Genomic DNA, 205,673 nt, shown 5'->3' on the forward strand with positions numbered 1-205,673 from the left:
TAAACTCAAGACTGTAAGCCTTTTACCTCAACATGATAACCTGAAACTCAGCTCCCATCTTCACACAGGAATCAACCAAAAGTGAATACAAACCAGGCACAAGAGACCCGGGTCACTCGGATGTTTCAATTTAACAGGGCAATCAGAATCATGGGGAGTCTTGAGGATGACAATGACAAGAAAATTCAGCAAGTATTCATATTTACTGTTCAGGATTTAATGAATGAAGACCAGTATACCTGAAAATAAAGAAGACAACTCTTCAAGACAAAAGCACTTTGGAAAAACCCATGAGCGCAGAGACACTGAAAAGAGTGTGTGAATCTCAGTGAAAGCTCATTGAAGCAGTCACTGCAGACTCAATGGTACACTTGTAATCTCACTGCTAGCTCACAAACTTTAAGCTTCATTGTTTTAGTCAGTCTTTTTTTTCTGTTGAAGGACTTCTACTGCTAATTTTCACATACTTTACCTGTCTGTAGTGGATAGATCAGATTCCAGTCATCATTCCAGTGTCACAGGGCCGTGACGTGCAGAAAACCAGTTTGCTCATTCCACACCAAAACTGTTTAAAAATGAACTTGCTACAGTTTCAGAAGTTCTTGGCTACGGCAGTGTGACAGCAAACTTCCGGTCGCTGTAGCCGTTCCATTCGCAGCTGTTGCTTAAAGTCCCTATTCTGTAACCATGGCAACCATCCACTTCATACCAACACTACAATGATTGTATATAAGCTGTCTATCTATTCCTATCAATTAATCAATCCTATCAGCTTTTTTCTGCTTTTCTTTTTCCAGTCTGAATTGCACTGTGATTCACTTTAATGAAGATTAACTATGAAGAATGTAAATAATTTCATAAATTCAAATGTAATAGGAAACGATTTGCCTCATTCCATAACAGGGTTTGGTAAATACCTCAAGAACAAAACTGAGAAACTCTGAGTCAGATACACTCAACAATCAAGTCATACCTTTAACACGAAACTGTAAAACAACAACTAAAAGATAAGACAATGTTTTATACGGTTCAGCATCCAGTTGTTACAAATAAATCATGTTTTAATGTCTTCAAAACAGTTTGGTGAAAAGAACTATGAATGCAATATCAACACTGGTTTTGAATTGACTGAACACTAACCTGACTCAAGCTAACAAATACAATTACTGCCTGCTGTTGAACTGCCTATTAGCTGATCTAACATCTTTTAGAGCGGTTTTAAAGAAGAATCTCCATAGTGGAGTTTTTAAGAATAGCTTCTGCTATTTCCAGTTATATGTGAAGCTGCTTTGAATAAAGTAATATAGAAACGTAACTTCTCAGTATCATTTGATCAGTATCACTGTCATGATCATTCGGCTGAAAAACAGCTTGTCAAAACATCTATGAAAATATGTAACAAATCTGGTTCTGTAGAACAGAAAGTTAAAACAGGAGGAGCCATTTAAACACTGAAACTAATGGTTAGATTACAAGTCAAGCCCATAAAACTACAAAATACTTTTGTTTAATGAAAGAGACACTTTACTCATATTAAATAAACAGACACGGTCTTCAGTGATTTTTAAAGGCCTAAATGAAGATATAATTTTAACCAGGAAGTCGTACCTTTCACATGAATGACCCTAATAAAGCACAGTGTAATAATCCTTATCAATTATGAAACTGAAAGAACACAGAACATGTTTTTTTGTTGCTCAAGACGTCTCCGCAGTAATCCAAATTAATGCTGTGGCAAGCAGCTGTAAAACATCTACAGAAACAAAGGAACATATCTAGTGATAGACATCTGGAGAAAAACAATGAGGGAAATACATTTAAGGAGTTAATGAATGGATAGCTACTCTTATTTATTAAAAAAATGAAAAAGGGAAAATGAAATAGTGTGAGTCACAATCTTTAAACAGTGTTTGTAAAGTGCCCTCTGGTGGCCAAAGATTAACATTTAAAGTCTTCACAGTACATCAACATCTGAATAATTTCAGATAATGAATGTAATCCAAAATGATAGCAGATATCAAAAAAAGTTCTACAGACATTTATTCATTCACTTATACACATAAGAACATGAATGTAAGAAAACAAACAAAGTGTACAGATTAAAAGTGACAAAACAGATCAAATAAGTTATTTTCATTTCATGAAGCAGGTGAAATATTTCTTGGCTTGATGGTGTAAATGAATATGTACGAGTCACAGAGAGAGGTTGGCGGTGGCGTCACCCTTGAGTTTGCCGCTGCTCAGACTGTGTATCATGGCGATCATTTGTGTGTGTTTGCTCAGCTCTTCCTCCATCTTCTCCAGCTTGGCCTCTAGCTGGGATTTCTGCAGCTCCAGAGAAGAAGCCTACCAAATGAGCAACAGAAAACACGCTGAATCATTATGAAGCCTACCCGACCACTGGAATAACAGGAATTAAACAGTAAAAATAAAAAAATTTGTTTCATCATGGCACATTGATTTGAGACTGATTGATAGGTTTGAGTGAATGCTGATGGCACCTTGATACTGGTGTCCTTCCTGGCTTGCTCTGTCTTATTAAGCTCTTTCCTGAGGATGGAAATATTCTCCTCCATCTCATGGATCTGCTCTTCTTGTCTCCTTACATTATTCTCAAGACCTGGTAACAAAAACAGAAAGAGGGTCTATAGTATACTTCACACCAAATGCATAAGTTTGTATGACTGAAACAGCAGAAAGAGCATAACACCCATGCCAGATTCATTCCACTGCTTTTTCTCACCTGTTATGTTTCTCTCTTTCTCCAGCACATCTGTCTTCAGGCACTTTATCTGCTGTTCTTTTTCTGCCATCTCTGCAAGAGTCCTGAGCAGGCAAACGTCAAAGGACTCATTCATAGGTCATTCAACATTTTTTTTATTTTATAATAATTATAATAATAATATATTGTTATTATTACTATTATTATTACTACTACTACTATTATTATGATCCATTCAAAGGTGACAAGTAGCACAGTTCAACTTATTATTATTATAATTTCATTTCTTTTAAATGCAGTTGATAATATTAATAATTTTGTGGCATGAAGCTTAACCTAACTCCAATAAATAGTAATATAATAATTGTAAATAAGGATGATAATATTAATAATTCATACAAAAATGATATAAATATATATAATCCCCATGAATAACAACTTAATCATAATAATAACAATAATTATTATTATTGATATGAAGAATGGCATAAAGCATAAAATATTATTATTAGATGTTAAAATTAGAGTAAAAAATGCCTGACATTCAATTCAAAAACTGACCTCTCCTGTTGGAGTTTTAATCCCTCATTGGACTTTCTCAGCCCCTCGGCCTGCTGGGTAAGTGAGATATGGGCGGCCTGCAGTTCCTTCAGCATCCCCTCACTTTTGTCATACCTAAAAAAAAAAAAAAGTGAGAAAAAAAAAAAGAGGTTGCTTATCTGTAATAAAACATCTGACCTATCCATTCGTGAGTGTGTGTGAGAGAGGAACACTGACCTACTGAGCAGCTGGTTGTAGGTGCCCTTCAGCTCCTGATGCTGGTCAGCCACTTCCTGCAGACGGCCGTTGTGCTCCAGGAGCTGCTGGCTGTCAGATTTCAGCCTCTCGACCTCCAACAGGTGATCATTCAACTCCGCCTGCAGACCCTCTTTCTTCCGCTCTGTGTCTTTAAGGAGAGATGCCAATTTACGTGCCTAGAAAGGAGAAAGATTGAGAGCAGCAATAAAAATATTAAACAGTTTTACAAATAAAAAATGTGCTCAGATGCACATTAACATTTAAGTCTACCATAGTGAAAATACCATGGACCAAAAACAGTTTTCAACATTGATTATACTAAGAAATGTTTCTTGAGCAGCAAATCAGCAGAACGATTTTTGAAGGATCTTGTGAAACAAAACAAAAAACTCACAGGAATAAATTACATTTTTAAGAATATTAAAACTCCTTCAAATGAAAATATAGTTTTTACAATATTACCATTTTACTGTATTTTTATTTTATCAGAAATGCAGGTTTGGTGAGCATAAGATAGATATAAGATATATATAGCAACTCAAAAAACATATGTGCATATAGAAAAAATAATAATAATAAATTGTGTGTAACCTCAGCTTCCGCCTGAGCTCTCTGACAGCGGTATTGAGCAATCAGTCGATCCGCCTGTGACAGCGCGAGTGCTTTGGCCTCCAAAAGGTCCTGCAGACGGCTCTCTTTACACTACACATACAAAAGCAAATATAAAAAAAGTCAGCACATGTTACATATACAAACAAGAAGTTCCTCCATAACTTGGTCACTCACCGCAAGTGCTGAAAGCTTCTGTTCGTACACATCAATGATCTCTGACATGTGTACATCTTTGACTTTCTCCTGTAACTGAGATGCTACAACATTAGAGATAAACAAGCATGCCATCCACTTGTGGCCACGTTTCTACTGTCAGTCCGGAACTACATGCAACTAAACCCATGACGGAATGTCTACAGACACTGAGGTCACAGAACTAATGAGTCAGGTTCAGACAAATACAATACCTCCACTCCGTTCTGAAGCTTCTCGATGAGGCTGTCGATACTTTGGCAAGCAGAACCTGAAGGTTCAGCATGCATCATGGGAAAACTCTTCCCAACAAAAGACACATCTTCGCTAGCAGGACTGCTCCGGATTGACAACTCGCTCTCCTTCTGACGGTATGCATTATTGGCAGCAATACTGTCCCCCAGACTTAAAACAAAAGTGACAGAGAAACATTTACTTTCATAATGCCAATATTTGTTTCTAAATAAATATAGGAACAAATATTTGGGCTTAGCAAGGGTGTATTAAATTGATAAAAAGTAAAAACATTTATAATGCTACAAAAGGTTTATATTTCAAATAAATGCTGTTCTTTTTTAACTTTCTATTTATAAACACACCAAAGCCTCTACAAAAACATTAAGCAGCACAACTGTTTTCAACATTAATAATACTAAGAATTTATTCTTGAGCAGCAAATCAGAATATAAGAATGATTTCTGAAGGACCATGTGACACTGTAGACTGGAGTAATGATGCTGAAAATCCAGCTTTGCCATCACAGAAATATATAACACATTTTAAAATACTGAAATAAAAATAAAAAACCCAGTTATACGTACATCAATAATATTTACTATATATATATAATATATAAAATATATTGTTTTACTGTGTTTTTGATCAAATAAATGCAGCTTTGGTGAAACATTATCAAAATTTTTCAAATAATCTGTTTATAGCATGAAACATTATTGGAATCTTTATTTTTTATTTAAAATGCTTACGCACAGGGGTGGACTGGGACAAAAAAAATCATCACTGGTCCATTTTTTGGTTCAGGCGGCCCACCACCACTTCAATACGCAAACACACACACACACACACCTATATATATATATATATATATATATATATATATAAAAAAAAGTCACACTTTTTTTCATAGTTTGGCTGGTCCTGCGACTTATAGTCAGGTGCGACTTATTTATCAAAATTAATTTGACATGAACCGAGAGAAATGAACCAATAGAAAACATTACCGACTACAGCCTAGGCCATTGCGTCGGCCCATTGGGAAAATGCGCGGTAGCGGTACACCCTATTACCAATCCAGCCCTGCTTATGCATAAAATATGAATACTTTGGATTTCCAGTTTAAGTATGAGCAACAATAATGCCTTAGCGAGCACCCTAAATTAAAATGAAAACAATATCAAATTGATATCTTATTTACCATAACTTCACTCATAAGCTGATTAAGCTGATAGTCACATTATTTTGAACTTCAACCGCCTGAACAGTCATACTGAAAGTTTTGAGACCTCAGAGTAAATGTTCACACAGTGGCTGTGTGTTCTGTTGACTCACATGACAGAGGGGAAGTCGGGGAGTGGGGCCGCTTCCAAAAGTATGCGTAGGGCGACCTGCACATGCTCTCTGCAGTTTGAGGTCATAGCTAATGATATAGGCGTCACTATGCGCTGGTCCTGCACGCAAGGGAAAAAAGAGGCTATGAATAACTGATACAGAGATACAGAAAGGGCAGCAAGGAAACGTAGCGTACATCTTGTACCTGTAAGATCCTGTAGAAGGACGCCTCCATGTCTGGCATCTGCTGTTTAAAGTGGCTCATCAGTTCCAGAGTCTTCAGTACCACTTTAGAGCACACCTGACTAGAGATGCACAAGGAGACTTTTTTTTTTTTTTTTGGAAGGACAATTTTTCAAGGATTGTGTGAAAGATGTGCCATCAAATTAATAAATTAGATTTTAAAATCGAAAAGTTATTTTAAATTGAAATTTCACAATATTACTGTTACATTTTGATTGAATGGTACTGTAAGTGTCACTTTCTCACAAACAATATTACTTCCAAAACGTTTCATTACCTGAGCTGGTAGTTGGAGGTAGTACAGGTGGACCCAGAGAGGTCCTGACTGTAGGACAGCAGAAGCTCCACCTGTGAGACACACACTTCAGGGCTGAGCCGCTGGGACACCAGCATCCTCAGAGCATCGTCGCCGCAAAGCAGTAAAAGAGTCAAGGATATCTATACTATTAAAGTAGAATCGGACAATCACAATCCATTCATAAGCCAGGCTAACTAATTATCTGATATTTGCTCATATCGATTGGCTACTAACACTAGCCCATCAAACAGACAGCTTGTCCATTGAGGTTGGTTGAAGTGTGATTATTTGTGCCTAATAAGGATATCTAGCAGAAAGTCTACGACGCGACCTGCACGTAGACAGTGTTTCTTTAGCAGCTGCTCTCCTTCAGTAGAGTCTGGAGACTGCAGCAAAACCAACACCTCCTGCAGAAGGAGCTCTACAAACGACTGAGCTGAGCTGCACAGAGACGAATCGATTGCCTCCTGGGTGAACACAAGCACAGACTTACAGATTATTAGGGCAGAATGTCACTAACATTACAAAGAACCAAATATTTGCCTATGGCATGGATTCCTAATTCATTACAGAAAAAAAATATTATAGAAATGTAAAATAATTTAATAGAAAAATTGTAACAATGGCAAAAACAAATCTACAATAAGGCACCAATTCTTAACAACTAATTAGTTAACATGAATAAAGAAAAAAAGAAAAAACTTTTTTCAATATATATAATACATTTTAATATTTAATATATTATTAAAATGAAAAGCTGTATCTGATAATATTATTTAATGGACCTGAGAAAACAATTAAATTTAAAGACATACAATTCTCATTTTGTTAATCTTTAAAAACACCCATAAAATTTAATTACAAATTATATTTAAAAAAAATAATAGTACTGTTAAATGTAATCTTTAAGAAATCCCAAAATGTATATCAAGTTTCATACTGTGTATTATAATGTTATGCCTTTAGAATTAAGTTTAGTGTTGTTACTGTTTAATTTCTATAAAATTGGCTACAAAATACATCCAGATTTGTAACGTTGTATTATGTATATATTATATATTATGTATTGGCTACAAAATAACACTTGTAATGTTGGTACATGTCTATTTTGTGCACAAAACATCTTAGGAATTTTTCCTGCCACTCTTACATTTAGGTTATTCAGTGGAGTGTTTATTAGGCGCTATTTTTTGTAAAATTGTTTTAGAACAAAATGCATTCTGAAAAGGATTATTTGAATTGACTGAATTGAAACACTGGCATACTTCAAAAAGCTCAGCCAGCAGGGACAGAGCCTGCATGTAGCACTGCTCTGGACCATCCAGAGGTGACGTAACCCAGTGGATGAGTGCTAAACTCGGTTCAGACCCTCGAGCTTGAACACCTTTTCTAGTAGCAGGCTGCAGTCGAGGGGCTGGAGGTCGGAGCACGGTCTCACAGATGAGCTTACGCAGGACAGGGACTGAGCACATAGAAACCAGCAGCTCCATAACCTGCACAGACAAGAGCTTATTAGTATCTGCACCAGCTTGGACAAGAAATTCAAGACCTTTTGTCTACAAACTAATGTTTAAAGGTTTGAAATCACACATATCTTGCCTAAAAAGAAATGTGTTACTTGAAAAACAAAAATTATATGAAAAAAATGACAGTTGACCTTTGATGCAGTATCAGGATGTTTGTTGTGTAAGAGCCCAAGAACCTCAGACAGACAAACTGAGAGGTGTTTATACCTAGCGTGAGAAAAAAAAAAAAGGGTGTTCAGACAACTAGAAAGTAAAGTTACATTTAAAACAGTGCCTTCAAACACCAATAAACACATACTTGGTCAGGTAATCAGCAATTTTGGGGTTTTTCAGGAGATCCACTAACAAGTCCACAGCATAATTCCTGGTTAATGTGCCATCTCCATTGACAGTAATGTTAAATATTAGCTGAAAGGTCTGATGAATGTTCTTTGCATTAAATAGCTGCAAAAGAAAAAAAAAAAACAACCTGAAGTGTAAAATAAGTACAAGACCACAAGTTTCCAGCCACAAGACGAAATGATGAAAAAGATATGCAGGCTAACCAACATCAACGCTACATCTCAAAATCACCTTCTGCCCAACTTCTTCATTTAGAGTCAAACTTGATAATATGGACAGCGCAAACACGACCACAGTCAAACAGTTGTGACACAGGAAATTTATCAAGGCTCTGTAGAAAGCCTTCACATTGCTCTGAAAAAAAAAGGGGTAGATAAAATATTCATCAGCAGGTTAGTTCACCAACAAAACTTCTAGGAGTTCATACTGAGAGATCATCCTGATGCCGGTTCTGACCTGAGATTTGATGTGTGACTGCACAGAGATGTCATGTCGACAGAGGTTGGCCATTAGTCCCAAGCAGGCCTTTACAATGTCATCATTACTTGACTGGCTAAAGACAATCATAAAAAGCGTTAAATTTCATGCATAGTTTTAAATGATAAGTAAATAAATAAAAACTATGTTCTTATTAGTATATTCGCATCAAATTCTGTTAAGTTTTGCTTGCAATAACCAGTGCTGTGCAATAGTTTAATGCATATTGGAGCTTAAAAAGGGTGCTGCTATAAAAAAAACGTTTCAGTTCAGTTTTGTGGTTTTCCACAACCTCTAGCATGTCAGCTTCCTTTTCACAGGCAAAACTTGTGACCACTTGTGAATGTCATGATTGTATTGACGACTCTGAATGATGATTCTTAATATCAAAGACATGAACAGTTTTAGTGTTTATTACACTGTGGCATGAAAAAAACAACAACTTCTGGACACTTTCCATGATGCAATTAAAACGTTTTTTGAGAGTGAAGGTTTTATGCTCACAGTGGCTGCATTTATTTGATCAAAAATACATTGAAAACCGTAATATTGTTCACAAATTTGTATAATTTAAAATGACTTTACTTATTATGTAATGTATGCCTGTGATGGCAAAGCTGAATTTTCAGCATCATTACTTCAGTCTTCAGTGTCACATGATCCTTCAGAAATCATTCTTATATGCTGACTTGGTGCTTTATAAACATTAAGCAGTTGTTACGCTTTTGTGTAAACCGTGATAAACTCATTTCAAAAGAACCACATTCATTTAAAACAGACAAATGATTTTATTCTTATTTTTGAACAATTTCATGCACCCTTGCTGAGTAAAAGTATCTATGTATTTTCTGAAACTTTTGATCAGTACTGTACAACAAACAAACATCTATGCACAAAGCAGAAAAGTGAATGTCGTGGGTCTTACACATGTTGCATTAGGAAGCTGATGAGTTCATGGATGTGAGAGGCACAATGCTGAGTCCTCACGCTGTAGGTCAGTCGCTGCAGCACATTAAGGCACTGTGGAGAGCATTAGAGATATTATTCATATGACCACATAAAGTAATTTTCATTTTTTTAATCCATCAATTTTGGATTACTTAACTCAATGTAGAGAAATAAAAACACCTTGAAAAACATCTGTGCAATCTGTGTAGTGACATTTAAAGTCTGTGTGGACCTGAAGTTTCCACTGGCGTAACATTAGTATAGGGATGTATTTCCAACTGAAACTAAATATTTAATAGAAGGCAGAATTTAATTTTAGCACACCTCCCTGCCATTGCTCATTCACAGTAAACTGACAATTGGAGGGGCGTGGTTAAGGAAAAAATCTGTCAAACTGATGTCATCAGAGAAGGAATGCCATTCCATAGAAGATGCAAAATGTTTTTTTCAGTGGATTAACTTGCACAAATAGTTGTCTGCGTCAAGACTAGTAACATGCACTAACAAAGTGAATAGAGTGCATTTTGATTTCATGCAGACTTAATAAAGTGATTCATATACTACCATTCAAAAGTTTGGGGTCAGAAAAAAGTTTTATATACATTTTATAAGAAATTTCTAATTTTATTCAGCAAAGACAAAAAGGGACAGTTATGGAATTTACACTGTTACAAAATATTTTTATTTTAAATAAAAACTGTTCTTACTTTCTATTCACATTTCTGCAAAGATAATAAGCAGCACTTTTGTTTTCAAAAACAATAAAAGATAAACTTCTTAATCACCAAATCAAAATATAAGAATGATTTCTGAAAGGTCATGTGATGTGAGAGTGAAGATTTGAATAATGATGCTGAAAATTCAGCTCTGCCATGACAGGAAAAAATAAATGTAAAAATATATTACAACAAAAACCAAGTTACTTTAAACATTGAATGGCATCAAACATATAAACATTGCTCAGTTATAAAAATATGCACTTAAAAAAAAACTGCATGTTTTTTGAAGTGCAGACTTCGTCTTAAAAAACTGCAGTCCTCTCACCTGCAGCACAAGAGGCTCTTCTGGTGTGCTTCTGTTGCAGTGGATTATGGATGCCAGCGTGCCAGTAAAGTTGTAGCTGCTGTGAAGAGCCTCTCTAGCCTCACCATCAGAAGCTGCTGGGTCATTAAGAAATGTACATGCATGGGTATAAATAACAGATGACATAATTATGAAATGACTGTGGAACTACAATAAAAGTTTTAGTACCGAACTGTGCCAGCAGGGATATAATGGATCCCGTCAGTGCGTGACTGGTGTTGGGATCTCCAGCTACTTCCATAAGTCCACTCAGACACTCGCTGGGCAGAACCTGACCGGAAAACAGCACTCCACCACATTTCAGCCCTGAAACATCCTGTGAAATTAAAAGTAACTATTGAAATGTTGGGTATTTTATATTAAGAAGGAAATAACGTCTATTACACATTTTTTGTCACTTTCGACCACAATGGGTTTGATGAATCAGTTTCTGTATTTTCCAGATATCTGTTATTACTGAAAAGATTCACAATGAGCAATTTACAGAAAAACAAACATGTATGTATATACATATATATATATGTTTTCATTCTTTTGATGATTGAATCTGAACTGATTCTGTGCTAATGTTATGAGCGGGTAAACCGAAGGCTTGAATCAAGGGCAATCTTCGCAAATGACGCCATTACGTTGAGCGCAAAAGAACCGGTGAACCGCTTTCTTCAACCGATTTATTGAATTGAACTGTCCGAAAGAACTACTGGTGATCTGAACACCGATGCAACCGGTTCTTGACTCGTGAACGAGTCATTATCTGGCTCGGCTCTGTGTTCATCTCTCTCTTCACATCAGTTCAGTCAGTGTACTGTTTGAGTACATTAATTACTCCGGGATATTGGTTTGTTTGAACTCAGAGGGAGTGTCAGCCACTAGGGGTGTCCATGGTTAACCGGTTAACCGATTAACCGTTAAAAATTGTGTAACCGAGTGAAACATTTTGCTCGGTTAAGTGACGTCAATGGCGTGCATTGAATTTAGTTGTAATACATTTTTGCACCACCAGAGACCGCCAGAGCGCTCCCAGACATTTGTAATGTCCACAAGAAGAAGTCATTTTTCTAATATGAAGCGGGCTAATACGAGTGACGGGGCAAAATGCAAGTATTGCAATACAGTGCTTAGATATACTTCAAGTACAACCTCGTTGTTGTAATCTCAACAGCCAACACCCGGGCATCATTAGGCCGGTCAGGACACACTGAATGCGTGGCGAAAGCATCTCAGCTGCGTGGCGTGTCTGTTTTTAATTCGGTTCCCATGTTAACAGGTTAGAGCTTGCCGACTGCCTGCGTGAGACGCGCGGCTCAGGCGCGGCTCGACGCGTGCATGCTAGAAATAGAACCAACGCCTTGTTGGAAGCGTTTCCAGGCAAAGTATAATAGGAAAATATGTTTATATGTAATTTAAATAAATAAATAAATAATTATCGATTTTCAAATATTGTACGTGTCAAACATAGTCATAGTCATAGCCTTAGCGAGGCGGCCGCGGAGTCTGCTTGTTACCTTTTGCCTTATACATTTTAGGCTTAATCTCAAATTCAGATTGTGTTAATGGGCGGCATTATTAGGCAGTTTTAATAGGACAATTTGACCGGAGAGATTAAATTTTGTAGGACATTCCTTTTTTTTTTCGGCCAATGTCCGGAAATTACTATGGTTATGGTTACTATGGCACACTATGGTTAACCGAGTATTAACCGCTAAGGGCCTCGGTTAACGGTTAATGAAAAACTTGAGAACGTGCAGCCCTATCAGCCACATTAAAAAAGTTATGGAACATTTGTGGATTAATGTTTATTGGAGATGCAAACCGTTTAAAATGATTCAGTTCGATTTGGTGAACTGGTTCAAAAAGATCCGGTTACATCAAATGATTCGTTCACGAACCGGATATCAGAAACTTCTTTGTTTTGAACTCTCTCTCACAACAGACACGGAAGAGAAGACAATGCTGAATAAAGTCATAGTTTTTGCTATTTTTGGACCAAAATGTATTTTCAATGCTTCAAAAAATTCCAACGGACCCTCTGATGTCACATGGACTACTTTGATGATGTTTTTCTTACCTTTCTGGACATGGACAGTATACCGTACACACAGCTTCAATGGAGGGACTGAGAGCTCTCGGACTAAATCTAAAATATCTTAAATTGTGTTCCGAAGATAAAAGGAGGTCTTACATGTTTGGAACAGCATAAGGGTGAGTTATTAATGACACAATTTTCATTTTTGGGCGAACTAACCCTTTAAACTGTGTTCCGAAGATAAATGGAGGTCTTACTGGTTTGGGACGACATGAGGGTGAGTTATTAATGACATAAATATGATTTTTGGGTGAACTATCCCTTTAAATGGTCTCACTCACTTCAATGTGTTTCTGCAGCTGGGATGAATTTAAAGCGCTTTTGTTATTTCTGTACTGTCGAATGGCCAACAGAAGAGACTTCAGGCAGGTCGATACATCCATCTTCACACCCAAAGACGGTCAACGACGGGCTGAAACTAAAAATATTAACTGATATGAGGGAACATATCTGAACAGTTTCGCGGCAGGTAACGTAAACATACGTTACTGTAGGCTATGCTAGTTGATAATAGACGCTGTTACTGAGATTAAATAACATATATATCGTATTCTCTCCCATACAGTGTTTTCATCGAGCATGGAAGTGACTTCTGTTCTAATAATGATATTTACTAGTATGTTATTCTACGTAGTATTTATTCAAAAGCTTACATTAAGTTCCCCACTGTCCGCTACAACAGCAACTTCCTCCCGCTAACACTTCGAATCGCCGGAAGAGTTCATTATACAAAAGGCGAGGGGGGAAATGGAAACATTTATGACTATATCAAGATATTTAGGTTTAAAGCATAGTGCAAAAATATTTTAAGATTCTCCACAACTCTTATTTATTGAATCAGTGGATTCTTTCTTTTGCTTGTTTTATGTTAATCTCTCTTTTTATGTTCTTAAGAAAAGTTTATACCCCCTTTCTGTGAAGAATGGTTGAGAGGCGGTATTCGACGACGTCCTGTATGTACGTCATAGTTGGGGTATGTGTACTGTTTTTTTCAATGAAAGAGATTTCGTTTGAACTTGTTCATCAATACCAGAGCCAACGGCTCTGATCAATACTATTCAGTGAAAACCTTTATTGTGTCAAAATTGTAATTAAGCATATGTGAACTTTACATTCTGTGATTCACAACCACAAACTGTCTTGCATCTTTTTGTATAGTGTGTTCATACAAGAAAACTCTGGCGAAACATCTGCCAGTTCATTGTAGACTTCATACACAATGACTTTGAGCTTTTCTTTAAGGATGTTTTGTTTGTAATTTTCACTTTTGCGAAGCGATATTGAAATGTTTACTTTCTACACCACTTGCTTGCAAAATATTTTATCCACAAATGGAAGTTTATGACAATAAATAGCCCAATTAGTTTATATATATATATATATATATATATATATATATATACACACACACACAAATCATTTTGGCTACCAATATTCAAGAAAATGCCACCAAACTCATTAGAAAGCACTTAATATTGAAAAATGTTATTAGATTTATAAACTGTAAATACAATATACAGATACACAGTCTCTCTAAAAAAAACAAAAAAAAAAACAAAAAAAAAAACAGATAAAATAAATATGTACAATAAAAAAAAGTCTTCTTGTCCTTAAATTATGAACAGGTCATCAAGCACAAAATATAAACCTAATATTTCTCTCCCATCCAGATTAGTACTACAATTCCAACCAACAAGACTTTATCGGCCAGTGACAACCCATTGACTTTAAAAGTCTGAGGCCACATTAAAAATATACAACCAAGTTTTAGAATTTCTAGAATGTTGTAAAATAAATAAACAATATTTAATATTTTGCAATATTTTTAGGACACTGAATCAAACATGTGATACTGACCATGTGAGCTCCTCTGTACATTAAATAATTTGTCATTAAAGCAATCCCAAATACCAATACATTCTGAAAACCATGTTAATTTTTCAAATTAACTTTCACTCAATTGATTATGATACTATAGTGTGTAACAGATTACACTAAAATCCTATTAAAGCCTATTTCTGCCACAGAAAAAAAAAAATACAAATTTGAAAAAAAGTTTTGATTTTTTCCTTGCATTTCTTTTTGTCACAATTCTCATTTCTTCAGAACTGCATGAAATAAACTCAGAATTCTGAGGTATAGATTTAGAATTTATATCTTGCAATTCTGACTTTTCCTTAGAATTATGAAACATCGGAATTGTGAGATGAAAAGTTTTAATAACCTCTTTATTCCAAAGCAGAAACAGGCTTTCATTAAATTCACACAATTACAGCATTAATGTATGCATTTTCCATGCATAAAAACATAACCATGCTAAAATGTGTTTCAAGTAATAAGAATCCACGTGCATTTCCCATATTTGAGATGAACATGGCCTGAAAGTTCTCAGAAACAGTAATAGCATATCTATATTGTTCATATTAGCTGATCCAGTTATCCAGTCAGACCGTCACATTGTAATTAAATCAGTCCGGCAGAACAACAACATAGTCCCCTGAGAAGTCAACATCTGAGAGAGACAAAAACAAGTGTTCACAGTTAATTTGTGTAAAATGTAATGTCCCATAATTGCTAATGTCTTGTATTGTAACAGTTGACACTCACTTTCATAGTCATTTTCCTCGTTAGGCACTAGTGGTTCTGCACATTGCATTGGCTGATCTTGCAGCGTTTTTCTTTTCAGGGAATGGCATAAGTGTGTTGCAAGTCCTTTATTCTTTTGCTTGTAATGATGAATAAGATCCTTCAACGTCTCGAAAAACTTCTCCTCTACACCTGAGCTAGCCTGAAACAAATTGTGGTGTGATATAAGAATTAATTTTTGATTCATTCATATTTATATATTTATTCATATCTGTTGGCAAACCAATGCAAATTAATTAGATTATCCTACCTGTAGAGTGAAAAGGCCAGTGTGGGTCTGGAGGATCCTGTAGGTATAGACCACTTTTTGTTTGCTGTAAAAATGCATAAATAAGTAAATAATTAATAAAGTGAACATACAGGTGTTCATAAACATTAAATCATACATTTAAAAACTTGAATTATAGCAGACTATGACCTTGGGGGTTTGATAGTCAGGTTTTCCCACACACTTTTTTGTGAAAAGTGGGGACATCCCATAGGTGTAATGGTTTTTTTACTGTAGAAACTGTATGGCCCTACACCAACCCTACACCTAACCCTAACCCTCACAGGAAACTTTGTGCATTTTTACTTTCTCAAAATAAAAATTCATTCTGTATGATTTATAAGCATTTTGAAAAATGAGGACATGGGTTATGTCCTCATAAGTCACCCTCTCCTTGTAATACCTGTGTCATACCCATGTCATTATACAGAGTTGTGTCCTGATATGTCACAAAAACATGCGCACACACACACACACACACACACATATATCCGATGTTGTTTCTCATTTTATTTTTTATTTTTATTTTTTCTGAGCCCATTGGCAGACATATGTTCTTGTTTTGAACCGGAATTAATCCATTTCTCATCTTATGCCATTTTGAAGAATTAAATGTATATTGATTTCAGAATCTTTGTACATTTGCACAGGAAAACAAGACAGAACTAATGATGAAGAACTAATGATGAAGTACTTTTAGGGTTTTACGCTAAAGTGTACATAGCTCTTAGTGTGAAATGACAGTGGAAGCTTAGTTGGCGAACGTTGCGAAGTTAACTTTCAATTGCAAAAACTTTACAGAGTTAACTTTAGATGTCTAACATTACCCACTGTTTCCCGCTTGTCCCGTCATTTTCCTCTAACTCGGTGAATTACACCTGATTTATTTAGAACAAACCAGACCTAGAGATCGTTGAAACAATAAAAAGACAAATCAAGAGGGTTAATGTGAGTTTTATTTTGTTTCTTTTGAATTGGAATATAGTGTGTTTTACCATGGTCCGCGAGATAAAATTATTGAATTTGCTAATGAGGTCTGGAAGGTGTTAAGGATCATATGATAAATAAAATGTCTCTGTAGGGATTCTTTCCATAATGTTCGATCTGAGCCTGTTACCAATAAATGATACTATTGTAATAGACGACTGTGCTCCAACTGCTAAAAAGATTTGCAGTCTGTGACTGTTTCCAGGATGATGTCAAAAATCAACAAAACAAGGCTTAAAAATACTTAATTTTCATTTCCAGCGTATATAGGTGATTTGAGCTTCAATAGATTTTAATTAATTTAGGCAGGAGACCCATTTCTGTAGTGTTGCGATTGCAAAGACACATAATGATTAATTAAAAATATGAATAAAGGTACAAATTTCCTTTATCAGAGTTAATAATGATCTATTAGTCAACAAAGACCCATGCATGTACGCAAAAAAAAAAAGGATGTTACAATTTTTAGAAACAGAAGCTTATCATGTTTTACTATATGTTAGATGTACTGTTGGTATGAATTAAATACAGTGATGTGTTAACTTATACATCCTCAACAAGCGACACATAATATAATAAAATGTATTTTGATTTCTTACAGCTATACAGTGTGGGCCACTTATTTCTGCAGCCTGGGAATGATTTTTCTGTAAGTATTGCTATTTTAATACAAAGCTTTAAAGGGTTACTTCACCCAAAAATGAATCATTAATTAAAATGTTTGTACTCCCTCTGGGTTTTTGTGCAATGACAATATTTTAGATATTTTATTAAGATTGAAATTTTGAAATAATATGCAGTGGGAAAGTATTTTTAAGAGGGAAAAATATCACTGATTGTATTTGACGAGTTGTACTCCTTATACTCATGTTTTATATATAATAGTTACTTCATATTCCGTACTGTGATTCATGTTGTTTTTATATATTTAGGTCACAGCAACCCAGGCAGACATTGAGGCACAGCAGGTGACACCCAGGCTCATTATGTTTGGTAAGTATGTGGTTTTTGACTACAATGTATTATTTATGTACACACACACACATACCAATACATATCATACACACAGGAACACACTAACATGCATACTCACACACTTTGTACAATTACTCACACAAACTCAGACACTCTCACAGATACACACAAACACACTAACACATATACCTACTCATGCACATTCTCACAGACACACACACACACACACACACACACACACACGCACAGCTGTATCAACAAGTATGTTTATTCAAAGACAACCTTTTATTCACTGTACATACATATTCTCTATGAATGTGTACCAACAGTAATGTATAAATCGCACCATTTAAGAATGGAGTTCAGTCATTCATGGACTTTGTTGTCAATGTTGTTTTTTTAATAAAACAATGTTGTTTTTGTGTTCTTCATTTTCAGGACATTCAATTGTGACAGCATCCAAGTGGATGCTATCCATTGAGGGAAATGTTCTGTTGGCACTGAACAGCAGTGATAAATTTACTGTATAAATGCCTTTGCAGTGAACTTTGCAAGCTACATCTTCAACATCGAGTACCAGGAGTCTGCTGCTTGTACATTAGAGCTTGTTCAGGGGCAAGTTAATTTCTATGTGCGTTTCGCTTTTATTAAAATTGTATTGTATTAAATTATGTTACTCAATCAACAGTAAGAAATAAAAAATGGAGTATGGGAGGAATCTAATTTGAGAACTAGGTTGAGTGCATTAGTCTTCTTTTTTTTTCAAGAATATTTATTAACTGGTATGATAATGCTAACATGTTCCTGGTTCCTGGTTACTGTTAGTGGGACGCTTGTTGTTCTTTTTAGTTGTTGTTGCTCACTTGTCATTCTTTTACTCAACCCAATCTTCAAGTTCTCTTTTCTTGAATGTTTTTGTTTCATTTACATTTGTGCACACTTAAAGGGATAGTTGACCCAAAAAATGTTAATTCTGTCATTGTTTACCCAACCTCAAGTTGTTCCAAACCTGAATGAATTTCATCCTTTTGTTGAAAACAAAAGGTGATATTTAAAAAAATATTAGTAACCAGACAGCTGACGGCACCCACTAGAAAAAATACACCCATAATATATTTTTTTCCTACTATGGAAGTCAACGTCTACCATCAACCGCCTGGTTACCAACATTCTTTAAAATATATTTTTTGTGTTCAACAGAAGGAAGAAAATCATACAGGTTTGGAACAACATGAGGGTGAGTTAATGATGACATAATGTAAATTTTTGGGTCAACTGTCCCTTTAAATACCTGTAAATTGCTGATGCACTGAACATGCAATGGTTTTAAATTAAATGGTTTTAATAGTTTAATTGACTGAATATATATATATATTTTTTTTTAACGAATATTGTGTTGTCTTTTGGTTTGCAGGAATTCTGAAGTAGAATTATAATTATAATATAATATAATATTAATAGTTATAATATTAACATTATTAGTAATCATTTTGAAAATTATAGTAATATTTTGCTGTAATGTATAAATATAGATATTACAGTACAATATTATTATTAAACATATTATTAATTAGAAGAAGCAGACTAAAATTAGAAAATCCCATAAAAATACACTAAAATACTGTTTTGTAGAATTACAGTACTGCCTTGTGTAATGTAAATTGAATTACAATATGATACATGTAAATTAAAGTACAGTTACTTGCTGGCAACCATGCTGTCAGTACTGTACTGTACTTTAAAAATACAAGAAAAACAGTGTGTGATCAGAAGGTCTGGATGTTGAGAACAGAGCTATTTTATTTTAAGCATTGTCAATACAATACATTTATATTTAGAGGCCATATTGTAATTTTTTTATCATTTAATTTATTCCTTAACTTATTTTTTTTTTTTTACTTGGTCTGAATGCCTTACTTTACCTGCATAAAACCTGCACAACGAAACACTTCTTTTTACAGATTTTTACATGGTTATGGTATACTTTGAGAGCTGCATCATCAAGATTATAAGTGACTTGCAGGAAATGTTGTGTTATGTTTGGTTAGTCTCGCTGATAAGACCTTCAGTTCCCTCTTCAATGCTTTTTTTAATAGGTGCTTTAAGAAGACTCAAATGAGACACACTCGTTTTAGTGTTGACATTCTTTGATTTTCAAAGCATAGCCTTTTAGACTGTTAAGATGCTGCCAACAAGAAATATCAACAAGTAAAGCTACTTTACTTTACCATCATTGATAACAACAGTAATATGTATAAATGATTTGCAATCTTCTTTATGTACTGCAACATTTATTTACCATTCAAAGACTTCTAGAGAACTTATGTTTCACTCATATCATATATTGTCTAAAAACATTCAGAACACACTGAAATTAGAAACTGTAACTCTTTGATCACTGATGTGCAACTGATATTCAATCGCACAGGAATCGTTTCTTAGAATGTAACACAGGTGTCTTCTTGAGAGACATCTGAAGTGCTTCACTGAACATGTGCAATTCAGAATATGAGGAAATGAACAAAATGCAATAAACAAAAATTTCTATATGACTCGATGTAACCTACTTTAAGCAATTAAAAGATGCCAGCAAAATGCAAGAACAGTATATATTATTTGTGAAAGGCCAGGGATTAATTTAATTATTCTGCATCTCCTGACTATACAGCAGGGTTATTCAAATCTTGCCCTTGGTGGCCAATGCGGTGCATAGTTTGGCTCCAACCCTAGTCAAACACACCTGAGCATGCTAATCAGCGTTTTTGGGATCATTAGAAATTCACAGGCAGACTTTGATCAGGGTCGGAGCCAAACTTTGCACCGCACTGGCAAAATTTGAATAACCCTGCTATACAGTATACTGCTCTGGGCACTGGGCACTTTATTTTATTTTTTATACAGAAAATGTTTAAATTGTATTGCAATTTATAATCTAAATTTGAGCAATATACTGTATATGTTTCACTGTATAGTCTATAATATTTTTTAATTTTGTCTGTAATATGTGCCAGAACTACCAGTTCTATTTACCACTGATACAAGCTGCACGTTTGCCCTTTTTATAAATGTGCATTTGCAATTGCTTCACCATTTAACTTGCCTAAAGCAGCTAATTATTATAGTTTAACAAATGTTCCACTTCAGAGTCAAGTTTGGAGGAAGAAATATATTTTGTGTTTCTGATCCTAAATTGATTCAGCATAATGAAAAACAACAAACAATAACTCAAAATTTAAAAAGGTAAAATTAAGCCACGACATAACATCAGGGCTACTGGCATGAAAGGTGCACATAGCGTAAGGATTACAAGTAGCTACTTGTTTACAAATTACACATTCACTGCTTCATTTTCCATAAACATTCTGATTATAAAACAATTATTCAAAAATGTACAACTCACTGATTTTTAAGATACAGAAACAAAATATATTCCAATAATTGACCTGCCCTTGGTTTTGAAAGTAACATGCCACTTTGAGTGTAATTAAGGATCATTAGTATAATATTCCTAATACAACTGAACCTTTTGATTTTATCCTTATTTTATACACAAAAATATTTGCATTATATTATCACTCACTGCTGCTTAAACTAAATGTCAGTTTATACGGTTTTATAAAACTCCTGGCTGTTTTCAACACTGTCCGATTTTAAAACATTTAAATACTAATCAATAGCAATGTCAGCCTTTATTCTAAAAGATATGTCTGAGTTTATAATTTATCGACATAGTTCCTAATAGCCAGAAGGACAAAATAGGTTTTATTACTTTTAATACATGTGTGATATGCAAAATATAGTTATTTTTCTCAACACAATCAGCTGTCAATGCTTTTTCTGATATTAAACCAATAAAGCAGAAAATCAGTTTAATCCATCCTTTAGTCTTAATTCATGCATTCGTGAATACTAACGACCTATCCATCTTGTATAGGTTGGTGGCAAGGAAATTTGATTAAACTGGAGATTACCATAAATAAAGCATTATTTCAAACTTATTTCTTAATAAAGTCACCAGTTTTTAAAAAATAAAATAAAAAAAGCAACTACCAATGTGAATAGGAAAGCAATACTCACTACACACAGAGGCAGAGAGCTCCCTGAATGGTCTCGCTTTCCCGAATGAGGTATGTTCCGTCCCGTCCTTTCTTGCCGAGCAGCTCCTCACATCTCTGTTTGCTTATCGGCCCATGATATGCTGGATGATCCATGTTTCACATCGCACGTGCGAGGATCGATGTGTCAGCGCAAGTCTGCTGTTTGCTCAAAGGATACGAAAACGTGACGTATTAAGCCCACAGTTAATTTAATGAAGGGAATCTTCCTTCATGCCCACGTTCAGAAATTCTGATAGACAGCGAGAAGTCTGAGCATTTCCGTCTGAGGCTAAAAAATAATGCACATGCAAACCCAAATGTCACAGGAAGTCGGTTTGGTGTGTGCGTTTGCTTACTAGGCTAATGGTCTTAGGAAGCAAGAAAATGTCAAAATCAACAAGTAGCCTAACCATAAGATCTCTACTGAAGCTCTGTGTAATAGCTACTCTTTTAATTGAACTAAAATGAAATCTATTTTCTATTTGATCTTTGCTTTAAAAAGCTCAAGTTGAAACATTCTGTTAATAAGCTTTCAGACATTTACGAACATTCAAATCAAGTTTTCAGTAGCGTAAACATTGACGAGTTACCTTTTTATTTTAAATAACATTTATTTACAAATTATGCTTTATTCCCTTTAACTGTTATAAAAGGCATTAGGTTTGCACCGGCTTTCAGCCTACTGTGATGCTACAGTAGCCTAATGAACGAATTTGTGTTTTAAACGAATGTTTTGAGTGAACTTGTTACTTTTGTGACGGCTTTGGTTATAAATATTTTTCAATTAATCTTTTTTTAACTGTACCTTAATAAATTCTAGTTCAAGTTGAAGGATGGCGAAAATTCAAGGGGAAAACATACATTTGCTGTAAAATGATGAAAAGTATATGATTATGAAATCTCTCAGTCGTATATGGCTCTGTTCCAAATGGAATTTCAAGGGTTAGTTCAGCCAAAAAGGAAAATTATCTAATTTATTACTCTCATGTCGTTCCAAGCATCTTCGGAACACAGTTTAAGATATTTTAGATTTAGTCAGAGAGCCTTCTGTCCCTCCATTGAAAGTGTTTGCACGGTATACTGTCCATGTCCAGAAAGGTAATAAAAACATCATCAAAGTAGTACATGTGACATCAGAGGGTCAGTTAGGATTTTTTGAAGCATCGGAAATACATTTTGGTCCAAAAATAGCAAAAACTACGACTTCATTCAGTATTGTCTTCTCTTCCGGTCTGTTGTGAGCGCATTCACTGCAGTTTAGTGATATCCGGTTCGCAAACGAATCACTCAATGTAACCCGTTCTTCTTGAACCAGTTCACCGAATCGAACTGAATCGAGTTCAAACAAACCTATATCCCGGAGTAATTAATTTACTCAAACAGTACACTGACTGAACTGCTGTGAAGAGAGAACTGAAGATGTACACCGAGGCTAGCCAGATAACGAATTAAAGATTGACTCAGTCTGCAGCAGTGCAGGAATCGCTTACGTACCGAGTCTATTTTTCTGTGCTGCATGCGCTGAACTAAAGTGACAGCCATTGTTCATGGAAAAAATAGCCTAACAAGAAAAGTAGACTAAAAGTTGCATTTAAATGATTTTGCCGCTAGTTCGAGCAACATATTATACAAACCTACAAGTCAAATCGACGAATAATACGTTGTATTTATTGAGTTTAAACTAATGCCTATGAATAATTGTTACTGTACTGTGATAAAAGAGTATTACAATGCTGAAATTTCTTTTTTTTTTTTTTTTACATGATTTGAAAACAAAATGTAATGGCGTTCCAAGGCTTATTCTTCACCATTTCCGTTAAGGGGTGGCACAAAGGATTTGACGCGTGAATCAAAAACGTTTCTTGAAAATGTTTACTTTTTCTTTGTCATGTTACATTACAAAATAAATAAAAAAATAAAGTCTACACTTTATCCAGTTTCAAAAACGAGAAGTGTTCACGGTCAAAAAGTTCCAACCCTTCCTTCCTTACTTATACTTCTTCAAAGTTTTTTATGCATATGTAATACGTATGTAACTAGTCAAAGTCATGTGATACAAATACAAATAATACAAAATACAATATTTTTGAAAACAAAAAACATTCTTAACATAAGGAAAAAATATTACAAAATTATTAATTTTGTTATGGCTCTAACACTCCGGCCCATAGTTGTCTATGCCTGAAGCATAACAATTAACCCTTTCTGTACTTGAATAGAGACATATCAGTAATTTCTGACCTTTTAATCAGTTATATCTGAAAACTCAGAATGTCCATGAAATTTAAATTCACAGTCTTTATGTAAAGCTCTTATTCTTTTTCAGCTTCTTGCAATAAGCAGAGTTTTGTTATCGGTCTGTCCAACTGACATGTTTTTGTCTGAACACAAGCACGTCGAACAATACCAGAAGCATCTGGTGTGGTCTTGAGGATTCTTCAAATAATCCAATCATTTTGGGGGCACAATTATCCACAATGAGAACAATGTCTCCCAGTACCAAGTTTCTTTTTTTTATTTCTGCCACTTCTGTCACTCCTGCATTAACGGCAGGTATTCCTTAGTCCATCTTGGCCAAAAAAGGAACCACGGTTCTATGGCCTTGTGCACATTGGCGCCAATCAGCAAGCCTACCTCGGCATTGGGATGAGGAAGGTTAACATGTCTCAGGTATGGCCATTTTTCTAGGTCCTGTTGAAGAGGGATATTTTCCTGTTTTACCGGAATCTCTTTCTGAGTGAAAACCTTAGGAAGTTCTATATAGTCTTTACATTGCAAACCACTTATTTCCAGGTCTGACAGAACATGACTATGTACAGGGTTTTCTTGTCCCATAGTATGAAGAAGAATCTCCGACTTTCTGCCTCTCAAGTTCAAATCTCTCATTAAAGACTCGGTGCAAAAAGTAGCCAAACTTTCTTGATCAATGAAGGCATATGTCTCCCATGTCAGGAGTTCAGACAGCAATCACGAGAGTAAAGCCACAGTCACTACTACACTTTTCGTTCCATTGACTTTCATTCATATGTTTGCAAATGCATCAGACCAGACACGCAAGCCCATATGAAAGGTTTTCACATTTTGCTGCATTCCAGTGTTCAAACTTGGTGAACTCTGGCCTGCGAATTCGCTTCCTATGTCACAGTGTGACCAACGGCAGATCCATATGCCACAGCATGACCTCCTATCTGAATGAAAAAATGTCAATTTAAAACTGCAGCACTGCAGGAAAGTTGCAACTTTTAGTTGCGCAATAGCAGAAGCACACATAACCAAAGTGCTCTTATTTGACTTTAACAGTACAGATGTTGTGGCTACCTCTCCAACACTGCCAATCTGATCCAATGTTTGAGCAGTAATTTGTCTTTCTGCCTCAGCAGTCTCACTGTTGTCAATGGTGTCATAATTCTGGTCACTTTGCTCAGTTTGTTTTATATGCAAATGTTTTCTAAAACCTTAAAAAGTACCAAACACAGAACTACATCCTGTCTCTTACACATTTAAGGCCAAGATTCTTTCCAGGAACCAAGCTATGAACTAATTTTAAATGCCTAAGAAGTATTTTTGAACCATATAACTCAGCCTGACAACCGAAACACTTCATGAGGGCAGAAAAACTTTAGGCATCTAACTAAGCAACCTTGCTCTAACCTCAGCAACACGTGGACTCTCTTTCACTTTGTACACAGTGGTCTGAAAGTGTACATGTTGTGTAGCATAATGTTTTAAGAGGTGCCAAAAACCAAGTGTGCATTATGCAGCTCGTCAAAGGCACCAAGAGAAGAGGCTGACTTGCACGGGGTGGCATGCTGATCAAGAATGATGAAGTACTGTTGAACTGAACTCTTCTGAGGTCTCACAGCCAGGAGGTAGGGCTGAGCAATAGCTGCAATTTCTCAAAGATGCTCCTCGATGTTCGTGCCACTCTGAGAAAACCAAGCAAATTGAAGAGAACTATCACTGATATGTTAAATATTAAAAAGAAAAACAAAGAAAATAGAAGAAGAAAAAAAAACGTCTTAAAGGCAACAATTCTGCTTGAGAGGCAGATACTCTTCCTGGTCTTTTCCGGCCTGGGACAGTAGGTGGAATCAGATGCAAATTATGCAAGTTCCTTAGATAATTTGTTCAATATTTCTAATTATCTTAAACATCTTACCAAATCTTACCAAAATTAGCACACTCTTCTGTGCAACCAGGAGGAAATTCGGCTGCTAGTAATAGTTCTCCAAATCACTGGATGCCGGGAAGCTTTTTGCACTTTTTTTCTTAAATGCAGTGGTCCACTTCTCCAGTAGCATGCCTGACACTACTTTTCCAAACATCAGAACAAAGTATTGCTCAATCTAAGAAGAGGCAGACAAGGATGACCCAAAATATTTTAGTCATGCTAAGTAGTTAATAAAGTCTTACTTGTATCACACTTGATGCTGTTCTTTGCCATGGTGGTGTGAAAAGTTGTTAAATTTAGCTACAAAATTGCTAATTTGGAAACACTGAGAGAGAGAGAGAGAGAGAGAGAGAGAGAGAGAGCGCACAAGAGAGCTTCCCTTGCATGATCTTGATTGCTGTTCACTTCATTAGTGCATGCATTTGGATTTGGAGCTAAATCGGAAATATAAAACAAACAAAAATTATAGGGGCATTCACTATAAACAAAATGTATTTTCGACATCAAGCATACACGATTAAAACAAAATGTAAACTATAAGTGTCTATCTCATTCTGCACCAATGCAAACGGGAGCGTATGTGCATGTTTAGCTTGCTTTAAAATGATTGTTATTTTTTGTATGCAAGGGTTCGCGTACAGTGCACATGATGCAAATTACATCCCAAAGTAGTACTTGTGTACTCGTATAATGTATAACTAGTGGTGCATTATTGTAGGAAAATTGTTTTGTGATTACAGTATTGAGCTGCTGCAACGGCGCCATTAAAAAGAACAGTGAAAGTAACAAAAGCTTTTACAGTTCATTTTAACAGGTATAGTTAAGTGTGGAAATAACTGAAGGAATTTTCTGTTTGCTATATGAAGCCAACTAACATGATTCTTCTTCTTCTTCCTATTATTATTATTATTATTATTATTGTCTTGAAGGTCGGGTGTGTTTGATTAAGGTTGGAGCTAAACTCCAAGGGTAGTGGCCCCCAGGACCGAAATTGCCCAGCCCTGCCATAGAGTGTCCCATTCATCATTTTAGCTCATGAACTTTTCCTTTGCAGCCAATATGGGCACTCGATACAACTTCTGCCAAGCAGCAGACTTCTACCCAACAGTCAAATTCTTGCATTGCTTCAGTCAACTCAGAGATGAATCGGCTGGGTGAATGATTCACTCTGCGGGGAACAGGTAAGCTCTGGATGTCACCACACAATCTGATGATAATAATAATAATGGCTTTAAATGTGAAAGTCTTAAAATGGAAAGGGTTGGTGGACAGATGGTTTTAGGTCAGTGGTTAATCTGCATAATATCTAAATAAACAACTCTGTTTAGTACCTCGGTGAGAATTTGAGGTGGGAAAGAGTAACTCATTATGAGAGGTTGACCTGAGCACAAGCAGAACCTAGCCTTCGTCATGGCGATTAGGTTGTCAGTCATACTGAAACTAATCTAAAAACAGCTGTCAAAATGTAGCGTTCTTCCTGTTACCAATACAAATGCTAGTTCTGTCTCACAGCATTAATATACAAACTCATACACATGCAAAGCTGTTTCTGGCTAGATTCCTTTGATATCAATTTGTTGTCAAAGAAATGTATGTTTCCGATCTATATTGGCATCAGCACTATAAATGAGATATGGAAATAATTAGATTTTGTGTGTGTGTACAGTCTTAGTAATTCTGTTCTGTTTTTATCATTTAATTGTTTTATTTTATACAGTTTTATTCTTTTTATTCAGTTATAGTTTTAGTTATTTTACCTTGGCAACTAGCTGAAATATATCTGCTTTTATCTTTTATTCCAGTTAACTTTTGTTTCAAGAAAGAGGAAATTCTTTTTTGGTTTTAGTTTTACTTTCACATTTCGTTTGTTAACTATAATAACCATGGCTGTATGAGTGCTGACGACTGTGTGTCTGTGCTGTGTATACCAGAATTCAGCTAGTCCTGCTGTGCTGACTCTAATCGCCATAGGATGAATGTCTCACTTCCACTCTGATAGAGAGAGAAGTGTACAAATGGAAACAACCCATTTGAGCACTCTATTTGTGGACACCTTCAGTTTAACAGATTCTCATGGTAGTCTTTGTGTACATAACTCAGTAAGTTGACATGCAAATCAACATGGTGTTCTGATTAATAACTGAAAAGCTGGTGAACCAAGAACAAATGTTTGAGTCATCTGAGTCAAACCTTTGAATCTTTGGTTGCATCCATGTTTGTAGTTCAAATACATTTCTGACATTTTGAACATATATATATTACTGTTTATGGCCTGTCAATAAATCACAAGAAATGGAAAATTCATGAGGCCTTTGAATGTTTTTAGTAGTCAAATCTGCTTTTTTTGGCTGTTGTGGGTAACTATGTGGTTACTAAGGTGAATGGTGAGTGGTTACTATACCGTATGTTTACTCGCTAGAACCCAGCAGCTACCAACCAAGTCTAGTTCTTGTTCCTAAACAAGTCTCATATTCCTATCTATGTGTCATTTTTTGGTCCATTGTTACCGTCTAAGAACAATAGCTTACCTCTCCTTAAAGCAACAGTTTATTTTAAAATTAAAACAAATTTACAATTTGGCTTTTTTTTTTTTTTTTTGGAAAGTGTAAAAGATGATAAAAAAAAACATACAATTTAACACAATAGGGACTAAACCTGTTTTGCTGCCGTAATTCTTGTGGGGAAGTCATGGCCTAGTGGTTAAAGGGGCATTGTGGGGAAGTTGTGGCCTAAAGAGTTGTGGTTAAAGAGTTTGACTCATGGGTCATGGGTTCGAGTCTCGGGCTGGCAATACCATGACTTAGGTGCCATTGAGCAAGGCACAAACCCCCAACTGCTCGCTAGGCGCCGCAGCATAAATGGCTGCCCACTGCTCCAGGTGTGTGTGTGTGTGTGTAATTTGAATGGGTTAAATGCAGAGCACGATTTCTACAGTATTTTCATTTTTGAGTGAGCCATGGCTTTTATTATTTGGATAATTCAAGTTTTGACTATTGCTCAAGATTTGTGTACTGAAGTTTAATTTTTCAATACGACTTGTTCTAAATGTGCTAAACAGCAAGTATTTTGAATAATACTATCATCATTAGCACCCATCATGATTTGAAATAGTAACAAAAGCAATAATATCATCTCAGTCATACTAAAATAACACTTGACACAATAAATTGGTAACAAAAACAGTTTGGTCTGGCAGCAAAACTTCCTGTTTGTTGCTGCCATGTGTCTTGAGTTTGAGCTCAGCAGGTTGCTATGATGGCTTTTGTTCTACACACTTAATTGATAGAGTTACTTGCACTTTCCAATCTATTAAGACTGTGTCTGTTCCCCAAATAGTGAGGTCGAAATATAAATTTAATGTAGGATCTAGAAAAACCCGAAATATTTTAAATAAATGAACTAAAACTATTTTTTAAGTTTGGGCTCATAATTCACACCCACTCTTTTGGAGACAAGCAAAATGGCACCGTGCCCCCTCATCATTTTAATCATACGCTAGATTTAATTATATCGCATGGAATCGATCTTACTGCTATAGATATCGTACCTCAAAGTGATGATGTTACTGACCATTTCCTTGTATCGTGCATTCTGCATAGTACTGATATTAACAATATGGCTCAACATTATTGTCCAGGAAGAACTATTGTTCCAGATACCAAAGACAGATTTGCAAATAACCTGCCTGATTTATCTCAACTGTTCTGTATACCCATAAATACACATGAACTAGATGAAATGACTGGCACCATGGGCACTATCTTCTCTAATATATTAGAAGCTGTTGCCCCCATCAAACTGAAAAAGGTAAACGTACTATGCCATGGTATAACAGTAGTACTCACTCTCTCAATAAAGAAACTTGCAGTCTTGAGTGCAAATGGATAAAAACTAACTTGGACGTTTTTATAATTGCGTGGAAAACAGTATGTCCAGCTATAGACAGGCCCAAAAAACTGCCAGGGCTGATTATATCCACAAACTCAGGATATAACGAAAACTATTTTATTTAGCACAGTGGCTAGATTAACAAATAATCAGACACCATTCGATCTAAATATTCCCTCAAAGTTAAATAGTAATGACTTTTTAAAATAGATAACATCAGAAATACAATAACAAATGTAGATTCTCCAGCGTCTAAAACTTCAGCTTCATCCATCGCACCCAAAGATAAACTGCAGTGCAACTAAAGGACAGGAAGAGCTAAATAAACCTATCACTGCATCTAAACCAACAACATGTTTATTAGATCCTGCACCCACTAAAGTACTGAAAGAGTTGTTACCTGTAGCATAACTGCTTCTCAATATTATTAACTGGTCGTTATCTTTAGGTCACGTCCCAAAACCATTCAAGCTGGCGGTTATTAAGCCTCTTATTAAGAAACCATAACTAGATTAATTACAGGCCCATTTCAAAACTTCCATTTATGTCTAAACTTTTTGAAAAAAATTGTGTCTGCTCAATTGTGCTCCTTCCTACAAAAAAAAACAAAAACAAAAAAAAACTAGTTTCAAGCCCCATCATAGCACAGATAACATAATGCAATTGTTAAAATTACAAATGACTTGCTTCTTGCGTCAGACCAAGGCTGCATCTCATTGCTAGTTTTACTTAATCTTAGTGCTGCGTTTGACACCAAGCTAATAAAAAGTGTGTTCAAAAAATGTAAAAGATTGGATGACAAATTTGTGTACTATTAATTCAGAAAAGAGATATTACTTATTGGATCATAAAAAAGTACAAAGAATCTCATAGATTACAATTAGCAACTAGATGGATGTAATGTTACTTCCTCTACAGTCTGGGTGTTATATTAGGCAGCAACTTGTCTTTTGGAAACCATGTTTCCCATGTTACAAAAACAGCACTCTTCCATTTTAGAAACATTGCCAAGCTACGAAACATCATGTTACCAGCTTCTGATGCAAAAAAGCTAGTTCATACATTCATGACCTTTACACCGGACTATTGTAATGCTCTGCTAGGTGGTTGTCCTGCATCTTCAATAAACAAGCTACAGGAAGTGCAAAATGCAGTCTCTGCACTGGCTGCCTATTAAGTTCCGTATCAGTTACAAAATATTATTACTCACCTATAAGGCCCTTAATGGTTTAGCTACTGCATACCTAGTCTTCTACCACGCTACAATCCCTCATGCTTCCTAAGGTCACAAGACACTAGACTTTTGGTAGTACCTATGATAGCAAAGCCCACTAAAGGAGGTAAAGCTTTTTAGCATTTCGCTCCCAAACTCTGGAATAGCCTTCCTGATAATGTTCGGGGTTCAGACACACTCTCTTTGTTTAAATCTAGATTTAAAACACATGTCTTAGGCAAAGCATTCAAATAATGCATCTCATAATTTTGAACTGCAGTTACGACTGCGTATCTTATTAAATATGCATTTTTGTTCTTTAATTCAATTCAATTCAAGTTTATTTGTATAGCGTTTTTTACAATACGAATCATTGAAAAGCAACTTTACAGAAAGTGGTGACTGTCAGTTTATGTGCATATGACAGGAATTTCCCGAAAAATTAATACAAGACGTAGTCAACCAGATGATGAACACTATTAACAGCAATTATTATGTGATTGCATAGTACTGTAAGTACAGTAGCAATATTTGTTAGTTCGGTATGTTGTTTCAGGGTTAAATTAAATAAGAGTTAGATAGTTGTGTCGTCATCGTTATTATGTCATATATGTGTTAGGGCTGTATATTATTAGATTATATCAGGTTATATTAGTTATAGTATATTGTTATTATTAATTAAAGTAGTTATATTATAGTATTGTTATATTAATTAGATAAGATTTTTTGGATTGCTTTGGTTTTTTGGATTTGGACTGGACTGCTTTTTGATTTGGATTGCCCTTTTGGATTTGTTTGCTTTTTGTGACCTCTTCCTTTTTCCTTGTAATGGAACCAGCAAGAAAGAGGAAATCCTCCCCTGTCTGGGAGTTTTTTTAAATGGTTGGTCACAATAAGGTATGTGTATTATTTTTGATTTACTGTCTTGATCTAATAATAATATTCACTATTAGGCTGTATTATATTTCATGTCTAATCGTTTATGTTTCTAGGTGAAATGCTTGCTGTGCCTAAAGGAGCTGACATACAACAATAACACCTCCTCCATGCTCAGGCATTATCGAGCACTGCACGAGCATGCACAGACTACTAATCTTTATCGAATCAATCTTTATCGAATCAAAATCAATATTTATCCAAAGTGAATCTCACAAGATCTGAGGATCCACTAGTATATTGGGCTCAACATAAACATCTGTATCCTCATTTATACCAGCTGGCACTGACATTTTTATGTGCCCCCGCATTCTCTGTTCCATGCGAAAGGATCTTTTCCAAGGCTGGAGAGGTTCTGTCCAAAAGGAAGAATCGTCTAAGCCCCAACACACTTGAAAAAATTCTGTTCCTCAATAAAAAGAATGTGTGATCCTTCCTTCACCCACCCCAAACTGCAGTGTTGCAGTTTGTTCCTCTAAATCCATAGTCCCATAAGCACAACACTGCAAAAAAAACTAGTAACAGTTTAATGCACAAAACACACCAGAAACAATTCTTAACCATTCCCACACCACACTTTTCTGTTGCAATTAGCATTATTACACTTCCTCCACCATAAGAACTACACTCAACACAGTCTCACTTTTGTTGTTCCTACTGTCACTGTCCAAACAATTTATGAATAATGAATGGACTGTGTTTGACAGTAAATTTAGACAGAGAGAGAAACATATTTTATTTGATACCCAGGCAATAGACAAATGTCTGCTCAGGTCATTGATTAGTATGTTTTTATTGGTCTGCTATTTCTTTGCACAGTAGCTAGGTGTCGCTAGTGAGCAATAATGAATGAAGCTTCGAGTAATGAACCTTTTGGTGAAGCAATGGGCTGCGAGGTCTCAGACTCTCAGTGGTTCAGGAAGCCTCATCACTAACTATAACGAAATAAATAAATGTATTAAAATCTAATTCAAAATACTAACAAAAACCATAACAGCATATTGGTGATTAAAACAACACTGATTTACACACATCATATATAGGTTGTGCATGTGTGTGTTTGGTTTGATTAGTTCCCAGGTATGTCTAGTTTTCCCTCCTCATGTATTCCGTGTCCCTGTTAATTTAATTATTCCATGCACCTGTGTTTCCACAATTATCCTGTCTTTATAAGCCTTCTACTTTTAGTTCAGTTTTGTCAGGTCTGCAAACCACATATGTGTGTCTTCCTCAGTGGTCCATGTTGGCTGTGCCGTGTGTTGGATTAATAAAGTCATATTTCAGTTATCTTCGGCTCTGTGTTCCTTCCGGGCAGCATATTGAGACGTTAAGTGCCCTTTGAAATTTTCTTCTAAAACATATGTGTAGGTTCCTTATTTTCATTTTAATGGCAGTAAATAAATATCACCGTTGCGGTTTAAAGTAAAATAACTGAACAAACATAAGGGCCTGAGAAAAATTCAGATTTTAGAAGTGAATTTCAGACTGCTTTTATAGGCCTTTGCATCTGAACACTTCATATGTGTGTGTATAAGTATATATGTGTGTGTGTGTGTGTGTATCAGTTATAATTATAAACTAAACAGTGTTGGGTATAGTTACTTTGGAAAGTAGTTAGTTAAGTTACAACGTTACCATCAATTAAAAGTAATTAGTTATGATACAGCGTTACCTATTCATAAAAGTAACGCGTTAGAGTACTCATGCGTTACCAAAAATTAAAAGCAGTTCGCAGCGGCTCACACATGACAGACACAGCCCCCGGCCCCTTTAAATGCACCTAGAAGTCGTGACTCCCGACAATGAATAACGTCAGTCATCCGACTAAATTAACACTGCAGGATAACAATAACAGGATAGACAGTCAGCAATCGGCTATTCCACATGGCGTTTTATTTATTTATTATCACAGAACATATTATTAATCAAAATTCGCACCTACCCAGCCCGGGTAGCCTAGGCTACTGTATATTATGAGCACCACAAGATAACTCCTGATGTTTCTTTAACTTTACATAATGCAGTTATCAAAGTACAAGTATGCTTACTTGTAAACACAACCTTAAACAGGCTTGCAGATTTAAATCCATTTAGAAATGATGAACAACCAGCCAGCCAATGATCTAACAGAAATTAACAGCTGCCTTTCAAACAAAAATGATAACAAACCGAATTAAATCCTTCACTGCCACACAGGCAAATGACAAATCGCTTAATAGGCTAACTAATTATTATTAAAGTGTCACTCAGTCACAAGCCTATTCGCTTTAACACAGTCCTCTTACATTTACTCTTCAAAGTAGTGATTAAAACGTAGCAGCAGATTTTCGAAACGTTTGTCCGACAGTCGATTTCTTTTTCGTTGACAAATTGAAAATAATGTGCGTACTTCCATAAAACAAACGCTGTCCTCGCTGCCATCTTGCCGGGAGTTCGAAAAAAAAAAAAACCCACACACACAGGGTCAGGCGCAGGGCACAGACGCATCACAGCCATAGTGCGAACTACGGGGGAGCTAGGGGGAGCTCGGCTCCCCTTAATAAGACATGGGCTCCCCTGAAAACGAGAAATCTGAAATTTTGGGGGGTCTCAAAAAATACTGACAATGTGAATATTTTTAAGTGCAATTTCAGTTTTGTAATGTGATTATGATGGCAAAATATTATTCATTCATGCATGACGGCGATTAAAACCTAATTAACTTCAATTAAGATTACAGAAGGTGTGGGGGAGCTGCGCTGTAAATTCCACATGTTAGTATGTCATAGGTTCGTAGAAACAAAATAAACGTTGGAGGCCATTTATCGTGCGCAAAAGTCCTTCCATTATGCAGTTATAGCATCATAGCTAGGGCAAAAAGAAAACAAGGTAGTTCAATTAATTTTGGTTTTATTAAGAAATTGTGTAGTGATGACGCACGACTGATTCACTTGCTGAAAGCACTGGTAAACCTCAAGCCAAGCCCACCGTGAAAACGCATGAAGCTGAAGAAAAGTAATCTCTGGGATCCTAAACCCTCTTGCTTTCTTGCTTCGAGTCCTCTCTCGCGTTAAACTGGAACAGCCAGCAGTGGAGAGACTGGAAGAGCCAATATACATGGCTGTGTGTTAAGGATGGAAGCTTGGGGTGCATCACTTTGTAACGCGTTGTGTCAAGAGGGGGACAAAATATGGGTAGCTCACAAAGTTATTAGGCCAGACAAAACTCACGGAGGCGATTGACATTTAACAACGACTCGCGTTTTATTTCTCCAATCGAACTCGGGCAATTGTCTGTCCCATGTTCCACCGTACACAGCGTAACCAAAACAAAACAAACAAGATTAAAACAAAATGATTTCCAAACAGAGATTACCCGCATACATGGGCGATTCGAGTCGCGCTTGTATACATACAGAGTGCATGCCGTTTTACAGGGAGCGCGCAGCTCTTAAAGGGGCCACATTTTTTCCCACTCGTTGCAACTTGTAAGGACGCAAAAAACCTTCTGTCTGAAAAGGTACCTGGCACGCACTTGTCTGAGGAGTGGATTAATGGTTAATGCTCAGAACCAGTCGCGAAAAATTATATATAAATACAGGGACAGCATTGCACACAAGATGGCCATTGAAGTGGCATTAACTAAGCAAAAGGCGATTCTGCCAAATAAAGTAATTGAGGTCTAAATTAATGGAGGAGACCACAACATCATTCAAGGCTGTCTTCCTGACCTATCAATTTGTGTCGATAAAGTATAATAGTGCATATTGTAGCTGTTATGTAGCTTTGTAAGTCATTATAAGTCCTTTTTTGAGGCACTCGTGTCGATAATGTATAATAGTGCATACACTTGTAGCTGTTGTAAGTCCTTATTTGAGGCATGCGCATGTGCACGAACTCTACCCCCCCCCCCAACCCCCCCCCCCCCCCCCCCCCAAAAAAAAAAGTGGGCTCCCCCAAAGGACATGGTATAGTTCGAACACTGATCACAGCCATTGACTTTACGATCACAGAGCTTCGGCTCCGCTGATACATCCGCAGGTGGCACAGTAGACCTAGGCATACTGTCTGACAAAAAGCAGGCTGCAGTCGGGATTTTCCTTTCCTTAAAATAACGGATTACTTTTTAAAAAAAATAACGAAGTTACTGATTACTTACGCACGAAACTAACGCGTTAAGTTACACATTTCAGGGAAAAAGTAATTAGAGTACTCTAACGCGTTACTTTGTAACGCGTTACCCACAACACTGAAACTAAAACTATAAAACATTTTGATAAATGAAATAAATTACAATGCAAAACCCATATAAAGAAAAACTAATAAAAATTACACAAACACACACACAAAAAACTTGTATAAGCAGAAAACCTAGTAACTTCCTTCCAGTCAACTTGCATTTAATATGTGTGAACAGCCAGAAATGACCTTATGTGACTTAGCCTCTTGGTGGAGGGTGTCAATGATTGTCTTCTGGAGAGTCAGCGGTCTTACTCATTATTGTAGTTTCCAAGAACAGGAAATACCCAGAATTTATACTGTACAGATGGTCATTTAATGAAACTCAAATGTAAATATTCAAATATTTTGAGACACTGGATTTTTGAGTTTCATGAGCTGTAAGCTCTAATCATTAAAAAAAATGTTTTACTTTACGTGTAATGAATCTAGAATATAAGTTTCACTTTTTGGAAATCAGTTTAAAAAAATGAACTTTCTCAAGATATTAAAAAAAAATTCTTACAGATCTTATGTTGGAGTCATTTTTAAATGATCCACTAGATGGCAGCCCCAACAACACTGAAGATTTGGTAAGTGGGGTCTGACGAACCTGATCTTGAGAACAAATGCAGGGATCCACTAAGAGCCCACCCTACCCTTTGGGCCTGGTTGAAGTTGCCCCTCTTAAAAATGACCAGGCCTGTTGAAATACACTACTGGCTTTTGCTGTATGCATACAGAACATTTGCATATGGTGTACATATGGTCACCAAACTATATATTCTATGCTCTTTCGAGTATAGCCTTTGAAGTTAGAATGTCTGAATTAAATATGATATAGTGGCACATACTTACCCACACAGAAGTATGGAGCCTTGTGCTGTGTATTAGCGGACATCCTAGTGAGACAACTGTCTCGGAGGAAGCTGTTTAATTCTGCCTGAGTGTGGACGTTGGATTGTTTATTATACCAGGATAAACACAGTCTGAGCTTCCCATTTCCTGGTTTTGTCCGGGCTGCTGTTGTAGATGACTGTGGAGCTTGGGAAGTTTATTTCTATTCAGAGCTGACTCGGCTGACCTGAAACAGAATTAACAAAGTAATTGCTAATACTTTAACAGCTCCCTGAAGTCGCGTTAGGGTGTGTTGCATTGATTGTACATCTATTTATGCAAATTTTAAAATCAGTAATATTGTGAAAAATAAATAAAATGATTGTTTTCTATTTTAATATAGTTTAAAATTTAATATATTTCTTCAGTAGTCAGTGCCACCATCAATCTGATACCTATGTTCACTGAAACTCAAATGTTGTTTTTATTCTTTTCAACAACAGTTGTTCAGCTACACTTCATGTATTGAAGGAAACTATTGTAATTATTTATGATTAATTATAATATTTTAAAACATATTTTGTTAAATGTTAAATGTTTATTCTACATCACAATATCAGAGAAAGAACAAATAGGGTCATTGGGTTTTTTCTTACATCTTTAAATATAAAGTTTCCCATATTTTATATAATATCTCAGCACATTAAAAAGGTTTAGCAAATAATTGTATGTATACCAGATTTGATCAACCATTTCTGGTCTTTATTTGTGTTTGGAAGATGTGGGCCTCGGTCATGGCAGGAACCTTATTTTGACAGCTGGTGCAGTACAACAATACACAGTTTTTCTATTTTCCATTGCCTCCATTTTCTTAGAAATGTTTCAAAATAATAAAATCTACAATGATGGATAATATTTTATAATTTAATTAGTATATATATATTTTCTCTGTTTTTTTTTTTTTTTTTTTTTTTTTTTTGACAAGTAAATAAATTCTTATTGGTACAAAAATTGTATTTAAAAATTAAAGTATACATTGTGGCCTTATAAATGTATTTTGGATTTTTCAGTGGTACTTTAATACTATTTTTTTTATTAGTTTCTGTTTTTATATTTATTTATATTTATTATTTATTTATAGTTTAATATTTATCTATAGCTTTATATATTTATATATTTATATATTTATATAATTATTATTATTATTATTATTTTGGTTTTTTTATGTAATACATATTTTATTTTTTCAGTTTTATTTATATTACAGAAAAGTATTGTAATAGTTTAGTTAACAGTAACAAGACTGCATGACACAAACATGAAAGGCTTTGAGAGATTTGCCTAATTACTTTAAATGAAGTACTTACATTGCTTTAAAAAAAAAAAAAAAAAAAAAACAGAATCAAGTGTAATCATCATTCTTACCAGTATTCACATAGATCAGTGGAGTGTCTGCACATCAAGGGCCCTTCAGAGCACAAGATCTTCCACACCTGCAATTCCCTGTGACCATGTCCACATTCCAGTGAGTGTTTTCTGTGGTCTCTGGGATGGGAAAGCCATCAGATAATGATCAGGAGCATGTGAACGAGTCCACACAGAGCATTTGAGTCCAATGAAGAAACAATTATGTGCTCAAAGCATGAAGGTATTTAGGAAGAGAGAAAGAAAATAGAAATAGATCTAATCGGCACAGCTGCTCTCTTTCTCTTTGGCTTTAAAATCACAGTTTTTGTTCACCGCCGTTATCGTAAAGGGAATGTTTCCCCTTCAGTTTTGATATTGAAATTGAATTTCCAATGAGAAATACAGCCACATTTTGAACCAGAAGACATTGGGTGCAAAAGTATATCGCAAAGGCTCTATGCATTTGCATTTTTTCTAATTTATTTTTTCATGTCATTATAAATAATAAGCAAAACAATGTGAGTGAAAAGTTATATTGAACGTCTCTGAAATCTGATGACAACGTTCTCCAGCATGATTTGAGATAATTTAATGAGCTTCAAGAGAAGCAGAAACATCTGACCGTCTGTACAAAGGAGTCACATGCATGATGTCATAGGATTAGTGACCTAGAAATAATGCAAAATATTAATCATTCTTATTGATTTTACATAATCATGTTATTGTGTTTTAAGGGTTCCAAAGTCCTAACCCCTGTGCTGTGCTTTCTTTGGTGTTCTGGTCAAAAAACCAGTTGCTTGTAAATATCTTATTATGCTATATTATCACCAAATCTTGGATGCAATCTTTAAATCAACTTTTTTTTTCCTTGTTTATTTGTTTGTTTCGAATTGTACAGGATTTATATTTCTTTTTGGAATGGGTTGATCACAAGCCTCATTGATCTGAGCTTATATGCACCACAGTTTAGGAGTGCAAAAGCATTATTTGTGGATAATTTTGGCTCAGGAGGTGCGTCAGCTCAGATCAATGAGGCCTATGATCAATCAGTCCTAAGAATTAATGGATTTTTAGTGGTCAGAAGTTTGGACTTTATATCAGTGATTTGACATGTAACACCAAGCCTTTAAAAAACATCTTGCCAAATTTGAGAAACCTGGTCAGCTGCATTTTAAAATTATGACATTCTTTGTTCTTTCCATGAAAGTGTGACCCAGTGGTCTTTTTAAGACCTTCTCAAACTAAATTCCTTTCTTTCACACTCTTGCCTCTGCTTTTGTTCACTCCCACTCTTTATTTCATTCCAGGTCCTGAAAGAATGTCAGGGGTTGTGTTTTTTGTTGTTGTTGTGTTTTTTCATGTCGGGAGCAATGCAGTAACTTATATAAAGGGACACTAACTGCAGTGTAATTACACGCCGCTGTGGCCTTGTGGGTACAGTGGACTTCTTCCAGTGTTTTTTGTAACTGGCTTAACGCTCGTAGCTTCTGTCTCTTTGTTTGAGGGTTCTGCTGGGTTCCCCTGGTCTCCAGGGTGAAGGGAGGCTGTATGGGGAACACAGGCCATCTGTGAACTGACCAAAGGTGATCCAGCTCTCCATTCCCTCTGTTTGTCCAGCTCATTTAGGAACTATAAAAAATAATGACACATTAATGATGTCATTTTAGGCAAACATACATGCACAGCACAGGTGATCCCAAGCTCTTTTTTTTTTAAATAGCATCATCAGTTACACTGCTGAATTATTTATTTGGTAAATGGCAGTTGTCTTGTTTTGGACATAAAGACAATTGGAGGAGCGTGCGCTGGAGCATTCTGTTTATCAAAAGATTTCAGCCACACGTGACCTCGAAACACAAACTGGATGTTGGGTGTGAACGGTGGTGGGTGTAAATTTATGACACACGTTGTAGACTGTGTATGTGAAATAAACAAATGTTTCATCATGTATATTTTGAGTTGACAGCTTAACTTTTAAATAATAAGTGAGAGGAGGAAATCCTCTATATATATATATATATATACGTTTTATGTAGGATTATGTTTTATGTAGACTGTGTGTTAATGTCAACATTTTGATAAAGTGAAGATGAAATCGTAAGTTTGTGTTAATATTGTTTAACATTTTATCAGTAATTTCTGCTTAATTTCAAACTGTTGCTTTTAAAAACTAAAGTCAAGTGAATGTTTTGTCCCATGTCACAACAACAAGTGAGCTGTCAGTGCAGGCTGAACTGCACGCGCCGCTAGCACCAGGGCGCATGCGCACTTCAGCGCAAGGTCTAGTTCCAGCTGTTGCGCATTCCACAGCACAGCGGAGTCGCCGCTGGCCAAGAGCGACAGGACAGCGCCTTGAAGTCACCCAAGAGCCACACGACTTGCTTAATTTCTTTGAAAAAAACTATTTGTGACAGAGTTCTTATTTTCAGCTTTATCAACAACGCTCGGCGGAGCTTTTGGAGTTTACAGACAAAGGAAAATATTGAATAGACTTGCTCTCCCTTTCTTTTCTGACATTTGAGAGCGCACAGGATATTTGAGCAAGAGCGCTATACGCAGCTTCAGTGGAAGTGTCTTTGGAGCTGCCATTCAAGATGACAGACATCGTTTCAGCAATGGTGAGACTTTTTCCTGTTTTACACAAAATAGTCCTTAAAATAAAACTTTAGCTATTTAATAGAAAGCTGTTGTTTTAGTAACTTGAAATATTGGAAGATCAATCTTTCAATCTATATGATTTATGGTAATATATTTCTTCACATATCCTATGGCACATGGGAAAGTGTGGGTTTTTAAATTTCACAAAATGATTAGTTTGCTTATTGACATCTGAAATTCCTCTTTTTCTGTCATAATGTAAAAACTTTCAGTCTTTTCTATGAAAGAAAAAATAAACAAATGATTCATGTAAATACAAAATTAACTGAAATCATTTTCTTTTTAAAAGTGTCCCTAATTGTAAGCTTATGTCTAATATTTTGTAAGTTAAATACTGATAAATATGATTGATAAGGTTTATTTTGGCTGCAGTATTTATTAAACTTAATCTATGATCGACTCTTGGCACAAGACTTGGCATGGGTCTAGAGGTGTTTTGTCTGTTGAATTCATCATGGGCACTGAATCATGACTCTGAACTGAGAGATAGGCATCATACAGTAAACATCAAACACCAGAGAATGAAATAGCCCATTTGTAAAACAATCTGAAAGCAAACAGGTAAGGAACTAGTGGTGTAAGGTACCTTCATTCAACAAAGAATAATCAAACTGAACCAAACAAACGATTTGAGGGATATATTGTGTTTTTTTGTTTTTGTTTTATTTGACTTAAATGACCCTTATGTGCACAAACAACAGCATTAGAACTATCAAACCAGATGTTCTTGTTGTAAAGTAACAGTCTATGACACTCAGAGCACAATTGTTAGTTACATGCATAAGAGCAGCAATTATTGCATGAGTCAGTGTGAGGGGATGCAAAGAAATAAACACGGGGACAGATAAAGAGAGGGATGCTTGATGCTATAAGTGGAAAACATGCTATAGTTGTAAAAACAGTGGACATGTCACTGACTGAATCACACAGCTCTCATTAGCCCCTTTCACACTGCCATTCCAGCAAATACACAGGTGAAGTGTTCCTGCAATTGTTCCCGTGTCGCTAGATTTTGCACTTTCACACTGCCAGTGATGACCCAGTATATGTGCGTGCTTTCACACACAACCCTTGAAGATCCCGTGACGACACGTGACATCAGCGCGTGACGTGTAATGTACGAGTCGAAAACGCTAGGCACGTTATACTTTCACTGAAGCAAGCAAATAATCTCTGCGTCAGTGCGGAAAGTGAGGAACTAACTGATCTCTGCTTCATTACAGTTTGCACATATGTTTTCGTCATGAACGTTGGTCTTCCTTCAAAACAGCCGGTAAAAGAGTCGTGCGATAATGCGCGTCATCACTTCAACACCGAATTAGATCTGGCTTTTGTTCACATAGCGATCGTCCCGGGTCAAACCCCGCAATGTTACTAGGTCTCCGACCCGGGTTCAATGCGGTAATCAATCCCGGGACGTGGTTGCATTCACACAGAAGGTGACCCGGCAATGTTCCGTAAATATTGCGGGTCCGACGTGCAGTGTGAAAGGGGCTATTGGAAGACGGGTTATTGATGGTTCAGATGTTACAAAGACAGTAATCACGTGTTCTGAGTGATGATTCTGGCAATCAGTATAACCATGGCAGCAAGAAAAGAACATCTGCATCAGATGATTTACTGTGGACCAAACATACTCTCTTGGTTCCATATGGGAGCTTTCACAGTGATGACATACAAGAACCATTGTGAGATCCCCAAAGAGTGTGCAGTTTTTAAGATAAATATTTGTGTTCTTTGTGTGAAGAACATTTAAAAAAAAATCTAAAGAACCTTTTGTGGAATGCAAAGATTCCATGAATGTTGAAGATTCTACATGGAACCATAGAGGCCAATAAAGAACATTTTCAACCATCTGGTGACATTTTTATGTTCTGAATTGGTTCTCAATGGTACAAAACTTTTGGTATGAATTTTGTGGCACTTGCTATATGTACACAACATTAACTTGTACAATGTAGAACATTCAACAAGTATTTAAATAGACTGACTGTTTAAATTTGCTTTATGTGTAAAATAATACATATTATGGCATTGAAATTTAAAGAGCTTTAGAGGAATACTGTTAGAATAATATTACGCAAGGTTTTGCAGCCTTATGTGGATTTCCTTACGTTCTTATTCCTGCAGCCAGACACAGCTGTGACAACATTCCACACTCTTTCAGTTGTTAACTTTGGAATTTGAGGCTAATGATTTAAAAGGTCTTAATGTGTTTTTTCAGACAATTTTGGAAATCTTGCATTAGACCAATTATTTATTCAGTTCCTCACGTCTTTAATTGAAAAGCAATTTATATCTGCAAGTCACATTCACCCTACCACTACAAAATGTTCCAAATTGCTGTCGCAATTATGGTCTTTATAGTTAACTGTTGTTATTTTTAAACATGACAGCATTAATATCACCCTCCTAATGCAACATAATGATTTTCAGAGGCCTGATAGTCAGTGAAGGACTAGAAGGGGAGGAAATGCAGAACAGAGAGGGGTTTGTCTGTACCTAAAAGATCTCGCATCATTGAGTGTGTCCAGGGGAAGCAAGGGGCTGCTTCAACCCTTCGTAAATGAGCTGCATGCCATGAAGGGAATCCCATATTAAGCTGAGGTCCAGGCACAATGAGATCATTGTCACATGTGACAGACTAAACTAAATAAGCATTGCTCCTTCGCCACCTTTGAGAGATCAGATGGGTTTTCTATGCTGATACTGTATAATGAGGCGAGAGCTTGACCTTTAATCAAAAGGTGAGGACCCCTAATAAAAGGCAAACACGTCTAAGTATCTCTTTAACATGGCACTATCATTTCAGAGCAAACACAAAGCTTGCATTCATGACATTACTTGTATCTAAGGATATATGAATATCCCAGATCGTGTTCAAATCTGAAAGCTTCATTTCGACATGGACATCACTGAAAATAATTACTGTATAACAATCAGTTAAGTGAATCAGATGTTGATTCAGTGATTCGTCTCCACGGCATGGTGGCAGCGGCGGTGGCAACAGCGAGAATAAAAGTTAAGCCATCTTTCTTTGCGTGAACATTTAGGCTGTGCATGTCATGCAAATCTTCCCACATCGTGATGTAGATGTGGGGGCGTGTTAAACCAAGCCGTTTAAGGTAGGCATGGTTGACTCTTAACTTTTATAAAGAATATATCTTTGTGTTGGATTTTGTAACTTTATAGATCTTCTTTATGCACCAAGAGTTTGTTAATACTCCAAAGAGAAAGGAAGAATTGAAAGCGCATCATATGACCACCCTATAAAGATTCTTCATGGGACCATAGTTGACAATAAAGTACACAGTAAATAGAAAGCTAATATTCCATTCTGAACACAGCTCATATGTAAGCCAGAAAAAGGAACCCAACCATCACAACCAAGATCAGCCTGCGTCAAACACATTTGGAAATGACCTGGAAAGCGACCGTGTTTCTGCCAGTGTTCTTGTTAAATCTGATGAGGGAAGGGAAAGAAAACAGGGGGAACTTGACAGACCGTTTCCCTTTTTAAATCTCCCACCCATCCACAGAAATCCTAACCTTGTGTGTGGCTGTCACCACCCGTCCTGCAGCTCTGGGTGAGACTTGAATGTGTCATCCTTCTTTGATCATTCATGTGCGTTACAGCTGAGTCGATGGAGTTGCCAGGAATGTCCTCCCACATCATATCTTGCGTAAAGCACAAAGTCTCAAAAAGCCCTTTGTGTCAAATTCTGGCCTTGCCTGCTTCTTCTGTTTCTTCATCATAGATCTAAAGTCCCAATGTTCTCGTAACACTCTTGTCTGAGTCTGTCTCCACAGTCTTATCTTACACCCAGTCTCAGTGGCTCATAAAATAAATATTGTTTTCAAATTAACACTCTCCCCCTCTTCCTTCCCACATTTGATTTCTTTCCTGCATGCAAATAACCGTCCGCAGCCTTTATGAACAGTCTGGCTTCTTTGTTTTCTGTAAATGTCTGAACATGCCTGAACATTGCAACTTCCACCTGAATCAAGAGGTTTGATGACTAAAGCCATAGTCAAAGGGTCATCTAACAAAGATCAGCCATTGTTTAAACAGCAAACCTGCCCTTATCGCCCCATGGTTGCCCACATCTATAATCCCAAGAGCTGATTGAATGGAGAGGTGCTAGAGAGGAATGTAGATGGTATTTTGATCCTTGGATGACATACCAAAGTAGCTCTCAGAAGCAAAACACTGGGACATTCCTGCAGGAACAGGCCTGTCTACCTGTCAGGAAAGAGGGCAAAGAAAGTTGAGGAAGGGGTTTGTGGTTCATGTGCAGTTGTTGTTGAGCTGTAAAGTAGGTCATGTTATTGTCAAGTGCCCTCTTGGGATGTGGCCAGACGTGAACTTAGGATCTTAAATATCTAAAAGGACGTAAAGTACTTAAATTTGAACTTATTTACATAAGTAAATTATCCTCCCGTTTCAATTGAATGCAGTGTTGTTTAATTTCTGTTCACCTTAAATCAAGAGAGTTTATAGTACAAACAACCTTATCCAAATACAATATAATTCAAAAGTTTAGGGTTAGTAAGATTTTTTTTTTTTTTTTGTTAAATAAATGATTACTTTTATTAAACAAGACTGCATTAAAATGATCGAAAGTGACAAAAATACATTATTTTAAATTGTAATAATATTATAATATTTATAAAATACCTATTCTTGATTAAAATAATTATGGCAAAAGATCTATGGTTCGTTCAAAAGCATAAAAAAACGTACCTCAAACTTTTCAGAAATAGTGAACTTAAGCAGGACTAAAAAGTTTTCCATTCCTTGTGTGTTTGTTTATTAAATAACTACAACACATATCTATATCTATAGAGTGTATAAACGTACAAGCGTAACTGTACTGCTAACATGTTACTAACATGACAAACAGTAGTATAGAAGCATGACCCTGGCGTGAGGATTGGAAATGAGGGTGTTTGAACAGCAATGACCTCATTCAGGAAGTCAGTTTTGTATCTGAGGAAACAGGAACAGCGTGAGGCGGTAATGGTCAGATGTTCCTCTCAGGCTGAGTGGGAATGGCACATGCAATTCCTGCTTTCAGGACTGGAGAACCCAAAAAGAGTATGAGGACACTCAAGAGGCACTTAACACAAAAAGGTCCTAAACTGAGTCAAACTGACTTCACTAAACATCATATTGAAACTAATTCTGCATTCCAACAGCATTTAGCATTTGTAATCACATGGTTTGATATTTTGGGTTTCTAATGCAATGAAATTATTAGAGTTTAACTCTTGAGTCTTAAGTGTCCAAATACTTTTTGCAACATCATTGTCTATGTATATGTATGTATTTTAGCAGTGTTAGAAGAAATGTACATAAGCCCTTCTCTATGATAACTGCAAATCTGGGATTGCAGGACCGAGGCAAAGGCCATTTCTCACCATATCTCCATTGGCATGGTATGCCAAACACTCCCAGTGACTCGTGGGAAATAATAGGCATGGAACATTCCTGCCTCTTTCTACCCCTCTGTTTTTTACTCCTTTGGGATCGTTTTCACACACATTCCAACCTATCTTACATGTGGCTGCTGGATTAGAGAGTGAGAGAATCTTTGCTCTGATGTTTATGGCCCTCAGGGGTTGTTTGTGGGTGTCTTTGCTGTACCTATCTTGTTACTGGAGTGCCATTAAACATAATAGCTTTTTTCTTATCTGGATACTGATAGATAACCAGAAATTGTTTGCTAATGTTGGCTTTAAATGATCTAAAACATCATGTTGGAGTAAATATTAAAGTATAATTTTCTAAACATCATACAGACATAGTGGAAGGACAATTGACAATTGGGGGTCCCCAACCTTCATGATTCTCTATAATCTTAAAGTATTAATTCAGGAACACAAAATAAGTAGTTCAATGTTCTTTCTGCTCTTTTACATACAATGAATGCTGAAGGCTGACAGGTTTCCGCTTCAAATAAATTGTTGTTAAAAAATCCTGAAACAATGTGCAGTTTCCACAAAAATATTTAGCAGAAAATCAGATTTAAACTGATAATATTAAGACATTTTTTACTTGATATGACATTTTTCATACTAGAATGATTCTGAAGGATCATGTGATACTGAATACTAGTAATGGCTGCTAAAAAATCATCAAAAATGCCATCAGAGAAATTGATTTATTATTATTTACATTTTAAAATATATTGAAATACAAAACAGTTATTTAAATGGAAGCAATATTTCACAATGTTCCTGTTTTGACTGTATTTTTGATCGAATACATTTCTAAAACATTACAAAAACTTTCCAGCTTTCCAAGCTTTCCAAGTTTGTATTTGTGCTCCTCTTAAGAAACAGTGAAAGTAAGTGAATAGAAATGTTAGAATTATTTTAATTGTAAACAAAATACCTTGGTTAAGTACACATCATATTTTCTGAGGAGTTAAGTCTGTAAAGCCCTTTGATGTTTATACAACAAGTATGTAAATGTTTAAACATTTCAGCTGTTTGTTCTTCTTTTGTGGTACAGGATACAGAGCCAAATTCCCCAGCGAGTATCCTCGAACCTGAGTCAGATCAGAGCCTTGGTTCTCCTAAGGTTAGTGAACCATTTGATCTTCTGTTCTTTGAGGTAAGAACTGTTAATGAGCTGTAATGCACTGTTTTAGAGTCCACCACTGGACCTGATTGACACAGGAAAAGGACTGAAGGTACAAACCGCGACCCCTCACCTGGTCAGCCTGGGCAGCGGAAGACTCAGTGTAGCCATAACTTTACTACCTTTAAAGGAGGGTATGTGCTTTTTCTCTCTCTATGTTTGAGTTTGTCTATCTCCCGATCTCCCTCCCTCAAACCCAAATAACCATGAACAATAGCTTGCAAAGAATAGATCTGAAAATAAGCGCCTCTATCTATGTGTGCCTTCATGAAACAGTGGATGCATGTGGCCTTTGTAAGTGCACTTAGGTTATCATAGAGGAAGAGGGTGGAAGAATGGGATGTAAAGCTGCAAACCGGTACATCTTATTTAATCTTTACATTAAAGAAACAATAAGAAGGGTCCACCTGTCTCTGTTCTGAAAACACCACATCTGTGCATATGGCCCTTACTCATTCCTCACCCCTCTTATCACGGCCACCATGGTAAACGCTGGAATGCAATCTGAGAATGGTGCAGGAAATGAAGTGTGCATCCTATCAGAATAGAGACAGGACAAGGAGTCATGCAGACTTCCTCCCAGTGGGACGGAGTAATAAAGTCACAAGTAATACAGTACCGCCATAGTACTGAACACACAAAGAATGTTTTAAACTTGCTATTTCGAGGCAGTGTAATTATGTTTTGATATAAAAGAGCAAATATTTGACCATATCTGTTAGTAATAGACTGTGAGGTGTTGTAGTAAGGCTGTAAGGGGGTGATTTGCGTCACTGGTTGAGTGTGTGAGCCAGCAGAGGTCAGAGAAGAGTGGAAATGTAAAACATAAACACACACACACACCATTCCTTTGAACAGTTACTCATCCATGCCAGCAACAAGTCTCCAAACTGTGACTAAATTTAGAAAAAAATAAGGATAAAAACAATAAAAAAAAAAAACAATTTATTATTATTATAAAACATTTCGTCACTCGCAACAATCCAGATGACTTCAGATTCATTTTTGTAAAATGTCAAGAGCGCAAACAAGGGGTTCCTGCATTCAACAAACACACAAGCATGAGTGGTAGAGTGAATTTTGTATTTTTTAAATGTATTGAAATAAAAAATATTCAAATAGTATTGGTTATTGTATAGTATATTGATGTGAACGTTTTTGTAAAACTGAGTAACATGAGTACAATTTCAAACTAAATATATACTAAATACACACCAAATAAACCCTTAGAATATTTTTCCTTAATAATATTTAGTCTGGAGCCCTAGCTATGGTTTACCTCAACATTGCAGACAACTCTAAAAGCCTACTTCAATTGTACATTTTCATCAAAATTCAATTTAAAAAGCCCCCTGGAGGTAAAAATGTAAAGCCTCAGAGGTTGGTGAGTATTTTTTGGCACTGAATAAACCTGTCGGCTGAACTAACAGCAGCACAATGTGCAGGATTTATGGATGAACTGATTAAATATAGATAACCACACTTCAGGAATATACATTTACAGTCTTACATTTCTTGCAGTCAACATTAATTTTAAATCAAACTCACAGCAGCACTAAAAGCAGTTAAAAATTGTATTGATTTTTATTACAGGAATAACGCGCATAGGCCGTGACGATGCCCCTGTACCTCAGGACATTGCTATTGAGGGTCCCGGCATTGAAGCAGAACACTGCAGGATTGAGAACAGAGGAGGGGTCATCACTCTTGACCCATGCGGACACCTGTGTTCACTTGATGGAGTCCCTGTTACTAGGCCCACACAACTCACGCAAGGTAATTACAGTGTGAGAGTGAAGTGATGTGTGGCCAAGTATGGTGACCCATACTCTGAATTTATGCTCTGCATTTAACCCATCCAAGTACACACACACACTCAAACCCATGACCTTCGGGTTACAAATCAGACTCTCTATCCATTAGGCCAAAACTGCTCCAGAAATACCAGTAATAGGTGCACCCAACGTGGGGCTCAAATCCACAACTCTGTGATTACGTCTTATGCTCTACCGACTAAGCTAGCTGGGCTGGTGGTGTATGATAGCGCTTCAGTGAAAATGCATTTAAAGCATGCATGTTTTTGTTTGTTTACTTTGGAAAACACAGTGTCTGAGTAAATGAAAAGGGGAAGAGGTTTAGGCCCTGGGAATGAAGTGTGTTCTGTATTGGAAATGCATAATGTGTCTTTCCAGCAGGGTCTTGGTTTTGGACGTCACACAGAGTTTAATTGGTGTGGTTTTGGATCTTTTCTTAATGCGACACTGTGACTCAGAGCTTCCAGAAGTGTTAGAGTGAGCTACCGAAGTCAGCTTTTCTTCCCCCAAGGTTGTATTTTCACATAATTCCATTCTTTAGCCTCACCGAGTTCCTCAACAAACGATCCATCATTCTCTATGCTTATTTTCTTTCACACCTCAGTGAGAGCGAGTCAGATAAACATTCACTAGACTTATACTGACACTTTTCAGTCATGAAGTGTAAATATTGATGGGTCTGGGAAATGTGTCCTCCTCTTCGGTCTTTGTTGCTGTTGGAGGGACTGTCAATAGGCATGACTGTGATGCAAATGAAGACAAATTTATTTCTGTTTTTGAATGGTATTAGAAAACTACAGAGAGACCAGCTTTGAAAGAACTAATTTTATACATCTGTATTGTAAAACGACAACACATGCTAGTTGTAAAAAAAAAAAAAAAAAGCTCTGTTAATGAGAAATAGAGGCATATTTGAGGCTAACCTCCCCTGACTTTAAATGCTTTGAGTCAATTAGATTAAAGTTGAGAGCACGAGAGCAGGACTGGTAATAATCAACAGAGCTCAGTTAAAGGTTTGTTTCACCTCCTCCACTCACTGCGATGCAACAAGGGACGTCACTTCAGCCCAGGCAATTGCAAAACTTCATTTGATTGGCAAATTTTCTGACTGGTGTCAGACTCAGTCCATTATTAGACAATTCCAGACTATGCGAGTCTGTTGATCTAATCCTGACTAAGGTGTCTGGTATGTAAACAGCAGAAATCCTGTTATTGAAAACAGACTCTGGATTTAAAAAGAATATGGGGGGAAAACTGTGTATACACAGACAGACAGACAGATAAACAGACAGACAGACAGATTTAAGAAAGTTTAAAAGCATGATTTTCAATGTTACTTTCAATGTTGTTGACTTTTGGGCCAGACTGAAATCAGATTAGGCTACTCATTGTCTACAGCATAATGATTGATGTGCGCTGGAAGTTTTGTGCTGTCATCGTTGGTGATGTGGAGAGGTCCGAAAACTGAAAAAGATTATGCTCAGTCTTGTGTAAGAGGAAAAATGGTTTTCCATTGATTTCAGTCAGAGTTGCACAAATTATTACTTAACAGGCAAATCCTGCAGAGGCTGTACAAATATCTTGGAAAAATACATATAAACTTGTTTGATTCTATAATCTACAGCTTGTGGGTTGTTTCTTCTCCTCAAGTTGTTCACTGGGGGTTCTCTCAGGTAACTTTATCTCTGAGAAGGTAGACAAAGAAAATGGAGGGGTGGGGTTAAATCTCCCCTTTCACTTACTTTTAAAGTGATAGCTATGAACGAACAGGGCAAAATTCGAGATTACCCGTGTTCATAGTAACACATCATTAAAACGTAAAGCTTTGACTTTCTTTCAACTACAGCGAGTTACATCTTCTGTGAAACAGCTGTACGTCCCGGCCGTTTGTATTTGAGTATGTAAAGAGCACCACCCCTTTAGGTTGGGTGTGGAGCGTTTGCGTTATTCTCATTTACCTCAGGACAGGAGAAGAGGACCGTGAAGCGTCGCGTGAGACGCGCGAGGTTTTATCAGTGAAACGCACGAGGGTCATAGCTTTCGGCTTCAAACATTAATTGGCTGCAGAGCTCCGATGGTCCTTTGAGGTACTCGCTCAATGGGACTTCCTAAAAGGTTTGTTTTCCTTTATTATTTATCGTTTCCTCAGCAAATTGATTAGATATGTGACTTAGTCTGTTACATTGCAAGTCAAAGACGCGAATGTTTCTATTACATTCATCGAAGCGTCATAACGTCTTCCATTATAACAGAAATTTTATTATTTTGTTGTATCAAGTCACAGTGTCACTTAAAATAAATAATTATTTTTAGCTGCTTGAACAAGCTGCCTAGTTTTTATATTTCTTTTTTCTTAATTTCATAATTTTAAAATTAAATGTCAATATTTAACATGGAAATGTATTGGCGTGCGTAACGTCATAAAGGCTATAAGGGAAAACACTTTTTGCGCTGTATACAATATTCCCACATCTGTCTGTTACAAATTGAAACTAGTTTAGAAATCCACAGCTTATCTCTGTATGTAAGTGATTATCAAGTACAAAGACTGCTTTTGCTTCAACTTATTACACTGTTAGTCAGGGTGGACTGTAATAACATGATAAAATACATATTTTAAAATATAATATTGTTTCGGCTGATTCAGATTTATTGTGGTTATCTTATTAAATTGGTAATCTATTTTTTATTTTATTTTAAATGATTAACATTTTAAACCTTTATTATTTTTCAATAATAAATAGGTTTTAATGCATGTATATATAATAATTTAACTTTCCACAAATTGTTTTAGAGTATCATATGGTTAACTTTAGTATGTGATTGTCGTTTTCTTAGTGTTTGCACGTCAGTACATGAACTGTGACCATCATGTTTCCTGAGCAAAAGGCCAGAAAATGGGTTTCTTCTTTACTATCAAATAACAGTTCCCTTATATCCATGCTATGGTCTTAACTGTTTCTTCCCTCTAATTTATAGTGCTAAACAGATATATTAAATGTTTTATTTGTACCAGAAGATTGTTTCCTTGTGGTGCTGGGTTAATCCAATAATTTGAACAGGGAACTGTTCATAAAGTAACATGCACATTTGATTGTGATCAAAGGACTCTCATTTTTAATCCAAGCCGAGTTTAGAAGAGAGTGTTTATAAGATGCAGCAGCTGTGTTTGTGGATTCATTTGTGGGGCAGAAGGGCAGGAAATAGTAGGGAAAAATACTTGCAGTAAACTACAAGTGTAAACTTTTTTTAATGAAAGTCTTGGAAACATTTTTATGAACCTACACAGATGTATTCTGCATGGAAGTACATGAAACATAATTGGAATACAGTCACCTTGGGTGCCAAGCTTAGATGTCTACATCTTTGTTCTTTTGAAAGTGTATTTATTTAGCTTTAGGAGCACAGCTGTGTAGACTAAACACTTACGAGCGTGCGCACACACACACACACACACACACACACGTGTGCCTGTTTATGTTTCTGTTTCGTGAGTGTTTCTGTGGACGTGTTATGCCTATAACTATGGAAGTGTGTTGACTGACTCAGGGTTTTATTTTCCTGCACATTGTGTCCATCTGGTGTTATGAAATCAGTGCATCCCAGCCACGATTCAAGCTGTATTTTTCTGTGATGCATTAAAGGGAGGTCCAGAGAAAGCTTTGGAGAAATGTTCTGCCAGTGTACCAAAGCCGGGAATGTGTGAGACAGATTTAGGAGACTGAGTGTCAAGGGTTTGGCATGTTAATGACACACATGACTGGACATTCAGTGAGCTCTTCATTGTTGTAGCATGTGGTTCAGTCAGTGACTAAAGTGCTGGAAAATAATATTCACTGTATGAAAATCTACTAAATGTAACAAGTCATTTCAGCTCATTTTTTGAAAATCTTGTCTTATTTCACTAAAAAAATAAAGTTGGTTAAATAATTTAGAAGAGTTTCTTTCATTAGGCTTCTATAAAGATGTGTTTGCATTGAAAACCAGTGATAATTTACAGACAGTTCCCATTCAAAATTCTTCTTTTGATGGAATTGTTTTTGCTCACACCAGCTCCTAGATCCTCACAGTGAAAAGACCACAGAGGCAAATATTTTGGGGTTTCACTGAGGAGGAAAAAGAGGTCCTACATATTTTCCATGAGCTGTTATTCCGCTTTCTATGACTTTTTTCCGGGCTTGCATCCATCTGCCGTTCTGTGGTCTCTGATTTCAGATTAGTGGAAAGAGCAGACCCGGACCCTCAGGATGTAGTACTCTGCAAAGAGACAATAAGGAAAAACTGATGCATAAATCAGTTTTTATGATGAAACAAGCTTTTCTTATTCAGAATTTGCAGCCCTGCTGACTTACAACCAGAGTAATTGAATACAGATTCATTTAAAGTGAAACATCTAGGGTTCAGTGTTGATTATTTCACATTTTCAACGAGTGATGTGAGCACTAATTTGTTTATTTTCCTCTCTGCAGGTTACACGCTCTGTCTGGGTAAATCCTATATCTTTCGCTTTAACCATCCAGAGGAGGCCAACCGTATGAAAAGCATGCTGCCTCAGAAGAGTCCTGTCTCTCCGCTGGTCTACAGCACAGGTAACCTTTCCTCCTTCACATCACTATAATATTCCCCTCATTCTCTTCATTTTTTTTTCTTTAACTATCCATCTTATGCACCCAATCTCCCCTTAAAAACTGAAACCACTAATCTTTTGTACACACAGATGGCCTATATCCTATATCACAACATGCCAGCTCATCCTCCTTGGATGATCTTCTCTGTCTGTGTGTATGTGTAATACATGGTTTCAGTTATCTGTCACAGCTCTTTTGCAGTCTGAAATAGGATCCTTTAAACCTTTGATGTAGCAGAATTCTTTTAAGAGTGCTTAATGTCTACTTTACAGACAAGGCACCTTTACACAGCCAAGTTAAGTCTGCTTGGAGCAACATCTGCTTCAATTGCTGTATAAAAAGCCACTTAAAAGTCATAGTAAAATCTGGCAGTTCTGACCTACCTCAGCCCATAGCATCAGATTAAAAAATATTTTTATTTTTAATACATTTTTATTTTTTACACATTATTTTTTTTTTGGAGCAAATAACTTTATGCTATGTAAATGTGTTTTCACACTTGTTATTTTATATTTGATCATTGAAAAATACAAAACAATTCAAAACAATTTCACCTGTTTAAAATGTAAAAAATGCATTAATGTTTTTGGATGCATTTATATATATATATATATATATATATATATATATATATATATATATATATATATATATATATATATATATATATATATATATATATATATATATATATTTAAATTATATAAAAAAAGAATATAGATCTATGCCTCCTCTGTGGAGCATTTTACTGTAAAAGTTTATTTTTAATCACATTTTTATGGTATGCAACTTTAGTGCCACAAAAAAAAGCAATGTGAAGATGACATTAATTAATAACTCGATTTTTTTTTTTTAATTAAGTGAATTACAATTGCTGGACTAACTACAACTCAAACTGTATATATCTATATGAATGACTTTTACCATTGAGTACATCCCCAAGGGTAGTTGTATCAGAGTATATCTAAGCAAACCCACACACTCAGGGAGCCAGTCTGTCTCGTGGAATGTGTGATCTGTACACAGATGTGGTTTGGATTCTCCCTGTTGATTGATTGAACATTGAGCAAGGTGTAGAGAGTGGCATAAATCATTGCCACCTCCTCTGTCTTTCCCTCACTCACACTGTGTTGCTAGACAGCAGGAATGAATCTTCACATAAACAAATGTGCACCCACTCACTCAGAGTACATTGTGCATAGCAAACCTGGGAAAAACAAACACTCTGGGCCTTACTGTGCTCTGTATACTGGTATTAGTTAAACTTTAACCCTTATGTTGCTGATTAGTTTGTTTATAGGTGTGATGGCTGTACCAGTGTGGTATACACACCAGCATGCATTGGTTTCTTTCAGTGGCTATAAAAAGTGAAGCTTGTCACAAAATGGTAAGCCAGAACCTCCCCATGTATGGTTAAAGTTTGTGTGAACTTGCATGCCTTTCATCCTACCCTGTCATCCTTGGGATATAGCTTTCAGTTTCTGCTCTATTTCCTTCGTTACCTTCATGTGCGAGATTCCTCCATGGTTTAAGTTCTGCTCCAGCCTAATGCACACACACATGCACTTTAAAGAGATAAAGGGGTTTTTCTTGGCATGTGCAGGTTTATGTGTTTTATGACCGTTCACTTCAGTCATCTGAAGTGGGATTTCTTTGATCTTCACTGTCTTGGCACGTGGCGGAGTGAAGCTTACGTCTCGTCCAGAAAGCAGTAGAGAAAAGTGTGTCTGTAAAGGAGGGAGATAGAAGAGCAGACATAGAAGCCAAATTAAACATAGACCTCTTTTGTCCAGACTTTTACTAGCCTGGATCATCTGCAGATAATTTGTTTAACTTTTAAAATAAGTTAATTAATGACATTTTTGTGTCTTTTTAATTCCTGGTTCACCTCATTGTGCAGTGTTTTGTTTAGAGTAGACTTTGGACAGTTTCTGGTTCTAGAACTTTCTGGACTCTGGTCAGTTTCTGTTTTTAGAAAATGTCTTAACTGACTAGATTTGTGTTAGTTTAAGCTGTAACGCCAGATTGAATACTTGGAAAGCTAGATAGACATGCCTAATTTATTGGCCCCTGAGAGAAAACTGATTATCCTTTGGTTACAGGTCAATGCAGGTCAAACGAGTGTCAGTTAAAACAGTCTGAGCTCCCCATACTCCAGCAAACAATTAAAATAATTCCAGGAGTTTACAAGGACCAAGCAGACAGTTAAATAACTCCTCGTAACCACTTTATCATGTTTGTAATAGTCTGACCTTTTTAAAAATGAAGCTGCTCCTAGTAAACTCTTGTTGAAGAACCTTTCTTGTGTTTATTTTTTAGATTATCTGAAGTTCAGCAGTGACTTCAGTCATTGTCTAGGTGGCTCAGGCTCTAGAGGTATGCGCTCCGTCTCTGAACTGCGGGATTTGATGGACACTTTACAAAAAAAGAAGCAGGCATTGGAGAATAGTTTGCGAGCCAATGGGGACTCAAGCCCCTCCTACTTTAGCATGACGCAGTCTCCTCCCACCACACCCAATCTGCTGTCACCCATCACCACATCCTCCCCAATATCCTATCAAGAACAAACCCGCCGATTGTACAGCTCCGAAAGGCCACCACTTGCTGCCAAAGTACCAGCGCATTCATCCAGCAGCATGACTCCATCTCCTCGTCGTCCCGACCCTCGAGAGCGTGACACATCACTTCCTTATTCTCGACCCATGGCCCGGAACCAATCTCAGGATAGTCTCCTCCTCAATACATCAGACAGTCGTCGTGTTGGGACTTCAGGTTCTGCCCTCTCAATGTGGAACGGTTCATCCACTGGCGTGACCGATTCCCTCCCGCCAGTCCCACTGGGCGGTAGTGGTGCAGCCAGCATGCCTTCTAGTCCTCGTCTGTCCCGTAGATTTCAGACCCCAGAGGCAGGCCGCAATGGAGGACTCGAACCCACTCCACGGCAAAGAAAGTACTCCGCTGGGTCACTTACAGGTATGAGCTCACACAGTCGCTCTCTACCACGCCTCTATCGACCTGCCGACGCTCAACTCACCCTCCTGCAAAACTATCGGTCTCCTGATGGCCAGCTTTCTCGCCCAACTGGCTCCAACCACCAGAATGGTCATTCTGAAGTAGTCTCTATCTCGCTGTCCAATAAACCTGGAACCAAACACACCATAACCCCGCCAGATGTCACCATGACATCGGGAGAAGCCACCAGCCCCCGCCAGGCCAAGAAAGTGAGTTTGACATCCACCAGGTGCTACTCAGAACTGGACAGGCAAGACATGCGTGGTCCCTCCCCAGCTCTGGAGATTGGTCTTGGGGAGAGAAGGCAGTCATTTGGAAAAGCAGGCCTGGGTCCGCCGAGTGGCTTCAGGGAGAGAAAGGGCAGCATCAGCTCTCTCAGTGGGAAGGAGGAGCTTCAAGACTACCATCAGAGACAGAGGGATGAAAGACTGCGGGAACAGGAAGTGGAGAGACTGGTGAGAGACTTTTATCACTTAAAGGGAGAAACATTTAAATTCTGTCATTAATTAATCAGCCTCATGTCATTCCTAAACCTTAAGATCTTTGTTCATCTTTAGAATACAAATTAAGGTAGCACTTTATTTTACAGTCCTGTTCCTCATGTACATACTATGTACTTATTATACTAATTACAATTACTATGTAATAACTAGGTACTAACCCTAAACCTACCCCTAAACCTAACCCTACCCCATGTAGTTACCTTGTATTACCAGAACTTTCTTAGATAAATACACTGCGAGTACATTATAAGTACATGTTAATACATGTACTGTAAAATAAAGTGCAACCCAATTTAAGTAATTTTTGATGAATTCCAAGAGCTTTCTGACCCTCCATAGACAGCAAGGGAACTACCATGTTCAAGGCCCAGAAAGGTAGTAAGGACATAATTAAAATAGTCCATGTGACATGAGGACTAATTTAAATTTTATGATATTACGAGAACTAAAATAACAACTTTATTCAACAATTTTCTTCCATTTATGGAAGTGTTCTCATCACGGGCATGTTAAGTGTTTTGGGGCCCTCAGCCAGTGGTCCTGGAGGGGCCCCACTCAGTGGATTTTATGATACGATATTTTATCGATACAGATGCAATACTGCTTATCAATATAGTTATCCATACTACTTTCTAATTTGGTGCAAAAATAAATTATGTAAAAAGATGTTGAAAATGTTAAGTTATTTTATTTCTGCAGTTTAAAAATTACATTTTTTTTTTTAAGTCACATAAAAATGCCCTTCAGAGAGAGAGAGAGAGAAAGAGATTTCATCAGCATACCGTAGCACAACATATTTAAATGTGCATACGAGCATAACAGAATGTAATAGAGAATGGCATCTCTAGCAATTTTTATTTAAGAAAAGAGAATTCTTGCGTCTCTATTGATTTATATTTAAGAAAATTCAAATATTGACTTTTATTTATTTAAGTGGTGGAGGGGGGAATTGTTTTTTTTTTTTTTTTTTTTATATGTGATTTTGTTTTTACAATGGGTCAGTTGTTGAGTTTTTTTATAAACTTTTGTGATAATGCATGCAAACTGTGACAATTCCTGTGTCAAACTGTGCAGAGTGCAGCTCGCTTTTAGTGCAGACGCAATGTAGTGATATGAAGCCATTTGCGCATTTGAGAGGGAAAGACAGGTCCAAAAAATGGTTCTCGACTCCCATCAGAAGAAATCATGTTCCGCGGGGGCGCAATTGCGTGGTGCCTAAACACTACTGGTTCACATGTATTGCAGCAGACTGACCCAGAAGAGAGGAAATAGTTGATTAAAGTTATTTTAGTTTACTTTGCACTAAAAAAATATTCTCATAGCTTCGTAATATTACATTTGAACCACTGATGTAACATGGACTATTTTAACAATATTCTTGCTACATTGCTGTGCCTTGAATGTGGTAGTTGTGTTAATATATGCAGGGGAAAAAAAGGGGAAAGCGCCCAGATTCCATCAAAAATATCTTAATTTGTGTTCTGAAAATGAAAAAAGGTCTTAAGGGTTTGGAACAACATGAGAGTGAGTAATTAATAAAAGAATTTTCCAGTTTGGGTCTTTGTTTTTGTTGTATTGCTTTAAAGTTAGCATGAAAATGTAAATAAGTAGTGACTGTCATACCTTTCATAATCTAATCAATTCCTAATGACTCCTAGTGATCCCACCCTACTTTTTCACATCAAATCTTCTAGTTAATGCACAAGAGTCACATTTCATCTCACATTTTCAAGTAAAATGGGTTTTAAATTATATTTTATGTTGACTTTAACACACAATATGCATATCATTATAGAAGAACTCAAACATCTGCATGTCCAATCATGTGTTTCATTTTTATTATAATTCTTTAGAAGCATATGTTTCTTTTTAAAGACTCACCCAATATAAAGAACAAATGACTCTGAAGATTGATTTCATCTAGAATATTTAACATTCCTCCTCCATGACCCTGTTTTCTTTTCTCATTGTGAAGGGGGTATCACATTAAAAGCTTGTGATATTTCACCTCTTCTTGCAATATGGGATCTTGTGGGAGCTCAGATATGGGGGACCCCACCTGCATTCTAATTAATCTTCCCGCCAAACTTGTGCTCTGGCATTCCTCTCGTTTATAACAAACACACCATCTGCAGGAAGGCCTGTGGTTCTCTGTAGTGGATGCAGTGGAAGACCCAAGCAGAGGCGTAGCTGCATAAACCTACTATTATTAGACAGCTCGACAGCCCAGAACCACATCCACTTTCACTGAACCTGGCCTCTCGAATACACTCTCTCTGGGAGGCCGCCCACAGCAGCAGATGATCCTGGCAAATTGCCCATGCAAACATGCCCCATTTTTGCTTCTCAGCTGCTCTCAATGGGTTCAAATGAAAGGCAACAGAGTTTTTGCAAACTGTGGTTAAGGGAGACCACCTGTGGCGCCGCCCTGCTGGGCAGAGTCCAAACCATCATCGTAGGTCACCCACTCATTAGTTAGCACCACAACTACAGGCTGGTGATCATTACAAGGCCAGCACTGAGTGAAACCAAGGTCACTACAGGTGGAGAATCGTATCCACTCATAGACTTTCACTGGGTTTCTTTAAAAAAACATACGCTCAAAGGAATGTTATATTACAGACTTTAACCATGGTTGTACATTTCCCAAAAAATACAGACTCATTTCATGATGGCACAGTTGCGTAGCATGTGCTGTTTTGTTTTTTTTCTGTTTCAGAGCCCACTAAGGTCTAAAATACTTGGAGAAAACTATCCAATAGCATTTCCAAATGGCAGCAGCATTGGAAAAATAGATGTTAAAAAAGTAAAATTCATGCATTTGAGATCTATTTATGTATTTACTGGTAATTTATAAGTCACTCACAAAGATATGAATTGCTTTGCCAATGATTTTGAATGGTTGTCAGTGAACAGAGATGCTTTTTTTCAGCTTTTTCCCCATGCAAGACCTGTTCTAGTTCCCTATTAAGTTTGCATTTGCTTGTTCTAGCTAGAACTTTTTCGTTACCTGTTAGAACTATGCTAAGATAATAGTCTAAGTTGCTAGTTTGCTAACCAAAGGTGAAAGCATAAGGATGTCAGACTTGTGTTCTATTAAGTGTTTTTATCTTTAAGGGAATACTCCATCTGTCAGCCGCGCCACAAGGATACGTTTTTTACGTGTATTTACCATAGACTGTATAAAAACATGGATGTAGTGTCTGTGACGTCACCTGTAGTTTTCTGAAGAGCGTTTTTGAAACTCAAAGTAGGCGGAGGCGGCCATCGCCATCTTGGCAGCGCGTCACTCCCAGATCATTGCAAAAAAAAAAAAAGGCTAAAGGCTGCTTCTGCCACGCCCACCTACCTCAACGGCAGTGTCAGCAACGGCAATCCACCTGTCACTCAAGTGGCCACGCCCTTAATTCTGCAGAACTTTAATATTTAAAGTTATATATATAAAAAAAAGAAATAGGGCAAAAAGGGTATAAAGGGCAAAATTTGCTATATAGACCAAAATAATTTTTTGTACCAGCCGAATTGTTGAATGAAGTCGTTATTTTTGTTTTATTCACTTACAAAAAATATTCTCGTTGCTTCATAACGTTACGGTTGGACCATTGATGGCAGATGAACTATACTGATGATGTCTTTCATACTTTTCTGTACCTTGACAGGGTCATTTAATTGGCAATCTATGGGACAGTCACGAGCCCAAGGTTTTCATCCAAAATATCTTAAATTGTGTTCCAAAGACAAATTAAGCTTTTATGGGTTTGGAACTACATGGGGGTAATTAATTTATGAAGAACAAAAATCATTTTGGGGTGGAGTATCCATTTAACTAAAGCTATTGAAAACATTTTTGTGAATTTAAATAAAATTAAATTATGTAATAAACTTTACAAGATTATTTGACATCACAGTAACATTGGATGAACCATATGTATTTGACTGGTTATGTAATGCGAAAAGTTATTTCAATAACATTGTGTTTATTTTATTAAGAATAAATACACCGCAAAGCAGTATCCTATCATTTGACAGAACTGTTATATCACTGATATAGAGTTTATGTAAACTGATTAGGATTATGGGAGAGGGTCCCATGAAGTTTTGCTGTTAGCGTGTCATGAATAAAAGCGGAAGGATTGAATCACGCTGCTCCTATTTGTATATCCTTTCCCATCCAGTGCCAGCAGTGTTTTTATTGGGTCTAATTTCACTCTCTCCCAAGTTTCTGAGAGCTCCCTCTCTCTCCCTCTCCCATTTGCAATCCCCCTTCCCACTGACACATCAACCTCCCATCAGAGGGTTTGTGTTTCTGACACCAGCTTGGTTCGTTCATGTCTCTCTGTAATTTGTAGGAACATAACTAAACCTATCATGTTTTTGATGAGGGCATGATCTCCTCCTGTGAGGTGGAGGTCACCATGTGTCCTCTGACCACTGGATCCGTTGATATGGTGAGTAGAGCACTCTGAAGAATAGGACCATGCAAATGCATAAAAATGCCGGACTTATTTTGCGGACCAGGTTTCGATTTACAAGGAAATATCATCTTTATGGATTTAATAGCTGTTAACATGCCGGTTTGTTCATTCGCAGCTATATGAACCAGTGAGATCATTTTTCCTGGCTCGGGAAATGCTCGCCTGAACTTGCTGTTTGCATTTCCATATCAGTCGATAAATAAAGGGGGTTTTTTCAGGCCAAGTGCACTCCTTCATGGTCGGGGTTGTTTTTAGATGTATATGCCTGGTTGTCTTCATCTGGTCTTTCTCTAAACACAGTTTGTGGATCTCAAGAGTGCTTTTGAAATCAGAGATGTTTGTATATTGGACCTTTTCGGAGAAATAGCAGCAGTGATGTTCTTCTTTAGGCTACATATGGGCTATTAGTGTGAAATATCTGCAGTGGGTTTTCTCCAAACAACAAACATGTTCAGAACTGCTGCAGGTAAATCTGTTTGCATTTCAAAGGTGAGACAGGGTTTCCAAATGTATAATTTCCTACAGCCGTCTGATTGTGAGTTTTGATGCTGCAAGTGTCCGAATATGCATTTTTTTCATACCGTCTCTGTCTGATCCATAGGAACGTCAGCGTCTGGAGACTATTCTTAATCTGTGTTCCGGGCTGGGCCGTGCAGAGCAGGACAAAACTGGCTTGGCCGTCGCAGACTTGCAGAAGATCAACAAGGAGCTGGAGAAATTACAGGTGTCAGATGATGAGTCTACGTTCTCAGACTCTGCAAGTCTGTCAGCCAGCATTTCTGCTGAAAATGACTATGGGCTTAAAGCCCAGGAGACCCAAGCCAGCGAGGAGAGACAGGTACGGCGGCGCAGGAATAGTGGACACAGAGAAGCCAGGGTGGAAACAGCTGTCCTTGGCTCTGCTCCCACCCCTTCTCCTCGGCTGACACGGATAAACAAGGTAATTGGTAAAGCTTCTTTTAAGCTACTTAAGCTACTCTTAGAAGTGTATGAATGAGAGGAACTGACTTCATGCATCTAAAAATCACCATGGAACCATTTGGTTAATAATCATTGCATTTGCATTGCGTCAAAACATTTAAATTTTACAAACATTTTTTTTACAAACTATTTGATTAAAAGTGTATATTATATTATATTATATTATATTATATTATATTATATTATATTATATTATATTATTATGCTGGAATGGTAATATACACTTTTAAACTATTCATTTGATCAAAAAAAAATTAATATATATTATTATATTATGATTTTAATAAGTTTAATAAATAGTTGTAGAATAAATAAGTGGATTATAATTTCAGGAATTTATAAAAATTGTATTTTTTTATTGAATAAATATTTAAAAAATAGTATATTTTGTTTCTTCCATGTTTTATATTATATTATATTATGTTATATTATACATTTCTGTAATAGTAATTTCTCCTTTTAAACTATTTATTTAATAAAAAATAAGTGATGTTATAATAATTTTCACTTTTAAATTGAATAAATATTTTAAGGAGTATAGTCCGTTGTCAGTATTTTTTATATTACAAATACATTAAATGGTAATATACTCCTTTTCAGCTGTTAAATTACAATCTAATTCGTCTTAATATATATCAATATTTTCATTTGCAAAATTTAATAAATAGTTTAAAGAGTATATTTCCATTTTCATATGTCACCATTTTAGTATAGTATAGTAAAGCTGATTGTCTGCGCTTGTCAGATGACCTTCAGCTATACTTTGATTACTTTCTATGGCTTCATGCATGAAGTGTTTCTTTGCCTGCAGTGTGTGTTTTAATCTCGTTAGGTAACTGAATCATATATAAAGCTAGTCTTTTTCCATACTGCTAATTCCTATGACCTTTTGGAGAGGTTATAAGAGTTTCCCACCCTTCCTTGGCATGCACACAACATCACGCACATTTTAATCCAACAAAGAATGTGAGGGTGTCTTCCCTTCAACTCCTGTATGGGCTAATCTAATTAGTCTACTGCGCAGGAGTAGCAGTCATGCTTTGGTTCTGTTATTAATCCATCCAAAGGTATACGCAGTAGAACACAAAATGTCCTTGGAAACCAGTTTATAGAAAGTATAAATCTGTATTGGACCGCTTTCTCTCATGTAGCCCACACAGAAACAGCTGAAGCAGCTCAGAGTTGTGCCCTCCTTAGTATAAACTGTGATGAGCAGATATAAACATCACTGTCCAAATATAGCAGGGTCATGTGCATTGTGTTTAGTTGATCTTTGCCTCACACAGTGGAAGAATGGCGTTCTTCTCACCCATATGTGCTGTCCTAATCATACATGCACGAATATGAGGAATCTTCCAGGTCAAAGGTCAACTTTTTGCTTCTAAAACTCAAAATAACCAGATCACCTTCCACGGATATTAAAAACCTAGATAAATAATTGGTTTAGGAAATGGAGTGTGTAAGGCCGCCCCTCTGTTCCCCGAAGTTTCCGTTGAACCCATTCATCATTGTTGATGTTCATTCAATGAATTCTGTTTCTTAGAGCTAAAGATCTGAGCAGCTGCCAGAAGGGGGCATGTCCATGCTATAGATGGCTTGCATTAAAGGGCTTTACACTACTAGCATTGCCATCTAGGCCAGTTCTAAATGTAGCATTAGGAATCAATTCAAAACCTAGCATTACTAATAATATAAACATGGGGACAAAATGCACATGATAGCTTCAAGGCCTAGTGAGCTGCCCTGCTTTTTGCAGTCTACATAGGCAGCTAACTTCTAAGTATACTAACCAATACAAAACCTAATAAGATACTTTTCGATGCAGAATTATTTATATTATATTCTGTTATATTATTTATGAATATTTTTAATAAATTTTTTATATTTTTAGTTTTTTTAAGCTTTTATGTGCTTGTCATTTTTGTATAATTTTTATTTATTTATTATTATTATTTTAGTAATGTTTAAGTGGTGTGTAATTAAATTTTATTTTATTTTTATTTTTTTTCTTTATTGTAACTGTAGTATTATTTGTATAGTATTTTGGTTAGGGCTGGCAAATGATTAATCGCAATTAATTGCATCCAAATAAAGATTTTTGTTTACATAAACCTATATACTCTTTGTACACATACAGTATATAGTCTGAAAGTATTTCCATGTATATATATATATATATATATATATATATATATATATATATATATATATATATATATATATATATATATATATATATATACACAATTATATATTCATATAATTGATATAATACATAAATATTTTAAATGTATAAACTTATATATATATATATATATATATATATATATATATATATATAAACATATTTTTCCTAAATATATATGTGCAAGTATGTGTAATATTTATATGTAATAATAAATATACAGTATACACACAATATATTATGTAAACAAAGACATTTATTAATCATTTGACAGCACTAATTATAGTATTTATTAATATTTCAAAACCACTTTTTATAATAAAAATTGTGTTTTTCAGTAATTTTGTGTGCTCCCGTCATTTTTATTATAAAAAATATATTTAATTTAATTTTTATTTTATTTTAAGTTATTTTAGTGCTATACATCTTTTATTTAAAAATCCTTTTTTGAATTTCCAAAAATCATATTTTCAATAATTTAGAATTGTCTTTTTTTTTTTTTTGCTGTTTTGTAAGGATAGGACAGTATTTAGGTAGGACGCAGGTAGGAGAGAGAAAGGGGAGTCAAAATTGGCGCTATATATCAGCACTCTACCCGTGAGGCTATTGGCGCTGACTCATCATTTTGATTTTAAACTGACCTAATGTCTTTTATGTCTTTTACTTTTTATTGCATTGTTCAGTATAGTTGGGTGGTTGCTTACATTACTGTGTCTTTAGCAGAATGCTGAGGACGAGGCACAGCTGAAGCTCGACGTGAGACGTTTAGAGGAGGAGAGGATCCAGGTCCTGAACAATATGGAAGAGTTAGAGCTGAAGATCAAAGACCTGGACAACCAGATGGAGGAGTCCATCAGAGAGGTACAGTAAACACATCTACAGGTCATGGAGGAAGTGGGAGAGACCGGGGTGGTGGGAGTAGTGAAGGGAGAGTGTTTATATGGGAGAGTTGTGCATGTGGCAAAGTAATCAGGAGCTGTGATGAGGACCACAGCTTGACATGGAGGTCTGAACTGCCAAGAATAAATCTGTTTTACTTTCTCTCACTTAAAGCCTCATATTCTCCGTTTTGTTTCCTTTAAACGATGCACTTCATTCCTGATTCAATTTCAGTATTTGAAGGCTTCTCTACTGTAATACACTTTCCCTTTCTGTCATCCTCATTTCTCCTTTTTTGTTCTTTTCTCTCCATAACAGTCAACTGAGGTTAAGAGTCCTAGGTAAATTTAGAAGGTTTTTTTCAGAACCTTTTGTGCAATGGAAAGGTTACATGGAATTAAAAGGTTCATTGCTGTAAACAATATTTTGAGTTTAGCTGACTTTTTTTCTATCTGGCCTACTTGATGGTGTCTTTATTCTTGCAAATTGCTTCTGTTCCATTGTTTTTCACCCTGTCAAGTTGGTTTTGAACATAAGAACGTATCCTATTTCTATGCCCTCTTAGACACTGGAAAGTTGTTCATAAAGTCCAAAGCACAAGAGAAAGCTATTGCTAAGTTGGCCTTAAAGCAGAAATTCCCATCTCCTGATTAATGTTACGTAGGTAGGTTAGTCTTGAGCCAGCAGTTCCTGCTAAGTCAGCTGTTCCATTAGAGCCTGTTCAGTAAACCCAGAATGTCAGTGTTGTGCTCTAGTTTTATGAGGTTGGGCTTTTATAGGTTTAGAACATGGGCCTCTTTTTATTTGTCTGAAATTAGGCACCACCTAGGTGGTCCAGATCATAATGTCATGACACCACTGTTTGCCATGAAATGACTGAAATTTTTGCAGTAGTTACTGTAAGTGACAGTGAACTTGAGATTGAGTAAAAAACGATGAACAAGTTTGTGTGTGTGTTTAGATGGAAGTGGAGCGCGCCTTGTTGGAAGGCGAGCAGGATTCAGAGATGGCTCAGCTACAGCAGGAGAAAGACGCTCTGGAGCAACTGAAAGAGAAGATGGCTGTCATTGAGAACAAAGCGCAGATGGAAAAATCTCAGGTATGTGCCATGATAAAGTCTGTATATCAGTGGTGGTACTTAACTATACCTAGTGACACTTCTAACTTAACTCAGATGTGCTTTCCTAAACGGTCTGTTCTTTTGATTTGTACAGTAGTCAGATTCATTTTTAAGGATTTAATTCATTCAGTTCATATAATTATCAAAGGTGTACTATTTTATTTATTCTACTGTTCAAAAGTTGGGGGCAGTGTTTCTTGAGCAGCAAATCAGCATATTAGAAGGATTTATAAGGATCACATGACACTGAAGACTGGAGTTATGATGTTGAAAATTTACTTTGTCATCACAGGAATAAATCAATTTAAAATGTTTAAATAGAAAACTGTTTAAATGGTAATACAATTTTACAATATTACTGTTTTACTGTATTTTTCACCAAATAAATGCAGCCATTGTGTGCATCAGTAACTTCTTTTAAGGGAAATTGTAAACAAAATACAACCACAAACTTCAATATACCAAAATGAATTAATTATTGAAGGTCCAATGTGTAGTCCTTGTATGGTATTTTGTAGCCAATTGCTGTTGTGCATCATTGGTTTGGAGTCTGTTGTAGAGTGTAGTATGTTTCATTATTCATTTCGCACATAGCTTCATAAAATTGTTGATCCACTGATTTCACATGGACCATTTTAACAATGTCCTTTTTACCTTTCTGGGCCTTGAACTTTGTAGTTGTGTTGCTGTCTATGGAGGGTCAGAAAGCTCTTGGATTTTGTCAAAAATATCTTCAGTTGTGTTACAAAGAACAACTGGGTTTGGGGTTTTTATGGGTTTGGAACGACATGAGGGTGAGAAATTAATGGCAGAAGTTTCATTTTTGTGTGAACTATCCCTTTTAAGGACATTGCCCCCATAAATAACTTTAGTGCAGTTGGCTACTTTTGCTTTTAGTGTTGCTAATGACTTTTTTAAAAGATAGCTTTATTTATTTATGCTAAGCTATTGTTTCAATGCATCTCTACCAGCACCTTTGTGTACAGAATATTAAGTCTATAATACATAATATTATTTTTGAAATCTGAATTATAGAGCATTCGTTTGATATGCATTTCATATGCATTTCTCACACACACACACGCTTCCTGGAAGCCTCTCATTCCAAAATACTGGTTGATAATCCCGGCTCTGCTCTAAATTCACCTCTGCTAAACTGAGTGACACCACACACTGTGTTGATGCAAGGGCTTTCTAAGCCAAGAGCTGGTGGGAATCCTGGCACCTGCGTCTCAAGTTCAGCCTGACTTCCGGCTCATTCATTCATTTAGCCTGGCAGCTGCGGAGACACTTGAGATACTTTAGCTAACGGTCCATTTCTGACACACTGACTCTTAAAGAGGATGGTTGATTTGTTCACATGTACATTTTCATTGCGATTTGGATGCTGCTCATGTAGGCAGCAGAACTAGAAAGCTTGCTAGGTTTTGGAACCTATCAATCAAGGGAATGTATTAATATATTATATTGCTATTAATGTGTTTCGATACTAAACAACCATAATCCACCTACAATTGCATAAAATTTCTTGATGTAAGAATTGCTTTATGATCATTAGTAGGATTTTAGTTATTGAACAATGGTGTGTGTCTGTTGCCGCCACTTGAGGCCATTCTTTGCAGTGTTGTTAAAATGCAAAGTGGCCACTTGTTAATTTCAGTTCAGTTTGAACTGAAAGCTGAGGTATTTTTCGGTTTCTTGAGTGTTGATAACGTCAGCTATCATTTTCCCGACATTTTCATGTTCTTCATTTAATTCAGCACCTTCACATCCATCATGCCTCACTTATGCTGTTACTGAGTGTAGTAACTAACCCTGCCCACCCCACCCTGCACTAACCCTTCTCTCCTCTCTCCCTGCTTCCTATGCACGTATGTGCAGGACAAAGATAAGCTAGATGCAGAGCGTGTAAAGTTAGAGCGACTGGCACATCTGCTTGCTGAGCAGAAGACTCAGTTGGACACCTGCCCCGAAGCCTTGAAAGAGCAACTTCAGCTGCAGCTCTGCAGGGTCAGTACTCACACACAGCCTTCATCCGCCTCTTCCTCATAACTGGGTCTTGTCCTCTTCATCCTTAGTGCTTGCATCTGTCTCACTTCCATGAAAGACATTTCGGCTGGCTTTCTTCTCTTATATCGCATGTGCTTCCTGTGTGTTTGTAATGTACTGCATAATGTTTTTGAATAATAAAAAAAAATTATATAATCAAAATATTGCTCCTGGCACCGATGGGTCATATTTGATTCCCCCAAATCAAAAGTCTATATTAGTATATATTAAAGGATTAGTTCACCCAAAAATTTAAATTAGCCCATAAATTACTCATTTTGAAGTCATCCTGTATATGACTTCCTTCTTTCATACGAATCTAGAAATTAAAAATTGTCTTTGATCTTTCAAGCTGTTGGATGCACCTCAGCGGGTGTTGCACTCCATCGTTACTTGAGAAGTTTAATAAAAAGTGCATCCATTAAACAAAAGTGTAGCGAATCAATGTGTTTTTGTAAGAAAAATATACATATTCAGAACTTAATAATTACTTTAATCTAGCTTGCGCTCACTCTTATAAAATGGAAGCAGTCCCGATGTGATTCTTCAAAATCAAGTCATTTTTTTTTATATTTTAAATCAAATTAAAATATTAATGATTAAATAAGACAAATTTGATTTACATTTCTAATTTTCATTTCATAAAAAAAAATTATTAATAGTAATTTTAAGTCTAAAAATTCACAGATCTTGGTGCAATGCAAATAATATTTTAGTTTTAGTAAATAAATCAAGTTAACTACAACTTGCTGTAATGTATTTGATATTTTATTTAGATATAAATGTGATATTGACAAAAATACTAAACTCTCAGAATTAAATTATTTAATAAAATGTAGTATTTTCCGAATTTATATATTTATTTTAATTATTATAATATATATATATATATATATATATATATATATATATATATATATATATATATATATATATATATATATATATATTAATTCTTATAATATAGAAGTGATCATTATTATTTTTTTCTTCAAATTATTTTTCCTCTTTTTTTTTTCTTTTTTTTTTTGCATTACAATGTTGAAAAAAAATTAGGAGGGATGGGTGCTTAATAGTCATGAAAATAATGTCACAATGCTAAAAAACTACAAATATAATTTCTTATTTCTTTACCCCATGTCTCATTCATAGGTTTCATGAGATTCACCCTGATAGGCTGGTACACAATCCCTGATACTGACAACATCAAACGATAATTTAGTTCAATTTAAAGCTGGCAGGCCTTAAATGAAAGTGTGGCATACAGAAGCTGCTTGACATGTGACGTGGGATTGCTGCAGAGTTTCTCTATGTCACAGAAGGTCATGTCATGTGAGTGTTGACGTGATTGAACTCTAATGGTCAGTGGTGACAGGTGAAAGTTGTGGTGTTGGTCCTCTGTTCACTGGCATGTGGCAGCGCACTCTTACAGCAGTTATTGGCCTGCTTACAGCAGAGTGAAACCTTAACCCCTGTCTCCATCCCTGGGGAGGCTGCTGGAGCAGAGGCTTGTTGAACTGTGGGAGTATTACGACTTCATTTCCTTTACACTTTGAAGATATAGATCTAGAGCATCATGTCCTTTTGTATCAGGATGCAGAGACGCTAGAGGTGGAGACCAAGCGGTTTGAAGACCTAGAGTTTCAACAGCTGGAACGAGAGAGTCATCAGGATGAGGAGAAAGAGACTCAGACCCAACATATTCTCAGGGAGATCGCAGAACACCAAAGGAGCACCGGCACACGGAAGGTGAGTTTCCTGTTGGTGCCTTTAATCTTCATCTTACTTATTAGAGCATTGTGCATTTAAATGATGTGATGGAACGAAAGAGAAAAGGCTTTTATAAGGCTTATATAAAGACCAAATTAACCAATACTAGTTGGCTTCAACAGTGTTTTTCTATTTGACTCGTCTCCAAAGTTAAGGCTCAAAGAAAATCTGTAAATATGATCATTCAAACACATTGATATGTGTGACACCTTTAGGAGAGGCTGCTGGCCCTGAAGAAACAGTACACCCAGATTTCCCAGCAGGCTCAGAGGGACAAAGACAACTTTGTGAAGGAAAAGAACAATCTTCAGATGATGCTACAGCGGGTATGTCTGTGTAATATTACTACACTGCCTTTTTTGCTCCCTTCTTTGAAAGCAGTTGTTGGTGATTCTGAATCATCATCATAACAGAATTTCTCGTTTTTTTTCCCAGGAAAAAGAAAATCTCGCCAACTTGGAGAAGAAATATTCTGAGCTCACTGGGGCATTGGGTTTCCCTGTCAGTCCCATCAGTATGAAGGAGGTACGTCTGACAGGATTGTGTGTTTTATGTCAATTTAAGGCAGATCTTCTCTTGACATCCTCTCTTGGACTGCACATGTGTTTTGGGTCTGAGTACTTCGACCATGTGTGGCTTCCCCAAAAGGTTACAAAAACACCATGAATTGATCTACAGTAAAAAAGGAAGCCTTCACGCTTTTCACCCAAGCTTTCAGTATGACCCTTGCAACCTGGAAATCTTCGGTTGCAGAGGGATGTTTGTGTTTCCTCACCGTGGAAACAGGGTCTTCTTCCCTGTATTCCAGGATTGTTTCCAGTTGGCCGATGTGTGTCCACCTCATAGTGAATTTTGCCATGCCCACAAAACCCTGTCTCCACTTCCTGCTGACCTCCTGATGTTTTCTTCTCTGTTTTCCTCTCTGACTATCAAAAATGCTGAGGTAACGCATTAGCAGTGTGCATGCAAGATAATCTTTGGTGCTTGTTTTCTGCTTTTCAAAATACCTCCTAACATGCCGCTTCTCTGGGTAGTTAAGTTTATAATGCTCTTAAAATAACCGTTTATTATTTACTCTTTTACTGCTTTATCTGGGCTTTAAATTTCTTGGATGTTTTTGTGGATCCTTTAAACATTAACTGAATTATTTATTTATTTATTTCATTTAAAAAAAAAAATTTTTATTTGACTAATTCATCTCTTTTTTATTTTTATTTTCTAAATATAATTTGTTTTTTATTTTATTTTTTATTTTAATGATCCATTTTTTTAAAAATCTTTTTAACATTTTATTTTATTTTAAAATGTGATTCATCTGTTTTTAATATGCTTGTAATTAATCATTTTAACCTACTTGAATGTTTTTCCTATTCACCCCTCTTCCCCCCCATTTCCCCAATGGTTTGTTCCAGGGCTATGTTACAGTCAATGAGATCAATGAACTGTACTCTCAGCTGGGGGTAGATCCCACCCCAGCCCCCCTCCCCACCCAAGCCCAGTCCTCTCCTGACACCCCTGCTACAGGGACTGACCCAAGCCCTGACCCAAGCCCTGAACCCAGTCCTGAACTCAGTCCTGCAGAGAGCACTGCCCCGCCAGGAGAGGGTGAGGTGTGTGATCAGGATGGTTTATGTGTGTTAGGCATTAAGCGTGTCCAGGATTTAGTTTGGCTTTAGTGTGCACACGCCAAGTTTTGGAAATTGAGTAAAGGTCATGTTACATGTTCACTGTGGGATTTCAAGGTATTTGTATTGTGTGGATTATTTATTACTTGATTCCCTTCCTCTGATTCTTTTTAAATTAAAGGGGTCATATCTTTCTATATATATATCATATATGCTATATTATAATAATAATAATTTGTATTATTATTATTCATCCAAATTTCTGGACAACATGTTTTTGCAACTTTTAATTAATCATTTTGCCTTTTTAGCATAAAACATAAATGCAAATAAAAAAAGATATATGATATGTCCCCTTTAAGCAAACTATAGCCACCTTCTTCTTGCATCCTTATTTTCTGATTTTCTCTTTTCCAAAGCACTCTCCCTCTTCCTGTCCACTGTCATCCTCCATCCCTTCTTCCTCTTTCACTGCATGTTCTCGTCCCAATTCTAAACCTCCCTCTGTGCACTGGCCTGAAGACATGGTCACCTTCCTCAACCCTTCTCCTCCTCCTCCTCCTCTACCTGCCAAAAAACAGCGCCATCACAGACAGGTAAACCTTGCGAGTATGTATGTATGAGTGCAATTATTAGAGACATCTCTTACCTTTAACCTTCTGTTCCTCAGCATTTCCGCACCCTAGAAGAAAGGAAGTGGTACGGTAAGGGAGGCGGAGCTCATTTGAGTGACACTCTTCCTCGGAAGAAGACCCAGCCCACCATAACCCCACAGTTCACCTGTGCCACCCTTGGTCGTAACATACCCTCTAAAGTAAGAATACATTATACATTTACATATTTAGAAGTCTCTACTCTGCATTTAATTGCATTTATATAGAGTTTGTTATAGTCTTAAATGTACAGTGGCCAAAAATATTCTGTTCATTTCCATGGACCAAAAAAATAAAATATGGTTATAATAAACTAGATATGTACTGGATATTTTTTTTTTTACTATGTATTCACTATTTTGTTTGCATTTATGGAATTTAACCAGGAACTTTGATTGCCACGATGATATTACTCATAATATATATATATATATTTTTTTTTATTAATAATAAAACAAATTAAATATTATTTAGCCCTTATGTTATTTGGCCCACTGTCCGGTTTTGTAATAACTTATGTAGGAACTTCCTGGCATATTTTACAATATTTTAATGAATGTATATCTGTAAATGTTGCCGTTTATTATTATTTTGAATTGTTTTGGTGAACTTAAGTAAAATTCATTATAAATAATTAGCCCATGTTCATTTATTTGAAGTTCAAATCTGAAAATATTTTAATCATTTACGCAAATATTTAACACACATTATCTTCTTGGTTAATATAATATAATATTATATTATAAAATATTATAATAAATAAAAAAATAAAAACATCCAGATATTTTTAACTATACAATACTGTATTTTTTTTTTTTTTAAATAATACATTTAATTAGCAAGGATGCCTTAAATTTATCAAGTGACAAAGACATTTATAATTGTACAAAATAGTACATTTATAATTTTCAAAAACCATCCTCCTGACCTCAAATGTTTGAATGAGACTGTATGTATGAAGTAAAAAGTCACTCAAACATCACCCCCTGTGTTTAGTCCCATCCACCTTTAGCTCAAAGCTCCAGCTGTGGGAGTGTGTTGAACCGAGCCCTTGCCATCACCCCTAAAGAGACACACATGGATACACACCGCCTGCACAAGGGTAGGGCACCTCAAACACACTCTGTTTAAAATATACAGTGTTATTATGCTGCATTGCATCATACGCATCAGAAATGATGATGCTTCATAAGTTAAACGTTACCTAATCTTGAATTACCTTCTCTATCCTGCAGGCAAATCTAAGAAAGGTACAGTAGTCTGCCTACACTAGTCTCGATTGCCTGTTATATAATTTCTATTAAAATAATGTCAAAGTCTTTTAGCATGTCCTCTCTGGCGAAGAATTTCCTCCTTTGGGAGACATTCATTGCCTCGGTCATTGACTGATATCAACCCAACTCTCATTGCTTTTAATGTGTCTGGTCTCACTGAAATGGAGAAACCTGTAGCGTTTCTTCAATTTTATGCACTGTTTGACTCACCAGGGCCTTTTATGGGTCTTATTTGATGAGGTTGACTCTTGTATGAAATAAAGCTGCCATTTTATACACATTACAAAGGCATGAGATGATATATTTCATACAATGGTGTGAAGTTATTGTAGTAATTCAGTCCTGCATGATGAGGTGTGTCTGTAGTCATTTGTTTTTGTTTTTTCTATTCATAGACTTTAATTATTATCTCACACTGCTGTTTATGGTCTAGAGAGTTGATGGTGGGTGTTTATGGGTATTCTGACAGGAATGGGGCATGGTTTCGAATATACGACGTTTAGGTGCGGTCAGGTGCAAAATCTTTCACCCACAAGTGCATAGATTTCTATTCAAACACCTGTAAAAATGTTCAGAATAGTGGTAAATGTGACCTCACCTTTCTTGATTTAAAAAATTTCATCACCCAGCATGCAAAAACACCTTGGTCACACCTGGTTTTAGGAGTTGTTTGTGTAGTAACTCTGTAAGCTTGCCACATTAAGGCTCTGGACCATCAAAACAAGCCAATCAAGACCAATTAAATTGAGTCTCCTTCTAAGGACTCAATGTCCTCCAATAGGAAGCGTTTGTTCCATCTGGGTGGAAACTTTCTGCATTTATTTATATGTTTTGTGAAGATAATGGAAGAATGTTGGGACAATGAAGGACAGGAAATTCTTCCGTTCTTTTTTTCAAAGAAATATCTGACCTGATGGGTTTATATGTGAACTTTTTCTTTTTAATTCCGCAGCTTTGATTGTTAAATCACTAAAGCTTTTTATTTATTTATTTATATTTTTTGAATATGTGAGCATTATGAGTTCACTGTTGTAGATGAAACGCTTGACCGTATTATCGGATGGTTTATCTGAAGGTCCCTTGAGTCGGATCATCAGAGAGGCGGGTCTCTGCTTTTTCTTGATGTGGTTGATGTTATCAAGGTTGTAGTGAAGTCAAGTCTCATATCCTCTGAGCTAAATCTAGTGGTACTAGTTGTTCAACAGTGTATCTTCAGGAGACAGCATCTAAATCGGTATTAAGCGCAAATATATGAATCTATCTCTTTGTTCTGGACTTGTAGCTGAAGAAGGGCATCATTAGGGGCTTGGGATCCAGTCTATGAATCAGAGTAAGGTATTTTCTTACATACACTGCCATTCAAAAGTTTGGGTCAGTAAGATTAAATTTTTTTGAAAAAAAATTATGCTCACCTAAGCTACATTTATTTGACCAAAAACTATTATTCAAATTTAACATTTAAACTGTTTTTATTTGAATAGATTTTAAAATGTAATTTATTTTTGTGATGGCAAAGCTGAATTTTCGGCGTCATTACTCCAGTCTTCAGTGTCACATGATTTTTTGGAAATCATTCTAATTCTAATTTGGTGCTCATGAAACATTTCTTATAATAATTATTGATAGCATTTTTGTGGAAAGTGTGTTACGACACCATTTATTTAAAATATAAACTTTTGTAATCTTATAAATGCCCTTACTGTTACAATTTAATGTATCCTTGTTGAATAAAAGTATTAATTTCTTTTTTTTTTTTTATCATACCCCAAACTTTTGAACAGTAGTGTGTGTGGTTAGGACATTATTGCACGGTGGCTGGTCTTTGTGAGCAAAGTAAAGGGCCCCAGGGTGCCCCGGGCAGTGTCTGGCCAGAGGAAACTGAGTTGGGCAACACAAATGGAGAATCTTCTCCTAGAAGTGATGCTGAACTCTCAGGTAAAGCGGAGATGGCCCTGAAAACAGGAAGGATAAGTCATGTGGTGTTATTTCATATTGTACATTATTGCTAAATTCATGTTTTCTTGGCATGTTTCTCAGGGCACAGTCAGCAGCACATTGGCGAGGAGCACAGAATGCGGTTAAGTGATCTCGGTGGCCGTGCATCCTCACAAACCAATGTCTATCTAGACTCTTTTGGTTACCAAGATAACGGCCGTGCCTTTGATACGCTCAGTGTGGACAGCTCAGACAGCATGGAAACCAGCATTTCTGCCTGTTCGCCCGACAATGTCTCCAGGTAGTGTTGTTGTTTTTTGTCTTCTGTCTGGATCTGACAAAACTTTGTTTGGTGGTATCTTGTTTTTTGTAAAAGTCTATTAATTATAGTCATTCAACATTACAGTATAATTGAAAGCCATTATTTTGAAATATATAACAACTTTTAATTTTAAGTGCTTTTAAAAGAATCTTGATATAAACTATATTATATACATAAACTATACATATCAATCCTTATTCAAGCTAAAAAAGTTAATCAGCGACTAGAACAGTCTAAGGATTTTTCTTTTTCTTTTGTTCTTTGATTTACATCAATGACCGACTTCAGCAGGTTTCACTTTAAAATCAATGATGTCTCGTTAAAACCTGATGCATATGACACGGATCTGACACATCCGATTTTCTCCCAACTCTTTACAGTCATTTAAGACCGAAAATCTGTCATTGATCAATCATTGACACCTTCCACAAATAGTGTAAGTCACAGAAGGTTGTTACTGAAAGGGGTGGCTGTTCACAGAGTGCTGTATCAAAGCATATTAAATGCGAAGTTGACTAGAAGGAAGAAATTGGGTAGAAAAAAGGTGTACAAGCAACAGGGATGACTGCAAGCTTGAGAATACTGTCAAGCGAAGCCGAATCAAAAACTTTGGAGATTTTCACAATTAGTGGACTGAAGATGGAGTCAGTGCATCAAGAGTCAACACACTCAAGACGTTTTCAGGAAAAGGGCTTCGAAGCCAATTCTGAAGCAGAAACAACGTCAGAAGCATCTTACCTGGGCTAAGGAGAAAAGAACTGGACTGTTGCTCAGTGGTCCAAAGTCCTCTTTTCAGATAAAAAAGTAAATTTAGCATTTCATTTGGAAATCAAGGTCTGGAGTCTGGAGGAAGACTGGAGAGGCACAGAATCCAAGCTACTTGAAGTCCAGTGTGAAGTTTCCAAAGTCATTGATGATTTGGGGTGCCGTGACGTCTGCTTGAGTTGGTCCATTGTGTTTTATCAAATCCAAAGTCAATGGAGCCATATACCAGGAGATTTTGATAAAGTAAACGCAGCCTTGTTGAGCCTAAGAGACTGCTCTAATTCTAAACTATATATATGGCTTTATATTATATAGATGTCTTTATATTATATAAAAGCAGTAGAAATAGGTTGTATGTCCCCACTTAGATTCAAGCTGGAGTTTGTTTCTTCAGATCTACAGATAGATCATATAAACCCATGACACATACCATGTCTTTGTAATTGAAAACATTTCCATAGCTCTTATTGTAGTTCACGCCAAGAGTTCTGTCTGGGGTACAATGAATGAAATATTGAGAACAAGGGCAACGTGTTAGGAAAGAATAGAGAGAAAGACAGAGCAACTGAAATCCTGGAACTACATTTGAATGCTCTGGTGACTGGTTTCGTGCAGGTTACCGTAAACCTCAAGTCTGTTTGAAAGTGACTAGTTGAAGACCTTGATGAAAAAACTTCGACAGATGAGACCACATGAGGTCATTACTCAGAGCGATGCGTGTTTATGCTGTATGCGTGTGTGTGCGTGTGTGCTGGAGGCAGCAGATCGGCACTTGTGTAATTTGAGTGGTTTGCTTGAATAATGTGAGTTCTGAGGGGCCTGAGAAGGACCGTTGGTACCCCCTCCTCTGCTCCGGGGATGGATCCACTCGGGTTACAGCAGGAACAGTTAGAGGAAACCGATTTAGGGTTTCTTCCCTCCAGTTTGAATGTAATCAGCCACAGAGCGCGGGTTCAGGCTGTTCTTGGGTCTTTGTGTGTTATGTTCCACTTCTCTCTACTGGTTCTTTGGGTTCTAAATCAGGAATGACCTCTGTTCATCTCCGGCATCACTGGTAAGATACCATAAAGATGAAAGAACTGATTGATGAAGGACATGAAAGGTATACAATGTGTGCAGAGGAATGGAAAAGATGGAAACAAGGTGGCCACATGTTATGTCTTGGTGATTTATTTTAAAACCGTTATGGACACAATGGAGCAGATTTGCATGATGGGTTTGATGTGTGCATGATGAGATCGTATTGATTTGGGTTTGAGATCATCTTTGAATTTCATCTTTATTCATGAATTAACAACAAAGTGTCAAAACAAGCTTTTGTAAACCTACTATAAGAACTATAAAGCCTTCTTCATCATGCATGCAGACTCGGCTTGTTAATGACTGACAGTTGTCCATCATCAGGTTCCAAAACGAAACCAGTTGATTGAAGCACATTTATAGAAACTTCTAGAAATGCTTCTTTGCATGCAAGACTGGCACAGTAATTAGAAATCTGTTTGACAGCTATGAAATCCTCAGTATCTGCTCAATTAATTATGATTAGTCCTGTTTAATATTTGCATAATTTGTGATCTGTCTTTTCTTTCCTCCAACCATCAATAGAAATCTTGTCGACTCCTGGACAGTTATGTGTTGATTTTTATCTGCATATCTGACAGAAAATTATACACGCTGATTGATTGCATTTAATTTATCCAAAACCAGTTAGGCTTCAACCTTGCTACGTTCTTTTGTAGTTTGCAAGAACTTTCTTTGCCATTGTCCATCATCAGTTACTGGAAAGTGTATTATTGGAGGGTATGTTTTGTTTTATGGAAGGCTGTTTTGGGAATGCCAGTAATGACAAAAGGGACTGTACAGGGTTTGAAGTGGAAGACGATTCCCATACATTCTTTACAGGTGAAGATTTTAAGGATGGTATTGCAGAGCCAAGCTGTGAAGTGAAGGTTTTAGGGGGAAATTTGAAGTTCTACGGAAAGGAGGGGCTGGTCAGATCTATTCCACGTGTTCTTTTTGAACTCTAAATGGAAAGCATCAGACGTCAGACTGCGGGCTGCACTCTCAAGCTCTCTATGCCTGAACTGTTAATGTGTTCCAGTGCTGACCAGCTTTATTGGTTCCTTCTGTGTTCTCAAGCATATACATACATGCATGCAAATACACATAGGACATGCTTACATTTGCAAGTGTATGCATTCTTCTCGCATGCCTAGTTGAGATTTCTTTGCTGTAGCATTCGCTCTGAAAAGTAAAATGTAATGCCTTATCTCATAGGCAATATTTTTCTTTTTTATTCTGCAGCGCCAGCACCTCCAATGTTTCCAAGATGGAGGAGATGGAACGTCTTCTCCGGGAAGCTCAGGCAGAGAAGCACCGGCTCTTGGAACACAGGGTAACGAAACGGCCACACAAACCTGCCACTTCTTGCTAGAGCTGCCATCAGTTTTTTACAATCCAGTCTTTCGGCACGCCATAAACCCAAGTGAACCCCATGTGGCTTCATGGATCTTAAACCGTGAGCTTGTTTGCTCTATTAGAAGTTTCTCGGTCAGCCAGAAACAGAAACAAATTCAGCTTGAAATGCAGGAAAGCTGTGGGAAACGAGTCGTTCTTCCTGTTTCTGATGTCGTTCGTGGGAGTTTAGGCTGGAACAGAGAGTACTAATTGTGTGCAGCTTTAAAAAGCAACTTGTTTCGGTACAGAGCAATGTCATTTCTCTGTGTCTCAGGAGAGAGAGATGGAGAATAAAAGCAGGGCTCTTGAAGAGGAGAGGAGACGGCGAGAAGAGCTAGAAAAACGGCTACAAGAAGAAACCAGCAGGAGGCAGAAACTCATTGAGAGAGAGGTGAAACTTCGTGAGAAACAGAGAGCACAGGTGAGTTCTGTGCTAGGACGAAAACTTAAAAATTTCATACAAATTTTTGTAACTCACCCCATAACATCACAGACATGAGTGAAACCCAAAGCCGCATTAACACTCACACACACACACAGCAACATAATAAAACACTCAGAACAGATTATCAGCCTCAAAATACACTAGAAACTACATGGAAACATGCTTAAACACATATTAGCTGCCACATAAGAACTAACTTAAATCTAATTGACTGATGCACAAATACTTTGTGACCCTGCCACAGTCTCGTCCCCTCACGCGCTACCTACCCGTAAGAAAGGACGACTTCGACCTTCGTGGCCACATCGACTCGGCCGGCCATAACACAGAAACTTGTTACCACGTCTCCATCACAGAGAAAACCTGCAGGGGCTTCCTCATTAAGATGGGCGGCAAAATCAAAACCTGGAAGAAGCGCTGGTTTGTCTTCGACCGTAACCGCAGGACCCTGAGCTACTATGCAGGTCATTTTCCCCTTCACTTATTCACTCATGAAGCTGGTGGTTTGAAATGATATCAGTATTGATTTTTGTACTTGTTGTACGGTTTCAGATAAACACGAAGCCAAACTGAAAGGAGTGATTTATTTCCAGGCCATAGAGGAAGTATATTACGACCACTTAAAGAGTGCCCACAAGGTACTTTTCTTCTGCGACTGATAATTATCAATTTAATGAAATGTATATACTGTGTTTGCAATAATTTTGATTTTTGATTTTATTAAGTTAAAATAATTAAAATATTTAATTACAATAATTGTAACATTTAAATGTTCTTTATAATGTATTTAATTATTGACATTTAATTATTAATAACATGTATTTTATTTAACATTTTAACATTTAAAATCATTAATAAGAGTTAACATTTGCCCATGACATTTATTATGAAAACTATAAATGGATAACGTTCAGTATGTTACTGACTTTTAAAATAAAGCCTATAATAAGATAATTATTGTTATTTAGCATTAATAAACAAGGATTTTATTTTATTTTTATTCAGGGGTGTCCAATCCTACTCCTGGAGGGTCACTGTCCTGTAGAGTTCAGCTCCAAACCCATTTAAACACACCTGAACCAGCTAATAAAGATCTTAAAAGATATCCTAGAAACTTCTAGGCAGGTTTGTTGAGAAACTCTGGAGCTAAACTCTGCAGGACAGTGGCCCTTCGGGACCAATGTGTGGACTCCCCTGTTTAAATGTTTCATTGCTGCCCCCTATAGGCCAACCTGTAATCTTACCCCTCTCTCTTTCTCAGAGTCCAAACCCTTCACTTACGTTCAGTGTGAAGACTCATGATCGCGTCTACTACATGGTGGCACCCTCTCCAGAAGCTATGAGAATATGGATGGACGTCATCGTAACGGGGGCAGAGGGATACACTCAGTTCATGATTTAGATGTTTTATGCTAGCAGAGAAGGAATGATATGTGCAGTGTGTGGACTTAAAAACCCCTGGACTTGATCTGCACTCATTCACATGCTGGCTTCAGTACTGATTCCCCCAAACGCTGAACTGATCGTATTATTTTTGCATTCGTATCAGTTTTCCAATCTCAATCCACAGTATTGAAGCTTTTCTCTTCACTACCTTTATATATATATTTTTTATGCAACATGAACTTTTGCTTGGCGGCCCAGAAGATGGAATGGAACACATATCCTATGATTTTGTGTGCATGTTTGTGTCTTTTGGTATTTCGTCTGTCTGATTGTGTGAAGAGAGAAAGACGTGTTAAATGATATTTAGTGCCAGTGTGCCACGTTGTGTGTGGTCTGTTTGTTATCTTGTGTACAGGGCCTCAGGGACACACACATTATAATATAAACAGCTGTCAGCTGTTGTGCCAAAGATGAAATGCACACTGACCACACGATATAGAGTTTAGATGCATTGCGTGTGTTGGTGTTTGCCAGTGCCTTCACTTCTATATTATACTGATATATGCTTTTATACTCAACATTCAGATTAATCAAAGGTGCTATAAGACACGCATGTGTGGCTATTTTAACACTAAAGTTATTCATTACAAACTTCCGAAACACTAAAGCTGCTTGCCGTTCAGGTATTACACAGGATAAAACATCCTCCGTTTAGAGTTATACTACACAGAGACTAAGTTTTTAGTATGTCTTATAATTCTTGATCATTTTATCATCATGCATATGAAACTTTTGCATTTTTATGAACTGTATTAAATGCTTTTGGCCCATTTTTAGGCTATGATTACTTGTATTTGGTTTGATGTCAACAGAAAATGTAAAATGTATTTGATCCCTAGAATTAAGCTTCAGGTAAAGCCAGTACTACAATACAACATGTCCTTATTGTCCTAGTTTGTGTGGTTTTATTAGTTCAAGTCCAATCAGACTGAATTTGATGTGTAATTTCATTACCACCAGCAGGAGGCGACAGCCATGCTGAAAACGTTATCCATAAGCTTTTATCTGTGAGTTAACCAGTAGTCTGTTTTGAATATTGTTAATACTCATTTGAGATGTATATTTATACTCTTGTTAACCATGCATGCATCTTTATTTTTGCATATGTATATTGTTTATGATCTCTGTCTACTTGATAAACCTTTGACTATGTCGTGTGAGTATATAGTCGTCCATGTAGACATATTACATCGTTTCCCGAAGGAAAACAAGACGCACTGGACCGAAATCAAATGAAGGATTTGAGTAATAACAGGGTGGTGAGTAGATTAGTCAGTTTGTTCAGGATTACCACATAGATTGAGTGTTCTTCCAGGTCTTCTTGCTTATAAACTTGCTTTGCACTCTAGATAAACAGATGGATTTACATGCACGTGAACATTTCAGCCTAAACGTCCTCCGGGCGTGTGCATGAGTATTGAGCCCTGCAGGCCTGCTCTAATTTTTCATGTACAGCCTTGTTAGGATGTGAATGCTGGGTTTAGGTTGTCTGACATCATCCTAGCTATGATTAATGTCCTATATTTGGTTTTCTTTTGTGGGAATACTGTCCTTTACTTGTCCTTCATTTCGAGCGAATACCGTGTACGCAGGATTGTCCCGTGAGGAGGTGCAAACTAGAGCCAAGCAAATCATTTGTCAGTTCCCTTTAAAACCGCACTTTCTAAGGAAGGTGTTTGGGCTGCGGTGTTCCCAATAAAACATCCTGTTTCCATCTATGTCCTTTGTTTGGTCAGTCATCTCCCTCTTTAGTTTCTACCTCCCGTTGTTTTGGCTAAATTTCTTTCATAGCTCTCCCTGCAATGAGATGCATGTGGACACACTTGTGTGCACTCGCATCTGGCGTGATAATAACATTAATATATTGAACGCATTTTAATATATTAGAAGGGGAAGGACCCCATGTTGTCAAGCGTCGACCTGTCTGTTTGAGGATAACTGATGCCGGAGAGATTCCCGCTCAAATGCACTTACGCGGTGACATCTGTCCTCAGAGAATACACATACACAGACAGGACATTTTTCTTAGGGTTGATCCCGAGGGAGTTTCCTCATGCATTTAGACCCCATCTGCAGATTTAGGAATGGCATTAGGCCTCAAAATACATCTACTTTCTACATAAACATGATGTACGCTGGAAAAAGTGCCCAATGCACGCACACTTCAAAATCTCGCTGGAAGTAGTAAGCCATCTGTGTACTTTTCACCTATTGTTCTGCAAACACAACACATTTGGACATAAATACTAATTTCACAGTTCTTTGCCTGCTGTATAATGTGTTAGTATTCATTCGGATACAGCGCTTACTCGAAATGCATCATGTTTATATTGCCTGCTATTGTAGTTTGTTACTTCCGCAGTAATGCAAGAATGCAATGCATGCTGCATATGTACAACAAAATCCCACACATGCTAGCATTCACATAATTATTTGATATGTTTTGGCCAGCATAGACACTAACAGCTTTGTGAGCTCTTAAATGACCTCATTCCTGAGCCTCTGACTTTCACACAAATCATAAATTTTTAATCTAGCTTTTTTAGTTAATGGAAGAAGGCACGTTACGCTTTAGCGGGGTGAAATTACAGGTTAGAGACTTGTGCTTGGTAATGACTCAGTGTCAGAGGCATCACAGCTGCTGTTTTGTGACTGCCTTGTCTACTGACTTGAGGCAGTTCATCAGCAAGTGATCTTGACCTCAGGCTTTTGTGTGTGAAGCAGCCGTTTCAGGGGTGTGTTTCAGTGGGGGAGGGTCTACGGTTAGTAAATGTATGTGTAGAAGGAGTTGTAATTTGGCCCCACCTTTGTTTTGTTTTTTTGCGTTTTCATGGTGGTCCACATATATGGTGTGGGGCCCAGCTGGTGTCCAGCTGCAGTGTCAGATAAGCCGTTCCCTGTCCTGTCCTGTACTGTCTGGTCCTGTCCTGTGTGGGACCATGATTGTGTTTGATTGGTGTCTGTGTCTGCGTCTAAGTGGTGCTTTTCTGTAGAGAAAGTGATTAAGCACATATGGCACCAGCAGACAAGCAGCAGTGTTCCCTCAAAACACACATAAGCTACATTAACACCACAAGCTAAAGAACTAAATTCTGATTTGAGTGAGTGAAGTGACATTCAGCCAAGTTAGGTTATGCACTGTACATGCACTACCCCCACCCACAATTCCGTTTTATTTTCATTTTAAAAATATGAATATGCTGTTCAAGCAGCACAAGCAAACTCTGGTAAAATAAAACACATTAATGCCCCTTTTCATTAAATAATGAACAACATACCTAGCTTTAGTAAGTGTCAATCCTGCATTTTTCCTTTCATAAGAGAAGACATGATCCAAAGATTTGAGGACCGTAACGGTGTGTATATATATTTTTGCTGTCAACAATCAATGTCATATCTGAAGGAGAAAAAAATTTTTTTTAGCAAACTGTATGAACGTAAGAATAGGCAATTGATACTTTTATTTCTTGAGAGATCATGTGACCTTGAGCATCCATATAAGTGGCAGTGATAGGGAACACAATGCCGACCAATCATGACTGAATTACTGTTCCGTGGTTCATTTATATTCATTGAACCATGACAGGGATCCATCAGTGACACTACTGAGGGTTCTTTTGCCAAAGGAACATCACATAAATGTCAGCGATGGTGCCTGCAAAGTGAGGGTTCAGCACAAATAGGTTGGAGATTAATTGTTTGCCCTTTCTCCTCATAATTTCTGCCCTTCTCTCTCTCTTTTTCCAGATCGAAGGATTTAACAATGTTAAGTTGACAGGGCAGACGAGGCTAATTGATAGCATATTGATAAGATGGATTTTTTTTAATATATCCTCCACAGGAGGCTCTTCCTTTACTTCATGCTTGACTTCCGTCTGCGCTTGAGTGACTGGTGTATTTTAGCATCTCACACCACAGACAAGTAATAATTCACAACACTTTTCACTTGCAAACTCGTAGAAAAATGTCACTTTGTTCCTCTTGTTTCAGAGACGGCGGCTCAGATAGGATGAATTATACATGAAAAGTTTTGGATGTGTATTTATTATTGATGCTGATGGAAGTTTAGGAAGAAAAACGGCTGTAAGGAAATGACATCATCCATTGGGTAGAGATTCTCAGAGTTGTTGTAAAAATGAAGAAATATGAACAACACCGTCAACCAGAAAGTATCGTTTTGAAATCATGAAACTAAAGAGTAACTAAAGGGTGTGCTATTCTCATGAGGTTGCAGCAAATGAAAGAGTGCGAGTGTAAGAAATGAGATTTGAGTCTCCTAAGTGTTGGGAATTTGCACAAACTCACATTGCACCATTCTCACTCCAATCAGTGTCCACAAAACTCTCCCGTCAGCCACGCATACGCCCCGCCCCCCAGCCCCACCTCCACCTCTCATTGGATGACCTACTGAGGTTACCATGGAGATTTGTGTAGTAGGGCAAGCGTGTGAAATGAAGGGTGCAGATTTTGAATGGCCAAACCCCCTTGTTATAATTTCATATGCACGCAAACACAGATTTCTGATCATGCAATCCTAGTATGTATCCACTGATGCGGCCAAACCAACAAATATCAGTTAGTTTATTTTTGTCTCGTCTCTTCCTGGTGGCACTGGAGCATCATGTGATCTTTATTGATAGGGTGGTCTTTGCTGACCAAGACATGACCAATCGAAAACAAAACCGTTTTGTTTGTTTGTTTTAGACATATTTGTTGGGGGGGGGGGGGGGGGGGGAGATTTCAGCTTCAGCATTTAGACAAACACGTTTCACCTGGAGTAATCATTCAGCTTATTAAAGATACAGATAATATTCTTTTGTAGAAACCACTTGGCCCGAAAATTAGGAATTTCCTCTGTGCGACTTTTAGCGAGGAAACATAACGGAAAAGGGGAGAAAGAGAGGAAGCAGAGAAAGCAAACGCTATTAGATGTCTATGTTTACTCCGTATCAAGTTTTATGTCTACTAAAAGCAGTCAAACAGGAAAAACAGGGAGCGTTTCACTAGCAGCACTTCAAGTACAAAACAAAAGTTCAGTCTAGGATAGCAGGCAACCCCCTGAGAAGTTTTAAGCAACCGCTTCGGGTTTCCCTGGAAATGAAGGAAAGAGTGTTTCTGAGAAAAGAGGGGAGTGAGTGAGACCATTCATTTACTTTTTACTCAAGTTTTTCAGTTCATCCTTTGTTGCTACATTGTGTATTACTGAATTATTTCGCTTTTAGGATCATAGTAGCCCATAAATGTAGTGACGTCAGATGGCCTTTTTAACCACTTAGAGCCTTTGACATTTTTGGTTTACATCAGACAATCCCCCTCTGTCTTGAAATACAGTACTCTTTCTCTCCTTCTTTTTCACTTGTTTGTATAAATGTGCTCTTATGTATCTTCTCTCTGTTCACTGTAATCAAATTCAATACAATTCCACCCAAGCAAAGCCCCTTCTAAATAGACCTTTTGCTTACACTCACTACATAACAGTTTTTTGTCTTCACTTCCTCTCTCTCTCTTCTGCCCCTCTCTCACACTAACACATGCAAAACAAAAGCCACAGGATACAGGATACAAGCACATGGAACAAGGAGATGTCATAACTACACTGTTATGTGGGCAAAAGCAACATGTACCGTGATTCGTTATATAATAGTACATTTTTAACAATATGCCAAATCTATGGCCATTTTATCCATAAAAAGTACATATTTGTCTATTTGTGATCAAAATAAATAATTTAAGAAAAGAATATACAATTTAAAAAAATCTGTAAAATATAAACATAATGGTTTCCACAAAAATATTAAATAGCACATTTGTTTTCAGCATTGACAATAATAGGAAATGTTTTTTAATTCAGCATATTGGAATGATTTCTGAAGGATCATGTTGAATAAAAGACTTGAGTAATGGCTGCTGAAAATTCATCTTTGCCATCACAGGAATAATTGAATTCAAATTAAAATACATTAAATTCATAAAACAAAAAAAAGTTTTAATAAATGTAAAAATGCATCAATACGAAATCGATTTGAAAAAGGTTATTTTAAATTGCAATAATATTTCAGAATATTGCAATTGTACAGATTTTTTGATCAAATAAGCGCAGCCTTGGTGAGCATAAGAGACATCCGAACACTCAAGGTATATACCATGAGCATGATTGCTGAAATACCACACTAATGATTCAGCCTCTGGCCCTAGTTTTAGAACAGATTCTGGGCTTATTAAACAGGACCTCTAAGCCCCTGCGGGTGTCAAACCGAGGATAGAGCCCTGGGGTATCCCATCCGGCTCCCAGGTGCGATGAGAGCTAATGAGAATATGAGCTCGGGGATCATCAGGTTAAGCCACCCCTTCCGTCAGCCACAAGCTAACTGTCTTACTGAGCATTGATACGTCAACACATCATGTCCCAATCACCATTATGTAGCTTATTGTAAACCTGCTGTCAATGTTTAGAATGCATTTTTCCCACTGTAAACATTGTTTTATCATGTTTTGGGGCATTCCAAAATACCATGGTATTCATTGAAGCACACATACAACAGTTAAAATGTGGTTTATAAATATAACATATCAAGATATACCAAAGTACCATAGTGTTTTTGTAAATAAACCATGTTTCTCTCACTTTGACCCTGTTCTCTCTTTCATTCACAGAATCAGGTCTTTTAAAACTAGGCCATCCAACCATTAGTCACACATACACACTCCGTCAGCTCTGCATATGCATACAGCAGTAAAGTCTCATTTTCTGCTACTATACACACACACAGAAAGATAAAACACATTTTTAAAGGGTAAATCCAGCTGACCCAATTACAACTCATTTGTGGCGAATGCTAACCAATTATTTAAACCATTGCAGTTAATAGATCTGTGCACACAAACATTCCAGCAGGTTTCTAATGTGTAGGGATGATATCAGAGGGTTATGGTGTTACATAAGGCTTTTACATAAGAAGCCACACTGCAGCAAGAGCTGTTCAGGAGTGAATGTTTTTTCGCTGCACCATTACTGTTGGGACTGCACCAAATCCCCCCTTCAGACACACACACACACATATCCATGTCTCTATCCACTTGGCCTTAATGAACAAGCACTAAATCGAGCATAGCTCTTTCTTATCTGTATTCACTCCACACACACTTCCTTCTTTCACCTCACTATCCCAAAACCACATCAATAACAGATCCATGACAATGGAAGCCCATAATTCTCCCCCCATAACCCACAGTAAACACCTCCCTTTGTCAACCGGATTCATGCCGACAGATGAACCCAGAGCAGCTTTCTTCTTCCTTCCTAACGGGTGGGATTTAAATCCCAGCAAACTGTGACTGGCTGCAAAAAAGACAACTGGGATGCTCTTTACATCTCTGCGATTAAAAAAGCTAACATCTAAGCTTCCCACATGGCCGTTTTGTGTGTGTAAAAATGATGCAGGCATTCACACTTGAATAGATGTCAACTTCCTGGATGTACACAGAGAGTTGTTTTATTTATTAAATAAAGAACAATTTAAAGAAAGGAAATGTATAAAAGAAAGAAGGCATGTCATGGGCCTTCTGAAGAGAAAAGTGTTTTACAGTTTACAAAAAAATGTGTTAAAAAAACAGAGTAAAAACTGTATTACTGACTGGTGGACCAAGCCAAATACTGCATAAAATCTATTTCTTAATCACTATTTTCTTGTAAAAAATAATTTGTCAATTTAAAAAAATTCAGTGCCAATTTATGTTGCTTTAGGGTTATTTTGGTATTTTTATATTAGAAAAAAATACTGATTAAGAAGACAATTTCTGTAGCAATTGCTCACTTGAAAACTTTTACTATGGAAGCCCAGTCCACATCTTAGAGGCAAAGGATGATAACATCTCCAGAAGAATTGTCAGATGACGGAAGACAGATAATTCATGATACATATGGGCTTCTCCATATCTCTCTCTCCTTTATTTATTGAGCAGTGAGCAGGCAAATTAAACAGACCTTTGTGTAGACTGATGTCATGCTACATTCAAAAATATCCAGCTCAGTATGTCCAGGTTAGCGAGAGTAGTATAAATCACTGTGAAAAAGGAGGATACTCACAGTCGTGTTTTCCAAAAGACAAAACAAGCAGTGCACAAATATCCACAGTGAGGTCATAGGGAGGTCCTTTTCCAATATAAAAGAGTAAGAAAAGTGAAGATTCAGTAAAAAGAATGTCTTACTTTTCATCAATATCAATAGGAAGTCACGTTGTGTGATACGAAAGTGTGTCTTATACAAAAGGCTGTTCCCTGATCCAGTTTAAATGTACAAGACTCCATGCAGCTTTATTTAGGAGTGTCTGAAGTGCTTGGTTTAGTCTCTCACAGTTCTCCGAATTCATTACATGTAAAATACTGGAGAGATAAAAGACTGCAGCTGCGTTTTACACAGTGCTTTTGGGACGACAGGGCAAGAAATTAGCGTTTCGCTTATCCAATGGAAGGGAATTAGAAGCTTTGTGATATTAAACATTCTTCTTAGGTTCAGCATTCTCACCTTATTATTTCTCTGTGAAAGGCTGGTGTAAAAAAAACAAAAACCTCAAGAAAACATTATTATGAATGTCATGTGTTACATATTGCAGTGCATTCTACAAAACTCTTAATTACATTAGGGTGTAATATGCAACATCACAAAAAATTAATTTTGAAGATATAAAAACACAGTAAAGATATAGTCCTCAGTAGATGGGTGAAATCAAAGAAGTGTAAGTTGATTGTTTTATTTAAAAAAAACAACATTGTGTTTTGGCCTAAAGCTCTTGTGATAGATTTGTATTGTCAAAAATCTGATGGGCCTCCAAGCTCTCTACTTCCTGCTTTGTGAAGTGGGGGTGCTCTTGTTGCTGGAACGACGGACAGGAACCTTTGAGACAGGGATTCGGGTGCGTGCTGAAGCATCAGTCTTTTTAGGAGGGGTGGTTAAAGTGGGGCTAAGATTGGAAGACAGTGTGCCTTGGCTGGAAGAGTGGGAAGGTGGTGTTTGCCTCACACTGATAGGGATCTTGGAATCTCGAGGTAGGCTGGTGCTGCCTTTCATGGAACGGAATGAGGAAGTGGCAGAAGATGAGCATTTTGGGGAAGGCAAGTTCATTTTTAGATCACTTGCAGATTTTGTTGGTGAACTCACATCATCATCTGAGCCAGCAGCGCTAGGGCTATCAGGATCGTAGAGGTCATAAAGTGCATCTCCAGAGCAGCTATCCCTCAGCAAACCTTCCCGGCGTAGGAAGGAGCTGTCCTCATCTTCTGGGCCAGGTGTGGGAGAATCCCAGTAGCCTTCATCACTTGGTGGGGCATCTTGTAGTTCTTTATCGACAGGGGGAGGTGAGGGACGTGAGGGTTGCTGTTTTCCCATCTTGCTACCTCCGCTCACAGGGATCTTACTGAGGCCAAGTGCCTTTACTTGTGGTGTCCTCTTCTCAAGCCGAGTTGGTGCATGATGGAGGACAGGCTCTGTTCGTCGTGGGGCTGGGGAGTCTTCACCCTTCTGGGGCAGCATATGCCATAGACCCTGCATGTCAGCATCATTAACACCCTCTGGACTAGCCATCTCCTCCCCTCCACCCATGTAGGCGACAACTCCACTGCCTTGTGGCTTTTTAGGGGGTGCACGTGGTCTTTGGTGGGCTGGCATGTAGCAAGAAGCATGGATAGATGTAAGACTACTGACCTGAGGACGAAGTGGAGGCTTGGCAGGAGAGCATCTCTCTGAATTTGTCCCGGCTCCGCTTAATCTGTGACCCATGCATCCCCCACTACTGCTACCGGTTCCACTGCTCGTGGCACTTCCCCCATTCCCAGAATCCTCTTCTGGGTCAGCAATGATGTCACCACAGCCTGTTAAAGAATCAAAACTCTTTAGTGAAGTTACATCGGTGAACATGGAACAAAGGCGATCCACAGATTGCTCGGATTGTGGGTCAGCTGTGCTGTGCTCCATTGGTGGGGTCAAAGCACAGGTTGGAATGGAGGACAAGTGTGTCAAACTGCTGTGTTCATCATGTTGGAGTCCTTCTGTCTGGGCTCGGAGTGGTGAAGGAGATGGAACTGGAGACTCCTCTGTGATTATATGTTGGTTTGAAAGAGGAAGACCAAAGTTACCACACTCCAATTCATTAGCACCCTGTAATTCCTGCATAGATGTCCCCTTCCATTTCTCAGCTTCCCTTGGGAGAGGAGTCTCCTCACACACTTGCGGCAGGGGCTCAAGAGTTAGTGTCGTGTCCTTCTCCATTTTCATGCTGCCGGAGCTAGAGGAAAGTATTAGGTCTCCTTCCTTCACCTCCTTGGCCACCTCTAAGGAGTCCTCTTGAACCTGGGGCTTCCGCCGCCAACGCATGCTGCTGAACAGCCCCTTAAGTCCTCGTCCTCGCCGTCCCACTGTAGTGGTTCCATCTCCTGCACGGCTGCTGCTCCGGCGCAGTAAAGAGAAGAAGCTGAAAGACTTGGTGATGGAGCTGCGGAGGGGGGCAGCGGACACACCATCTGGTGTGCCGGCGTGGAGCTGATCGCTACTGGCAGATTCCTCTTTCCGGTGGCCGTCAAGCTCTGAAGGAGCGTCCGTTATTAAGCCATCATGGGTTTTGCTCCTAACAAGCTCCAGCGTCTTGCCAGTGGCTTTACCGGTGGACTCCCCTTTGTTCTTGACAGAGAAGATGCTTGGCATGCTGCTGCCGGACTTACGCTTGCTGAACAGCTTGAAGGCAGCTTTGTTTAGCTTTCCTGGTGGCTGAGGATCACATGGAGGCGGTTCACTGCATTCGTTTTGAACCTCCATCGCTGCCACTATTTCTGCTGCACACTCTGTTTTTCTTTCTTTCTTCTTCTCTCCTTTATTTTATCCTGTCTCTAAATGCTTCTTTCCCTTTCCTCTCCCTCTCCACTTCTATCTGCTGCCTTCGCTTGTTGGTGTTCTCCCTGCCTCGCTCTCTTTCTCTCTCACTGGTGGCTGCGCCTGACAGTCTCTATGGTAACTGGGAGGGTTAAGCAGCTTTCGTCAGTGCTGGAGGCGAGCCAGCACTTTTTTCTCCGCCCCCACAGCTCACCCCCTCCGTACAAACACACCCTCATCCCCCACACTGCAAACATCACATATCCTTCTCCTCTTTCTTGCCTCAATTATTCTCACTGAAGAGGTGTGATATGCATCTACATGCAGGCTGTAAAGAATTAATGAGTGTATTGCTTTTTGACATCATGATCGTCTTCATGTGCGTGTGAGTGCAACTGTGTACAAATATGTGTGCGTGTGTGTACATAATTGACAGAAAGTTTTTGCATTCTTTACTCATGTTTATATGAGGGGCATAATGGAATTAGTGTTGTGCTATGGATTTGTCCATAACACCAAAGTACAATGGTTTTGAATATTTCCAGAAATGCTCAACAATCAAGTGTGTTAGGGGAAATAAAAGGAATGTGCACAAACCTCTCAGTGTAAATGAAAATAAGCCACTGAAAATACTCCTCAGATGAAAAGGTTCAAGAAAACATGTGAGTTGTGTGTAGCGCCTGTACTTAGGATTTAAGCAAAAACTGTTGATTAGACAAATTACAAGTATGAAGACATGAGGCAGATTTAGATAAACATTTCACTCACTTATAATGAATGCATTCACAACACACACTTGAAACAGTTTAGAGAAATGGCTGATGAAATTTAAATGAGATTAGATCAGCTCATGCTGGTGGTCCTCACCTGTTTTTTAGGCCGTCTGGAGTGGATGATCATATTCAACTTACCCCTTAATAACACGCAGTCCATCTGCCTCCAGCATATGGGCCCAGGGGGACGCCAGTTACCACACTCCTCCACTGTTACACAACACCAATTAGTTAGTCCAATTGTGTGCAATAGTTGCTAAACAACTGAAAGCTTTTGGCTTTTCTTTTTTTAGTGGTTTGAATATACACATCATGGGTGACATTTGGTAAGAAACATTATATGTTATAAATATTCTGACAGCGCATAAATTGGGTTCCCACACCTTTTGACCAATGTATTTCTAGGAATTAATATATAATGGATGAGGGGGTGCAACAATTATAACTGAAGAGACAGGTCTACCCTACTTTTTGTGAAATAATCATTATTTTTCATAGATTCAACCCATAGAATTCAACCACCATGAAAATAAGAATAAATCAAAGGTCTCCAACAGACAGTCGCTTTGCAGTAGAAAGCATAAACATGCAATTAGCAAGTGGTAATCTACTATGGTTAGCCCTCATCTTTCATTTAGGACTACTGGGTGAACCTTACATCATCTAATTAATATTCATGAGCCAAGCCCATCTGGATTTAAAAACAAAATAACTTAATGGAGATTGCACCCACACACACAAAACTTAAAAAAAAAATGAAAGAAGCTTTTTTTTTTAATTTCATAGCAGAATTGACAATAAAGCAGACTTTAAATTCAGTTCATGGTATCTTGAACAAAATTTTGTCTTGATTTGCTCAATTCAAGAATCATGAACCAACAATAAACATTTTTTGCAGCATTTATTAATCTAGGTTAATGGTAATTCATATATTGTCATTCAGTGGTAATCAAGTTATTTATTAACTTAATTCTTAATTCTATTAGTATATGTAACAAATAAATGTAAAATTATTGTTAAGTATTGATACTTAATGTACTTCATATTGATAACAAATTTGCTACTTAAAATATTCTATTTTCTATTAAAAAAATAAATGATGTGACTTATTTAATTCTAATAATTTTTCCCGGTCTACAAATCACAGGTCTAGAGCACAAATCAGAATTATACATTTACATACAACAACTCTAAAACAAAGACATCAGTGCTAAATAATAATACATATCGTTATTTATTTGAAACCCTTCCCTTATTTTAAAGAATCCCTTTAGACAGCCTGAAGAAATCCCCATGAAACTGATGTGCCCACCCATCCACCCCATCTGTATAAAGGCTTCCTCTTCCATCTCACTGGCATGAAACAATGTCTACATTCACACAATGTACAGGGGGGCCGAAGTGTGCTGTGTGTGTATGTGTGAAGGTAAGCTACCATGCAGTCGTTTCAGCAAGGTTGAGTCTTCCTGGCCTCTGATTCAGCTTTGGTTCCAGGTCTGCTGCACTGGAGCAAAACTCCCCACCTGTGTTTGCCATTTCTGTCAGGATGGAATGTGCCACCACAATCGTTGTTTCTTTGGGTCAGTTTGGATTTGTATACCCGTTCTTCTCTCTCTGGGCCACGGGAGGTCTGTCTGCTTGAGGGTACATGGAGAAAAATTAACCAGAACCACATGAGTAAAGTCGAGATACCAACAGGAAGAAACAGAAAGTTGCAAACAACTTCAGATTGCAATCCATGTTTTTAGGATTTCCCTCGGTGGATAAACGCAGTGCTTACATCATCCACCCCTAGTGTGACATCCCTGTTGCTGCCAAGGACAAAACTCTCCTTAGAAACAAACTAGGACATTTGGACAGAATAGAGCTGGGCTGTTTGCTGATAAGGGTGTGTTGCCCAGATTTTACAATGCTGCTTTCCCCCACATTATCTTCAACTGAAAAGGACAAAAGTGTGTGCAGATTCTTCAAAGCTATTATTGTGGAGTTTGTCAAGGTCGGACTGGATCAGGGACATCAATAATGGTACTGTTTTAAGCCAAAGACCAATGAACTGGGACATAATGAAGTTGGCAGTCAAATAGAAGACAAAGAGTGCTAAACCATTTAGCCTCAAACTGTGTTTAACCTTCCCACAGACAAGAATAACATGCAATTGTAAAAGAGATTGTTCAAACATTGTTGTCATGTCATATGTATCCTCATCATCTTTTGAAACCACAGCTGTTCCTTGTGTTAATAGAATAGATGGAGCAGCGTCTTTATGTGATTAGCTTAATCACTATGAGAAAGGGGTCATAGTGATGGTGATGGTGATTCACTGTTTTCTACATAAAATCATACTTCATAAGGTGAAGAACATTCTTTGAAAATGTAACCTCAATATCTTAAATATTGACTAAGTAAGACCATGTCAGAGATTGAAATCATAGTGAATTTAATGGTTGAAACATTAATGGTTGGTACATTTTTATAAGGCCCCGCTCACTCAATAGAATTATTTTATTCCTGTAATAAGAGCTGAGCGGATTTAGCTTCTTATTAATACAGTCTGACCCACAGATGCATTTCACTCGCATCCCGTCACCGGTTCTCAGATTTGCTAAACAAACCCGGTTTACGGAGTCACGTGACACAGCTTTACGTCCGATTGTGACCTCTGGTAGCGGGTGAGATTTGCAATAAAGCTTACAATAATTACCAGAATATTAGAAAAAAATAGACACATATAGAAAGGTTTTACCTCACCGATGAACATGAAAATGAAAAATGAAAGAAAGTGACAAAGTTTGTTTACTGGAGACATCTCAGTTTTTCCATAATTATATAACAAAGAATCACATACAGGTCCATAACCACCATAAACACTGACTGAGAAAAATGAAGGGCTTCATAATTCCTTGGGTAATTTGGATAGGTGCTTATTTGAAGAACACATTTAGAATTCTGTCGTCACCATTGTTTCTTGTTGCATCGATTTTTAAAAAATGTGCTTTAATCAAATCAAGTTCAATGAGTCACGCCTGTTTATAGATTACAGACAAAAATATTGAGTGTACACATTTCACAGTCATGCTAGCCCTTGTGTTTATGTCTTTACAGACATGCAGCAGACTGTCGTCTAGGGCCACGTTTTCAGGGATTAATACTAATTCCCATTTCGCCCAGTGATCCTCTTCCAGTCAGTAATACAGTCCCAAGGGTTTAGGCCTAATAATCACTTTTAAGACATGCTTAAAAATACAAGATGGATGACGGATGAGTACTTACGTCTGGAAATGTGGTAAGACACAGAAAGCTGAAAGAAGCAATTGGCCCTTACTGAACTACATAAGAAAAATATGACACTTTTATAACCATCTTAACTTTAGCACTTTATGCCAAATTCACATGCTATCTGTTCTAAATATTAGATTAGAATTAGTATGTCCACATTATAGTGTTGAAAATAGTTAATAGGAATGACAAATAACCATGCCAAATTAGGTTTAGGTTCCCAAATATTCCCAAATATTAATTTAATATACATTTTGGCCACAAGAATTTACGCTATATTTCTGATATATATTTTATTAATTTACACTTGCTCAAAACTCAAAAGTTTGGAATAATTCAGATTTGTAATTGTTTATTTGATAAAAATACAGTAAAAAAAAAAGTCATGTGAAATACTGTAGTATTTAAAAGAAGTTTCAATTTGAATATATTTGAAAATGTAATTGGAGTAAACTATTCTTTGATTAATTAAAACATATAACAAAATAACAACATTCATGTGAAACAGAAATATCCTTTGTCAGCATATTAGAATTTAGAATCATTTCTGAAGGATCATGTGACTCTTAAGACCGGAGTAATGGCTAATAAAAATTCAGTTTTGGATCACAGGAATGAATTGCATTTTAAAATATTAACATAGAAAATATTTATTACAATTGTAATGATATTTCAAATTATTACTGCTTTTACTGTATCTTTTACTGTATTCTATCAAATAAATGCAGCCTTGGTGAGCATAAAAGACTGGACAAGTATATAGGCAATTGCTTATTTTGTATGTGGCAATGACAGATTGCTTTAGATTATTCATTTAGATCAGTAGCGGTAATGATTTATTGTTAGCTCTTATAATCATATGTGAATAAATATGAACTTTGACCCGCTCTATGACATCACATTAACCTTTTGGGTTCCTAACTTAACCCCCCTAATTGACCAGACTGCACATAGGATACTTGTGTGTAGGGCATCTCTACAGTCATCCTTCATTCTGGACAGCATTAATCTTTCCACCAACAGCAAGTGACATCGAATAAATTAAGTTTTAAATCCGAACACCTAAAAAAAAAAGGGAGGATTTGAGTCACAAGTCCAACAGCTCTGTTTAATCTTTTCTTTTTAGTGCTATTGACATTCTTAAAAAAAAATTGTAGTTTTAAATGTAGTTGATGACAGAAATAACATTTGAATTGACAGATATAACAATGAATTTACATTAAGGGATCCATCTCTGAATTCCCCCCAATTATTTCTTTGTCTATTGTACGAGTACAGTGCCATCACGTAGAGTAAACAACATGGGCGTGCTCACACACACACACTCTCTTAATCTTTCTCACATCAGAATATACAATTTTTTTCCAGTCCTCCTAGATTCCTTAATTTTCCAAAATCAAGTTCTGAAGTGTCCTTAGCAGCTCATTCTAGCCACTCCGAACTCCAAGGTGACCACACCGGGCTCATTCTTGGAGCCGAACGATCCCATCACCTTCCCGTAACCGTTCTCCGTGGCACTGCTTCCCTCTACAGTCCGTTCTCCGCCAGTGCTGGCTGGAGCATCTTCCCTGGCCTCCTCTCCGAACACTTCCTCGTCTTCCTCCTGCTGCACTTCCTTCCGACTGAGAAGAGGAGCTCCCAGGATAAGAGACTGCGGTCGGGGAGCGATACTGCGCTCTCTTGGAGGCGTCTGGGGCTTTAGTGGAGATGTCCTCACACCAAATTTCTGTAGCTTCTGTGGAAACACACAAAGAAACAGGAAAGCATGTGTCATTTCAGATTAATGAAACAAATGGAGGTTATCAGAGAGAGCAATGAGGTTAGGGCAATGAAAGAAGCAAGAATACTTTATAGACCTGATAACCAAATATGATTAAATATCATATACAACATATAATACAAATGATATGTCATCAGTTACTATTTTATTAATAATAATTGTTGCCGCTTTAATAACTAATAATAATAAAATAAATTATCATTATTATATTATTGTTACATTGGTCTGTGAGTTTTTAAATTGCCAGACAAAACAAAAACTGTAAACTTATTATTATTAGTAGTATAATAACACAAACACATACACATACACACACACACACAATAAAAAAAATATTATATATATATATATATATATATATATATATATACTCAGTGCTTTGATAATGTATTCATACCCCATTTATTTTTTCACATTGTTACGTTGCTGCCTTGCTAAACTGCTTCAATTTACTTTTTTTCCACATTAATCTATACTTCATACACCCTACTGACAAAGCAAAAGCAGAATTGTCTTCATACATTGGACGGGGGCAGATGAGTTGGACTAGGTATTCATTAAGGCTCTCTCAATATTTTGGTGCATTGAGCTTTTCCTCTACTCTGACGAGTCCCTCAGTCCCTGCTGCTGAAAAACAGCCCCACAGCATAAGGCTGCTGCCAGCACACTTTACTTTTGGGATGGTACTCTGCAGGCGATGAGTCTGAGGGTCCCTAACCAAAGCTCTTCTCCATCAGTTGCTCAGTTTGGCCAGGAGGACAGCTCTAGGAAGAGTCACGTTTCTTCTTCCATTAAGGGAAACAGAGACCACATGCTTCTCTGAACCTTCAATGAAGCATTTTTCTTTTTTTTATTATAATGATGATTATGATTATTATGGTTGCAGTGGTCAGGAAGGCATTGTTTCTCTTAAATTCTATTTGGAATATTCTCACTTCATCAGACTGTAGAACACATTTAATTTGTTTGAATGGACTCGCTCACATCCCTCACAACCTCAATATTGTTCAATGTTTTTACGTTCCAAAAAACATTGCATGGACACAGAACTCCAGAAACCATGGGCTGACAGTTTTACACATTCTATTCATTCATAGTGTTCTTGTAGCTCAATTGGTAGAGCATTGTGCTATCAAGTGCAAGGTTGGGGGTTCGATTTCCCGGGAACACATGATTGGTAAAAATTTGCCAGCCTGAATGCACTGCAAGTCGCTTTGGATAAAAGCATCTGCTAAATGCATAAATTTAATTTAATTTTAATTTATTTGAACATACTGAGCAAACTGTACTTCAGTCCTTTCCAGCCTCATTTTGTTCAGACTAACATCTTCTGATCCCTCAGGAGAAACTCAGTGGTATTACATCACACAAATACATGACTCATTCTTTTTCATGGGAAATGAGCGTTCAAGGCTTAATTTTTTTCCGTGAACTCACAGTCTTCAGGGCTTGCACTGTGCCCTCAAGCTCTCGGTTGCTGTCTTTCAAGGTAAGGACGTGTTTGAGAATGGACTGCCGAGGGTGCATGGAACGGTCATACTGATGATACATGTTTCTCCAGAACCTGCAACACAAACCGTTTACTGATTAAACCATTGCAGAGTCTAAATGAAGGAGGAGTCATTTATAAACAGAAGAGGTTAGTCATCTGTACTTGAAGTGGTAGGCTTGGGTGGATGGTTCCAAGACCGGGTGTGATTCTGCAAAGCTTGGGCTGTACACAGGGTTCAAGTAGTTCTGCTTTTCATTTAGAAGGTGAGCCCATAATGAATATGTCCTCTCCTTCAACCTGTAATGATATACAGAAGAAATCTGAGATCAGTGTCTCCCTTAGGTTTACCCTTAGGGTGTAATATACTGGAGATGATGGAAAGGAAGCAAATGCATGTTTTTCAGGTTTACTCACTGAAGGTCTTCTCTCTGCCGTTGGCTGTTGCCCAGGAAGTTGCCAAACTGGCAGGAATGGACATGCTCGTGGATCTGAATGAGGAACCACTCGCTGAACTCGAAAGCCTGAGGAAACTGTTCAGTCAGCTGCCATACACACTCCAGGAACTGCGTGAAGATGGGTGACACCTCTTTTGGGTCGATGTTCAACTGATCACACCTGCGGGGAAACGGATGACAAGGTTATTCCAGACTCTTCAAACATCTAAAGTTAGGAAACCAAATGGTGAATCATGCTAACCTGTCAGCAAACTTGTGTCCAAAAGAGATCCAGTCTTTTTCAATAAGTACCTGAGTACAATAGGAAGACATATTAGATGGTGGACAAAGACAAACAACAATGTCAGATAATGAACAGATAAAAAGCTCTTACCATGAATCCTTTAATGGTGCGATAGTACGGATCCATCAGCAGAGAGCCTAGAGCGCAGACCTGAGCTGTCCGATCCCATCCATCAGAGCAGTGCACAAGCACACTGGCGCCCTCCACAGTCACAGCCTGGTATTACAACAACATTTATGAGAAACAAGATTATTACAGTTAAATAAAAAATTGTTACTTGACATAAAATAAACTTTGATGTACTAAAATAACAAACTAAAACTGAAATAAAAATGTAGAAAAAACTGTGCACATTTTTTAAAATAGCACATATATAATTTCAGCTAGTTGCCAAGACTAGTTTAACCTGATGTACTAAAATAACTGAAACTGAATTAAAAAAATTATAAATACTATGTATATCTTAAAAAAAAAAAAAAAAGGACAAAACACAAATACAAAATAATTAAAATCATAATGGAAACATAAAACATAAGGATAAAAACAAATTCAAAATAATAATAATAACAACTATAATAGAACCCGAATAATCCTAAAATAACACTGATGAGAAATCTATATCATCTATATCTAATCTATATGATGAGGTAGAATTTATATCATTGTTGTTATTGTAAAAAAAAAAACTAATACTAAAATAATTAGCAGTAACTGAAATAAAGGTGACACTGAAATAAAGATCACATAATATATAAATATCAGACGAAAAACCTTAAAAACTTAAATAAAAATTAGGAATGTAATAAGTTTAGGCATTAATAAAATTACTCAAGGCGAAATAAAAAATACACCAAAGCTAAATATATATATATATATATATATATATATATATATATATATATATATATATATATATATATATAAATAAATGATAAGAGAACATTGCAAAATTACTAAATAGGAAACCATAAAAAAACAAAAACTGAAATATAAATTTCAATGCTACCGTAATTTAAAATATTACTAAATAAACAAATTATACTAATACTAAAATACCCCTGGATATTAAATGATCAGTGGTATAATACTGCATGCAGGAAGACTACAGTTTACCTTAGCAAGAAATATAGCAGCATCCATGATGGCTTTGATATGACGCAACCATCCACTGTTTTCCAGTCCAACCAGGTAATCAGTCATGGAAAGTGAGCGCGTTCCCACCACTATTAGAGACACAAAAAAACAGAGATGCTGACAAGCCACAAAATGAAATGAGAATGAACCAAATTCCCATACGTCAGCAGTCTCAGACCTTCCAGAAGCTTCTGCAAACTTCCTCTCATCACATGAATATTCTCGATGCCCACAAACTGGAAGCGGATATTAGAGTAGTTGTCTTCATTCTCATAACCTTTCCCTGCCGCACGGTTCGCCAGTGCGTTCAACTACCAAAACACAAAAAGTGCTTAAGAAACCTGTTATGATCTCCCAACTGGCTTGAAGAACACAAAAAAAAAACTTCATGATGTTCTACCTTGGGCCGCGTGTCCATCACATATATATATCGGCTGTTATGATTGGCCTTGCTGATGGCCTGAAGCATGTGTTCGTCTTCTAAACAGCGAGCGCTGAAGCCAGAAAGAGGCTGACTGCACCGACACACAGCCGCCTGGAGACATGACACACACAAGTATAAATGTTCACCACCCTGACGTACATTAGAAAAGCAGAGGAAATGAGGAACGGCAGACTTAACAAGACCAATGCAGATGTTGGGAGGAAGCCACTGGCAAACAGCCCTGACTTGCCAGTAAAACTAGTGTTTAACATAATCAGTCTCTCTGTGTTAACAAGCCATTACCTGTTTAAAATTCTGCTCCGTTTATCTAACACCACACAGAAGAAACAACTAACACACATTACTGTGTCAACAGACATCTGCACATAAAGCAGCTACATACTTCATTTAAATGACTTGTTTTCTATTCTCATTAATACAGAATAGTCCATTCTTACCTTCTTCTCTTGGTAGAAGTATGTAAGAACAGGAAATCGGCCTTTGCTTCTGAACTTGGAGCTTCCGACTATGATGGGCTTACTGGCCGTAATGGGTACGTATAAGTCTCTTGGATATGTCTTACACACCTAAGCACACAATTTAAAGTCAGACACATTAACAATACACTAAAGAAAACAATAACTGCTGTAAACAAAAAAAACACACAGTACAGCAGTATAAAAACAAGCAGTACAAGTAAAAACCATGGAAACACACCACTGAATTTAAGATTCTCGTGAGCTACACACACAGACAAACAAATATAAAATAGTATTATTAATTAATTTATATCGAATGTATTAAAAAAATTTTTTACATTTCTGCAATTTATTCAAAGCTTTTTAATCTATTTTACGTTTTTTTTGTTTTTATTTTAGATCTCGTGAAAGGGTGTCTACTTTGAAGAATCTAAAATATGAAATTGAAAATATTTTAATGGATATTATTTATAGTACATAGTATTTTTTTTTTTTTTTTGTAAAATGTTACATTTTACATCTAAAATAATACATATAGTAATAATAAATATTGTAATTCCATATTATAATTTTCTGCAATGGTTATAAATATACCAACAGCAAAGCTTCACATATTTGATTAACCTCAGCATCTAAAATGTTTTCAATCCATCAAAAAGATTTCTTCATATCCATGCACTCATTTATCCAGTGACCTTTTCAGCAGGTTATACTGTTATACAAATAGGCGATGACAAGTGACTTAAGTCTTTTTGTATTGTATTATGAATGAACAACAGAATCACTCACTCAATTAACAGTTTGTTAACAAACAGAGTAATTCACAACCAAAGGATATCAGATTGGTTCACAAATAAAATAAAACTAACACATACTGTACATACCTGGCCAGGCATTCGCTTTTCTAACTGAAACCTAGTTTTATTCCAACCACATTATTTTCTAGTACTAGTCTTGAGGGACGTTACACTCTATTTTAGGTTGCCTGACAGCCTCATGAGACCTGATTTTATTGACCCATTTATTTAGAGACCCATATCCTGAATTAGATTCAGAATTGCTGCTGATGTTGAACATATTCCACACGTTTGCCTCCCATCATACCTTGTACTCCCTGTTAACATCTGTCAGTTGCCACTGGTCACATGGCACACCCATCCGTTCAAACTCAGCTGCGAGGTCTATGAGTTGCCAGCCCTCCTCTCTCTGTTGGTCATTCTGCTTTGGGTTGTAGGAGAACGCGTACAGCTCGTCGTAGGACACTGGTGTACAGAATTAAGAAACTTTACAAAAGGTGAAAATGAAAGTCAAAGTATTCAGCTGACCATCTGGAGCTGCTACTGATGCTCTCATGTCCCTGACCTCCAGCCAACAACGCATGACCACAATATCCCTTGTTCAGTCACAGAACAGAGGGTGGCCATGACCCAAGGGTCTCCCCTGTGACTTTCAGGAAACTTCTGCAGTCTATTTATTCTTGACATGCCACTTTACCCACCTGGTCTCAGTAGCCTGAGCAGAGAGCTGTAGATATCATGGCAGTCCCGCTCTCGCGGAATCACAAAATGGACAAGACGGAAATTTCGGCACTGAATGAGGAGCGGGCAGCCACTGGTTGTGAGGGACAGCTTCTCCACGGAGGCGATGTGGTGATGAAGGATCTGAACACACAGTCACATAAATACAAAACTCATTTACAGAATTCAACTAAAATGCAGTTGGACAGTTAAGCCACATTTAAAAAAATAAAAAAATAAATAAAAATAAAGTGGCATTTATTTGAAAGAAAATTGTAAAATGGGGTGTATACTGATAATAAAAAAGGCCAATTATTATTTTTATTTATCTTTTCATTTTAAGACCTATAACCAGTTAATTGCATACAATATTTGAATTCCAAACTATTTTGTCTAAATAAATTAAAATTAAATAACTGAAACTAAATGTAATATTTTTAAATGATGAAAAAGTGTTGAATTATTAGATTTTAAGTTTGCGTTAAATGAAGGCAATCTAAATATAAAAATATAAAAATGAGCATGAACAATTAAATATCTGACTGATATTTATATATACCAAATTAAATATATATACCAACCAATTAAATATAAACAAAATCTAAAATAATACACAAAGTATAAATAATACTGTAAAATATAATGTACAATCTAAATTAAAAGGGTATTTATTACATGTAACAGTGTAAAATCGAGTATTAGGGGATGGGACTGGCCATTCAAATATGGAAGTACGTTTGCATAATTAAATTTCTAACATCGATCAGATCAATACTGATAAATAAAACTCTAATATCGGCTGCTAACTGATATATTGTGCCTTCCTAATGTAAAAAACTAAACAAAAATAGCTTGTAAGGTTTCAAATGACTGTGTTTCCTGCCACAATTACTAGTCATAAGCATCAGTATTTTTTTTTTAAAGATGTTTTGAAATCTCAAATTTTTCTCCCTTCCTCTTCTTGTGTTCCTCTATCTTTAAAGAGGAATCTAATGTGCAAGAACATGACAAGGAGAATCTAATATGCACATACATGATTACCATATTCAAGTAACTACACAGCACTTTTGGAAGGTCAAAAAAGCGTGCATATATCTGCATTTCCATTTGCATCTTCGTGACTAAGTGTGCTGTTGTCATTGACCACTGAAGTGTGCGTGTAATGCATAATGCATAGGGAACAGAAGGCAGTGCTGCAGGCAGACAGAGAGAGACGTTTTGTGAGTGAAGAAGCTACATGTGAGAGTGCAGAATTTAATTCAGTTGGGTTCCAGACTGTCATGTGAACATCTGCTACTCCAACCAGCCAGCTAGTTTTTATAAAGTGCTGGAACAAAATCACAAAATGTGCTCTTGAGGCCAGATCTCTTGTAAACTAAAACAAGATCAAGGATGCCCTTATAAAAACAGGCTAAAACTGTTAGTATAAACAGAATTCAATATATATATATATATATATATATATATATATATATATATATATATATATATATATATATATATATATATATATATATATATATATATATATATATATATATATATAATACATATTAATACGTTATATGTAAATAACCACATTTTTTTTTTTTCTGAAAAAAAAGAAAGAAAGAAAGAAAGAAAGAGATACTTTTACAATTCTGTATAAGTGTTTTCTATTTTAATATATTTCAAGTGTTATTCTTTCCTGTGATGGCAAAGTTGGATTTTCAGCATCATTATGCCACTTTAAGAGTCACATGATCATTCAGGAGTCATTCTTATATTCTGATTTGGAGCTCAAGAAACATTCATTTTATTATTAACAATGTTGAAGACAGTGGTGCTTCTCAGTATTTTGGTGGAAACCAGAAAACATTTTTTTCAAGATTCTAGAAATTTCAAAAGACCAGCATCTATTTGAAATAGAAATATTTTGTAACCAATCAAATGTGTTAAATGTCTTAACTGTTTATAAATTAAATGAGCAAGTGTCTTTGCTAAAAAAAAAAAAAAAAATTATATATATATATATATATATATATATATATACACGTATTTTTCGGACTATAAGTCAGAACTTAGTATAAGTCGCATCAGTCAAAAAATACGTCATGACGAGGAAAAAAACATATAAGTCGCATTTAGTACCAAGAACCAAGAGAAAACATTACCGTCTCCAGCCGCGAGAGGGCGCTCTATGTTTCAGTCTAGACTACAAGTGCACTGAGCAGCACAGAGCAGCATTGAGCGAACTCTCGCAGCTGTAGACGGTAATGTGGACTCTTGGTTCATTTCTCTTGGTTCATGTCAAATTAATTTTGATAAATAAGTCGCATCTGACTATAAGTCGCAGGACCATCCAAATTATGAAATAAAGTGTGACTTATAGAAAAATAAATAAATAAAAAATTATATATATATATATATATATATATATATATATATATATATAAATTTCTTTAAAACAAAATTGTACTTATCCCAAAATTTTAACCGGAAATATATAAATATATATTTTTTTTCAATTAGATTTCAATTAATTACAATTACTTACTGGCCCAAGTCTTCAAAGTGAGTCTATGGGAATGTTTAACAAGTTGTATCACCCGTAAGTCAAAAATAATAAGTTCAATCAATTAAAAAGCGAATAGCCTAATATCATTCAAACCTCTCAAGAGTATATTATAATGATAAACGTTGTTGGTCAGTGTCAGTCACCATCTCGACTTCTGATCTGCTTCTTGCATGGAGAAGACGGTAAGATAAAGTTAACCATCTGCCATATGCTCACACACAGAGACGGAGCGATCAGTGGACTCTAACCGTGGCAGATCACGTCTTGAGCTATGTGGGTCATTGGTATTCATGTCCTCTCCTGGCCTCCCCTACACTCCCGTATTCACTTGGCCTCGAGGGCAAACTCAGCCGACAGGTTTCCACAGCAACAATGCCTTCTGCCAACGTGAGGAACTAGTAACCTCATTCCCATGATCCAATTCACTATAATCCTGTCAACAAAAAGGCTGGTACTGTATATCCAAGCCACCCTGTCGGTCACACAGGAATTCTTTATCACGTCATAACAGATCATTTAGAGGCTGTTAAGCAGGGCTTTTCATACCCATATCTCCTGGGCGCTGGTTGAATTACTCTCCACAAAGATCAGATGTGTGGCCGTCAGATGAAGGGTTCCTGTCACAGACTTGTTGCTAAAGCGATCTAGCAGCTTCACTTGTTCTACCTGTGGAGAAAAACACACATTACATTTTCAAGTCAAGCCGAATATATCTTCCACTTTGTAAACATGAAATATATAGCCCTAACTATGAGGAATTTAATAATAATCCAAAAGAAATGTACTTTTACTGGCAAGACCAAGCAAAATCTACTACCGTTTTCACTATTTTCTGCACAGATTTTAACGGAAAACATGATGATTTCATTTAAACATGGTGTCGCATACATGTACTGAGCCATTTTCAAGTGGACAAGCCACAATAGACTACTACAGTTTAATGTCTTTGTATTAAATTATCATCAAATTAATTGATAGTGCGTATCATATTGGGCGGCGTCATATCACAAATCATATCCTACCACATATTTAAACATACACTTAAGTGAAAAACAAAATTAGATGGTCAATTAATTGAAAGCAAAAAAAAAAAAAAATAAATAAATATTATTATTTAAAACTTCTGTATATAAAAAATGAGATCTGCCTCTGTATCCCAGCAACTGGTTCGCAGGGAAGCAACAAATTCCGTTGAACGCAATAAAACCATCAAACGTCACAAAACAAACAGTGAAAGCGATTTTTAAAAGGAAACTCATAAAAGCAACATTGTGTAAGCTTTGTACAGTAGATTATATAGGAGTTCAGGTAACTATATAAGTAATGCTATATAAGTAAGATACAGTCTACATATAAGCAATACTTTTAACACTATATATATTTATGTGTGTGTGTGTTTGTGCATTATTTATTCATTTAATTAATTTATGCATTTAGCAGACACTTTTATCCAAAGCGACTTACATTGCATTCAGGCTATCAATTTTTACATATCATATCATATCATGCGTTCCCGGGGAATCGAACCCCCAACCTTACTTGATAGCGCAGTGCTCTACCAATTGAGCTACAGGAACACAATATTATATTTATATATTTATACAATATTTGTATTCTATATTTTATTTATTTAGATTTTATGATATATATATATATTTTTTTTTTTTTTTTTTTTTTTTTTTTTTTTTTTTTTAGACCCACTTGAGTGCCTTTATTGGCCCTGGACTCCTGGCTGAAAACCCTGACACTAAGATGGTTAATATAGAAAATAAATGTAGATAAAATGTAGATAAAATGCAGATAAATAAAGTTTTTTACATTTCTGTTAATGTAATAATGGAGTGCTTCATAATGTCACAACAAATAAGACTATTTACAGTATACATACAAATGCCGTTTTGGATGCCTTATTCATTACATCACCGTTCTAATACCTTCAGACAACATAAAAATGCAGAATCAGCCTCTAAGGCCCAAAGCTTTCAGGACAGACCAGTTCTGCACAGATTTTGAAATCTGTCACAATGGCCACAAAGGCAGAACATCCACACACGGATCACCGGGACTAGATTCAAGAGCATTCGGTTCATTTACACAAGGCCAGACGATACAGACGAACATAAACACTGATAAGAGCTGCACGTCCAATGTATATAGATACACCATGTCATAGGTTAAGATGCATTAAATTCAGTTGCATTTAAAAAGTGTTTATGACTTTGAAGTCATGACTGATTCTGCCAGAATTCTACTATTTAGTAAATTCTACCTTTGGTGTCCGGATGTGCTCCATGGTGTTGCTTGTTTTAGCGTGGTCAGCACGAGGAATGGATGACAATATCCTAAACAGATGCGTTCACACATCGGATGAATAAGTAAAGAATAAATCCGCCTCCGTTTGAAGCCACGTTCAAAACATCTCTTCTACTAGCAGCTAACAGTCAGTTTCTGCTGCTCTACTCAGCACTTCCTACTTGGGGCGTGTCTGTGTGAAAAACAGACAGATGCATTCTGGGAAATGTAGTTTTATGGCGCGTTTGGACAGTATACTGTCATACTCTGTAATATTATTTATGCTCTGATACTGAGTAAAAATGTATATCACAAATTATTATATTGTATTTTTTTCTGCTTACTATAGTATTGCACATTTATTTATTATTTATTTATTTGTGTTTTGCATGGTAATCATAATTCGTTCATTAGGTTCATTTAAAGGAATAGTTCAACCAAAAATTTTAATTTGCAGAAAATATTCACACCCTCAAGTTGTTCAAAACCTGCATGATAATCTTTCTTGTGTTGAATATAAAACAAGATATTTTGAAGAATGTGGGTTGCTGGTCCCCACTGACTTCCATAGTATGAAAAGTCAATGGGGACCAATAACTAATTTGGTTACCCACATTCTTCAAAATATCTTATTTTGTAGTTAGGAGGTTTGGGACAACTTGAGGTAAATGATTACCAAATTTGTATTTTTTTTATTTTGGGTGAACTGTGTCTTTAAAAGGTTAGTTCAAAAACAGATTTGTTCACAAATGCAAGAGTATTTTGATAGTTGCTGATATTACATAAAAAGTGGAAACATGTATGTTATTATATTATTAATCCAAAATCCAACAGAAACAAGACAGACATCACAGTAGACAAATAATGGAGGTGCCTGCAGGGATTCTCCAAGCCAGTAGGTGGCAATACGAAGTAACCGATAATATTTGAATTTTACCGCAAAAACAAGGAGACCGAAGAAGAGGAGCCATACGCCGCAACGTTTTCAGCACATAGAAACCCACTATCGTTTTAAAAATTAACAAACTTGCCTGTGGTTGACTCGTTGATCTAGATTTTCTTCATACACATCAGAATTTCATGGTGGTTGCTTTTATTATCCAGCTTATGTCGTAAGAAGTTTCTTTAGGGCCTCCACGAGGTCGGTCCTGCTCGGTTCTGATTGTCAAAGTTTTGGAAATTTAGGTCCAGTATGTCCAGCTTTAATTTCGGCACGAGTACCCTCGGGTCCACCGGAACCGGAACCGGCGGGGGGTTCTCATTCGGAACTGCTACAAGGTAAGAGGACACATTCAACTGTGAGCTAGAACTGGACCGAGCGCGTGAGGGGAGGGAGATTGGATCTGAAAACCGGAAGTGTTTGAAAGGTGGCGTGCTGGAAACCGTCGTGAGTTTTTTGAAATAACGTATACTGTATTTTATTAAGTATAAAAGTTGTTGATATAAGAAGAGTACGATGGGGAAATCGAGGAAAAAGAAAAAAGAGGAGGTTGGATCAGAAACAAGATCTAGAATTGATGAATCAGAGATTGAAGACGAAAATGATGAGATGGGTTGGACACAAGTGGAAGGAGGGAGAATAAAAAGTGTTGAAAAAGCAAATAATAAGAGGAAGAAAGATAATGAAGGGGATTCAATAGGTACAGATGAGGATAGCGAAAGGGAAGTGACAAGTGAAAGGAGAGAGGAAATAAAAATGATTGTAAGATTTAAAGAGGGACAAGGAGTAAAAGGGGTAAACCCAATTGAGTTAACAAATGAGTTGAGGAAACAGTTAGGAGAGATTAGAGGTGCAAGAATACTTCAGGATGGAGCATTGTTGGTGATTTGTGATAATGAGGAGCAGAGGGATAAGGTGATGAAAATGAAGGTTGTGTGTAAACAAGTGATTTCAAGTTGTAATCAAACAGGTGGAAAATCATGGTTATGTGGAGTAATTACAGGGGTAGCATTGGAGGTCACTATGATAGAGTTGAAGAGAAATATTAAAGGAGGAAATGTAATTGAAGCAAAACGACTGCAAAGGAATAGAGAAGGGAATAAGGAAGAAAGTCTTTCTGTAATGTTGCGTTTTGAAAGTGGTGGAGTGCTACCAAGTAAAGTGATGATTGGATATGTTTGCTTTCGGGTGAGAGAATATGTGCGTGCTCCGATGAGATGCTATAACTGCCAGAGATATGGTCATATTGCAAGTGTTTGCAGAGCCAAAAAGAGATGTGCACATTGTGGGGAAGAACATGAGTACGGAAAATGTGGAAGAGATGTGGAAGCAAAATGTTGTAATTGTGGAGGAGCCCATAATGTGGCATATGGAGGGTGTGAAGTGAGAAAGAGAGCAGTAGAAATTCAGAAGGAAAGAGATGGAAATAAGCTGTCATATGCGGAAGCAGTTAAAAAGGTGGACTCAAGGAAAAAGAAAGAAAGTGAGGAGAAGGAGTTGTGGAAAGATCGAACCAGAAATGAAGAAAAGGAAAGCAAAAAATCGGATGACACAATGATAGTTAGTAAAAAAAGTTTTGTGTTATTCATGGCAGAGGTAATAAATTGTTCAGCGCAGACTGAAAGAAGAACAGAAAAGATACAGATAATAGTGAGAGCAGCAGATAGGTTCCTGGATATTAAAGGGCTAACATGGGAAATGGTTAGAGATGGTCTAACTTTAGAAATACAGCCTAGTCAAGAATCATGGGATGGACAACAATCTTGATGTTAGTAATTTTACAATGGAATGCTAGGAGTTTGGTGGCTAATGGATTGGAGTTTAAAGGTTATCTAAATAAGATGGAGGAAAAGCCAGATGTGATATGTGTACAAGAGTCTTGGCTGAAACCTAAATTAGATTTTGTAATTAAAGGGTATGTTTCTGTGAGAAGAGATCGGGAAGAGGGAAATGGTGGTGGGTGTGTTACTTTCATTAAGTCTGAAATGCAGTATAGAATGGTGGGGAAAGGAAGAGAAATGGAATATGTAGTGGTGGAGGTATGGAAGGATGATAAGAGTGTTGTAATAATAAATTTTTATAATCCATGTAGACAAATGACATTGGAAGATATGTTAAAGATAGAAGGGCAAAGTAGAGAGAGGGTGATATGGTGTGGGGATTTCAATGCCCATAGTAGTATGTGGGGAGGAAGTGTAACTGACAGAAATGGGAAGGTGGTTGAAGAATTGATGGATGAGATGAATCTGATCTGTATGAATGATAGGGGAGGTACACGAGTAGACATGAGAACAGGTCAAGAAGCGGTGTTGGATTTAACCCTTGTAAAAAGTAGGTTAGGGGGTAAAATTAACTGGAAGGTATTAAGGAAATGTACTATAGGTAGTGACCACTTTCCTGTTTTGATTGAAATGAGTGTCAATATGAATAATTGTGTAAAAAGAAGTGAGAGAAGAGAAGGGAGATGGAATTATGAAAAAGCTAACTGGACTGAATATGTGAAAATGGTGGAGGAGGGTATAGACATAAATGAAGTAAGAAGTGTAGATGACATAGAAGCTATAAATGAGAAAATTATAGGAGTTATGAAAAATGCAGCAGTAAGTAATATTCCTAAGAGTAAAGGAAGAAGAAAGACAAAAATGGTACCATGGTGGAATAAGGAGTGTGATGAAGCTATTAGAAGGAAAAGGAGAGCATACAAGAAGGTAAGAAGATTGCATAATTATACAGATTTAATTGAATATAAGAGAGAACAAGCAAAAGTAAGAGAGGTGGTAAGAAGGGCAAAAAGACAACATTGGAGAGATTTCTGTGATAGAATAGGGAGAAGTACATCAATAGGAGAAGTATGGAGTATGATCAGAAGGATGAATGGAATAAGGAAGGATATGGAATATCCTGTTTTAAATGAAGGGGAAGTTATAGCAATAGAAAACTGTGATAAAGCAGAACTGTTTTGTAATACATTTATAAAAGTAAACAGTACGGAAAATCTGACTGAAGAGTTTAAGAGGGAAAGGGAGGAAGTACTACGAGAGCATCCTCATCTATTGGGAAAGAGACAGGATGGAGATAATATAATGGATGTCCCGTTTGGAATGACGGAACTAAAACGAGCGCTGAGGAGAATGAGAGAAACTACTCCGGGGCAAGATGAAATCAGCTATTATATGATCAAGCAGTTAAGTGAGGAATCATTGAGAGTAATGTTGGAGTTCTATAATAAAGTGTGGGAAATGGGGGTGCTACCGCATAGTTGGAAAGAAGCATTGATATTGCCAATAAAGAAACCAGGGAAGGATCCAAATAAGCCGGCTAGCTATAGGCCAATAGCCCTTACATCTCATGTAGGGAAAGTGATGGAGAGAATGATAACGGATAGATTAGTATATTTTTTGGAAAAAGAAGGAAAATTAACACCTTTTCAAAGTGGATTTAGGGTAGGAAGAGGAACTATGGATCCGGTTATGTGTTTGGAAGCGGAAATAAAGAAAGCTCTGTCAAATAAAGAATCAGTAGTTGCTGTGTTTCTCGATATTGAAAAAGCCTATGATATGTTATGGAGGGAGGGTCTGATGATTAAGTTGGAAGAGATGGGGGTAGGGGGAAGAATGTTTAATTGGATTAATGACTTTCTTAAGCAAAGAGTAATAAGGGTGAGAGTAGGAGATGCTATATCATCTCAAGGAATAATAGAAAATGGTACTCCTCAGGGAAGTGTAATAAGTCCAGTACTTTTTTTTAGTAATGATAAATGATATATTTAGTAAGGTGGATAGGAGTGTTGGTAGATCACTGTTTGCAGATGATTGAGCTGTGTGGTTTAGAGGGAGAAACAATAAATTCATTATGGGGAAAATGCAGAAGGCGGTGGATGAGGTAGTTAAATGGTCATATAAGTGGGGATTTAAGTTATCAGTGGAGAAGTCACAAGTTATTATATTTTCCAACAAGAAAGTAGATAATGAATGGAAGTTAAGGATATATAACAGGGAAATGGCTCGAGTAACATCAGTTAGATTCTTGGGAATGTGGCTAGATACTAGACTTACATGGAATGAACATATTGATAAGATAGTGAATAGGTGTAAAAGAGTGTTAAATATAATGAAATGTATGGCAGGACAAGAGTGGGGAGCAGATAGAGGGGCGCTTCAAACAGTATATATAGCAATGATAAGATCTGTACTAGATTATGGAAGTATAGCATATGGGTTGGCGGCAAAATCACAGTTAGAGAAATTGGATAGAATTCAAGCACAGGCGATGAGAATTTGCTGTGGAGCATATCCAACAACACCTATAGTAGCTTTGCAAGTAGAGATAAATGAAATGCCGCTTAATATTAGAAGAAAACAGTTAATGGCTGTGTATTGGACAAATCTAAATAGTCAGAATGAGGTACATCCAACAAGGAAAATATTAGGAAAAAGTTGGGAACAAGGAATGAAGAAACATAAGAGTTTTGGGTGGGTGGTAGAAGAAGATATTAAGGAGATGGGGATAAACAATTATAGATGTGTACCAAGAGTAATATATCCGAATACTCCTATATGGATTATTCCTCAGCCAGTAGTAGATTTAACATTACTGGAGATAAGACAGAGTGAAGGAAATAATGGGATGGAAGTAATGAGAGCAAATGAGTATTTAAGAATAACATATGGAGATAGTATACAGATTTACACAGATGCTTCCAAAAAAGGAAGGAGAGTAGGAGTGGCAGTCAATGTGCCAAAGTTAATGGTGAAGAAAAAAGCTAGAATTAGTGACCAGTTGTCAATATATACAGGTGAGTTGATGGCTATTTTGCTAGGAGTACAAATAATTAAGGAAAGGAAAATAAAAAATGCAGTCATATGTTCAGATTCTTATTCAGCAATAGTTAGTATCTATAATCAAAAATCTGAATCAAGGCCAGATTTAATCATGGAAATTCTTCAAAATCTCTTTGAGTTGAAACAAATTAAAATAGAAGTACAGTTTATGTGGGTCCCAGCTCATGTGGGAATTAAAGGCAATGAGGAAGCAGATAAATTAGCTAAACAAGTAGTAGATGAAGATAGGGTAGAAATTGAGTTATCACATAGTTTAAAAGAAATCAAATCAGTAATAAAGGAGGAAATGATTAAAAAGTGGCAACAATATTGGGATAATGAGAGTAAAGGTAGACATTTATATGCAATACAAAAGAAAGTGGGAAAAGGTAGGAAAAGAGGGAGAAATAGAAGGGAGGAAAGTATAATTACAAGACTAAGGGTGGGACATACCGGTTTGAATAAAACATTACATTTAATATCTAAGCATCCAACGGGTTTGTGTGAGAAATGTGGACAAAGTGAAACTGTGGAACATGTGTTTATTAATTGTAATGGTTATGATGAAGAAAGAGAAGTGCTAAGAGAAGAATTATGGAAGAATGAAGGGAAAGAGTTAACATTAAAGAATATATTAGACTTGGATATAGGAAATAGTATGGTTAATGTGTTGTTTCAGTTTTTGAATAATACTGGTTTAATGAATAGATTGTAGGATTAATATGTATATAGGATTATAGAGAGAGGTAGAAGATGCGGATGAAGTATAGTGTGAGACAGTGTAAGTAAATCTGGAGGTAAATAAGGTTGCGGATGGGAAGTGGGAGTTAAAGGGAAGTGGGGTGGAAGCTGGAGGAGCTGAACACGCAGCGCCAGTGGGTTTTATTTACTTTTATTTTTATTTATTTTATTTTTTTTTGGGGGGGGGGGGTTGCTTAGAAATGTTAAGAGATAGGAATGTTTCTGATCTAAGCTACCGGATGATGGCAATAATGCACTGTTAAGTGCGGTTGCCAATAAAACGAAAGAAGAAGAAGAAGAAGAAGAACTGTGAGCTAATTATTGAACGATTTGTGCAGAAAATAAACACGTCTAAAATGACAGCTTACAACGTTCACTTTATTTGGATAGTCAATAACCATTTGCTGTTTAAACTCTCGTTTTAGTTTCACATTTATTTTAAATGTTCTTCCCAAAAAATAAAAAGTAAGCCTATTTGATTACTGAATTGATTTGCTACTCTAAATGCATGTTCTTTTTCTTTAAATTAATATTTATGTAACTGCAAAAAATTATTTTGTGTGAGTGAACTAACAATTGCTGTTAATAGTGTCCATAGTCTGTTCACGATTACATCTTTATTTTTTCTGTATAATTCTGCCTTACTATGTACATGTCCTGACATAGTCACCACTGATAAGCTACTTCTAAATATATTGTAGAAACATTGTACAGCTGCTTTGCATCGATTTGTATAGTGGAAACATATCTGCATTTTAAACCAATAGTTGAATTCGATTAAATTCAATTTTATTAGTATAGCGCATACTAATAAACTTAAATTTAATCTAATTGAACTATCGGTTTAAAATGCAGATATGTTTAACATCATTAGGGGTAAAGTTAGTTATACAAATGTGACTTTTAATGTCTGATATTTTCCCAGCACACCTGCTGCAGGTACGGGTGGATTTGCATTTGGAGGGTTTGGCACGCCAACATCCACACCGGCCGCCACCAGTACCACCTCCACACTAGGAATTGGGTCCAGTTTATTTGCACAGAAACCAGCAACTGGATTCACCTTTAACACACCTGCCTCAGGTTCTTTGACAATCACTAATTTAATAATTTGTATTATAATTTGGTCCCTTGATAATAAATAACATTGTCACAGTTAATTCATGTTGTTAATTGACTGTCTATTTAACACTTAGGGGCTGCTCCATCCACTACTGGCCTTACTTTAGGTAAGTAATTCTTAAAGAAACAAGCTAGAAGAAATATATTCCGTTGTATCACTTTTTTTCAGTCCAGTGGACCTGAAACGTCTTGACTCCATTGCCCCATTGTCCAAAAAAAATATTTTTAGAAAGCATAATTAACATCTAAACTTTTTTTTTTTTACTCGTTATTTCAACCTGATAAAATTTTATATTCTGACATAACTACACTGTGAAAATAAAAAGACAAATTCACTGTGTTTTTCTACTTCAAATTTTCATTTTCATTTAATGTGTTACTTGTCATTTATAAAATTTATTAGTACTTGTATACACAATGTTTTACATCGCAAGAAAATGCATATTCATTATTAAAATGCAATGTCGATTTAACAGGATAGTTAATCACTGGTTAAGTCTGTCAGACACGCTGTACTGATTTCCAATTTTGTTGATTTTGTATGTTTGTAGGGAGTCTTACCACCTCGACCGCTGCCTCTACTGGATTCAGCCTGGGCTTTGGAAAGCCAGCAGCCTCTGCTACACCTTTTTCACTCACAGCCACCACCTCTGCAGCTACAGGCACAGGCCTGACTCTGGGATCCATTCTGACCTCCACAGCCCCTCAGACCAGCTCCACAGGCTTCTCCCTCAACTTAGGAGGAACTACCACCACTTCCTCTGCTCCTGCCTCTGGGTTTTCCTTTGGTTCCAGTCTCTTTTCCAACCCCTCCTTGACAGGTCAGCCTTTTTTCAACTGTAATCAAGTTACATTCAGTTTAAACGGGTGTTTCACTCTCATACTCATTTAATATGTGTTTCAGGTTTAGGACAGTCCTCTTTAGGTGGACCCCTGAGTCTGGGTGGATTAGTCTCTACCTCTGTTGCGACCACCTCTGCTCCTGCGCCCAGTCTCGGCCTGGGTGGAGTAGACTTCAGTACTTCCTCTGAAAAAAATACTGACAAATTATCAAGCACCAGACCGGAGTAAGAACCACCCTATTAAATCAAATTCTGGCTCAATGTAATTTATTATAGTGGCTCTTACCTGGCTCTTTATCTCTACAGGGATAGTAAAGCCCTCAAAGATGAAAACCTGCCAGGTCCGATCTGTCAAGATGTTGACAACTTTCAGTAAGTGCTCCATTTTTCTTTGTTCTAGTTGCATATAGTTGATTTAGTACTTAATATGTGTTTTTCCACAGGAAGTTTGTCAAGGAACAGAAGCAAGTCCAAGAAGAAATCAGCAGGATGTCTTCCAAAGCCATTCTCAAAGTGCAAGAGGACATCCAGACGCTCAGACAGCTCCTGTCCATTTGTGCCAGTGGGCTGCAGAGAAATTCACTCTCCATAGACAAACTGAAGTTGGAAACCTCTCAGGTTGGAAAAAATGTCCTTCAGACGGGTTGCAAACAGTTAAACTGAGCATTGTTCAATCTTGTAATCCATTTTTGTTCTTCATGCAGGAATTGAAGAATGCTGATATCGCACTTTGCACCCAGAAAACCCCTCCTGGACTCCAACATGAGAACACGGCGCCTTCCGAGTGAGTGAATCTTTGCAGTTCTACTTGTAAAGTCCTACTATAAGCAGTAAAATTTGCTTACTTTTAATTGTTGTCTGCCAATGTGCTGTCCATGTCTCTGTCCAGTTATTTCCGGACTCTGGTGGAGCAATTTGAGGTGCAGTTACAGCAGTACCGTCAGCAGATTGAAGAACTGGAGAATCATCTGACCACTCAGAGCAGCGGCTCCCACATCACCCCTCAAGGTTTTAATCTAATTAATGCTCTCTGTCAAAAGCACAGCCGTGATTCATATGGTAAAAAAAATAGCTTGGGTATCCACTTGACAGTGTGATGTCATCTTATCATGTAGATTTGTCCCTGGCTATGCAGAAACTCTACCAGACGTTTGTTGCACTTGCTGCACAGTTGCAGGGAGTTCATGAGAATGTTAAGGTAAGTTCTGAAAATGTCTTAAGTGGACCATATTTAATATTTTTATTTTAAATGAATTATATATAAACATTAAATGCATTAATACATCAATATTAAATTTGTTAAATATTTTATTTAGATTGTATATTTTACTATGCACGTGTGTGTGTGTGTGTGTGTGTGTGTGTGTGTGTGTGTGTGTGTGTGTTAGGGCTGAAACGATTCCTCAAATAATTCAAGTAACTCATTGAGGCAAATTATTTGTCTTGAGGCTTCGTTTAGTGCATTTACTGTCCATTTACTACACACAGAACACTGTTTCCCCATGGACCATTATTATTGACGCACAACCTGATAAATGCTGGACATAGCCTGCATCGCAATGTGCACACTATCCATCCTAAATTCTATGTATATTGGTCATTTTCAATATTATTTAGGGCAGATAGTGTGGATAGTTTGCACATTGGTATGCAGGGATATTTAAGACCATAAATAAACATGGTGGCAAGTTGTCCGTAAGTTAGCTATGTTTTGTAAAAGACTAAGTGCCATTCATGTTGATTGTGGTGGTCGACTGCCAAGGCCGATATATCGGCCGATATTTGCAATTTTTCAAATATGAAAAATGATGCCTATAAGTTTTTCTGCTTGCCCAATGTGTTCGAGGAGGTACTTTTATTTTGATGAGCGCCAACAGTACTCACACTCTCTCTTCTTTACTGTCATTGTTAACAGTTCTGTCTCATATGGATATAAGTCTGTCTTATAATCAAATAGAACAGTTAAACAAAGCAATTAATGTATACAAAAAGTATTATAAGGAATTATTTTATATTATTAGCATGGTCACGTGTTCTCGGTGTCGCGGTCGGTTCATGTGAATTAAATGCTTTAAAAGATGATGCACACTAAAAAAAGTTTAAAATGGCCATAAAATTTAAAAATCTATTTCAACTTATTAGTACAGATTTATTTCTATCACTGCTGTGAACTGACCAGTACAAAGGATATGAAGGACATCAAAAAACAGTTTTACATTAACACACACACACACACCAGTGCATAGAGACATTTAAGAGGGTTTATTCTCCAAAAAAAACGATATTTTCATGTTGCAGAAAAATGTGTTTGGAAACACATTGTGTATGGACTCTTGTTCCAAGTTAACTTCTTGTCCACTGATTTTTTGCCTCATACAAAAGCCACAAAGCCTTCCAAGAAGACAGTAAATCCTTAAATCCCATAAATGCAATGTTTAGGTAATATTATTATTTTTAATACTATTATTTTGATTTATGCCTTTTCTTACTGTTTACATTTTTTAAAGTAATGTGAACTTGATTTTTATATTTCTTGATTTATGCCATAATTTAAGGTTGTAATGTCTACCTTTTTAAAGTAATGTGAAATAGATTTTAGTTTTTTATTTATTTTATTTATATATTTGTGTTTGCATTTTAAATGTAATTTGGCAATTAAATGTATTAAATGGATTTAGTTTTCACAGTTATTAATGTATGCAATTTCAGTAATACATTTTTATCTAAAAAAGGAAATAATTAGTTGTTTACTTTAAGAGACCTATCTTATTTTCTCTTGTATATCTAGTATTATGCTTTCATAAAGAAAAATGACTTAAATAATTGGAATAGTACTCGATTACTAAAATAATCTATAGCTGCAGCCCTATATATATGTATGTATGTATGTGTGTGTGTGTGTAAAGTAAAAATAAAATAAAATCATTCTAATATGCTGATTTGGTGCTCAAGAAAACATTAGTTATTTTGATAATGGATTTGTATTTTAGTGGACACCTTTTTTTTTTTTTTTTTTAAGACTTAATTTTTGAATAGAAAATTTACACCGCTTTTTGTAAAACTTATCTTTTGTTACAGTCTATATTTCTTTACTGTCTCTTTAGATTTATTCTAACTCTTATTCTAATTCTAATTTATCGGTAGGAGATACATATTTTTTGTAATAACATGCACTAATAAAGCAAGCCCAACAATTTCTTAATACATTTAGATTTCATGATTTAATCAAAGCAGAATCATTGTATTTGAAAAGTCTCTTTTCTGTCGTTCTCCATAGACTCTCAAACATCAGTATCTGGGCTACAGACGAGCCTTCCTTGACGACTCCACTGACATATTCGAGTCAAAACGTGTTACTGGCAAGAAATGGCAGAGTTCTCCGCACGTCACCACAGGCCCCGCCCCCTTCGGCAGCGTTCCCAACGCAGCAGCTGTTGCAATGGCTGCCACTCTCACTCAGCAGCAGCAGCCGGCTCCAGGTCTGACCGCCTTCAAGTTCTAGCCCTCTTGACCTCTAGACTGATAGTATGGTGAGGGGACGGAAGAATAAAAAGAAAGAGGGAGGGGGGAATGATAGAGAAAAGCAGATAGAGTAGACAAATTCGAGAATAAATCCAGTGCCATGTCTGTTTTTTTTATTTGTTTTTTAAAATCTTGTCTCTTTTGGAGATATGGAGCAACAGGGTTCTTTTAACATACATCATGTGATTCAATGTGTGCCCGTTAGTGTGCTGTGAGATTTTAGATGCTGACCGTCTTGCCCAACTTCTGCTTTCTTTTTCTCTTTTTAACTCGCTCAAGAAAAAACACAAGATATAAAGCAAGAGCATTAAACGCTGTTTTAATGTTTAATGAGTTCAATGGGAACATTCCAAACCCAATGAAGGTTTAGAAAGGGGTTTGTTATTTTGAGGTGGTCTGTTTGTGATTTAGTGGGACACGTTTTCTATTTTGAGTGGCACAGAAGGTCTTAGGATTTGATCAACAGCACTAATGTAGCCGTCACTACACAAAGTAGCCAAACACCGTAGACTCGCTACTACACACAGACTGAAATGTGTTCACACTTATTTCCATTTAATGTTCCCATAATCAGCCAAACCCATATTCTTTCATAGTAGATGTGAAAGTTGATATTTTGAAGTGCCAACAAACACTTTTAGTACGACCGCTGTGGCTGAAGCTTTCTGAGCAAAATGTTTGTTAGATGGGAGTAGACGGAAAAAAAGCAAAGTTGTTTAGTAAAGGGTAAACATGCTATGCAGGAAAGGGATTGCTGTACCTTAGGATAGAAACACATTTGGTTCTTTCCATGTTTTTCTCAGTTGGTGGCACCATACTGCTAACATGCATTTTGATAGCTGAATACTAAACAAATTTAATTGCTGTCGTTAAATAATTTTCATAATCACTTTTGCATGAGTGTCCATTTTCATATGAGATCAGTTGTAATATTCTGATCTATCAGAACAGAATTTGTTTAGGTTGTCTCTTGGTAGCTTTGCCAAGTATTTTGATATCTTTAGCATTTTGTCTTGCATCAAAACCATGCATGTTTGGTTTAGTTATGGAAAGATGGTTTTATTCCAAAATATACTTTTTGTGGTCTTAATGATTTGAATGAACAAGATTTCCATGGGGTTTGCATATGCATATGTAGAAGGAAGTGTGCAAGCTACTGATTCTGAGGTGCGTTAAGGTCATTTACTGTATTTCATCGGACAGCTCAGTGATTATGATACAATTTCTGTGTGCTTTTTTGTTCTGGATTAAAGGTATCTTTGCTTTGGTGACACCCTCCTTCTGTCTGTAACCATGGTTGCATTTGTGGTTCCCATGGATATTTCCTTGCAATAATAGCAGGTTGGAGGTGTGAGAGTTGGTGTTAGATGTTCCACTTCTATGGCACAAAATTAATTTAAACTTGTCTTTTTCTGGGTTCTCGGTCTATAGAGTAGGATCAAATTACAGACATTTTTGATTTGGTATTTTACTGAAAATAAGTAAAAATAAAAATAAAAAAAGGCTGTATCAGGTTGAATCCATAAGCCAAAATCATTTTTGATTGAAAACTTGACTGTTCGTCATTCACATTTTGTTGTTTTCCCCAGTTTATGGTTTTTATTATCAGTAGTACTATAATATTTTCTTGGAAATGGACTGTGCCTTTGTGCCTAAGAAAGTCTAGGCTGTTGTGGGTGCTTTTGCATATTAAATTAACTGTATATATGTAGTGCGCTAATACAATGGCATGGCTTAATTAGTTGCACAGTATTTTTATGTATATACATACACAAGTTGTGAGAAACAATTGTTGTCGTTTCCTTATAGAACCAACCAACACCCTGCAGTAAAGTCTGTAAATGATGAAAATCCTACACAGATGTTAGTCATTCATTCTTTTTTTCAACTTTATTTAAGGGCTACAGTGTTCAAGCCTTCAGTTTGAGTGAACATGCTGCTTTATGGGACTTTTAACGGTCCGTGGTGAAGGATTGTGCCAAATTTCATTATTGAGAAGAACAGTTTTTGTGATTATTGGCCTTTTTTTGTGGCCCAGAGCTGCTATTTCATGCTAACGTAGCTGTCATAACTCAAAGGCTTGCCTTGAGTGATAGTGGAGATGGTAATCCCTTTTCACAAAGCTTTTCTCGCAAAAGACGAAAGCAACAAATCTTCTGCTTTATGGGAAAGCTATATGAATCAGACCATCAGTGAACTTTCACTGGGAGCCATTGCCAATCTCAGATCTTACAGGCTTTCTTTTGCTTTTATTTGCAAATCTACTATACAAACGAATGATCTTAATGCATGTTATGTTTTGAAAAAACCCTTTAGGAAGTTGTGGCTTTTGTGTGTTGGTACTTTATTAAAGCTCTTACACAGGATGTCTGTTTATAGACATCTCTGCTGCTTGGTATACGTTTCCATTCCTTGGAACACATATGGGGCTTATTATCATGGTTGTTTACAAATAGTAACATAGTGAATTCTATAGTCTAACTTATAAATTGATTGTTTTTTTTATTATTATATATTATTATGCTTGTTGATGCATTTTGAAATGGTGTGCCTTTTAAATTAGAGCGTTAGTTTTAACCATTGTTTGAAATGCATTTTTGGCACAGGTTGGCTTTAATCATTTTAAACCGTGTTAATGCAATAGCTACTACTAGGAATCGTTTGTTCTCAATGGTTTGTCATGTTTAATGTAATTTGAATTGACAATAAATCCGTTTTTTTAAAAGAAAAGCCCTTGTCTTTGTTTCTTTTTGACTGAAAAAAAATCAAAGATTCATTTTCTTAATGAATTGGATTAAAAGACTGCATTTGAGATGCTGATTTGTCACATCTCTAAATTAATAATCTAATCAAATTTAAACCAGCTAAAAGGAAACGAGACAGGAGCATAATTTAGTAATGCATTAAGTAAAAGCAGGTCTGTCGATATCGTTTTGGAAATAATTAACATTTGACATATTAAGTGATTTAGAATATTCATCAAAATAATAAAGTATGGATCCAAGTATGGTAAGTAACTGGAAGCAGATTAGTACAATAAATAGAAAAATATATATATTTGCAGCAAAAAAGGCCTATTGTTTTGATGTTCTATTATATTGCATTTGCGCCAACATCATAATGAGCAATATTTTAGAGAATGCATATGGCTTTTATGTAGCTCTTGTGCCGCTTACTTTCAATAAGGATAAAGGATGGTTTCATAGCATGTGCTTCTCTCACATGACTGTTTAATCAAATTTTAAGTGTATGCATATTGATAATATGGATCTAAATATGAGAGTGCGTGAGAGTAAGTTCCTCTGCTCTCTTTCTTTGTCCCAGGACCACAGGCGCCCTTGGGGGCAAGTTTTGGCACTCCCTTTTCCTCGGGTATTGGCACTAGCATGGGCTCATCCAGCCTCGGAGGTACTTGCTGTGATAAACCTCTCCTCTCCCTTTCTATTTGCATTCTTAAGGCTTTGTCTCAGTCTTTTAAAAAGACAGTTAAAATCTCATTTCTTTATAGATCTAAATCTATATTCATGAAGATCCACAGTTTATAGTGACCATAGCTTGTAAGCCCCATGAAATTAGTCTGTACATTTCGTGTTCTCCAAGTCTTCTGAATCCATATTATATTAGTTAGATTTATGAGAGAAAAATTATTTAAAAAAAAAAAAAAATTTTTTAAATTAATTACTGATAATCTTCCCCATAGTGAGCTGGTTCTCAGAATTCTTGCAACTCTAACTTTTGTTAAGATGCTTAAAATAATGTGGAAGTCATTTGAAGCACTTGTATGGTCCTTTTTGGACCATCGTTTTTTTTGCTCTATAAAATAGTAGTATTGCAAAACTACAGAAAATAAATAAAGATATGGTATGATGGCAAATTCCTGTAGATCTACAATTTGGCCCTCTTGTTTTAAAAATGCAGAAATGTTTTTATTTAGTTATTTATTATTATTGTTTAGGTTGTACAGTGGGGAAAATATTTATTTCACCCCCTGCTGATTTTGTAAGTTTGCCCACATACAAAGAAATAAAGGGTCTGAAATTTGTATGGTAGGTTTATTTTAACATATAGAGATGGAATAACAACCAAAAAACCCCATTATATTAAGGTTAGAAATTTATTGCATTTCATTGAGTGAAATAAGTATTTGATCCCCAAGTAAAACATGACTTAGTACTTGGTGCAGAAACGTTTTTTTGTAATTGCTCACCAGATTTGCATCTGAAGAGGGATTTTGATCCACTCCTCTTTACAGGTTCTCTCTGAATCCTTAAGGTTTCTTGGCTGTCGTTTGGCAATTTGAAGTTTCAGCTCCCTCCACAGATTTTCTAGAGGATTGAGGTCTGGAGACTGGCTGTTCCCCTTCTTGACCTTAATGTGCTTCTTCTTGAGTCACTCCTCTGTTGCCTTGGTGGTATGTTTCGGGGTATTGTCATGCTGAAGACCGATCCATGACCCATCTTCAGTGTTCTGGCTGAGGGAAGCGGGATCTCATCCATGATTTACAGTATATGGCCCATCCATTTACCCCTAAATGGGAGTCAAGTTAATGCCAAAGAGCTCAGTTTTGGTCTCATCTGACCACAGCACTTTCTCACAAGCCTTCTCTGAATCTTTCTGATATTCTTTGGCAAACTTTAAATGAGCATCCCCTGTACATATGCCTTGTGCAGGGGGACCTTGCGGGCACTGCAGGATTCCAGTCCATTGTGACGTAGTGTGTTACCAACAGTTTGCTTGGTGACTGTGGTCCCAACTGCCTTAAGATCATTAACAAGCTTCTCCCGTTTAGTTCGAGGCTGATCCCTCACCTTTCTCATGATCATCCTTACCCCATGAGGCAAGATCTTGCATGGAATTCCAGACCAATGCCAATTGATGGTTGTTTTGCATTTCTACCATTTCTGAATAATCGCACCAAGAAGTGTCTCCTCCTCACCAAGCTTCTTGCTGATGGTCTTGTAGCCATTCAAGTCTTGTCCAGATCTACAATATTGTCTCTAACCTTTTATACAATGTGTTTTTTTTTTGGTTGGTATTCTATCTCCATCCATTAAAATAAACCTACCATAAAAATTACAAGTGGACACTTACAAAATCAGCAGGTAGTCAGATAAATATTTTACCCACTGTAGATAGAACTTGTATTTTTCACATTTCCCTAACCATATTTTTCCTTCATCAGTTTTTCCTAGTTAATCTCAAATATAACTCATCATTCATTCCTGTCCCCCATCTCCCCGCCCTGTGACTGAGAGTTTATCTCTGGAAAATATGTAGTCGCAACACCTAAATCCCCCCCATCTGTGTCTCGGCAGTATTTGGAAGCGGCCCTGGGTTTGGGGGCGTGGCAACAGGAGGTTTGTCGTTTGGGTTTTCCTCTAGCAAGCCATCTGGAGGGAGCCTGAGCGCAGGTGTGTTTGTTAGCACCCTCCTCCATCTCACCCCCTTTTGTCAAAGCTAACCATTACTAACAGCTCCCCCTTAATTATAATCATCCTTTCCCCCATAATCCATCAACATCATGCTGCCTAAGGGCAAGCGCTGCATATCAAATCAAATTTGCATGGTTTATTTGTTAATGGACATGCTTACCGTATTTTTCGGACTATAAGTCGCACCTGAGTCGCATCAGTCCAAAAATACGTCATGATGAGGAAAAAAAACATATATAAGTCGCACTGGACTATGTCGCATTTATTTAGAAACAAGAGAAAACATTACCGTCTCTAGCCGCGGGAGGGCGCGCTATGTTTCAGTGTAGACTACAGGAGGACTTAGCAGCGTAGAGCGTCCTCTTGTGGCTGGAGATGGTAATGTTTTCTCTTGATTCATTTTTAGTTCGTTTCTCTTGGTTCGTGTCAAATTAATTTTGATAAATAAGTCGCACCTGACTATAAGTCGCAGGACCAGCCAAACTATGAAAAAAGTGCAACTTATAGTCCGGAAAATACGGTAAGTGCTTGTTGGGAGCAGTAAAGGTTGAGAAAACGTAAAATATTTACTGCTCACATTTTAAAATATTTGTTTCTCAGGGTTTGGAACACCTAACACCTCTGGCTTCAACTTCAGTAACCCCAGCATCAATGCATCAGCTGGACTGACCTTTGGCGTTTCCAACACACAGACTCCTGGATTTGGGACAGGAGGGCCACTGCTACAGCTCAAAAAGCCACCAGCAGGAAATAAGAGGGGCAAGAGATAAAACAGCAAGTCTATATAGGGTTAAAGGGAAATGTCACGAGGTAAAGATGATGCGTCTCAGATCTTTATTTTTATATATGTGTATGTGTACATGTATATTTTCTCTGTTGGATGCCATTGAAGGATTTTTGAGATTCTTTTCAGTTCTTCCCTTTTACCTTTGTGACTACGCTGTGTTTGCTGTCCAAATTGCAAAAGATCTAATGGAGGATATTTTGTGATGCATAGAATACCCGTGAAGGGATTTCAATGTAAATGCTCTCGATATTGAAGATACTCATAAACTAAGTTTACCTGTGTCTTAGTGGCTTTCTTTTAAACCACGTTCTGTGATTGTAAGTGTGTCATCCCATCCCATTACATGACCTATGTTTATTGCTTTTCTAGTTATTTGTACCAAATAGATGTCAACCTGTATAAGAATGTTCAACTTGTATGCCCATTTTTGTTTCTGTCTTCTTTTGTTACCAAACAGTAAAAAAAAAAAAAAAAAAAAAATCTTTACTTAAGCAGACTTTGTGCAAACAAGTATTTTTCAACTTGAAAGAAGTGTTTGTTATTAAAAGAAGCGAGAAGGATAATGTCTCGAGTCGGTTTATTTTGTTGTTGTTTTTTTACTGAAATAAATTATGTATAAGGAGTACGACAGGTGCAGTTCATAATTAAACATGTATTATATAGTGTATTATTATAAATAATTTGAGTAACTTACATGTGTAATACTATTTACAACACCGACAAAGTAGTAGTTACGCAAACTAACCCTATCTGTGGTAGACTAGCGCGAAATTAAGAATCCTACTATGAAAACGAAATCATTATTCATTTAACCGTTCCGGCGTTCTGAGCGCCGTTGATTCGCCAGTAGCCTGGCGCCCCCTTAGCAACGTCTGCTTTTCAGCCAATCAGGTAAGTCTAATGGGTAAACGTCGTGCAAAGTCATGAATATTAATAACCAGACCTTCAAGTCCCCATGAAATCAAAAGCAGTCTGCTCTGGAGATGCCAACGCACGGAGCGACATATATCAAACACTTTTAAAACTACACAGCCTCAGCATGATTATTATCACTATTTTGTTTTACTAAAAGTTTCAACTATTAGACTGTATGGCTGTCAAATACGGATGTACTATTCTTAAAAGGGGCGTGGCTGCTCGATATATCCCGCCCTGTCTTCCTGTTTCAGTTGAAACTGCCCCTGCGTTCCGTTTGGAGGGTTTCATCCTTATGCCCTAATCTCTTGGGAATGGGAAACAAAAGTGGGAGCTTCGAAGGTTTGAAAGGTTTGTCACCACATAGAATATCGCTGTGTGTTTCGAGGCACTTCAGTGGACCTTTCACCGTAGAACAGCGAATGGGAGGCGGGGCAAAGGCGGAGCTGAACCGGCTGGGTTGGTGGGGCACGTATGGACAGATCACATCCCTCCTTTCCCGTCTTTTGTAGTCAAGGAAGAAGAAAGATGGCGCCTACACATGTACTGAGATGCTGCCAGAGGGGTCTGGCGTGGATACCGGTGATATTTATTGCCTTAGTGGTGTGCTGGTCGTATTATGCGTACGTGGTGGAGCTGTGTCTGTGTAAGTATGCTTTATTATTCATACCTGAGTGGCACGCGCGTACCGGAAGTCACTGAACTGAAACATCATCAATGAATGGTTTGTTTACATGAGCTGACTAATATCGTAAGCTACTGATTTTAAACTGGAAGCAAAACAACAAGGATTATGCTTTTGTAGCATATGCTGTGCTTTACACCCTATTCAAGGTCAGAAAGTGTGTGTAAGCTGGGTGGTGATGACAACTGTATTCGTTTATTTTGCAGTTAATCATTTGAATGTAAATATTTATATTTAGCCATGCAGCATTATATTATTATTAAATAATATTTACAGTGTTACAGTAGGAAGCATGTGAAAGTTTTAGTGACAGCGTCCAGGTTCTTCTTCAGAAATCAGATTTGTTGAAAATCTCTTAAGAGAAATAATAGCACAAATGGTATTTTCAGTATGAAAAATATGCTTCTTATAAGTTTATAAGCAAACATGTTAACAAGTCAAGCCTTGAGTCTTCTGTCACATCTCCAAGTAAAGTGTATTAAATATTTCAGCTTTGTCCATAAAAGCGAAAGTGTGATAAACCAGATGTGCCATGAGTCATATCTGCCAAACAGTTTCTTTTCTCTTTCTGTTTTATATTCTCTCCAGTTACTATTCCCAGCATTCTTGAAAAAGGTGAGTAAACCCTCACTCTCTTTCTTAAGAAAAAAACAAACTTAAGGCTAATGTACAGTCATGATGTTGCATCACCTTTAAGGTGTTTATATACTACAGATTATATATATATATATATACATATATATATATATATATATATATATATATATACACACACACACACATTTATGCATTTGCATTTTGCCAGATAATGTATACATAAATGCATAGAAAATATTGATTTGAGTTGAAATTATTTTATTATATAATATGGAATGATACATTGGGACAGTTTTGACCAATGACCATCAACTGGCCAATCAGAATAATTTTTTTAAAAGACCCTTGTAAAAAATTTTCTTAAATTCACAAACCAAATAACTATTCGATATATTATACCAAGGAAATTAATTTACTTCAATTGTTATAGATAATTGTATATATTTTTGGAAAGGGACAGAGTCTCTTTGGCACAGTTGTCGGGCTATTAAGGGTTTATTTGGTCCGTGCTTATGCTGACTTCGGCCTTCCAGCTCAGAGTGCATCAGCCATCACAAACGTGACTGATTTATACTCGGACTGTTTCTGGCAGGCTTTTCTCTGCGGGCTCATGCAGTCTTGTTGTTAACGACTGTACTTTCTCTGTTCCATGCAGTTGTCTACCTGGCTGTGTTTCATGTGTCGTTCATCATGTTTGTGTGGTCGTACTGGAAAACCATCTTTACAAGACCAAGCACCCCTTCCAAAGAGGTACAATGGGTATAAAACAAACAGTTTGATTTGTTTTGTACATGCAGCCCATGGTAACATGCCTCACAGGTGATATGCATATTAACACGTTTATCCATGCATAATGCATATTTATATATAAATGCACACAATATTTGAGTGAGTGTTTTATAGGTATAATTTTACGTATGCTGCTGATTTGTCACACAGTGAGTTAATTGCTTTGTATTGTGTGTCAGTTCTGTCTACCCAAATCTGAGAAAGAGCAGTATGAGAAGGAACAGCGTCCAGAAACTCAGCAGGAGATCTTGAAGAGAGTGGCCACCAGTCTGCCCCTCTACACCCGGACCGGGGCAGGAGGTTAGAGATTCTCTCAAACACATGAAATCAGATGTACTAAGAATTACCCACAAGACTGTACCTCAAGGGCCTGAGCACCAGATTCAAGCAGACACAAGTTTAGCCATTTTATTGAGTGAGATGTGTTTTAAACTTTTAAGTAATTCTGTTAATTTATTGCGAAAAGAGACTATTGGCACAAACCGCTCGTTTAGGTTTAGCTGGTAACCAGGTTCATAGGCAGCCAAGATGACCACCCTAATTATGATGTTCTGTGTAAATAATCTGTCTTTAAACATTAATTTGTTAGAAAAAGGAAAAAAAAATTTTTTTAAAGATCAAATTGAATCATCTTGTATAGTCTTTACTGTTAAAATGTAAAAACGTGTTTGAATAGAACAGATCTTTTTTTTTAATTATTATTATTATTATTTCTACTAATTTGTTATTTTTTTATTATCTGTTTACTGTTGTTTTAATTTTGTGTATTTATTCTTATTTTATATTTACAAAAACATATATTTTTTTTTTCAGTTTATTATGACCCTCATTATTGTCTATTTTAATCTGGATTTTGCCATAAAAATAGCCATTTTTCCCCCTCATCTTCTAGCTATCCGGTACTGTGATCGCTGCCAGGTCATCAAGCCAGACAGGTGTCATCATTGTTCTGCATGTGACATGTAAGTTACTCTAGTGTTTCATTAATAGTTCTTATGGTTTATTTGTGTGATTTTAGCTACTCCGTACACCTTATGTTTTTAGTCTTTTTTTGAATGGGCTTTAAACTCAGTGCTTACTCTTGTTCCTGACAGGTGTGTTCTAAAGATGGATCATCACTGTCCATGGTGAGTGAGATGCTGGTTGTTGGCACCAAAATGTTATTAGTATTGTAAAGAGCACCCTGCTAACGTCTCTCTTTCTCTCGATCTTCTACAGGGTGAATAACTGTGTGGGGTTCTCCAACTACAAATTCTTCATCTTGTTCCTGACTTACTCGCTCGTTTACTGCTTATTCATTGCAGCCTCTGTCCTCCAGTACTTCATAAAGTTCTGGACAGTGAGTAGATCCCACACCTTTCATCATACTTATTTGTAAAAAAAAAAAAAAAAAAAAAAAAAAAAGCAAACATTTTAATTTCCATATTGTGTCATATGAAGGTAGGTCATTATGTGGATAGATATGAGATTTCAGCAGGTTCCTGTCTGCATTTCCTCCATGTGCTAGTCATCCATCAGTTAATGTCTTGTCCACTCTGCCCTCCTCATACATGCTGTCCTTTCCATTTCATCTGTTTGTTTAAACTACAATTCAAAAGTCAGTAAGATTGCTTTGAAATAAGATCATGAAAGCTTTTATATTCAGCAGTGATGTAATAAATTAAGTGACAAGTGACATACAGCCAAGTATGGTGACCCATACTCAGAGTTCGTGCTCTGCATTTAACCCATCCAAAGTGCACACACAAAGAGTAGTGAACACACAAGCATTGCTCAAGGGCACCTCAGTAGTGGTACTGCCGGCCCGAGACTCGAACCCACAACCTTAGGGTTAGGAGTCAAACTCTCTAACCACTAGCCCACTACTTCCCCGAAAGTGACTGTGATATAAAAGATTTCTATTTCAAATAAGTGCTGTTCTTTTTTGCTTTTATATTCTTTAGAGAAAATCCTGAAAAAAAAAAAAAAAATGTTTTCCACAAAAATTTCTTGAAATTCTTGTTAATTCTTCAGCGAATCGGAATGATTTCTAAATGATCGTGCGACACTCATGACTGGAGTAATGATAGTGAAGATTCAGCTTTGCCATCACTGGAATAAATTCAGTTTTAAAATATATTCAAATAGAACTAATATTTAACAATATTACTCTTTTTGATCAAATAAATGCAACCTTGAACAAAAGACTTCTTTCAAACATTAAAAATATCTTACCGACCACAGACGTTTGAACAGTAGTGTACATGTTTCGACAAGTACTTGTCTTCTGTTGTAATCCCTCTTGTCCGTGTCTCTCTGCACCCGAAGCTTTGCTTTTCCTTGTGTCTAACAGTCTGTCTCTGTTTGCACTAAGCTTTGCCGGAGGAAATCGGCAGAGAATTGTCCAAAGGTAATCCCTCACAGTGTTTAGCAAAAGTGTCCGTGTTAGCGCAGTGAGTTACATTGACTGTTTTTTGTCGCTTTAACCCTGTGACCCTAGCGTTCCTGTCAAGTTGTGTCAGAGTGACCTGTTGCCCATGTCTTGTTGGTTGTTGATCTTTGTCTCACAGGTCTCCTTTCTCTCTCCCCCTCTCTCAGAGTGACCTGCCAGAGTCTCACGCCAAATTCCATGTCTTGTTTCTCTTTTTTGTGGCGGCCATGTTCTGCATCAGCATTCTTTCACTCTTCACTTACCACTTGTGGCTTGTGGGAAAAAACAGGTCCACCATAGGTAACACATATGACCGATACTCACATCTTTGTATCTTTGTCTACATGTGCTGTATAGATAAATTCATGTTTCTAACTAAGCTGCAATGCCTCTAGGCTACTTGCGCTGTATTGTTACCATAGCAACAGTAGACTTGCTGTGCACTGGCTAAACCTTCTTCAGATTTATTTTGGTAAACTGGTCATTCAGATTTCCTTGTGTTGACCAGATCAGTCCAGCAGTCTTTGAAGCAGTTCCCTGCTTCTTTTTTCATCAGGCCCTGTAATTTTATTTAGAAAAGGCATAAATCCACTCAGTCAGCTTCAGTCACAAGAGCTCATGATTTCATGTTGAGGTTTGTCATGCATCTACACTAGCATTCAAAAGTTTGGGGTCGGTAAGATTTTTATAAAATGATTTTGAAAAAGCCTCCTATGGTCACCAAGAGTGCATTTAAAATACAGTAAAACTTTAATCTTGTGAAATATCATTCTTAATTAAAATACCTATTTACTGTTTGAATATTTATTAAAAAGTCATATTTATATTATGGCAAAGCCGAATTTTCAGCATCATTACTACAGACACCAATCTTCAGAAATCATTCTAATTTACTGATTTTGGTAATTAAGAAATGTTTTGAATGTTTTGAAACTGTGACACATTTTTTTTCTATTTTTTGATCACTAGAAGGTTCAAATAAACAACATTTATTTGATGTTGAAGTTTTTGTAACATCAGTGTCTTTACTGTCACCTTTGGTAACTTTAATACAGCCTTTTTGAATAAAAGTAGTTAAAACATACAACAACAACAAAAAACTACTGAACCCAAACTTTTATAAAGGTAGTAGCGTATGCATTTTAACCCAATTCTGTGTTGTTGATTATCTTCAGAAGCGTTCAGAGCCCCGGTCTTCAGAAATGGCCCTGATAAAAATGGATTTTCCCTGGGCTTCAGCAAGAACATTGCTCAAGTGTTTGGGGACCAGAAGCTGTACTGGCTACTTCCTGTCTTTACAAGGCGAGTCTAAATACTAACTTGTTTCCATGAGTGTGGCTTACTAAGGCCATATTTTGCTTTATACGCCAAGTTAATGCTTTTGAAAACCCAAAGTGTTACAATTTGGTGTGGGTTTTTTTTACACTACAGTGCAATCAAATAGTGACTCACAAACAAAACAGAGAAGCCCAGCCATGCCACTGCTGGAATAAATTACATTCAAAAATATATTAAAATAGAAAACAATTATTTAAAATAGTAATAATATTTCACAGTATTAATGTTTCTACTGTATTGTTAGCCATATAAATGCAGCCAGTTTTGCATGGTCAAATACAACATTTTCTAGCTTATAAATTAGATAAAGTATCCATTAAAACATACATTTAGATATATATTTTTTTCTGCTGTAGTCAAGGAGATGGCTTTTCTTTTCCTACACGGTTGGTTACTGTTGATCCAGAGCAGCCCACTGAATGTCTCCAGCCTGGCGGGTTGGATAAAGGGTGAGGAGCCATCTCTTCTTTCACTACTGGGTGGGCACTAACCAAAACCAGATGAATAGCAGTAACTCTCAATGTGGTTCTTTCCCTCAGTGCTGTAGAAGGGTCTGCTGAGCAAACCACCCCCCTCAGTGAGTCCCAAAACCGTCTGTTAGGCAAGGATTACCACATTGAAGAAGATCACAAAGAGACACACATCTTAAAGTCTGGTAGGTAACATATTTTGCACCATTCTAGCAAAGAACGACAGAAAAGAGTTCTAAGAATAACATCATCTTGCCTTTCAGATGAAAGTGAGGCCATCACTATCTCCATCGAGAGCGAGTCATAGCCAGGTAAGGTGATTTCACAATAAGCATGCACCCTTGATGCAAACAAAAAGTAATCTTACTGACCACACTGTAGTTACAATGTCATTTCCTTCAACAGGACTGAAACTGGTGAGGGGTGAATCCTCAGTGGTCTCGTGCCTTTGACTCCCAGTATTGGGGACTGTTGAGGAGAATCACAGCCATCAAAGCTGATGCCTTAAACAGCTCTTTTTCTCTGAACGTTCCTTTGCCCATCGCTCCTGGAGTGTCCCAAATCTGTCCTCACATCTGTAAAAATGCTCCCAGTCCTCATTCAACTATAGTAGCTGCACTCTTTTAACAAAGAGATTTGCACGCATGTCTTTTACATCCATTGTTTTTGCACAGCAAACTGTTTTGTTGCTCAGGCCTTCACGACACATGCAGATTTCTTGTGCATGTGAATTGATACAGGCGCTAGAGGTTTCGAAACTGGTCTCCAAGTGTAAACCAGGAAATGCACCACATCTGGTACCAACTGCTGTTTACCAGAGGGATAGATGTGAAATGTTTTATTTTCTGGATCCATACCAAGTCAACAGTGTGACTTGAGAATTGTGTTGATGGCTCCAGAGTTAATGGACAACTCCGATCACAAGGTTCTGGAATATTAGACTTTAATTTTTTTTTTTAAACTTCATTAACATTCTTCTAATATATACATATATATATAAATATATATATATATATATATATATACACATACATATACACATGTTCACAAAGTGCAACGGAGTGTGTCCAGGCAGAGGAAAATTCCCTGCAAATAACTGAATTTCTTTCTTTTTTTGTCCATTCTTAAGCTGCTCCACGTATGGTGACCTTTATTATATTTTTTGTCGTCATCTTGAGATGATTCTGGTGTGAAATGTTGTGCACATTTTACATATGCCAAATAAAGGGCTTAATACCAGAGCTCTAAACTCTAAGGAGTGTTTACAAAATGTCAGTAATACCTCTCTGCTCATGCAGTGTAGCCAGTGTCATCTTGGGAAAAAAAAGAATAGAAATTATTGTAGGTTCCTCCTGTAGTACCAGAACTGGCCAACAGGAGACATTTACACTGCTTGATATTGTATAATGCGCTCAATGGTCTTTGGTGTTGTACCACCAGACTTTATTAGTCACAATCCTCGATTAAATTATGTTTTTGACCTTTTTCCTTTTATACATAAGCATTGTGAATAGATCTATAGATTCAGAATACTTATTTTTAAGCCATTTTGCAAAGCGGTGAAAGGTTCTTTTTGTGTATTTATATTTGTCGCAAGTTACTATTTGTATATTTTGGTCCAGTGTGGAATAATAATTGTGCCCGTCAGCTGTGACTGTAGCGTGAGCTTATGTGGAACTGATGTGTGGAATCCAGATGTGAGTAAACTGCAGTGATTGCTTTATTTGTGTTCTGATTTTTCTAAAGAAATGCCTTGACAAGTCAAGACATGTGCAAGTGCGTATCTGAGTGTTGCTGTTCTGGAGTGTTTTTTGTAAATGAGGGTGAAACAAGTAAATTAGCCATTAAAAAGAGCTGAAATATCTCCATGCAGAAAACAAAGGAGTCTTTCATGGATTTAGATCGATGGAGGAGTTTTATTTATACACCTACAGCATTTTATGGCAAACTTCACCATCTCAGATCTGACTTTGAATGGCTTGTACGTATTACCAGATGGGGTTTATTGTTCTTTAAAACATCATTTGATTGTTTATGTGCTGAGAACATCTGTTTATCTGTTTATCTCTTTTATCATCAGTGAGCATCAGCACAGTTAGAAAGATTGCTGGTGTTTAAAAAGATTGCAGGAAGTAATTTTATATGTGAAATGTTGTAGCTGTTTTTGTGCTGTTAAGGAATGCTGTAATGGTAAAGAACGTTTTAATGTTTTTCTTTTAGTCTTTTGGACAGCCTTCTTATATGAATATTATATAAATTACACCACCTTTATAACATTGTTCATATTTTCTTTTTTTTCTTTTTTTTTCTTTTTTTTGGCATTCATTACATTTTATACTTTATTAATAAGGAAAAAGTAAACATGAAGCCATAATGAAATTATTATTTAAGATATGGTGTTGGTGTCCTTTGTCATTTTCTTTTTTTTCTGTCATAGTCAAATAAAAAATGGAAAACATTGTGCTTCAATGCATGTTATGAACAGTTACTTATTTGATCTACTGATGTGCAAGTCTGGAGGTTATTTTTTTAATTTTTTTATTACATCTTTTAAAATGCATGTTACAGATAATGTATAACAAGGAATTTTTTTTAGCTTTAACATGGATATTTTGTGAATGAAGTACATGCTTATATGTAAAAAAAAATAAATGTTTTTATGTAAATAAAAAAAACTGCAACAATTATACTTTATCTCTGTCTCACACACACACACGTGTGTGTGTTTCAAGGGCTGTTCTTTACCCTGAACTCTTTCCAGCACATTAGCACTGAGGCCATTCAACTCTTGCAAATCACAAGTTCAGCCTGTTAAACATACTTTTCTCATACTGCTTTAACAATCTTTCTCTAAATGTGTATATGTATTGTCAGTCTTGTGAACTTTGGTCTGTCTTGAGTTGTAACCTAAACCCTCACTACTGTTCTTGTCTGTTCAACACGTGTTTTGAAGTCTCAGTTTTTCTTTCAGTTGGATATAGCATGACTGTCTTTCTACCCAACATTCTATATATTCATCCCTTTTCAGAACCTATTTTACCATAGTTCCATTAGAAATGCATTCAGAAACAAACATGGAAACCAAACATTACACAATTGTTGCTATTTTTATTTTTTATACACTGACGTGTATAGTGAGTAACTACTATAAACTCGATTATATTATACAATAGTATGTATTTTTAATGCCTATCCTCTACTTTACCGAATCCTTTTAAAGCATAGTTGTTCTGAAGCGTGACGCTGTGTCAGTGTGACGCTATTGCGCAGGCGCAGTGTAGTCGGGTGAAAGAGAATATTCATTGGTTAGTGAGCCATGAATATTTACCCCTTGCATGGGCGGCCCCTTTAACAAGTGCAGGGTTTGATTCCTCTACATTACAAAGTCTACAAAACACAAGCCTGCTTTGCTCTCCGTTTATTAGTGTCACGCATGCTGAAACTAACCTGTGGTGAGGACAGTGGGGTTTTCACGGATTACAGTTTGCCCTGGATCTCGTAAATAAACGCTGAGTGTCAAGATGGAAATGTCCAATGTCACACTTTTTGATCCGCGGTGCAGGGAAGGGGCTCCGTACTCTATCGATGTTATTATGCGTAAGTAGCATATCTTTAATTCGCTAGGCTACAGAAAGTTGTTCCCTAATGTAAATTTTTACCTTGAACTTGTGTTTTAAGCAGCAGTAAAAACAAAAAATTGCTCTTACTGTAGAATCTTTGTTGTTATTAATGTAGATATGTAAGAATACGAAAAAAATATATATATTTTATAATAGCACAATCCTGCTGTAGTAAATAGTATTATCGGCCAATCTCAGTTACTTATCAAAAGCTAAAACCTTATTAAGCATTTTACACTATTTTAAGAAAACCCCATTATTATTATCATTATTATTATTTTACTCTAATAACTATAATGGTGGAAATTATACAGATTTAAATACAAAACATAAAACACTAGGTTTCATATTAGGCTAATTAATATAGTTACGTAAATAGTCTACAAATTGGGATAAATTACTGTGGTCATTTTTGTCTAATATTCAGAATTTTGTTCTTAATAATTTGTTATTATTATTATTATTATGAACAGCATTTACATAAACTCTTCTGTGATGATATAGAATTGTATAATCAAATTTATGAATCAGAATATAATATTCAATGTACTCTAGCAAGGCATTTTGTATTTTTATTTTATTTATTTTTCTACATTTTTTAAGGCCACACCTTAATTTTTCAGGTAAAAGCATTGGTTAATAAATGGATGGCCATGTGTTTCTATATATGGTCATAGAAAAAAATCTTAAAGGTAAAAAAAAAAAAAAAAAAAAGCCAATGAAAGCAATAGTTAATATCTTACACTGCTTCCCACTCATTGTTGATAAGAAGTGATTGCCCTGTGGTTCAGTGCTCTTGAACCTAAGGTTTACATGCATGATCATGTTGGATAGCTCTGATGTGGATTCTTTCCGGGTTGTCACCCTCGACTTCGGTAGACTATGTGTTTCAAACCGTATTCTTGTTTTAAAAGTTCTTACCTTTACTCAAACTCATAGTAACTGGTGGGATGAGAGTAATGTGTGATTATAAACGTAAGGATGATTTGTTCTCAGATGAACTGTGTACATGCAGAATGACGTGTTAGGCAGATGCGTTCTTGTTAAAACGACTTACAAGAAAGTGCATGTACTGTGATTGACGAAGGCTTTATAAGGGCAGCTGTGAAAGGAAGTTAAGAAATGCCACATCAGTGAACAGAATGAAACACCGGACACATGGTTTGTGTAAAACTACACACCAGCACAATGTGTGAGATAAAGTACCATTTAAACAATATTGATAAGTGATGCAATCTCAAATGGATTCAGCATGCATGGGCTGGTATTGATTCATCTTTCACACACAGCACAGCGTATGGGTTTTGCAAGGTTGTGAGACCGTTATTCCTGAGAATCTCAATTTATCACTGACTAGACTTTTCCAATGACTTCATTCTAAATGAAAACACATGGATAAAGGATTCCAAAGGATTCAAAAGGATATGATGGTGTGAATAGTCCTTTTATTCCATGTTCATTTGTTTCCAAGTTCATTGTTTTCATTGTTCCAAAATGTATTTAATGATGTGATTACTAAGCTAATCATCTATCATTATTTGTACACTACTAAAAAAAAGCATTACGCAGTGGTATTTTTTACTATTATAGTATGTATTTATATATTGAATTAGCTTTTATAATTAAACAAAAGTCTGAGTGATTTTATAAAAGATTTGTTTATTACACTATTTACAGTAATTTGGCATTTGATGCCCACACATTATTATTCAGATAAAAGCATAGACTGATAAATTGATCGCATGTTGTTTGTTTTATGATTTATATTTAAAAAATAAAATAATAGGATATAATGTGGGAAGTTATAGAGTTGTTTGCCTCTATAGTGTTATCCTTTTATTTCATGCTTCATGCCTTTTAACATTTATTTTATTTTATTTGTTATTATTATTATTGTTACAACTGGTCCAAAAATAGTTTACATTATTTAAATAATTTTCATTTTAGTAATTTTCATTCAAATATTTATATGTTGTGAATAAACTAAATGTTTTACATATAATATTTAGAATTTACTTTTATTTCAGCTAACCCAAAAATATTTAAAATTGTTATAGTTTTAAAATGATGCTTGTATTAGAATAATGCTAAATATGTATGGACAATTTTTTAGCCATGTGGATATTCTGAGAGTGGTAATTGTGTTTTTCAGAGCTGGATATCTTTGGCATTGTCCTCTTCTCTGTGCTGACTTTAATGGCTACAGTGTCCATGCTGGTTTTCATCGAAGAATGCATATACATCTATAAGAAAGTACCTCCAAATAAGAAAAGTGTGATCATCTGGGTAACTGGAGCAGCACCGGTGAGTTCTGTCAGTCAAACATGTGTCTTTTTTATCTGCTCTATTATTCATGTTACCATTTAAGTTCCCTCCCTGCCTTCAGGTACAGTATTTTTACAATCTATTATTTAAAAAAAGTTTTTAATAATTCATCACTCCTAATTAGAACTGACATGTCAAATATGAGTTTTATCTGTATCCCACACAGACGGAAACTGAGGCAATAGTACAGTTAGTCATTTCTAGTTCATTCCTGCTTGGATATGTGATTATGAGTCTCAAGTTCATCTTCTTCTAAGGCATTACTGTATATTTATCTTTATCTTTTCAGGTTATTGCTACTATGTCTTGTTTGGGCATGTGGGTTCCAAGGGCCACAATGTTCACTGATATGACATCAGCCACGTGAGTTCACTCTTTTAACACCCTGCGCTTTTCCCCTGTGTGGAAAGCTTTGAAAAAGGAAGTATGAATGATATATTAAATGTAATTCAGTAGCGGTCAAACATTGTTTTCAAATTATTTTCTGCCATAGATATTTTCCAGTGTATAGAACTTTGAAAGAATTTGTTGGTGTATGTCCAACTGTGACACGAAGTAAAAAAATTTTTACTTAATTGGCAGATACTTTGCAATTGTGGTCTTCAAATTCCTGATTCTCATGATTGAAGAGGTGGGAGGAGACAATGCATTTCTCAAGCGCTCGGAGAACAAGTCATTTAAGATCAGCACGGGACCTTGCTGCTGCTGCTGTCCATGTCTGCCAAACGTCCCCATCACACGGTAAGCAAACTAAGGGTGTTTGTCACATGCCATCAGATCCAAGAAGATTTGACTTCTGCAGAAATCTAAATAGCAATCTAAATAGCCAACCCTCTGGTATCTATCAGGGGTCCAGTGCCCACTTGAGGACCTCTGCAAATATCCAAGGTGGACAATAGTCCTTAGTCAGGGTAGTGCCATATAAAAAAAAATTTTTCCACAGGAATGATGGATAAAATATGGTGCATTTCAGTGGATTGTACTGTTGTTTAACAACATACCAATTGTTCAGCTGATGAAAGAAAACTTTCAATGCACAAATAAACACTAGAGCAGTGGTTCCCAACCTTTTTCAACTCGCGGCCCACACAACCAAACACATATGTTTGCGCGGCCCACTTCAAAAAAATTAACTGACCCCGCTATTGTTGGGTTAATAACTTAGTACTCAGAAGCTAGATTTTAAACTATATTTATTGAAAAAACTAGGGCTGTGCGATATGGACAAAAAAAAAAAAAAAAAAACTATCACGATTTTTTTGATCAATTTTGCAATTGTGCTTTTACAGTCATAAATGCATTCAGGATTAATTTGAAACATATTTCCAAAAGAAAACCAATCAGAGCTTTATCAAAAAGTTGTAACATCTCTAGAACAGACATAAGTCAAAATTATCACTATAGTGAAGATGTAAAAAAATGTATAGACCTGTGGCAAAAAAAAAAAAAAAAAAAAAAATCCTGTATACAGGGACTTTTTTTTCTTTTTTGCCATGCATTGTTCATAGAGCTCATTAATTGTAGCGGTGCCTCAGGTGTTTGCAGTGTGTATACAGTATGTGTATGCGGTCAGCAGTGAGAGCGCATAAATATAACGCGAAAGCACATTAAAATAATGCACGAGTGCGAATCTCTCTGTTCGCAGCAGATTTCCTTTGCTCTGTCACAAAACCGGTCGTGCTTGCTCAGATACACGCTGCTTTGCGAGGAGAGAGTGTGCACACTTAAAACGTGTCTCCTCTCACTTAAACTGCATCGTGTTCACTAACAAATTCACTCTATGCTCATGTGTTAGACATGAATTATTTCGCACGTTTTTATTTCTAGCCTTTTACCGCAGTGAGAACGCTCTGATCCGTCAACATTGGCTCAGAAAAAAGGCGCATCACAGACAGTGTGTGAACCTGGAGTTGGGCATATGCGCACGCTCAAATCGCGATTTTAGGACGTTTTCTTTTAATCGCACAGCCCTAGAAGGGACTGGAAATGAACAGAAAATAATTGGCGGCCCACCTGCAATACCACCGCGGCCCACTAGGGGGCCGCGGACCACAGGTTGAAAACCACTGCACTAGAGAGTTCCTCACAGCCTTATTTTTCCATCTTAAATTTAATATACAAACCCGATACCAAAAAAGTTGGGACACTGTACAAATTGTGAGTAAAAAAGGAATGGAATAATTTACAAATCTCATAAACTTATTTTTTATTCACAATAGAATATAGATAACACATCAAATGTTGAAAGTGAGACATTTTGAAATGTCATGCCAAATATTGGCTCATTTTGGATTTCATGAGAGCTACACATTTCAAAGAAGTTGGGACCGGTAGCCGGAAATAAGAGGCCGGAAAAGTTAAATGTGTATATATAAGGAACAGCTGGAGGACCAATTTGCAATTTATTAGGTCAATTGGCAACATGATTGGGTATAAAAAGAGCCTCTCAGAGTGGCAGTGTCTCTCAGAAGTCAAGATGGGCAGAGGATCACCAATTCCTCCAATGCTGCGGCGAAAAATAGTGGAGCAATATCAGGAGAGTTTCTCAGAGAAAATTTTCAAAGAATTTGAAGTTATCATAATCTACAGAGCATAATATCATCCAAAGATTCAGAGAATCTGGAACAATCTCTGTGCGCAAGGGTCAAGGATAGAAAACCATACAGGATGCCCGTGATCTTCAGTCCCTTAGACAGCACTGCATCACATACAGGAATGCTACTGTAATGGAAATCACAACATGGGCTCAGGAATACTTGCAGAAAACATTGTCGGTGAACACAATCCACCGTGCCATTCGCCCTTGCCGGCTAATACACTATAGGTAAAAAAAAAGAGCCATGTCTAAACATGATCCAGAAGCGCAGACGTTTTCTCTGGGTCAAGGCTCATTTAAAATGGACTGTGGCAAAGTGGAAAACTGTTCTGTGGTCAGACGAATCAAAATTTGGAGTTCTTTTTGGAAAACTGGGACGCCATGTCATCTGGACTAAAAAGGACAAGGACAACCCAAGTTGTTATCAGCGCTCAGTTCAGAAGCCTGCATCTCTGATGGTATGGGGTTGCATGAGTGTGTGTGGCATGGGCAGCTTACACATCTGGAAAGACACCATCAATGCTGAAAGGTATATCCAAGTTCTAGAACAACACATGTTCCCAACCAGACATTGTCTCTTTCAGGGAAGACCTTACATTTTCCAACATAACAATGCCAGACCACATACTGCATCAATAACAACATCTTGGCTGTGTAGAAGAAGGATCTGGGTACTGAATTGGCCAGACTGCAGTCCAGATCTTTCACCCATAGAAAACATTTGGCGCATCATAAAGAGGAAGATGTGACAAAGAAGACCTAAGACAGCTGAGCAACTAGAAGCCTGTACTAGACAAGAATGGGACAACATTCCTATTCTTAAACTTGAGTAACTTGTCTCCTCAGTCCCCAGATGTTTGCAGACTGTTATAAAAAGAAGAGTGGATGCCACACAGTGGTAAACATGGCCTTGTCCCAACTTTTTTGAGATGTGTTGATGCCATGAAATTTTAAATCAACTTATTTTCCCTAATTTTCCCTAATTTTCTCAGTTTAAACATTTGAAATGTCATCTATGTTGTATTCTGAATAAAACATTGAAATTTCAAACTTCCACATCATTGCATTCTGTTTTTATTCACAATTTTTACAGTGTCCCAACTTTTTTGGAATCGGGTTTTTATATTCAATTATGAAACAAATACAATTTTAGTTGTAAAGCAGCTCTAAAAGGGCAAAAGTGTAAATATTCAACTCAGTTTATGCAAATTTTGAAACAAGCTTAATTCAGCCAGAAGTAGCTCTATAGAAGAGCAATATTGTCAGTATTCAGCTCAAGTTCAAAGTTGATTCAGCAACAACTGGGTCATTGTTGCAGAGTTCATCAATTATGATAGATAATAATATCATTATCCAGTTAAATTTAGTTCAAATGTTGTTCCAATCCTACAGTGTGAGTGTAGCCAAGTCAAAGGTGACAGTGGCGAGGATCCAAGATTCCATCAGGTGACATTGATGGAGAACAAAAAATATATATATAATTGGGAAAAGCCAGGTTTAATCAGGGGCCAGTTTTCTTAAACAGCAGGCTGTGTAGAAATAAACGAATCACTCTTATTAACTAAATTGCTCCTGTGTATTACTAATAAACATTCTGAAACTGACATGTTTGTAATTAATGACCCATATCTTTGACTGGATGACGACAGGATGAGTGCACCTTTGGCCATTCAACTCAAACTGCAAACATGAGAGCTTTATCGTGCTTAGTCTGTAACCTAAAATGGGCACCTCAGGGCCATTGCACTCTTTGCTATCTGAAAGAAAGAAGTAGTTTGTGTCTCCTAGGAAGCATTGGCTTCATATCAGTGTTATGTAAGACTTCCATTATCAAACTCAGCTCAAACTGTTGAATGTGATACCTGTGTGTGGGCTCATGTGGGAAAACGAAACCAAAATAGTTCAACTTTCTTCTAATATTGTGCTTTGCTTTTTCAGAAAATCTTTGTTCATATTGAAATTGGGGTCCTACCAGTTTGCGCTGTTAAAATTGATCTTAACCATACTTTCTATAGTCCTCTGGACTAATGGCAGCTACAATGTTGCTGATGTAAGTATAGACTGCAAATATTTTTTAATACCTAAATTTATTGAGAAAGACGAGTGCAGAATGTCTCTTTCTCTGGTCTTTAGGTTTCAGCTAATGGACCATCCATATGGATAAACTGCTCTATAGGCGTCTTCACCATTATCGCCCTTTGGCCTGTAGCAATAATGTTCATGCATGTGCGAGAGGCATTGCGCACCCTTAAAATGATCCCTAAATATGCCATGTATCAGGTTTGTGTGCTTTTTTGTACTTAATAGCTTGGCATTTTAGAACATATTTGGTGTTTAGTATTACTGGAATGAGAGCTACCAGTGATTCAACAGTTGTATCTGCCCTCAGTTGGTGCTGATTCTCAGCCAGCTGCAAACTGCCATCATCAACATACTGGCAATGAACGGGACTATTGCCTGTGCGCCGCCCTACACGTCCCAGTCCCGTGGATACTGTGAGTCTTGTTCAGTTTTCATAGGGCACAGGATTTAAAGGGATAGTTCATCTGAAAATTAAAGTTCTGTCATTATTATTGTTATTCCTGTACGAGTTTGTTTGTCTTCTGTCTTCCATATGCTCCTGAGACCCTGCTATGGAGTTTTTGTCTCTGTAGTGGACATTATGCTTTTTGCTGAATTTCTCTGAGACCTCACGTCCCAGTTTGAAGCCTGGATGTACTGTTCAGGGCTTTTCAGAGATACCAATTGTTTGGAAATTTCTCCATGAACACTCCCTCTACCCTGTCTTTAAATATGTGAATCCTGGTGTCCTCTACAGAGGAAATAGCATAACATATGAATAAAATACAATTTTTCAGAAATGTAATTTTTCCCTTCATTTTTTTTCTTATGTTCTAAACAATGTAATGAAATGAAGAAAAAAAAACTAAATTCACAAAGCTTTTTTTCTGGTTCTCAGGAGGATATAATGAAAGTGGATGGGGACTAGCAGTTGTCAACCCTTAAAAAGCAGCATAAAAGTCAATTCGTTTTGTGTTACACCAAACAATTCTACTGAAAAGAAAGTCATACAGTTGTCTGAGGCAACAAAATTTTATTTTTTGGGTGAACTGTCCCTTTAAATCTTGCATAATTTCCCTAAATCCACTTAAGTAGTCTGTCAGATTTTAATGGCTCCTTAAAACACCCTCAATTTCTTTTCACAGTGATGAGTCAGCAGCTATTGATCGTGGAGATGTTCATCATCACGCTAGTGACCCGCATTTTATATAGACGTCAGTATGACCCCATACCAGATCTGGATGATGATATTGAGGAGACAAAGACTGTCCTCACCTCAAAGAAAGTCGTAGATATTGCCTGAGAACAACATACTGTTGTGTGTGATTGAGATTTTGTCATATTTTTGAGACTGGATTGTTGAAAATTGAACAATGATGGTCATTAACTTTTGTTTTTCTATATGTAAGTGCATACTAGTATCTAAAACTTTGCCAGATCTGTTTTTTATTGACATTTTTGCTTGTCATTTGGCTGTAGAATTTCTCTGTAGGGTCAACCATGGCTTTAAGGGCCCTGATATTGGTGTTTACACTCTGTATTGGGTGTGTCAATCGGGGGAATCAGGACTACAAAGCTTTAGTTGATCTTGTGAATCATGGTGCATGTTCCTGATAAAATGAGAGAAAGTCATTTCTATGGCTTAATGGTAGGCTGCATAAAAGACTTTTGGAATTGTATAAAAGTCAGGATTCATTATGTTGAAAGACTGAATGTTGAGAAATTACCCTTTGTACTATAAAGTCTGTCACTTTCTACTGCTGAATACATATTTTTCCAGTTATCATGTCATTTGTTTGTTGTAACTATTAAAATAATAATAGAAATGCTAAAGAAAAAATTGATAAAACAAAAACAATAAATTTAGGTTTATTAAAAAGTGATGCTTTGTGACAATTAAAAAAATAAAATCTAACTATAAAAAGATTATTTAAAAAAACAAAACTTAAAATGTAACTGAATATATAAAAATAAAAGCTAACTCAAAATATTCATTAAAGCTGTAAAATATATAACTGAAAGGCCTACTAAAATAACACTGTTAGCTATCTGTACATAACTGAGAAGCAACACAAAAAATGTATTTGCAAATTGGCCTTTTTTCATGTTCAGCTTTTCATTTGGTCAGACTGAGAAACCAACTAAACCATTCTAGATCACCTAAAGCCACCTTAGGCTGGTTTAGATTGGTTTAGTTTTCTTTTAGCAATGTAGTATTCCAGTTTCCATAAAATGGATTTTATGGACAAGCAGCTGTGTCACATGGCTCTCAGAAATAATAAAAAAAAACTTGCATTAAACGGCATTAAATTTTGCAGGAAGTTATACACAAAATGTAAACAACATAAAAACAATTTAAAAAAAAGAACCGCTGTTCTGCAACCTAACTTCCCACAGTGGCGTTTCTGGTTTCAGTCAGGGAACTGGATGACCCAATCACAAAGCACTGACTTTTCCCCCCTTGTTGTTCACAGCCAATCACAGCGGCTTGCTGTTCGCTCGTGTGTACGTGCTGTTTAGCGCAACAGTGGCTGTACGGGAAAACAGAAGGTACACGCGAATAATACAGACAGTGTTCTCTTATAAAATATATGTGAAAATAATATGAAACGGAGGTGAATTTTGCGGATACGGATGTCGCGGTGAGCTCTAATCTTTGGACCATCCCTGCCATGATCCCAATATAAGGATTTTTTTCATAAACAGCCTGGCCTCAGTCGGTTCACAATGAGACTGTACGCAGTTTTTCTGAAGGACCATTTACCAAAGATAGAATATTATTCAAGGTTTTCACCATCGCCCCTGTCAATAAAACAGTTTCTGGAATTCGGTAAGTGAGCGCATCCATCAATGAAGACTGACAGCAACGCTTGTTACTTCTGATGCAACATGATTATGATGATTGCCTCATAAAATAAATATGTTTTATTAGCCCTCCTTGTTTTACTGTATGTTTAGTATTCAGATTGTAAATGCGACAAATCTGGTAATCAAGAACGTTGTTCATTCTGGAAAGAAAACATTCACAGGACATATCTGTTTTACATTTTTGAGTACATTTGTTGTTTCTGCGACTGTACGAGACATGCCACCTAATGTTTTCCAAAGTTAACTTTCATAAATCATTATACACTTTAGAATCATTAATGGCATATATGTCTGTAAATATTTTGACCACTATATGTCCTTCAAACATTTGTGGTCATGTATCGTGTTACTTGTTGATACACTCTTGTTGAACCATCTCCTAATATATACAATTAAATTTAACTATAATAATATGGATACAAAATAGATGTCCGTTAGTCTAACAGTGCTCCCTTTAAGTACTTTAATAAGATACTTTTTTATGTAAATACAATATGTACAATAAGTGTGTGTGATACGAACTCTACTACACCTAGGTGAGGTCAAACACTACAGCTAGTCACAATAAATTGTTTTTTAAAGCGATAGTTCGACCTAAAATAGCCATTAAATCACCCGTTGTCCTAAACCATATCACTGTGAAGCAATAAAGTTTCATTGATCGAAATGTTTGGGTATGGTTTATCGAACAAAAACACTAATAACACAAAAAGGACAGTTATATTTACATGAGTCAGAATAAAGGCTTATGCAACAAGGCTAATTATGATATTAGTTACAATCTTAAATTATATGGATAGTTAATACTGCTTGTGCAGGGTTTGGGTGTGTGTGCGTGTTCAGTGCTTTGCAGGCATCTCAGGTATGAATGACAAAGCATTTTTCTGCCTTTTCCCATCTGTAAACACTAACACCCTTTGTGTTTTCTCAGTTGTTAATGTCTGGTTGCTGAATTTTTCAGGAAGGGATAATGCGTGTGAGAAGACGTCTTACATGTTCCTGCGGAAGGAGCTGCCGGTGCGTCTGGCTAACACTATGAGAGAGGTCAATCTGCTGCCAGACAAGCTCCTCAGTCAACCTTCAGTCAAACTGGTGCAGAAATGGTTAGTACGAATGAGTTTATAATAGAGGACGTCCAGATGAACGTTCATTGAAGCCTGAGCCGTGCCGAATCTCTCCACAGGTACATGCAAAGTTTTTTTGAACTTCTAGAGTTCGAGAACAGGAAGCCAGAAGACCCACATGCCCTGAATGAGTGAGTAGGACTCTTTTTATTATGTTCTGTTGCTTTTTGTAAGCCATCTAGAATCTAGATGGTCTTGTTCTGCAGGCAGTTGCACAGCATGCTGTTATTTTTCACTGGAGGTGAATTCAGGACAGAGTTTATAAACAGACGAATCAGACTGAAAGCTGCCCTGACAGTGGAAAAGAACAAATATGCATGCTGGGTCAGCAAAAACAAAGGAAGAATCCTACTTGCATGCCATGTCTGCACACAATGGCCTTTATTATTCATACAAAATACTATAAATGACGTGAATGACATAAAATGGAGCAAATATTTGGGTTTATTTACAGTTGCTGTAGCTAAAGAATTAGGTCAGTGTTGTATATTTTATTGTTCATGCTAATTTCTGCAATTTTTTACATTTAGATTAACTTTTCACCTACACTTACTTAAAGTTAATCTTTAAAAACACTACAAATTTTTAATAACACTGTTAACTTTATCAAATCTCAATATACATTTGTCATTCTAATGTTGTGATACCTAAATTCACTTTTTAGCATTCAAAAATTGGTCTTTAATGTAATTTTTAGAGATTTATTTTTATTTTGTTTAGTCTATGATTTATTTATATAAAATAATCATCAGTTTATCAATCTTGGATAGAATTTCAGTATTGTAATATTTATTTAAAAACTTTTTATAAACCTGTTTATATTTATCTCTTTAAGATCTACAAAATGTATTTTAATACCTCTTTTTTTTTATCCCCATATCAACTTTTTTAGCTTTCTGGAAACTCTCATTGAGATCAGGAATAGACACAATGATGTGGTCCCGACTATGGCCCAGGGTGTAATTGAATATAAAGAGAAGTTTGGTTTCGATCCGTTCGTCAGCTCCAACATCCAGTACTTTTTGGACCGCTTCTACACCAACCGAATCTCTTTTCGCATGCTCATCAACCAGCACAGTATGTCACGCAAAAAAAGAAACCACTTACTGGACCATAGCTTTTCATAGAGTTGCATCGTAATTGCTTTTCTCTTTATTACAGCTCTCCTTTTTGGCAATGACATCAACCCAGCCCATCCAAAACACATTGGCAGTATTGATCCCAACTGCAATGTTGCTGAGGTGGTGACTGGTAGGTTTAGAGATTTTATTTTTTGTTCTGTCACATAAAACTACCATTGAGAAGTTTGGGGTCTGTAAATAAAAATAATTAAATTAAATGACATTTTAAATTAAATTTAATTAAATTTAATTATTTTTATTTATTTAACCATGGACACGTTGTCCAGGGTGACCGTACAACATTTTTAATGTTTATAATATCAAAAAATATTTATATTTTAAATAAATGCCCTTGTTTTGAACTTTTACATTTATCAAGGAATATTGAAAAATGTATTACAAAAATATTAAGCAGCTCAAAATTTTCATCAATGAATAAAAATGTTTCTTTAGCAGTAAACTGGGATGTTAGAATGATTTCTGAAGGATCATGTGACACTGAAGACTAGAGTAATGATGCTGAAAATTCAGCTTTGCCATCACAGGCATACATTACATTTAAAAATATATTCAAATAAAATAGAACCACTTATTTTAAATTGCAATACAATTTCATAATATTACTGTTTTTACTGTATTTTGATCAAATAAATGCAGCCTTTGTGAGTATAAAAAACCCTACCAACTCCAAACTTTTGAATGGCAGTGTAGGAAAACCACTCTTATCTTATGTTTGGAATTTGTTCTCCACTGATTCAGTGTGACATTGTTTTCAGATGCATACGAGACCGCCAAGATGGTGTGTGAGCAATATTATTCAGCTGCCCCTGAACTCAAGATAGAGGAATTCAATGGTACAAGCTCAATATATAATATTTGTTTCAGAGTTGCTTCATGTCTAATTCATGTAGAACTTCTGAAGGTCTATTTAATGTTACTTTTTATGCAGCAAAGGCTCCTCAAAAACCCATCCAGGCTGTTTACGTTCCCTCTCACTTGTTCCACATGCTGTTTGAATTGTTTAAGGTATGTTTCTAAAACTTGCCCCAGATGGATTTTAAATATGATATCAGAGAACCAGCATGTGTTAAGCAATTCAGTATTTAGGAGCTCTTATCTTCGTGTTTTTCCCAAGGCCCTGATGTATTGTTGTAATAGCTCGTGTTTGTGTTTTCAGAATGCAATGCGGGCCACCAATGAGCTCCACGAGGGTAGTAAGGAGGGTCTTCCTCTTATAAAAGCAAAAGTGACCCTGGGGAAGGAAGATCTCTCTGTGAAGGTCAGTTTGTTTGCAAATCAGTTTTCTTTGCAAACGTGTGTCTGGCATGCCTTGATCCTAAAAGTCCTGTGTTTTCATCATAGATCAGTGACAGGGGAGGGGGTGTGGCTTTACGGAAGATTGACAGGCTGTTCAACTACACCTACTCGACTGCACCCACACCCAGTCTGGGCTCGAAACGAGTGCCATTGGTAAAGAAGAGTGGCTACAAACCACCAGTGTGGATTTTTATTAGACTGTGGAACCCAAAAAGAGATGTGTAGAAGAATGTTAAGACTGCTCTTGTGCTTGTCCAAAAAGGACACAAAAAACATGTTGAAAATTTTACAGTCTTCTAAAGCCAAACAATGCCAAAGTTATGTTATATTAAAATAATTTGATTAAACTCAAAAATTTATGAAAGCTGTTAAGAATATGTTGAGGTTATTATTATTATCATTATTTGTTTATTTAGCCAAAACTGACTTCGATAAAACTAAAAAGCTATTAAAAATCCTATAAAATTGAAGTACTAAAATGACTCAAACTAAAATCTGTGTAAATTTAAGGTAAATATAAATATTTGTATAAACTATTTCATTTATTCAAAATGACAAAAGAGACAAAAGAACAGGAAAAAAATGAAATTAAAATAGTATGGAAGCCCGTTTCCGAATGAAAAAGGTCATTAACATTTTTATCTCACAATTTGGATTTTTTTCACTAATTGCATGATACAAACTTGCAATTCTGATAATTAGTCAGATACAAACTCACTATTCTGTGAAATAAAGTCAGAAATATGTGATATAAACTTCCATCCAAAATCAGTATTTCGTGATACAGTATAAAGTTGCAGTTCTGAGAAATAAACTCAAAATTGCGAGATATACACTCACAATTCAGACTTTTTGCCCCTCAATTTCGCAATAATTTATCTCTCACAATTGTCACTTTTTTCTCAGAATTGCGAATTTATATCTTGCAATTATGTCTTTAAAGTGCGCAATTGCAAGTTTATATCATTAAAGTTTATATGATGCAATTCTGAGAAAAAAAGTTGGAAATTGTGAGTTATCTCGCAGATTATATCACACTATTCTGACATTACAGCTAGCTGTTGTGAGTTTATATCTCACGATTCTGAGAAAAAAAGTTGCAAGATTGTATTATGCAATTCTGAGAAAAAATGTCAGAATTGTGAGGAAAAAGTCACAAATATCTTTTACATTTTTTATTTAGTGGCGGAAATGAACAAATAAAATAACAAAATATAAAAAAATATAAAAATAGGAACTAATTCAAAATATAATAATAAAGTAATGTATATAAATAATACTAAAACACTGTTTAGAACATCACTGTAAAGTTGTATGTATTTATTTATTCTAATTTCATGGTGCTGTTTTCTTTTTTCTTTAACTTCTTATTTTGTGTTCACTGAAAAACGTAACAGTTTGGAAGAACATGAGGGTGAATAAAGAATGACATAATTTAAGGGGAAATCAACCAACTTTAACCTTGAACAAGAGTTCTAAATGTAGCATTGTCCTCTGTAACCTGATCTCCACGTGTCTCTAGGCTGGATTTGGACATGGTTTGCCGATATCCAGACTGTACGCCCGCTACTTTCAAGGGGACCTCAAACTGTACTCGATGGAAGGCGTAGGGACCGATGCAGTCATTTACCTGAAGGTAAAAGCAGCTCTCAATTTGCACTCTTATTTCATTTTTCCACCAATGGGTTTTGAGTGACAAATTTCTCTGGCCAGGCTCTCTCCAGCGAATCATTTGAGCGCCTGCCCGTCTTCAACAAATCTGCTTGGCGACACTATCAAGGAGGCCCAGGAGCGGATGACTGGAGCAACCCGAGCAAAGAGCCCCGAGATGCCTCAAAATACAAGGCTAAAAGATAATCGCACTCACCCCATCCATGTCCCACGGCACCTATTACAGACCTACTGTCTTTAGTCTAGCTTCAATTGCCATGGCAACATCACATCGATGCTGAGTGTTCTATACTTGTAAGCATTTCCAGAGCAGGAGAGCTGATGATGTAAGTGTCATCAAGTCTCTGCTCCTTCCTCCTTTGTGCAGCTACAGACGTAAGATGCAGAATCTCCTTTTAGTGTCTTCCAGGGCGGTTAGAGGAAAGAGTGAGCATTTGTGGCCGGGGTGTCAGATACTTTGGTTCTTTCTTTTGTTTGTGCCACACAGTAGCCTCCCTGTTTCATTTGCTAAAACACCCAGAGAAGGACGCCTGGAGTTTGAGAAGGTCAGAACAAAGGTTCACTGCCATTCACAAGCACTAGAGAGAGTTTGTCCACAGTTTCTGTGACTACGGCTCCCGGTTTTTGGCAGTGGACTAATGGAGAAATGATTTGAAAAGGCTCTGAAGAAATGAAAATAATTTGGTTAAACTCAAAACGACATGAAAGCTGTCAAGAACATTCACCCTAAAACAAAAGAAAAATCTGGAATTATATTTTGCAGGAAGAAAATTAAATATTATAGTACAATTAGCCTAGTCTTGTTTTGTTTTGCATTATGACATTAATTTAATAATGTGTTATATTTTATAAAAGTAAATGTGTGTGTGTGTGTGTGTGTGTGTGTATATATATATATATATATATATATATATATATAGTAAAGTAAAGTGTATTATTTTAAATTATAAAATCATTTTATTGCATTATGTACAATTATTATAATGTAGTATTTTATTTAAGGTATTTACATATTTGTACGTTTAATTTATACTCATTTTAATTGGGGGAAAAACTGCCCAGACAAGATTATTTTAATTATTGATTAACAGTAATTAGAATTTGAGAGGAAATTCTCCTGAAAATGTCATAATGCAAACAATTTCATTAATTCTAAAAAATCATTTTCTTATTGCAAAATTTGTTCTTCTTTTTCTTTGAATGTTTTGGATGAAATGTGAGCACATATTTTTTAAGGAGCAGAGGAGTATGCTGATAAACTGATATTTCCAGGTATGGTGGAATGCACTTTTAAACTAATCAGATACACTTTTAAACATGTAGTTTCAGATATTTATTTATTTATTTGACCCCCATTTATTTTAAGTTTCCCCAAAGTTGTGCATTTGTGTAGGGCTGTGCTGGTTCTGAGCTGGGTCTCAGTGTGAGCAGCAGCAGTATATTACCTAAATCCACTTATAGGTCAGCAATACTGAACTTCCTGCTAATGTAAATGAAGAGAGACTGTGGTAAACTTTGAAGAAGAATGCACAACTATAGCCTATTATAGCATTAGTGCTATAGTCATTAATTATTATTTTTTACTGCTTTACTACCATTATAGCCACTGCATGCATGGTAACATAGTTGATATAAATATATTTGCTTGAAGACTGTTGAAACAGAAAGTTTAGATGTTTAGACCAGCAACATTTGATTGAGAGAAAATGCAGTTAAATATAAACTCATAGAAGCAACTTGGCTGCCTTCTGAATCTGAGTTTTAGCTTAATATTTATTTTCATTATACCACTACTTCTCAGACATTCCTTTTGATGGAGTTAATGTTTTCCAGAGGACCTCGTCTTAAAATAATTCCAGATGCTGTTTGGGACTGTTTGAGTGCAGTGATTCTAAGAAGAGGGGTTATAAATTAAAAATTAAATTAAATGCATTCATTTAGCAGACACTTTAATCCAAACCGACTTAGTGTTATTCAGGTTATAAAATTTTACCTATCATGTGTTCCCGGGGAATCGAACCCCCAACCTTGCGCTTCATAGCAAGGAACCGATTAAAGGAACCTATGCTTAACTACAAGCTTAACTTTGCCCAGGCTAGTTAGCTTGTCTGTTACACTGTGTCCAATTAAAAAAAAACAAAAAACACGTGTTTTATCACTCAGTGATTCTTTTCTTTTGTACGCACAAGCATAGTAATTTTTGCTTTTTGAAACTCCATAAGATGAACAATTGTTTAGTGTTTTTACTGCAACACTCCAAGGTGAATCTCATGAAACCTGTGAAGAACATGTCAAAATCATATATATATATATATATATATATATATATATATATATATATATATATATAATGTGTATGTTTACATATATACACACACACACACAGATATATACATGTAATTGGAAATGTATTTAATTCTCATAATATCAGTTTAAAATATGTCAGTTTTTCTTTATGTAAAATAAAAATTTGTGTTTTGAGATGCTAAAATTTTGATTTTAATGATTTTGTACATTTTCAGGTTCATGAGGTTCATTAAAATTCTGCAGGCATGCTGTTTTTTTATACATATTGATTGTATATTTATCAGCTGATATTCTGTTACTGTTCCACGTTATAGAATCTTTCCATAGAAACATCTACATCTGATAAAGGCTGGTTCGTGTTGTGTTTGGGGGTCTTCTTAGACGTCAAGGGAACATTTTTGATGACATTTAGTACTTCGCGGTTTCTCTTGTTATTGAAGTGTAGATTTCAGTATTTATTTTAAAATATTATTTGTAAAATGGTTTGTTAGTTTTTAGATAAAGTATGCACTTTGATGCCTTGAGCTCCAAGCGTTCAGAAGAGCAGTCTGAAGTATGGAAGCATTTTCCTGTGAAAACAAGCCTTCATGGCCTTGTGTGTCGTCATCAAGCTCAAACAGTCTTTGATTTAGTCTGTATACTCTAGTTTTTGCATGCATACAGTGTGTTAATGTTCAACACTTTAGGAGAATCTGTTTACCTACAATGAAAACTCTTTCCTGATATTTTAGTGTTGTCATGCAACCATCTTGTATCTGCAAAATGGGCATTTTTGTGAGACTTTAAGTGTTTTGGACTTTTTTTTCTTTTTGTTATGACAAGTTAAACACCACTGCTTATAGATAAATACTGTTCCAAACAAAAAATGTGTTAGGTGATTTTGTGTGATGCTGACACTGACACACGAATCATCATAATGACGATACTGATCTATTGACATTCCATCTGAAGTAAAAGAAGAACAATAAACAGATGTTCAACTACTACCATCAATATGTGTGCGTGAATTTCTAAATGACAATTGTTCTGTTTCTCAGTTTATTTACATTTTAAGCAAGTTTTAATGTAAAAGGTAACAGTATACAAACAAAAAGACCATTTTTACAGAGATATTTTGCAGATTATGTAAATTGACATGGCTCAGGCATACACATAATGAAATACCTAGACAAGACAGAAGGACATTACGTGATGTAGGGCTGATAGATTGAGCAGCAAAGATTTTCAGGAATAGTTCAGTGCAAAATGCCATGTTGCTGAACATTTACTCACCTGTCGACCATCTAAAATGTAGATAGCTTTGTTTCTTTATTGTAAAAGATTTGTAGAAAATTAGCATTACATTACTTGGTCACCTATGGATCCTCTGCAGTGAATGTCAGAATGAGAGTCCAAAAACATCATATTAATATACCTGACTCAAGTCCAATTAATGCCTTGTGAAGAGAAAAGTTATGGGTTTATTTGCTGTTTGGACGGCACCTATTCACTGCAGAGGATTAATTTGGTGGGCAAGTAATGTAATGCTAAATTTATTAAAATCTGAAGAAGCAAGCTCACCCACATCATGGATGGCCTGAGGGTGAGTACATTTTCAGCAATGTTTTTATTTTTGAGTGAACTTAAAGGAACACTCCACCTTTTTTGAAAATAGGCTCATTTTCTAATTCTCCTAGAGTTAGACAGTTGAGTTTTGCCATTTTCGAATCCATTCAGCTGATCTCCGGGTCTGGCTGTAGCACTTTTACCTTAGCTTAGCATGGATCATTGAATCCGATTAGACTGTTAGCATCTCGCTCAAAAATGACCAAAGAGTTTCAATATTTTTCTTATTTAAAACTTAACTCTTCTGTAGATACATAATGTACGAAGGCCGATGGAAAATGAAAAGTTGCGAATTTAGGGCCGATATGACTGGAAACTATACTCTCATTCCGGTGTATTAATCAAGGCACTTTGCTGCCATAGCAGTGATGCAGCAGGTGCAATAATATTACACAGCGCCTCAAAATAGAGACTACACAAACCTTTCATTTTCCATCAGTTTTAGTTCACGATGTAACTACAAAAATATCGAAACTCTTTGATCATTTTTGAGCGAGATGCTAACGGTCTAATCAGATTCAATAATCTATGCTAAGCTAAGCTAAAAGTGCTACAGCCCGAGATTGGCTGAATAGTTCGAAAAGCGTAAAACTCAACTGTTTAACTCTAGGGCAGTCGGAAAATAATCCTTTTTTTTTTCTTTTTTTTTTAAAGTGGAGTGTTCCTTTAAATGTGATATCTCTCTTAGTCTCTTAGTTTGAGTTCACAATTTATCTTTAAGCCGCTAGACCTTTTGGATGTATTATTCTTAAGACATTTGATTTTGACATTACTTGATTTCGTCATATATTTGCAAAGAAATAGCTCTATTTTGAGGTTAAGGCTGTAGTAACACACAGGATAATGACTATTAATGAGAACTAAACACATTCATGCACAGACTGCTCAGTGAATGCTAACGGCATTCTCATGTGTGCGCTGATACACATTCATGAGGTGGATTAGACATAGGTGTTTTTTTTTGTTTTTTTTACTATAAACATGGATTAATGTACATACAGTGTGTTACAGTAGGACAGTCCCAATGTTCCAGTCAGACCTGAGCAACATCAAACTTCAAACTGAATTCACTAAAGCTGCGCCACTTTTGTCCACAATATTTCAGCGCAAAAAAATTCAGGGTCTATTTCACTGACCACACTTTTTATTGGCCACTTTTCTCCTATACCAAATATGTGAGGCTGCACCGATATTAAAATAAGCCAATATTTTTTTCTCGTTATGTCCGATAACTAATAAATGTCAGATATTCAAATTAAATATTTCAAATAATTACAAAATTATAATGTACAGTATGAAAAATCAATCATTATTTTGGAATTTGGTAAAAACATTGTTATTAAATTAAAAGTGGGTTTAAAGATGATGTCAAAGGTATTCTGAATGTAAAAATATGGGAAACCAAACAATTGTACAAGCACAAACACTTAAATATATCGGCTAATAACATTATAATACTGATATTGCTCATTCCTGTTGATGTTATTTTTATCGATTTGGGTTTTAAAACAACAAATAGTATGTGCAAAGAAAAGACTGTAACAGTGGCCACAATTGATTCGGTGAATCCCCCCCAGGATCTGTTCAGCGCTGCGATGGCTTTCAAATATTTGCTGTAATACCAGCATAACTAAACAGGATTCAACAACCCTGTGCTGTGTACAGTACTTAAAGTTTTCCCGTGAGGGTAGGTAACCTGTCATCGCTGCTAATGTGTGTGTGTTTGTGGGTAAAGTGCAGTCTATAATGTGTGTGATGGTTGACTCCTCACTTCTCGTCCTCGTCGCCCTCGCTCATGCTGCTGATGGAGGCCGAGGCACCCTTCGGGGATGAGGGCGGTGAGGTTCGGGGCATGGCCCAGCGGGATGGAGGTGACGGAGAGCGGGATGGGGAAAACTCCCTTGTTGGGCTGCTGCTGGGTGAGCCGCGTGGAGAGAGCGCCTGAATCATTCGCCCACTACGTTCCTGAAACATTTGCTTCTGGTAAAATGAAAAGGTCTTATTCAAAAATGTGTCATTTTTACACAAACAACGTGTTTTTCTTTTGTATACATATACTCTACCCTATACCCTTGCTTACCCATGTCCCATCTGGACCAAAGAGCTCCAGGAAGTTCCCAATGAATTCTCGTGATTTCTCCTCCCACTTCTGAATAAGATCATGGCTCTTCTCTTCCACTCTATACACAAAGTGCTTGGACTTCTCCTCTACCGTCCGCACCTTCTCTTTCATCCTGTCCACCTGATTCTGCAGACGGTACTTCTTTTCCTGTCCAGAAAGAGATCTTTTTTTATTAAATGTCTGTGTTAAATGTTATTCAAAACACATTTTACTTTATGGATAACATACTTTAAAATAAATCAGCATTGTTTAAATGAAGAAAAAATGTAAATGTGATTCTATTTACAGATCAAATGGATACTTTGTATTATTTATTATCACTTTGTTTTTGGTCTCTGTTTTTAATCTATTTTTTTTTCAAAACTACATTTAAATGCAAGTTTGTACATACAGTGAATGCAGAGAATATATCACTTCAATTATGAGCATGTTTTACTTATGGATTAAAGTTTTAATTATTTAATTCGTTTGAATTATTTATTATTATTATTTTTTTTAGTTCAGTGATGTGATTGATTAATTCATGATATTTGTGAAAACAAAACAAAATACATAAAATTTAATTTAATCAAAAAATTTTAAATAACAAATATCTAATTTTATTCTGAATAATGGTTAAGGAAAATATGTTTTATCCATTTGTTTTTAAAGGTGAGTGTTATTTTAGTATAATTCTTCTTATTATTGTTTTTGTTAATATTTTGAATTAGATTTTGTTTTCCCCATTTTTTTTATAAATATGTCTATATTATTTATTAAATTTTACATTTTAGTTTAGTAATTTAACAAACTAAATGAAAAACAAGAAATGTTGTGCTGACATCAAGCTAAAATAAATAAAAAATAAGTTTTATATTTTAAGTTATTTCAATTGTTTATTTTACTTAAGTACTACATTTTTATAGTTTTATTTTTAATTTTAATGATAATAATCCTATAGGTGAACGAGTAATTTTATTTATGAAAATAATTAAGTACATTAATGTTAGATCATGCCTCCATGCCAGAAATATCAGACGCCAGAACCTGTCATAAAAGATCTGTTTGTCTGGTAACAGAACAACTAATCAGCAAAACTGAAGCTTACATTTGAGGATACTTAGATCCTTCATTTACTCACATTAATATAACTGACATTCAGTTCTTTAGCGGTGTAGCCCCTCTGCAAGTTGCGTCTAGCGTACACGTCATAGTCTCTCACTATCCGGGTGATCAGGTCAGACGTTGAGATCCCTTCTGTCCTTTTAGTGGGCACAAACATACCTGAGACACTCATATATGTTAGATCTGATCTGAAACACATACACACACATGCTCTTAAGCGAAAGCCGCTTTTCTTTACCTGCCTCCTTTATATGCTTGTACACGTCCTCAGATCCAGCAGAGGAGTATGGGATGTCGTCATGCGCCACAAAGTCGATCTAGAGAATACGAACCACAGGGTTAACCGCAAGGAATTGTGGGAACGGTAATGTGCTAGGATGTGACCAAATAACTGACCTTGTGTTTTTCTAAAAACTCCTGGGTAAGAGTCCAGGGCGCATCGCGCAAAACCTCATCAACGTAGCGGCAGTGTCTCAATGCATCGTACCGTTCTTCTTCTGTCATTACGGTGAAGCCCTTGAACTTGTGAGTGAGTTCATCACTGCATACTTAACGCACACATACATATTTTGATCAGTTAGAATTGTAGGATTTAGAAGTATATTGCAATGTCTGGATCAGTAAATGATATGCTTCTATACCTCCGACTATAAGGTAGGCGTTAGGGAACAGATTCTTAGCCTGCATCAGGGCACGAGCGTGACCAGAGTGAAAAAGATCGAAGATGCCATCTGCATAGATTCGCACCGGCCGGTCCACTGAGAAAGGAAAATTCATGACACTTTTAGAAATCATGGTAACACTTTATAATAACTGCACACTATTAATCATTAATTAAGCATTAGTAAACAGATAATTCATAATTTATAAAGCATTAATAGACAGTAATAAGCAGTTTATAAATACATATAAATGCTTTATTCTTGATTTAAAAGCATATCTATAATGTGTTTAATAATTGTATTTTCATACTTTATTAATGATCAATTTATCATTTCTCAATGAAGTATAGCATTATTTACAAACCAGTTATTTAGGAGTTGCCAGTGATTCATAAGATCACAAGAAATGTAGTAAATTCAGGTAGTTATAAAGCATTTAGTAGTGGTCAGTTAACTATTTATGTGAGCTCATCTAAAGTGAGGACTAGTTATGCCTTGTAAAGCATTTATAAACGATATTTAAAGGCTCAGTTATCTTCTAAACAAAAACGGAAACAAACACAACACAGTGATACAGAACATATAAATATTAACAGCCTTTAAATCTCATTTGTAAAAGCTTTACAAGGCATAAATAGTCCTCACTTTAGATGAGCTCACAAAAATAGTTAACTAACAACTACATATGTTTTATAACTACCTGAATTAACCCTGAATTACAGTATAAATACATGTTAATAAACCATTTATTAACACTATAAGTAACAAATTACTATATGTCAGAATAAAAAGATGTATGAATGCACATTTAAATAATTTATTAATCATTTACTTACAATTTCTAAGTGATCTTATGAACCACTGACAACTCCTTAATAACTGGTGTGTAAATAATGCTATACTTAATTTAGAAATGATAAATTGATCATTAATAAAGTATGAAAAAACAATTATTAAACACATTATAGATATAAAGCATTTATATCTGTATTTATAAACTGCTTATAAATGTTTATTAATGCTTTATAAATGATTAATTAACTGTTTCCTAATGCTTAACTAATGATTAATAGCATGCAGTTATTATAAAGTGTTACCGAAATCATTTACAGACACAAAAACATGAAGAAAAAAAAATAGGTCACTGTCGAAAAGTTTGGGGTCAGTCATTTTTAGTTTTTTGAAAGAAATGAATTTTCTATTCCATTTCAAATCAATGCTGTTCTTTCAGTTTTCACAATAATATTAAGTAACACAACTGTCAATATTGATAATAATAAATTATTCTTGAGCTGCAATAGATCATGTGACACTAAAGACTGAAGTAATTACGGTATACTGAAAATTCAGCTTTTTGATCACAGGAATAAATTGTTTTAAAATATATTCAAATAGAAAACATTTGTTAATAATTGTAATAATATTTCACAATATTACTATTTTTACTGTATTTATATATATATATATCTGTATTTATTATATATACTGTATATATATAACATCTACATGTAAAAAAATCATGTTTAAGAGCTTGACTGCATATTTCCGAGCATCTGCTTATTTATGAAACAAGCATATTTTTTTTTTTTAGGTTATAGCCTAACAGGAATGACCTTATTACAAAAGGTAATTTTTTTTTAATGTTCCGTTTCATGAAACCTGAACAGAGAAAGCACAGACTGACCAGGCGTTCCGAGTCGAGCTTGCTCTACCGTCAGCTTCTCGTGTGGAGCCCGACACTCACAACTCGTCTCTGGGGTAAATATGGCTGGCTCTATAAGAGTCTGAGGAGAAGATTGAAGAATGCATTGATTTGAGAGAAATTGTGAGAAATAAATAGACATTGTTTAAACAAGCCTAGATCCTGCTGACATGATATCCTATTTAATCTTCTCAAAAATGTTTTCATTTTTGTACGAATAGAGGTTATTATCTGACTGATGTCAAGACAATCTGTGTAAAAGCCTCTTTACAGCAGATATTGATTTGTCCAGTAGAGGGTTCTCTAAGACAAATCATTCGTCCACAGCAGCACAAAGTGGGAGATAGACACAGAAATACATAACATGGATATTTCAATCTATTGAAACCTCTTTGTGGCTTATAACAAACAGAGAACAATAGGCCAACAGACACTGTGACAACACATGGTTCTGAATTGGCATTTCAGTGTATGGCAGGGTAGCAGGGATATTTTATTTTTGTGCAATTTTTAGTCTACAAGTGCAGAAATACACTACTTGCATTCTATATGGGTGAGAATGAGGGTTTGTTATCAAAAAAATTTAAGTCAAAGACAATTTTCAAACCATTGAAATGTGATTTTACTGTTCCCAAAAGCTAAATTTTAAAATATTCTTATTTAACAATTTTATGTTGAATAAAATGTTTTACCACTTCAAGTTATATATTATATTATATTATATTATATTATATTATATTATATTATATTATATTATATTATATTATATTATATTATATTATATTATATTATATTATATTATATTATATTTAATGGGTTTTTGCTTAATGTCCTCTTCAAATAATTTAATTATACAATGTTACAAATTACAAATAATTTGTAACATGGTACAAATGCGCAAATAAACGCTGATAATGAATGTGGATTTGCGCATCTAGTCAGTTAACAACGGCAACGTTGTAGTAAGTCTGCGATTGTTTTTCATGTCCGCGGTTTGAAGCAACCCCAATACTAATAATGTGATATTTAGCCCCTAAAATGCGAATTTTACCAAGGCAACACTGCCAAAAAAATTTACATTTTAACCCCGGGAAGCAATTTTTATCTGGGAACCTCCCGGAAACGCAATTGGGTTAGTTTTGGACTAGTTTAGAGAAGCAACTGGGCAGGATTTGTTGTGAAACCTGGCAACCCTGATCTGGAGATATACTTCTAATTAGAGGAGCATCTTTACTGATGATATTTGCATGAAAATCGCATTTGATTTTTTTAACAGCCCGAGCTTGAACTGAAGGAAAACCTAAGGACATTATTGACTGTCTTTACATTTATTTTGAAAGATAAAGCTTGTGATTATGGAAATTTCCTGAGTGCTTGCAGTGTTTGGCCAGTAACAATGAACTGGGTCAAATGGCCAATCAGTGCAGACTGCTCTTGTCGGAAGGAGGAACTTTGTAGGAAACGATGCGTTTGAGAGAGGCGGGGCATAGAGGACCTAAAATATTGGACAGTATTTGAAAAATAATGTTTTTTTTTGTTGTTTTTTTTTTTTTACATTAAAGCATTTCAACATATTCTGTTACACCAAATACACAAAATAATGATCTTTAAAAAAAAGCATCATATGACCCCTTTAAATCACCCTTGTGGCATCCTTTTAATGTGACAATGTTCTGTTTTAGTACACATGTGGGCGGAGGCACCAGATGCTGTTTAAATGCATTCTAGGCCAAACTCATTACAGAAATATTAAAAAATAATTTCTGGGTCAATCTTCTAGTGACCTTTGGGACAACAGTGACCATCTGTCTGTTCAGGAAATGCCCATTGAGAGCATCTTCACAACAGACCCAACTGGCACCTATGCATTTACATATCCAATGCAATGTAGGTGTGTGATATCTGATTACTCATTGGAGGAAGAATCTCCATGGAGCAATGCATGATTCATTCCCATAGCAACGAAGACAGTGTTTCGAAGGAGTTCCCAGAATTCTGTACAAGGTGAGAAGGAGGAGCAACATCACAGAAGGGCAACCTGCTGATAAATGCAGTCTGGATGGTGTCTGTAACATTAGCTCAGCACCATCCCACAAAAACGCTGGCTCTCGCACTTAAAAACAATATCTGGTAGACTCAGAGGACTAAAAACAGCATTATGAACAAACACGCAGATAGTCAATAAAAACAGCTCACTGTAACTGCAGTTTCACAAGCTCAGTGTCACTCAGAAAGCAGAACAAAAAGACACATTCAGATAAACACATACTGAAAACAAAGAGAAAGGGATGCTCAACGGTTTACAGATGCTATCGACGACAACAAAACACCTATATCTCACCGTTCGTGGCAGTGGACAGGTATGTTCCAGCTCCTCCATGATTTCTGGAGGGTCCAAGCCAAACAGGATGTGACCCCACCTGTACCTGACTCAGCATCAGTCTGGAGACGCTTCTCTAGCCGTTAGCCGAGCCACGGTCAGGGATGCTCTACTCCAGCCTGGGTTTAGATCCCGCCCACTCGCTCTTCTCTTCCTCTCAGCCTCTTCCTCCTCGACTCGCCTCGCTATGAAGCCGCCTATAGAAAGAGGCGTTCGGCTCCTCCCTGTGCCCACACACACAGGACTTCAGTAACGGCCCAACAACAACAAGGAAGAGAGCCTGTTGATGAGGGCAATGGCAAGTCTGGGAAGGACCAATCAGCAGACATGCTGTCCTGTCTCATTTACATACCAGAGTGTGATTGGCTGAGCAGGCTGTAGCACCATCACTGTGAACCCGCTGCTGAGCATCTCTGATTGTTCTTCATCTTCCTTCATCATTGTGGTGCATCACAAAGGCTTGCTGAAAGAGACAACAATACAGTTTTTAAGTTTGGATACTAGCAGAATTATTTTTCGGATCTTATCTCAATTTATTAGCAGTAAACCTTTAAATATGACAATAAGGTATAAACTAAGGCAGTTTCTAAGAGCTTTTTAGTATTTTTTTTACCTATAAAACAAGCTATATAAAACAACTAAAACAGGGCCATTAGCTGTTTACACACACACACACACACACACACACACACACACACACACATATATATATGTACATGCAGGTTTGTAAAAAAATATAGACAAATTTAATTTGATATATAGTTAGAATACATTACAAAAAATATCCAATTGTTAATTAATAATATTTTAAATAATCTAAATATAGTATGTATGATAATATTAATAATCATAGGTAAATTTAATGAAATTTTGAAAACATTATTTGCTAATTGGATGAGTTTAGGTATCTTAATTGTATGCTGGTGGTTCACAGTGTAATTAAAAATGTCATTTATATATGGTTTTGTATATTAAGGGAGCAGTGTTGACATTCAGATTTGGTTCATAGATTTATATTGACATTTAATTTAATTTAAGATATATTTACATTGTATTAAAAACTATATCCTATTAATATAATGCGTTATAATATTTAAAATAACCTAATTATATGAAAGATAATATTATAAACATTCATTCATTAATCAATCTGATAAGCTTACTACAGTTCTAAACTGTTTATTTTATATTTTATTATATTCTTACCTCTCACAAAAACAGTGGGTAGTACAATTCGACAACAAAAAATGCTACTGTAAAGTTATGGTTTATTAACGTCTACACCTACCACAACCCTAAACCTACCTACTGCAAATACAGTAATTATGTGTTATATTCTCGGTTGTAGCTATAAGGGATACATTGTATTAAAAACTATATCCTATTAATATAATGCGTTATAATATTTAAAATAACCTAATTATATGAAAGATAATATTATAAACATTCATTCATTAATCAATCTGATAAGCTTACTACTTTCTAAACTGTTTATTTTATATTTTGTTCAGTTTTTTTCCGCAACTGGGATTTATTTTCGATTTCTAAAACATTTTGAGAACAGTTCAGCTGTTATCCACTTGGTGATGCCATTGTTTCAATTTTAGTTAGTGCATTTGAACATGGCACCAAGTGGATATATAACAATGATAAAATATGCTACAGTATATAAAAAAAGGTTGTAAATTACATAAATTTAGAAGCATGTTAGGAGCATTTGCAATATTTGTTAATATTTTCCTATACAACTTCTATCCACTGATTCTCTTCCGTCTGCCCCTTGGCTAATAAAGTTGTCAAAATACATAACTTGATTTAAATTAACTTAATATTAGATGATAATGTTTTATAACAGAGGGATGAAGAGAATGGCAGCAGCTTCATTCAGCACACACACACACACACACACACGCACATACAAAACTTTCCTTAGACTGTCATTTCTCTGAACCATGTCTCCATTGTTGCTTTCATTCAGTCTACTCATACAGCACAGGTAATTATTTCAGTCACAGGACAGAACAGAAGTGCTTTGAAGAGCAACATCCTTCACCCTCAGAAAGGAACGGTGTGGTGCAGGAGAGCTGGTGAGAGATTTGATATCATCTTATGTGTTTCCTGTGAGCTCCTCTCCTCATCAGTATGAAGTCTGAGTCTCATTTTCCTCTTAGACATGGGGTATGTACTTTTGACTGCTATATCCCCTGAGACTCAGAATGCAACAGTATTGAGAATAGCATTTCCATCGGTGCGGCCATAGTTAATAGATTCTCCTCTGACGGCTTGTGAAGCAGCTGCTCCAGCTCAAAAAGGTTATCGGCCTGTGTCATAATCAAATAGAGAATAAACAGGAAGACCATTTACAAAGAGAAGAGACTCTCCCCTTCAAGGCGTTGAGAGGGTCTGGAAAGAAAAGAAAGAAAAAAACATCTCATTTTTGAGGCAATTGCAATGCGACATAAGTGTGCTGATTCAAGGTTAAGGATATTCTTTTATCTCTCTTGAATACTGAGATTCTCCTGAGTATTGTTTGACGTAATCTTCTTAAGTAACATTCATTTCATTCTGGTCGCAAACATTTAAAAACAAAACTAATTAATTTTTCATTTAGACATGCAAAAGAACATAGCCTACTACAAGGAAAATGCATGCTCATACACTTCCTAATCAATCTAAATGTTAATTAGCATGTAGCATCCTTTCTAAATGAGAAAGTTAATTCAAGACACATCTTAGGAATATTACAGGCTAAATACAAGTTTTATAAAAAATATTTTAGTCAAAAGTGAATCATTTTTTATTCTTAAGCACAAACGTATATTTATTAAGGTTTTTTTATTTTTATTTTTTATGAATCATTTCATTACGGTGATCTTGTCCTACGCTGTCAGATTTTCTTAAGTCCCACTAAAACAGTGGGTAGTACAATTCTACAACAAAAAATGCTACTGTAAAGTTATGGTTTATTAACGTCTACACCTACCACAACCCTAAACCTACCCTTACACTACTGCAAATACACTAATTATGTGTTATATTCGCGGTTGTAGCTATAAGGGATACAGCTACAGGAAAACAATAATAAATCTTCTTTTCTACCAATTAGATTGCGTTTTTATTAAAGTCTACACCTACCCCAACCCTAAACCTACCCTTACAGTAATGCATGATACATGAAATGTTGTTTAGTATGAGAAAAATGAGATATTGATGTGCGCATGCGCAGTAAACCCGGGTAGGAAAATCTGACGGGTAAGATAAAATGTCAGGACACCGCCAATAGGTGGCGAAAAGTGAATAATTGAACCGGTCATAAAACCAATTCGTTCAAAGCAATGATTCATTCAGAAATGAAACTGGTACTTTCAATGGTCATTATGCTGTGGCTTTGTTTGAAAATATTTAATATTAACTATCGATAATGTATTTAAAATGTAAGGAGCTTAATTTCGACAATAAACTGTTATATACAATAACACTCACCTCTGGTAATAAATAAATTGAATGCACACAGACTGAAGTATTTTAAATCTTTGGTTCTTTTAATTGTGATGATTTTGGCTCACATTTAACAAAAACCCACCAATTCACCATCTCAACAATTTAGAATAAGGTGACATGCCAATCAGTTAATCAACTCTTTTCAGATGAGAGCAAGTTTTGTATTTCATTTAGAAACCAAGGTCCTAGAGTCTGGAGGAAAGGTGGAGAAGCTCATAGCCCAAATTACTTTAAGTCCATTGTTAAGTTTCCACAGTCTGTGATGATTTGGGGTGCAGTGTGATCTGTTGGTGTTGGTCCATTGTGTTTTTTTGAAAGTCACTGCACTTGTTAACCAAGAAATTTTGGAGCACTTCATGCTTCCTTCTGCTGACCAGCTTTTTAAAGATGTTGATTTCTTTTTCCAGCAGGATTTGGCACCTGCCCACACTGCCAAAAGCACCAAAAACTGGTTAAATGAGCATGGTGTTGGTGTACTTGACTGGCCAGCAAACTCACCAGACCTGAACCCCATAGAAAATCAATGGAGTATTGTCAAGAGGAAAATGAGAAACAAGAGACCAAAAAATGCAGGTGAGCAGAAGGCCACTGTCAAAGAAACCTGGGCTTCCATACCACCTCAGCATTACCACAAACTGATCACATTCATGCCATGCCGAATTAAAGTAATTAAAGCAAAAGGAGCCCCTACCTAGTATTGAGTACATGTACGGTAAATTAACATACTTTCCAGAAGGCAAACAATTCACTAAAAATGTTTTTTTATTATTATTATTATAATTATTTTATTGGTTTTATGAAGTATTCTAATTTGTTGAGATAGTGAATTGGTGGGTTTTGGTTAAATGTGAGCCAAAATTATCACAATTAAAAGAACCAAAGACTTAAACTGCATCAGTCTGTGTGCACTGAATTTAATACACACGTTTCACAATTTGAGTTGAATTACTGCAATGAATCTTTACACGACTTTCTAATTTATTGAGATGCACCTGTATATTTTTGTTAATTCCTTGTCTATTGGAGATTACCGATTTGAAAGTAATTTCCCTGATAATATTTAAGTGATTATTTTCTGTCAGCTGTTTCGGAATCAAAACTAGCGATTCACGAATGACCTCGCAAATTGTTACCAAGCCACAAACTCTACTGCATGTAAAGAGAATCCAAAACGATATAAAAAAAAGAGTGTCAAAATATACTGTAGAAACGATATGAGTCTGTTCTCTTACTGAATTGTTCAAAATACTCACCAATGATTTTAGCAGTTTGAATTGGTTCACTTATGGTTCATTCATTTACTGAACTGTATACAAGTTATTATTATTTATTCTCTGTTGACATTATCTTTGGTGGTATATTTTGGTGGCGAACAGGTTCCATTAGTTAACTAGCATGAACTTGCAATGCAATTTAATTCTAAAATATTTATTAATCTTATAGTTAATGATAATCAAAGTAATATCTGTTAGTATTATTTATTCATTAGACCTTAGCTATATAAACTAACAATGAACTGTTGTATTTTAAATATTTCAATTATTAAAAATTGTTTGCTGTTAATTAATATTAATCCATTAGCCTAATTAACATCAGCTAATGGGACTATATTGTAAAGAGTTACCAAATTATGTATACAATAATAAATAATAAAAATGCATTTAAAGGAAGTCAGTGGAGCAGTCATACAATGCTTTCCCTATAAACTTATATTCTCTGCCTACTTTTATGTTTTTCCTCAACCTGACGTACAAGTTGAAAGTTTTTTTGTGGTAATAAAAAAAAATATTCCTTTAAATTCTTCTCTTTTTTAACAATGTGGTCATATAGGGGACCAATGCAGGAAAAATCAGGAGAAAGCAGATGTCAGAGCATTATGATGTGTATTCATGCTGACATGCTTGTCAACCACAGAGTGCTTTGATTCCCATTGTTTTGTCAGACCTGTGTATAGCTATTCAGGCAATATATATTTAGAGAGCGATAAAACTTAAGCCATGGAATCCTAGGGCTGTGTCGGTTTGCAGAGCTCTGTGGGGAAGTACGCAAAGGACAATTGATGTAGTTAAAGATCACAGCTAGCTGCAATAAATTCATTAACATGCCCAATATAGAGTCTTTGAAAAAACTCACGTCACAGCAAGAGCAATTTCCTGACTATAAGGGCCTAATCATACATGAATATGTAGCTTAATTATAACTGACTGATTTGACTGATCTGGCTTGTGTGGTTAAGCATTATCATTTGATAAAACAACAACCAAAGCATCACATGCCATTTGTTTGATGAGAACTCCAAAGCTGAACAGCATCTATCTAATTGTTTCCTATAGATAGCTTACAGGTATGTGAAGAATCTTGTTACAGCGCCCAAAGCTGTGATTCTGCATTTAACAATGTCAACAGATCACCAAATGGAACCATTTTATTTTGGGTATCACTAATTAAACCCGGCATTGAATGCTTCCTGTTAAAGTGAAGCTTCTGACAGCTATGGAAATGAGAACAGGAATGACGTTCTTTTGTACGCTTGCAGGTAGAGTGACAGTGAGAATTTTAATAAGAGGTGAACGCAATATTAACAGTTGCAAACAGGTTTTGTTTAGGTCCTCATGTGAAGCCCCATGTCCTGTTGTTTGAGAAGTTTTCATCACTAGCGGTTATTTGGTGACGCATGCAGGGTTATTGAGTGCTTATTTTGTAATCAGAGCGTGCATGTGCATGTATATTGTTTAGTGAATTTATGTTATTGCAGTGAGTTCCAAAGGCCTGATGCCAAATCACTTTGATTTTAATTTCCCCAAGGCTTCCTCCAGCATTATTTTAGTGGATGTATCATGGCCTTAAAGGAACAGTTCACACAAAATAAGTTTGTTGAACATTTCCTCATCCTCATGCCATCTAAGATAAAGAAGACTTTGTTTCTTCATTCGAACAGATTTGAAAATAAATTAGCATTACATCACTTGCCCAGCAAAACAGCTGATAAAAACGTCTCAATAATCCATAACCCAACTCAATTAACATCACTTAAGTGAAAAGCTGTATGTTTTTAATATACAAATCAATCATTAAGGTGATTTAACTTCAAACAATTATTTACAGATTTACGAATCCTCTGTCCATAAATTGCTGATCTGAATCAGGAGAGATATATGCACAGATGGACTCATATTTTAGCCAGAAAAAGGTTTAAGTGCCATAAACATGCAGCTTTTCACTTTACAAGACATTAACTAATGGATTGGAATAATGTGGGTTACTTGTAGATTTATTGTGATGTTTTTAAAAGCTCTTTGGACTCTCATTCTGATGGCACCTATTCACTCCATCTAAATCTGAGAATAAATTGTAGCTTTTTTTTTTTGGTTGAACTATTCCTTTAGATGGTAAATTTCCACAGCAGAACATGATCGGGTTTTGATAATGCACATATACTTGAAGGTCACGCTGTCATTGTGTCGGAGGTGGGAGTGATCAGGCTCTCCCTGTAACACTTTCTGACTGGTTGCACCTTCCGTGATCCATGAATCATGAAACGGTAGAGACCGACGTCTCCTAAATGGAAGGTAAAGTGTTGTTGTGCCGGCTTTCCACTTCTCAGGGAGATTGCTGTTGACCTGTCACAAACAGAGGTCAAGATGAGCAGAGAAGGGAAGCAAACAAAAGGGCAATGATTTCATGCCCGTCTGACTTAATCCAAGTGACCACATAATGAAAGACTCTCAGTTGGATGCGTTCTTGTATTTTTAGTCCAGTGTTATATAAATGAAACAGACCCACTTGGCCTGGGACATCCAATTAGATGGAATCACATTGAGGGGAAAACTGTGTCAGGAAGTCCCCAGATTGTGATTTCCCTCTGAATAATATCTGGTATTTGTTCCTCTGACTATAGGGGAAACATTGTAACAGTTCAAGGTGTCACAAAAATAATCATTTTAATAGCCACATTGCAAACAGTGGGAAATCAAACATGACCCAAAAGGATTTTTCTGTAAATTGCTCGTAAAATGCATTGAATGAAGTGATGCTTTGTGTAAGATTGGTTATACAAACAATTTACAATGAAATTTGTTCTGCTCATATTTGTTTAATAAAGCACATTTATTTATATGAATCAGTATTTCAGGAAGTGTGCCATTCGTGTCCTATGACTTACTAATGTGTTACAGAACACTTGATAGATTTAACAAAATTTGCTTTCATTAAAACTAAAACGTCATGCTTTAACTGCCTGCAGTATTTCTTAAAAACAAATAATAATAATTCTTAGGTGACTAGAAATTCAACCAAGATGTGCAAAGGGATTTCAACTTTTAAAAATAATGGTTGGTCTTTCTGACATCACATTTCAGTGAGCACATGATTAAAGTCGACATGAAAAACAACAACTTAGTAAAACAACTTTTCTTAACAGACTTAATTTTGTCCATCAGGAATGAATTGAATCGTAGAAAGTGTGATAACATGTTTCAGAAGTTTCAGCAGTAACCTTTTCAGGAAGAAAACCCTGAAAGTTTCTGGCACAAATTTCCTTTGTTTACTGAGAAACACCAAAAACATAAAACCAGAAAACATGCTGATTATTTGCTTAACTTAATACCAAATTCATTGTCTACTGGAGAATTATTAAAATCTGCTCCATTCTTTTCTTATAACTAAAACATTTTGTGATATAATAAATAAGCCTTATTTTTAAAATGTAAAATGTTTTGATATAAACCATTGTTACAGCTCAAGAAAAATCATAATAACATCTGAATCTTTTCTAAGAAAGACTGCAGTAACCACCTCAATGCAGCTCCAGTCTTCTCTAACGTGATGATGTCACATGTTTTGTAGGATATTACAGCACCTGCTTCTTCTCACATGATCAGATATGAAATGGAAGAGTCTCTGGCCACAGCATGGCTAACATCCTGCTCTATCTGGCTGGTATCCTAGAAAATCCCAGCATGCAAATGTGCGTCCTTGAAATTACATTCCAAGGTTTTCTAACATTTATTCATCCATCTAGGACGTGCTGCTAGCAGGAAGTCATGTGCTTCCATGCTGTGGCCTGGACTAACTATAAAGGCAAGCTGCATTAATCACAGAGGTCATCCCTAACCCCTCCGCCATTCAAGGCCTCGTTAAAAAACAGTGACATCATTCACCAAGCTCAATATTTTAGCCACAAGACAAATTTTCACTTTTTTCCCCACTTTTCTCTGTTCTCAAACACTGTGACTAATCTCCACAGTGTCAATAAAGCTGAGAAATCAGACTATTATTACCCAAGCTTGTCAAAAAGCTTGGGGCTAAACTCTTTTTATATTCTCATAATCTCAGCCAGAGTGCAAGACAAAATGGAAATATCACACATGCAAATATTCAGTGTTTGCCTCTAGGAAGAGAGCCCACAGAAATTCCCTTCGAAGTGCCTAGCATGCTAAACCAAAGATCCAGGCAGGAGGTCATAAGCTCTTATTAATAATTGTTGTTTAATTGGAGTATAGTCAGGTTGTAATTTGGCCAATGAAATTTGATTAAACTGTGATGTAATTATAACATCTACTGTACCTCAGGGGTTAAACAGACCACGCTGAACCAAACCATTAACAAAGTGTATATTTTTGTTTCGAAGTATGTACAGTATTTGTGCCATATAAATAGCACTCTGTTTTGTAAGAATATTTATTATATTATTATTAATAATAATTATAATACATTTATTTTTTTTATAACGCTTTAAAAGCCTGGTAATAATAAAATAATTCACATAAATTAAATGAGGGAAGATGCAGAAAAATACTAATATTAAAAGTACAGAAAACAAAACGAACCTAAAAATGACAAAAAAGGTAAATATATTGTGTTATTTAATCCTAAACTAAATTTCCTTGAAAAAAAGTTTCAGCATTAAAATTGCATACTTCACTATACTAAATAATAATTTTGATTAAATATTCGATTTTGTATTATTATTTAAGAAAACCCTTAATAATTTCTTAGAACAAGACTGTGAATCTGAATTTGTATCTTTGAAAAATGATTTGTGGTTTAGTGAGGGAGTCATTTGTGAGCTCAGTAACGTCTCTGAACGATTCACTGACTGAGTGAAGCTGATTTAAAGAGTTCTAATGATTCTGATTCATATGAGTCATTTGTTTGCGAATCAGAAGTCTTACAATATACATACAATGTGTTTGTTGTGTGCAGGAAACACTGACTCACAATTTAAATATGTAATGGACCATTTTCACACACTTTGTTGACAGATTTTAGCCTTAATTTACATTGTAAATGGAAAGCTAACTTTTTTATATTTTAATCTACATTTCTAAGGCATTGATTTTAGAGGAGTTTCTAATACAGCTGCTGAAAGAGTGCCCTAAATCGAATGCATATTTCTCTTCTGACTGCAGAAGTCCATCTCTCTGTATTTTTTCAGCTTTTGGAAATTTGTAGAAACATTTTTTTTTTTTTTTTGAGAATGCAAAAATAACACTTGCTGCAATCTCCCATGTACTGTACCTCTAAAGAAGCTACCGACCAATTTAGTTCCAGTCTCTTAATATTAAACACCTGGTTGGTATGTAGCTAGTGGCTAAAGAGACTTGATTGAGTTGTGATCAATCATGCGAAGATGTCGTCTTATCTCAGCGATCTAGATGGGAGGGTGGTTTGAGAGTTTTAAACATCTAATTGGTCGTCAGCACACCCTTTTCTGACACTATGTGAACTGACAGAGTAGAACCGCTGGGAACAGGCAAATCTGAGAGAAATTACTTCTCACCAAATCTGCATTTGACAAGTGACAAATTAGCCTTTTGAGAAATGTCTTGAGGCCATTATGGTGGTTCTCGCATCCCCAGGGGCTGCTCACAAAGTGACGTTTACCCTACACTCCACATTCAAATTCATATAAAGTTGTATCGAGTATGCAGACAGTTTGATTGCGACTTTTCATTAAGTCATTCCAGTCCTCTAAAAAACTCTTTTCATGTATGAACAACCTTTGAGGATTTAAAAAGTGCTGTATTTCTGCACTTGTTAGACCATCTGTTAATTTATGTGGTGACTTCAAAGTGACTAATATCAGAAAAGAAAAAAAAAATCTCAAAGTGTGAAAGACTCTGTTGATACCTCATCAGCAGCTAATTTTAAGACAGGAGCCCCTAAGGAGTTGAGCCCAAAGAAATGTAACCCTTCACAGTGAGAATGGTCTATTTTAATACACTTACTGAGCTAATTAAACAGCATATTTTTCACAAAACTCCCACACAGCTGGAGTTTGGCTACATGGACTGGCGACAACCCTGCAAATGCAATGCTGTGTGACAAAACTGACCTTTTTCAGCTGCTTTGGTCTCTCTGTCATGTCAGGCATGCACTTGCTTGCATGCAAACACGATTATGTGCTACTGACTGTATATGTAGTCATTTAAAGAAGTCTCACTGAACAACTGTCAGTTGCTTGGTCAATACCTGTCCGAGATCAGAGGCCAGTCAGAATGAGGCAATTATCCTCAGTGACTGTCACTGCATTATTGCACTTTAGTGTCACCTGTGATATTCTGGCACTGAATATTCCAGATCAGTTGCTGGCAGTGATTAATGTAAGATGCAATGCTCTTGGCTCAGACTAGCCGCTACGTTTGCTACCTTGCTGAACCATCACTTTCATTGAGCATGAAACTCCCGAACTATAAAAAATCCAGTGTCACTTTGGTTTGCCATAAATAATTTAGATTATATGCACGTAAGACATCCTGTTATGCAAATGACACTTTCAATTTAATTCATAGTTCAACATTAGATTACAGAGCTAAAAGCAGAAGTCGGATGGTGTGAGCTTCACTTTTGTGGCGCGCGTAGCTGTTAATGTCTCACAGAAATCTAAGAATAGTTGAAGATCACACATTATTCAATTAGCAGTGGGGTCCTGGTTGCAGTGGTAATTGATTTAAAAAGTGGTCAGCGAAGCTCTCAAAGAATAGGGAGAGCATTATATGTATTAAATCTTAGAAAGCGTCACTATTAATGTTGCTCATACTTATGATTAAAGGATTTGAACAGCTGTTCTTCACTGTTTGTCCTATACCCCAACGATACTTCAAAGTAATATTAATATCAATTTACGGTTATAGCATTTATCTATGTTTTGTCTTTGCTTGTAATTTTAGTTTTCATTTTAGTTAGGTTTTTATAGATATTACTTTTTGTAAAAAAAAAAAAAGAAAAACATAGCTAAATTTTTTGTAAAAAAAAAGAAAGAAATAAAAGTACTTTTGTCATTTTTATTACTTTTTGGAATATTTTTTAGGTTTATTTTATGCTTTATTTTTTGTAATTTTAGTACTTAAACTTATTTCGTTTCAGGTAAACTGCTATATATATTAGTTTAATTTGACATGTTAGCAATGTCATTTTGTGATAGTTTGTGAATTTACTACAAATTAAATTTTTTTCAGTGTAGTTGCCAGTTCATGTTTTTCATCCAATATTTATATTTTATTTCAGTTTCATTTCAATTAGACAAAACATGTTTTGTTTTATTTAACGGTAACAAAACTGGTGGAAAGGTGTGCTACAAATAATCATTCCCATGATTTTCACTTGGAACAACTTGACAACCAACCTAACATTTTTTCTTTAATAAAATTGTAATTTAAAATTATCATTTTTGTGACTGCCTGCCTCATTAAAAAATCTCCAGCCTGGCCGCACTTGTTTGTTCCTACTTTGGTCAAAGCCCATATTAGTTCTTGGGAAACACTGGGGTTTCTTAACCCCCTTGGTGAGAGACTGCCAGCAGACCTGCAATTAAAATATGGACAAGTCACTGGGATAATTTGGAATATGTCTCAAATTGGATTTTCTGTTGGGATGGTGAGTGCTAAAGAAGAGTTTTGGATGAACAGCAGACTGAACCCTGCCATAGCTCTGTTTTTAATTGGCTTCCAATAAAATTAAGCTCAAGTTCAGAAAAAGGCACTTGAAGATTGTCATCAGAGTAATAGGAAGGAAGATAACGTCAAGTGCTGAAAAGGTCTGGCTGTCTCCACAGTTGCAAATGACCTTATGATTCAGTAAACTCATGACGGCAAAAAAGTGCAGTGAAGTCTTTGTGAGATAAATAAATTACAGCCACTTCAGTTACCCCAGACTGTGTGATAAAGCTTGCCACTCAATAATTACTTAATTACATTTTGAATAATCATGTCAAGTAAAAAGGTAATTTGGACATTTAAGACATATTAAAATATCAAAAAATGCCTTTAGTTTATATATAAAGTATATATATATATATATATATATATATAGTGTTCTTGTTGTCCCATCGGCCAATCAGTGGAAATGACGACATTTCCCTGTTGCCTGTGATTCACAGGTCAATTATGGTTCAAGTGATTGTCTCAAAAACTTAAGTGTGCATAACAGAGTACCCATGAGTAAATTAATTTATCTTTTTATTTTTTTTATTTTTTTTATCCTTTCTTGTCTTACTATTTTCCGATTTGGAGCTGCTCATTGAACTGGACTTTACATTTGACCCTTCGCTGACTATTATAGACGCTTCGCTCTGGATTTCAACAATTAATTAAAACATCTCTGCACTTCTGCTTCAAGTCCTCTTGGGAGGTTCCTCCTTAAGAGCTTGGAAGCTGTAATTATGATGTGATGTACAATGATATGCTTTTGGTTAGAATAAAAGAAGGAAATTTGGAATTCTTTTTCACTTACTGACAAATCAAAGCTTTTAACCACAGGGAATGATGGGAAATGTAGTTTTGATGCTATTCTAATGTATCACTAAAATGTATATATTTTTTAAAAATATACTTTAGAGTCAACATTTATAATTGTACCACATTAAAAATACAAAGTTCCACCAAGAAACTTTACCTGACACACCTCCAGTTCAACAATCTGGAGGTTTTAGATTTTTATCTGCAGTCATCGCATAATGTGATCATTCCAATGTCATCGCAGCAATACATCTTAGTTCCACCCCAGTTCTTGGTTAATTAGAATATCATTGTGTAACAGTCTGATAGTCATACTGTGAAACTTTTCTTCAACCCAAATGCGTCTTTGTATTAAAAACAGCAGTTGCACATGATGCATCGTGTTCTTGTGTCCATCCACACCAGCCTGTAGACGTATGTAACACATTCTTTGGCATAACCGCAGAAAGACAATGAAACTGATCTCCAGGTGTCTGTGACGTTACGATGGGCGGCGGGCGACGTTTCGAGGATGGCGTGATTAATGCTCTGTCAAGGGTTCAGGAGAGAACGTGGTGATGGCTGCGGCATCTGATTTGCATATCTACTCTAAATAAAAGCTGGTGAGTCATTGCTTTGAAGAGTGTTAAGAGGCTCTGTGTGTCAACTCCTGTTGTGCTTTATAGATATCATTATGAGCTCCTGGGATAGCCACTGCGATGGATTCACGTTTACATTGTTGCACAGCTCTATAGGTGGTTAGCAGCTATGGCCAGGGGCGACGCATGCTTGATTTCTCTCTGACTTCTTCATTCAGGGTTGAGGGCTTGACTGCTTTTAAACTTCAGATTGAAGTAAACATCAGCTCACAGCTGGGCCGATGGTTTATTTTTACTGTTAGTGTTTTACCAAAATTGAAAACTGAAAAGACAGTTTTTTCAGAAATGAAAATTTCAACAATTTCACAATAATCCAAAAGGAATCCACGAAACTCCAATCCACCATTTTTTTTCTAATGTAGCAAAAAGCTTCTGGTTTATAATAAACAAATCCATCATGAAGACATTTTTTTGACTTCAATCCATTGCTTCTGGGCTAATAAGAGTCGTCTATCTATAATATTGTTTTCTCCAGGTGAAAAGTTGTCTTGTCTGAATCAGTGGAGAAATAAGCACAGATCAATCACCATTTATAGTACAAGCAAAAACAGTTCTGAAACATATGTTGGTGGATTTTGATGTGAGAGGACAACAGGGGATGGAATTTTTCACTGCAAGAAGCATTATTATGGATAATGTGCTCATATTTTGGCCTGAAGCAATGGTTTTAAGGTCAAGAACATCTAAGTGATTAATTAGTTTATGACAAACATGCAACTTCATAAGATGTTAATTGATGTGCTGAAGTCTTGAGGATTAGGTGTACTGTTGTAATGTTATCAGCTGTTTAACTCTCATTCTGACGGCACCCATTCACTGCAGAGGATCCATTGGTGAGCAAGTGATATAATCCTAAATGTCTCCAAATCTCTTTTGATGCACACACATCTGCAGCTTGGATGTATTTGGTACATTTTTTTTTAGCAATTTTTTTGGGTGGACTGTTTCTTTAAGTAAACTGCTTTTTATTGGAAAACAGTGAATGTACAGTCCATCAGTCCCATGGCGATATACTGTTTGCAATATAAATCAGTTCAAAGTGTGGATCATAGTGCGTTTCTTGCTCATGAGTCATGACTTCACTTCCGCTATTGTTCTTTCTAGTCTTCCCTCAGAATTGCCAACGGAGTCGTTTATGTTGCAGCTCACTGAACAGAAATAATCATGGGAAATCGACAACCTACACTTTAATTACTCTGGAGCTCTATAAAACTTGATGCACACTGTAGCAGAGCTCTAAAAACCCAACTTCTAAGACAACTTTCGAGGTCTGACTGCTTTTAGATGTGACGCAATTCACCAGGAGGTGTGGATTTGCCAATCACGTCAAATGAGCTGAAAGCTGGAGTGTGGAATTTTCTTGTACAAACATGGCACGTGAAACAAATGGCGCATTATGATGCAGATGCACAGATACAGCTTTTCCTCAGGGCAAGAAAATGCAGAGGGTTTTTTTTTGTCCCATGAGCACGGGAATAAATCCACGATTCTTTGGCATACATATTTTGACTCATAAAACAGGAGATTAACACACTTTATGGATGGAATAAATTAAACCATCTTAGGGCTATTTGGAATGTGAGCTTGATTTAAATTTCCTAAACATCAAATCAAATCCAGTCCTCATGAATGCATCTCTTTTGACATTGAATATTTGGGTGCTTTTATTAAAGATTCCGGCTTCATCCGAATATAAGAACAGTTCTTCAGGAAGAACAAGGACACACAAAGTGTACTTTTCTGTCATTTAATAGCTTTGAGGAAACATTTTTAAAGCAGCCAGTCTGTTCTCTGAGAACACATTGAACTGCTGAGAATTTGCATTCAATTTTTTATTTGAAGTAGGGGAACTGGATCAAGTTCCTTGCAAAAAGTTGTGCATAAAATTGCCCCAAGCTTTCATTTCCCATGTGACAATTAGCCCCGCTCTTTTCAGTTTTTACAATCATAGTCTAATATATGCATCTGCTAAGATTTCATAACTAAATAGACTACTTCAGGTTCTTCTAATTCAAGTAGATTATTATTGCTCATTAATGTTTGTTGTGACATGTTTGCAGTAAATGCAATAAACAACATCCTTATTAATTGCTCTAAATGAACTGCTAATGTGCTGCGTGAAAATACAATTAAAACAAAACAGAGCTTCTTGTTTTTACATCGGCAACTCGCGGTCCTCGCTCAGTAATGACATAAACCGATATAATAAAGCTTTAAGTGTGCACTTCAGACAGAACGCTGGCTCCCCTGAGACACTGGAGACCTTCTCAATTTTTAGAGACGTCAAAGGAAAATTCAATCCACTGTATTTATTCCCTTCATTTTCAGAGGCCGGGGGAGATTCTTTTTAGCGGATCGACATTTTTATTGATTCAGTGCCATATTCTGTCCTCATTTCAGAGAGAACATCAAGCTGTGTCTTTTCCCTTCTTGATGTTAAAAGTTGGAAAGAGGCCTGGAGAGGGAACACTTTTTAAGCCTAGACTAAAAAGAAACGTGTGCCATTCCCTAGAGAGAGGCTGACTCATCCAACGAGAGCCTGTAACTCATATATCGATAAATTCCATGGGGCAATTCACCATCGCTGCCGTCTCCTTCCAATTGATCACGGACATCTGTTGTCATTCATTCCCAAACAAGATGTCAGCTTTGTTGACTGCAATCACTTACGCTGATGACTGCTCTCAACAAGTGCAAAATAAACGGTACACTTCATGCACTGAGAGCTCGGCCGAGCATTTCAATATCCTCGCCCCGATGCTTTGCTTGAATGAAGCTTGTTTTGCTGAGAGGTGTCGTTTTGATTTACGCTCACATGGAATTGATTGATTCATGACCTTCATGTCTGTGTAAATCTACAAGGTTTCATTAAGTAAATTCAGGTGTCACAACATTGGGTTCGGATAGGAGTGGGTTACATAAAATGAAGGCATTTTTATACATCCCCCAGCTCGAGTGCGTGAATGAAGCATGATTTGACGTCGAAGAGTCGTTTGACGCACAGTGGAGCTTTACGTTCGTTCTTTTTGCACAATTAGCAACTTTGATGCTGGTGATTAATTAACAGCCTAAATCAAACTGATTGATGGGTGCAATCCTCTGATGATCTATTCAGTCTGAAATTTGCAGATAGAGCTCAAAGTATCAACCTTGGAGCTAATGAATGCCAATTAGTGCAGGAGATGACTTTGGTATGCCTTTGTTTAGGCTCGCACTCGCAGTCCCTAATGAAAAAAGTACAACCATGTGTTGAAATATCCACATAATGATGTAGATGGTGAAGACCAAGGAGACCTTTTCACACACCAATTAGATAGTTCTTTAATGGCATTGTTCTAAGAATTCCGTTTTTAGCTTTCCACCATCATCATTTGGCCAAGGTAATTAAGATTTTTAAACCTAGAAAGCGCACTCTATGACTTTTTACAAAGCTCGCTGATTTAAATAGATGCTTCTTGGATGGCTTTTGGAGGGCATCCCTGTGCACCGTAACATTGCACCTTGATTATCCGCTCTGGGGTAAGCACACTTCCACATCCATTGGAAGATGCAATTGGTGGCAGATTATGTAAATAACATAATACTGAATGAAGCATAAAGGTGTTTTTTGATCAGTCACTTGGACTCCATATGCTTTTGTGTTATATTTTAGTGGGATTTCTTTGTTTTTCCTTACGGTGAAAGTAAATGGGGACCAATGTTGTTTTGGACCCCACTGACTTTCACTGTACACTGTAAAAAAAAAAAAAAAAAAAATCCCAAGGGAAAAGCCTATTTGTGAGCTATTTTGCCATTAATGGTAAATAACTGAATGGTTTGACATTGCATTATATTTAAATTTATTGTAAAATAATATCAAATTAGTTTTTTTGCAAGTGAAAACTATGAAATACAGTAAAATTTATGAATGAAAACATCTGTTTAGTTTCCTCATGTTTTTGTTATCAGTAATTTTAATTTTAATCCCTTTAATTATCAGTGTTGTTACATTTTGTGTGTAGTGAATGTTTTTTTTTCACTGTCTTCTGTCTTCTGTCATGACATCCACTTAGAATGCACATGCTACCATTTGTTAACTCTACAGTAAGTAAATCCTCTTCACCAGAATTAATGGAATTTCAAAGACAGAATTCTAAAGATGGCTGCACACTTGTTTCTCTGATGCATAAGGTCAATTAAGAATCTTTTGTGCCACGGATGTTCTTCATGGAAAAATCAGTTCCAATAAAGAACTTTTTAAAATGTTTATGCCACAATGGTACATAATTGCAAACACAGCATTGCCTCAAAAATACCCAGTGAAATGAGAATGGTTAAAGTTTTGGAACAGTATGGAAAGGATGTTAGGAAACAAGTGGATGAAGGCGAAGAGCAGAATGTAGGAGCGGAGTGAATATGATGCTCCTGATCAGTGTGTGTGTGTGTGTGTGTGTGTGAAGGGTCAGTGACAGGCCAAAGCTGCACACTCTCTGTGTGCTCACGAAGGGAAAAGGCCACGAATCATTGATTCTGTGTCACTGAAACATGATCAAAGATCGTCCAGAAACATTCCCACGGGATCGAATGCCCTATTTAGAGAAGACACCAAATGAGTTGAGGGCAGTGCTGGTCAATTTTGCTCAGTGATAAATCAAGAGAAGTCAGGATATTTAATATTGATGTTCTGTTTAGCATTTTTTAAGGATTACAAACTGAACTATTTTAGTTTATTTTTTTCCCCATACTCATAAAATGGCTTTTATTTTTGTTACCTAATGTTGTGAGATTGATTCCATTGTATTAAATAATATATTTGAGTTGAATAAAGCTTAAACATTTAGGTTACCTAACAAAACAGTGTGACGTTTTTTTCTGACGAAACTGCCCTGAACAAAACATATTTACAGGCCAATGCAGTGTCTCAACAGCGTTTTAGTTTAAAAGCTGCTGCACAAAAGAAAATTAAGTACACGTTGGATAAAATATTCATGGAATTGCACTTAGTAGTGGAGTTAGTTGGCGAAGATTTGTGGTGTAAGCCTGAAAGGTTTTGCACTGCAGTAAACAATTATTGCATGCAGTGCCAGATTTAACTACAAAGTTATGGTTTTCAGAATTCAATGTTCATTCATTTTTTGTTTACTAACATAAAAATATTGTGCAGTACCATAATTACACTTCAAAACTTACACAACTGAAATACCTGTGAATAACATACAGTTATAGTATGCTTTTTATTTGGATGCTTATGTTTAATGCTCCTGGCCTTCTATAAATCTTAAAGTCTTTATAACAAATTCCGTGGGTCTAGAAGCAGCAGCAAGTCCTAAAGGTATTCTTAAGAAAAAAGGCACCTTGACATACAAAGAAACAAAAAGCTGATGTGTTTTTTTAATGGTGCTTTTTTAAACAGTGATGCTTCACCCCATTTGTTGTTCAGTTGAGATGTAGATCACGATTTCTGCCTGTAACAAATCTTAAATTGTTATTCACAGTTATTGTCATCAGGGATATTTTTCACATTCATTTTTTGCTTTGATATGATTTTCTTCTAGTGTTCCCAGAAGAGGGTCTTCAGATGCTTCTTCATAAAGATTTCAATGGATTCTGCTGTTCAGGTGCAGTTTATTTTTAATAGCAAATACATGGTATTCTAAAATAACCCTCATTTGCATAGAAAAAGATGAGTGAAAACGATAGTGATGACGATATTTCAACACTATTCTAGCACATTTACACTGGTTTGTGAATATGACACAGGTTTTTGCAAATGATGCAGCTGTTTAGTGAATTAAACCCATGTTGTTTATCTCTTTGTACTATCAATCTTTACTGTTTTCTAGTATAATAGTCTCATGCTAAAATGATTTTAGTATGAAAGACAAGGAGTACCCCAGGACTTTAGTTTACAGGATATCTCAGCTTTATAAAGATGTCAGTGCAGTGGACTAAAATGTATGATTGATTCTTATGTTGAACCCAAAGTCTTCTCATGAGGGCTACTCATGTCATGTCATATCAAATCATGTCACAGACAAACTAGAGAATGTGTCAGGCCCAGGAAATCGCAAAGCCAGAAGTGTCAGAAAAAGGTAAAAGACAGGGATCCTACACTGTCTGTGACAGGTACTCAAGACTGGATGAGTTAGATGAAACCAGAAAGGGACGGGTGCGATAGAGCATAGTGTTCCTGGCAGAATATCCATGCCTCCTCATCATCTCAAGGTGATTCAAAAACAAACGCCAACAGTGAAGAAAGTGGCAAAATGGAATCTGGACTTTTGTTCAGTCAGAGCGAGTTTATTCAATGAGCTCCTTCTAGTCTGCATTTACAAACGTGAAGGATGATCCATGTGTTAAAAAGAAGGAAATTCTACAAACAGGGTACAAAAGAAGGGGCTGAAAATGAAAGCCTTTTTTTTAATTAACAGCCCAAGCATTGATGGTGCAAGGACTCTCTTGGTTGGAATTGATTTTTTTAGAAGGTGTAAAAGGAGGACCTCAAGAGGTCAAGTGAAATATAAATATTTCATATAAAAATATTCAGTATGTATAAAGAATTATTACACATTTATATTTATGAAACCCCTTTTTTGGGGGAGCCCAGGCACTGATGGTGCAAGGACTCTTTAGATATTTTTCTTTCATTTATTTTTTTACCATTTTAATAATAGTTATATAACAATATATTTGCAATTATTTTTTTGAAAATAATAACTTTGATGAGGTAAATTTTTTCTTGTATTATTGCCATGCTGTGGGTCCAAATATATAATTTTTTAAGGACCAATTCTCACTTTAAAGGGATAGTTCACCCAAAAATGAAATTTCTATGTTTATCTGCTTACCCCAAGGGTATCCAAGATGTAGGTGACTTTGTTTCTTCAGGAGAACATGAACTAAGATTTTTAACAAAAGCTGGTGCAGTCTGTCAGCCTTATAATGGAGAATGAGAATCTAATGCAGCCACCCATCTCTTAAGTGGACCATTGACACTCATAATTGAGATTGTAGATAGTTTCAATGGAGATAGGTGGCAGTAGTGCACTTATAAGTCTGCAATCCGCCCTAAAGCAAAAAGAAGGAGTGCTCAGGAGAGTTCTAACAGTTCAGACATTGCGTGAATCAAAGGTAAAAATCTATATAAACTGTTCAGTTCAGTCAGCGTTCTAATGGTTTTTTGTCTTTACACATCAATGTATCGTCAAGAGAAGCAGGGTTTGGATTTGTTTGTATATGTTTTTTTATAGTATGTTTTAGCTGTGATTACCATCCACTTACAGTATAAAACTGATAGACTACAACAATTTGTTTTTAAAAAAATCTCAGTTTGTCTTCTACTGAAGAAAAAGTCAACTACATGTTTGAGTGAACTATCCCTTTAACTAGCATGCATATTACTAGTATTTTGGCTGTTTATTAGTTCTTATCACTTACTAATGCCTTATTCTGCATAACCATATTCTACATCCCATAATCCTACTACTTACCTAAACCTACAACTACCTGACGAACAATTAATAACAAATTATGAGTTCGAGGCTAAATTTTTAGTTAATAGTGAGAACTAGACCTTAAAATGTAGTGTTACCTTTTTTAAATAATGGAGGGAAATCATGCAGAGCTCTTCAAAATAGTTTATTTATTTATATATTTTAATATTAATTAATTGTCAGTTCAACTGGTTTTGAGGTAATGGCAAAATGCTTTGGTATTTAAATAATATACCATAAATTGCTGAGATTGAAGTGATGGCTACTGTCTGTACAGACTGTGACCAAGATACATGTAACTAAGCATGCTTTTTAAAAAGATAAAAATAAATAAATAAATACAATCATAAAACCCTTCTGTAAAAACAACACTGTTTCAAAAGAACAGTGCTTAAAATAGCAAAATAGAACTTACCATTCATGAATCATGACTGCACACTGTATTCATATTAGCTGTAAACTAATGCATTTCTTAATGAACAGACCTGTGGGTGGCAGAACAACTGATACATTTCAGCTCTTTTTTAATACACAGGAAAATCTTTGTTCCTTCTACACAATTAGACATGCCTTTGCAAAATATCCATCAAAATAACAAAGCTTTCTATTGCAGAACAAGTTTCAAATTATCAATGGAACACTTAATTAGGCAGAGATATGTAATATATTCAAAGTAACAAATCAATGATGCATGCAAAGCAGAGGAGACCATCACTGCTTACTCTGAATGAATAATTAAACCAGAGGGTATTTTGCTTATGTTTGACGCTGTGTGTGACTTTGGCGTATCTGTGCTGATCAAGTTGGATTCAGAGTATTGTGGCCTGAGGGGTGAGATGGCTGCTCAGAGCCCTGACCGCATCTGCTTTCCCTGACAGCCAAGAGCTCCTTGTATTTTAAGAGAACTCTTAATGGACTCACTGCTCTCAATTCAATTTCCTAAACTGACCTAAAGGACAGTTGCATGATTTTGCAAGCACCTAAAGGACAGTTGCATGATGGGGTTGCAGTAACATGAATTTGAAGATCTGAATTTTTTTTTTTTTTTTTTTTTTACTTTCCACTGTTTATACTATAATCCTCGATGACATTTATGTACCCATGAGCAATTGGATTTTAACAAGCTAATTAAAACTTATAGGGTACAGCTTATGAATTTAGACATCTCTGTCAGACAATAAAGTCTCTACCATATTTGTATTAGTATTTAATTAATTTCAGATTAAAGACTAGTACAGTCCTCTTTATAGTGTCAGCAGTAAAGCATGCGACCCGCGGACACTTTGTTATCCTGTAAACTCACCAGAGCTCAGCGGCCAACAGATACGTGTATATATATATATATATATATATATATATATATATATATATATATATATATATATATATATATATATAAACACCTTAACAACTGTGATCCAGGAAGTTCTTTTCAAGTGCAACAGGTATTAGTGCAAAGATATAAAAAATATCAGTAGTGAAGTTCTTCTTCAAATTCAGTACTGTAATATTAAGGTACAAAGCCTAATATTGTCATTGCAGTTATCAACTGATATACAAGTTAATCAATACAGAAATATATATATATATATTCACTAGTGTAAATAGCAAATTCACAATGGCTCGAGCGCAACTGCCTCTTAAAGAGAATGGAGATGACACTCTGGTTTATTGCACGTTACGCCAAAAAAACACCCGTTATTAATTAAAAGAAAAGTGACAACCTGTTTAGACTGTGCACCTGAGCGTGCTGACCATTTTCCCTCCATTAAACTAGCAAAAGTGAATTCGGACACTCCCTGCGTGCACCTGCACTGTGCGCTTTAGACCATGCGATCGTTAAAAGGTGTCATAGACTTTTACTAAAATTGTGCTATTCACAATCCCGTACTTAAAAAAAAAATTGTTTTGATAAAACCAGAATTAAAACTGGTCATTTATGCCTATCATCGGCCATCGGGTCAAATTTATGCATTTAATCCTTTATTGACATGCTGTCAAACAGTCATACTACACACATTCAAATTAAGATGTTTTAGCCTACTCATAAATGCTCAAATTTTGAACAAACAATTCATTTTTGTTTTGCAGTTTTTTTTATTGTTTATTGTCCACTACTGTGTTGCTTATTTATTCCTGAAAAAAACTGAATTATGATGGATTTTTTTTTTTTTTTTTTTTTGTATGATTACCCCAATTTTATTGGTATTGTTCTCTTATTTAAATCATAAATTATGGAACTAAGCAAATTAATAATTAATTAGGTAAAATGTGCATTTGAATTAGTCGTTGTATCATACATCCTATGCAGCGTGGTGAATTATTATGGGTTATTTGAGTCTATTTAGGGTATTTTAGTTGTTTAAGTAACATGGGTTATCTTAAAACATTTTATTATAATATAAAACCATCCAAAATATGTATTTATTTCCTTTTAATTCAAAAGCTAATAATCACTTTAATCTAGCTTGCACCAACAGTTGTACATGGAAGCAGCTCCAGGCTGATGACGTATGAGGTCGGGGTTGCGCATGCGCTAGTGAGTCTCGTGAAAACATCTTGGTTACATATGTAACCATGGTTCCCTTAATAGGGAATGAGATGCTGCGGTGACATCACCGCATCTGAACACCTCTTGGTGTGACAAATATCTGAAGCCCTGTACCATCCCGCCAATCTTATTGGCCAAATAGAGCTTGGCACCACCTTATGCATGCATAAGCATAGTATACCTGTGTGCCGCGTGCTATTCCGCTCAGATTTCATGATACTAAGGAAACGATATCAAGGTACGGAATGGCCCAGACCGCAGCATCTTGTTCCCTATTCAGGGAACCGTGGTTACATATGTAACCGAGATGTTCCCTTTCATAGGTTATTTCGATGCTGTGGTGATGTCAGCATATGGGAACGCTATACCATCACACCTGACGTACCTGAGATAGCTGGGATCTGAGGAAAGCATCTGCTCAAACGGAAAAAACCCAGGAGTCATCCTCACATCCAGGCTGTAAAATTTGACACAAGTTCTCGCTGAGGACAATCCTGCAGCAGCACATATACAGTATCATCCATAAAAAATCCTAAAGGCAAAGCGAACCCACGCGCCTCATAGGCTAAGTATATAGCCTCCGCCAGCCAATGGGACATGCGTTGCTTTGTGACAGCACAAACTTTATTTTTACTCCCAAAACAAATTAACAGCTGGTCTGACTCACACCATTGGGCTGCACGATCAACATAGATCTTCAGCTCCCTTAGAGAACAAAGGTATAGATCTCCTAACCCCACCCCCATGGGGAAGAAAGCCTCCAAGACCACCTGCTGGAAGCAAAAAGGATTTGAAGCGACCTTAGGGACATAGTCAGGCCTTGGTCGCAGCAAAACATTCAAAAATCCTGGTGAAAAATCCCTGCACGAAGGTGAAATAGAAAGAATTTGTAAATCCCCAACTCTCTTGAGGGAGGATAAAGCTAACAGTAGGACAGTCTTTAGAGTCAGGATTTAAATAAAATAATAACATTTTGACAGTTTCCAAGGGCTCAAACAGATGTCCTGATAACCCTCGTAATACAAAGAATAGATCCCATGATGAAACTCGTGCAGGGCGGAAAGGCCACAGCCATCGCAATCCCTGCATAAATCGAGAGACCGGGGATGACGGCCCACTGAGATGCCTTCTATGAACGCGTGGTTAGCTTATATGGCTGCCATGTATATTTTAAGAGTGGCTGGTGTTACTACCTTTGAAAAATGGTCTTGAAGAAACTCCAGTACTGAAGCTACAGGGCAGTAAGCTGGATCCATATTATGAAGTCAGTTTCCATATTATTTAAACAGTTTCCATTTGAAGGCATATAAACGTCTTGTAGAAACTGCCCTAGAATTAATTATAGTCTCGGTGGCCTCTACTGAAAGAGCACACTTAATAAAAGACACACTGGTTGAGTTGAGCCCAAGGAACCAAGGTCTAACCAACTCGAAGAAAAGGGAAGAAACTTAGTGCATAACCCTTACCATACAGGATATCAGAAAGTGTGCAGAGTCTTGCATGCACACTTATAACTTATGTGGATTTTAGAAAGTACACAGTTTAGCGTGTGTACTTAATGCATAAGCCCAGGCTCTATCAGATCTCTATGTGAGAGTGGTTGAATCTGTGATTGTGCTAATACCAGTTAATTGTCTAGGTAATTTAGCACACGAACGCCCTGGAGCCACAAGGGGGCCAGAACTGCATCCATGCATTTTGTGAAAGTCTGTGGAGCCAGGGCTAAACCGAAGGGAAGAACACGGAATTGATACGCTTTGCCCTCTAAAGCAAATCTGATGAACTTCCTGCGTGTCTTGATGATCTGAATATGAAAGTATGCATCCTTCAGATTGATCGTGACAAAACGATCGTTTGGTTGAATCTGAGACAGAATAGATTTTACTGTCAACATCTTGAATTTGCTCGTCCTGAGTGCAAGATTCAAACAGTGTAAATCCAATATTGGTCGTAAGCCGCCCTCTTTTTTTGGCACAACAAAATATCGGCTGTAAAAACCTTCTATAGCTCCTTTTCTCAGTAGAGATGACATCTCTTGTTGCAGCACTGCGGTTTCTTCTGAACTCACGATCGTGGAAAGAATCCTGTGGATAGAAGGCGGGCCTTTTCGAAACTGAATGGTGTATCCGTAATGAATTGAACATAACCATAGGCAGTAAAAGAAATGGACACAGCGATCCCATTGGATTCAAGGGAGAGAAATTAAGTAAATTAGAAGAACGCACTTTCTGGGGGTCGAGCAAACTGCGCAGACTCAAATTGAGCTTGATGATGTAGATGTCATTTGAACAACCTGTCTGACAATTGTAAGTCCTCTAATCGCTGTTCCAAGAGAAATCTGAATCACCCACCAAATCTTGCAGACGTTGTTGAATAATTTTGTCCCATTGCTTTTATGGACTGTCTATGGGCTTCTCCCTCGACTTCATGCATCCACCCCCCCCCACCCCCCCATTGCCTCATAGACAGTAAAAGATTGCCTGTGAGCATCTCCTCCTGTCCATACGTTAATTTCAATACAGAGGCTTCAGTAAAATATGAAACCCTGCCCCCCTAAGCATAACACCCATTGTGGTATGAAAAAGATTTAATGGTCTCTAGACCTCCGCCTGTGGCTGTGATGTCTCCACATGCGTTAGAATTTCCGAGTACAGAAAGCTCATGGCGTCCGTAAGCATGTCTCCCTCATCTAACACACCTGTTTAAAATCATCAGCTCATTAGTAGAGACTGCAAGACCTGATTTGGGTGTCTAATAAGGGAGACATACAAAATGTGCAGGGCAGGGGTGCCTCCAGGACAGGTTTGAAAACCACTGCCTTAGGAGAAGGAGGAGTTTATTTTGTCATTTGTAAATATAAATAACAGAAATTTTATGGTTTATGGGCATAGTTCATGTCTTCTTCTCTATTTTTAGTGTATCTCTGTGGCAGAATTACAGCGCCACATGCTGGTCTGGCATGTATACTACATTCTTTTGTGGTTTTGTGTGGACGCAGATATTTCTTGAGATGAGGAAAAAAAAGATCGGATAGGGAAAACTCCGGCTTCGTGTGGACGTAACCTAAGTTTGGTCTTTTTAAATCACTATATTAGTTAATTGAGGTGCTTTATGCCTTGTTGGGGAATCCGGGAGTGTGACGTATGAGGTGAACCCCAGCGTCACACAAGCCATACAAAGTCAGGAAACTAAGCACAAACGTTTACAATCAGCACACTGAATGTGGAATTTGTAAAGTGAAATAAAATGGACCAAAAACTGCCTGTTGAGTCTTATAAATTATATTTTTTAAAGAGATTTAATATTTCTCAAGTAAACTCTAGAACAGGAGTTCTCAAAATCTACGTTCAATAGTCCAAATCTGATTTTTTAAAATCAGTTTCAAAGGTTCGGACCGGAACAATTGGTTCCCCCTTTGAATTCAAAATACATTAATAACAAGTAAAAAAGTGGCAAAACTATTAATTTAAGGGTCAGCAATAGAGGTCGACTGATAAAGGTTTTTCTCTGCCCGATGTCGATGTTTAGAAATCAGAGCAGTCGATATATAATGCTGATTTGTTTGGCTGATATGTTTGGCTGATTTTAAAGATTTTAAAAAGGTGCCTGGCAACTACTTTCTCCAAAACCTTAGAAAGATATGGCAGGTTGGATATGGGCCTATAATTAGCAAGATTTTGAGGATCAAGGGTAGGTTTCTTGAGTAGTGGTCTGATTATAGCCATTTTCAGGGGAGATGGTACGTGGCCAGACTGAAGGTCTTGGTTTATTATCATGGTGATAAGGGGACCGACGGAAGAAATATTTGCTTTCACCAGAGCTGTAGGGTAGGGGTTGAGGGCACAGGTAGAGGGTCTCACTCCCCTGATGGTTTCCTCAACCTCAAGTTGAGTGACTTCTGGGAAGAAGCAGAGTAGCCTCGAAATGCCGGAATGCATGTCGGCAGTTGGTACAGATGAGGAGGAGGGAAAAGCTCCTGTGAGTAGAGCAATTTGAGGTTTAAGGAGATGATTTATGGAGGAGAACAACTGGTTGGAATTGCCAGGACTATTTTGAATAATATTTGAATAGTACTGTGACTCTGCATCTTTGATGGACTTCAAATAAGCTTTTTGGTTGTCCCGATAGGCCAGCTTGTGAACAATTAGTTTTATATCGCAGTTCAAGGGCACGTGAACCAGGGGGCTGAGCGGGAAAATTTAGTTGTTCTGACTTTGATGGGTGCATGGAAATCCAAAATGCTGCTCAATGTCTTATTGTAAAATCCCACAGATTCATTGACTGATAAGATATTTGCTGAATTGAAATTTTGAAGGCTTGAGGTCAGGTTTTCTGTGTTAATGCTTTTCAGGTTTCTGAAATGTATTTTACATTTGGGCTTGATTTAGGAAGACAGAAAAGACAGCTCCATGTTGATGTCCTTATGGTCAGATACACCCAGATCATATACAAATGTATCATTAACATATACATATACATTCATATACATATACAATTAAGTCAGCACAGCAAGCAAAGGATCGAATGCAACAGTTTTGAATGAGCACATCTTTTTTTAACAAGTTTCGTTGTCTGTTGAAAAAGTGCAGACATTACTTTCATTGATAGCAGAGGAGTGGATCCAGCAAGAGCTTGGTGGGGCAACCCGGGATGAAAGCGTTTTTTTAGGAGACGGGCCGCTATTACGACATGTTAATACACTCTCTATACACCCACTCTAAATTGATACTAAACTGCAGTGGAAATGCAACCCTGCCGAGCCGAGCCGAGCAATGCTGAGCCGTGCTACACCGTACTGAGCCAAGCGGTGCCGAGTCGTACCACTTAGTGGAAAAGCACCATTAGAGGGGCAGGCTCAGTAAATAACAGAACAAGAACGTTCCCCTTGTTGTGTATGGGAACATCAACATATTGTCTGAGGTTTAAGCAGTCCAGTAACTGCAAGAATTCTGTAGCAAAGTGGCATGAAGGACTGTTGACATGAATGTTGACAAGTATTATTATATTGGAAGAGGTTGCACAGAAAATGTAAAGAAAATTTAACAACTCTGAAATGAAGTATGAGTTTGATTTGGGTGGCCGGTAGATTAGTAGTACTGTCATTGGGAGAGGGGGCTTACAATTAAATGGCAGATATCCAAAAGAAGACAGCTCAGGGATGGCCAAAGGGGATAGATAACAGCCAGGCCACCATCATGGCCAGAGCTACAGGCTTTTTGGGGATAACAGTATCCAGGAGGACAGGTCTCATTTAAAACAGAAAAAAAAACATCTGGTTTCTGCCAGATTTCTGCAAGGCACATTATGTTCAAACTTATGTCCCAAATGTGATCATGTATAAAGCAGGATTTGTTTTTGAGGGTTTGTGTATTAAACGGTTCAATTTTAATGTTGGATAAAGTAATGAGTATCTGAACTGACCGAAGTAGACTGAAATCCACTCCAAGGTTTCTGTCTGTCTCCATGTGTGGCGCTGTTACAGTATCTCCAGTGCTACTAATCCATAGAGTGTCAGTGCTCTGATGACTTGGAAGAGATGACAGGGCGCACCGCTGCCCAGACAGAAGGGATGCGTCACCAGACCGGTAGTAAACAAACTTTCACTGAGTGCTTCTGTGGATGTAACGGGGCCGACGTAGGAGTCCAAGTTCTTTAACGACTGATATACATGATGGAGTGTTGTAGCTGTTATATTCCATCATTTGAGTGGCCGAGTAGATCATTATACGAGCCACACAGGTTCCACGCCTGTTGTTAGCCACTAGCCATAGAGGCAATATGCAGAGCAAAAGAAGAAATCAACACTAAAAAATTATCTGTGACATAACTGGAGAAATCGAGACCAGTGAGTGAGTGATTGAGGCGTGACATGTGGCAAATTACCCGTACTCAGAACTTGTGCTCTGCATTTAACCCATTCAAGTGCACACACACACCATAGTGAACACACACCCAGAGCAGTGGGCAGCCATATTGCTGCAGCGCCAAGGGAGCAGTTGGGGGTTTGGTGCCTTGCTCAAGGCTCTCACCTCAGTCATGGTATTCAGGGTGGAAGAGAGCGCTGGTCATTCACTCTCCCCACCTACAATCCCTGCCAGACCTGAGACTCAAACCTGCAACCTTCGGGTTACAAGTCTGACTCTCTAACCATTAGGCCATGACCAGGAAAAGTGGATCATGGTAAGCATTACAAGGAGCTGTGAGCACTGGGGATGCAGGCAGAGCTCGGAAAAGCAGTGGTTGGTTACCTACACAGCTGGCCGCAGGCTTTTGCTAACAACTGCTACTGCTAGATAATTTTTATAGCTTGCTGAAATTGCCACTTTAAGGGTATGAGCCATATATTTTTTTTGTGTGCGTTTGTCCCCTTTATGTGAAAATTTGCTGCTGCTCCCGCCTCCCTTTACAGAAGATTGAGGAGCTTCAAGAGCTCATGCTTGTGGTTACTGTTTAACTTGTGGTGACTATGTTATACTGACCTCACATTGCTTCCAAATGCAATTTTTAACTACCACATTCCTATTTACGAATATTCTGGTAGCATGTGAAGGCAACATTAGTGAAAACAGGCAGAGACAATGGTAGCTTTAGCAACTTACAGAAAGCCAAGAAGCTCTTTTGAAAAACAAAATATGACGTGTGATGCATACTTTGTCTGTAGTCTAGATGTTTGCACACAAAGTGTTGGTATCGTCCCCTCTTTCAGAAGCAATCTTTGCACAACTCCAGCGTTGTTTGTGAGGCAGTCTGGTGTAACACATTAGCACAAATGTATAGGATTTTTTTTCTGTGACATTTACTTCGAAAATGAAAATTAACCACCATGTCCTCAGCGGTCTATGCACACTCATATGTTTATTGGTGCATTCCAACAAACAGCACTTTTAATTAAGAGATGCACCAAAATGAAAATTGTTGGCCGAAGCCGAACAAAATAAAACACTAGTCACGAGGCCGAATACCAAAAACCGAAAATGTTTTTTCACATTTTTACCCCATGTAGGCCTATTTTTTTCACTATTGCATTAATTAAATTGCCAAAATGTGCATTTTACTGATTTGTCCTACTTTTCAAATAAATGAATAATTTCAAAACAACAATTTAAAAATATTTACTTAACACTGAACATTTGTTGTTGTAGGGTAATTATTAATATCATTATTATTGTCTTACTTTTTAATTTTATTTTACAGAACAACAATAAAATTACAATGCTATAATTTATGAATGCCGATTGAGTTGTTTCTTTTTTCACTGCTTTTATTTTGGTAGAAACCCGCAGGAAGATCTCAGTGCTTCCCTTTTATTGACAACAGCATGCAGATTTATAAATGAATGAATTTGGGAAGATGTTTGTCATACGTATCACATTGTCACATGCCTTTAAAAAATTTCACAAAAATGTTACTGAGCAACTGACAAGTAACAAGTTCAGCGCAGATTTTCCTTTGTGCTTAAGACTTTGAACCCTGGTGCTGGGAGCTTGTGCAACGCTGCCAGAATACATGCAGTTTGTGCATGCATTAGAAAATATAACATTCTGCAGTTTATTTACTAATCATTTGAGGTCATTTCGTGATTTCAACCACCATACAGTAGGCTAACCACTAACATCAGCCACCTCATCTTGTCATTGGAGACGTGATGCAGCACTAAACAGTCTTTTGATGTCAGATTGTAATTTTTTTTTTGATAGATTTAAATACTTTCACACTGCTGACATGTTTGCTGCATTAGTGCGTGCAAACACAACTGTGTTAAAACACCTTATAGAAACCTTTTAGTATTCTATGGCACCTTTAAGATAAAAAAGTAGTGAGTAGTGCCAGTAGTCTAACATTGTAACTATTATAACAGTTACTATAACAGTTAAAACTCGAGTGGAGAAGCAGCTAACAGACAAAGCCAGCATCCTCACCCTAGGAGAGTTGTCCACTTCCACAGGGTAGGCCTAATTATTGATGAATCTAACTGGATGGTGAAATCATGCTGTAGAGTTGGAGTGGCAGGGAATACCAGGAGCTTAGATTTTGCCAGGTTAAGCTGTAGGTTATGTTCATTTATACATGCCGAGATGCTCTCCAGGCAGCCTGAGATCCATGCCGCTACCCTTGGATCATCTGGTTGAAATATGTTATATGGAAAAGAGAAGAAGTCCAACAACTGATCCCTGAAGAACCCCAGTGACTAGTTTACGTGCTTTGGATACCTTCCTTTACATTACATACTGAATAAAATATTTCAGTAATGTGCCATTGGCAAATATTTAAATATTAACATTAAATATTTAAATATAATTATGTATAAAATATTAAAGTTTTATATAAAACAATTTAAATAATAAAGTTTTATAGGTGCAGTACCAATAAAGTTATAATATTGACATTTGAGAAGTATTTCAGTTCTTGTTCTTGGCCGAGTAGTTCATTATGCCAGCCACACAGGCTCCATGTCTGTTGTTAGCCGCTATCCTCAGAGGCAATATGCAGAGCAAAAGAAGAAATCGGCACCAAAAGTCATCCGTGACATGGCTGGATCGAGACAAGGAGAGGTGGATCGTGGTAAGAACTACAAGGAGCTGTGAGTGCTGGGGATGTAGGCAGAGCTAGGAAAAGCTGTGGTCGGTTAGCTACACAGCTAGTCGCAGGCATTTGCTACCAACTGCTACAAACCAACTGGAGTCATCTGAGTCGGTAAGATCTCTACAACAGACCCAATTATAATGCATAGGGATTTTACTTGTTACATTAAGATAAAAATGTAACGCCAGTAGTCTTACGTTGTAACTATTATAACAGTTACTATAACAGTTAAAACTCGAGTGGAGAAGCAGCTAACAGACAAAGCCAGCATCCTCTCCCCAGGAGAGTTGTTCACTTCCATAGGGCAGGCCTAATTACTGATGAATCTAACTGGATGGTGAAATCATTCTGTAGAGTTGGAGTGGCAGGGAAGACAAGGAGCTTAGTCTTTGCCTGGTTGAGCTGTAGGTGATGTTCATTTATCCATGCAGAGATGTTCTCCAGGCAGCCTGAGATCCATGCAGCTACCCTTGGATTATCTGGCTGAAATATGTTTTATGGAAAAGAGGAGGGGTCCAACAACTGATCCCTGAAGAACCCCAGTGACTAGTTTATGTGCTTTGGATACCTGCCTTTCTATTAAGTATTATATAAAATGTTTAAGTGAAGTGCCATAGGCAAATATTTAAATATTAATATTAAATATGAAAATATTAAAGTTTAGTATAAAACAATTTTAAATAACAAAGTGTTATAGGTAAAGTACAAATAAAGGTATAATATTGACATTTGAGTTCTTCATCAAATTCAATACATAAGATGTTACTGGAATTTGGACACAACCTATAAAAATAGGTTAATACAGTTAAGTCTTTCACTAAACAACAGCATGGTGTCTTTAAACATCTGAGTTTGCTGTTTTTAAACATCTCCGGGTGCCATTAATATGAGGCTGAAATCCAAGAGGAAGCCAATATTGTGAGTTTTCAGAATTCAATTAAAGACATCAATTCATATCGGTAAACACCCCATTGAGAAGACAGATGAGCCCTTCTATTGAGTCAGACCCCAGTCTATTTGGAGTAAGGAGATCAGCAGGCTCTCTGAGCCTCTTTAAACTCATTTATAGTACTGACAACCTTTACTGATATCCCCTCACAGTTGACCAGAATAGACTATATCTGTTGACAATGATGCGCAGCTTAATGGCGTCATTGTTAACAGCACTGCCATAATTCGATGCAATTACAAGGATGAAAGTGAAGTATCTTACGGCGTTGTGAGGAACAAATGAGGTAAAGAGTTGAATGAGCTTGAATGAAGAGTCAAATGATACTCTGTTAGAGGCTTAAACCTATCAAGAGCAAGATGCAACGTTTCTCTGACTCTCTGAAGTGTGTCAGATTTTTTCTTTAGAACCGCTGGTAAACATAAGACACACTGAAAATCACATAAAGCACTAGTATGGATACGATTTGCCAGGCCCACGGCACTTCCTGTGTTTCATCACGTGCCATGTTTTGTTATCCATTTCCAGACGTTGATTTGAAATCGTAGTGACATCGATGACCACAAGCGAATTTGTTAATTTTGCAGCAAGGTGGTACGTTGGATTTGTGTCAGTAAGCAGCCGCATGTCATGATGGGACTTGACACCTGGCCTGAAGGGAGGAGGAAAATGCTCTGCTTTATTTTGCGGAGAAACGCTTAAGCTTTTGACCTCATCATTTGTTTGAACGCTTCATACAATCGATCAGAATGAAAACTCCCACGCAGCAGATCAAGTTTTCAGTCTGAAACATCAATGAATGTCAGGAATTGCTTCATAGAGGTGTTTTGTCTAACTTTTAGGATCACACAGACGTGGGGAGAATATAATAATAATTAATTTACCGAGTGAATCACCGGCGTAAATTTGAGTGGATTAGGGACTAGGTGCTTTGAGGAGCTCGAAATAGAACCAAGATGTCTGCCGCCTTCTTCATCTGTCAGCTTTATCGTAGATGGATGCAGTCATTATCCATAATAACGTTATTCTTGGGATGAATCCACTCTTCTTGTTAACCGTCAGCCTTTTTCCCCTGAGCCTTCCCCATCCCACATATCATAAATGTAATGGCACTTTCCACAAATAGGGTGCAAATTGGTGCCCCAAGTTTTTTTTTTTTTTTTTTTTAAGCGTTACAGGCACAAATTTCATGCTTTCATTGTAAGAACTGGAAATGTTAGATAACCATAAAATGTAGTTCAAAACACATCAAATGCCTGTATCCCTCCTTTGGCCTCGCCATATTTCTTGATTTTATGATTGTGTCCAACAATTATAATCACACAACAATGCGCTAATTTTGACATATTTTTTGAAAATTTGTATTCATTGTTATATTTTACTATATTAAAAAAAAGAATTAATTATAGAACAGTCCATACACTGAAAAAAACTGTGTACATAAAAAATTAAGCCTTATGCAATTTAATTAATAGTAAAATTCCATCAAATCGAATTTAATAATCCTTATGTATTTTAATTGAATTAATGAGTAAACATTGTTTAATGATTCAATTAAAATATGTAAGGATTATTCAATTAAATTTGATGGAATTTTACTATTATTTAAATTGCATAGCCTAAATAATTTTTATTTATTTTTTAATACAATTACGTAAATCTTATAAAAAGACTTTATTTGAGTGTAGGTTTTACTTTTTGCTCAAAAATTACTAAAATCCGAAACTATATATATTTTTTTTCAGTGTATGAGCTGTTTCTATTATATCATTTTTATCTAAAAAATACTACAATGAACTGAATGCAATTCAACATATTAGGTCAACATTTCGTAGTTTCTGAGTGAAGTTGTTTTTTGGTCTGTTTTTTTAATATGTAACAAAACATTTCTTTCACTGATCATGTTGAGAAAAAAATAAAAAGCATTTTCAAACATTGTTTTGTATCCTATTCATTGAAAGTGCCTAATAATTCTTATTTTTACATGGTGAAAATCTTTAAAACCAAAAACCATGTCTGGATGAAAGGACAAAGCACCAACGTGGAATTTCCATTCAAACATTTTGAGAAATATCAAACCTCTATTTCTTTACACTTGTTAGCATGTATTGTCTAGAAGCTGATTGGGACGCTGTCTGATTGGCATTCTGAAAGCAGGTGTAAAGGGGCTCGGGCCAAGTGTTCCATCTCCCAGCCTCCCTCATGGCCAGAGCACAGCGAGGGGGGAGGACAGCACTTGACAGCAGTGACTGCGAGAGTGACGCGGTCCTGCCGCTGTGCATCTGTAATCACCAGGACCCAAAGCTCTGTCTGTGCTGTCTGGATAAGTGACACCCGCTAGAACATTTGCCCGAAGTTCACCACGCCTGTGTGCCTGTGCCTGCAACAACTGAACAACCTGCGCTTCAGTGTGACGTATTTGATCGATTTTATGCAGGGAACGACCTGGAATGTGACCAAAGGATTGATTATTGCAGTCACACCACTTTAAAATGCATCTTTGGTCATTAGAGATGAATGCGCAATTAAGCAAAGATCAAGAATGCGACCAGATATTCAAATTCTGTCAGTGAAATGCCACATTTGGTCAAACAATTAAGAGTATAGAATTATGACAGAGAAAGTATAAAGTTGTAAAATTTAGTAAGTATTATTTTAATAAATTCAAGGGCTTTTACTTTTTTTTCTGTCAGAAATTGTAATCGAGTGTAATTTTGTCCGTTGACGTTTGTCGAGTAATTTGGCGCCCTCAGCTAACCGTCAAACACAAATAAGGCTAATTTTGTGCCCAGTCTCAAACACTACAGGTTTAGTAATATTTTTCTGATATGTTAATCTATAAAAGTAAAATCTAAAAAATTACATCAATACTCATGCTTTGCCTACATATATGATCCCATGGCGATCTTAAGTGGAAGCCATGGTTACTACTTCGCTTGAACTTGACTTGTGTCGCGAACGTCTGTTGACTGCAACTTTTTCAGAACTTTTGTTAAATAAAATACAAACTTTTAAGACCCTTTCACTACAATTTTATTTTGACTTCCTTTGAAGGGTTTCAAGTCGTAATTATGGAGCCTCATATAATTTGTTTTATATTTTAGATTATAACACATAAAGCTAAAAATATTAGCTAAAAAAACATTAGCTATAGGACAGTGTTCTAAATATTCCAAAAGATGCGAGAAGATCAATAGAGGATCCTAAAATACCTCTGGTTTTATATGCATCTTCTTTCACACACATCCACACACACACACACACACACACACCTCGATGACTCATTCAAACCGAAAACTGTTCACTTACGTTCATTCAAGTCAACTCTCTCTCCCCTCTGCGCAGACGCAAGCTACTAAATGCGTGACACTTGTCGCTGACCGTGCCTATATAAATGCAAACTCCTGCCTTCCTTTGAAGAAGTCCTAAAAGTAATATCTTGATAGGCATCAACTGGAAGACAGACGCTCCTCGCAAAGTTCAAAAACCATCCAAGGATATACCAATTACGCACAGGTACGCAACATCTTATCTGGAATAAGACAGCATATATTGAGGTAGCCTAATAAAAGTTGGGTAATAACATCTTACACTGATAATCTTTATTCTAGTTAGTTTGTATTGCTGTGGATGCGTCCTCGTGTTTTGCGCACAATGAGGCACCGAGCTCTCCAACTTTAAAGCGTGCGCAAATGCCCAAGTGGACTTAGAAATATACATTTGTGCAATGCAATTATTAATGCGAATGTGCAGTAACAAATTTAATCTGCCAAGATTTGAGCTTCGTCCCAGAGTGCGCAAAACAGTTGCTGAGAAGTTGAAATCGTGCGCATAATTGACTCACTTCTCCCGCAGATTCTCCTCGCCACTTTTTGACATGAAGCTCAATTTTCTCGTCACCACCGTGGCTCTGCTCGTTGCCTTTCCACCACCGTATGAATGTAGAGCCATCGAAGGCAGCTCCAACCAGCCAGCCACGGACCCCGATGGAGAGCGACAGTCCCCGCCGGTTTTGGCACGCTTAGGGGAGGAGTACTTCATCCGGCTCGGTAACAGAAACCAGAATTATCTCCGATCCCCAGCCGACAGCTTCCCCGAGACATCCAAATATTCCAAAAGAGCACTGCAGCTCCAGTTAACGCAGCGTCTGTTGGAGGGGAAAGTTGGGAACATCGGTCGCTTGGATGGCAATTACGCGCTCCGGGCGCTCGACTCAGTGGAGAGGGAGCGCAGGTCGGAGGAGCCGCCGATTTCCCTGGATCTGACCTTTCATCTGCTACGAGAAGTACTGGAGATGGCCAGAGCCGAACAAATGGCCCAGCAAGCTCACAGCAACCGCAAAATGATGGAAATATTCGGGAAGTAACCATGAGCAAACCCATTAGCCAAAGATATTTTTACATTTAGCACAGACATGAATATTCTGTACCATAGTGCTGCTTTTCCATCATGATCTATTTATACCGGTGACTTATTTATTTGTAGATATTTCACTGAAGACGAATAGAGCACACTAGGTGTATATGAAGCGCAAAACTGTCATCACTCTCCATCAATGTTATTGTATAAGTGATCATTCAGAACTGTAGATGAAGAAAACGTTTGAGTTTCTTTAAAAAAAAGACAATATTTTCCAGTACTGTATTTTGCTTAATTTATCTGACAGACTTGAGTTTCATTGTAACATACAGTACATTGTTTAAGTTTGTTAATAAACTAATGAGCAACCATTCATTTTTGTTGTGCAAGAGAATGTCTTATATTTATATTTTTCAATAAAACTTTGAAAGCCAGTTTGACACCTGTTGTCTAGATTATTGGCATGAAAAAGTGATTAAATAATAAAATAAACAATACTTATATTTCACAGTCATCACGTAAACAGATGCATGTATCAATGAATGAATATGTCTGCAAACTTATAACTTTAAGAATCAATAAATTAGGGTAATCCAGAGATGATTGACAGACAAAGCATCTTGTTCCCGAGTGGTTTAACCAAGGGTAGAACAATTCTTTATATACAATATTGAATCTATAATTTATTAATTACAATCAAAAAGGGTAAACATGATCTTATATCACAAGAAGGTAATTTTTTACCACCTACCTTCAAAAAATGGAACCTAAAAGCAAGCTCAAAAATAAGTCATAAACATACAAGGTTTCTCAAGAGTATTTTGCACATATAAATTGACTCATTAAATCAATATACTTGCTGACGTTTAATGCCACTAATGTACGTTTTCAAAAAAAGACATCAAAATAGAATTTTTCCTGGACTTTGCACTGTGTCTTTATTATCAAATACAGTATAAACACTGGTGCTGACTGAAACTTTTCACAGCAAAAAAAATAGCTGATGAGTGGTGACTCATTCTACAGCAACTGGAGATCTTGGGTGTACTTTCACCGAACCATGTCCTAAAGTGTACGGCTGAAGCACATCCAAATCCAATCAATAACTCAAATGTGAACTAACAAGGCACTCAGAACATTTCAACCTTATGTTTTTATTGTAGCACCACAGAGTGCATGTCACTTCGACTAATTCATTCATTGCAAAGGTGGAAGCCACACATGCTGAGCCGAGTGTTGTTTTGGGGTTGTGCTCCCTGGACCTCATTAAGTTGGTTGTAGCCGTTCTCTGTGTGAAGCAGCAACAGAAGCACATCCTGTCACTGCTCACCCTCCACTGGGCCAGAATATATGCATTGCGCAATGTCCTGGCATCGTTATTTCAGCTCGACCACCGAGATGTGCGAACATCACTTGTTTACTCTTCGCCTACTCTAAGACCAGGGGAAGACAATCCTGTGAGCAAAGAGATGAGGCGATTACTTCCACAGATGTTTCTTCATGTAGATTAGGCATCTGCTGTATATGTGATACATCAATGCTTTTGGAACTGCACTGGATGTTGATTTGAATTAAATCTGTTACAAATGATTACACTCACGAGGGTAACCTTTTATTTGACGTTGATGTTTATAAATATGAAATCCAGGGAACATTTAAAGTGAATCATGTCATTCATAACTCAAATACCACTGCCGTGCCAACTGCAATGAAATACCACGCGAACACTCCCTACGCAGTAAACAACACCACAAATCTTGGAAGGGTTTCTTAAGTCATCTCCAATTATATTTAGTCATCTAGTGACTTTTCTTAAGCAGCTACTGAAACAGAAACAGTACCAGCACTGGTAAAATAGTCTGTTTTCAAACTGTAGGTGTCCATATTGTTTTGAACAGCTTGCAAAAAATGAACGCTGGATCACTTTGTGTTGACATTTGCACTTTGTGAAGCTAGGATGATGTGCCGGGTCTGCATGTGCTCAGGGGCTGTGGGGGAAGAAGGGGCGGAAGGGCTTCTTCGTTCAGTGAGTCCACTTCTCCCGAGGCTGTTTGCCCTGCCCGGCTGTCTGCATCGACAGCCACCTCCTCCTCGTCCTCCTCCTCTTCATCATCATCATCATCTGCAAACAATGAAAGTTTAAAGGAATAATTCACCCAGAAATCTAAATGTGCAGAAAGTTTACTCACCCTCAGGCCATCTAAGATTTAAATTAGTTTGTTTCTTCATCGTAACAGATTTGGAGAAATTTAGCATTACATCACTTGCTCACCAATAGATCCTCTGAACTGAATGATCCACATGACTGCAGTCTATGGGTTAACATCTTTTGAAGTGAAAAGCTGTGTTTGTAAGAAATAATCCTTAAAGTGTTTTAATTTTAAACGGGCCAAAATACCAGTCTAT

At 36.5% G+C, this 205,673-nt stretch overlaps 12 protein-coding genes and 1 long non-coding RNA gene across 34 annotated transcripts in view; 7 read left to right on the top strand and 6 right to left on the bottom strand.

Annotated features, from left to right (window-relative positions):
• Positions 1-2,023: 2,023 nt before the first annotated feature.
• LOC128013483 (protein CIP2A homolog) lies at positions 2,024-13,644 on the bottom strand. Of its 5 annotated transcripts, none has more exons than XM_052596517.1 (22): positions 13,550-13,644; positions 13,178-13,314; positions 10,979-11,126; positions 10,772-10,884; positions 9,705-9,799; positions 8,759-8,855; positions 8,534-8,656; positions 8,259-8,404; positions 8,092-8,167; positions 7,700-7,927; positions 6,742-6,901; positions 6,414-6,555; positions 6,099-6,198; positions 5,894-6,012; positions 4,540-4,729; positions 4,307-4,381; positions 4,112-4,222; positions 3,500-3,696; positions 3,284-3,397; positions 2,744-2,826; positions 2,502-2,620; positions 2,024-2,346 (listed from the first exon to the last, which is right to left on the bottom strand). In XM_052596517.1, the coding sequence occupies exons 2-22, from the start codon at positions 13,277-13,279 to the stop codon at positions 2,194-2,196; spliced, it is 2,691 nt and encodes an 896-aa protein (XP_052452477.1). In that variant the 5' UTR covers positions 13,280-13,314; positions 13,550-13,644; the 3' UTR covers positions 2,024-2,193. The 5 variants fall into 5 exon arrangements, with proteins under 5 accessions (XP_052452477.1, XP_052452473.1, XP_052452475.1 ...); XM_052596513.1 differs by having other exon boundaries at positions 6,742-6,922; XM_052596515.1 differs by having other exon boundaries at positions 10,772-10,887.
• Positions 13,246-18,846, top strand: LOC128013485 (uncharacterized). Its single transcript, XR_008183323.1, has 5 exons — positions 13,246-13,365; positions 13,791-13,869; positions 17,399-17,446; positions 17,730-17,790; positions 18,211-18,846. It is a non-coding gene; the product is annotated as an uncharacterized LOC128013485 (long non-coding RNA).
• On the bottom strand, positions 14,321-22,176 carry LOC128013484 (SH2 domain-containing protein 1B). The gene is made up of 4 exons (XM_052596518.1): positions 21,850-22,176; positions 15,793-15,856; positions 15,504-15,684; positions 14,321-15,408 (listed from the first exon to the last, which is right to left on the bottom strand). Exons 1-4 carry the CDS (start codon positions 21,981-21,983, stop codon positions 15,365-15,367), a joined length of 423 nt encoding a protein of 140 aa, XP_052452478.1. The 5' UTR covers positions 21,984-22,176; the 3' UTR covers positions 14,321-15,364.
• An 18,619-nt stretch (positions 22,177-40,795) lies between these two features.
• On the top strand, positions 40,796-83,034 carry LOC128013273 (pleckstrin homology-like domain family B member 2). 13 transcript variants are annotated; one of them, XM_052596130.1, is made up of 25 exons: positions 40,815-41,135; positions 47,693-47,761; positions 47,832-47,955; positions 49,415-49,597; positions 54,105-54,224; positions 56,583-57,730; positions 62,855-63,193; positions 66,140-66,280; positions 67,260-67,397; positions 69,300-69,428; positions 71,061-71,216; positions 71,453-71,563; positions 71,673-71,762; positions 72,046-72,180; positions 72,650-72,847; positions 73,282-73,458; positions 73,533-73,676; positions 74,512-74,617; positions 74,751-74,765; positions 76,827-77,025; positions 80,116-80,206; positions 80,543-80,689; positions 80,958-81,177; positions 81,266-81,351; positions 81,975-83,034. In XM_052596130.1, exons 1-25 carry the CDS (start codon positions 41,112-41,114, stop codon positions 82,113-82,115), a joined length of 4,431 nt encoding a protein of 1,476 aa, XP_052452090.1. In that variant the 5' UTR covers positions 40,815-41,111; the 3' UTR covers positions 82,116-83,034. The 13 variants fall into 13 exon arrangements, with proteins under 13 accessions (XP_052452101.1, XP_052452090.1, XP_052452092.1 ...); XM_052596132.1 differs by having other exon boundaries at positions 66,143-66,280; XM_052596133.1 differs by lacking the exon at positions 74,751-74,765.
• Positions 83,035-89,615: 6,581 nt separating this feature from the next.
• LOC128012812 (APC membrane recruitment protein 2) lies at positions 89,616-93,152 on the bottom strand. Its single transcript, XM_052595357.1, has one exon. The coding sequence runs from the start codon at positions 92,964-92,966 to the stop codon at positions 90,996-90,998; it is 1,971 nt and encodes a 656-aa protein (XP_052451317.1). The 5' UTR covers positions 92,967-93,152; the 3' UTR covers positions 89,616-90,995.
• A 4,998-nt stretch (positions 93,153-98,150) lies between these two features.
• On the bottom strand, positions 98,151-109,678 carry LOC128013015 (myotubularin-related protein 6). Its single transcript, XM_052595688.1, has 14 exons — positions 109,460-109,678; positions 107,737-107,856; positions 104,615-104,777; positions 104,221-104,378; positions 103,096-103,224; positions 102,614-102,748; positions 102,392-102,524; positions 102,193-102,302; positions 101,170-101,295; positions 101,038-101,087; positions 100,756-100,956; positions 100,504-100,638; positions 100,287-100,413; positions 98,151-98,804 (listed from the first exon to the last, which is right to left on the bottom strand). The coding sequence occupies exons 1-14, from the start codon at positions 109,481-109,483 to the stop codon at positions 98,484-98,486; spliced, it is 1,932 nt and encodes a 643-aa protein (XP_052451648.1). The 5' UTR covers positions 109,484-109,678; the 3' UTR covers positions 98,151-98,483.
• Positions 109,679-110,410: 732 nt separating this feature from the next.
• On the top strand, positions 110,411-128,251 carry LOC128013016 (nucleoporin p58/p45). 4 transcript variants are annotated; one of them, XM_052595689.1, is made up of 14 exons: positions 110,413-110,760; positions 116,909-117,066; positions 117,180-117,212; positions 117,657-117,926; positions 118,010-118,172; positions 118,254-118,319; positions 118,391-118,565; positions 118,652-118,731; positions 118,837-118,955; positions 119,063-119,145; positions 121,225-121,426; positions 124,794-124,877; positions 126,785-126,880; positions 127,502-128,251. In XM_052595689.1, the coding sequence occupies exons 1-14, from the start codon at positions 110,675-110,677 to the stop codon at positions 127,669-127,671; spliced, it is 1,785 nt and encodes a 594-aa protein (XP_052451649.1). In that variant the 5' UTR covers positions 110,413-110,674; the 3' UTR covers positions 127,672-128,251. The 4 variants fall into 4 exon arrangements, with proteins under 4 accessions (XP_052451650.1, XP_052451649.1, XP_052451651.1 ...); XM_052595690.1 differs by lacking the exon at positions 117,180-117,212 and having other exon boundaries at positions 110,411-110,760; XM_052595691.1 differs by lacking the exon at positions 126,785-126,880 and having other exon boundaries at positions 110,414-110,760.
• Positions 128,252-128,845: 594 nt separating this feature from the next.
• Positions 128,846-137,576, top strand: LOC128013018 (palmitoyltransferase ZDHHC20-B). Of its 2 annotated transcripts, XM_052595693.1 has the most exons (14): positions 128,846-129,249; positions 129,877-129,903; positions 130,541-130,635; positions 130,854-130,974; positions 131,567-131,636; positions 131,769-131,801; positions 131,893-132,013; positions 133,028-133,063; positions 133,252-133,384; positions 134,260-134,386; positions 134,779-134,871; positions 134,962-135,077; positions 135,156-135,203; positions 135,298-137,576. In XM_052595693.1, exons 1-13 carry the CDS (start codon positions 129,078-129,080, stop codon positions 135,197-135,199), a joined length of 1,188 nt encoding a protein of 395 aa, XP_052451653.1. In that variant the 5' UTR covers positions 128,846-129,077; the 3' UTR covers positions 135,200-135,203; positions 135,298-137,576. The 2 variants fall into 2 exon arrangements, with proteins under 2 accessions (XP_052451653.1, XP_052451654.1); XM_052595694.1 differs by lacking the exon at positions 133,028-133,063 and having other exon boundaries at positions 128,848-129,249.
• A 675-nt stretch (positions 137,577-138,251) lies between these two features.
• On the top strand, positions 138,252-147,277 carry LOC128013185 (organic solute transporter subunit alpha). Its single transcript, XM_052595952.1, has 8 exons — positions 138,252-138,489; positions 140,665-140,816; positions 141,127-141,200; positions 141,420-141,578; positions 145,372-145,483; positions 145,567-145,713; positions 145,823-145,928; positions 146,640-147,277. The coding sequence occupies exons 1-8, from the start codon at positions 138,414-138,416 to the stop codon at positions 146,795-146,797; spliced, it is 984 nt and encodes a 327-aa protein (XP_052451912.1). The 5' UTR covers positions 138,252-138,413; the 3' UTR covers positions 146,798-147,277.
• Positions 147,278-147,977: 700 nt separating this feature from the next.
• LOC128013183 (pyruvate dehydrogenase (acetyl-transferring) kinase isozyme 3, mitochondrial-like) lies at positions 147,978-156,895 on the top strand. The gene is made up of 11 exons (XM_052595949.1): positions 147,978-148,324; positions 149,324-149,465; positions 149,546-149,617; positions 150,379-150,563; positions 150,648-150,737; positions 151,384-151,461; positions 151,557-151,633; positions 151,785-151,886; positions 151,970-152,077; positions 153,447-153,560; positions 153,638-156,895. Exons 1-11 carry the CDS (start codon positions 148,222-148,224, stop codon positions 153,779-153,781), a joined length of 1,215 nt encoding a protein of 404 aa, XP_052451909.1. The 5' UTR covers positions 147,978-148,221; the 3' UTR covers positions 153,782-156,895.
• A 1,552-nt stretch (positions 156,896-158,447) lies between these two features.
• Positions 158,448-165,737, bottom strand: LOC128013184 (choline-phosphate cytidylyltransferase B). 2 transcript variants are annotated; one of them, XM_052595951.1, is made up of 8 exons: positions 165,439-165,737; positions 163,080-163,179; positions 161,375-161,491; positions 161,130-161,281; positions 160,972-161,050; positions 160,750-160,865; positions 159,588-159,776; positions 158,448-159,487 (listed from the first exon to the last, which is right to left on the bottom strand). In XM_052595951.1, the coding sequence occupies exons 1-8, from the start codon at positions 165,475-165,477 to the stop codon at positions 159,275-159,277; spliced, it is 1,005 nt and encodes a 334-aa protein (XP_052451911.1). In that variant the 5' UTR covers positions 165,478-165,737; the 3' UTR covers positions 158,448-159,274. The 2 variants fall into 2 exon arrangements, with proteins under 2 accessions (XP_052451911.1, XP_052451910.1); XM_052595950.1 differs by having other exon boundaries at positions 160,750-160,892.
• A 36,557-nt stretch (positions 165,738-202,294) lies between these two features.
• LOC128013393 (corticoliberin) lies at positions 202,295-203,701 on the top strand. The gene is made up of 2 exons (XM_052596351.1): positions 202,295-202,424; positions 202,764-203,701. The coding sequence occupies exon 2, from the start codon at positions 202,786-202,788 to the stop codon at positions 203,272-203,274; it is 489 nt and encodes a 162-aa protein (XP_052452311.1). The 5' UTR covers positions 202,295-202,424; positions 202,764-202,785; the 3' UTR covers positions 203,275-203,701.
• A 1,156-nt stretch (positions 203,702-204,857) lies between these two features.
• LOC128012937 (tripartite motif-containing protein 55-like) overlaps positions 204,858-205,673 on the bottom strand; it is a 5,699-nt gene continuing 4,883 nt past the window's right edge. The window contains exon 8 of the mRNA XM_052595535.1: positions 204,858-205,389. Coding sequence (XP_052451495.1) covers positions 205,220-205,389 — 170 coding nt within the window. The 3' untranslated portion in view covers positions 204,858-205,219. The remainder of the gene's footprint in view (positions 205,390-205,673) is intronic.

This window comes from Carassius gibelio, chromosome B24, assembly GCF_023724105.1.
Source record: "Carassius gibelio isolate Cgi1373 ecotype wild population from Czech Republic chromosome B24, carGib1.2-hapl.c, whole genome shotgun sequence".
In the NCBI taxonomy this organism is placed as follows: domain Eukaryota; kingdom Metazoa; phylum Chordata; class Actinopteri; order Cypriniformes; family Cyprinidae; genus Carassius; species Carassius gibelio.

What these genes read in the sequence shown, in the direction of transcription:
- LOC128013483 (XM_052596512.1), bottom strand. Translation starts at nt 13,279, where the DNA reads ATGGATGTATCGACCTGCCTGAAGTCTCTTCTGTTGGCCATTCGACAG. An exon ending in ATCCCTGCTGGCACAGTTCG is followed by an intron (nt 10,888 to 10,978) that starts GTACTAAAACTT and finishes TTAATGACCCAG; the next exon opens with CAGCTTCTGATGGTGAGGCT. An exon ending in AAGAGCCTCTTGTGCTGCAG is followed by an intron (nt 9,800 to 10,771) that starts GTGAGAGGACTG and finishes TGCTCTCCACAG; the next exon opens with TGCCTTAATGTGCTGCAGCG.
- LOC128013484 (XM_052596518.1), bottom strand. Translation starts at nt 21,983, where the DNA reads ATGGATCATCCAGCATATCATGGGCCGATAAGCAAACAGAGATGTGAG. An exon ending in GCTCTCTGCCTCTGTGTGTA is followed by an intron (nt 15,857 to 21,849) that starts GTGAGTATTGCT and finishes GCATTTTTACAG; the next exon opens with CAAACAAAAAGTGGTCTATA. An exon ending in CGAGGAAAATGACTATGAAA is followed by an intron (nt 15,409 to 15,503) that starts GTGAGTGTCAAC and finishes TGTCTCTCTCAG; the next exon opens with ATGTTGACTTCTCAGGGGAC.
- LOC128013273 (XM_052596130.1), top strand. Translation starts at nt 41,112, where the DNA reads ATGACAGACATCGTTTCAGCAATG. An exon ending in TTCAGCTGCAGCTCTGCAGG is followed by an intron (nt 69,429 to 71,060) that starts GTCAGTACTCAC and finishes CTTTTGTATCAG; the next exon opens with GATGCAGAGACGCTAGAGGT. An exon ending in GTCGTAACATACCCTCTAAA is followed by an intron (nt 73,677 to 74,511) that starts GTAAGAATACAT and finishes CCCTGTGTTTAG; the next exon opens with TCCCATCCACCTTTAGCTCA.
- LOC128012812 (XM_052595357.1), bottom strand. Translation starts at nt 92,966, where the DNA reads ATGGAGGTTCAAAACGAATGCAGTGAACCGCCTCCATGTGATCCTCAG.
- LOC128013015 (XM_052595688.1), bottom strand. Translation starts at nt 109,483, where the DNA reads ATGGAGCACATCCGGACACCAAAG. An exon ending in ATGTTAACAGGGAGTACAAG is followed by an intron (nt 103,225 to 104,220) that starts GTATGATGGGAG and finishes TTGTGTGCTTAG; the next exon opens with GTGTGTAAGACATATCCAAG. An exon ending in GGACACAAGTTTGCTGACAG is followed by an intron (nt 100,957 to 101,037) that starts GTTAGCATGATT and finishes GTTTCCCCGCAG; the next exon opens with GTGTGATCAGTTGAACATCG.
- LOC128013016 (XM_052595689.1), top strand. Translation starts at nt 110,675, where the DNA reads ATGTCCAGCTTTAATTTCGGCACGAGTACCCTCGGGTCCACCGGAACC. An exon ending in TTATCAAGCACCAGACCGGA is followed by an intron (nt 118,173 to 118,253) that starts GTAAGAACCACC and finishes TTATCTCTACAG; the next exon opens with GGATAGTAAAGCCCTCAAAG. An exon ending in GAGAACACGGCGCCTTCCGA is followed by an intron (nt 118,732 to 118,836) that starts GTGAGTGAATCT and finishes GTCTCTGTCCAG; the next exon opens with TTATTTCCGGACTCTGGTGG.
- LOC128013018 (XM_052595693.1), top strand. Translation starts at nt 129,078, where the DNA reads ATGGACAGATCACATCCCTCCTTTCCCGTCTTTTGTAGTCAAGGAAGA. An exon ending in CAAGCACCCCTTCCAAAGAG is followed by an intron (nt 130,636 to 130,853) that starts GTACAATGGGTA and finishes ATTGTGTGTCAG; the next exon opens with TTCTGTCTACCCAAATCTGA. An exon ending in CGGCAGAGAATTGTCCAAAG is followed by an intron (nt 133,064 to 133,251) that starts GTAATCCCTCAC and finishes CCCCTCTCTCAG; the next exon opens with AGTGACCTGCCAGAGTCTCA.
- LOC128013185 (XM_052595952.1), top strand. Translation starts at nt 138,414, where the DNA reads ATGGAAATGTCCAATGTCACACTTTTTGATCCGCGGTGCAGGGAAGGG. An exon ending in GGGTAACTGGAGCAGCACCG is followed by an intron (nt 140,817 to 141,126) that starts GTGAGTTCTGTC and finishes TTATCTTTTCAG; the next exon opens with GTTATTGCTACTATGTCTTG. An exon ending in GTCCCAGTCCCGTGGATACT is followed by an intron (nt 145,929 to 146,639) that starts GTGAGTCTTGTT and finishes TTCTTTTCACAG; the next exon opens with TGATGAGTCAGCAGCTATTG.
- LOC128013183 (XM_052595949.1), top strand. Translation starts at nt 148,222, where the DNA reads ATGAGACTGTACGCAGTTTTTCTGAAGGACCATTTACCAAAGATAGAA. An exon ending in AAAACAGTTTCTGGAATTCG is followed by an intron (nt 148,325 to 149,323) that starts GTAAGTGAGCGC and finishes TGAATTTTTCAG; the next exon opens with GAAGGGATAATGCGTGTGAG. An exon ending in CAAGATAGAGGAATTCAATG is followed by an intron (nt 151,462 to 151,556) that starts GTACAAGCTCAA and finishes CTTTTTATGCAG; the next exon opens with CAAAGGCTCCTCAAAAACCC.
- LOC128013184 (XM_052595950.1), bottom strand. Translation starts at nt 165,477, where the DNA reads ATGGAGGAGCTGGAACATACCTGTCCACTGCCACGAACG. An exon ending in AGTTTTTAGAAAAACACAAG is followed by an intron (nt 161,051 to 161,129) that starts GTCAGTTATTTG and finishes CGTATTCTCTAG; the next exon opens with ATCGACTTTGTGGCGCATGA. An exon ending in TTGGTCCAGATGGGACATGG is followed by an intron (nt 159,488 to 159,587) that starts GTAAGCAAGGGT and finishes TCATTTTACCAG; the next exon opens with AAGCAAATGTTTCAGGAACG.
- LOC128013393 (XM_052596351.1), top strand. Translation starts at nt 202,786, where the DNA reads ATGAAGCTCAATTTTCTCGTCACCACCGTGGCTCTGCTCGTTGCCTTT.